This window comes from Mesoplodon bidens (assembly GCF_964165515.1).
Source record: "Mesoplodon bidens genome assembly, chromosome: 8".
NCBI lineage: Eukaryota > Metazoa > Chordata > Mammalia > Artiodactyla > Ziphiidae > Mesoplodon > Mesoplodon bidens.
In genome coordinates, this window is record NC_138165.1 from 79,313,110 (window position 1) to 79,535,919 (window position 222,810).

Below are 222,810 nucleotides of genomic sequence, written 5' to 3' on the forward strand. Positions count from 1 at the left end.
ATTTAGTTTGGTATTTTATTGCCTTTAGTTTGGTTTTCATCTCAACAATTGAGTTGTCTAATTTTGATTGGCTCCTCTTTATAGTTTCTATTTCCTTGTTACAGAGATCTGCATTTCTATTGACAGCCTTTCTTAATTCCTTCAGCATTTTTATTACCTCCTTTTTGAACGTGGAGTCTGGCAGGCTGGAGAGGTCTGTTTCATTGTTTGTTCTTTCAGGGGATTTCTCTTCTTTTAATTGGGAGTGTTTCCTCTGCTTTTTCACTTGTATTTCTTTGACTCTGAATTTAGGGGAAACAGTTATCTACTGTGGTCTCAAAGGGCTGTTTTTATGTGGGAGCATCCCTGTGTAGCTTCCATGAGTCCATTATTTTTGGTGTGAGGGCTGTTTTTTGGTATGGATGCCTGCCATGTCTTTCCTCAGAGTTAGCTGGCCATCATCCCCTTGATATGGGTATGATTGGTGTTGTGATGACCAGAGCTTGCACTGGATGTTGGGCAGGGCCTCTTTGCTCTGTGGTTGTCACAGCCCTATGGAGAGCAGGATCTGCTTGCCAGTTGTTGGAGTAGAAGCCCCCAGATCCAGTTCTAAGCTGCACTGTGAGGTAGGTGGGACTGGAGCATTCCCTCTGGGAAAGGAGCTGCTCCATATTCCTCTCCAGGGGCTGTCCACTGGGATGGGCACTCTGAGCCATCACCTGTTACCTAGTGCATGTGCTCACAAAATACACTGTTGTTGGCACTGCCCTCGGCCCTGCTTCCACTGTGGGAATGCTGGTAATCAGCTCAGATTTCAGCCCTGCTTCTGCTTGTGTGCACCCACAAAACCTGCTGCTCCTGGCACCAGACCCGCCTCAGCTGGGGAATGCTGGTAATCAGCTTGGATGTCCCTCAGGCGCTGCACTCACAAAGCCACTGGTGTAAATCCACTGAAGTTGCATACCCGGACCCGTTGTAGGAATGGCAGTAATCTGCTCAGATTTCAGCCTCAGCAGGTGCATGTCTTGGGCTGGGAAGTGCAGTGAGGTGGCAAAGACTGTCTGTCCTGGTCTCTCTCTCTCCTGCCTGCTGCAAACTGGCTGCTAAACTCTCTTCTGAGCCTCTGAAACTCCCTATCTGTCCCCTCTGACCTCCCAGCTGGTGAAAGGGGTTCCCAGGGTGAGGGAACTTTTTCCCTTTCACAGCTCCCTCCGAGGGGTGCAGGTCCCATTCCAATTACTTTCCCCTCCTCCCTTTTGTCCTACCCAGTTTACATGGTGATCTTTCGTGCAGCTTTGGTTGTATGAGATCTTCTGCCAGCGTTCAGTAATTATTCCATGAGAATTGTTCCACATATAGATTATTTTTATATATTTGTGGAGGAGGTGAGCTCCATGTCCTTCTATTCTGCCATCTTGATCTCCATCCCCCCAATGGATTTTTAAAATAAGGAATTGGCTCACATGATTATAGAGGCTGACAAATCCCAGATCTGCAAGGTGAGTAGGCAAGCTGGAGACCCAGGAGAAGTAGTGGTGTAGTTCCAAATCGAAGGCTGGCAGGCTGAAGATTTAGGATGAGCTGATGTTTCAGTTCGACTCCAAAAGCAGGATAAAGCTGATATCCCAGTGTGAAGGCAGTCAGGCAGGAGGGATTCTCTCTCAGTTAGGGGAGGATCAGCCTTTTTATTCTGTTCAGGCCTTCAACTGATGAGGCCCACCCACATCAAGGAGGGCAATCTGATTTTTCAGTCTACAGACTTAGATGTTAATTTCATCCAAAAATCCTTTCACAGAAAGACCCAGAATACTGTTTGATCATGTAACTGGGCACACTGTGGCCCAGTCAAATTGACACAAAAAATTAACCATCCCAGTAGATACTGACAGCCTCACCCTGAGAGTGAATGCCTTAAATTTTGCACTATAGACATGCTATATCAATTTTTTTTTAATCACTGTTGTAACAAATTACCACAAAGTGGTAATGACTTCAAACACCACAAGTTTATTATCTTACAGCTCTGGAGGTCAGAACTGTAAAATGATTTGGCAGAGCTACATTCCTTCTGCAGGCTCTAGAGGAGAATTTTCTGCCTTTTCCAGTTTCTAGAAGCTACCTGCCTTCTTTTGCTTCACGGGTCAACATTACTTCAGCTTCTGTTTCAGTGACCGCACCTCTGAATTGACCCTTCTGCTTCTGTCATATAAAATCCTTTTGATTATGTTGGGCCCACCCAGGTAATCCAGGGTAGTCTCTCCAGATCATTAATTTAATCATAGCTGCAAAATCTCTTTTGCCATGTAAGGTAACATAGTCACAGGTTCCTGGGATTGGGATGTTTGTATGTTGGTGGGGGAGGGGTTATTATTCTGCCTACGGTACATGGCTAATCTCATCTTGGTATCTGCTTTCTGAAGGATCCAAAGTAGCACAGCCACCTTGGCCAAAATGACCTCCCATGAGTTTCTATAGTACTTTCCCCAACACTTACACAACTCTACTGTAACTACTTCTGTGTTTATGTCCCTGTAGGCTGTGGACTCCTTGAGAATACTGTCTTATTCACGAGAATGTAGTGTTTAGCAAAATGTTTGGTATATTAATTTTATTTCCATGGTAGGAAATTTTTGACTATGTCACAGTATTGCTGTTAAAAGTTTAATGACGCAAAGTGACTTGAGATTTCCATCTAGTAAATATTTCCTCCTTTGCTGCAAGCTAGATCTATGGTTTTCCCCATAAGTACTGTTGGCTAGTTGCCTGTTAGCTCTCAAATCCATTTCTCCACTTTTCCTCTGCTCTGCTTCACTGGGAACTACATTTCCCATGCCCCCTCACTCTCTGGTTTCCAGGGAGGCAATAGCAGGAGATTAGAGAGCAGGATGAGAGAGAAGAAACATAGTTACTTCTCACCCCCTGCCCCACTCCCCTGTTTCTTGTGGTGTCTCTGTCAGTGGCTGTATCTTCTTTGTATTCTGGCTTTAGGACACTGGTCACACCACTTCTTCCTAATGTCCTATCTGAGGGGTGCTATCACTTTCTGCTCTTGCCAGTCTCTGGATTGCCACATCATCCCTTTTAGTTTCTTAGCCTTGGTTTCATCACCCATGAAACCAATTCCCTGTGTTCCTTCTACTTGAAAGATCCAGAGGTAATTGTGCTTTCCCAGTCACACTCTGATTGATATATGTACTGGCAACTTAGAGAATTACTAGAAATTCTTGGTCTCCCCCCCAAAATTACTACCTTGACTATGGCATTAAATGAATGATCAGAAATTATGTTTTCCATCAGCCAATTCTATTTAAACTCCATAAAGTTTATGATTTATGGTAGAAAAATGGAAACGGACAAAAATACTATAAATTGAAATTCTTACTCAAGAGTGAACCAAAGTTCAGCAAGATTCAAATATTGTATTTGATAAGAATAGAACCAATTCTCAAAAGTCTCTTAATTTAAATCCTATGCTGATTTAGCTAATTTTAATGCAGTTTGTTTTATACAGTTTCTTCCTGAGTTTCATGTTATTAAAGAGGCTGTCTCATAGTTTTTCGAGTAAGCTAGAAAGTCACTCCAGTGTATTAGAAGCCTCAGGAATTAGTAGTATGAAACTTGTTTTTTATTATTTTTATAGTGTAAAAAGTTGTAATATCAGATGATATTGAAATTAATAGATGTTCTATAGGCCCAGGGAATTGCATACTGTTGAATCTAGAGCTGAAGAGTTAAAGTATGTTCATAACAAAAGGCTGAACATACATAACTGCAAATAGATACCCTGACACTGGTGGTCAGGGATACTTTAGGGCATAGCAAAGATTTGGAAAATCAGAGAATAGTGAAAAAGGGGAAAAGTTGGGAAATAAAAGTTCACTAATGACTATGTATCCTTGAGGTGGTTCTCTAAGATTCATAAAACAAAACACATTTACATCAAAAGTGTTTTTTTCATTTTAATTAAAACAAAATGGTTCTAACAAGATGAAATTTGGTTACTGACTTCTATCACACAAAAGGACAGATCTCCAAACCATTTTGTTAATTGGAGAAATGACATTCTGACTATTGGCCTCACACATCATTCTGAACTGTTTAACATCTGGATAATATCACAAATGAGCGAACGTTTTTCAATATACTCTTATTTTTTTTTTGGCCGCATTTTATGGATTTCATAATCTGGGATTGAATCATTTATATGAACTAAGCCTGCTGAAACCATTCGAGGACTTGTAAATTTTCCAGTGTAGCTTTCTCGTTTGTTAACCTCTGGAGCAGTATACGGTCTTGCAGAGCGTTTTAACTGATCATGGCTATCATTTGGGCTCTTTCCTAAAAGCCTTGTTCTTGATTTTGCTTTTTCAAGATGCTTAAATGAAGTTACATGTAAATCCTCAACTCTATCCGAACAACCCTAAATATTAAAATAAAAGATCAGGTTGGTGAGTTAGGTTTCTTAAAAGTACATTTTAGACTTACAAGGACTAAAGTTTGTAATATCAACAAAGAATAAGAGCAGTCAAATGTTTTATAGGCAGTCCCCAAATTCAGACCCTACATTCAATGCCTGCCATCAGATACTTTAAAAACCATACTTAAAAAAATCTTATTGCTTCAAAGGATCTGTTATTTCAAAAGGTATGCAAGATATGAAGCTGAAAACCAGAAATCTTAGGGGACCTGTCCTCAGGGGTCAGACTCTTAGGCAAAGACAGCCCTCCTGTAATTCTCCTCTTCTAAAATATCTCTTCCCCAACCCCAAACATAAATTATAAGCTCTTATATTATACTTTTTAAATCATCCAAACATTCATTCTTTAAAAGTTAATAAACACCTTCTTTAATATTTATATACACACACAGAGGTCAGCATCTAAGAATATGGTTATGTTTATACTAAAATATTAAAAATTTTTGTGTACATTCTGAGACTAAACAAGTAAAACATTTAGGAAAATAACTGGAAGGAAATACACCAAAATAATTTTTTAAAATGATGGTTGTTTTAGGGTGCTGGGATTATGGGCTTAGTTTTCCTTTTCTCTTTGTTTTCAAATTTGTATAATATGACTATATTTTATTTTTAAAATATAATCTACAAGTACTGATAAGAGGGTATGGAGTTATTAGTCATTTCTCAAATTAGTGTAAACTAGTTTCCTCTGCAGTTTGAGCAGTTTGTCCCTTAATGTTATGCAGAGATGGCCACACCAAGGGAATGGGCCTGCTTTGATTTGGTGAGAAGGTGGGAGTAGATTAATAGCATTAGAATTGGCAGGTAGGAGGAATTTAGGCAGGACTAAGAAGAATTAGGGCAGCAAGAGAGAGATTTACCAAGAAGGAGGTATGAAGAGTCCATATTTTTGCCTGGGTTTGCAAGTAAACATTCTTCCTTTTCCATCTTATGTACATGGAAGCAATTAGGTAAGGGAATTATTAAGCAATTATTAAGGGAATTTCTGCTACATTGGTGAGTAACATATAATTTTTACTTGACAGTTGATATAACATTACTAGAGTGACAGCAGAAGGGCACGGAGACCCACACCACTGGTTATTTTTCTGGAAGCTCCTACAACTCAATTTCCCTGTCTTCTACTTTGATTGCTTTGGGAGATTTCCTGGATTTTAGAGAATCAAATGAGTGAGTCTTTCTGATGATCTGAAAAATGCCCTCTTACCTCTCAAATTCTCTGTTGTCAATTTTACTAGAGAGAAAAATTTAGGTACTGTTGGTTTGACAGAGGGAAACAAATATAACTATCTCCCTTATCCATTCTTAGGATAAAGGTTCTGAGATCCTATATGATCCCATACCATATAACATAAACACAATCTCTTGTTTGGAGAAGTGATAATAAAGATTCCACTTATCTGAGGGAACTTCAGAAAGTCTTTGCTTTTCAAAAACTATGAACCCATCTTTTACTTCCTTTTCCTTGTCTGTGTACACACACACACACACACACACACTCATTATTAAAATATTGAATTTAGAAAAGAGAAATCCAAAGTTGAGAGTATGTTGATAATATTTACCCTGCTACACGTTTGCTTTACTATTTACTAGAGGTAATCATTTGCTTTGCTGTGGAAAACAAATTCAAAGCAACTATTCTGAAATTAGATCTATTTTCTCATTCAAAGATATTTATGCACATCAAATTATCAATATAATTTCATTTTAGAATTTGTGAGTTTTCCCAACTGTGGGTCATGCCTATCTATATATGCTAATAGAGAAGAGCAGTGTTCCAGAAAATTAAAATAAGCCCCTTCCATTCCTAGAGATTTTAACTTTGCTTTTGAATGGTTTATATAACGTCTAGTAGCAGATTTACCTTCCTAATTGTTTTATGTTAATATTAAAAATAGATTTGAATTTCCATGTTTCTCAGTAGATGGCAGAGGGGTGGTGATGAGAGAGAAAAGAGTAGAGGCTAAATTAAAATTTTACAATTCATAATTCAAGAGATTGTAAATTTTGCATATCTCTAAGGCTTAGCAGAATAACTGGCACATAATATGAACTTAGTTTGTTTACTGAAACAAAGATAATTCAGCGATCTGCAGAAAGACTATATATTTCTACTTATATCTGCATGAAAAGACAATCCCAGCCTTTCTGTAGTATACAGCCACTGCCAATGGTTGTACAGGTTGTGCCTGCACAACAGCCCCCCTCGCTGAGGGGTCAGTCAGGGCTGAAATAGCCAGTCTTCCGTAGACAGAGCTGTGTACCGTGTCCAGGCTGTGTCAGCCAGTAGAGTCGGCCTGGAGGAAAGAATGCTTTTCTTCTAATTCGTGATCTAGAAGGGGGGGGTCCCCTTTATCTATTTTACATAAAGGCACTAAGTGTGTTAACATTCCCTTGATTTTCTGATTGCCTTTTGAATGAGGTGAGGTGATATTTGAATGTCAGAAGAATTTTTAAAATTTGGAGGTCTGTTTATCTTGGGGCAGTTAAGGTTACATACATACTTGCATGCAGACACATATACTCTAGATTATCTACAGAACTTTGCCAAATACAGAAATAAAAGACTTAGAAAAACATTATTACGTGTATAGTTCTTGCAGTCCAATGAAGCAATGCCCTTGGAACAGATTTTCTTAGAAGAATTCCTGTGGTGGGCAGTGTGGTTGGTAATATATTAACTATCTTGTTAAACGACTTTTTTTGTTTGCTGACATGGTCTCTTTCTTTTTGAACCCTGGGCTTTAGATTTTCTCTCTTTAGTACTTCCGGGAGAGGGATGGTTTTGAGCTTTTCTCAGCTATCAAAACTTTATATTTAAGCAATTGTGATTCAGGGACCCTGGCACATTTTTTGTTGCAAAGTTTGTTTGGTTTTATATAAAGAGTTTGTATTTCTTCTTTGTAATGTGCAAATGTTACTAAATGTTGTTTTCTATAATTGTTATTATTTCCTTTCCATCTCTGATGATACTTGTCTTCTAATTTTGATTTCTCTCCAGCCTCTGCATTGAGGCGAGTTAGAGTATTACTTTGCCTGGAAGGAAAAGTGAGTTTGTTTACGTATTCCTCATCTTCATTTGGCATCTTGCAATTAGGAATTCTTGGATACGGTGACAGTACTGCTTCAGGTTTTTCCTGTACTATCAATTTATAGGTGTTATTGTGCTCCTTTTTGTCAAGGGACTTCATTTTCAGTGTCTTATCAAAGCAAGCATTTGATTGAGTTATTTTTGATTTACCACTCCAACTATGTGGGTCTTGTATCTGTTTTAAAATCACAGTTCTCTGCTTGAGGAAACTGCATGAAACCGTGTTCTTTCCTTTGTTTCTTAGGCATTGTATCTGTAAGTCTTTCTGATGACTTATTTACTGGAATTGCCTGGGTATTTTTGTTGGAACAAAGTTGTACTTTAATTAAACTCAGTATCTTCGCTTCCTTAGGATAGTATCTTTTCTGTTCCTGAATTATTGATGGACTTTCTTTAACATTCTCTAAGGAAAAATGTTCCTTTTCTTCCTTTTTGGTCAACTCTGTTTCTACAAGTCTATCTTCAGAAACCTTTTGTAAAGTGGTTTTCTGAGCAATTTTTGAATACTTATTTTGCTTTTCTGAATGGTCCTCCACAAACTGGTTTTCATCTCTTAAAGACAAATCTGGCTTTATACATTTTAATTGTGTGGAAGTAGAATTAACCAAATTTATATGCCGGCTTATCCCCTCTAATTGCCTTTCTGTGATTAGTCCTGATTTGGACAGTTTTTCTATAAAAAGGCTCTGGAGGTGTTTGCTTAAATCAGCTTTTAGATCTAAGAGTTCATTTCCTGATAAAGCTATAAGATACTTTTGTAGAGATTTACTTAAGGGATATTTCATGTTTATTTCAAGCCTACTACCAAAACTCCCTCTTGAAATATCTTGTCCTAACTCATGAAAAGATATTGAGGCACTTTTAGCTCTTAGAGAAGATACATTTGAGTGTATAGGCTCAGATTCTGTGTCTTTAAATAAACTGTTGTCTGAAAGGTTTTTTAGGAAATAGTTTTGGAGAATTTTGTTTAAAAAAGATCTTAGCTTTATTTCCAAATATTTATCTATGAAATGATGATTAAAATTATTTACAAAAGACATGATTTCTTTTACAGTTTCTGAATTATTTCTCCAGAAAAATATTTTGCCCTTTTGGTTCTACTTTCTCATTCATCAAATACAGATTTTGATAGATTTTTGGTAAGTCCTCTTTGGTGATATATCCTGATTCTGAAAGCCTTTCTACAAGGTAATGCTGGATATGTTTACTTAATTCAGATTTTAAATGTTTTATTTCTGACTCTGAGAGTTCTTCTAGAAATACACGCAGCTTTGGATTCAAAATAGGTTTTCTGTCCAATTTGTCTGCTTTATCAAAATTCTCTTCGATATCTTCAAGGTCTTCTGTCTGCCTTGGAAAAGGATGTTCAATTAGTCTTTCTAATTCTTTTTTTAGTTGTCTGCTTTTAGACTGACTATATTTGAAAAAAACATTAAATATGTTTTTCAAAAAGGATTTTAACATTATTACATCAGAGTTATTAAGTTTACCCATTAGTGCATTACTTAAATTTTCTAAAGTAGAACTTAGATCATTTTCTTCTCTATCAAGCCTCTGACCATTACTTGGCAAATCTGTTTTTTTATCTGGTGTCGACTGATATTTTGAATCTTGTGGGGATCTATTTTGGCCTTTGTCTATGAATTCAACTCCATTAAAAGAAGTGGTTTCTTCGTGAATGATGGGTGTATTCTGCTCTGAAAGAGGTTCTGTTTTGCTTACTATTTCTGAATAATACTCTGTGGAATCCTTTGGCTTTTCTTCAGCAAAAGCTGTCTCTGTATACTGCAAAAAACTCTTCTGGTATTCTTTATCTAATTCTATCACTTTGATTATCCCCGATTCTAAAAGAGTATCTACAGGAAATGCTTGTATTATCTGGCTTATAACAGATTTGGCCGGCGGAAATTCTATTTCATTATTGTTTTCTTCATAGTGAACTAGAACATTGGAAGGCGAACTCTCCCAAGCTGTGGGTAATTGACTCTGCGAGTTTATCTGTGTCTCACTCGATTCTTTCATTCCTCTCCCCAACTCTGAGAAGATCGGTGCAGTGAATATTTGCTTTATAACATAATCATATGCAAGGCTATTCAAATCTGGTTTGGAGCTAGATACTTCACTTTTTAAATGTTTCTTTTTGAAACTACTCTTTTTTTTAATTGGAAAATCTATCTCACCAGGCTCTAAGTGTTTTTCAGAGACAGGTTCCTTTTCTACCTCTGGAGAATTTCCTGGTCCACCTTCTGAAAGTGAATCTGCGGGAATATCTTTAATTATTTGATTTAAAAGAGACTTTGAATTTAAAATGTCTCCTTCTGAAAGCCAGCTATTTAAATCTTGAATTTTTTCAAATACTTTGCCTTCCAAACTACTTGGTCGTTCATCATGAAGAGCCAGAAGTGGAGAACTATGACTTTTCTTTCTTGCTTCGGTGTCCATAGAAACTTCAGGTGTAGAAAATAATCTATCTGAAAGGTCTTGCAGATTTTTACTTAAAATTAACTTGAGCACCATTGATTGTTTTAAATTTTCTATGTGGGAAGTAAGACTTAATGATTTTGAGAGGCAACATTTATTTACATTTACTTTTCCTGTCCTTGATGATTCTCCCTCAAAGTTTGGTAAAGATACATTTGGTAGCCTTTCCTGTAACTTATTCTTAGTGTCTAAAGTCTTTATTGTGGCGATACTAGGATAATGGGCTAAATTATTCTTAGTGTCTAAAGTTTTTATTGTGATGGTACTCGGATCATGGACTAACTTATTCTTAGGGTCTGAAGTCTTTAGTGCGGTGATACCAGGATCACTGGCTAACTTATTCTTAGTGTCTAAACCCTTTATTGCGATGATATCAAGATTATGGGGCCAGGGTTTATCAGCAGGGCTTGCAGTTTTTGAATGTGTTGGGTAAGGAGGATCTTGGTCTTCATACTCTATAACCTCGGCACTTAAAATATTTCTACATTTGAACATATCTTGGTCTTTCCTTTTTCTGACTGACATTTTGTTGTTTATGTTCCTTAGAAAAGGATCAAAACCGTTCTTGATGTTGAATTTCTGGAACTGTAATATTTAAAAAAAAAAAAGGTAAGAAATTCTGACGCATTTGTTTTAAATTTATAATAAAATTTTTAGTTAATTCTCTTTGAGCAATCTGCCAATTTATCTATTCATCTTCCTACCTTCTACAAAGAGAAAACCAACTTTAATTATTTTAAAATAGTTGAAATTGGAATAATAATGAGAATTTTAATGCAAAATTTTCAAATTCCTAATTCTGATACTATGTTGTGTTCAAGAGCTTTTTGCTACCTGGAATATTTTTAAACGCTTAAAAGGCGCTCATCAATAGTTTGTTTGTTTAAGAACTCAATTTCCAGTGTTAGCTCCATTTGCTTAGACAAAGGCTAACATCAAGATCTAAGTCCTATCCATATAAATATTTTAGTAGCAATGTGGGTAATTTTTTTTAAAATGCAAAGCAAGTAGTAGATATTCCATTAAAAGTATCATAAATATTCTCTAAAGAGTGACTTGGGAACACAGATCATCTGCCTTTAAATCTGAGAGTTTTAACAATGATGATGAGTTCCACCTAGTCCTTAGCATGTTACAGTAGAAACTTGCTTTTTGATAAATATTATATATGCCTCAGAAATGGTAGAGAACAGTACAAAAAATTCTCAGTTACAGTGAAATGTCAGTGTAATAGACATAGGCAGTTTTGTAAGCTCTGGGATCAGGCTATTCTATTATTGAAATAGCCTAGATAACGAAGTCTCTTATTCAAACTCTTTGTTCATACAACTTCTCTATTATCCAATTAAAAAAAGCAAAACGTGAAATAATCAGCCTAGTATTTGTTTTAGTTCATATGGTCTTCAAATGCTAATTGATATCCAGGTGACAGCATAAGAATCCCTGTTTTTTTGTTTTGTTTTGTTTTTTGAGAAATACAGATTCCCAGGCTCCATTTCCAAACTGAGATTCATTAGGTCAGAGGTGGGACCTGGGAATATGTATTTTTGTAGAGATGGGTGAGTGTTTCTACTGGGTAGTCTGGTTTTGGAACCACTGAATTACATAAAGTATTAGAGAAACCTAGTATTTAAGTATAACTGATATTGGGATAAGAAAACTCAGTACTCACCTGATATTTTGGCTTGAATTCTATATATTCTGGTTTGAAAGATGGTGAAACGTATTCTTTTGGTGAAAAAGCCACCTTATAAAAAGAGAAGTTTTAATTTTAGACTGCTTGTAATGAAAGGATATTTCCCAAAATAATTTTATTCATTCAATAGTTATTAAAGATATTAAACATTTAAAAAACTAAATAAGTATTTTTCTCAAAACTACCATAATTTGCCTATAATCAAAAGAAATTTATATCAGAAATGTATATAATCTTAGCTTCCCTGACACCATAATATTCACCCTATTGAATGTGTAAAATCAAAATAATGCTCAGCAACTTTAAGCAGAAACAAAATTGGAAAAGAAAACAGAACTGTTAGAACAAATGTAATCTAATTTTAAAAGGTTGTGAAATGCTTTAGATAATAAATAGCATCTGATATTACACTGAGAAAGCATTTTCAATGACTCTCAAGCTGTAATTGTTAAATGGGTACTTACTGCCTAAGGAAACACTTCGTACTAAATCAAGGTGTACAGGAACAATTATAGAATCACAGAACCACTGACTTTTTAGAGATGGATGACACTTTAGAGATAATAAAGTCCTACTCTTTGTTTTACACAAAAATCTGCAGTTGAAATTATTGCCCTAAATTACCAGATGATTAGTAGCCTAAATCCTAGGCATCCTAAATTTTCATCTGATGCTCCTACTACCACACAATCAAGACTGCAGTGAAAGACAATGGCGCTTTGAAAACATCATAATGTTTAGAGAAAACTTGATACCATCTCTTTGCAGAACACTTAGTACTATAAACCACTTTCCTACACATTGTCTTCTTTAGTTTGTAGGGTTCATTATATATCAAGTTAGTTAAAATAATTCAATGAATGCCGCTTTCATAAGAAATACTTTCGGTTTAAGTGTTCATTAATATTAAGCAGTTAATAACATGACTTTATTCTTAAATCTTTAGCAGCTTCCTACATTTTGTTATTCATTGCCCTCACGCACTGACTCTAAATAATTTCTGCAAGTATCTCAGTATTCCCCACTATAGTTTCTCTCCAGGAAAATGTGTCTAACTCTGAATTCTAGAAATATATCTCATACTTTTCCACACCTGTTCCTTTGCTCATTTTGTTTTTCTTTGCCTGAATTTTCCAAAATCTCCCTTAAAAACAGTTTAAATTCTAACATTTGAAAGTTTATTGCCTTAAATGAATTTAGTAGAAAATTAAAAATAAATGAAATATGTATGACAAGGAAGTGGAAGAAAAAGTAGAAGAAAAAATATGATCTCATTGTTGTAAAACACACAAAACAAATAAATAAAAACTCCCCCCTAATATAAGCATGGAAAAATATATGAAAAGATACAAAATGTTAACATTGTTTTCTCAAGGGAGTAACTCTGGAGGAGAGGGAAGAGGACGCAATTAACTTTTACTCTGTTTAACTCTGTGTTATTGATTAGATGAACATACAATACTTTTGTTAGTTAAAAAATCCAGGATAGTTACATGAGAGGGAAATGATCAGGATGCTAGAAAAGGACAAAAAAAAAAAAAAAGCCAATACAGGAGCTTCAAGATGGTAGACTGAACATGTGCGTTTACTTTCTCCTACCTCCCAAAGTTCCAGTAAATTAACAGAAAATAATATTTCCAAAAGAAAAATCTGATGACAAATTGAAAGTATAATGGAGTAATCGTGGTTCAGGCATACAAAAACAGAGTCAGGTGGCCATTGAGGATCTTGTCTCAGATAAGATCTGGTCTCATTCAGTGGTCTCTGCACCACTGAAAACCTGAACTTTCTCTGAACTGTACCAGACCCAAGGACACCACCAGCAGTATTCAGAACAATACCTGCCAGCTGAGAACTTATGGTCTTAAGGTCTCCCGTTGTAATTATGCAACCATTTCAGACCCCAACCAATCCTTACTTAACAAGCACCCTTACTTCTTGGCTGCTCCGATCATAATTCTTGATAAACAACCCATGTAACTAAATGTAACCTTGCAGTTTTTGCCTTTATAAGTCTCCCCCATTTTGTAGTCCAGTGGAACACAATTAAAGTGCTTGAATATGTGTCTCCCAGGCTGCAGTCCTAACAAACCTCAAATAAACACCTTTTATTTCAATCAGGTCTCCATTTCTGAAATTTTGGTTAACAAATTCCATTGGAATACTGGAAATCAGTAAGGTAACACACCAAGATCCAGAAAGTTGAGAAAGTTTGGAAAATAGGAAAGCAGATGGATTGACTTAATGGAAAACCCCCATCAAGAAAACCAGAGCTTTGGGACTTCCCTGGTGGCACAGTGGTTATGAATCCGCCTGCCAATGCAGGGGACACAGGTTCGAGTCCTGCTCCGGGAAGATCCCACAATCTGCAGAGCAACTAAGCCCGGGTTCCACAACTACTGAGCCTGTGCTCTAGAGCCCGCATGAGCCTGCGTGCCACAACTACTGAAGCCTGCGCGTCTAGAGTCCATGCTCTGCAACAAGAGAAACCACCGCAATGAGAAGCCCAGCACCGCAACGAAGCGTAGCCCCCGCTCACCACAACTAGAGAAAGCCAGCGCGCAGCAACAAAGACCCAACGCAGCCAAAAATAAATAAATTAATAAAAAGAAAAAAGAAAGAAAACCAGAGCTTTAAATAACAGAAATCAGGTAGGCCTGAGAAGCAATAAATTCAAGGTCAACATATACAAAGAGAATCAGATGATGGTGCAATTGTCATAGTATTAATTAAAAAGCTGCATTTGGAACAGCTGGATCACTTGGGCCCTTCTTTATCAATGTTCTCTTTCTCAGTGCAAACAGAGCATACATTGCTGGCAGCATTGTCTTTCCCCAATCACTCACCAAACACCAAAACAAACAACAACAAAACAAGCAAGACCAAAACTGCTCTCTGAGAAAATGTGCAATCTGCCTAGGTGGGGACCCTGTATGAGTTTGAGCCTTAGCAGAGCAGCAGAGCAGAGCTTACAGCCACTCACATTTTCACATCAGATAACTGAAGGGGGACAAAAAGGAAGGAAAGAACGTTCTATTCAGGAGAGAAATACACCGGTTCTTTGGAAATGCTGTAGGGTCTCCAGCCATCCTGCCTGCCCTCTTCCATCCCCATATACCCTCCAGGGAAGCTGGCCTGTCACACAGAGAATACCTATACAACCAACATATTCCTTCATTCACAAATATAAAGTGAGCCAACAAAGCTCATCAGATATGAGGAAAATCAGTACATGTAAGTGAAGGATCAATAAGAATAAACAGAACTAACCCCAGAGTAAACAGAGCTATTTCTGAGGAATGTAGGGGGAGGATGACCCTTGGAAAAGATTCTAAATAGTATCCTCAGAAATATCTAAAAGGGTATTATTGATTTCCACTTAGCTATATAATAGGCTTGTCAAATTTAATGTATACATAATAGGATTCCAGATTACCACCCTGCTCCCCTCCCCCCTCAAAAAACCCACAAAACCTTGGCTTTTCTCTGTTTTTCCTCATCTCAGGTAATGATGCTACCATCTACTGAATTATTAGACCAGAAACTTGTGTCACCCTATCTCTCCACCTTCTTCTTTTCATATATAACCCAGCATTAAGTTCTGTGGCTACTGGCTTCAAAATATATCAAGTATCCAATCATATCCGACCACCACCTACTACCACTGTAGCACAAGCGACCATCATCTCTTCCCAATAGTCTCTTAACTAGTCTCTTGCTCCCTGTGACAGAGAATGAGAGTTACTTTCCCAAAATACATATTATCTCAAGAACCTCAATTTTTTTAGGGGCAAAAACGCTTACTCAAAAAGCTGCATCTTCCAGCCTCCTTTAAAAGACAGGAGTGGCCATGTGACAAGGTTCTGGCCAACTACATATAATTGGAACTTGTCGGGAGAAGCTTCTGAGAGAATATCTTAAAACAGAGGCAGACTGAGCTGACAGGTACTTAATTGACCTTTATTCCTTTCCTTCTTCCTGCCTGGAATAGATTGTGACTCCTGGAAGTACAGAGGCCACTTTGTGTTACTGTACACTCACTGACATGAATATGCTGAGGATAGATTCCAGAAAGAAAAGACACATGAGTCCATGATGACATCATGAAAGCACTGCACCATTATTTAAGGCAGTGTTTCTAAATTTTTGTTACTCACAGATAAATATAATTCTTAACTGATCAACAACTTCCACACATACTGTTTATTCTTCCACAGTGGAATGAAGCTAGAAATCAATAATAGAAGGAAACTGGAAAAATCACAAATATGAAGAAATTTAACACAGTAGCAACAAGTACACCCAGTGCACAGAGCTTGATTTATAAATATCATTCTCCAGTAAAATAACCAGGACTCCATGTAGAAATTATTGATTCTAGGACTGGGGTAGGAAGAATACAGTGTAAGCCTGGAACACCTTATAGAAATAAAAAGTATGAAAGTGCTCAAAAAACAAAACATAAGAGTGCGTGTATCTTTCTGAATTATAGTTTTGTATGGGTATATGCCCAGGAGTGGGACTGCTGGATCATATGGTAATTCTATTTTTAGTTTTCTGAGGAAACTCCATACTGTTTTCCATAGTGTCTGCACCAACTTACATTCCCACCAACAGTGTAGGAGGGTTCCCTTTACTCCACACCCTCTCCAGCATTTGTTATTTGTAGACTTTTTAATGATGGCCATTCTGACCGGTGTAGGGTGGTACCTTACTGCAGTTTTGATTTGCATTTCTCTAATAATTAGTGATGCTGAGCATCTTTTCATGTGCCTACTGGCGATCTGTATGTCTTCTTTAAAAGAGGTGAGATACTAATGCCAAAACTGTGCTTAATTTGTCCTTTAAGTGGAAATTCCATACAATGTTGATTTCATACACTAAATTCAATTATTAAAAAAGTATTGACTTTTCACACTTATTTTCTTTCATACTCATTCTATTTAATTTTATTTTTAACATATTCCTTATGAAATCAACATTATATAGAGACTTGTCTTAATATTTTTATCTTTTTAAATTAAATTAAATTTTTATTATTTTTTTGGCTTCGCCCTGCAGCATGCGGGATCTTAGTTCCCCGACCAGGGATTGAACCCATGCCCCCTGCAGTGGAAGCGTGGAGTCTGAACCACTGGACAACCAGGAAAGTCCCTCTTAATATTTTTATGTCAAACTACATGGTCATCCTTGTTGCCACAGAGGCAGAGGGTCAAGTTTGCCAACTACACCAAGGATTGAGGATATTATCCTCAAGAAGGGATACTGACAGACAAAAACATGTTAACTATGTGAACAATTAATAAATAGCGTTGAGGTAATCATCTATCCACTTCAGCAAAAGTATCAATAGATCTTTACCTCAAACCAAAAAAATTAAGTATAGATGGATTAAATATTTAAATATAAAAAAGTATACATAGAAAAACAGCTAGGAGAATGCTGACATAATCTTGGAGAGGGGAAGGATAATCTAAACAAGATATAAACTAACAGCCACAAAGGAAAAGTGGCCAGATTTGACCACATAAACAGTTCAAATTTCTATAAGGACTCTGAAGAAGTAAAAAAAATGCAGATCACGAACAGCATAGATAACAAAGTATTTTTATTCAAAATACATAAAGCATTTTCACACATAAACACACAACCCAATTTGTAAATATGAGCAGGGATTATAAACAGTCAAATAACAGAAATACAAATGGATAATAAATACATGAAAACTGTTCACTCATTAATTCTCAGGAAAATGCAAATCAACAGAATATCATTTTTGTGCATCAAATTAACAAAAACAAAAGTGACCAGGCTGTGAGATAATGGATATTTTCCTATATTTTGGGTGCAAATGCAAATAAGTAAATCTGGTTTAAAAGATAATCTGGTAGTATCTATCAAAAGTAAATATGCTCATATACTTTGATCTAACAATTCTGCTTCTCATTATTTATCCTATAATATACTTGTATAGGTGAATAAAGATAATACTTAGCATTTAGCAAATGACTATTATGTTCCAAACCCTTTTAAATTCTTTGAAATAGATGATAGTGTACTCATTTTGCAATGAGAAAACTGAAAGTCAGATGTAAATTGCCCAAAGTTATGTGACCATGGTAGTGGAAGAATCTAGATTTGAACCTAGATATTTCTTACGGTAAAATCCAAGCTCTTTTTCCTATATCCTAGTTTCCTATTCCTAATTCTCTTACCATCAACAAAACACTGCTTTTCATTGGTAGATAAAATTAAATTCCCCACCCCCCCCACCTTTCTTCCACTCTGACCTTTGGGGAAATGATTTAGCATCCTGTCATTGTCAGGGTTTAAATAGAAACTTATTAAGCTATATCTTGAAAATCTTAATTTATGAAGGGGCTCTAAAAATGTGAAGGAACTATTGAAAGACTGTCACCTGAAGCAGCTATGAGTTGAAAGAGACGTTAATCCTTTCCAATTCAGATTAGCACTCTAGAAGTTTGTCTCAAAATACTGCATTTCTTTAACACACTGTCCACCTTGGTTCATAAAAAATTCCTCTTTTAACTTCAAAATTCAAAGTTTATTTTACCATAGATTCTGAAGATTTTGTGACTTGTTTATGAAGCAATGAGCTTAGACTTTTAGGAATTTGTTCTAGAACTCTGATATGTCTTCAATTTATAAGCCTGTTGCCCTAGGTGATAGATTCTTTCAACTTTCTAAGTCTGTTGATTTTATGTAACCTATGTTTTAATGGGTTACCCACTGAATTTATCTTGTTCAACTTAATTTAGTTTTATCTGTCATATACAGGTCTGACTACCACCCTTAGGAAAAATATTTAAGGTAAGTTTTCTTTTTCTTTATTTTTTAAAAATTAAACTCTTGACCATGTACCTTTTATCCAGTTTCCCTCAACAGTAACATCTTGCAAAACTATGTAATATCAATATCACAACCAGGATATTGACATTGTACAGTTAAGATGCAGACATTTCCACAAGGATCCCTAATGTCCTTTTAGAGTCACACCCATTTCTTTCCTGTCTCCACCTCCTACTTAATGCCTGGCAACCACTAACTTGTTCTACATTTATAATTTTGTAATTTCAAGAATTTCATATAAATGAAGTCATATAGCATATAACATTTGGGGATTGGCTTTTTTTCACTCAGCATAATTCTCTGGAAATTCATCCAGGTTGTTGTATGTATCAAAGTTCCTTTGTATTGTTGAGTATTATTCCATGGCATGGAGGTAGCACAGTTTATTTACCTCTTCACCAATTAAAGAACATTTGTGTTGTTTCCACTTTTTGGCTACTATGAATAAGGCTGCTATAAATATTTGTGTTCACGGTGTTTTTGTGTGTGTGATCATAAGACTTAATCTTTCTGGGATAAATGCCCAAGAGTATAATTGTTGGGTTACATGGAAGTTGCATATTTAGTTTTTTGAGAAACTACCAAACTGTTTTCAGGATTGGTTATAAAATTTAAAATTCCCATCAGCAATTTCTCTACATTTCACCAGCACTTAAGTTTATTACTGTTTTTTTATTTTAGGTAAGAGACTTAGGTCAAGGTTTGGTTTTGTTTGCCCATGGATGTGCAATAGCTCCAGCACTACTTCTTGAAAAGGCTATCATTCCTCCATTAAATTGCTTTTGCATCATTGTCAAAAATCAGTTGGGCATACTTTTGTGGGTCTATTTCAGGGATGTCTATTCTGTTCCATTGATCTTTGTGTCTCTCTCTCCTCTAATACCACGCTATCTTGACTCTTGATTACTGTAGCTAGTAGGCCTTAATTAGGTAAAGTGATTCCTCCCATTTTCTTCTTTTTAAAGATGATTTTATCTATTCTAGGACCTGTGCCTTTCTATACACATTTTAGAATGATCTTGTCTATATTTACAAAGAGCTGGTATTTAGATAGAAATTACATTAAATCTATAGGTCAATCTGGGGAGAACTGACATCTTTACTATGTTGTTTTCCAATTCATGAATATGGTATGTCTATTTATTTAGGTCCTTGACTTCTTCCATCAACATTTTGTGATTTTTATCATCTAGATCCTGTACATGTTTTGTTAGATTTAAAAGTATTTAGTTTTCTTTGGAATTACTATAAATGTTACTGTGTTTAAAATTTTTGTTTCCACATGTTCATGTTAGTATGTAGAAATGCTGCTGACTTTTAAAAATTGAAGTATAGTTGATTTACAATGTTGTGTTAGTTTCAGGTGTATAGCAAAGTGATTCGTGTGTGTGTGTGTGTGTGTATATATATATATATATATATATATATATTCTTTTTTAGATTCTTTTCCCTTATAGGTTTTTACAAAGTATTGAGTATAGTTCCCTGTGCTATATGGTAGAACCTTGTTGCTTATGTATTTTATGTATAGTACTGTGTATATGTTAATCCAAAACCCCTAATTTACCCCTCCCTCCACCTTCCCCTTTGGTAACTGTAAATTTGTTTTCTATGTCTGTGGATCTATTTCTGTTTTGTAAATAAGTTCATTTGTATCATTTTTTTAGGTTCCACATATAAGCAATATCATATGATATTTGTCCTTCTCAGCCTGCATTACTTCACTTAGTATGATAATCCCTAGGTCCATTCATGTTGCTGCAAATGGCATTATTTCATTCTTTTTTATGGCTGAGTGTTAAAATGCTGTTGATTTTTGCACTTGGAATTTTTATCCTCCAAACTGCTCAACTCACTTACTAGTTCTACTAGGTTTTTTTGTAGACTCCTTGCTATTTTACATAGATAACTTTTTCATCTGAAAATAGAGACAGTTTGATTTCTTCTTTTCCGATCTGTGTGACTTTTATTTCCCTTTCCTGCTCTATTACAATGGCTAAAACTTGCAGTATTATATTGAAAAAGAATAATAAGAGCAGACATTCTTGCCTTGTTCCTGATCCTGGAAGGAAAGCATTCAGTCTTTCACCAATAAGTATAATGTAATATGGAGGTCTTGTAGATGCTCTTTATCAAGTTGAGGAATTTACCCTCTAATACTACCTTGTCGAGAGTTTTATATCATGATTGGATGTTGAATTTTGTGAAGAACTTTTTTTGTATCAATTGATATGATCATATGATTTTTCTCCTTTATTCTGTTGATATCATATGTTACATGGACTGATTTTCAAATGCTGAACCAGCCTTGCACACCTGAAATACTTACCATTTGTCATGGTATATAGTTCTTTTTATACATTACAGTATTGGTGTGCTAATATTTGGTTGAAGATTTATGCATCTAAGTTCATGAGAGATATTAGTCTGTAGTTTTCTTTTTTTTGGTAATGTCTTTATCTAGTTTTGGTATCAGAGTAATACTAGCTTCATAAAATGAGTTGGAAAGTGTTCCTTCCTCTTCTCTCTCAGAATAGATTGTGTAAAATTAGTGGGTTTTTTTTTTTTTAATTTTAGTAAAATTCTCCTGTGAAACCATCTGGGCCTGGACACTTCTTTTCCAGGAACTTTAAAATTACCAATTCAATTTCTTTAATGGCTACAGGACTATTCAGTTTAATTCATCTTGATTTAGTATGTGGTTTTCTGGACTTGGTCCATTTCTTCTAATTTATGAGCATAAAACTTTTTGTAGTATTTCCTTGTTATCTTTTTAATGGTTGCATATATGTATATAGTGGTATATCAGGTTTCACTCCTGATTTTGGTGATTTGCATCTTTTTACCTTTGTCAGTCTTATTAGAGGTTTATCAATTTTATGGATTATTTTGAAGAACCAGCTTTCTTTCTTTCATTGATTTTTATCTATTATTTTTTTTAATTTTCAGTTTCACTGATTTCTGTTTTTTTTATTATAAATGATTTATTTATTTTTTAACATAGAGGAAGCTTGGTGGTGGATACATAGCCATGCAATGTTTTTATGACTGAGTTAAAGTTCAGGCTCTCTTTCTTATAGAATGTAAATGTGTACCAACACATGTATATGTAATTGTTATAAAAATTAAGCTTAGTCACTAAAAGAAGATTTGCTGTCTGAACTTTCTTCTATATTTTTTTCACCTCCACCGTCAGGCACTGGAGCATCTGGCCTCTCTAGAAGATCTGGGTCTAGTCCTTCTGATATCATTTTGTTTCTTACTGCCATCACTGGAACACCCACCCATTTTGAGATGTCTGGCATATCTTAGATCCTTGGCTACAGTTAAGATATTTTCTGGTGTTACTTCACTTTCCTGTGGTCCAGAGTCTTGTAAACTGTTCTGCTGTGATTGCTCTGAAGTGGTTTCAGAATGTGTTTCATTTGTGATCCTAGTGACACTTATAGGAGATACTTCAAACGTGACATCATCTAGCCCTGGGATAGATGATAAGTTTGCATCTAAAATATTGAGAGTTGTTTCAATTTGCTGGATACAAAGAGAAAGGTCTGCCAGTTTCTCCTCACAAACTGTAGAAAATCGGTTGAGAAACTGTACACTGTGCACCACAAATTGGTTTAGAAATGCCACCGTTCTGTTCTGTTGAACAGCTGGCACCTTAGTCAGGTCTATGCCTGACCCCATGAGAGGAAGCCCATCCTCAGCCATCTCCTCTCTGTTCTTTATTATTCTCTTCATTCATCTTTTTGGATTTATTTTGCTCCTTCTTTTTCTAAGCTCTTGAGGTGTAGGAGCTTCATTTATTAACTTGAAAGTTTTCCTCTTCCAATGTATGCATTTAGTGCTATACATTTCTCTCAGTGCTGCTGTTTTAACTGTGCCTTATCAATTTTGATATGTTGTATGTTCATTTTTATTCTATGTATTTTTTATTCCATTTGAGATTTCCTCTTTGACCCAGGGATTATTTAGAAGTGTGTTTTAAAATTTCCAAGTGTTTGGAGATTTTCCTGTTGTCTTTCTGTTATTGATTTCTCATTTGATTCTGTGTTCTGTACACAAGACAAAGATGGCCTCTGTATATTGCCACCCCACCCACCCCAGGTTGCTTACTTATTCACAGCAGGCTGAGACCCATTAGCTCAAAAGTCTGCCAGCACCAGACTAATATTTGTACACATCCAATTATTTTAAACACAACCAAATAAGCAGATTTTTAACTATTTAGAGCCTGTCTGCTTTATATACTCAAGAAACTGTGCCCAGCATATACTAGCCATAGGTAAAATAAACCCTGGGGTTATAAAGACCCCAAGACTCTGCTGCCTTTTGGGATTCCTGACCCAGAGACTCCCTTCCAGGCTGCTGAGTGAAATCACCTAGAGATGTAACCCCCTCTCTGATATCCCTCTCCTCTAGGAATTTCCTTGTCCTTCTCTCCCTGAGTATTGGCCTCTGTGCAGTGGCCTCTAGATGGTCTCATGCTGTGAGAGACTTCCCCCACATGCAAACCTGTCAAAGTGTCACTCAAATAAAGCTGTGTGTGCTACTGCCACCTCCTGGTCAAATGGTTTTCCTTGATCAGCCCCCAAATCCCTTGAACTCCCTATATTCCATTATGGTCAGACAGCACCACTTCATATAGTTTTAATTATTTTAAATGTGTTGAACTTGGTTTTATGGTCCAGGATGTGGCCTATCTTGGTGAATGTTCCATGGGCACTTGAAAACACTGTGTACTCTGCTATTGTTGGATCGAGTGTCAGTTAGATCCTGTTGGTTTATTGTGTTGTTAAGGTGTTCTATATTCTTGCTGATTTTCTGTCTAGTAGTTCTATATTTACTGAGAGTGATGTGTTGACATCCCCAACTATAAGGATGGATTTTATTACCTCTTTCATCTCTATCATGTAATGTCATGCTTTGTTACTTTAGTATTGTTATGTCTTCCTGGTGAAGTGACACTTGTATTATTATATAACATTCCTCTTTATCTCTAGTAATTTTCTTTGCACGTAAGTCTATCTACTTTATTTGATATTAATATAGCCCTTGTTGCATTTAATGATTAAATTTTGAAGTCACATCTTTTCCCATTCTTTTGCTTTTAGTTTACATATGTCATTGCACTGATATTTGGAGCTAATTTCTTGTGTACAACATGTTGTTGGATTATGTTTTTGATTCACACCCCCAACTGTCTTTTTTTTTTTTGGCTGTGTTGGGTCTTAGCTGCAGCATGCGGGATCTTTCGTTGTGGTGTGCGGGCTTCTCTCTAGGTGTGGTGTACGGGCATCTCTCTAGTTATGGCACATGGGCTCCAGAGCGCGTGGGCTCTGTAATTGCGGCATGCGAGCTCTCTAGTTGTGGTGTATAGGCTTAGCTGTCCCATAGCATGTGGGATCTTAGTTCCCCGAAAGGGGTCAAACCCGTGTCTTCTGCATTGGAAGGAGGATTCTCAACCACTGGACCACTAGGAAAGGCCCTTTTTTTTTTTAATTGAAGTATAGTTAATTTACAATGTTGTGTTAGTTTTAAGTGTACAAAAGTGACTGTTATACATACATATATATATATATAATTTTTCAGATTCTTTTCCATTGTAGGTTATTACAAGATATTGTAATAATTGAGTATAGTTCCCTGTGCTATACAGTAGATCTTGCTGTTTACCTATTTTATATATAGTAGTGTGTATATGTTAATCCCAAATTCCAAATTTATCTCACCCGCACCAAACACTATCCCCTTTGGTAACCATAAGTTTGTTTTCTATGTCTGTGAGTTTATTTCTGTTTTGTAAATAAGATCCTTTGTATCATTTTTTAGATTCCACATATAAGTGATATCATATGATATTTGTCTTTCTCTCTCTGACTTACTTCAGTTAGTATGATAATCTCTAGGTCCATCCATGTGGCTGCAAATAGCATTATTTCATCCTTTTCAACGGCTGAGTAATATTCCATTTTATATCTCTATCTACCTACCACATCTTCTTTATCTGTTCATCTGTTGACAGACATATAAGTTGCTTCCATGTCTTGGCTGTTGTAAATAGTGCTGCTATGAACATTGTGGTGCATGTATCTTTTCAAATTAGAGTTTTCTCCAGATATATGCCCAGGAGTGGAATTGCTGGATCGTATGGTAACTCTATTTTTAGTTTTTTAAGGAACCTCCATACTATTCTCCATAGTGGCTGTATCGATTTACATTCCCACCAACAATGTAGCAGGGTTCATTTTTCTCCACACCCTCTCCAGCATTTATTATTTGTAGACTTTTTAATGATGGCCATTCTGACTGGTGAAAAGTGATACCTCATTGTAGTTTTGATTGGCATTTCTCCAATAATTAGTGATGTTGAGCATCTTTTCATGTGCCTCTTGGCCATCTGTACGTCTTCTTTGGATAAATATCTATTCAGGTCTTCTGCTATTTTTTGATTGGGTTGTTTGTTTTTTTGTTATTGAGCTGCATGAGCTGTTTGTAGATTAATCCCTTTTTGGTCGTGGCATTTGCAAATATTTTCTCCCTGTCCATAGATTGTCTTTTTGTTTTGTTTATGGTTTCCTTTGCTGTGCAAACGCTTTTAAGTTTAATTAGGTCCCATTTGTTTATTTTTTGTCTTTATTTCCATTACTCTGAGAGAAGGATCCAAAAACATATTGCTGCAATTTATGTCAGAGTGTTCTGCCTACGTTTTCCCCTAGGTGTTTTATAGTATCTGGTCTTACATTTAAGTCTTTAATCCATTTTGAATTTATTTTTGTGTTTGGTGTTAGAGAATGTTCTAATTTCATTCTTTACATGTAGCTGTCCAGTTTTCCCAGCACCACTTAATGAGGAGACTGTATTTTCTTCATTGTATATCCTTGCTTCCTTTGTCATAATTGACCATAAGTGTGTGGGTTTATTTCTGGGCTTTCTATCCTGTTCCATTCATCTATGTCTGTTTTTGTGCCATTACCATACTGTTTTGATTGCTGTAGCTTTGTTGTAGAGTCTGAAGTCAGGGAGCATGATTCCTCCAGTTCCAGTCTTCTTTCTGAAGATTGTTTTAGCTATTTGGGATCTTTTATGTTTCCATACAAATTTAAAAACTTTTTGTTCTACCTGAGTGAAAAGTGCCATTGGTAGTTTGATAGGGATTGCATTGAATCTGAAGATTGCTTTAAGTAGTATGGTCATTTTAACAATATTGATTCTTCCATTCCAAGAACATGGTATATCTTTCTGTCTTCAATTTCTTTCATCAGTGTCTTATAGTTTTCAGAGACAGATCTTTTACCTCCTTAGGGAGGTTTATTCCTAGGCATGTTATTCATTTTGATGTGATGGTAAATGGGATTGTTTCCTTAATATATTTTTCTGATCTTTCATTGTTAGTGTATAGAAATGCAAGAGATTTCTGTATATTAATTTTGTATCCAGCAACTTTACCATATTCATTGATGAGCTCTAGTAGTTTTCTGGTAGCATCCTTAGGATTTTCTATGTATAGTATCATGTCATCTGGAAACAGTGACAGTTTTACTTCTTCTTTTCTAATTTGGATTCTTTTTATTTCTTTTTCTTCTCTGATTCCTGTGACTAGGACTTTCAAAGCTATGTTGAATAAAATTGGCAAGAGTAGGCATCCTTCCTTGTCTTGTTCCTAATCTTAGAGGAAATGCTTTCAGCTTTTCACCGTTGGGAACGATGTTGGCTGTGGATCTGTCATATATGGCCTTTATTATGTTGAGGTATGTCCCCTCTATGCCCACTTTCTGGAGAGTTTTTATCATAAATGGGTGTTGAAATTTGTCAAAAGCTTTTTCTGCATCTATTGAGATGATCATATGGTTTTTATTCTTCAATCTGTTAATGTGGTGTATCACACTGATTGATTTGTAGATATTGAAAAATCCTTGCATCCCTGGGATAAATCCCACTTGATCATGGCATATGATTCTTTTAATGTATTGTTGGATTCGGTTTGCTTGTATTTTGTTGAGGATTTTTGCATCTATGTTCATCAGTAATATTGGCCTATAATTTTTTTTTAATATCTTTGTCTGGTTTTGGTATCAGGATGATGGTGGCCTCATAAAATGAGTTCAGAAGTGTTCCTTTCTCTGCAATTTTTTGGGAATAGTTTCAGAAGGATAGGTATTAACTCTTCTCTAAATGTTTGATAGAATTCACCTGTGAAGCCATCTGCTTCCGGACTTTTTTGGGGGGGCAGTTTTTAAATCACAGTTTCAATTTCAGTACTTGTGATCAATCTGTCCAAATTTTCTATTTCTTCCTGGTTCAGTCTTGGGAGACTGTATGTTTCTAAGAATTTGTCCATTTCTTCCAGGTTGTCCATTTTATTGGCATTTAGATGCTTATAGTAGTCTCTTATGATCCTTTGTATTTCTGTGGTGTTCATTGTAACTTCTCCTTTTCATTTCTAATTTTATTGATTTGAGCCCTCTCCCTTTGTTTCTTGATGAATCTGGCTAAAGGTTTATCAATTTTGTTTATCTTTTCAAAGAACCAGCTTTTCGTTTCATTGATCTTTTCTATTGTTTTCTTCATCTCTATTTCAGTTATTTATGCTCTGATCTTTATGATTTCTTTCCTTCTACTAACTTTGGGACTGAACCTGGGGCCCTGGCAGTGACAGCAGTGAGTCCTAACCACTGGACCACCAGGGGATTTCCTATTTTTTATTTTTTATTTTTTAATGGGGGTGTAGTTGATTTAGGATGTTGTGTTAATTTCAGGTGTATAGCAAAGTAATTTAGTTATACATATACATATATCCATTCTTTTTCAGATTCTTTTCCCATATAGGTTATTAAAGAATATTGAGGGCTTCCCTGGTGGCGCAGTGGTTGAGAGTCCGCCTGCCGATGCAGGGGACATGGGTTCGTGCCCCAGTCCGGGAAGATCCCACATGCTGCGGAGCGGCTGGGCCTGTGAGCCATGGCCGCTGAGTCTATGCGTCCGGAGCCTGTGCTCTGCAACGGGAGAGGCCACAACAGTGAGAGGCCCGCGTACCACACACACACAAAAAAAGAATATTGAGTAGAGGTCCCTGTGCTGTACAGTAGTCCTTTTTGATTATCTACTTTATATATAGTAGTGTGTATATGTTAATCCCAATCTCCTAATTTATCCCTCCCCCTGCTTTCCACTATGGTAACCATAAATTTGTTTTCTGTATCTGTAAGTCTGTTTCTGTTTTGTAAATAAGTTCATTTGTATCATCTTTTTAGATTCTACCTATATGTGATGTCATATGATAGTTCTGTTTCTCTGTCTGACTTACGTAGTATGATAGTCTCTAGGTCCATCCATGTTGCTGCAAATGGCATTATTTCATTCTTTTTTTATGGCTGAGTAATATTCCATTGTATATATCTACCACATAAGTGGGTCTCTTGTAGACAGCATATATATGGGTCTTATTTTTGTATCCATTCAGCCAGTCTATATATTTTGGTTGGAGCATTTAATCCATTTACATTTAAGGTAATTATTGATATGTATATTCTTATTGCCATTTTGTTAATTGTTTAGGATTTGTTTTTGTAGGTCTTTTTTCTTCCCTTCCTCTTCTATTCTCTTCTCTTGTCATTTGATGACTATCTTTAGAGTTGTGTTTGGGTTGCTTTGTGTGTGTGTGTATCTATTGTAGATTTTTGGTTTGCAATTACCATAAGGTTTTGATATAACAGTCTATATATATATACAAGATTGTTTTAAGTTGCTGGCCTCTTAATTTCAAATGCATTTCCAATATCCTACATTTGTACTCTCCTCATGATTGCTGGTTTTGATAGCATATTTGTGTATGGATGATTTCCTACCTTTATTGCATGTTTGCCTTTACCAGTGAGCTTTCCCATTTGTAATTTTCTTGTTTCTAGTTGTTTCTTGTTCTAGTCCTTTTATTTTCTGCCTAGAGAATTTCCTTTAGCATTTGTTGTAAAGCTGGTTTGGTGGTGCCAAATTCTCTTAGCTTTTGCTTGTGGGTAAAGCTTTAAACTCTGTCAAATCTGAACGAGAGCCTTTCTGGTTAGAGTATTCTTGGTTGTAGGTTCTTCCCTTTCATCACTTTAAATACATTGTGCCACTCCCTTCTGGCCTGCAGTTTCTGCTGAAAAATCAGCTGATAACCATATGGGGATTCCCTTGTATATTATTTGTTGCTTTTCCCTTGTTGCTTTTTAATATTTTACCTTTGTCTTTATTTTTTGTCAGTTTGATTAATATGTGTCTTGGTGTGTTCCTTCTTGGGTTTATCCTGTATGGAACTCTTATCCACTTCCTGGATTTGGGTGACTGTTTCCTTCCCCAGGTTAGGGAAGTTTTCAGGTAATACCTCTTCAAATATTTTCTCAGGCCCTTTCTCTCTCTCTTCTCCTTCTGGGAACCCTCTAATGCAAATATTAGTGTACCTGATGTTGTCCCAGAACTGTTGTCTTAAACTGTCCTCATTTCTTTTTATTCTTTTTTCTTTCTTCTGTTTGGCAGCAGTGATTTCCACTACTCTGTCTTCCAGCTCACTGATCTGTTCTTCTGCCTCATTTAGTGTAGTACTGATTAATTTTAGTGTATTTTCCTTTCAGTTATTGTATTCTTCAACTCTGTTTGGTTGTTCTTTATATTTTCTAATTCTTTGTTAAAAACTTCTAATTTCTCGCTCTGTGCATCCATTCTCCTCCCAAGTTCTTTAATCATCTTTACAATCATTACTCTGAACTCTATTTTGGTTAAACTGCCTATCTCCATGTCACTTAGTTCTTATTCTGGGGTTTTATCTTGTTCCTTCATCTGAAATATATTCCTTTGTGTTAATTGCTATTTGTATTTTTATGTATGTGGTAGGTTGGTTATGTTTCTCAACCTTGGAGAAGTGGCCCTCTGTACGGGATGTCCTGTGTGTCCCAGCAGTGCACTCCTCTCTCGTCACCCAAAGGCCAGGGGCCAGATGGTCCCCGGGTAGTGTCCAGCCTGAGTTTGTGGACTCTGTCTGCAGGCTGCAGGACTGTAGTTTTCTTGCTTTTAGTGTATGCCTCCTGGTGGGTGAGGCTTGTCTAGAGACTTGTGCAGGTTTCCTGCTGGGAGGGGTTGGTGACTGCTCCCTTGTGGGTGGGGCTGGGTCTTGGTCCTCTAGTGGGCAGGGTCATGTCTCGGGGCATATGTAGAGGCAGTTTTGGGTTTAGGAAGTCTTTAGGCAGCCTGTCTGCTGATGGGTGGGGCTGTGTTCCCACCCGGTTTGTTGTTTGGCCTGAGGCATCACAGCACTGGAGCCTGCAGGCTGTTGGCTGAGGCCAGGTCTTGGTGGCAAAATGTCTGCCTCCAGGAGAACTCATGCGATTGAATGCTCCCTGATATATCCACCACCAGTGTCTATATCCCCATTGTGGTCCACAGCTGCTCTCTGCCTCCCCAGAAGACCTCTAAGACCAGCAGGTAGGTCTGGCCCAGGCTCCTCTCATATTACTGCTTTTGCTCTTGTTCTCAGTGCATGTGAGATTTTGTGTGCACCCTTTAAGAGTGCAGTCTCTATTCCCCCTAATCCTGTGGAACTCCTGCAATCAAGCCCCACTGGTCTTCAAAGCCAAATGCTCTGGGAGCTCCTCTCCCTGGTGCCAACCCCCTGGGCTGAGGGTCCTAACATGGGGCTCAGAACTCTCCTGTGGGAGAACCTCTGTAATATAATTATCTCCAGTTTGTGGGTCACCCACCAGGAGGGTATGGAGTTTGATTATATCTAGAGTCCGCCTCTGCTACCAGTCTCGTTGTGGTTCCATCTTTATGTCTTTAGCTGTAGAGGGTCTTTTCTGGTAGGTTTTAATTTTTTCTTTTAATTAATTAATTAATTAGCTGTGCCAGGTCTTAGTTGAGGCATACAGGTTCTGTGCTGAGGCATGCGGGATCTTTGGTTATGGCATTCAGGATCTTTTAGTTGCAGCATGCAGGCTCTTAGTTGCAGCATGCGGGATCTAGTTCCCTGACTAGGGATCAAACCTGGGTCCCCTGCATTGGGAGTGTGGAGTCTTAACCACTGGACCACAAGATAAGTCCCCAGTCTTTTTCAACGATGGTTATTCTGCAGGTTGTTGTGACTTTGGTGTGCTCATGAGAGGAGGTGAGCTTCGGGCCCTTCTATTCTGCCATCTTAATTGCTCTCTCTCAACTGTGTCTTTTAAATGGTGTATTTAGACCATTTATCATTTACTAAATTTCCATATCAGTTATCAATGACATGTTGGGACTTAAGTCTGCCATTTTGTTATTTATTTTCTGTTTGTTTCCTCTGTTTCTCATTCCTTATTTTCTCTTTCCTTACCTTCCTGTGGGTTGTTTGAATATTTTTTAGGATTCTACACTGGTTTATAGTTTTTCAATTCATTGTTCTGGGTTTTTTTGGTTTGTTTGTTTATTTAATTATGGCTGCGTTGGGTCTTCGTTGCTGTGCTCAGCCTTTCTCTAGTTGCAGTGAGCAGGGGCTACTCTTCATTGCGGTGCGCGGGCTTCTCGTTGAGGTGGCTTCTCTTGTTGCAGAGCATGGGCTCTAAGTGCACAGGCTTCAGTAGTTGTGGTGCACGGGTTTAGTTGCTTCATGGCATGTGGGATCTTCCCAGACCAGGGATCAAACCTGTGTCCCCTGCACTGGCAGCCGGATTCTTCTTTTTTTTTTTTTTTTTAACATCTTTATTGGAGGATAATTGCTTTACAATGGTGTGTTAGTTTCTGCTTTATAACAAAGTGAATCAGTTATACATATACATGTGTTCCCATATCTCTTCCCTCTTGTGTCTCCCTCCCTCCCACCCTCCCTATCCCACTCCTCTAGGTGGTCACAAAGCACCAAACTGATCTCCCTGTGCTATGCGGCTGCTTCCCACTAGCTATCTATTTTACGTTTGGTAGTGTATATATGTCCATGCCACTCTCTCACTTTGTCACAGCTTACCCTTCCCCCTCCCCATATCTTCAAGTCCATTCCCTAGTAGGCCTGTGTCTTTATTCCCGTCTTACCCCTAGGTTCTTCATGACCTTTTTTTTTTGTCTTAGATTCCATATATGTTAGCATACGTTATTTGTTCTTCTCTTTCTGACTTACTTCACTCTGTATGACAGACTCTAGGTCCATCCACATCACTACAAATAACTCAATTTCATTTCTTTTTATGACTGAGTAATATTCCATTGTATATATGTGCCACATCTTCTTTATCCATTCATCTGTTGATGGACACTTAGGTTGTTTCCATGTCCTGGCTATTGTAAATAGAGCTGCAAAGAGCATTTTGGTACATGACTCTTTTTGAATTATGGTTTTCCCTGGGTATATGCCCAGTAGTGGGATTGCTGGATCATATGGTAATTCTATTTTTAGTTTTTTAAGGAACCTCCATACTGCCCTCCATAGTGGCTGTATCAATTTACATTCCCACCAACAGTGCAAGAGGGTTCCCTTTTCTCCACACCCTCTCCAGCATTTATTGTTTCTAGATTTCTTGATGATGGCCATTCTGACTGGTGTGAGATGATATCTCATTGTAGTTTTGATTTGCATTTCTCTAATGATTAATGATGTTGAGCATTCTTTCATGTGTTTGTTGGCAACCTGTATATCTTCTTTGAGAAATGTCTATTTAGGTCTTCTGCCCATTTTTGGATTGGGTTGTTTGTTTTTTTGATATTGAGCTGCATGAGCTGCTTGTACATTTTGGAGATTAATCCTTTGTCAGTTGCTTCATTTGCAAATATTTTCTCCCATTCTGAGGGTTGTCTTTTTGTCTTGTTTATGGTTTCCTTTGCTGTGCAAAAGCTTTTAAGTTTCATTAGGTCCCATTTGTTTATTTTCTATTTTTATTTCCATTTCTCTAGGAGGTGGGTCAAAAAGGATCTTGCTGTGATTTATGTCATTGAGTGTTCTATGTTTTCCTCTAAGAGTTTGATAGTGTCTGACCTTACATTTAGGTGCTTAAACCAGTTTGAGTTTATTTTTGTGTATGGTGTTAGGGAGTGTTCTAATTTCATACTTTTACATGTATCTCTCCAGTTTTCCCAGCACCACCTATTGAAGAGCCTTTCTTTTCTCCACTGTATATTCTTGCCTCCTTTATCAAAGATAAGGTGACCTATGTGTGTGGGTTTATCTCTGGGCTTTCTATCATGTTGCATTGATCTAGATTTCTGTTTTTGTGCTAGTACCACACTGTCTTGATTACTGTAGCTTTGTAGTATAGCCTGAAGTCAGGGAGCCTGATTCCTCCAGCTCTGTTTTTCTTTCTAAAGATTGCTTTGGCTATTCAGGGTCTTTTGTGCTTCCATACAAATGGTGAAATTTTTTGTTCTAGTTCTGTGAAAAATGCCAGTGGTAGTTTCATAGGGATTGCATTGAATCTGTAGATTGCTTTGGGTAGTAGAGTCATTTTCACAATGTTGATTCTTCCAATCCAAGAACATGGTATATCTCTCCATCTATTTGTATCATCTTTAACATCTTTCATCAGTGTCTTATAATTTTCTGCATACAGGTCTTTTGTCTCCTTAGGTAGGTTTATACCTAGATATTTTATTCTTTTTTGTTGCAATGGTAAAGGGGAGTGTTTTCTTAATTTCTCTTTCAGATTTTTCATCATTAGTGTATAGGAATGCCAGAGATTTCTGTGCATTAATTTTGTATCCTGCTACTTTACCAAATTCATTGATTAGCTATAGTAGTTTTCTGGTAGCATCTTTAGGATTCTCTATGTATAGTATCATGTCATCTGGCAGGCGGATTCTTAACCACTGCGCCACCAGGGAAGTCCCAGTATATTGTTTTTTACAGTTTTCTTAGTGGTTGTGCTAGGTATTATAATATATTCACTTAACTTATTACAACCTACTGGTATTGATATTTTACCTCTTTGAGTGAAGTATAGACATCTTACTTCCATTTAGGCACTTTAATCCTCCCTACTTTTAAAAAATAATTGTCTGTCTTAAGTATTTCCCCTACTTACATTTCACATTACACCAGATGGTGTTATATAACCTTTGCTTCACTCATCACATATTATTTAAAAACTCATGAGAATTAGGATAGTCTCCAATATTTGCCCATTCTGATGTTTCTTTCATTCTGTAGTTCCAATCTTTTTTCTGTTATCATTTTCTTTCTTTTTAGAGAATTTCCTTTAGGCATTCATTAAGGGTATGTTTGCTATGAACAAATTCTCTTAGTTTTCCTTTGTCTGAGAATGTCTTTATTTCCCCTTTACTTCTGAAGTTCTGCTGGGTATATAATTTACAGTTGCCAGTTCTTTTCTTTTCATACATGAAAAATATTGTGCCACATCCTCTGGCTTCCATTATTTTAAATGAGAAAATCACTGTCATTCAAATAGGTATTCCCTGGTAGGTTTATATTCCCTACAGGTTTCATTGTTTCTCTCTGGCTGCTTTCAAGAATTTTTTTCTTTAATTTTTAGAAGTGTGATGATGGTATGCCTCTCATTTCTTTGGGTTTATCCTCTTTGGGCTTTGCTCGGCTTCTTTAATCTATAGGTTTATGTTTTCCACCAATGTTGGGGTGTTTTCAGCCATTATTTCTTTGAATAATTTCTTCTTCTCCTTCTTCTCTTTCTCCTCCTCCTCTCTCCCCTCTCCACTTCTGGGATTCTAATAATATGAATATTAACTATTCTGTTATTGTTCCACAGATCCCAGAAATTCTGTTTATTTTTTTTTCAGTCTATCTTCGTTCTGTTGTTCAGATTGGGTAAATTCTACTGATATTTTTTAAAGTTCACTACTTCTGTCCTCTGTCATTTCCACTCCACTACTGAGCCCAGTGAATGAGATTTTCATTTTGGTTATTGTCTTTTTCAATTATATAATTTCCATTTGGTCTTTTTTATAACTTGTATTTCTCTGCTGATAATATTTTGTTTTTTCATTTGTTTCAAGAGAATTTATGACTGATGATGAAGCATTTTTATGGTGGTTGTTTAAATTTCTTTTAGATCATTTCAACATCTGACTCATCTTGGTGTTGGCATCTGTTCATTATCTTTTCTCATTGATGTTGTGGTTTTCCTAGTTCTTGGTATGACAAGTGATTTTCTTTTTTTTTTTAATATATAAATTTATTTATTTATTTTGGCTGCGTTGGGTCCTCACTGCTGTACATGGGCTTTCTCTAGTTGCAGTGAGTGGGGGCTACTCTTCGCTGCGGTGTGCGGGCTTCTCATTGAGGTGGCTTCTCTTGTTGTGGAGCAAGGGCTCTAGGTGCATGGGCTTCAGTAGTTGTGGATTGTGGGCTCTAGAGTGCAGGCTCAGTGGCTGTGGGGCACGGGATTAGTTGCTCTGCGGCATGTGGGATCTTCCCAGACAAGGGCTCAAACCCGTGCCCCCTGCATTGGCAGGTGGATTCTTACCCACTGTGCCACCAGGGAAGCCCATGACAAGTGATTTTCAATCTTATCCTGGACACTTCGTATCTTATAAGACTCTGGATATTTTGAAATATTTTTTTTAGCAGGCAGTCACTCTGTTGAGATGCAACATGGGGCAAGTCAGGTGGGTGTGCATGTTCGGTATCCCACTAGGCTCCCCTGACACCACCCCAGCAAAAATGGTGCAGTGACTCACACTAACTTGTTGCAAACAGGTGGGATGGACATTGAACACTTCCCCCCTGCCCAGTTGGCATCTTTCCAGTGAAAGCGGGGCAGCTACTTGCATCATCTCTTGCTTCCAAGTGTGGGTGTAAGGTCATTTCTCCACTAGGCCCTTTGACAACAAGGAATAAAAAGGAAGAGGCAAAGTGCCATGTAGCCTGCCTCTCACCACCTAGTTTTTCCTCATTGATGCTAGGTGGGGTGGAGGCTCAGTTCCCCACTGGATCCTCCTGACAGTGAAGAGGATGAAGTCTAATGCTGATTAGGACCACACTGCACAGCCTCATTAAATCTTATTGCAACTAAGTGCAGATAGGGGCGTAGCTGGCTACTTGACCCTGATGGGAGAATCACAGCATTGCCTCTTTCACCAGGCCAGGGATGAAAGATCAGCTCACAGCTTAGCCCCACAACAGTATCGTAGCAGGAAAATTGGAGCATTACCTTGTTCTCCTGGGTAGAGATAGAAGATTGGCTGCCTGTTCAGTCCTATCACATGGGGAAATCAGAGTGCACCACCTTTTTCCCAGGGGTGGGAATGGGGGTTTGAGATAGAAGATCAACTTTCTGCTTGTACTGATACCATGTTGGTATATATGAAGGCTGTCCTTTTGTTAGTTGCCATGCCTCTCCCTAATGCTATGATAAATCTTTTTCCTTTATCCCCCATTTATCTTTTGTTTTCTTCTTCTGCATATATTTTGAAGTGGTGAATTTTGTATATCAATTACATAAATAGTGTGTGTGTGTGTACATATCTGTGTGTGTTTCTAACAAAGAAATATACCTATAATTTGCAGGGTTTTAGCTGAGTTCAATAACCCTCCCCCTATATAGGTCTTGACTGCCCTCAGTCTAGATCCTTGAGGGGTTATAACATGCAGTTCCCTACGTCCACAGGTGGCCTTTGGCCTTGGCTGCAGGTGATCTTATAGGGAGTGAGGAGTGTAGTATCCCTGGGAGTAGGAATATATATTTAGAGTATACTTGTGAGCATCTGCCTAACACTACCAACACCTTTAGGGGAAAGTCATAGAGCACTTGGTAGACAGAAACTATTAGTGGTAATGGAATAAGCAAAAAAACCACATGGTTTAAACATAAACAAAATACAACACCTATCAGTTGACTATTTTGTACCACCGTGTTAGGTGTCAGAAGATAGAACGATGAGTGGGACAAATACCTTGCCCCAATCTAGTAAAGACAGTGGTCACATGATCAGTTGTAAAGGATATTGCTGTGGTGGTAATGTGACAAATCACCTAAGGTGCCATAGTTAATATGGAGTCAAGACCAATCTTAAGCCAGCTGACAGATCATCTTAATCTGTCAGTTCTCTTTGCTGATGCGTACTGTACTTTGTAAACTTATCTCCTTTATACCAATTATGTTACTGTAATATAATGGTTTACTCCAAGTAAGTCTTTTCCTCCACCTGGCTATAAGGTCTTTGAAGTCAACAGCTACATTCTTTTCATTTTTGTATCCACAGTACCTGGCACATAGTAGGTACTCATTAAAAAAGTATTTGTCAATTGTCTAGGTTCCAGACATTGTTCTAGATACTGGGAATACAAGACACACAAACTCTTAGCTCTCAAGATGCTTACATTATGGTAAAGATGAACAACTATGATTAAAGACCTTAGTACTCTGTCATTTAGGGGATGGCTTGTACTTTACTTAGGAGTCTCTAAGTGAGTCCGTTGGAGACCCTTAGGGCTGCATATTTTTGATAAATTTGTCTTTGTCAAAATAGTTTGAGTTGGAATAGACATAAAATCTTCATTTCTCTAGCTCATTGGTCTTTTCACAATATGAGTTGCTTGAATGGTCCTGGGAATGTCATGCTATTAGGGTTCAGTTCAATTCAACCAACACAATATAAGTTGGCAAAGTACTGGTAAATATTTTACATATATTACTGGGTTGGCCAAAAAGTTCGTTCGGATTTTTTCCATACACTGTTACGGAAAAACCTGAATGAACTTTTTGGCCAACCGAATATCTCACTGAATCACACTTTTTGGTTAAAAAGGCCTTTCACTACCCATATCTACCCTCCCTCTCCTGCCTCAGGTCCCTGTTAGGTACATTCTTCACAGGATGCTTCCAAGGTACCCTGTGCACTCATCTAGTATTATAGATGTATTGTAATTCCCCACTTTCTGTCAGCTACATTCACTAATACATTTTTAGTTACTCAAGGTCAGGTGGGCAGGAGAAGGTGGTTGATCATACGCATTCTAGGTCCAAATTCCAACTCCCTTATCTAATCTTACTGAGCCTCAGTTTCCTCATCTTCAAAATGTATAAAATAACAATGCCTACTTTGTTATAAGGATTAAGTAAAATGATGCACATAAAAAGCTTATCAATATGGTACCCATCTATAGTATATCATTGTTAATGATTTATAGCACGGTGCCTGCTATATAGTAGGTATAATATATGTTAGCTAGGGTGAAGTGTGTATTTAAACTTATTAGTGTTACTATAATAAATAGTGATAATATTCCTTCTAGGAATAGTAGTGAGGAGTGAGGATATTACATGAGATCGATATATTAATAATTCCATAAGAGATACTGTAAGTGCTATAATTATATTTATATATACTAAAGGCACTTGATAATTATGAACTTGATCACAATCTAATGAGTCGAAATTATTTATTTTAGCTTAAACTAATTATCATATTCAGTCCATTCTAGTCCTTTTTGGGTTCATTTTATAAGCCAGGCTTGTTGTTAGTAGTAGGATTAGGAATAGTGCTATAAAAAGTATTGTTTTTAGATTATTTGCTTGGGATGCTCAGGATAAAGGTAAAAAGGAGGTCAATCACTAAGTCAAAGAGAAGAAATGTTATAGCTACTAAGAAAAAACTTATGGAAAAGGGTAAGCATGCTGATCCTATGGGATCAAATCTCCCACTCACAGGGACTTGTTTTTTCTGTATAAATATTTAATTGAGGGAGTCAGAATGCAGTAAATACAAGTAGTGAGGCTAGTGCTATACTTGTAATTAGTATCATTTATAAGATTTATTATTCTTTTTCAGATTATACTAAATTGATGAGAAGTCAATGTAGTATTTAATACTAAAAGGATAAGATCCTCATCAATAAACAGACACATAAAGGAACAGTCATACTACATCTACAAAATGTCAATATCAGGCAGTGGCTTCAAAGCTGAAGTGATGATTGTAAGTGAAGTGGAATTTTAACTGGCCTAAGAAGCAGACGACTAGGAAAGTAGAGCCAATAATTATAGTCAGACCGTGGAATCCTGTAGCTATGAAGAAAGTTGAGCCATATACCCTGTCTGAGATTGTAAAAAGTGTTTTGTAGTACTCTGAGGCCTGTAGAAGTGTAAAGTATACACCTAAGGTAATTGTAATAAAAAGAGCTTGGAGCATATGCTTACGGTTTCCTTCTATAAGGCTGTGGTAGGCTCAGATGATGGATACTCCAGAAGCTAATCAGACTGAGGCATTAAGGTGTGGCACTTCTAGTGGATTTAGAGGACGGATACCTGTTGGTGGTCAACATCCACCTAATTCAGGTGTAGGAGCAAGACTTGAGTGATAGAAGGCTCAGAAAAAGCCAGTAAAAAAGAAGACTTCTAAAATAAATAATAAATAGGATTATTCCATACTGAAGTCATTTTTGAACAACTGGTGTATGGCGGCCTTGGAAAGTGCTTTCTCGGACAATATCTTGTTATCATTGGTATACTGTTAAGGTATTAGTCAATAGGCCTAATGATAATAATATTATTGAATTAAAGTGAAATCAAATTACTAGGCCTGATGTTATTAGAAGGGCTGAGAGAGCTCCTGTAAGGGGTCAGGGACTGGCATTTACTATGTGATATGGGTATGGTGGGTCATTATGTGTTGTCATGTAAGTAAAGACTTACTAGTAAGGTGAATACGTAAGCTTGAGTTAGGGCAACAGCAAATTTGAGCATAGTAAGTAAAACAAGGTTAATAAATGTAATGAGGGCTGTGGTGGTACTAATATTTAGTAGTGCTAGAGTTGTTCCCCTAATTAAATGAATTAATAGATGTCCTGCTGTAATGTTAGCTGTTAATTATACAGCTAAGGCTATTGGCTGAATAAAGAGGAACTGGTGGTCCTTGTGGTAAAAAATGGGCTAAGGATGCTTTTGTTTTATGGCAGAAACCAGTATTTACAGTTCCTGCTCACAGAGGGACTGCTATACCTAAATTTATTGAGAGTTGTATAGTGGGTGTAAATGAATGTGGTAAGAGTCCTAGTAAATTCGTTGATCCAATAAATAGGATAAGTGATATAAGTATTAGTGTTCAGGTCTGTCCTTTGTGGTTGTGAATAGCTATTATTTATTTCAGTGTAAGTTGGACTAATCATTGTTGAATAGAAATCATGTGGTTGTTGATTAGTTGGTTAGGTGTGGGGAATAAAATACTTGGGAATATAACGATTAATACAACAACAGGAAGTTCTAAAATTGTTGGGTTAATGAAAAAGGCAAATAAATTTTCGTTCATTTTGTTGCTCAAGGGGTGAGTTGTTTTTGTGTTTTAGTATATTTTAATTCTGGGTTTGAAGTATAAATATATTTAAAAATTTTTAGTTGGAATATAATGAATAGAACTAGAATTGTTGATAAAATAGTAATAAACCATGTTGATGTGTCTAGTTGTGGCATATCATTAAGGGTAGATTTAACATCCAGTCTTTAAAAGGTTAAAGCTAATTAGCTTCTTAATGAATTTATAATATTGATGCGGATCATTTCTCGAAGTATTTAAGTGGAATGAATTCAAGGATGACATGCATGAAGCTATGATTTGATCCACAAATTTCTGAGCATTGTCCATAATATAGGCCTGGTGGTGTTGATATAAGGGTTGTTTGATTTAAGGTTCCTGGAATGGCATCTGTTTTTAGGCCTAATGAAGGAATAGCTCATGAGTGTAAAACATCTTAGGAAGAAATTAATCTTCGGATTGTTACCTCTATGGGTAGAACTATTTGGTTATCTACTTCTAATAATTGCAGCTCTCCTGGTTTTAGATCTGATGTACAAATCATATATGAGTAGAAATTTAAGTCTTCATAGTCTGTGTATTCGTAACTTCAATATCATTGGTGTCCTATAGTTTTTATAGTCAGAGAGGGATTATTAATTTTGTCTATCATTTAAAGAATTCATGGTGATGGCAAGGGAATCAAAATTAGGATGATGGCTGGTAAGATTGTTCAAATTGTTTCCACTTCTTGTGCATCTATTGTGCTTGTATGTCTTAGCTTAGTTGTTAATATGAATGAAATAATAAATAGGACTAAGGAGCTAATTAAAAATATGATTATTAATGTGTGATCATGGAAGTGTAGAAGTTCTTCTATAATAGGTGATGTTGCATTTTGAAAGCCTAAGTTGAAAAGGATGTGCCATAGAGATATATAGGGTTTTCACCTATAACTTAACTTTGACAAAGTTATGTAAATTTTACTAATATCTCACTTATCGAGAAAGACATAATGGTATTGGCTTGAAACCAGTAAAAGAGGGTTTGATTCCTTTCTTATTTAATTACTTTAACATAAGTGGGTTCTTCAAATGTGTGATATGGTGGAGGACATCCATGTAATCATTCTAGGTTTGTAGTGGTTAGCTCTACTATTGAGACCTCTCGTTTTTTTTTTTTTTTTTTTTTTTTTTTTGCTGTACGCGGGCCTCTCACTGCTGTGGCCTCTCCCGTTGCGGAGCACAGGCTCCGGACACACAGGCTCCGCGGCCATGGCTCGCGGGCCCAGCCGCTGCGCGGCATGTGGGATCTTCCGGGATAGGGGCACGAACCCGTGTCCCCTGCATCGGCAGGCGGACTCTCAACCACTGCGCCACCAGGGAAGCCCCCGAGACCTCTCGTTTTGATGCAAATGCTTCTCGGTTATAAAAATTATTAATTATAAAGATTATAAAAATTATTAGTATCACTGCTGTTAGTGAAATGAATGAGCCTATTAATGAAATACTATTTCATGTTGTGTATGCATCAGAGTAGTAGGAATATCATCATGGTATTTCAGATAGACCAAGGAAGTGTTGTGGGAAGTTATATTTACGCCTACAAATATAATTACAAAATGAATTTTTGCTCATGCTTAGTTAAGTGTGTAGCCTGTGAATAGTGGGAATCAATGTATGAAGCCTCATGTAATGGCGAATACTGCTCCTATTGATAGTACATAATGGAAATGTGCAACCACACAATACACATCGTGAAGAATGATTTCTAGGGACGAGCTGGCTAAAATGATTCCTGCTGAACCACCTGCTATAAAAAGGAAAGTAAAGCCTAGGGCTCATAATATAGCAGGGGATCATTTGATATTAACCCCGTGAAGAGTTACCAGTGAGCTAAATACTTTTACTCCTGTACAAATAGCGATAATTATAGTAGCTGATGTAAAATATTCTCGTGTATCAACATCTATGTGTAAACATATAATGGGCTCATATGATAAACTGTAAAAAGCCGATAGATGTCATAGCTCATGCTATGCCCATATATCCATATACTATGCCTCAAAGGCTCTTTTTTTTCCTGAATAATAAGTTACAATATGTGAGATTATTCCAAATCCAGGTAAGATAAGAATATAAACTTCAGGGTGACCAAAAAATCAGAACAGGTGTTGATAAAAGAATCAGGTCTCCTCCTCCTGCAGGGTCTAAAAAGGTTGTATTTAGATTCTGGTCTGTTAATAGTATGGTAATTTCAGCTGCTAGTAATGATAATAATAGTAATACAGCTGTAATTAGGACAGATCACACAAATAATGGTGTTTGGTATTGAGATATAGTGGGTGGTTTTATGTTAATAATTGTGGTAATAAAATTAATAGCACCTAGAATTGAAAAAACACCTGCTAAATATAAGAAAAAAATGGTAAGATCAACTGAAACTCCTCATGAGCTAAGTTTCTGGCTAGAGTATACAGTTCAGCCTGTATCTGCACCAGCTTCTACCACTGATGATGCGAGTAAGAGTAAGAAAGAGGGTGGAAGTAATCAGAAGCTTCTGTTGTTCGCACGAGGGAAGGCTATATCGGTGCTCCAATTATCAGTAGAACTAACCAGTTTCTGAAGCCTCCAATTATAATAGGATAACTATGAAGAAAATTATTACGAATGTGTGGGCTGTTACAATTACACTGTAAATTTGATAAACTAACCAGTTTCTGAAGCCTCCAATTATAATAGGTATAACTATGAAGAAAATTATTACAAATGTGTGGGCTGTTACAATTACACTGTAAATTTGATAATCCCCAAGCAATGCTCCAGGTTGACGTAATTCAGCACAAATTAGTAGGCTTAAGGAAGTACCCACTATCCCAGCCCAAGCACCAAATAATAAGTACAAGGTGCTGTTATCTTTATGATTGGTTGAGAATCATCAGCGGTTTATAAACATAGGTAAAATGGCTGAGTAAGCATTAGACTGTATATCTAAAGACAGAAGTTGAGTCCTCTTTTTGCCAAGTCCTGTGGTGAATTAAACATACTGAACTGCAAATTCAAAGAAGCAGCTTCAATTCTGCTGGGGCTTCTCCGGCCTTTTTTTTTTCCTGACAGCGGGAGAAGTAGATTGAAGCCAGCTGACTAGGGTATTTAGCTGTTAACTAAAATTTCGTGGGAATGAAATCCCACCAATCACGTGAGGATTTAGCTTAACTAAAGTGTTTGATTTGCATTCAATTGATGTAGGATAGAGTCTTGCAATCCTTATTATACAGGAATTAAGTAAACTATACCTGCTTAGGGCTTTGAAGGCTCTTGATCTATATTAACCTAAATTCCATTTCCAGTACTGAAAGGATTGGTGTAAGGGGTAAAAGTAATGTAGATATTACAGTTATTATTGGTAGAAAAGTTGTTTGTTTTATATATTCAAATGATCATTTTATTTTTATGTTATTGACTGATGGTAATATAGTTAGTGATGTAGAATACGTAAGTTGTATGGAGAAATATAGGTTAGGCAGTGCTGTGATAGCTATTAGTGTGGGTAAAATAATGTTCTTTTTTGTTGTTGTTATTTCTTGAATAATTACTCAATCCTGATAATGGTGGGATGCCTCCTATTGATAATAGAATGGTGAGGATAAGAGTTGTAATGATGGGTATTTTGTTTCATGTGTGTGATAACGATAATGTAGTGGTGGCTGAGCTGTGAATGAGTAATGTGAATATAGTGAGTGTTATTTTTTTAAATTAATTAATAAATTTTTGGCTGCATTGGGTCTTCGTTGCTGCACGCGAGCTTTTTCTAGTTGCAGCAAGTGGGGGCCACTCTGTTGAGGTGCACGGGCTTCTCACTGCGGTGGCTTCTCTTGTTGCAGAGCACGGGCTCTAGCCACGCGGGCTTCAGTAGTTGTGGCTCGCAGGCTCTAGAGCACAGGTTCAGTAGTTGTGGCACATGGGCTTAGTTGCTCCCCGGCATGTGGGATCTTCCTGGACCAGGGCTCGAACCCATGTTGCCTGCATTGGCAGGCGGATTCTTAACCACTGTGCCACTAGGGAAGTCCAGTGAGTGTTATTATAATGTAAATTAGTAGGTTTAGGATTGTTAGAGTTGGATTATATAATATGATAGCTGTTATTCATCCTATGTGAGCGATTGATGAGTAAGCTATGACATTTCGTAGTTGCATTTGATTTAGTCTGCCTCATCCTCCAATTATGACTGCTAGTGTGGATACGATTAGTAGTAAGTTTAGGTTAATGGATGGTGAAATTTGGTATAATACCGATAGTGGTGCACGTTTTTGTCATGTTAATAGAATTAAGCCTGCTGTTAGTGAAATGCCTGTGTGACTTCAGGTACTCAAAAGTGGAATGGGGATAGTCCTAATTTTATGACTAGAGCTATTGTAATGATTATTGATGCTGTTGGATTAAAGATTTTTGTAATGGTTCATTGACCACAATACAGTATGTTAATGACGACAGCTATTATAAGTAATATTGATGCGGTGGCCTATGTTAAGAAATATTTAGTAGATGCTTCTATGGCTCATGGGTTAAAGTATTTTTAGTAGAATAGGGATGATAGCTAATATATTTCAAACCCTATTCAAATAAGTAATCAGTGTGAACTAGTTATTTCATTATGGTCCCTGAAATAATGGTTATTAAGATAATGATAAGGATAATGGGATTTTCATTTTCAGGGTATGGGCTCAATGGCTTATTTAGCTGACCTTACTATAGAATAAGTGTAATGTGGTAGCACGAAGAATTCTGAATTCTTAAGGGGTAGGTTCAATTCCTATAATTCTAGAAATAAGAGGATTTAAACCTCTATTATTTACTCTATCAAAGTAACTTTTTTATCAGACATATTTCTTATGTTTGTGAAGGGATGCTTGATGTTATGATAGGTAGTGAAACGTGTCATATACACAGGACTAGTGTTAGTGATAGATAATTTTTCAAAGTAGATGTGTGAGTTGATCATATCAGAATCACGGGTAGGATGCTTGAATGCATAAGGAGATTGTTAGTAGTAGTGTTTTGATAATAAAACTGGTTGTGTATAGTTCTGGTGTATGGGGATCGTGGAATGCTCCTAGAAACAGGATTGTTGTGAAAATGTTTATTATGATGATGTTGGCATATTCTGCTAGGAAAAATATAGCAAATGGGCCTGCTGCATATTCTATGTTAAAGCCAGATACAAGTTCTAATTCTCCTTCTGTTAGATCGAAAGGGGTTCGATTAGTTTCTGCTAGGGTAGAAATAAATCATATTATGGCTAGAGGTCATGATGTAAAAATTATTCATAGATGTTCTTGTGTTGTGATGAGAGTTGGGAGGGTAAAGGATCCATTTATTAAAAGGACTGGGGCCTCCCTGGTGGCGCAGTGGTTGAGAGTCCGCCTGCCGATGCAGGGGATACGGGTTCGTGCCCTGGTCTGGGAGGATCCCATATGCCGCGGAGCGGCTGGGCCCGTGAGCCATGGCCGCTGGGCCTGCGCATCCGGAGCCTGTGCTCCGCAACGGGAGAGGCCACAACAGTGAGAGGCCCGCATACCGCAAAAAGAAAAAAAAAAAAAAAAAAAGGACTGATAAGGGCTTCCCTGGTGGCGCAGTGGTTGGGAGTCCGCCTGCCGATGCAGGGGACACGGGTTCGTGCCCCAGTCCGGGAGGATCCCACGTGCCGCGGAGCGGCTGGGCCCGTGGGCCATGGCGGCTGAGCCTGCGCGTCCGGAGCCTGCGCTCCGTAATGGGAGAGGCCACAGCAGTGAGAGGCCCGCGTACCACCAAAAAAAAAAAAAAAAAAAAGGACTGATAAAAGGATAATTGCTAGTGTTACTTCATATGAAATTGTGTCACTGCTCATAGGGCTCCAATTAGAGCATATTTTGAATTAGAAGCTTATCCAGATCATAGAATGGAATAGATGGCTAGGGTTGACATAGCTAATATGAATTATACTCCTAGATTTATGTCAATGAGAGGGTAAGGTATAGGTAGCGGGATTTATGTTTAAGGCCAAGGTTAGAGCTAGGATTGGTGCAAGAATAAATATGGAGATGGAAGATGTAGCTGGTTGTAGTGGTTCTTTAATGACTAGTTTGACTGCATTGGCGACAGGTTGTAATAGGCCATATGGTCCAAAGATGTTTGGTCCTTTTCAAAGTTGCATGTAACCTAATACTTTTCATTCAATTAATGTGAGAAATGCCACAGCTAGAAGAATTGGGACGATGAGTATCCAGATGTTAATTATAAACATTTTATTAGGGAGAAGAGTTGAACCTCTGTTTATAAAGGTTTAAGTTTTATGCAATTACCAGGCTCTGCCACCCTAACAAACCCTGTTCTTGGGTAGTACATTTATAAAATTAATTAAGATCATATCATTAACTGATTTTAAGGCACTTTTGTAAAGTAGACCTTATTTCTCTTGTCCTTTCATACTGGGAGAAATACATAATAGATAGAAACCAACCTGGATTACTCTGGTCTGAACTCAGATCACATACAACTTTAATTGTTGAAAAAACAAAACTTTAATAGCGGTTACACCATTGGGATGTCCTGATCCAACATCAGGGTCGTAAACTCTATTGTCGATATGAACTCTAGAATAGGATTGCACTGTTATCCCTAGGGTAACTTGTTCCATTGATCAATTTTTGGATAAATTAGTGATAAGATATTTTGACTAGTTGGTCTAGATTTTAATCACTTGGAGGCTTTTTTGTCCTCCGAGGTCACAACCAACCAAAATTGTTAACCCATAATGAAACTTGTTATCCCTTGGTGGTTTAGTTTGGTTTTTTGGGGGTGTTAACAAATGAAAGCTCCATAAGGTCTTCTCATCTTATTTTATTATTCCTGCCTCTTCAAGGGAAGGTCAACTTCACCGATTAAAAGAGACAGTGAAATCCTCCTGTGGCCATTCATACACGTCCTTATTTAGAGAACAATTGATTATGCTACCTTTGCATGGTCAGGATACTGTGGCCATTTAACAGATGTCACTAGGCAGGCTGTGCCTCTACTATTAGTTATGCTAGAGGTGATTTTTTGGTAAACAGGCAGGGTTTGTGCTTGCCAAGTTCCTTTTACTTTTTAAAATCTTTCCTTAAGTGCATGCCTGCATTGGGTTAACAGTATATTATAATAAGTAATTTAATGTTGATTTAGATTTATTTACTGTTAATTTTCAGTACAGTATCAGTTACTGATGTAAGCTTATGCAGGGAGAAATATTTCTTGTTACTCATATTAACGTCATTGCTTCTATTGGTTAATAATTAGTCCGGTATTAAACTAGGAATTGATTTGCTTATAGTTGTTATTAAGGTAAATATATTGTTGAGCTTGAACGTTTCCTTAATTGGTGGCTGCTTTTAGGCGAACTATGGTGTTGTTTTTACTCTCTAGATAAGGTTGTACCCTACTTCTAAAAAGCTGTACCTTTTTAGATTAGCATTTAAAAATACATTACAATTTATAATTTTTTAGGTAATTTTTAAAGTTGAACTAAGATTCTTTTTCTGGACAACCAGCTATCACCAGACTCATTAGGCTTGTCACCTCTACTTATAAATCTTCTCATTATTTTGCCACATAGATGAGTTTGTTCTAATAAACTGTTCATAAACAGCTTGTCTGGTTTCAGGGTATTTAAGTTATTTTTGTTAAATGTTTATTAGTTAAATCATTATGCAAATAGTAAAAGGGGTAAGCTTTGCTTTTTATTACTTTTAATGCTTCTTCCATCATTCCTTTACAGTACTTTCTCTATAGCGCCAAAAGATTTTAAAATTTCTATTTCCTATACTTTAACTATTAGGTTAATGGTTTATTTGATTTGCTTGTGGTAATTAAAATTGTGGGAGGTTTGGGTTACAGTTAGTTCAAAGTATTCATAAATTATGAAATCTCCTGGGTGGTAAACTAGGTGCTTTATTTAAACTATGCTTTGATTTGTCCAAGCACACTTTCTAGTATGCTTACCTTGTTATGAATTGTCTCCTCTCATATGATTAGTATTTGTTAATAGATTATAGAGGATTATTTTAATACTTGAGAAGGGTGATGGGCGGTGTGTGTGTGCTTCATAGCCTTATTCAGTTAAGCACTCTATTCTTAATTTACTACTAAATCTTTTTTTTTTTAAATTTATTTATTTATTTTGCCTGTGCCAGATCTTAGTTGCGGCATGCGGGATCTTTAGTTGTGGCATGAGGGATCTTTTAGTTGCAGCATGCGGGCTCTTAGGTGCGGCACGCAGACTTCTTAGTTGCGGCATGCGTGTGGGATCTAGTTCCCCAACCAAGGATCGAACCCGGGACCCCTGCATTGGGAGCAAGGAGTCTTACCCACTGGACCACCAGGGAAGTCCCCTCCTTTGGTTTTTAGTTTCATAAAAACTTTTGTGTAATAAGAAATATATTCTTGGGACTTCCCTGGTGGCCCAGTGGTTAAGACTATGCTGCCAATGCAGGGGCTGCCGGTTTGATCCCTGGTCAGAGAACTAAGATCCCACATGCTGTGCAGCATGGCTAAAAGATTTAAAAAAATTTTTTTTGAAAAAGAAGAAATATATTCTTGAAATAGAAAATGTAGCCCATTTCTACTCACTCCATAAGTTACACATTGACCTAACGTTTTTATGTATAATTATTATGCTTACTGTTGTTTCTTTTTAGGGTTTGCTGAAGATGGTGGTATATAGATGAATTAGCAAGGGTTGGTGAGGTTTATTGATTATAGAACAGGCTCCTCTAGAGGGATATGAAACACTGCCAACTTCTTTGAGTTTTAAGCTGCTGCTAGTAGTACTCTGGTGAGTAATTTTGTCATTGTAATTATTTGAGTTTAGGGCTAAGCATAGTGGGGTATCTAATCCCAGTTTGAGTCTTAGCTGTCATGTAATCAGGAAGTCACTGGTAGTTTATTTTTATTTTAGCTATGGCTTTTTATGGCTTAGTTAGAATTTAACTGTTTGAAAACTTATTCTGTCACATGCTTTATGCAGGTTTTCTATTAATTTAGGTTTATCAAATGACTGTGATGGCTGGCACGAAATTTTCCAACCTTGGATAATATAACTTAGTCAAAGTTGCATTTATGGCTTAATTTTTTTTTTTTTTTTTTTTTTTTTGCAGTACACGGGCCTCTCTCTGCTGTGGCTTCTCCCGTTGCGGAGCACAGTCTCCGGACGTGCAGGCTCAGCGGCCATGGCCCACGGGCCCAGCCGCTCCGCGGCATGTGGGATCTTCCCGGACCGGGGCACGAACCCACGTCCCCTGCATCGGCAGGCGGACTCTCAACCACTGCGCCACCAGGGAAGCCCTATGGCTTAATTTTTATCACTGCTGTTTCCTGTGCGGGTGTGGTTGAGCAAGGCATTATGAGCTACTATTGTAGTGTGCTTGATGCCTGCTCCTTTTAATCTTTATGATTTACAGGGCATTCTAACTGGGGTGCAGGTGCTTGCATTTGTAATTTTATTAAAAACTAACAGAAAGGCTAGGACCAAACCTATGTGTTTATGGAGTTAGTAAACTCATCTAGGTATTTTCAGTGCCTTGCTTTAAGTCTTAAGCTGCATTAACAGGCTGAGTTTGTATGCATGATTATGTGGTAATGTGTATATGATTAATTTGTGTATTTTATATTAGATTTAGTGTTGAATTTTAAAATTTATTTTAATAAAAGTGGCTGATAAATCTAGGGAGATGTCTGTCTATATAAGTGGTATATATCTACGTAATTCATTGGTATGATTAGGGTTTATTTTACTTGAGTATTGAAATGTCTGTGTTTTGTTGGATAGATTAAATTCTATGTATTTGTATGTTTCTTACCTTGTTTTGGGGGTTTGGTAGGGCGTTATAGGCATATGGAGCATAGGGCTTAGTGGGGGGGTAAGGGGATTTGTTAAGCAGGGCGTTTACCTATTTAATAAATGTGTATGTGTATGTGCGTGTAATTATGTACATGTACATGCACATGTACGTGTGTGTAATTTCCTTATGTCCTGTAACCACTGACTGAATAAAACCTTACGGTTGATGATGCTGGTTAATAATATTCAATTAAGTCCAGCTACAATTTATTTGACTTTGTTAAGTCCTCAGATGGCCATAGCCGAGCCACAGCATCCCTTAAAAATTAAAAAATACCAAATACATGAACCACAGTTATGTGTGAGCATAGGCTGATTAGTCATTAGCCCACTGAGATGTCTTATTTAAGGGGAAAGGGTGGGCGATTTTAGGTGAGATGGTCCTGAAGTAAAAACCAGATGTCTGATAAAGTTCATTAATAGAAACCCCTACAAGTCATGGGCTCTGAGCCAGAAGAGAGACACATGCTAAGTGGGTTGATGGTTTTACGTGGCTTGCTGATTAAGCTTGTGATCTATTGGATATGATATGCATGCTGACTGGAATTGATTTGACTTAATGTACTATGTACTATTAATACTATTATGTTCTATGTAATATCAATAATATAATGTACATTCTTATAAGCATGGTGCAGATAATTAATGCACAATTACACATATCATATATTATGTATATATAATATGTATGTACTTATATACGTGGATATATACCATATGCATGAAATACATTAGCTATTTATGGGAGGGGAAAATGTTATTTTAATACTGACATGGTACTTTAAGATTGTGGAAATGTCCCATAACAATTATCAGGGAATAGTTTAAGTAGAGTTTCAGCTTTGGGTGCTGATGGTGGAGCTTGAACTTTTTCCTTGAGTCCTAGGGAGATATATTATTCTCCTTTTCTGGTTTACAAGACCAGTGTAATAAATATACTACAAAGACTCTTCATATTAGGCGATTACTTTCAATAATGCTAGCTACTGGTATTAGCACTAGAATTAAAAAGAAGTATAAGATGGATGCTAGTTGTCTGGTAATAATGAAGGGGTGTTCTATGGGTTGTACTCCAATTCATGTTAATGTTAGTAGATCTGCTACTAATACTCAGAATAGGCACTGGCTAAGAGGTCAGAATGTTATACTTCGTTGTTTGGATGTGTGGAATATTGGAATGAATGCTAGAATTAAAATTGAGAAGATTAGGGCTAGTACACCTCCTAGTTTGTTGGGAATTGATCGTAGGATTGCATATGCGAATAGGAAATATCATTCTAGCTTAATATGGGGTGGTGTGTTGAGAGGATTTGCTGGAATATTGTTGTCTGGATCTCCTAGCAGGTCGGGTGAGAATAATTCTAGCATTAGTAATGCTAGGATTAGTTGTAAAGTGCCTAAAATATCTTTGACTGTATAATATGGATGAAACAGAATTTTATCTATGTCAGATAGATTCCTGTGGGGTTATTAGAGCCTGTTTCGTGAAGAAATAGAAGATGGATGGCTGCTAGGGCTGCGATAATAAATGGAAGAATAAAATGGAATGTGAAAAATTGTGTGAGGGTTGCTTCATCTACTGAAAATCCACCTCAGATTCATTCCAACTAGGTTTGTTCCCATTTAACCTCCAGCTAATAGTGAAGGGACTGGTGCCAGAATTAAAGTCTTCTGACTCAAAATCTTGTACTCTTTCTATAACAGTATGATGCCTGGTAGATTTATGCCACTCTTTTCCTAAATAAAATTTAGGCCAGTAATCAGATGGGATTTTTGTGCTATTTTTAGATGAATGAGCCTGGAAGAAGTAGTTTGAATAGCAAAACATTAAAATTTCCAGGACATTTTAATGGCTTATTGGGATAACTGGATTGAATATTAGAATCAGTAATGTCCTGAACAATTGGGATTTCTGTCTTTAAAGTGACTAAACCCTTTTGTGTATAGTCCAAGACATTCTTACATCAAATTCTACTCCCTACAAAATAGTATTAGCATGGGGTTCCAATGTCTTGGATTAAGGAGTCAGTCATTAAAAATTATGAGGAAAAGTACTGACAATTCTTTTAGGGCTCAGAATCTTCTCCCCTGTGTGAGCATGGTTCATACCTACTGAGTGCAAAATATGAAGTAGACCAAGTTTTCCTTTCTCTTCTTGCCTTTCATCTCAGTGTTTCTTTCTTGCCCGATCCTCATCCCAAGCCACACAACCCTTGTTCCATTTCTGAAATACTGCTGTTAGCCTAGCATGGCACTCAGACAGCCGAATCTTGAACAACTGAAAATTCTCAAGGTGTAAAAAAAGGAATCCAGTATAGTTAATTTCAAGTATTAATGGAAAATTGGGATGAGGAGAATGGCTTCTTTAAAATTGTTCATGTCACAACAGCTGGGCAAAGATAGTCTGTGCTTTCCTGGTGCTATTGTGAGTTGCCCATTAAACAACAGCGATTTTGGGAGAGGCAGAAGAATTAAATACTATAACCTGCTGAAGTTAATGTTATATTTATATTGCTTTATAATAATTTAAAAATTTATAATAAACTATAATAAATAATATAAATAAAATTTACTTATAATAAATTCACAAATTCACAATAATAAAGTATATGCTTTCTTGGTGACAGAATATTCAGTAAAAATTAATTCAAAACAATGTAAAATGTTAACAATGGTTTTTAAAGGATATATCAATCTACTTACTGGCCCGGAGGAAGATGGCGGAAGAGTAAGACGCGGAGATCACCTTCCTCCCCACAGATACATCAGAAATTCATCTACACGTGGAACAACTCCTACAGAACACCTACTGAACGCTGACAGAAGACCTCAGACCCCCCAAAAGGCAAGAAACTCCCCACATACCTGGGTAGGGCAAAAGAAAAAAGGAATAAACAGAGACAATAGGATAGGGACGGGACCTGCACCAGTGGGAGGGAGCCGTGAAGGGGGGAAGGTTTCTACACACTACAAGCCCCTTCGCGGGCGGAGACTGCAGGTGGCGGAGGGGGAAAGCTTCGGAGTAGCGGAGGAGAGCACAGCAACAGGGGTGCGGAGGGCAAAGCGGAGAGATTCTGGCACAGAGGACCGGTGCCCTCAGGCACACACCAGCCCGAGAGGCTTGTCTGCTCGGCCGCCGTGGTGGGCGGGGCTGGGAGCTGAGGCTCGGGTATCGGCTTTCAGTCGGAGCGCAGGGAGAGGACTGGGGCTGGCGGCAGGAAGAGAGCCTGAAGGGGTTAGTGCACCACGGCTAGCCCGGAGGGAGTCCGGGGAAAGGGTCGGGAGCTGCCGAAGAGGCAAGAGACTTTTTTCCCTTTTGTTTCCTGGTGCGCGAGGAGAGGGCATTAAGAGGGCTGCTTGGGGAAGCGCCGGAGACAGGCACGAGCCGCGGGTAAGGCGCGGACCTCGGAGATGGGCGTGGGCCGCCACCGCCGCCGCGGGGCCTGTGTGCGAGCGCGGGTCACTGTCCGCCCCGCCTTCCGGGGGGCCTGTGCACCCCACCACTGCCGGGGTCCCGAGACCCGGGGACGGCTTTCCCGGGAAAGCGCATGGAGCGCCACGGGCTGCTGCAACGTCACGCCGGCCTCTGCCGCCGCAGGCCCGCCCCACACTGCGCGCCCCTCCCTCCCCTCTGCCTGAGTGAGCCAGAGCCCCCGAATCAGCGGCTCCTTTAAACCCGTCCTGTCTGAGCGAAGAACGGACGCCCTCCGGCGACCTACGCGCAGAGGCGGGGCCAGGTCCAAGGCTGAGACCCGGGAGCTGTGAGAGCAGAGACAGGGAAATCTCTCTGTGCAGCCTCGGAGGCAGCGGATTAAAGCTCCACGGTCCATTTGATGTGCCCTGCGTCTGTGGAGTGCATGAATGGACAGCGAATCATCCCAAATTGAGGAAGTGGACTTTGAGGACAAGATTTAAGACTTTCCCCCCTTTTCCTCTTTTTACAACGAATTATTCCAAATTAAGGAGGTGGACTTAGAGAGCAAGATTTCAGACTTCTCGCCCTTTTCCTCTTTTTACAACGAATTATCCCAAATTGAGGAGGTGGACTTGGAGAGCAAGATTTTTGATTTTTCCCCCTGCTCTCTTTTTGTGAATGTGTATGTGTAATCTTCTGTGTAAGATTCTCTCTGTATAGCTTTGCTTCCACCATATGTCCCAGGGTTCTATCGGTCCGTTTTTTTTTTTTAATAATTACTTTCTAATTTTAATAACGCTACTATATTTCATACTTTATTCTATTTTACTTTACCTGCTCTTTCTTTTTTTCCTACTTTCCCTTCCTCCCTCCCTCCCTCCGCTCCTCCTTTCCTTCTTTCTTTTTCTTTCCTCCCATCCACCCTTCTTCTTTCCACTTTTTCTTTCCTTCCTCCCTCCCTCCCTCCTGTCTTTCTTTCTTTCCTTCCTCCCTCCCTCCCTCCCTCCTTTCTTTCCTTCTTTCTTTCCATCCTTCCTCCCTCCCTCCCTCCTTTCTTTCTTCCTTCCTTCCTTCCTTCCTTTCTTCCCTTCTTCCTTTCTTTCCCTCTCTCTTTCTTTCTTCTACTAATTCTTTCTTTCTACTTTTTCTCCCTGTTATTCTGAGCCGGGTGGATGAAAGGCTCTTGGTGCTGCAGCCAGGAGCCAGTGCTGTGCCTCTGAAGTGGGAGAGCCAACTTCAGGACACGGGTCCACAAGAGACCTCCCAGCTCCACATAATATCAAGCAGTGAAAATCTCCCAGAGATCTCCATCCCAACACCAGCACCCAGCTTCAGTCAACGACCAGCAAGCTACAGTGCGGGTCACCCTATGCCAAGCAACTAGCAAGGCAGGAACACAACCCCACCCATTAGCAGAGAGGCTACCTAAAAACATAATAAGGCGATAGGCACCCCAAAACACACCACCAGCCGTGGACCTGTCCACCAGAAAGACAAGATCGAGCCTCAACCACCAGAGCACAGGAATTAGTCCCCCCCACCAGGAAGCCTACACAACCTACTGAAACAACCTTAGCCACTGGGGTCAGACACCAAAAACAACGGGAACTACGAATCTGCAGCCGGCAAAAAGGAGACCCCAAACACAGTAACATAAGCAAAATGAGAAGACAGAAAAACACACAGCTGGTGAAGGAGCAAGATAAACACCTACCAGACCTAACAAATGAAGAGGTAATAGGCAGTCTACCTGAAAAAGAATTCAGAATAATGATAGTAAAGCTGATCCAAGATTCTATTTCCAAGATCCATAATCTTGGAAATAGAATAGACAAAATGCAAAAAAAAAGTTAACAAGGACCTAGAAGAACTAAAGATGAATCAAGCATCGATTAAAAACACAATAAATGAAATGAAAAACTCTAGATGGGATCAATAGCAGAATAACTGAGGCAGAAGAACGGATAAGTGAGGTGGAAGATAAAATAGTGGAAATAACTGCTGCAGAGCAAAATAAAGAAAAAAGAATGAAAAGAACAGAGGACAGTCTCAGAGACCTCTGGGACAACATTAAACGCACCAACATTCGAATTCTAGGGGTTCCAGAAGAAGAAGAGAAAAAGAAAAGGACTGAGAAAATATTTGAAGAGATTATAGTTGAAAACTTCCCCAATATGGGAAAGGAAATAGTTAATCAAGTCCAGGAGGCACAGAGAGTCCCATACAGAATAAATCCAAGGAGAAATACACGAAGACACATATTAATCAAACTGTCAAAAATTAAACACAAAGAAATCATATTAAAAGCAGCAAGGGAAAAACAACAAATAACACACAAGGGAATCCCCATCAGGTTAACAGCTGATCTCTCAGCAGAAACTCTACAAGCCAGAAGGGAGTGGCAGGACATAATTAAAGTGATGAAGGAGAGAAACCTGCAACCAAGATTACCCAGCAAGGATCTCATTCAGATTTGATGGAGAAATTAAAACCTTTACAGACAAGCAAAAGCTGAGAGAGTTCAGCACCACCAAACCAGCTTTACAACAAATGCTAAAGGAACTTCTCTAGGCAAGAAACACAACAGAAGGAATATACCTACAATAACGAACCCAAAGCAATTAAGGAAATGGGAATAGGAACATACATATCAATAATTACCTTAAATGTAAATGGACTAAATGCTCCCACCAAAAGACACAGAGTGGCTGAATGGATACAAAACCAAGACCCATATATATGCTGTCTACAAGAGACCCACTTCAGACCTAGAGACACATACAGATTGAAAGTAAAGGGATGGAAAAAGATATTCCATGCAAATGGAAATCAAAAGAAAGCTGGAGTAGCAATTCTTATATCAGACAAAATAGACTTTAAAATAAAGACTATTAGAAGAGACAAAGAAGGACACTACATAACGATAAAGGGATCAATCCAAAAAGAAGATATAACAATTGTAAATATTTATGCACCCAACATAGGAGCACCTCAATACATAAGGCAAATACTAACAGCCATAAAAGGGGAAATCGACAGTAACACAATCATAGTAGGGGACTTTAACACCCCACTTTCACCAATGGACAGATCATCCAAAATGAAAATAAATAAGGAAACACAAACTTTAAATGATACATTAAACGAGATGGACTTAGTTGATATTTATAGAACATTCCATCCAAAAACAACAGAATACACATTTTTCTCAAGTGCTCATGGAACATTCTCCAGGATAGATCATATCTTGGGTCACAAATCAAGCCTCGGTAAATTTAAGAAAATTGAAATTGTATCAAGTATCTTCTCCGAACACAATGCTATGAGACTAGACATCAATTACAGGAAAAGATCTGTAAAAAATACAAACACATGGAGGCTAAACAATACACTACTCAATAACGAAGTGATCACTGAAGAAATCAAAGAGGAAATTAAAAAATACCTAGAAACAAATGACAATGGAGACACGACGACCCAAAACCTATGGGACGTAGCAAAAGCAGTTCTAAGGGGGAAGTTTATAGCAATACAATCCCACCTTAAGAAACAGGAAGCATTTCGAGTAAACAACCTGACCCTGCACCTAAAGCAATTAGAGAAAGAAGAACAAAAAAACCCCCAAAGCTAGCAGAAGGAAAGAAATCATAAAGATCAGATCAGAAATAAATGAAAAAGAAACGAAGGAAACGATAGCAAAGATCAACCAAACTAAAAGCTGGTTCTTTGAGAAGATAAACAAAATTGACAAACCATTAGCCAGACTCATCAAGAAAAAAAGGGAGAAGACTCAAATCAATAGAATTAGAAATGAAAAAGGAGAAGTAACAACTGACACTGCAGAAATACAAAAGATCATGAGAGATTACTATAAGCAACTCTATGCCAATAAAATGGACAACCTGGAAGAAATGGACAAATTCTTAGAAATGCACAACCTGCCAAGACTGACTCAGGAAGAAATAGAAAATATGAATAGACCAATCACAAGCACTGAAATTGAAACTGTGATTAAAAATCTTCCATCAAACAAAAGCCCAGGACCAGATGGCTTCACAGGTGAATTCTATCAAACATTTAGAGAAGAGTTAACACCTATCCTTCTCAAACTCTTCCAAAATATAGCAGAGGGAGGAACACTCCCAAACTCATTCTACGAGGCCGACATCACCTTGATACCAAAACCAGGCAAGGATGTCACAAAGAAAGAAAACTACAGGCCAATATCACTGATGAACATAGATGCAAAAATCCTCAACAAAATACTAGCAAACAGAATCCAACAGCACATTAAAAGGATCATACACCATGATCAAGTGGGGTTTATCCCAGGAATGCAAGGATTCTTCAATATATGCAAATCAATCAATGTAATACACCATATTAACAAGTTGAAGGAGAAAAACCATATGATCATCTCAATAGATGCAGAGAAAGCTTTCGACAAAATTCAACACCCATTTATGATAAAAACCCTGCAGAAAGTAGGCATAGAGGGATCTTTCCTCAACATAATAAAGGCCATATATGACAAACCCACAGCCAACATTGTCCTCAACGGTGAAAAACTGAAACCATTTCCACTAAGATCAGGAACAAGACAAGGCTGCCCACTCTCACCACTCTTATTCAACATAGATTTGGAAGTTTTAGCCACAGCAATCAGAGAAGAAAAGGAAATAAAAGGAATCCAAATTGGAAAAGAAGAAGTAAAGCTGTCACTGTTTGCAGATGACATGATACTATACATAGAGAATCCTAAAGATGCTACCGAAAAACTACTAGAGCTAATCAATGAATTTGGTAAAGTAGCAGGATACAAAATTAATGTACAGAAATCTCTGGCATTCCTGTACACTAATGATGAAAAATCTGAAAATGAAATCAAGAAAACACTCCCATTTACCATTGCAACAAAAAGAATAAAATATCTAGGAATAAACCTACCTAAGGAGACAAAAGACCTGTATGCAGAAAATTATAAGACACTGATGAAAGAAATTAAAGATGATACAAATAGATGGAGAGATATACCATGCTCCTGGATTGGAAGAATCAATATTGTGAAAATGACTCTACTACCCAAAGCAATCTACAGATTCAATGCAATCCCTATCAAACTACCACTGGCATTTTTCACGGAACTAGAACAAAAAATTTCAAAATTTGTTTGGAAAAACAAAAGGCCCCGAATAGCCAAAGCAATCTTGAGAACGAAAAACGGAGCTGGAGGAATCAGGCTCCCTAACTTCAGACTATACTACAAAGCTACAGTAATTAAGACAGTCTGGTACTGGCATAAAAACAGAAAGATAGATCAGTGGATCAGGATAGAAAGCCCAGTGATAAACCCACGCACATATGGCCAACTTATCTTTGATAAAGGAGGCAGGAATGAACAGTGGAGAAAGGACAGCCTCTTCAATAAGTGGTGCTGGGAAAACTGGACAGGGACATGTAAAAGTTTGAGATTAGATCATTCCCTAGCACCATACACAAAAATAAGCTCAAAATGGATTAAAGACTTAAATGTAAGGCCAGAAACTATCAAACTCTTAGAGGAAAACATAGGTAGAACACTCTATGACATAAATCACAGCAAGATCCTTTTGGACCCACCTCCTAGAGAAATGGAAATAAAAATAGAAAATAAACAAATGGGACCTAATGAAACTTCAAAGCTTTTGCACAGCAAAGGAAACCATAAAGAAGACCAAAAGACAACCCTCAGAATGGGAGAAAATATTTGCAAATGAAGCAACTGACAAAGGACTAATCTCCAAAATTTATAAACAGCTCATGCAGCTCAATAGCAAAAAAACAAACAACCCAATCCAAAAATGGGCAGAAGACTTAAATAGGCATTTCTCCAAAGAAGATATACAGACTGCCAACAAACACATGAAAGAATGCTCAACATCATTAATCATTAGAGAAATGCACATCAAAACTACAATGAGATATCATCTCACACCAGTCAGAATGGCCATCATCAAGAAATCTAGAAACAATAAATGCTGGAGAGGGTGTGGAGAAAAGGGAACCCTCTTGCACTGCTGGTGGGAATGTGAATTGATACAGCCACTATGGAGAACAGTATGGAGGTTCCTTAAAAAACTACAAATAGAACTACCATATGACCCAGCAATCCCACTACTGGGCATATACCCTGAGAAAACCATAATTCCAAAAGAGACATGTACCAAAATGTTCATTGCAGCTCTATTCACAATAGCCCGGAGATGGAAACAACCTAAGTGTCCATCATCGGATGAATGGATAAAGAAGATGTGGCACATATATACAATGGAATATTACTCAGCCATAAAAAGAAACGAAACTGAGCTATTTGTAATGAGGTGGATAGACCTAGAGTCTGTCATACAGAGTGAAGTTAGTCAGAAAGAGAAAGACAAATACCGTATGCTAACACATATATACGGAATTTAAAAAAAAAATGTCATGAAGAACCTAGGGGCAAAACGGGAATAAAGACACAGACCTACTTGAGAATGGACTTGAGGATATGGGGAGGGGGAAGGGTAAGCTGTGACAAAGCGAAAGAGAGGCATGGACATATATACACTACCAAACGTAAGGTAGATAGATAATGGGAAGCAGCCGCAGAGCACAGGGAGATCAGCTCGGTGCTTTGTGACCGCCTGGAGGGGTGGGATGGGGAGGGTGGGAGGGAGGGAGATGCATGAGGGAAGGGATGTGGGAACAGATGTATATGTATGACTGATTCACTTTGTTATAAAGCAGAAACTAATTTAAAAAAATCTACTTACTGATTTTCCTTTTCTATTTGTATTTTTCTGTCCATAGGCCTTATCTTGCATTAACTCATCTGAAAAAGAATGAAAAAATGATATAATTAAGTTAGCACTTGTGGCATTTGACAAGCATGTTCTTCAGACATGTCTCGAATGACTAAGTAGCATAGCAGTTAAGGGCACAGGCTCTGGAGCCAGGCTGCCTAGACGCAAATAGTCTCTGCAACAACTAACCATCTAAATTTGGACAAGTTATCTTGCCTCTCTCTGTCTCAGTTTCGTCATCTGTCAAAGGGTAAAGATCCTCTCTCATAAGATTGTGTGATTTAAAGGGCTAAAGCATCTAATACTGTGTCTGGGACATAATAAGCACAAATGAATGGAAGTTTTGCTGTTATTGTTATCATCGTTACTACTCCCTCTATTCTGACCCCGACACACTGCACCCTTGGGTCTGTCATCTAGTAACTCTGACTACTAATTTGAATAGCATTGTTAAAATACATAAAGTTATTAAAGTTAAATGTCATCATGCACCATACTTTATGTACATCAAAGATTGTCTTGTAGTCAGATTATAGTCAATGTATTGAATACTTCTACTTTTCTGGCTCTTAATGTCAGTTCAAAAAATGAAGTAAAAACTAAAAAAAGTATCGCCATTGCACTCTAGGTGGTTCTGAATGTTTTTGTGGCTGTTAAAGATTAGGCACCTTATCAGAGCTATGCTCGACTGCATGTTTAAAAGATTGCTTTTACTAATCCTTCTTGGAGCCTCATTTTAGCCTATCCTCTAGCAGTCATTTGGGTAATCTTCCATCATTCATTTGCTATACATACCCAACACTGTAAAGCTGTGTGGACAGACAATCTACATTCTAGATACATTTCATGAATAATTCTATATTTCCTTAATTCAATTCATGACCCTAGAGAGGATTCTTAAGTAATAAACTTAAAGAATTTATAAAAGTATGGAGTGGAACGACCATATTCTTCAATGAATTGTGGTGCTAGGCTAAAAATATGTGCATAGGGCTTCCCTGGTGGCGCAGTGGTTGAGAGTCCGCCTGCCGATGCAGGGGACACGGGTTCGTGCTCCGGTCCGCGAAGATCCCACATGCCGCGGAGCGGTTGGGCCCATGAGCCATGGCCGCTAAGCCTGCAAGTCCAGAGCCTGTGCTCCACAACGGGAGAGGCCCGCATACCGCAAAAAAAAAAAAAAAAAATGTGCATATATATCAGGAGTCAGAGGGTATCTATGAAAGTAGCTCCAAAGGAAATGGGCTAGGCATATGCCTCTAATTTGCTTAAAGGTAATGATAATTCAAGGAATTTAGCAAGAGTGCTGAACCTTACTAAATAAACTTTAATATACTGCATTTTATCTTATATAATGTATCTACAGAAGAATTAGGTTAATTATATAAGACTGGTCTACATAAATAAACTGAAGAGTGTAATGCAAAGTATAATAAAATCATTTAAAATATATATTTAGGAACCTTGAATCGTTTTTAAAAGGCTCTGTTCAGATATAAATTTAGGAATATAGCCTTTTAGAGAAATAGGAGACCAAATAGTCTTAAAACCATCTTTCTCATTTTAAAAATGAGAAAAAAATCCAGAAAAGTTATGACGTGCCCAAGAGCAAATAGGAGTGAACAATAAGAAAATAAGCCCTGTTTTCCTCCCTAAGCGTTTACTTTTTAAAAGGTACACCATAGATGTTCTTTCTAGTTCTGTATTTGATTTGACACTGCTTATAAAAGCTCTTTATTCTTCAGAGGAGATTGGACCACTGGCTTGTTTCACAGACTTCTTCTACAGAATTGTCAAACTACTCAGCCTTTCCATGCCTCAGTTGCCTCATCTATAAAACTAGTATAATAGTGTCAACCTAACAGGGTCGTATTTATGAAGATTAAATAACTTAATATACGTGAAATGTCTACAAAGTTATGAAGATTATAAGGCAATATAAGGAAACTGCAAGGGAGTACTGAAATATTTATTCTTAGTATCTAGTTCCATTCTTTAATTTTTAAAATGGGAAAATTGAGGCTTTTTGCTTTTTTTTTTTTTTTTTTTTTTGTGGTACGCGGGCCTCTCACTGTTGTGGCCTCTCCCGTTGTGGAGCACAGGCTCCGGACGTGCAGGCTCAGCGGCCATGGCTCACGGGCCCAGCCGCTCCACGGCATGTGGGATCTTCCCAGACCGGGGCACGAACCCGTGTCCCCTGCATCGCCAGGCGGACTCTCAATCACTGCGCCACCAGGGAAGCCCAAATTGAGGCTTTTATAAGACAAGTGGTTGCCTAAGGTCCAGAGCTAATTAGTGGCAAGGCAGGGGTGAGATCCAGTTTACCCCCTCAACAATATTTTCTATTATTTGATACACTATTTCCCCTTTTCAAGCAATAGTCAGAAATAATAAAATAAGGAGCTTGCTTGCTGTTCTAGCAGATTTACTCCAAAAGTTCTTTTATGATTAGAAGACTCCAAAGGATATTAGAATGAAAGTTTTGGAGGTATCATATTATAGGTACCCTCTTATTACTCATGAATGTTATTCCAAATGGTCACTTTCTCTTCTAAAATGAATAATAATTTAGGTGTACTTTAAATTTTTCCTGACATTTAAAGTATTCCTGGAACTGACATCCTTTGTTCTAAAATAGCTTCCTGTACCCCAATATATATTCTTAGAACTGTTATTATTGTGTAGAACAGATGTATAAATACATATCCATATGTATGCATATGGATAAATACAAACACATATATGGCTAAAACATTAATTTGTAATAATTTTCATTTCATGACATTCAACTATTCAAGATAAGTCAAATTTCCCTTTTGGGGACTTTCTTCTAAGAATACACTTCTCAGTTACAATTTCATCTGATATTTTCCCTGTATGTCTTTTTTTTAAATATATTTTTTCATCTTCTATTTCCCCATAAGTTCCTAATTGGAGAACACTCTCTACTACTCAAGGAGGCTTTCATGTTACAAAGAAACATGCCTGCTTGCTCATCTTCCCTGTTAAGTGTTTTATTCTTATTTTCTCTTCATTTTAATTAGATTACTACAGTCTCCTCTGGATGGATATTCAGTTACTACACAGTCATAACTGTCCTAATTGTTGAATATTAAAACATTTCTGTACTAATTTGTAAAAAGTTGCTGCCTCAAGATATCCAACTATCCATCTTAGATTCATTGCCCTGGCTATCTTGATTCCCTTAGGAATCTCCCATTTCCTTCAACCCCAAGATGACACAGCAAGGGACTTCCAGAACTCTGATCCAGCAGCACTGTCTGATCTGGTTGTTCCATGCTCATGCTGTACTAGTTGTTATCTTGATTATCTTTTTGTTTACTGATATGTCAAATGTGTCTCCATAACAATATCACAGAACAATTCCTTGAATTAGAAAAACTTCACTAGATAGATCTATAGATAGCCAGAATGTTTGTAAACACAGATAAATGTAATAAATGGTTTAGTAATGTTATAATGCATGTAAAATAAATATTATCTAGGATCTTAAGGCCACCTGTATTTTGCTTTGCTTGATTTCCCACTAATATTGTAATTCCATAGGTTTTTCATGCCAGTAATCACAAACATCACAGTGTAATTTACATTTTGAAGGAAAGTCTTGATAGTAATTGTTTTACATGAGTTTATGTTCTCAATTTCACTGAATATTTGAAAATTACAACCATATATACGGATAATAACTTACCTACACCATTAGGGATATTTAAATTTTCATTCACTCTGCTACAGGAACAATGTGAACTCTGAAATTAAAATAGACCAGAAAAAGTGAATAGAAAAAAATAATTAAATATCAATATAATTTTTAAACTTAGCATTATTGATAGCTATAAATAATAATAAAATGAGATCCAATGTTACCATTTGAATTTATCTTATATAAGGAAAATAATTCATTTCTACTATAACCAGTACACCTGGAGGTGGTGAGATAACTTGCATGGCTGAAACATTGTATTAGTAGGTTGTTGAGGTAGGAAATGGCAAGCGTCAAAAAAGTACATGATACTACTTTGTATATTATTGATCTCTCCTTACTCCCCTAAGCCCCAGGGAACAAAAATAGTAACTTAAGGGGGTTCCCTGGTGGCGCAGTGGTTGAGAGTCTGCCTGCCGATGCAGGGGACACGGGTTCGTGCCCTGGTCCAGGAAGATCCCACATGCCACGGAGCGGCTGGGCCCGTGAGCCATGGCTGCTGAGCCTGCGTGTCTGGAGCCTGTGCTCTGAAACGGGAGAGGCCACAACAGTGAGAGGCCTGCGTATCGAAAAAAAAAAAGTAACTTAAAATATAAAATAAAAATATTAACATCAAAGAAAGCATTTATCAAAGGAGAATGGAGAAGTGATATGATGGAAAATGGTACAGTAGGGTGCTCAAAGAATTGGTCCCTTCACTGAAACAAATATAAATGTCAAAGGCTCACAGATCAACTATTTCAAACTCCATAATCTAATACAAAACTTATAGCAAGCAGGGACTGGTTAATGCAAAAAGGGGCAGCTAATTTTGGTGTTTGAAGAAATCTGTTAGGTCACTAGCTGGCCACTGAGATAATGGAAGAGAGATTTCAGTGACCGACCACAAATGGTGAAGAATTTATAGTCTTTGCAAAACAAGAGTTTGGATAGGTCACTAAAGAAACATGTGACCACAGCCCTCAAAAATCAACAACAGGGGCTTCCCTGGTGGTGCAGTGGTTGAGAGTCTGCCTGCCGATGCAGGGGACGCGGGTTCGTGCCCCGGTCTGGGAGGATCCCACATGCCGCGGAGCGGCTGGGCCCGTGAGCCATGGCCACTGAGTCTGCGCGTCCGGAGCCTGTGCTCCACAACGGGAGAGGCCACAGCAGTGAGAGGCCCATGTACCGCAAGAAAAAAAAAAAATCAACAACAGTACCCTAGAGATGGAGGAGAGTTTCCAGAGTTACATTATAATATTTAAAATGCCCAATTTCCAACAAAAAATCACAAGACATACAAAGATATAGGAAATATGGCTCATTCATAGGAAAAAACTTGACAGAAATGGCCTGTGAGGAAGCCCAGATATTGAACTTAATAGACAAGGATTTTAAAATGACTTTCTTAAATATGCTCTTAGAGCAAAAGGAAACCATGGGCAAACAACTAAAGGAAATCAAGAAAACAATATATAAACAAAATGTAAATAAAGAGAAATTATAAAAAGGAACCAAATAGAAATTCTGGATCAGAAAGTACAATAACTGAAATGAAAAACTCTTAAGAAGTTCAACAGCATATTAAGCAGATAGAAGAAAGAATCTCTGAATTGAAGACAGGAAATTAAAATTATCCAGCTTGAGAAGCAGGAAGAAAAAAAGAATAAAAAAATGAAAAGAGCCTAAAGGACCCTGGAGACAACAATCAAGTGTACCAACATACACATTATGGGAGTCAAAGGAGAAGAGAAATGGTCAGAAAGAATATTTGAAGAAATAATGGCCAAACACTTCCCAAAGTTAGTAAATGGCATGAATCTACACATCCAAAAAGCTCAACACACTTCAAGGAGGATAAACTCAAAGATATATACACCAAGACATAATAAAACTCCTAAAAGACAAAGAGAGAACTTGAAAGCAGCAAGAAAAAAAGTGACTCATCACATATAAACATTCTTCAATAAGATTAACAGCCAATTTCTCGTCACAAGCCATGTAAGTTAGTAGACAGTGGAAAGAAAAAGACTGTCAACCAAGAATTATATAACAAGAAAAACCGTCCTTCAAAAATGAAGAAGAATTAAGACACTCCTGGATCAACAAAAGTTAGAGGTGTCTGTCAATATTATTTTTGTTTTACAAGAAATGATAAGGGAGTCTCTCAGGATGGAAGAAAACATACTAGACAGTAACTCAAGCCCATATTAACAAAGAACTCCAGAAAAGGTAACTATGTAGGTAAATATAAAAGCCATTATTATTATATTTTTGGTTTGTAACTTCTAAAATTTCCTACATGCTTAAAAATTTTTTATTTATTTTGCATTGAAATATAATTGACATACAACATTGTATTAGTTTTAAGTATACATAATGATTTTATATATGTATATATTATACAATGATTACACAGCAAGTTTAGTTTACATCCATCACCACACATTTATAATTTTTTTCTTATGATGAGCACTTTTAAGATTACAACATAGTATTGTTATAATCAATCAGTATACAACATAATTTGTAATCAATCAGTTGTAATCAATCAGTATACAACATAGTATTGTTAACCACCCTATACATCACAAACCAAGGACTTATTTGTCTTATAACCAGAAAGTTTGTACCTTTCAACAACATTCACCCATTTCACCCACCCCCCAAATGCACCTCTGGCAACCACCAATCTGTTCTCTGTACAAATGAGTTTAGTTTTTTTGTTTTAGGTTTCACATATAAGTGAAATCATAAAGCATTTGTCTTTCTCTGACTTATTTCACTTAGTATCATGCTGTCAAGGTCCATCCATGTTGTCTCAAATGGCAGGATTTTCTTCTTTTTTGCTGATTAATACTCATTGTGTACGTTTACCACATTCCCTTTATCCATTCATCCACTGATGGACACTTAGGTTGCTTCCATATCTTGCCTATTGTGAATAATGTTGCAGTGAACATGGGAAGGCAAATATCTCTTTGAGATCCTGGTTTCAATTCCTTTGAATATATACCCAGGAGTGGGATTGCTGGATCATCTGGTAGTTCTATTTTTAATTTTTTGAGGAACCTCCATACTGTTTTCCTATGTGGCTGCACCAATTTACATTCCCACCAACAGTGTACAAGGGTTCCCTTTCTCCACATCCTCACCAACACTTGTCACTTGTTTATCTTTTTTTTTAAATAAATGCCATCCTTACAAGTGTGAGGAAGAATTACTATTGTTAAAATGGCCATACAACCCAAAGCAATCTACAGATTTAATGCAATCCCTATCAAATTACCCATGACTTTTTTCACAGAACTAGAATAAATACACATAAAATTTATATGGAAACATAAAAGACTCAGAATTGCCAAAGCCATCCTGAGGAAAAGGAACAAAGCAGGAGGCATAACCCCCCCAGACTTCAGAAAACACTACAAAGCTACAGTAGTCAAAACAGCATGGTACTGGCACAAAAACAGACATATGGATGAATGGAACAGAATAGAGAGTCCAGAAATAAACCCACATCTATGGTCAATTAATCTTTGACAAAGGAGGCAACAATATAAAATGGAAAAAAGATGGACTCTTCAGCAAGTGGTGTTGGGAAAGTTGGACAGCTGCATGTAAATCAATGAATTTAGAACACATCCTCACACTGTACACAAAAATAAACTCAAAATGGTTTAAAGACTTAAATATAAGATATGACACCATAAAACTCCTTGAAGAAAACATGGGCAAAACATGCTCTGACATAAATCATACCGAAGTTTTCTTAGGTCAGTCTCCCAAGGCAATAGAAATACAAGCAAAAATAAACAAATGGGACCTAATCAAACTTACAAGCTTTTGTACAGTAAAGGAAACCATAAAAAAATGAAAAGACAACCTACAGACTGGGAGAAAATATTTGCAACAGGCTTGTCCATCACACATCTTTGCAGACAAGATATTTTTTAAAAATTTATTTTATTCAAGTATAGTTGTTTTACAATGTTGTGTTTCAGGTGTACAGCAAAGTGATTCAGTTATATATATTATATTCTTTTTCAGATTCTTTCCCCATATAGGATATTACAAAAATACTGAGTATAGTCTCCTGTTCCATACAGGAGGTCCTTGTTGTTTATCTATTTTATACATAGTAGTGTGTACATGTCACTCCCAAATTCCTAATTTCTCTCTTCCCCCCCACCTTTCCCCTTCAGTAACCATAAGTTTGTTTTCTGTATCTGTGAGTCTGTTTCTGTTTTGTAAATAAATTCATTTGTATCATTTTTTTTAGATTCCACATGTAAGTGATATCATATGATATTTATCTTTCTCTCTGACTTACTTTACTTAGCATGATAATCTCTAGGCCTGTCCATGTTACTGAAAATGGCATTATTTCATTATTTTTATGACTGAGTAATATTCCATTGTATATATGTACGACATCTTCTTTATCCATTCATCTGTCGATGGACTTTTATGTTGCTTTCATGTCCTGCCTATTGTGAATAGCACTGCAGTGAACATAGGGGTGCATGTATCTTTTTGAACAATGGTTTTCTCTGGATATATGCCCAGGAGTGGGATTTGAGGATCATATGGTAGCTCTATTTTTAGTTTTTTAAGGAACCTCCATACTATTCTCCATAGTGGCTGTGCCAATTTACATTTCCCACCAACAGTGTAGCAGGGTTCATTTTTCTCCACACCCTCTCCAGCACTTATTATTTGTAGACTTGTTGATGATAGCTATTCTGACTGGTGTGAGGTGATACCTCATTGTAGGTCTGACTTGCATTTCTCTAATAATTAGCAGTGTTGAGCATCTTTTCATGTGCCTTTTGGCCATTTGTATGTCTTCTTTGGAGAAATGTCTATTTAGATCTTCTGCCCATTTTTTGATGGGGTCTTTTTGATATTGAGCTCCATGAGCTGTTTGTATATTCTGGAGATTAATCCCTTGTCAGCTGCATCATATGCAAATATTTTCTCCCATTCTGTAGGTTGTCTTTTTGTTTTGTTTATGGTTTCCTTTTCTGTGCAAAAGCTTTTAAGTTTAATAAGATGAGGATGTCCACTCTCGCCACTTTTATTCAACATACTTTTGGAAGTCCTAGCACCAGCAATCAGAGAAAAAAAGAAATAAAAGGTATCCAAACTGGAAAAGAAGAAGTAAAACCATCACTGTTTGCAGATTACATGATACTACACATAAAGATGCTACCAGAAAACTACTAGAGCTCATCAATGAATTCAGTAAAGTTGCAGGATACAAAAGTAACACACAGAAATCTGTTGTATTTCTATACACTAACAATGAAAGATCAGAAAGGGAAATTAAGGAAACGATCCCATTTATCATCACATCAAAAAGAATAAAATATCTATGAATAAACATACCTAAGTAGGCACAAGACCTGTATTCCAAAAACTATAAGACGCTGATGAAAGATATCGAAGATGACACAAACAGATGGAAAGATATACAATGTTCTTGGATTGGAAGAACCAATATTGTCAAAATGACTATGTTACCCAAGGCAATCTACAGAATCAATGCAATGCCTATCAAATTACCAATGGCATTTTTCACAGAACTAGGACAAATAATTTTAAAATTTGTATGGAAACACAAAAGACCCCGAATAGCCAAAGCAATCTTGAGAAAGAAAAACAGAGAAGGAATCAGGATCCCTGACTCCAGACTATACTACAAAGCTACAGTAATCAAAACAGTATGGTACTGGCACAAAAACAGACATGTGGATCAATGGAAGAGGATAAAAAGCCCAGAAATAAGCCCATTCACCTATGGTCAATTAGTCTATGACAAAGGAGGCAAGAATGTACACTGGAGAAAAGAGTCTCTTCAATAAGTGGTGCTGGGAAAACTGGACAGCCACATGTAAAAGAATGAAATTAGAATATTCTCTAACATCATACACAAAAATAAACTCAAAATGCATCAAAGTCCTGTTCATTTTCTTGCTTGTTTCTTTTGCTGTGCAAAATGAAGTTTTCTTGGGAGAGCAGGACTGGCCTCCCAAGCTAGCCCCCAAAAAACTTGAGAGCAGGGAAAGGACACAGGTTTAAGGGTTTTATGGTGGTTAAATGTTGGGACTGAGATGAGAGCTCCCATGTGGAAGAAGATGTTTGTATGGCACCAAAAGAGGGCACACTTAGGGCTTCTTATCAGCTTGCCCAGAAATGAGCCAGAAAGGAGCGGTCAGCAGTCAAACATCAATAATTAGAGTGGGGCTCTTTATTATGGGGTGGAAATGTTCTGTAATTTGGCTGTCAATATCAATGTCAGTATTTTGGTTATGATATTGTACTATGGTCCTGCAAGATTTATCCAGTTTACCTTGGGGTAAACTGAGTAAAGGTTACACAGGATCTCTCTGTATTATTTCTTATAAGCATGCAAACCTATAATTATCTCAAAAATAATAGTTTAATTTTTCAAAAGAGCATTCCACTTAAAAGCATAATACATACTGCTTTTAAATGCATATAGAATATTTACCAATATACACAATATTCTAGGCTATAAAACAAGTCTCAATTAATTTAAAAGGATTCAAATCATACAAAATATATGCTCTGATCAAACAGAATTAAATTACAAACATCTCTAGAAAATCCCCAAACATTAGGAAACTAAACAACATGCTTCTAAATAAACTATGCATCAAGAGAAATCAAAAGGAAAAAATTACAAAGTGTTTAGAACTGAATGAAAATTAAAACACAAATCAAAATTTGTGGGATGGATATGAAGTGGTACTTAGAAGGAAATTTATACAATAAATTTATATATTATTAATATATAAATGAATACACAAATTAATATGTTAGAAGATTTCACATTTTTTTACATCTTTATTGGAGTATAATTGCTTTACAGTGGTGTGCTAGTTTCTGCTTTATAACAAAGTCAATCAGTTATACATATACATATGTTCCCGTATCTCTTCCCTCTTGCATCTCCCTCCCTCCCACCCTCCCTATTCCACCCTCCCTATCCCACCCCTCTAGGTGGTCACAAAGCACCAAGCTGATCTCCCTATGCTATGCAGCTGCTTCCCACTAGCTATCTATTTTACGTTTGGTAGTGTATATATGTCCATGCGACTCTCTCGCTTTGTCACAGCTTACCCTTCCCCCTCCCCGTATCCTCAAGTCCATTCTCTAGTAGGTCTGTGTCTTTATTCCTGTCTTACCCCTGGGTTCTTCATGACATTTTTTTTTCTTAAATTCCATATATATGTGTTAGCATACAGTATTTGTCTTTCTCTTTCTGACTTACTTCACTCTGTATAACAGACTCTAGGTCCATCCACCTCATTACAAATAGCTCAATTTCGTTTCCTTTTATGGCTGAGTAATATTCCATTGTATATATGTGCCACATCTTCTTTATCCATTCATCCGATGATGGACACTTAGGTTGTTTCCATCTCCTGGCAATTGTAAATAGAGCTGCAATGAACATGTTGGTACATGACTCTTTTTGAATTATGGTTTTCTCAGGGTATATGCCAGTTCTATTTGGAGTTTTTTAAGGAACCTCCATACTGTTCTCCATAGTGGCTGTACCAATTCACATTCCCACCAGCAGTGCAAGAGTGTTCCCTTTTCTCCACACCCTCTCCAACATTTATTGTTTCTAGATTTTTTGATGATGGCCTTTCTGACTGGTGTGAGATGATATCTCATTGTAGTTTTGATTTGCATTTCTCTAATATTAATGATGTTGAGCATTCTTTCATGTGTTTGTTGGCAGTCTGTATATCCTCTTTGGAGAAATGTCTATTTAGGTCTTCTGCCCATTTTTGGAATTGGTTGTTTGTTTTTTTGTTGTTGAGCTGCATGAGCTGCTTATAAATTTTGGAGATTAATCCTTTGTCAGTTGCTTCATTTGCAAATATTTTCTCCCATTCTGAGGGTAGTCTTTTGGTCTTGTTTATGGTTTCCTTTGCTGTACAAAAGCTTTTAAGTTTCATTAGGTCCCATTTGTTTATTTTTGTTTTTATTTCCATTTCTCTGGGAGGTGGGTGAAAATGGATCTTGCTGTGATTTATGTCATAGAGTGTTCTGCCTATGTTTTCCTCTAAGAGTTTCATAGTTTCTGGCCTTACATTTAAGTCTTTAATCCATTTTGAGCTTGTTTTTGTGTATGGTGTTAGGGAGTGATCTAATCTCATACTTTTACATGTACCTGTCCAGTTTTCCCAGTACCACTTATTGAAGAGGCTGTCCTTTCTCCACTGTACATTCCTGCCTCCTTTATCAAAGATAAGGTGATCATATGTGCGTGGGCTTATCTCTGGGCTTTCTATCCTGTTCCATTGATCTATATTTCTGTTTTTGTGCCAGTACCATACTGTCTTGATTACTGAAGCTTTGTAGTATAGTCTGAAGTCAGGAAGCCTGATTCCTCCAGCTCCGTTTTTCTTTCTCAAGATTGCTTTGGCTATTTGGGGTCTTTTGTGTTTCCATACAAATTGTGAAATTTTTTGTTCTAGTTCTGTGAAAAATGCCACTGGTAATTTGAGGGATTGCATTGAATCCGGAGATTGCTTTGGGTAGTATAGTCATTTTCACAGTGTTGATTTTTCCAGTCCAAGAACATGGTATATCTCTCCATCTGTTGGTATCATCTTTAATTTCTTTCATCAGTGTCTTATAGTTTTCTGCATACAGGTCTTTTGTCTTCTTAGGTAGATATATTCCTAGATATTTTATTCTTTTTGTTGCAGTGGTAAATGGGAGTGTTTCCTTAATTTCTCTTTCAGATTTTTCATTATTAGTGTATAGAAATGCAAGAGATTTCTGCGTGTTAATTTTGTATCCTGCTACTTTACCAAATTCATTGATTAGCTCTAGTAGTTTTCTGGTAGCATCTTTAGGATTCTCTATGTATAGTATCATGTCATCTGCATACAGTGACAGTTTTACTTCTTCTTTTCCGATTTGGATTCCTTTCTTTTTCTTCTCTGATTGCTGTGGCTAAAACATCCAAAACTATGTTGAATAACAGTGGTGACAGCGGTTAACCTTGTCTTGTTCCTGATCTTAGTGGAAATGGTTTCAGGTTTTCACCACTGAGAACGATGTTGGCTGTGGGTTTGTCATACATGGCCTTTATTATGTTGATGTAAGTTCCCTCTATGCCTACTTTCTGGAGGGTTTTTATCATAAATGGGTGTTGAATTTTTTCAAAAGCTTTTTCTGCATCTATTGAGATGATCATAAGGTTTTTTTCCTTCAGTTTGTTAATATGGTGTATTACATTGATTGATTTGCATATATTGAAGAATCCTTGCATTCGTGGAATAAACCCCACTTGATCATGGTGTATGATCCTTTTAATGTGCTGTTGGATTCCGTTTGCTAGTATTTTGTTGAGGATTTTTTCATCTATGTTCATCAGTGATATTGGCCCGGAGTTTTCTTTTTTGTGACATATTTGTCTGGCTTTGGTATCATGGTGATAGTGGCCTCGTAGAATGAGTTTGGGAGTGTTCCTCCCTCCGCTATATTTTGGAAGAGTTTGAGAAGGATCGGTGTTAGCTCGTCTCGAAATGTTTGATAGAATTATTAGCCCTTTTTAAAGTGGCTTTTGCAAACTGTTTTCAGACTGCAAATGAGCCAGAAAGCCAAAGACACGACCAAGAACATTTTCAAGCACTACAACACAGTAACTGAAGTCGTCTGACTGGACTGAAAGCAACATGATAAACTGAAAAAATGTCAACCGATTACCCTCAAAAGGAGCCCAAAGTCCAGTGTTAGAAGCAGGTGGGATTCCTGCAATGAAGCTCTCTGACTGCAAGGTAAATGGGTCAACTCTTGAGGAGTCTAATCTGGCATGCAGCGGCAGCCTCTGCATCAGAAATTTTACCAAGTTGACATCTTTACTTTGTGCCCAGATATGATAGTGGCTGTGTTGTCATGTCCAGTACAATGATAAATCCAAACAGCAATGGGGGCAATCTGTGGAGGAGAGGCTCAATGAGCAGTTTGATTCCAGTCAGTCTCACGGAGCACATGCCCTTACTGTGTACATCTACATAACTGACCTAGATGCGTCTTTTAGTAGCAGCAATTTGGTACTATAGTTTGCAGCCCCAAAGAGGGGTGTCTTTAGCCTGCCAGTTTGTAGTTTTTCAAATGGCAAACCAAGTAGCTAGACCACTGGAAATAGCTCCAGAGTAAGCAAAATATAACAAGGTTCTTAAAGTGGAGTATTGGCCAGAGTTCTGTCCAGCTGAGTGGAATAACCACATCCATTTTTGATTCTGCATGGCTGACCTTTAGGCTGAACAGCCACAGTAGCCCAATGTTCAGCTTATTTGAACCATGAGTGAACCTGGCCTAGGTATTTAGGAGCACATCTGTGAATCCAGGGCTCCACTGAGTCAGTGGCTTTGCTTCGGGTGGCAGAATGAAGGATAAGGTTCCACCAAAATTGGTTTCTGCCACTTTTTCATACAAAACCAAAATGATGCTAGGACCAGGTCAGATGCACTCCTGAACACACTACTACCATTTGACCAGAAAAGCCTGCTGCTTTAGGCCTTACTTGAAGCATGTTGATTTGCAAGTTAGGTGACATAAAGTGCTAAGTAGAATGCCCAAAGTGATGTACATATAGTCTCCAATCCCAAAGAGTTCAAAAATATGCTGGGCCTCCTTTTAGGTGGTGGGTGGCCAAAGAGACAGCACTTTTTCTTTGACTGCCAAAGGAATTGAGCACTGTGAATCTGCCCACATAGTCTCAAGAAAATTTACTTGGCAAGCAGGCCCTTGAATTTGTCAGGGTTTATCAGCCACCTCTGTTGGTAGAGGTGTGATACCACCACAGTCAGGGCCTCTGAAACTGAGGTTTTTGACTTGCTAACCAACAGGACATCATCTATATCTTTAGACATGAGAGGGTGGAGGCACTTACTTAAATCCTGATCCACCCACGTGTGGCAAATGGCAAGGACTTATCTACACATGGCGGTGCCTTGAATGGGAGAATTCCCTCTTGACCATTTCTGAATATTTACAGTACAGGCATGCAACACATCAATTTCAATATACACTGGGCAGTGAGAGATATAACAACAGTACACGGACTCAGCAGAGAAGGCCCTACCCATAAGGTTACTTTAACATAACTTTTCTCCACACTGCAAGTTTTGCCCAAACCCTATCATTTGATTTCAGATTAACCTACATGTTAGGGGCTACAACAGCTACACTAGCCATCAGGAGATTATTATTTCCAGACTGGGAGCATAGGGGAACAAGGGTGTGAGGGAGGTTAGCCTTTGGCGGACAGCTGGAGCAGCAGGGAGGCCCCTTATCTTAGGGCTGGAACCCCTCCCCCCTTGTGCATCTCCTTGCTTCCAGAGTGCCTCTGGGCTCAGGAGCTCCTTTCCTTCTGGCACATTCTACTACAGCTCCACGCTGGAGTCTCTGGGGCCTATATCCAACAGAGCTGTACAGCTATGTGCCCTTCACCTCCCAGGAAGGTTCCCCCAGGATACAGGGCCTTTTCCTGAAAGCAGAAGAGGTCATCCCTTTCTTCCCCACCCCCATCTCCATCCCCAGAGGGGAGTGAGCAACAAATAAAGCTCACTGGGTGCTTTTCTTTTCTTTTTTTAAAATCCTCTCACCACTCAGCCTCTGAACAGTTATTTACAGGTAGGATAAGTGGAAGACCCCTACTGCTCGCCCCTTCCCCACCATCACCACCACTTGGGTGAGAGCATTTGCTACTAAAATCCAGGAAATCTCACATTCCCTAACCCAGCCTGTAGGGGCCCTTTTTCCTTCTTCTTCCAGAAAGTCTTGTCTCTTGTCAGTATCCCATTCTCACTGCCAAAACTATCAAGAACGGTACAGGTTCTAGGATTTTTACCTACTTACAAGCTATGACGCTCTCCTGCTACAGTTTCATGAATGCTAGCAGAACACTCCTGAGTCAGAAACAAAGGACTTGATTATTTATGGCAAAAGCCCCATTGAGCCAAGGATTTTTTCTTCAGGGGCAGAGGGAGGAATAAGATTTTCCCAAAGGTGTAATTGCCACATTTTCATGAAAAGCTGAGATACTGCTGGGGCCAGGCTGTCTGTGTTCTTGAATATACCATTTCCATTTGACAAGCGAGGCTTACTGGGCCCTTTCCACCTTGTTAGTTGCGGGATCCAACTTGACCCATCCTAAAATAAGAATAATAAGCCGAAGAGTCACGGAGTTCATACAAGTAAGGTGTTCGCTTTTGACAAGAGCTCAGTAACTCTTGGTACTATAGGTAGTCAAGGTAATAACTGCTTTTCAAAAGGGGTGAACCTGGTACCTGTGCCAAAGGAGAAGTCCACAACCCTAAGAGAGGTCTTCAGGCAGAGGCTCTAAATCAGCACAGAGATCTGTAGCTCAAAGAAGTCATTAGGATGGTAGGGGGACTTCCCTGGTGGCGCAGTGCTTAAGAATCTGTCTGCCAATCCAGGGGACACAGGTTTGAGGCCTGGTCTGGGAAGATCCCACATGCTGCGGAGCAACTAAGTCCGTGCGCCAACTACTGAGCTTGCATACCACAACTACTGAAGCCCACGCGCCTAGAGCCCATGCTCCACAACAAAGAGAAGCCACTGCAATGAGAAGCCCGTGCACCGCATCGAAGAGTAGCCCCCACTCGCTACAACTAGAGGAAGCCCATGCACAGCAATAAAGACCCAACACAGCCCAAAATAAATAAATAAATTAATTAAATTTTCTTAAAAAGGATTGTAGGGGCCCAAAGATAGTGTATCACAGCTTGCTGGACAGCTTCTAACTCAGCTTGTGGCTTGGGCCCCACTGAAAAGATGCTGATTTGTAGGTTAGACAAGATAAAAGAACCATGTAGAATGCCCAAGTGAGGCACGTACTGCTCCTCATACAAGCAAGGTGCTGGGCCTTCTTTTACAGTGTTGGCAGGAGTGGGTGGGGCAAAGAGACAACAGTTTTTGTTTTTGCTTTTTTTTGACTGCCATAGGACTGACATTATTAATCTTTCCAAATAGTCCTAATAAACTTTACCTGGTAAGTAGTCCCCCGAATTTTGTCAGGGTTTACTAGCCACTTCTGCTGGTGGAATGTGATAATACCATTTTCAAGGCTGTTGAGATTAAGGCTTTAGACTTGCTAACCAATAGGATATCATCCATATAGAGAAAGCTGTGGAAATCTGAATGTAGAAGCACTCATGCTAAATCCTGACCCACGCACTGCTGGCTAATGGCAGGTGAGTAGTTACCTCTGGGGGAGTACTAAAAACATATGCAAACTGATCTTGATCCTCAGGTGTCAGTGGTACAGCAAAGGCGGTGTTGGCAACATCCAGGATAGCATACCAAATGCCATGTCTGGGCAGTGGATTCAGTGACAGTCACAGTATCCGGAATAGCTTGGATATGGAAGCAACAACTGGATTCAGTTGGTGATAATCCACTGTAAGTCTCCAACTCCATTAGCAAATCTCACTAGCCACACAGGGATGCTGTACTGAGATAACGCATCTCTTACCTTCCCAGCTGCCTTTAAGTTCTTAATGGAGGCTGTGATTTCCCTCTGTCCTCCTAGGATTCTATAATTTTTCTGTTAGACCATCTGGGAGGGCACAGGGAGACAAGTTGGGTAGTGATTTACAATTCCCACCAGCACCTCTCTAAATATAGCTCTTCCAATCCCTCTGGCACTTATGGGATGGACACGAACAAGTACATAACACAATGATTCCTACTACACACTCAGATGTAGAAACAACAGTACATTCAACTGACCTAAAGAGCCCTCTCCACAAGGTCATGTTAGTTCCCTTCCCCATTGTGAACCCTGCCTAAGTTCTATAAGCTGAATCCAAGTGACTTTTCCTCCTATAGGTTCAGATAAGTTAGAGACTTGGGCACCCACAACCAACAGAGCCATAAAAGTTTGGGGTCTTTCCCTCCCTGAAATGCTCCAGTGAACTTGGATGGCTATTTAGGGCCTTCTTTCCCCTTTAGTGATGGGAAGACCTTGGCTCCACCTCTAATCATGTTTCTTCTTAAAAGAGCTGAGATTAAGATAAGGGGAAAGGGAGGTGTCATGCAGTGCAGAAGGAGAAAGCAACCATGACATTTAACAAGACTTCACATTTACATTTAATTTTGGGTGGTGTAGCAGCAATTCATGGCTCAACCAAATGAACTTCTAATGTTATTGGTCTTTCCAACACTCTATATCAGGCAGCACGGTCTTCATAGCTGACACCATCTATTTCATCTTTGGGAATTCCTTGACTCAGCAGCCATCACCACACTGCTTTCTAGATAGGGTCTTGAGGTTTGGGTGTCCTCAGGTGACTTCAACTTGGTTTTCACAGCAGCACAGCAGTGACCTACTTTGTGGAGCCCACATCAATCTGGAGCATCTGCTGTCCTATTACCATGATGACATCTCATAATTTCTAGCCTGATTCCAACATAAGGGCTAAAGCAGTTTTCCAGGACACCAGAGCTGACTGCAAGAATTTATATTTCTTTGGGTCAGTTTCTAATTTCCTAGTGGATCACGTTCATCAACATTGTGTACCTAACTAAGGGCACTAAGAGCCTGAACACTAGTTAATGCCTATGTATGGTTTCCCACAAGAGTTTGTCTATTTCAGGGAAGTCTCCCCAGGAGGGCCAAAACTACCTTATGCAGCCAGAACCCCCTACAAAAAACTCTGAAATCTTCTTGTTGTTTTGAAATGGATGTAAGATTGTCACTATATACTGCAGGAGTAGTTGGCCATAAGATGGTCCAGCTGTTGCCACCCTTCCTTTACAGGTTTTACACAGTCTGTACCTTCATCTCCCAAACAAACCAGCCAAAGTTCTAATGATTCACTCGGTTTCTGCTCATAGCAGTCATGAATTCACATCCTGTCATCTTTAGTGGAGGTATGCATCTCTGTAACTGTTGTCAGAGAGTAGAATCTTCTGCCTACCCAGGACAGATCTTAGCAGTAATTGTTAAAATGGAACAGATTGAAGTGGATCATCAGACTGGCAAGGAAGTCTCCCCACCTGGAGGATAATTAACAACAACCAGGGCACTGTTCAGGCAGCTGTTTTTGAACCTACTTCCTCACACCTGGCTTGCAACCGCCTCTCCAACTGTCCCTCATTAACAGGCAATAAAGTGGAAGGCTAGTTATTGCCTGATTTACCATACAACTAAGTGTGTTCACTACCATTTTCCATGGGTTTCCCCGAAATCCAACTGATCACACCACAACATCCTTATCTATCATCCTTCAGAAAGCCATGTCTGTCAGTATCCCACTTATCACCAAAGTTGTCAAGAACTTACCCTACTTGTAAGCTACCAAGTTAGCTTGCCACTGTTTCATGGATGCTGATAGTAGACCTCAAAGGACAGTTTATTACTCAGAGCAATTGCAGTAACCAGAGTTTAAGCATTTTTGCATCCGTTCCTCAAGCCCTAATTCCCACAAGGTGATGAGAAGAGGGCCGCACCTGCACATGCAATGGACTACATTTCAGGACAGGAACCCTGTGCCTCTTACAAGATGTGCAGAAATGCAAGAGAAGTGTGGAGAACTGTCCCCCAACAAAAGGGAAAGATTTATGGAATGATGTTCACTACATATTAACTATTAACGCTAGTAATTTCCAAATGGCAGAATTATAGGCTCTTTCCTCTTGCATTTTTTGGAGAATTGCTTGAATTTTTATAAGCATGCATCATTTTCAGCTCTGTACTTTAAAAAATGCATTATGAACATTCAGGTCAAGATGATAATTTGAGTTTTTACAAAGTCCCTGTAAAATGAGCAGAGAGATACAAAAATAGAAGAAAATCTGTATGCATACTAAAAAACTGAGAAGATTACTAATTAGACTTAAGGCAGGAATTAGAATTCCTCTAAAATGTTTCAACTAAAGAGGCTTTAATATAAATGAAAGTTGTGTGTATGAATAAGGAACCAATAAAGGATATTGAGGGCAAGAGTGAGAAGATGTTATTCCAGCCAGAGCCCAGTGATATGATAGCTGGAGTCATGGAGGTTGGGAGCACCCAGTAGTAGCTGTAGATATGAAGGAAAATCCATTGCCAGAACCACAGCACCAAAGTAGGAAGACAGTAGGACAGAAAACCCCCAAATTTTCTATCCCCTCTTGTTCTCCAATATCCTGGCAGTGCTTGTCATTTGCTGGACCTAACTGGAAGACAGCTAGAGAGAGAGGCTGGTGAGGCAGCACATAGGGGTCATCCTCTTCAGGCAAAACAAAACAACAACAAAAATAACAGGACAGAGAAAGGTGGAGAATAGATTAGGGTGGGGAGGAGATGGAAGATAATAAGCACAGGTACTGCCCACAGTCCAAAAATATTTCTGTAAAATACAGTCAAGATGAAATCAGATTGAAGGGTTGACCAAGCAACCTGGAATTTACTAAATTCAAGTAAAAGCCTGACTTGAAAGAAAGTGAACAGAATCCTGCCCCCCTCAATGGAAACACACATTTCCTCAAGTTCACAGCATCTGCAATTAGTCTAGGGTACCAGCTAAGTTAAGGTTCAGTGATGTGCTCTTGCATGTACTGCTTCAAGTTGTATATATCTTTTCCTATTCCTCACAGGCAACTGAAGGCCTACTGCAATGTTAAAATTATTGGAAATATAATATGACTTCTTCCTCTTTTTCTGGCACCAAAAGATTTAAATGAACAATCTCTGATAAAATCCATCTCAGATACCAAAGCAAAACAGACCTTCCAGAGAAAAGTGTGAACAAAGGGAAAAATGATTAGAAATTTTAAATTATCTATTTCAAAAGAAGGTCTATTTTAATCAATTGGAAAAGTTTCCCCTTACTCCTATTTTTAATCTCTGTTTTATAGTCTCAGTTTCAAGAATTTATTACATCTGTGAAAACATATAGATTAGAAAAACTTACCAGTGAAAAATGATTGAAGTAAAAATTATAGTGGATAAAATAATTGTAAGGTGCATTTCACTTTCATGACTTGGGTCAACTCGAAGTGCAGAGTTAGCAGAGACAATGAGTTTGGAAGATCATGGCATGTTTTCTACTAGTCTATCAATCATTATTTAAGGATTTAAATTTCATAAATGGAATTCATGGCATAGTAAAGGCAATTAAATTCAAATGGATGAGACTTGCTGGCAAGATGGAGGAGTAGAAAGATGTTAGCTTACCCCTTCTTAGAAGAACACCGAAATCACAACTAACTGCTGAACAACCATCGACAAAAAACAAAACAAAACGCTGGAACCTATCAAAAAAAAAATACCCTACACCCACAGACAAAGAAGAAGCCACAACAAGACGATAGGAGGGGCGCAATCGTGACAAAATCAAATCCCATACCTGACGGGTGGCCAACCCACAAACTGGAAAATAATTATATCGCAGAAGTTCTCCCACAGGAGTGAAAGTTTTGAGCCCCATGTCAGGCTCCTGAACCTGTGGGTCTGGCAACTGGGGGTGTGGGGAGCCACCAGAGAATCTGGCTTTGAAGGTCAGTGGGGTTTGACTGCAGGAATTCTACAGGAATGGGGGAAACAAACTCCACTCTTGCGGGTGCACACAAGGTCTAGTGCACACCAGGATCCAGAGAAAAAAGCAGTGACCTCATAAGAGACTGGGCCAGACCTACCTGCTAGTATTGAAGGGCTACCCACAGAGGCTGGTGGGGCAGCTGTGGCTCACTGCAGGAAAAAAGACACTGGCAGCAGCAGTTTTGACAAGTACTCACTGGCGTGAGCCCTCCTGGAGGGCACCATACCCCCCACACACCCTCCTCACACACCCCCACCCCTCCCCACCCCCATGAAAACCTAGCTACACCCAACAGCCTGTAGGCTCCAATGCTGGGATGCCTCAGGCCAAACAACAAACAGCATGGGAACACAGCCCCACCCATCAGCAGACAGGCTGCTTAAATCTTCCTGAGCATGGCCCTGCCCACCAGAGGAACAAGAAAGAAAAACAAACTAAGGCCAAAGACAGTAGAAGAAAAGAAATAATCATAAAGAAGAGAGCATAAATAAATGAAATAGAGATGGAAGAAAACAATAGAAAAGATCAATGAAACTAAAAGCTGGTTCTTTGAAAAGATAAACAAAATTGATAAACCTTTAGCCAGACTCATCAAGGAAAAAAGGGAGCGGGATCAATTCAATAAAATTAGAAATGAAAAGGAGAAGTTACAATCAACACCACAGAAATACAAAGGATCATAAGAGACTACTATAAGCACCTATATGCCAATAAAATAGACAACCTGGAAGAAATGGACAAATTCTTAGAAACATACAGTCTCCCAAGACTGAACCAGGAAGAAATAGAAAATATGAATAGACCAATCACAAGTACTGAAATTGAAACTGAAATTTAAAAACTCCTAAAAAACAGAAGTCCAGGACCAGATGGCTTCACAGGCAAATTCTATCAAACATTTAGAAAAGAGGTAACACCTATCCTTCTGAAACTATTCCAAAAAAACTGCAGAGGAAGGAACACTCCCAACCTCATTCTATGAGGTCACCATCACCTGATACCAAAACCAGACAAAGATACCACAAAAACAGAAAATTACAAGCCAATATCACTGATTAACATAGATGCAAAAATCCTCAACAAAATACTAGCAATCCAAATCCAACAATACATTAAAAGGATCATACACCATGATCAAGCGGGATTTATCCCAGGATGCAAGGATTTTTCAATATTCACAAATCAATCAGTGTGATACACCACATCAACAGATTGAAGGAAAAATCCATATGATCATCTCAATAGATGCATAAAAAGCTGTTGACAAAATTCAACACCCATTTATGATAAAAACTCTTGAGAAAGTGAGCATAGAGGGAACATACCTCAACATAATAAAGGCCATATATGACAAACCTACAACTAACATCATACTCAACAGTGAAAAGCTGAAAGCATTTCCTCTAAGATCAGGAACAAGACAAGGATGTCCACTCTCTCCACTTTTATTCAACATAGTTTTGGAAGTCTTAGCCACGGCAATCAGAGAAGAAAATGGATCCAAATTGGAAAAGAAGAAGTAAAACTGTCACTGTTTGCAGATGACATGATACTATACGTAGAAAATCCTAAAGACCTACCAGAAAACTACTAGAGCTCATCAATGAATTAGGTAAAATTGCAGGATACAAAATTAATGCACAGAAATCTGTTGCACTTCTATACACTAACAATGAAAGATCAGAAAGAGAAATTAAGAAACAATCCCATTTACCATTGCATCAAAAAGAATAAAATACCTAGGAATAAACCTACCTGAGGAGAAAAAAGACCTGTACTCTGAAAACTATAAGATGCTGATGAAAGAAATCAAAGATAACACAAACAGATGGAAAGATATACCATGTTCTTCGACTGTAAGAATCAATACTGTCAAATGACTATACTACCCAAGGCAATCTACAGATTCAATGCAATCCTACCAAATTACCAGTGGCGTTTTTCACAGAACTAGAATAAAAAAGTCTTAAAGTTTTTTAAGGAGATACATTTTTTATGGAGACACAAAAGACCCTGAATAGTCAAAGCAATCTTGAGAAAGAAAAATGGAGCTGGGGGAATCAGGCTCCCTGACTTCAGACTATACTACAAAGCTACAGTAATCAAGACAGTATGATACTGGCACAAAAACAGAAATACAGATCAACGGAACAGGATAGAGAGCCCAGAAAGAAACCCATGCATGTATGGTCAATTACTGTATGACAAAGGAGGCAAGACTATACAATGGAGGAAAGACAGTCTCTTCAATAAATGGTGCTAGGAAAACTGGACAGCTACATGTAAAAAAATAAAATTAGAACATTCTCTAACACCATACACAAAAGTAAACTCAAAATGGATTAAAGACCTAAATGTAAGGGTGGATATTATAAAACTGTTAAAGGAAAACACAGGCAGAACACTCTTTGACATGAATCGCAGCAATATCTTTTTTGAGTCATCTCCTAGAGTAATGGAAATAAAAACAAAAATAAACCAATGGGACCTAATTAAACCCAAAAGCTTTTGCACAGCAAAGGAAACCACAGACAAAACGAAAGGACAACCCACAGAATGGGAGAAAATATTTGTAAACGATGCAACTGACAAGGGATTAGTCTCCAAAATTTACAAACAGCTCATGTGGCTAAATTCAAACAAACAAACAAACAAACAACCCAGTCAAAAGATGGGCAGAAGACCTAAATAGACACTTCCCCAAAGAAGATGTACAGATGGCCAAGAGGCACATGAAAAATGCTCAATATCACTAATTATTAGAGAAATGCAAATCAAAACTACAATGAGATATCATCTCACACCAGTCAGACTGGCCATCATCAAAAAGTCTACAAACAATAAATTCTGGAGAGGGTGTGGAGAAAAGGGAACTCTCCCACACTGTTCATGGGAATGTAAATTGGTACAGCCACTATTGAGAACAGTATGGTGGTTCCTTAAAAAACTAAAAATAGAGCTACCATATGATCCAGCAATCCCACTCCTGGGTATATACCTGGAGAAAAACATGGTTTGAAAAGATACATGCAGCCCAGTGATCACTGCAGTGCTGTTTACAATAGCCAGCACATGGAAACAACCTAAATGTCCATCAACAGAGGAATGGATAAAGAAGATGTGGTACATATATACAATGGAATATTACTCAGCCATAAAAAGGAACAAAATGGTGCCATTTGCTAAGACATGGATAGACCTAGAGTCTGCCATACAGAGTGAAGTAAGTCAGAAAGAGAAAAAGAAATATTATATAATATCACTTATATGTGTAATCTAGAAAAATGGTACAGATGAACTTATTTGCAAAGCAGAAATAGAAACATGGATGTAGAGAACAAACTTATGGATACCAAGGGGGGAGGGGAGTGGGATGAATTGGGAGATTGGGATTGAAATATATACATTACTACGTATAAATAGATAACTAATGAGAACCTGCTGTATAGCATACTATTTCACTCATACTAAGTGGAATAAGTCAGCCAGAGAAAGACAAATATCATATGATATTGCTTATATGTGAAATCTAAAAAAAATGATACAAATGAACTCATTTATGAAACAGAAACAGACTCACAGACTTAGAGAACGAACTTATGGTTACCAGGGAGGAAGGGTTGGGGCGGGAATAGATTGGGACTTTGGGACTGACATGTACACACTACTATATTTAAAACTGATAACCAACAAGGACCTACTGTGTAGCACAGGGAACTCTGCTCAATATTCTGTAATAACCTAAATGGGAAAAGAATTTGAAAAAGAATAGATACATGTATATGTAAAACTGAATCCCTCTGCTATACACCTGAAACTAACACAACATTGTTAATCAACTATGCTCCAACATAAAATAAAAATTTTTTTAAAATTCAAATGAATGAACAGAAGGTTAGTGATATCACACATACCACTCCCTGCCTTCCTTAATCCTAGTCTTCAGAAGGCACTAGTGACTTTAAACTCAAAAATTCATAATTAATCAGAGCCTTTATCACTACTCTTTATGGAATATGAAATTAATCTTGCTGCCTCATGACTGATATTTGGTATGCTAGAATTAGGTGCTTCATTCACCTTGAAAATATTAAAATCATTTGTATTTCCCTAGGACCAAATGATTTTGATTAATCACATACAGTGAGGCTCAGGAATTGTAACATATTCAGAGATTCCAAAGAAAATGCCTCAAAACCCTGCAGTATTTTTAATTAATTAACTATTTCAACAAATATTTATTGAGTGCCCATCATGGACTCATCACTACTCTAAATGGTAAGATACTGTGATGAGTAAGACTAAATCCCTACCATTTGGAACAAAGTCAGGTGGGAGTGACAGACAATAACAAGTAAAGAAACATGTAATATGATACCAGGTAATGATACATGAAAAAAATAGAGATGGGGTAGGGTGAGTGAGTGGATAATTATTTTACTTTGAGCGGTCAGAGAAGGCCCCCCTAAGGAGGTAACAGCTGAGTAGAGACCTGAATGGTGTGAATGAATGAACCCCAAGAAGATCCAGAGAAGAGCATTCCCATCAGACAGAAGAATAATTGTGGTGCTACTGCTAACTGTGTTGATTATACAATAACCACTCCTGATACTACCCTGTCACAACAGAACCTGAATTCTGCTTGTAACAGCAAGGTATACAGCCCCAAATGATGAATCATTATTGGCAACCCCATTCCATTTTGCCAAATGCTAGTTTTCTCATTCTCCTTTGAAGCTAAACATAGTCATGTAAACTAATTCTAGTCAATGGGACATAAAATCTGCTGGAGGATTATTGGGTAAACTTCTGTTTCTTTGTAGAAATAAAAGGGGGCAAGTGCAAAAGAAAACTTGAATGTTCTACCCCCTGCCTTGATCTACAAATGATGCCTAGGACTGAAGCAAACATCCGGTAATAATGAAGTAACAAGCAGACTGCGAAAAAGAGGAAAGATAAGAAAGAGCCTGGTTCCTGGGTCCTTAATGACACTGTTAAGCCACTAAACCAATGCCAGGAATCCCTACCTCATGACTTCATTGATCAGGTTCCAATGGCATTGCCAGTAAAATGTAATTTCAAAGTCAAGATCACAAGGCCATAAGAACTGTTGTTAACACTTCAAAAATATTTAAGGTAGTATCTTACAGACCCACTTGACTAGACAAAAAATATTCTAAGTATCTTAGGGTGGCCTCTTAGACCCTCTCTGCTAGACCAGAGAGCTTCTAAGATTCTTAAGGATATTGTGCTACAGCACCTTGCTTATCAGTCAAAAGTAAACAGGGCCATGTTTTAAAGATATTTAGGGGTGTAACATTTGGCTAAGGTCATAATTTGATACCCAGGAAACCCGCAAAATCTCTAAGATAATCATAGTATCTTGGACTGAAAGGAACAGAGACAATTTAAAATGCAAAGAGGTTTCTGAATTCTTAACTTTCTACAGATAAGACATAGGCTGCAAAGCTACTCAGCTACAAATATAAGCTCTTTCTTATGGAAAAAGAAAGATTCTCAGAGGGCAGAGCCAGAAGCTTCAGAATTACTATGGCTCACTGACTGCTATATGCTTCTCTTTACTCTTCCTTCACCTTTGGAATGTAACTGCCTGTTGTTATCCTATTTCTGATTCACCATCGTATGTATGTAGTGGACAGATCTCTTCAATTCACAGGTCTTAAGATTGAGAGAAGCCACGCTCAAGAAGCTTCATCTACCTGGATCTGATTTAGATGATGAAATTCTGTACTTAAGCTTGAGCCTAATGCAGTAATGGCATGAAACTAAGAATCTTGGAAGCAGAGTAAGTGTATTTTGCATGTGGGAGAGAAATTACTTGGAGCTAGAGATGGTTAATCTGTGGATGGCCCCCAATGAACAACACCTTCCAAAATTCACGCTCTTATATGGAGTCCCCTCCCATATTGGGTCAGGACTGAGCCTGGGACTTGCTTTAACTAACAGAATGGAGTGAAAGTGACCCTATGCTAGTACAAAGCCTAAGTCTTAAGAGTACCTGAAGCTTCTGTTTTTGTATATTGGAAGCCCTGAGCTGCCACATAAAAAGTTCAGTTGCCCTGCTAGAAAGACCACATAGAGAGACCATATGAAGAGGTTGCATGGACAGGGGGAGGAATAATCCCTAACATTACAGAGAAAGAAACTGAGACAGAGAGAGAGAGAGAGAAGTTGAGAGAGAGAGAGAGAGAAACCAGATGTCCATGCATCCTAATTGAGCCCAGACCTACGGCTGTTTCCATCAGGGTGTAAAACATAAGTGAGCCATAATGAGTGTTCCAGCTCAGTCAAGCTCTTAGATGACTACAGGACCAGCCAACATCAAGTGGAGCAAAACAACTGCCCACCTAAGCGAAGTCAACCCATAGAATCTTGAGAAATAATAAAATGGTTATTTTAAGCCACTGAATTTTGGAGTGGTTTGTTATGGAGCAATAAATAATTCACTTATCAAGTGCAAACTGAATATTTTGGAAGCCAGATTCAATAAAGAAATTTAAAGGCAAACCACAAAAACTATGAAAACGTATGTGCCATGAATATACAAGGTTATTATCTTTATAATAAAAAGAGCTCATTATAAAACCTAAACAACATCACTAAATACTCAACAGAAAAAAATGGACAATCTACTCATCTACTCATAGGGAAAATCAAAATGGCTAATAAGCATGAAAAAGTTTTAATCATTATTTAAAATATCATTAATACTCAAATATCACTGGTCAGAATATAAAGTGGCACAATCTTTCAGGAGAGCAATTTGTCAACATGCTATTTCTATAAATATATGAGGAGATAATCACAGACACAAATAAATAGGTAAAAGAATATTAATTTCAAGCTTAATGTCACAAAATATAGAAACTATTTTAAATTACTGAATATCAATATTTGAGGATATCCTGCATCTTGCAAATTTTAAAGAAAATTCAGGTAACATGCTTATAATATAATATCAAGTTTAAAAAAGCATAATATAAAATTATACATATATAGTTTGATCCAAGTTCTTAAAAATAAATAAGAGATATACATATGTTAATAACAAAGACTGAAAGTAAATAAAATTATTAAATGTGGCAGAATTATAACTACTTTTATTTTCTTTTTTATACTTCTATTTTCTAAATTTCCTATAATGACTGTGTATTACTTTCACATTCAGCAAAAACAAGAATGTTTTTCTTTTTAAGTTACATTGCTTAGCGTATTGATCTAGGTAATTAGGAATAATTCCCCAACTTGAGATATTTAATAAAATTATATCTTTTGGAATTTGGAAAGGAATTTAGAAATGACCTAGTATAAACTACCATTCAGTAGATGAGAAAATAGGCCTAGGGATTCAGGTGCGCAAGCTTGCTGATGTATTTAGAGGCAGAGCCATACTTAGAACTCAGATTGTCTTCCCACTGACCAATACACATTTTTACACTGCTTTATGATAGTGACTCAAAGAAGATGTAAAGGTCTAAGTAGAATAACTGTCATTTTGAGAAATGCTTTTCCCTGGTGTACCTTTAAATTTTCAGATCATTCTCATTTTAAACTATAAAACTGTTTGTAACAGGGGCACATATGCTATTTCCTATAACAGTTTTATTAAAAATTTCCACTGAAATAACCTCTCAGGCTTTCCTTTGAATTTAGATTTTGCTAACATTGTTATATTTTCAGCTGAATTTTACATCAAACCATGAGACTGGTTTGTATTACTGGTTTCTCAGATCACTTTGCTTTTCCTTCAAAGGTCTTTTTCCTCCTTACTTGATGAGTATTAGTAGGGTAGGAATATTTGATATACTTAGACACACTTCTACTTGGAGACATTTGAATGTATTTTCAATTTATTTATTTTTTATTAATGAATTCTTTAGTTTTTCTTAGTCTTATACTCCCAATATGAGGGCAGATACCTTTAGTTCAAGGTCTTCCTTAGGATCGTGACTTTGAAAGCTACCTTTTGATTTTGAATCTGGGGAAACTAAGCTTGTGCGCTTCCTTCAAGCTAAGCTCACGTTGTTGCTTTGCCACCTAATTTCTGTTGGAGATAAATTTAAGTTCCTCCTCTTTATTCTACCTGGATTTATAGGGATATTTTTCAACTTTACCTCTGATGGAGATGAGTCAGTTTTTAAAAGGCTTGGATATCTATCCTTCAGTTTTTCTTCTGGTGGGAAGAATAGATTTTTCATTGTTCTCTCCGGCACAGCCTCTGGCTGCTGTTCCTCTAAAGGTGGTACTTCGTCCTCTTCTGTTAACGTCAGCCTAGGAATAGTGGGCAGTGGAGGATCTGTTTCCTTTGTTGACATGTCACTTTTAGGAGCAACATTTGAATCATCTTCACCCGACTGGCTCAAAGTTGGTAGAGTCAGGCCTTTCTTATCATCATTATCCAGTAACTAGAAAATGTATCAATAAGACAAGCTACCTATTAATCATTATCAACTAGAAAATATTTAAAACTAACAAAACTGGACTTAAAATCATTTGTACTTTTATCCTTTATTATAACAAGTTACCATCAATATTTGTAAATGATTACATTCCTTATTAGAAGAGTTGAGAAATTCTCTACTTGCCTGACACCATGGACTATAGGATATTATCCATAAAAATGATCATACTGCATTATAAACTAGTGGTTCTCATATATTCATATTTTATAAATCATCAGCATCTCAGAAAAGAAAACCAAGGGGTCTGACATTTTACTGTTACTATACTATCACCAATATACCATAACAAAAAAAACTTTAATAGCAAAATAGCACAAAGAACAATATCATAAAAATCACAATTATATGGTCAAATAAAGGAAATTTAAATAGCAAAATAGTACAAAGAATAGTATCATAAAAGAAAGGACAGTCTGTTAAGCCAAGTAAATTTAGCTGTATGAGAAATTCTCTATATTGTCTTTTTTTCTCTCTCTTTGGATTGTGCAAAACAGAACATACTGACTCTTAAATTGGTATTTTGGGAGCCACTGGCCCAAGAATAGAAATCATTCAATCCTATTTGTCAAGTAGTACAGAAGAATCTTTTATATTTTATTGGTTTACATAGGGGTCCACTGCCTTACGGAATTAATACCTTCTGTAAAAGCTAAAAAGCAAATAATATTATGTGAACTCTATTTCTATTTATAAAATACAGACTATTACTTTGGAGATTATACATTACAGAGAATACACAGTTGTATTATAGAGAAAAAGGAAAGAATGTAGTTAGGTCTGTGGCATCCATTTCTAAGTGCAGAACTTTATGCTTTCTTTTACTTGTTTCCCCCCTTCTGTTCATAAACACCTTTTGTCCCCTATATTCATATGTACTTTAAAATGTTACTATTTGGTACTGAAACTTCCCTTTTAACAGTGTAATTTAAGTTAAATAAATCGTGTAACACTGTACAGATATTGTTGTAACAGAAATAACCATGAAAACTTGAATAACTTCTTGAGTGCTTTCTTCTATCTATAAATATTTCTCCATTTACAAATATTTCATCCCTTTATAAAATAGTAACTATTCGAAGTTCTCTTTCAAGTTCCCTTACCTCACTTGGAATAGTTTCAGCTTCTTCCTTTATAAGAGGGATATCTGTTAAGAAATTCATAGAAGTATTTTATTATATATAAAAAATAAACATTATTTATATGCATTAATAAAATATTACAGTTTTTCTCACCAAGAATAAGAGCAATTTAAATGAAAGCAGTTATTCAAACATAAACACTACATATTTAGTAAAAACAGGCTGATGAATCTCTGGGAAGAAGGAGGAGTAAATGAACAAGTGTGGAGATGAAGTGAAAACATGTATAAAATGATAAGATTTCATTCAGATCCCTCAATATAAGACATAAAAACAGGCATGTACTATATTTTACTAAAAGTCAAGAGGAAATAAAAATAAATCCCAGATGGTCAGTGATAAGGTTGGGATTGGAAAAAAGAAAAGAGTAAAGTTGTATGTAACCAGAAAAAATAGGACCATTCAAGAGAGGCTAACTGAAACACTTGTAAAATTTTCCTAGAAATATAAAGAATACATATTTAGCAAACAAAAAAGAAAATTCTAAAAGGGAAAGGGAATAAATAATTGAGATACAAAGGGATGCATAAGTCTAGTAAAAAACAAAATTTATTAAGGTCACTATTAGCTGCATGACTGCTGTCAGCTCATTTTTCTGAGCCTTGGTCTTCTCACATGTAAAATAGATTAGTGATAGCTTATCTTATAGGTATGTTACAAATATATACAATGGGAGCAGCAATGTGGTTAAATGCTTGAGTTCTTGGGTCAAACAGACTAGGTTCAAATTAATGGCTGTGTCACCTCTCATGGACTTGATCCTCAGTTTTCTCATCTGTAAATATGTGGATAAATAATAATAGCACCCTCGATTGACTGCTCTGAGTACTGAGTTACATAATCCAAGTAATGTGCCTGGAACCCAGTGATCAGTAAATGTTAGCTGTAACTATAGGGAGCTACTGGAATGCCAAAAGGGAAGAAGTCACTAGAGGATCCAATGGGACTTGAAATAAACTCCGTGGATAAGTGAAAAAAAGTAAAAAAAAAAAAAAAAAAAAAGTAACCACCAGTGTGCGAGAGAGGTTAACCTCCAACATTCAACAGCAATATTGAAGAGGGAAGTTGTGATTCTCCTACAACCTAAACTTGAATGTTTCAGTGAAAGAGTAGATTAAAGATGAAATAGCTCTGCTAGGCTGGTTGATCCTCAGAGGTTAAGAAATGAATATATCAAAGCCTGAGGTAGCCGGGCAAGTAGAAGTAGAGAAGTAACCTGTGGCCAAAGTCTTATAACAATAAATCATTAATCCACACCAGCAGAATCCAAGATTTTAAAGATAGAGTATTATGCATCTATTTTAACTTACTTTCTAAATGAATCTTTTAAGAGAGATTTTTCTTAAAGACTGCATGAACAGTATCTTCTATTAATTAAATATCTTACTGATAATTTGTGCAAAGTTCTCACATTTAATGTTAATTTAATTTCCTGTCCTGCTCTCTCTCCTCCTCCCTTGCTCTTACACACACACGCGCACATGCACACACATACACACATACTCCACATAAAAGAGACCAATAGCTCTACAGTTAACAATGTTTAACAAAAATACCTTTTCATAGATTATAGGTAAGATTTAACTTTTTTCTTGTTCTTAAAGAGGAAAGAAGTATTAAAGATAAAAATAAAAATAACTCTTAATTGGGTCTAAGTATTTTCTTTGGAGTGCTACAAAATAAATACTATATACCAAAACTATAATGAAATGTATTTTTATTCCCTAACAAAAAATGAAGTATACTTAGAGCAGATTGCTAGTTTTCTTTTTGTGATATAACCACCCTGTTTTAATTATCTTAATAATAAATACAAAAGGTAAATTAGTTTCTTAACCTGATGTTACAGTATCTGTAGGTCTCTCTTCCAATTGGCTTTCAAGTACCTCACTGGTATTACTTTCCTAGAAGAAAAAAACATATTGGAGAAATGTTTAAAGAGCTAAAACATTTTTTTCCTGCTTTAATCACTTTTTTTTTTTTTTTTTTGCTGTATGCGGGCCTCTCACTGTTGTGGCCTCTCCCGTTGCGGAGCACAGGCTCCGGACGCGCAGGCCCAAAGGCCATGGCTCACGGGCCCAACCGCTCCGCGGCATATGGGATCCTCCCAGACCGGGGCACGAACCCGTGTCCCCTGCATCGGCAGGCGGACTCTCAACCACTGCGCCACCAGGGAAGCCCTAATCACTTTTTAAAAATACTTTTTAAAAATTTACAGAAGACAAGAAGAATATGGGTTTGTGAGAAAAGCAAACAGTACTGTTTTAAAGAGAGGCACACCCTGGCTAGGAGTTAATGGTCCAGGAAGAGAAGACCCAAGAATTTATAGGGTTTCCGAATGATGAATGCATGACAGAAAAAGATTACAAGACAAATGACATAATGTTTAACTTCAAGGGGTATAAGAGGATACCCCCAGGAAACAGATCACTTTTTTATTGGAATACATTACGGTCTATCAGTTGCAAAGTGATGTGGATATTTATAAAATTCCAAGAAGAATTATAAGGTGGAGTGACCACTGGCTCTTATAAAATACTGAGTTCAGAGTCCCTTTAATGAAAAGTCCCGCAAAATTTTCCTAAAATACTAATTCTGTATTAGCAAATGCTAATCAATTTATCTTATCGTAGCACAATCCTGCCCAATTATCTCAGAGGCATTGAAAAACATGAATATATCAATATGTTATGACTACCATTTCAAAGCTGTGATTTTAGTCAATGTTTTATCTATTCACTGAAATCCCTATGAAACTTTTACTGCCAGGTCAAAATGTATAGATTAGATAGTACTTCTAAATAGTAAATCTTACTTATATATCTGATAAGGGTCTAGTATCCAAAATATATAAAGAACTCTTACAACTCAACAGTAAAAATACAAATAGCCTAATTAAAAAATCAGCAAAAGATATGAATAAAAATTTATTCAGAGAAGATATACAAACGGCCAGTATTCACATGAAAAGATGTTCACATCATTGGTCATTAAAGAAATGCAAATCAAAACCACAATGAGATACCACTTCAAACCCACTAGGATGGCCATAATTAAATTTTTTTTAAAAAGGAAAATAACAAGTGTTGTAGGAGATATGGCACCCTCATGCATTGCTGGTTAAATGTAAAATTGTGCAGCTGCTGTAGCAAACAGTTTGGCAGTTGCTGAAAAAGTTAACAGAATTATGATATGATCCAGCAATTCCACTCCTAAGTATATACCCAAGAGAATTAAAAACATACATGCACACAAAAACTGCACATGAATGTTCATAGCAGCATTATACATAATAGCTAAAAAGTGGAAACAGCCAAATGTCCATCAACTGATGAGTGGATAAAAAAATGTAGTACATCCAAACAATGAAATATTATTTGGCAATGAAATGAAATGAAGTATTGATACATGCTACAATAGGGATGAACCTTAAAAACACTAAGTGAAAGAATCAAGTCACAAAGGACCATATATTGTATGATTCCATTTATATGAGATATCTAGAACAAGCAAATCTTTAGAGATATAAAGTACATTAGTTGTCATCTAGGGCTAGCAGGGCATGAGGGGTTTGGAGCGTATAGGCTAAGAGGTATGGGGTTTCTTTTCGGGGTAATGATAATGTTCTCTGATTGTAGCGATGGAAACACAACTCTGTCAATATACTTAGGGTCACTGACTGAATTGTACACTTTAAATGGATGAACTGTATAGTATGTGACTTATATCTCAACAAAGCTGTTAAAAACTAAACCTTATAAATTATTAATCAATATTTATTGAATGTCACCTTATCAAAATAGGAAAGTGCATGAACTATGAGTAGCATTTTATAGAGAAGGAACAAATAAACAATATCTGATCATTATTTTTACTTATCATAATTTTAAAATAAAAAGTAAAAATCTGGGCTTCTCTGGTGGCACAGTGGTTGAGAGTCTGCCTGCCGATGCAGGGGTTGCGGGTTCGTGCCCTGGTTCAGGAAGATCCCACATGCCGCGGAGCGGCTGGGCCCGTGAGCCATGGTCCCTGAGCCTGCGCGTCCAGAGCCTGTGCTCCGCAGCGGAAGAGGCCATAGCAGTGAGAGGCCTGCATACCGCAAAAAAATAAAAAATAAAAATAAAAATCTATGTACGGAAGAATGTATTATGTTAATTACCTTAGTTTCTTTACGTTCCAATCTTGAGGTAAGAACTCCTTCTAAATAGCTAGCTTTTTCTATCCATGTACTCAAACGTCTATATTCTTTTTTCATTTTTTCTAGCCTAAAGAAAAATCAGTTACAGATTTAAAAAGTGATAGAAGAATATATATGGTATGAAGCAAAGAACAACACATACAGTATAATACATTTATAAAAAGTTCTTAAAGAAGAAAACCAACAATATATTGTTTAAGGACATATAGGAAAAGGAATGATTACAACAAAAATCAGGATGGTAGTTACCTGGGGAGAGTTGGGGAGAGGGATGTAATCTTATAAGGGCACACAAAACACATTATAATATTGGTAATGTTGTATTTCTTAACCCGAATTGTAAATAACTAGGCAATGGTCTTATTATCTTTATTTAAGTTATACATACATATTTAAGAAATTATTCTATATATATTGCTCTCATTTAAACTATATATGCATATTTTATAAATTATTCAACACATATATGATATCTCCTGCAATAAAACAAATGAAAAGATAGGAATTTAGTTTTTAATCCAAATTTCAAAAGGCTTTCATAATCTAAAAATATAATCGACAAGAATTAAATGGAAAAGAGGAAATGTTTCTCAATTCATTTCATTAGGACACTATGACCTTGACAATAAAGCATAACAAGGACATTACAAAGAAGAAAAATTAGTCTAATCTCATTCACAAACATAGATGCAAATGTTACAAATAAAATATAATTTTAGTACAAAAAATGTAGTGGTATAAGGAAAAGATAATATACCATGAACCAGTTGGCTTTATCCCAGGAATATAAGGATATTTTGACATTAACAACAGAACGTTTAATTTAAATACAATTTAACTGATTAAAAGAGAAAAATAATTTGGCAAAATCCAACATCCATTCATGATTAAAATAGAAAACTCTTAGAAAACTAGGAACAGAATGGAATAATTTACTTAATCTGGTACAGGACATCAACCAAAAAACCTATATAAATAATGTGCTTGACTATTAAATGCTAGAAGCATTGCCATGAAAGATCCTGAACAAAACAAAGATGTCCACCCTTACCATTTATAACAGACATTGACTGGAGCTTCCAGCCAGCATAGAATGACAAGAAAACAAAACTAAAGATTAAGGATTGGGAACAAAGAAACAAAATTGTTATTACTTGTAGATGATATGACTGTTTAAATAAATTCCCCCAAATGATACCACAAATAAGTTATTATGAATATGAAAGTTTAGCAATAAAGGAAAATTCCAAGAAGATGATGAAAGCAGAAGTAGCATAGTTTAATTCTCCCAAATATTTACATAAAAACATTCAGAGTATCTAGGTAGCAAACCCAAAAACTTATAGGCAACATTTACAACAAAATCATGTGTCAAGGTTTCCCTATTAACCCCATATACATAAGACCTTCATGGTATCAGTGAATATATGGGAGAAAGCAACAGGTATAAAAGGGGCATCTGATGAATGTGAGAATAAGAGAACCCCAAATAGCCAACAGGTAGTCACAAGAAAGCACCGCCAGCCAGCTTGAGAATAGCAGTTGAAACTGGGAGGGTTTGTTCATTCCAATAGTGGGCGAGTACTAAGCATTCATGATAAGAATTAAAGGACTGGAGTAGTCTAACCACTGAGAATGCTCAAAACTGACCAGCCAGGTCTCTACTTAGGGACAGGGCCTCAGAAAACCTTGAAAGAAGGTCACTGCATTTTTAAACACCAAATAAAAACTTCAGAAGTGGGAGCTCTGTGAAGCTAGAAAAGCTTTCGGAACCAAGCTTCTACAAAAAATTCAGGAAAATTAATTTCATATAAAATTGAGCAACAGAGAATTATCAGGGCCAAATTCCAAAGTAGTTACAAGAAGATAATAAGGATCAAAATAACATTCTTAGATTGCAGAAACACACAACAAAGATACATGGGAGTCAGTGAGCAGAAGGAGGAGAGGGGCACCCATTCTGCTAGGAAGAAGGGGGTTGGGTGGTGCTGCCACTCAAGAGAAAGCAGAGCAACAGCCATCGCTGTCATTGGAAGCCAGAGAAGTCGAGGTTCTGCAGGTGGAGCTCAGGGAGCCACTCTGAATGGAGAAGCATTATAAGGATCCAGATGTGTTCTACTAAGCCAAGAACTGAAGAAATTTGTGGATTCCAGTCCAAGATGGTGAAGAGGCTCCTGAACTCATTCATCTCCTCTCAGAGATACACCAAATCTATAGCTGTACAAGGAGCAATTCCTGCTGAAAGAAATCCAGAAATAGCTGAGCAACTCCTAAACACTGGACGAATGAGAAAATACCCACAGCAAATGGGTAGGAAAGGCTGAGACACACTCTCATCATAAAACTAACCCTGGCACCATGTCATACAATTGGGAAGGAACTTCCAATTCCCAGCATCTCTTTGAGGAGAGAAAGGTTTGGACCCCACAATGAGGGCTCCAACTTTCAAGACTGCCACTTGAGGGACAGGCCCCCAAAACACCTAGCTAGGTCACACCTAGCTTGTGACCATGAGACCCTGAAGGTTAAAACAAAATAGAAATAGTTCTTAATGGGTTCTCTAGGACTTGCCATGGTTATTTGCCAAGGGCTCAGCACAGAGTAGACAAAAACTGTCCATCTCCCAGTCTTTCCCCAAGAGAAGCCTACTCACATTCTGTAAAAGTTAATGTTTGAGGGTCAGCCTTCTAATTTAGCATGCTTCTAGGGGCTGACTGCAATCCTCCCTGTATATATATATGTATATATATATATACATATGCAATGGTGTATCATTAGCCATAAAAAAGAATGAAATCTTGCCATTTGCAACAAAAAAGGTATAGTGAAATCTTGCCATTTGCAACAAAAAAGGTATAGTGCTAACTGAAACAAGTCAGACATAGAAAGACAAGTACTGTATGATTTCACTTATATGTGGAATTTAAAATTCAAAACAGATGAAGAAACATAAATCAGAGACAGAATCATAGACACAGAGGACAAACAGAGTGGAGGGGAGTGGAAGAGGAGTGAAATAGGTAAGGGAAATTAAGAGGTACAAACCTCCAGTCACAAAATAAACGGCTCACAGGGATGAAATGTAAAGCATGGGGAATATAGTCAAAAATAATGTAATATCTTTGCTGACAGATGGTAACTAGACTTATCATGGTGATCATTTTGTAATTTATAGAAATGTTAAATCACTGTGTTGTGCACCAGGAACAATATAGTGTTGTAGGTCAATAATACTTTAAAAAATGAAAGAACAAACTCATAGAAAAAAAAGATCAGATTTGGGGTTACCTGAGGCAGGGGGTGGGGGAGGGGGAATTGGATGAAGGTGGTCAAAAGGTACATACTTCCAGTTATAAGATAAATAAGTACTAGGCATTCAGTGTACAACATGATTAACATAATTAGCACTGCTATAGGTTATATATGAAAGCTGTTATGAGAGTAAATCCTAAGAGATCTCATCACAAGGAAAAATCTTGTTTCTTTTTCTTTTATTTTGAATCTATATGAGATTATGGATATTCGGTAATCTTATCATGATAATGATTTCATGATGTATGTAAGTCAAATCATTAAGTACTGCTTAAATTTATACAGTGCTGTGTGTCAATTATATCAATAAAACTGAAATAAAAATAAATAAATATTATGTGGAATCTAAAAAATGGTACAAATGAACTTATTTACAAAACAGGAATAGAGTCACAAATGTAGAAAACAAACTTACGGTTACCAGAGGGGAGGGGGGAGAGAGATAAATTGAGAGATTGGTATTGACATATATACACTACTATGTATAAAACAGATAATTAGTAAGGACCTATTGTATATAGCACAGGGAACTCTACTCAATACTCTGTAATGACCTATACGGGAAAAGAACCTAAAAAAGAGTGGATATATGTATATGTATAACTGATTCACTTCGCTGTACACCTGAAACTAACACAACATAAATCAACTATACTCCAATAAAAATAAATAAATGTTATTGAAAGAATAAAACATAGGACTAGGGGAAAAAGGGGTTCCTTGATCACTCAACTCAATGTTTATGAATTAATTTATAAGTCTGAGTAAAATATGCATATACATAAGCACTATTTTTAAAATTTCAGGAGTTCTGTTTCTGGCAATGATGGAATAGATTATTTCAGACCACCTCACTGCACAACTGAAAAAGCTAGACAAAGTATTTTAAAATTTTTTCTTTGGAAGCATCAGTCAGTTATAAAGGCAGCAAGAATTTGCAAATCCAAGATGCCAGACAGAAAGGAAGTCTGGAGACTTTGAGCCCATAATTTGGAGTCATTTTCCTTCAAGGCATTTGAGGTGGACAAGAGTTAAGAGCTTTGAGATAAATATGTAAGAATGAGGGAACAAAAACCAGAGTTCAGCCCCTGTTAAGGATGAGAAGCCATGGTAAGCACCTAGGCTTTCAGTTGGGGCCCTAGAGGGCTATACCCCAAGAATAAGTGCCTCCTTAAATATTGTACCCTGGTTGCCTCACACTAGTCCTGGCCTGATGTTAAGAATAAGAGTAAACCAGAAAAAGACTAATGCCCACAGGAACTAAAGCCCAAATCATTTCAAATCATTTCAGTCTCATCTCAATTGAGTTAAGGTGATCTGGGATTGCTAATGTTCCTAGGCTAGGTGGCTGCCAGGTGCAAATGTATATATTATCTGTAAAAATATATAATCAAGAGCCTCAAATCAGTTCTACAGATTTTCAAATACAATGTTTGGCACTTGATAAAAACAACTAGGCATATAAGAACATAAGATTTGACTAAAAACTCTGAGAAAAAAACCAACAATAGGTATAGACTTATAGGAAATCCAAATAATCAAGTTATTAGAGATGAACTTTGAAATAATATGATTAATATGTTCAAAGAATTAAAAGATAAGACTGAGGATTTTGGTAGAGAAGTGGAACTATAAAGTAAATGAAAATTCCATAACAAAAGGAAATAACTGAAATTAAGAACTCAGTTGGCTTAACAGCAGATAAGAGACAAAGAAGAAAGAACCAATGATTATGACAGGTCAGAAGAAAATATCTAAAGCATAAGATAAAAGACGGGAAATACAGAAAAGAGTATAAGAGACCTATAGACTATATCATTGAGTGAAGAGGCAGAGAAAGTATTATACTTTCTCCCGTATTAATGTGTTCTCACCCCTTTTCTTGCCAGATCATTGACTTTTTAAAACAAACACTGAACCCATGAAATATCACCATGATGAAGGTTTCTGGACCAATAGCAAGCCTATGTCTCAAAGGAAAAATTAATATACAAATAACACATAAATAAGATGAAAAACTTTTTGTTTTGTTTTGTTTTTGTTTTTTACCTTGCCCGGGGTTGTTGCTGAAGTTTTTCAAGTCGTACTACAGATGGCTGGTTGGATTGGGATGCTGTAGTTGGCACCCCAACAGAAACATTCAGGTCTGGGGATAAGAATGCTGGATATTCTATTGGTTGTGGTATAATAACATTTCTGGAAAATGGTAATAAAGTTAAAATTATACAAAAGTCCACTTCTAAAATCAGTGTTAGCTATCACTTTTGAATCACTCTCTTTTACACTGTAAGCTCACCTATCCATTTTGGACCACTAGAGGACAGAGCTAGGAAAGAAGGCAGAAGTCAGAAATACTGAGAGAGTGACCTCTTGAGTACTCTTACTACTAAGATCGTGGGTAGCAGAGATGGGAAAGAAGAGAAGGACCTGAAGTTCTAAGGAGAATTAGAAAGTGTTTGAGCCCAGACCTCTCTCCCTTTCTCTAGATCCAAATCTCTATCTCATGGCCCAGTCAAGTTGACACAAAAAACTAACCATCACAAGTCCACCCCCTTGTCAACTTGGTACCCATAAACATCTTACAACGTGCTTAATCTCCAAATGAAAACAATAACAAGGTCATAATTAACCTTACATGATACAACTCTCCTTTATACATACAGCCAAAAACTCACTAGCCCCTTCCTCAGAAAAGGATGTAAAGTCCTTGGGTGATGTTTACTCTTCTTAATATCCTGAAACTTAAAAAACTATGATGTAAGGTTAACAATACTTAAATATTATGATATAAAGTAAATATATATTATGTTACATGATAAGGAGATGAGAGGGAAGAAAAACATATATATAAATATTTTTTCCAGGTCACTGAGTAAACGGGCCAGAGTAGCACATCCAAAGGAATATATTGCCTCCAAAACCCAAGAGGCCCACTAGGTGTTATGCCTCTTTTTTTGGTTGTAGGAGAGCCCAGATACAACAACTTACCCTTCACCTCAGCAGGAATATCTTGACAAGCCCCATACCTGGATCCCTAAAACTTCACTGAGGTAGAAAACCCTCGAATTTTATCAGACTTATTTCCCACCTTCAGACATGCAAATATCTTTCAACTGATTGGATGAAGCCCACCCACATTAGTGAGGGCAATCTGCTTTACTCAGTCTGCTGATTTAAATGTTAATCTCACTCAAAACATCCAGAATAATATTTGACCAAATATCTGAGCACCCCCTGGCCCAGTCAGTTTGACACACCGAATTAACTGTCACACCCACCAAGTCATTGCCTTAGTCCAGATTGTCAGTATCTCTCATGTAGACTAATGCAACAGCTTCCTCTAATCCAATACTAAACTACTTCTGTCCATATTCAATCCTATTGATAGGATCATATAAAATGCAAGTTGATCATGGTATTTCCCCTACTTAAAATTCTTCAATGGTTCTACATCTGAAGCACTTCCAAATTTTTCCAATAAAGAACTCCTGTGGTTAGAGGACAGTGAAGGTCTCTGGAGGTGTAACTTAATGCAATCAGACACAAACCACACATCTTGGAATCATTCTGTTATCTTGAAAATTTGTGACTTTTTAATTCTACTGCATAATATATAAATGTTAATTTTAAGATAACATTTTCCCTCTCAAAATCTTTGAGCAAAATGATACTCCAGAAAGATGCACCATATCTTCCAGTGCTTTGTGTTGCCCTGACACACCCCTGAGGACTCAAAAGAGTAAAATTTACTCACATTTGAGAAGCATAAACCTACAGTGATGATGATGGTGATGATAAAACATTTATTCCTTTAATAAGTAGCTAACAACTGAGAATTCTATTTGCTACCATGTTCCAAGTGCTTTATATGTAACTTATTTAATCATTACAATAACACAATTGGGTAGTTGTTATTTTTATCCCATTCAATAGATGAAGCACAAAGAGCCGAAGTAACTTGCCCAAGGTCACATAGCTAGTACCTGGCAGAGTCCATGTGGTCTGGACTCTAGAGCCTGACCTCTTGACCACCATATCTTGCCCGCTCATCAAACTGCTTCAGCTCATCTCCCGTTGCTCCTTTCCTTGCTCCTATGCACTTTGCAACCCACAACAAACTACTCACTGTTCCCCATTATAACACAGCCTCTTAGGGCTCCCACCTTTTACTTATGTGCCTTCTCTGGGGAATGTGTCTCCTCACCCTTACAAAATCAACCTGATGCACCACTACTCATTTTTCAAGTCTTACATCGAGCACTCTTTCTTTTGTGGATCCTTACTTGATAATACATTCCTCCTAACTCCCCCAAGAAGTATGGGAAGCCCCTTGGCTGTGTCCCACAGACCTCTATGTTAACCTCTAGAAGGGCTCCATCTCATTTGTATTATCTTATTGTTTTTACATGTTACCTTTGCATTAAACCATGAGCTACTTGAGGGCAGGGACCAAACCTCATTTATCTTCATATTTTTAGTGCCTTGGGGGTATAGCAAACATTCAATAAATGTTTATTGAATCAATGGATAAATAAGGAAATAATAATCAATAAACATAAGAAAAACATTAAACTTTGTTATTTCAACAAATCACCAATACCAAATGGACAAAATTTATTTTTAATAATACCCAGTGCTGATAGGAAATCAGCACTTCAGAATATAATTTCCTATTCTATACCTAATTTCCTCAATCTCAATTCAAGTATTTTCCATTCCTTATTCTTGGATAGCACCATAGATTAAATATCTCTCTTTCAGGTGCTCATTTTTCTTTGATCTATTTCTACTGTTGAAATTGCAAGACTAATTGACATACTATATGTTAAGTTACTTTTGGCCTGCTAATTGCATTTTTTTGACCATAGGCTTTTTGCTGAAAATTTGGAAATAATAACTGGAGTGTGTGGAAGTGAGGGGTAATGCTACCATACTGCAGAGCAGAAAACTGGCAACTATTAGGCATCTTGATCTTAAAAGTTCCTCACCTCTTTCTGCAAAAGGAACATCTCACTGGCCAACTTTCCTCGTTAGGCTTCCCCTCCCTTCCCTCCTTCAGCCACGAAGTTGGCAACCCTTCTCTTCTTATCTCCAGACTTCCTCAACTCCTCTCTCCAGGGCTACACCCAGAAACTCAAAATATCTTCCCCCTTAAACAAAACAATTCACTGCTTTCTTTATCTTGGAGTCTAGTTCATTCTGGCCATGTCTTAAGACAACCAAAATTCTCCATCAAAGGGATTACATATTTTAAATGCCACATGATATAACTGTGTTAATAAGACTTTAACACTTACGTCAGAGGGTCTGTTCTTTCTGGAGGTGGTGCAATATTCATAAACATAGATGGCTTAATAATTTCCTGAAGAGGTTTTAACTGAGGAAAATAATAAGTATATATTAACACTGTTTAGTTACAATTCCAGTTCATCCTAATACTACTATCTCCCAGGACTTAAATGATATATATAAAGAAGAAAGGAATTAAGAGAGGAAGAAAGAATTAACATTGAGCACTAAGTATCTGCCAAGAATTTTGCATCTTTAATATTATTTAATCATCCCAATAATCCTATGAGGTAGATAACTATGCCTATTTTACAGATAATACTGAAGATCAGTAATTGTTCAGGGGTTACCCAATAGGCATGAGAGCCAACATTTGAATGCAACTTTATCTCCTCCAGTGCAAGTCCTCTTTATACATTATCATGATAGGTAAGTAGAGGACTATGTTACTGAAAAGTTCATGGACATAAAATCAAATAGAACTTTTATTAAATTTCCCACTCTTTTCCTTACAATGCCTTTGTTCCTAGTTTTTAGTAGAGTCCACCTACATAAAACAATACAGTATTTGCCCAGTCTTATTTGAAAAGGATCTATCTCCCTAAGAATGGGGTTGTTACATGTTATATCCAGATACAACACCTATCTCTGAACTTGGTACTCATAAACTATGTCACAAAAAGGACTAAGCCTTTTGTGATACAGTTTAGGACTGATTAGGGATCCCTATAAGGTCTAATTTATGATAAGAAAATAGGCAAAATGAAAAGAAAGAAAAATCAAAGTAGAAAGGGGAAAAGAAAAAAAGCTTGTGTCTAGTGGCTTTCATCAATGTATTACTTACCTGTGATTCAAAATGTATTAAAAAACATTATACCACAGGCAAAATTTAAAAATACATATTACAGGGATTTCCCTGTTAACACACAGCAGTAGACTTATTTAATAAGACTGATGTACCGACTCTCAGTTCCTAATTAAAAAACAGCCAAGAATATGAAAAATAGCAAAAACTGAAAATTAAAGATTATATGTAAAGTATACGGGTCATTTCTCCTATATAACTGCAGTACTAATGGGACTGAATTTATAAATGGCCCAAAGCTGTGACAGTACCCAGGGATATCAAGATTTCTTTCAAACACTTGGTAAGAATATATGTTGGTACAATTTTTCTAGAACAATTCCTTGAAAAGGCCATTACTGACAATGATTTCCATTCTAGGAATCCGGCCTGAGGACATAATGAAAGAAAAGGATATAGGTTAATGTACAAAAATTTTCTCTGCAACATGGATATATGTAGTAAATTTAAAGGGGCAGGCTAAACCTAGGAAGATACCTTCTTTGGGCATATTACTCTCTTGATGAATCAAGAAGGGATGATGTTGAAATAATCATGGGGAGAAAGGATTATATGTGATTAAAGTACAAAATATCTGAATAACATCAATGACTCTATTTTAATGATTATTTTTAGATATAAAAATCCACATTCATTTATTGAATACTTAATTTTGTTTTCAATTATGTAAGAGTATGTGTACACACACACAAAAGTATTATAATAAAGACAGTTTGAATAAAATCTCATTATTTAAAAACGTATAAACAAACAATGGTAAAGTTTCATTTTTCTTTAGGCTAGAGAAAAATGGTGTTCTTTTAAACATATTTTAAAGATTTTATCAAACTGGAAAGGATAGAGGCTCAGAAGGATGATTTAACTGAAGAGCTGCAGTAGAATTATTTTTAAAAGAGGGGAACTAACCTGATGTGAAAATCCATAACCAAAGTTTCCATAGGAGAACATAAATTCCACTTCTGCCCTGCAGATAAACTAAACATGTGCCAAATTTATTTTATTGTTTGATCAGAAAGATATTTTAATGGAGAGGTGATAACAAGTGATATTTTTACCTCACAAATCTATAAGTTAGAAAAACCAAAGCATGAATCTCTTGATTAAAAAAAATTTACACAAGTAACTCCTATAGAAGAATCTATGACATTCCTGAAATGTTAAAAACCTTACATTAAAGTTAAGGAGTATTACATGATTAAAATATGAAAAATATTAATTTACAATTGTTAATAGAATTATACAGAGATACATATATACATATGTATATATGTATTCATATCCATGTATATAATATTTTTAAGTATTTATTCACACTTTTCCCATCTCCACTTCCATTTTCAGATAAAATTTTGATTTAGACAAGTGATTTCATCTCTCTGAACCACAGCTGGCTCATATGTGAAATGAAGGAGGGTGTCAGAGGTTATGCCCTCAAATGTCCATCATTCTGTTTTTTATGTTTCCTATCCCCGATCTGGCTATTGGCAGCAGAAGCCTCTCTGAGTAGATGATCAATTAATCAAGATAATAATTTTTAAGTACTTAAAAAGGAATTCAAGTAAGAACTGTAAACAACTCTTTAGAAACTCCTTAAGGAGGAAAATAATATTTCCTCAATTCAGTATGTGAGGATCCTAAGGCTATGCAAAGAAGCAGCCAGAGGCATTTTCCTCTCTTACCCAATGATTTCTAATTTTTGTGTTCACCATTTAGCAGTAAGATAGCAGCATTTTAAAAAATGGTGGAGATGAAGATTGTGAGCAAATATTATACTTTCTATTTAATATATTTCCATTAGTTCAAACAGTGACTGGTAGGGTAACAAAAGAATAAAAACAATATCAGAATAAAGTTACATGAAATGTTAAGTGCGTGCACAAAGCTTTGGAAGTTTCAGTAAAGTTCTTACTGTGTTTTTATTCAACATTCGGAGTTCTTCAGTAAAGCACCCTCTCTAGAAAAAGTAACAAACAATAAAATTCTTAAATATAGAATCACTGATGTAGTCTCTTGTATATTATCCAAATCATTTCATAAATTTTTAAAAATCAGGTAATGATGTTTAATGCACATATAAATTTAATAGCTAAAATACAAAAATAATGAATGTTTGGAAGAAAATAAAAATTCCAGGTTGTACCAGAAATAAATATTAATATTTACATTTATATTTTAAAGAAAAATGTTCCTGCTGCTTATACTTAGAGGAACTGCCAGGCCTGCACTCCTTCTGAGGGGTTAAACATGAATCTACATGATAGGCTGACTCATGACAGAACTGAGTGCTTTTCCCATCTCTTGGGGACTGTTGGGATCTTTTTAACCAGGGAAACATTTGGTATCCTTGGTCACCATCTCTGATCATCTCTGCTGTGCTATGAGTCCTCCCATATAATCCAACATTCAATGGTTCTCTTTCTTTCCAGCATTTTCCACTGTGGCTCATGGAACCCCCATTCCATGGTTGACAAGCAACCTTACATCTTTAACTGCTCCACTAAACATTTCCAGCTTTCTTTAGCTCAGACCTGCCTCACCACTAAGGATGCCGCTTCCATTACAGACTCCTCAAGTGAAGGCCCACATATCTCAAGGTTAGGTGGTGGGGTAGCATCCTCCATACTCTCTTCTATTGCTTCCAGATCTTATTATTTATTACCTTATTATACAGATAAAAAGTTTTCCTCTTCTAAGGCTCATGCTCTCTGGAATGTCTTTCAGACATTCTGGTCACTAATTCTCATTTAGTGAAAATTTTGGCACCTGCTCTACATGTCCTCTGAACCCCCAAAACATAGCAATCCACAAGAACCTTTTTAACACCTGTCCTCTCAGTTCCTGGTGAGGCATTATAATGAGGAAAATAACAGGTGGTGGTACAATGACAGACATCACATAAAATTAGCATACAATATATATTCTTCATATAAAGTCACAAGATTTCTCAGAAAATTCATAAGTAATTGAAATTGATCTGCTTAATGATCCTGTCAACATGCTCTTTATAGCTTCTTGCTTTTTAAAGCTTCCCTTTCCCCAAAGTGGGGAGTGGGGAAACATCTTACTGTTCCAAGACTGCCTTTTTCTTCTCTTCTCTTTTAAAAATGGTGTCTCTGCTTTTGATAGAAAACTCAACCTACTGATTCATCTCCCTCATATATAAGTAAACTTTTAGTCATACTTTTAACTACTGTAAATGTCTTTGAGTTATTTCTGACGGTCCCACTGAGATCTACCCAGTTGAGTCTTCATTGAAGCCAATTAAATGTTCATCCTGAATGTGCATCTAACTCATCCAAATCCACTGAGTTTTAGGCTTGCCTTCACCCAGCTCCACTGATGAGTTTCAATGTGTGACAATGAGCTACCCAAGTAGCTCTGAATTTGATTTGTCCTGAATTTGATTCTGCTCCGTCCAAAGCAAGTTACATAGCTAAACGCAGTAGTCGGGGTGGGGAGCACTGTAGACTACTCAAAGGTATAGATACCGGGAGGCATGATTCTTTAGGGGGCATTACTCTAACAATCTTCCACACCTTTGAATTTTCTATTGCCTTTCTCAAATAATTACAGTAGCTATCAATCTTTCTAATTGTTGAATTTATCACCTAGTCTTAGGCTCATCTGCTATGGATCATATAGCCAAACCAATGAACACAAATGGTATTGCAATTCATTCCAAAATTAACATTACATTCCCTTCTATAATCAATACAGAAATATTATAAACTCCAATATACTTATATGCCTTAATTGGACCCCAGACCTTAACAATTAGCTGATGTTTCTGGTTTCTCCCAGAGCCTCAAAGAAATCCAAAATGTATCAGGGATAGGAAGGAACAAGGGATTAATGATACAAGTACAGACCAATTACTTTTTTTGTTTTTTGGCTGCTTTGGGTCTTCGTTGCTGTGCATGGGCTTTCTCTAGTTGCAGTGAGTGGGGGCTACTCTTAGTTGCAGTGCATGGGCTTCTCATTGCGGTAGCTTCTCTTGTTGTGGAGCACGGGCTCTAGGCGCATGGGCTTCAGTAGTTGTGGCACGCGGGCTCAGTAGTTGTGGTGCAAGGGCTTAGTTGCCCTGCGGCATGTGGGATCTTCCCAGACCAGGGCTCTAACCCGTGTCCCCTGCATTGGCAGGTGGATTCTTAACCACTGTGCAACCAGGGAAGCCCCAATTACTTATTTTATAAAGTTATATAAAACCTATTATGTGATTTATTTAATTCAATTCAGCATATTTGTCCTCCAAAATCAGGCCAATTATATTCAGAAAGCAATTGATACCAATTGGTAATCATAAACAATACACGTGTACTTTCCAAGTATACAAGTGAGATAATTGTTGTACAATCAGATGGCCCTCCCATGTTTCCAAACATGATCTGTAGTTTGGGTCTTATCATCAGGTCTTTCCAACTCAACCAAGCACTAGATTTTACCAATCTGCATGAGGATTTCTACCATGGCTAGTAGTTCTATAATCAAGTGGTCTATAATCTATCCCTGCATGTGACCCAAATAGCAAATGATACAGCTCAAGCTTTAGAGACCAAAGAGATAGGCATAAATTTGTTGACTACCATCATAAATTGTAAAAGGCCTTTTAATTTATCAAGGCAGTCAAAGGGTACAAACTTCTAGTTACAAGATAAATAAGTACTAGAGATGTAGTGTACAACATGATAAAAACAATGAACACCATGGCATGTTACACGAAAGTTATTAAGGGAGTAAATCCTAAGAGTTCTGCTCATCATAAAAAAATGTTTTCTCTATTTCTTTAGCGTTTTGTCTATATGAGATGATGGATATTCATAAAACTTATTGTGGTAATCATTTCATCAGGTATGTAAGCCAAATCATTATGCTGAATACCTTAAACTTGTAAAGTGCTGCATGTAAATTACATCTCAGTAAAACCAGAAGAAAAAAAAGGCCCTCCTAAAAAGATGTTCAACATTATTAGCTGTTAGGGAACTGCAAATTAATACCACAATAACACTACACAGCCATCAGAATGGCTAAAATAAAGAATAGTGACACTACCAAATGCTGATGAGGATGCTGAGAAACTGGATCATTCACACATTTCTGGTGGGAATGTACAATGGCACAGCCACTATGGAAAACAGTTTGGCGGTTTCTTTAAAAACGGTACACACAAACTACCTTATAACCCAGAAATTTATCTGAGAAGTGAACACTATATTCATGCAAAAACCTGTGAATATAGTAACTTATTCATAACCACCAAAAACTGGAAACAGTCCAGATGTCCTCCAATGGGCGAATATTTAAGCAAATTGTGGTACATTCACACCATGAAGTACTACTCAACAACAGAAAGGAATGAACTATGCATACATGCAGTAACCTGTAAGATTCTCCAGAGAATCATGCTAAGTGAAAACACGCCAATCCTAAAAGGTTACATAATGTATGATTCCATTTATATAACATCCTTGAACTGAGAAAATGACAGAAATGAAGAACAGACTGGTGGTAACCAACTGTTAAGGAAGGGTAAGGGCAGGAAGGAAGTGGGTGTAGCTATAAAAGGGCAACATAAGGGATCCTTGTATAGATGGCAACGTTCTGTAGTTTGGTTGTGATACTTACCATAGTTTTGAAAGATGTTACCATCAGGGGGAAAATGAGTACATAGGATCATGCTGTATTATTTCTTTCAGCTGCCTGTGAATCTATAATTATCTCAAAATAAAAGTTTAAAAAAAGGTCACTTGGCTATTTAAGGTGGGCCAAACTCATCCATGGGACTTATTCTCCCATTAGGCCTGGTTTGAATAGGGCTGGATACAAACTAAATGCAAAACATTTGTCTCATAGTTCTTATCTTCCTCTATTGTCTGATGCCCAGATGCTTAAATATTATTATAGAACTATCAGCCCAAGCCAACATCAAGCCAATAAAAGTGCATCAAAAAAAAAAAAAAAAGACCAAAGTCCTCATGGTAAACTTTGTACTTCTGGGATCTGAGTTGTAAAAAGGGGGTAACTGAGAAATTCTAATAAGGAAAATGATGTAATATTTAATTAAGGTAGAAGTGCCTGTAGAAGAATTCTGACAGATAATACACAGAGGCAGCATACCACAGCTAAAATCGTAAGGCTTTGGGGGAAATCCATAAATAACCAAAATTTCTTTCTCTGATAACTCTGATAAATAAATAACATGGTCTCTTTACCTACGATGTAGCAATTCATCATAGAGACTCATAGAGGGCAATGCATGTAGAGACTTTCTGCAGATACGCACTGGAAGATATGTTCAAAAAAATTCACTGCAGCAATGTGCACAATAGTAAAAAACAGAAAACAATCAAAATATCCATTAAAAAATTATAGATAGGGCTTCCCTGGTGGCACAGTGGTTGAGAGGCTGCCTGCTGACACAGGGGACGCCGGTTCGTGCCCCAGTCCAGGAAGATCCCACATGTCACGGAGCGGCTGGGCCTGTGAGCCATGGCCGCTGAGCCTGCGCGTCCGGAGCCTGTGCTCTGCAACGGGAGGGGCCGCAACAGTGAGAGGCCCGCGTACAGCAAAAAAAATAAAAATAAAACATTATAGATAAATAAACTTGGGAATACTCTCACATGGAACGTATACAGCAGTGAAAAAATGAGTACTAGCTAATGAAATTAAGTGTATTAATCTTAGAAACATAATATGTTTAGAAACACAAAAGATACTATTTTTTGTAACTTACATTAAGTAGTAAAACTATGAAAAGAGCAAGAGAATATTAAATACAAAGTTCAGAAGAATCATTATCTTTTCTTGGAGGAAAGGGCAGGCGGCAGTAGACAGCGAGAGAGAAGGAACCACAGAATCTGTGTATAAACTCTGCCTAAAACTTTGGCTGACACATGCACAGGGCAGACTGCAAGCAGCCCAGCTAAAGATAAAAGAACTGAAGTGAAACTGGTGCTCACAATTAAGAGAGTTTGTGGTTTGGGTCTCGTTTAGAAACATCTCAGAAAACAAAATGAAACAAACAAACAAGCATGCTTAGTCTTTTAGGTTGTATCATTGCCCTTCCAGAAAATAAATTTTTAAAAACATAGAGAACAAAGGTAAGGATACCAAGGGGAAAACGGGTGGGGGATGGGATGAGTTGGGAGATTGGGACTGACATACATACATTATTGATACTATGTATAAAATAGATAACTGGTGAGAGCCTACTGTATAGCACAGGGAACTCTACTCAGTGCTCTGTGGTGACCTAAATGGAAGGGAAGTACAAAAAAGAAGGGATATATGTATACATATTGCTGATTCACTTTGCTGTACAGTAGAAACTAACACAATATTGTAAGGCAATTATACTGCAATAAAAATAAAAAAAAATTATGCTGTTACAAACTAACTTTTTTTTTGAGCCAGAGGAAGATATTGTTTACTATAAGCACATGAGTTTACTAAGCACATTAACACAGATAATAAGCAAAAGGAGTCCATCAGGTACAGATAAATCTTAACAACAAACACCAACTGGACAATGTGATACCAAGGTGAAAAAAATTTTGATACATACCTGAATTACTTCATAAAGATGTACCTGAACACTCCCTAATAAGAGAAGATATTTTGAACCATCATGTTGCATTAGTTCTAAGTAAATATTATTCTTCTCATCATCTTGACGTCGAGGAACCTTGATACAAAATACATATGAAAAGAAGCATTAAATTTTCAGTCTGAGTTTCAGACATAATTTCTGGACAAATACATCCATAAAATACACTTTTTGAAACATCCATTTTTTGGAAACACCCATTTTTTGGAAACACCCATTGCCTATACACTCTCTTCTTAACTCTACTCAGAAGTTTAGCCTAAATACTCTACTGAAACTACATTATCAAAGGTAGTCCAGTAACCAATATCCAACCCAAATAATCTAGGTAATCCAAACATTTAATACCAAAAAACATCCAACATCCTTTTCTGTCTTTTTTCTTTTACTTTTTGATAAAGTGTATATCATTGTCTCAGCTTGAAACTCTCTTCCAACCTTGAGCTTTGTAACACAATACCATTATTATAAGTCCTTTAAAGTTCATATACTCTTTTGCTAATTTGAAATAAATCTCATGCCTCCCCACCCTAATATTCTAGGTGCCTTTAAAAACATTTTTAATTGAGATATTGACATATCACACTGTATTACTTTTAGCTGTACAACATAATGATTTGATATTTGTATAAATTATAAAATGATTATCACTGTAAGTTTAGGTAATATCCATCATTACACAGTTACAATTATTTTCTTGTGATGAGAACTTTTAAGATCTACTCTCTTAGCAACTTTCAAATATATAATACATTATTGTTAACTACAGTCACCATGCTGTACATTAAATCTCAAGGACTTATTTATCTATTTATCTTATAACTGGAAGTTTGCACATTTTGACCACCTTCATCCATTTCACCCACCCCCAAACCCCACCTCTGGCAACCACCAATCTATTTGTTCTCTTTGGGTTCATTTTTTTTCCCTTCTTCCTTTTTTTTTTTTTTTTTTTGGCTGCACCACACAGCTTGCAGGATCTTAGTCCCCTGACCAGGGATTGAACCCATGTCCTCAGCAGTGAAAGCACGGAGTCCTAATCCCTGGACCGCCAGGGAATTCCCTCATTTTATTTTTTTAGATTGTCCATATAAATGATCATACCATATTTGTCTTTCTCTGTCTGACTTATTTCACTTAGCATAATGCCCAAATCCAACCACGTTGTTGCAAATGGCAGGGTTTTTTCTTTTTTACGGCTGAACAAGATTTCATTGTGTATATATACCACATTTTTCTAATCCATTCACTGTGGATGGACACTTAGGTTGTTTCCACGTCTTGGCTGTTGTAAACTCTGCGATGAACATGAGGGTGCAGATACCTTTTTGAGACCGTGATTTCATTTTCTTTGGATAAATACCCAGAGGAGGAATTGCTAGATCATCTGGTAGTTCTAGTTTTAATTTTTTGAGGAACCTCCATATTTTTTTCCACAGTGGCTGCAACAATTTATATTTCTACCAACAGTGCACAAGTGTTCCCTCTTCTCCACATCCTCACCAACATTTTACCAGGTGTGGGGTGATATCTCACTGTGGTTTTGATTTGCATTTCTCTGATGATTACTGATATTGAGTACCTTTTCATGGACCTGTTAGCCATTTGTATGTTTTCTTTGGAAGAATGTCTATTCAGATCCTCTACCCATTTTTTAATTGGTTTGGGTTTTTTTTTTCTACTGAGTTGTAGTGCTTTATATATTTTGGACATTAACCTCTTATCAGATATATGATTTGCAAATATTTTACTGCATTCTGTAGGTTACATTTTCATTTTGTTGATGGTTTCCTCAGCCGTACAAAAGCTTTTTAGTTTAATTAGTCCCACTTGTTTATTTTTGCTTTTGTTGCCTTTGCTTTGGGGGTCAAATCCAAGGAAAATCATTGCTAAGGCCAATGTCAAGGAATTACCTCCTATGTTTTCTTCAAGAAATTTTATGGTTTCATGTCTTATGTTCAACTTTTTAATCTATTTTGAGTTTCTTTTTGTGTATGGTATAAGATAGTGGTCCAGTTTCATTCTTTTGCCTGTGGCTGTCCAGTTTCCCCAACACCATTTACTGAAGAAACTGCCCTTTCCCCATTGTATATTCTTGGCTCCTTTATCATAAATTAATTGACCATATATATGTGGGTTTATTTTTGGGCTCTCTATTCTGTTCCTTTGAGCTACGTGTCTCTTTTTATGCCAATAGCATATTGATTACTATAGTTTTGTAATATAGTTTGAAATCAGGAAGTGTGATGCCTCTAGCTTTAATCTTTCTCAAGATTGCTTTGGTTATTTGGGGTCTTTTGTGGTTACAACAAAATTTAGGATTGTTTTCCTATTTCTGTAAAAAGTGCCATTGGAATTTTGATAGAGATTGCATTGTTTTAGGTAGTATGAACATTTTAACAGCATTAATTCTTCCAATCCATAAGCATGGAATACCTATCCATTTGTGTCTTCTTCAAATTCTTTTATCAATGTCTTATAGTTTTCAGTCTTTCATCCCCTTGATTAAATTTATCCCTAGGTATTTTATTCTTTTTGATGCAATTGTAAATGAGACTTAATTTTTCTTTCTGACAGTTTGTTATTAGTGTATAGAAATGCAATTGGTTTTGTATATTGATTTTGTATCCTGCAATTTTACTCAATTTATTCATTCTAACAGGTTTTTTTGTGTGTGTGGAGTCTAGATTTTTCTATATATAAGATCATGTCATCTGCAAATAGAGACAGTTTTTCTTCTTCCTTTCTAATCTGGATGCCTTTCATTTTTCCTTCCTAACTGCTCTAGCTAGGACTTCCATTATCATGTTGAATAAAGTGGCAAGAGTGGGCATCCTTGTTTTGTTCGTAATCTTAGAGGAAAAGCTTTCAGTTTTTCACCATTGAGTATAATATTAGCTGTGGGTTTTTCACATATGGCCTTCATTATGTTGAGGTACATTCCCTTTTTACCCACTTTTTTGAGAGTTTTTGTCATGAATGGATGTTGAATTTTGACTGCATCTATTGAGATGATCATGTAATTTTTATCCTTTTTATTAATGTGGTATATAATATAGACTGATTTGCAGATGTTGAACTACCCCTGCATCCCTGGAAAAAATCCTACTTAATCATATTAATGTAACATGTATGATTCTTTTAATGTATTGCTGAATTTGGTCTGCGAATCATTTGTTGAGGATTTTTGCAACCATGTTCATCAGGGATATTAGCCTGGAATTTTCTTGTAGTGTCCTTGTCTGGTTTTGGTATCACAGTAATGTTGGCCTTGTAACATGAGTTTGGATATGCTCCCTTCTCTTTTATATTTTGGAAGAATGTGAGAAAGACTGCTATTAATTCTTCTTTAAATATTTGGTATGCCTTAGAAGCAAACACGAGTATTCCTTAGAAGTGCCACTTTCACCCTAGACCTCAAAAACGGTCCACATATAATTTTCCAAGGAAAATGAGCATACCAAAGTCAGCAATAATTAAGACAGCAAGGAAACGAAGCACCACGAATGAGATCAGGAAAAATAGACCATAAAAGCTTGAAGTATTGGAATTTTAAAGAACTATGCTTACTTTATTTAAAGGAATAAAAGACAAGCTGAAAATATAGCCCAGGACCAGGAAACTTTAGAAGTCATTTAGCAAGTTTGAACAAAAAACTAAATAGAACTTGTGGAAATGAAAACTAAAATAATTGAATAAAAACACTCAGTGTATGGACTCAACCACAGATTCACTGCAACATATGAGAATTAGTGAACTGGAATACAGATCAAAGGAATTATTCAGAATGCAAAGAGAGACAGAGTGATGGAAAACATTGAAAAAAAGTTAAAAGACATGGACAACAGTGCAATAGTGTAAGAACATCTAACATATGTTAAAGTTCCAGGAAAGAAAATAAAGGATCAAGAAAATGGGACAGAGAGACAGTACTGAAGAGATAATGGCTTAGAACTTTTCAGAACTGATGAACAGCAACAATCTAGTTTAAGCAGACCAACAAATCCCAATAGCATAAACAGAAAAATCCAAATACAGACACATCAGAGTTAATTTTTTTAAATACAAAAAAAAAAGAAACATACACACACGCAAAAGGAGAAAAAGATACTCAATTTTCAGAGGTGAAAAATTTATAGGTAACTTCTCTCCAACAAATAGACACAGTAAGGACTGCTTTCTTCTTTTCTAATACATTTTTGTATTATTTTTCATGGTTGCTCTAGCGGTTAAAATATGCATCCTTAACATACTGCAGTATATCTTGAATTAAAATTATACCATATCATGTACAATAGCATGATTCCATTTACACTACTCATCCTTTGTACTATTCTTATATATTTCACTTCTACAAATGCTATAAATGCTACCATTCATCACCATTAATTTTTTGAAACACTCTAGTCTTCGACCCCACCCAACAGCCTGTAGGCTCCAGTGCTGTGATGCCCCAGGCCAAACAATCAATAGGGCAGGAACACAGCCCCACTCATCAGCAGACAGGCTGCTTAAAGTCTTCCTGAGCACAGAGCTGTGGGTAAACACACACCTTGACATGGCCCTGCCCACCAGAGGGACAAGACCCAGCTCCACCTACCAGCAGGCAGGAACCAGGCCCTCCCACCAGGAGGCCTGCACAAGCCTCTTAGGCAGCCTCAACGACTGGGGGGCAGAGAGCAGAGGCGAGAAGAACTACACCCTGCAGCCTGTGGAATGGAAACCACAATCACAGAAAGAAAGATAAAATGAGACAGCAGAGGGATATGTCCCAGATGAAGGAAGAAGATAAAACCCTAGATGAAGGAACAAGAACAACTAAGGGAAGTGGAGATGGGCAATTGACCCCAAAACAAATTCATAGTAATGATAGTAAAGATGGTACTGGCACAAAAACAGAAATATAGATCAATGGAACATGATAGAAAGTCCAGAAATAAATGCATGCACCTATGTTCAATTAATCTATGAAAAAGGAGGCAAGATTATACAGTGGAGAAAAGATAGTCTCTGTAATAAATGGTGCTGGGAAAACTAGACAGCTACGTGTAAAAAAAATGAAATTAGGACATTCTCTAACACCATAAACAAAAATAAACTCAAAATGAATTAAAGACCTAAATGTAAGACTGGATCCTATAAAACTCTTAGAGGAAAAAATAGGCAGAACTCTCTTTGACATAAATCACAAAAATTATCTTTTTTAATCCATCTCTTAGAGTAATGGAAATAAAGCCAAAAATAAAGAAATGGGATATAATTAAACTCAAAAGCTTTTGCACATCAAAGGAAACCATAAACAAAATGAAAAGACAACCCACAGAATGGAAGAAAATATTTACAAACGATGAGACTGACAAGGGATCAATCTCCAAAATTTACAAACAGCTCAGGCAGCTCCATAACAAAAAAGCAAACAATCCAATCAAAAAAATGGGCAGAAGACCTAAACAGACATTTCTCCAAAGAAGACAAACAGATGGCCAAGAGGCACATGAAAAGATGCTCAACATCGCTAATTATTAGAGAAATGCAAATCAAAACTACAATGAGGTATCACCTCAAACCAGTCACAATGGCCATCATCAAAAAGGCTACAGACAATAAATGCTGGAGAGGGTGTGGAGAAAAGGGAACCCTCTTGCACTGTTGGTGGGAATGTAAATCGGTACAGCCATTATGGAGAACAGTATGGAGGTTCCTTAAAAAACTAAAAATAGAGCTACCATATGATCCAGCAATCCCACTCCTGGGCATATATCCAGAGAAAAACAAATATTCGAAAGTATACATGCATGCCAATGTTCACTGCAGCGCTGTTTACAATAGCCAAGACATGGAAGCAACCTAAATGTCCAGTGATGAAGGAATGGATAAAGAAAATGTAGTACATACATACAATGGAATATTACTCAGCCATTAAAAAGAATGAAATAATGCCATTTGTGGCAACATGGATGGACCTGAAGATTATCATACTAAATGAAGTAAGAAAGACAAATATCATATGATTTCCCTTATATGTGAAATCTAAAAAATATATATACAAATGAACTTATTTACAAAACAGAAACAGACTCAGAGACTTAGAGAACGAAATTATGGTTACCACAGGGGAAGGGTGTGGAGGGAGGGATAGACTGGGAGTTTGGGACTGACATGTATGGACTGCTATATTTAAAAATAGATAACCAGCAAAAACCTACTGTATAGCACAGGGAACGCTGCTCAATATTCTTTAATAAGGACCTCCCTGGTGGTGCAGTGGTTAAGAATCCAATGTAGGGGACACGGGTTCATTCCCTGATCCAGGGAGATCCTAAAGAGACACTAAGGCTGTGTGCCACAACTACTGAGCCTGTGCTCTAGAGCCCGTGAGCCATAACTACAGAGCCCGCATGCCACAACTACCGAAGCCCATGTACCTAGAGTCTACGCTCCACAACAAGAGAATCTACCACAGTGAGAAACCCATGCACCACAACAAATAGTAGCCCCCACTCGCCGGCAACTAGAGAAAGCCCGTGCGCAGCAACGAGGATCCAACACAGCCAAAAATTAATTAATTAATTTAGAAATATTCTGTAATAACCTAAACGGGAAAAGAATTTGAAAAATAGATACATGTATAACTGAACCACTTTGCTGTATATCTGAAACACAACATTGTTAATCAACTATTCCAATATATAATTTTAAAAATTTAAATGTATATATGTAAAAAAAAACCCAGTCTAGTCTTTTGGAGAACATTTCTAAAATAGTCTTTTTATTTATTGTCTTCTTTTCAATAGTCTTTTATTTTTACCCATATATTTACCATTACCAGTGTTCTTCATTCCTTCCTGTGAATCTGGACTTCCATTTGGGATCAACGTTTCTTTGATGTTTATTAAAATGATACAAACCCTCAGCTTTTGTCTTTCACAGTCTTTTAGGAGAATATTTTCATTGGATTTAGAAATCTAGGTTGACCTTATTTTTACCACTTGTAAGACGGCATTCGCTTAACACCTGACCTCCACTTCTTTAAAATTTTTATTTATTTATTTAATTTATTTGGCTGTGTCAAGTCTTAGTTGAGGTATGCAGGATCTTTGTTGCGGCATGTGGGATCTTTTGTTGTGGTACACGGGCTCTTTGTTGCGGCACACGGGCTCTAGTGCACGTGGGCTCAGTAGTTGTGGCACACAGACTTAGTTTCCCTGTGGCATGTGGGATCTTAGTCACCCAACCTGGGATCGAACCCGCGGCCCCTGCATTGGAAGGCAGATTCTTAACCACTGGACCACCAAGGATAGTCCCTGACCTCCACTGTTTCTGATGGGAAGTATGCTGTTATTCTTACTGTTGTTCACTTGAATGTCATGTGTTTTTTCCCTCTGGCTACCTTTAAGATTTTCTTTTTATTTTTTATTTTTCGCAGTTTGACCATGATATATTTTGGTGTGATCATCTTTGTACTTATTCTGCTTGAGGTTCACTGAGTTTCTTGAATCTATAGATTGATGTCTTTCATCGACTTTGGAAAATGTTTGGCAGAGAAAATTCTAAAATATTAAGTACTCTAAATACTTCCTCTTCTTTCCTTCTGGCATATAATTACACATCTATAAATTCAGTGATATTGCCCACTGGTCTCTTCCATTTTTTAATCTTTATTCTCTCTGAGCCTCAATTTGAATGATTTCTATTGACTTGTCTTTCAGTTAACAGATCCTTCTGTTCTGTTCAGAATGCTTTGAAACATTTCAAATGAATTTTTCATGTCAATATTATATTTTTCATATCTATAATCTCCATTTGGTTCTTTTTAGTTTCCATTCTCTTCAAAATTCCCATTGTGATCATCCATTTTGTCCTCCTTTTGCACTTTGACACATTTATGATAGTTATAACGTTCCAGTCTGCAGATTCAAACATTTGGGTCACCTGTGGGTTTACCCTTATTGTCTGTTTTTATTTCCCTATGAATAGCAATTTTTTATTATATGATGGGCATTGTGAAGGATATGTAATAGAGACTCTGGGTTTTTATATCTTCCTCTAAGAACTACTGAGTTCTTTTCTGGAAGGCAATCAACTACTGGAAGATCATCTTGATTCTATGAAAAAGTTTGAGGATAGGTCTGTTTCACTTTTTGTCCTTAGTCCTAGTAGGTTTAACCCTTACTCTTAGGACATGATCCTTATTCCTAAGACCTGGCCCTTCTGGGATCTCAACTGAATACTGAGAATGTTCAACAAGTTCTCTCCACTTTAGCTGCATCAGACTCCAATGACTCTGAATTTGTGACTTCTGAAATCTCTATTCAGCTCTCAGCTCTCCAGCACTTGTTCTCTGTAATTTCTCCTACAAACTCCCCTTGCAAGTGCACATTTTAGGATCCAGCCAAGAACCTGAGTGGAAAACCAACACAGATTTCTAGGGCCACTTATCTGCTGCTCCCTCCTCTCTAGTACCCTGCTTTACAAATTCCAGCCACCTTAGCAGCCCAAAACTCATCTGTTTCCTCTGCTCAGCCTCTGCTTCCTCCACCCAGAAAGACTGTTACTTTCTGCTTGGGTTTCACTTCTCTGTGCCAGATTTGCTGCCAGACAGAAAGCTATTGTAAACGTGGAGCTCACCTCTTGTGTTTCCCTTCTCTTAAAGATTGCAGCCCTCCAAATTCCCACTGTCAAATACCAAGAAATAGTTGCTTCATATATTTTACTAGTTTTAGGGTTGTTTAGAAGAGAAGAGTAAATCTAATATCAGCTGCTCCAGCATGGCCAGAACAGAAATCCTCTACTATTCATTCTTTGATATGAGTTTTGTTTTAACATCACTTACCCAACAGCTTTCCAGAACAATTAAACTAGGTTAAATCCACTTGCTATTCCTTTTTATTTTTTGGTTTGTATGTTTTTATTTTTAACCTAGATCTACTTTGTAAGCTTTAGCAAATTAAAGTCCTGGAGTATATACAGTATAATTTTATTTTATCTTTGTTAGGTAGTACATAGTTTAAAAGTCAAATAGTTTTACAATGGCTAAATCAAAGAAATATTTTTTCTCTCACTTGTATTAACCATTTTTTCCCCTATATTTTAGGATGTTTCAACATCTTAAAAAGCTTGCTGGCCAGGGAGAGAATTTCCCTCCCCGGGCTAGCCAGATCCTAGAGATAGCAAAGGGCTTGGCTTGATAGTAGAACATCTTTCATAGGCTAACTAACCAATCTCAAGTCTATAGCCCTAACCACCTCCTTATCTCTCACATGGAACCAATATTTCCCCTGCCCTAAATCATCCCAGGGCCAGGTACCAGGCAACTAGAGACTATACTACAGCCCAAAGCCTGCTGGAATTATTCAGACTAGTCAATTCTAAACTGTTGAATTCCCCCCTGCATTACGTTTCTCAAGGAAACCCCAATAAAAGCTTTGGCTTGGGCTCTCCCCTTGCTTCTGTCTTCTGCCTCCTGACCACCCTGAAACTTCCAGGACCTTGTGTGGTGTGGTGTGGTGTGGTGTGTCCCTTTTTCTCAGGAAATATAAATAATAAATTCTTCTTTTAATGGCATTACCCTCTCTATGTCGTCATTCAGTCATACCTCCATATATTCGATCCCAGGTATAATTTAGTACACTACCCAACCCACTACCTAATTTTCACTCTTCAGAAGCCACCTTTCAAGCTTTTTAAGGGATTTCTCTGGTTTGGGGCATAAAATCATGTTACTAATTACTTGTTTTTTTCTTTTTAGTTTTTAGATACTATCTATTTTTTTAACTGAAGTATAGTTGATGCATAATATTATATAAAGTACAGGTGTACAATATAGTGATTCAGTTTTTAAAGGTTATACTCCATTTATAGTTATTATAAAATATTTGCTATATTCCCCATGTTGTACAATATATCCTTGTAGCTTGTTTTATACCTAATACTTTGTACCTCTTAATTCCCCATCCCTATTTTCCCCTCCCCCTTCCCTCTCCCCACTGGTAACCACTAGTTGGTTCTCTGTATCTATGAGTCTTCTTCTTTTTTGTTATATTCACTAGTTTGTTGTATTTTTTAGATCTCACATATAAGTGATATCATACAGTATTTGTCTTTCCTGACTTATTTCACTTAGCATAATGCCCTCCAAGTCCATCCATGTTGCTGCAAATGGTAAAATTTCATTCTTTTTTTATGGCTGAGTAGTATTCCATTGTGTGTATGTACATGTATATATGTATGTATGTATATATATCTTCTTTATCCATTCATCTGTTGATGGACATTTAGGTTGCTTCCATATTTTGGCTACTGTAAATAATGCTACTATGAACACTGAAGTCATGTATATATCATCTACTGACTGCTTATTGTGGAAGAAAAATGTTCACTCTCAACATCCTCCTCCCACAATTTTCACGTTTCTTTCCCCCTCAGTCCTCCAGTATATTATATATCATTTTTTTGTTAGAATAATACTTAGCGTTTATATTATTATGTATATGTGACTATTTTTCAGGGTTTAATAATATACTTACAATGATCGTATTTCTTGCCCTGTATCATTTTTTAATTTCCCTGGAATTAATATGTGTCTTGATTTTTTTATGTTTCTTTGTTTGCTTGTACAGTTTTCTATGTAAATATTACTAGGTCATTCCCAAACTTTCCATTAGAGTTCGACTAAAACTCTCCTCTTATTACACTCAAACTAATAGCTCCTATTAAAATAAATATAGGAAAAATATTTTGATTATGCTAAAAATCACCCTATTAATTTATATTGTTTTCCAGTATTAATTTCAAGTTTTATTTAAATGGACATATAGCCACAAAATTATTGAAAACTTGGCAATGAAGTCTAGGAAAATTACTGGCAAAGTAAAAGAAATAATATGGATTGCCTCTAGCAAAACAATGCTTTTTTTAAAAAACTATGTTTAAAGAACTGTCTTCAATACTCAACAGTTAAGCAAAATGAAGTTTGAAAAAAAAAATATATATATATATATGGTATAGAGGAAATGTTTTAGGATTTCACTAAAATTCAACTAATGTAATAAAGCTATCAGGAAACAACTGGACTAATCAAGGAATCCTACAGCTAAATGAAATAGTGTCACTCATTTTAAAGACAACTCTGAGATACATTTAAGATTCTAAGAAGCTTAACTGTAAACAGAAGCAAACTCAGCATAGCAAGGTCTGGTGTGAGAGGTGGTTTAATGAAGCCAGTTTGAAGCCAGACTGACTGCATTCTCAGTTCCACCAATTACTAGTTCTATGACCTTAAGAAAGTTCTTTAAACCTTACAGTATCTGTTTCCTCATCTGCAAAATAAAGATGATAATAAGAGTATATATATATTTTGAAGGGTTATAAAAACTAAATAAGCTAATCCATGCAAAAGTAATTAGAGAGAGTCTATATAAGAAGAAAGGAGAGAGGGAAAGGAGTAGATGAAGAAAAAAAGGGTGTGCTATGCACTGAACATTTGTGTCCCCTCAAAATTCATATGTTGAAGCCTAAATCTCCAGTGTGATGGTATTTGTAGGTGGTGTGTTTAGGAGGTCACTAGGTCATGAGAATGGAGCCCTCATGAATCTGATTACTGTCCTTATAAGGAACTTCTCACCTTCCAGAAAGGTGAGAAATAAAGGTTTGTTGTTTAAGCCACCCAGTCTATGGTAATTTGTTATAGTAGCCCACGCTGACTAAGGCAGGTGTAAGAGGGCAAATGGGAGGGGAAGACTAAGACAGAGAAAAATGCATCCATGTGTGATAAACACTCAGAATCACCGCCAGCAAGATCTCAGAGAAGAACACCATGATTATGTATTCTACAGTAAACTCTGAAAACATCAATATAGCCTATAATAAACAAAATACTGTAAAGTATCAAATAAAAGGACATTGCTTTTGTTTCTTTCCTGTCCCCTGAAAAAAAAAAGACATTATTAGTGTAGAATGTTTGAAACTATAAACATGCATTCTTTTATTTAGAAGAGAAATTTAACATTACCTGTACAGAAAAATATTTCACTTCATCAAATGTAATTACAGTGTCCTCTTCATTGTTTGGGGGTAGCAAGCTACACTTTTTTGTACATTTCACCACGTTGTTAATAGAGATGCGAATGAACAAATTCCTGTAATGTTGTAAACCGACTGAAAATACATATTTAGGAAGCAAATTTTGTTGTAATTGAACAGTAACACATTGTAAAATTAATCCATTAAACAATTCAGGCCAAAACCTAAGAATCAATCAAATAAAGAAAGAAATTATAGAGCATATTAAACAATAAGCAAAGTCTTTTAAAATAGTATTTTTGCCCATCAGTGGTAGGTACAATATAAGTAAGAAAAGAAGGTTGATTCTTCCTTAGATTACTTCTCATATTTTTATCCTCACATTTCCATTATAATTCTTTTGCAAATTTTCCTATATATTATTTTTAAGGTGACTAAACATTTCCAATACATACTTGAAAATTTTTTTCTAAGCGTAATTACACAGAAATTTAAAACTTCAAAAAATATGTCACTTCAGAGTAATTTATTCTTAATTTTAGGACAACAAAATTTAAAGCAGCATTCTACTTTGTAATTCACTTCACTATATACTTCACTTATACTATATGGTCTGCATTTTTAGCTTTCATAGCACTCCATGAATTAAAATGATTTTGTTTTATGATTTAATTATCTTCAAAACTCTATTTAGAATTCTCTTCAATAGTTCACTTTATATACAAAAGAAACATCAAGTCTTCATAATGAGACTGGTTTTATGCCATGACAGATCTAATAATAAGCATTCAGCTTATTTAAAGGCACCGAGAAAAATAAACCCTTTAAACAATGTTTGAGAAGCATAGTTATTAATTAGAAATAAATTAGTATTATCATCCAAGAAGATATGTATATTTTCTTTAACTTACATGATGATCGAGGTGGATTACAGATAACTAAGAATCTTTTGTCACTCTCCACATCAAAAAGTGGAGTTTATTTTCCTCTGCTCTTTAATCTGGCCTGGTCCTGTGACTACTTTAACATGCAACTGACGTGACCAGGGCTGAGACTAGGATAGGGTGGCACTACCCAGGGTACAAAATTTAAGTGGACACCAAAAACTTCAGTAATCAATATTTTAATGTAATATTTTTAAATCAAAATTAATGCAGAAAAAAATGTTTAATGATGAAAGACAAGACCCTAGGACTACATGGAAAGAAAGGTCTAACCCTTTCAGCATCTCAGCTAAGTCCAGTCTTTCAGGCATTCTCACTAAGGCACCAGACATGTAAATGAGCCATTTTAGGTATCCCAGCCCTTTTGAACTGCAGCCCCAGCTGGGATAATGTGAAGCAGAAGAACCACCTAGTGAACGTACAGATAGTGATTGGTAGTAAAATGGTTAATGTTTTAAGCCACTGTTAATGTTTTTTAACGTCTTAGAGTGTTTTGTAAGGCAGCAATATATAACAGAAACAGTGACATATGATCACAGTATGGTTCTTAAATCAAAAGAAAGGATACTCTTAGGCATAAAATGTTTGCAGTTCTTTATATGAATGGCTAGGCAGCCAACCTATAACAATCAAAATAAAAACACAGAGAATTAATTTTTAAAAGTTAACTTTTCTTCCATTTTACTCTCACCAAACTACATTATTTTTTTTAAGTTTCACTTTGTTTGTTTTTCTCATTAGAAATATTTTTTCTTATTAGAAATATCTACTTACAGAAAACACCAGAAAGCAGAAAAATAGGCAAGAGTTGTTCAAAGTAAACTTAAAACAAACAAGAATACAAAGAAAAAAATGGTTCATTTATTAACTTCAATCCAACTGTCACTCTTTGAATCATTTTGATTTTACATTAGGTGAGAACTGATACAGCACAGCATCTTGCATATAACAAGAAATATGCCTTGCTTCAGATAAGCTTTTTTATCCAGTATCCTAAAACCACTTTATTCATTCAATAATCATTCACTGACTATAATATGACAAGGGCTGTGAAATATTCATTCTCTCTTGTACAAAGTGTTTCCAAATGTTAAGAAAAATTGTATCTTGTGTTTAACCATAAAATCAAGTATAAAAATTAATACAGGAATACTTGAATATTAATATGCAGTATTAGCCAAATGTAAGCCATTTGATCTTAATTCAGCCATGTTTGGTCTTAAAAACCAAGTAAAAACAAGAGCAATATTATATTAAGTATCTGTGAAACAAAATAAATGGCCCAATAGTAGTTTTAAATATAGCGTAAATAATTTTAAGGATTTGGTTTTAGAACAATGCAGAAAAAGAAGTTAGCACTCAATATTTAATTAAAAGACTACTGTATCTGAATGATGAAATTCTAAAGAAGAAAATATTGTGGTCTACTTCTTAGAGAGAGAGAGACATAAGTATAAAATGTTATGTTAAAAGGAAGGTTCTAATCTAGGTGAGACTTAAAATGGTATTGCCATAGGAAAGTCCATGAATCACTGTTTACTTCTTAAAATTGGGTGCACACAAGGAGGGTAAAATAGGGAAATATAGCTATAATTTTGTTTTGCATAATTCTATATATAAAAATTCTGTCATAAATCACTGACTGCCTGCCAAGTATCTCAACATGAAGCCATCAGCAACTATCCTAATTTTCCTTATATTTCAATAGCTTTTTATACTTTTACATAAGAGATCCATACAATATAAAAAAGAGAATAAATTTCTATTCAAGTATAGAAAAAGATTTAACATTCAAAACCATAATGATGGGACTTCCCTGGTGGTGCAGTGGATAAGAATCCACCTGCCAATGCAGGGGACAGGGGTTTGATCCCTGGTCCAGGAAGATCCTACATGCCACGGAGCAACTAAGCCCGCATGCCACAACTACTGAGCCTGCATTCTAGAGCCTGCAAGCCACAACTACTGAGCCCGTGTGCTGCAACTACTGAAGCTCACATGCTCTAGGGCCTGCGTGCCACAACTACTGAGTCTGCATGCTGCAACTACTGAAACCTGTGAGCCTAGAGCCTGTGCTCCGCAACAAGAAAAGCCACCACAATGAGAAGCCTGCGCACTGCCAACGAAGAGTAGCCCCTGCTCGCTGCAACTAGAGAAAGCCCATGCACAGCAACGAAGACCCAACACAGCCAAAAACAAACAAACAAAAAACCATAATGATGACCATTCACAGGTTGCAGATAACAAATGTTGCCACAGATTGTGAGACCCATCTGTGGCCCAAAGCAATAACCCTGTCAACACCTTGACCCCCGAAACACTCTCAAACATGCACTTAAAACAGGAAAGCAACCACAGCTGTTCACAAAAGTACTTTATGTGCTCAATTTTAAGACATCTTTTTCATTTTTTTCTGAAAATGGGATATGATTATTAGAAATAGGAGTAGTGGGTTGTGATGTAGGTATCAAGGCCTACACATGCACCAACTTTGCCAAATCACAGAACATTCAAAGAGAAGGTGATGTGGCTGAATCACACACTGGGAGGAGCCATCAGTCACATGCCAAACATCTCTCTGTCAAAACTTCCAGCTAACTCTTAAGAGAAGCTTTTTGATGCCTAGCAACATGCAATTCAAATAAGGAAAATATGAACTATAAGGTTAGGAACTGTGGGAGAAATAAAAAGATTCTTCAAAATGTGAGTTCTAAAGACAAGCAGAAGTCATATTCAAGAGTATGGATTACAGAAATTAGTATGTCAACATAGTGACATGCATAATAGTTTATGGCCAAAAGTGATTTCAAAGAATCTTTTCTAAGTTTAGAGTTGGACCGTGAAGGCTTATACTTCAACTTTGATTATGATAGAGGGAAGAAAGTGTTATATAATTTTACGAGTAAGGTACACCACGGTCATTCTGTAAAAACAAAAATGTATACATGAATTATTCTTATTTTCCCCCAAAAAGGTGGTGTTAAATTCATCATATACTTTTTAATCAAGAAAATGTATTAGTACACAATAGGAACTAGAGAAGAGACACAAGAGAAACTCTCATTTCACAGCCACTAATTCTTCTAATAGTGTTTAGAAAATAAAAGTAACTGTGAAAGAATACCACAATATTTGATAGTTCTAAACATACATAGATCTTCACGGCCTATACTCTCTCTATAGCGCCCAAAAGAGAGAACAGACTTTTCTGGTTCTCAGCCTAGATATTAGGTCCCACCTATGTGTGTGTACATGTATGATTGATTAGTTGTGTTTGTTTTTGTTTCCATGGTTTATTATTTTTTTGGATGAGGGAGAGATGTGGGATCCATTATCACACAAAGGTCCCTAAATCTGACAAAAATATGATTATCTGAAGAGTTTAACAAAAATACTGGTTCTGAGGCCCTATTCTCAGTTTCTAAGTTAGTGGATCTTAAGTGGGGCCCAAGAATCAATGTTTTAAAAAAGTATCCCAGGTAATTCTGATGTAACTAGTGTTTGGGAATCCCTAGCAGAGACATTTTTTTCTGTGAATCAGGATGTTTTCCAAAATTTCAGTGATTATTAGAATGCTTTTCTGACTCATAAAAATGAAAAATTCATGAATATGTTTATCAGAGAGGACCATTTTCTACACATGCTTTTTGACATTAAATAGTTTTCATATGAAATAAAAAATAATTTGTACAGGTTTATTGAGGTTTAGTCATACATACCACATCCCCAAATGGCACCAAAGTTGGTGCCTCAGGTGTTACTTCTAGTTCTTTACTTTCAGACCCTTTAAGAGTTTTTCTCAGCATCTACAATGTAAATAAATTAATTTAAGACTTTATAAGGCAAAGAAGAATATAATTAGAAAAGATATTATACTTCAACAAAAATTTTATGAGCATCTAGTATCAGGTATTATATATTTTACAACTTATATTCTATGACTTGAAAACTCATCTCTACCCTCACTAAGTTTATCATTAAGTTAGCAGAGAAATGAAATGTGTACAATTAAATATAAAATAATTAAGGGAATTATGAGAGAGGAGAGAAGTACATAATAGCATAAACAATGAGTTCTCCTTGTTAACTAAAAATGATGGTCTTAATCTAATGTGGACTAGGTCCTGTATCCCACAAATGGCAGTAATCCTGCTTGCAAATTATTCCAATATTCCTTCAGTTATCAGCCACTGAAAGAACTGGAATTTAATCCTTTGGAATAGTAGGTACAGTGGAAAGGAGTAATGAACAGATGGCTTTTGGTTTTTGGTTGTGTGATTTCATCCAGAGTAACCCTACTAATATTTCTGGGCTAATAATTAACTTTGTTCTTAAGGGCTCTGGTCACAACACATAATGGTTAGCGTTTAAAAATTACAAGACATTTTAATATAGATTTGTATAGTAGAGTAAAGAGAAAGGGATGGGAGGGGAAAGGAGAGGAAGGGTGAGGGGAATAGTGAACAAACCGTCTCTTAAAAATCTAACCTGAAAAGGAGAATTGTATTTATTCCCAACCTTCGCTGAACTTGAATCAACATGGCCTTATTTACAAACAATAATTTCCCAGGAATCTTTGTCGTTACGTGTCTTTCAAGAATCACTTGTTTAATTTTTATAGTATGTAATAAATCCTTATTATGTTGAAACTTTTGTTTTAAAGTACAAAACAGGGCTTCCCTGGTGGCGCAGTGGTTCAGAGTCCTCCTGCTGATGCAGGGGACACGGGTTCGTGCCCCAGTCTGGGAGGATCCCACATGCCACGGAGCGGCTGGGCCCGTGAGCCATGGCCACTGAGCCTGCGTGTCCGGAGCCTGTGCTCCGCAACGGGAGAGGCCACAACGGTGAGAGGCCTGTGTACCGCAAAAAAAAAAAAAAAAAAAAAAGTACAAAACAAATACTTTCAGTGTACTGAAAACATTTGTTTTATACATCTTGGATCATTTTGTTATTGCTGCACCTGACTGGCTTAATGTGTTTTTTTTTTATATATATGATTAAATCATAGGTTAAGCTAACTGAATGACAATTTCTGTACAAAAATTGTTGTATTTTTTGTATTGCCGCAAAAATATCAATCTGTGGACAGTGTATGTGTATTTAATATGGAACCTCATATTTTCTAATGTTTTTTTTTTTTTTTTGCTGTACGTGGGCCTCTCACTGTTGTGGCCTCTCCCGTTGCAGAGCACAGGCTCCGGACGCGCAGGCTCAACGGCCATGGCTCACGGGCCCAACCGCTCCGCGGCATGTGGGATCTTCCCGGATCAGGGCACGAACCCGTGTCCCCTGCATCGGCAGGCGGACTCTCAACCACTGCGCCACCAGGGAAGCCCCATAATGTTTTAATGATCTTATTATGGAAGTCTACTTTGAATATACATTTTAATAAATACAAAATAATTGGGGAAATATCCTTTAGAATACTAATACTCAATTTATCCTTAACAACCTGGTATTTTATACTTAACAATCCCTCATTTTCTTACCTTTTTACTTTTCCTTCCTCATATGAGCAGAGCTCTCTTCAATGGCAGGAGCATGAACAAAACTCTTTGCCAAAATTCTATTAGAACCTTGAACAAAACTTCTAAAGGCTAGTCTCATAAAGCCTCTGATACCATCTAGAATTTCTCCTGAACCTGCAGAGAATTTTAATTTCAGTTAATTCCACTATGCCTTTCCTCTCTGCTGCTTTTGGCCCCCAAAAGCAGAAGTTCCTCGTGGCACTTCTATTTTAAAGTCTGAACATTCACTCACATTGTTCTGCACTTCCTCCCCAATGGCCTTTCTGGCCCACTCTCCCCCATTCCACAGTTTCTTTGAAAACCTACTAGCCTACATGATTACCTTTTTCCTAGGATGCTCCCACTCCTAGCACTAATGGCAAGCTCACTATCCTTACATCAATTAACATTCACTAATGTGCTGGCAGGACTATATGCCTGGCACTTTGCTGATTCCAGCTTGAGACGTTCCTGCCCTTCACAAGTTCAGGCTGGTGTTGAAGACAGGTAACAAAACAATGACAGTTTCACTATAAGAAAAACAAATGCTGAGAAGAGAGAGTTTTATCTTTACTCATTCTATGCACAGATCTTATACGTGGAAAAAGAATGATTTATTCGATTGGTCAGACACTGCCATTCATTGTACAAGCTACAGGTGCATGGAATTCTCAAGTCTAAAAGAGATGTTTTAAATCGTCTTTTTCCCTGCCCAAGCTCAGGGGCAATGACTCCTTTTCACACTCTGTGGTTCTCTGACCCCATGAAACAAGACCACTCACAGCAGGGACCAAGGATTATTCTCTAGATTAGCAGGAGAAAATATTAGAATTTTCCAACTTCTTTAACAAATAAGAAAGTAAGCACATAGAGACGACTATAAGCAGTAGACAAATATTCTGAGTAAAAGTGTGAGTTTCACACTCAGAGGGGTTCATATCAGTGCCCTCATGCTTTCAGGGTATTGCGTTTGCTAGTTAAGTGGGTTGACCAATTACATTACCTTGAATAGTAGAATATTTAGTCTGCTTTGCAAATAGATGAGAACTGATCGCAAGAAATTTCATGGCAAAGCATTTTTAAAAGTTGGCAAACATAAAGATGCATCATGCAGTTTGGTTTTACAAAAAGATAAATGTTGCAATTTGCTAAACTTTTCTGTGATGACTGTCAGTAGTATGTAAACTAGCAACTATTTTAAAATATATACTTCTCTGTCCTTTCAGTGTAAGGTGGTGACATTTTAATGAGTGTGAAAATAACTATCTTTTTGAAATAAACTCAAGTTAAGATAAGAACATCTTAACAACTATCGGAAATATCTCCTTCTAATGTAATTTTATATGTGTGCAAATGTGTTATGAGTACCCTAGAAGCTCACAGTATCACATTTAAAAAACTTAGAAACACTTTTCTTATTTGTTTAAAAATCTCACAAATGAAGAGTTTCAGCAGGTTAACAGACCATTTTTCCTTTTAAATATAAAAAAAGTGCAATGCCTTCCAAAGAGTTTACCAGAACTGATTAATCAGAGAAGTAACATTTTACTCAAAAACTGTGAACTAAAAACTTTGAATAACATAATAGAAATGAAAAATAAGTACTGTGATTTACTAGGCTCAACCAAGATGCATCTCTTCCATTTGGAATTTCAAATCTTTAAAGGTACCTTTTTCAAATATAACAGCATTAAAAACCAAATACTGAAATAAATTTGCCTTAGAACCAGACCGTCAAATCACTACATCACAAAGTATTAAATCATGCTTTTCTAAATAAAATAAAATTCAAAAATTTTTAAAATCATGCTTTTCAAAAACAGTGATGTTTATTGAGTTTTGTACCACTAATTAACAAAATATAATTAAAATCATTTTTAGAAGTATTGCTTATTTATCATTTTTAATTTTTGTATATTATAGAATTTATTAAGTAAATTGCAGTACATTTATGTAATATATAAATAAATATATAAAACACTGGTGATAAATGTTCATTTTTTTTATTGATAAGATTGTGCAATCAAAGAAAGTTGGAGAATACTGCTAAAAAGTCACATCTAGATGCCTATGCCTCGCTTTCCTAAATCTGTCTTTCTGGAGGCTTTAAGCTGCCAGTTCCCATGTGTATGCACACCTCGGCACAGGCTGCTCAGAATGCAGGAGGTTCACTTTCTCCATTTGATAGCTCCACTGCCTTCAATACGAGATGGAGGTAAGAATTCCATAATAGTTTCCAGTTTTGACTCATCACCAGAAAGCCTTGGATAAAGCTGATATACTTAGTTCCCTATTTGGCTGCCCACTTTTCTGAAAATACTAATGGTCACAACTCTGGAGCAAAAGAGGAACAAAGGTTAATATTCCAGTACCAAGCCCCATTCAGGATGCCTACAAACTATCTCTTAAACATAGGGCAAATAAGGGGAGTGAGGAGAAAGAGAGTTAGGGAAGGAGATGATGATACTTCAAGTGGGTCTGAAGAAGTAAAAAATTAAGAACTAGGGGGAGAGGAGCCTAGACAAAATAAATAAGTGTAAAAGCATAAAGAAGCAAGGCACAGTTTATATTATGTCATATTTATATACTACACATAAGTATATTATACTTAAGTATACATGCTTATGTGTAAATAAGTATACGTACTTACATATAAATATTAAATATATTATTTTATATTTATATTATGTAATATTATATAACATATAAGTTTATATTATATATAAGTATACTATATAAATATATATAATTCATTTCCTCAAATTAAGCTATAGTTTCATGCAGTCAAAATCAAAGTCCCAACAAGTCTTCCTACAGAAACTGATGAGCTGTTCCAAGACAATCTCAAAGAAGAAAAACAGGATGACATGCTTAAAAATTAAAGAAATAAAGATATTATTTCTTAATCTCTAATGGCATTAGCACAAGGATAGACAAATGCACCAAAGAAACTGATTAGAGAGTCTGGAAACAGACCCACACATTTATGGACACTTCACTTGTGACAAGGATGGAACCACAGAATAGTGGGTCAAAAACACTCTCAACTGGGTTAAATAGAAATTTCCACACAAAAGAAAGAAGGAAAGAAGGAAGGAAGGAAGGAAGGAAGAAAGAAAGAGGGAGGGAGGGAAGGAGGAAGAGAGAGAGGAAGAGAAGAAAAAAGAAAAGAACAAAAGGAAAAAAGAGATGGAAAAAGACCTGACTTGTACCTCACAGTACACACACACAAAATCAGTCACAGGTGAATCTGTAGATCTCAATGTGAAAAGAAAAACAATTAGAAGATAATATAGGAGAATATTTCCATGACGTTGGGGTAGAAAATTTCTAAAACAGAACACAAAGAGCAATAAACACAAAGAAGGTTTGATACATTAAACTACATTAAATTTAATAACTTCTACTTATCCAAAAGACACCACTAAGAAAGTGAAAACATAAGCCACTGACTGATTTTTGCAACATGTTTAGTATAATTGACAAAGGGCCTATAACTAGAATGTATACACAAATTTATACAAACTAATAAGAAAAAGGCAGACAATAAAACAGCATAATGGGGAACATACTTGAACAGGCACTTCACAGAAGAGTTATAAGATCGCTAATAATCATTTGGAAGGGAACACACCCTCATTAGTCATCAGGGAAATGAAAGCTAATACCACAAAGAGATACCACTACACATCTCTGAGATGGCTAACCATAAAGAGACTGACACTATCAAGTGGAAGGATTTGGAGTATCTAGAACTCTAATACACTGCCAGTGGGAATATAAATTGTTATGTTCTCTTTGAAAAACTCTTTGGCATTTTGTACTGAAGTTGAACGTATACTTACTAATGACCCAGAAATTCCATTCCTAGATATATTCCCAACAGAATGTAGGCATATGTATAACATGTACAAGAATGTTTAAAACTATTATTCACCATAGCCAAAAAATAGAAACAACCCAAATATCCATTAACAATAGATTGGCTCAGCTCCCAGCCCCCCACCTGCCCCAGCGGGTGAGCAGACAAGCCTCTCGGGCTGGTTGGCCTACAGTCTACAATCCAAGAAGGGATTTGAGGTCCTGAGGACCAGCTACCCCTCAGGGTAGTGTTTTTCCTTATGGCAAAGTTTTAAAAATAAAGGGAGAAGGTCTTCAATTAAGATAGAACTCAAAAGATACCTACATTCTACATTAAGAGTCATTTGCCTTTGGCGCCTCAGGCTGGTGCAACGTCACGCCTGCCTCTGCCGCCACAGGCTCGCCCCGCATTCCATACCCCTCTCTCCCCTCGGCCTGAGTGAGCCAGAGCCCCCGAAGAAGCTGCTTCTTTAACCCACTCCTGTCTGAGTGAAGAACAGACGCCCTCCGGTGACCTACACACAGAGGCGGGTCCAAATCCAAAGCTGAACCCCAGGAGCTGTGCGAACAAAGAAGAGAAAGGGAAATTTCTCCCAGCAGCCTCAGAAGCAGCGGATTAAATCTCCACAATCAAATTGATGTACCCTGCATCTGTGGAATATCTGAATAGACAAGGAATCATCCCAAATTGAGGAGGTGGACTTTGGGAGCAATGATATATATATTTTTTCTCTTTTTCTCTTTTTGTGAGTGTGTATGTGTATGCTTCTGAGTGTGATTTTGTCTGTATAGTTTTGCTTTTACCATTTGTCCTAGGGTTCTGTCTTTTTTTTTTAATTACTTCTTAAAAATTTTTTCTTAATAATTTTTTTATTTTTTATTTTAATAACTTTATTTTATTTTACTTTATTTTATTTTATATTCTTCTTTCTTTCTTTCTCTCTCTCTCTCTCTCTTTCTTTCTTTCTTTCTTTCTTTTCTCACTTTTATTCTGAGCCATGTGGATAACAGGCTCTTGGTGCTCCAGCCAGGCATCAGGGCTGTGCCTCTGAGGTGGGAGAGGCAAGTTCAGGACACTGGTCCACAAGAGACCTCGCAGCTCCATGTAATATCAAATGGTGAAAATCTCGCAGAGATCTCATCTCAACGCCAAGACCCAGCTCCACTCAACAACCAGCAAGCTACAGTGCTGGACACCCTATGCCAAACAACTAGGAAGACAAAAACACAACCCCACCCATTAGCAGACAGGCTGCTTAAAATCATAATAAGGCCACAGACACCCCAAAACACACCACCAGACGTGTACCTGCCCACCAGAAATACAAGATCCAGCCTCATCCACCAGAACACAGGCACTAGTCCCCTCCATCAGGAAGCCTACACAACCCACTGAACCAACCTTAGCTACTGGGGACAGACACCAAAAACAACGCGAACTATGAACCTGCAGCCTGGGAAAAGGAGACCCCAAACACAGTAAGTTAAGCAAAATGAGAAGACAGAGAAACATATAGCAGATGAAAGAGCAAGGCAAAAACCCACCAGACCTAAAAAATGAAGAGTGTATAGGCAGTCTACCTGAAAAAGAATTCAGAATAATGATAGCAAAGATGATCCAAAATCTTGGAAACAGAATGGAGAAAGTACAAGAAACATTTAACAAGGACCCAGAAGAATTAAAGAGCAAACAAACAGTGATGAACAAGACAATAAATGAAATTAAAAATTCTCTAGAAGGGATCAATAGCAGAATAACTGAGGCAGAAGAACAGATAAGTGAGGTGGAAGATAAAATAGTGGAAATAACTACTGCAGAGCAGAATAAAGAAAAAAGAATGAAAAGAATTGACAGTCTCAGAGACCTCTGGACAACATTAAACACACCAACACTCGAATTATAGGGGTCCCAGAAGAAGAAGAGAAAAAGAAAGGGACTGAGAAAATATTTGAAGAGACTATAGTTGAAAAATTCCCTAATATGGGAAAGGAAATAGTTAATCAAGTCCAGGAAGCACAGAGAGTGCCATACAGGATAAATCCAAGGAAAAACACACCAAGACACATATTAATCAAACTATCAAAAATTAAATACAAAGAAAAAATATTAAAAGCAGTAAGGGAAAAACAACAAATAACACACAAGGGAATCCCCATAAGGTTAACAGCTGACCTTTCAGCAGAAACTCTGAAAGCCAGAAGGGAGTGGCAGGACATATTTAAAGTGATGAGGGAGAAAAACCTACAACCAAGATAACTCTACCCGGCAAGGATCTCATTCATATTTGATGGAGAAATGAAAACCTTTACAGACAAGCAAAAGCTAAGAGAATTCAGTGCCACCAAACCAGCTTTACAACAAATGCTAAAGAAACTTCTCTAGTCAGGAAACACAAGAGAAGGAAAAGCCCTACAATAACAAACCCAAAACAATTAAGAAAATGATAATAGGACCATACATATCGATAATCACCTTAAACATAAGTGGATTAAACGCTGCAACCAAAAGATATACACTGGCTGAATGGATACAAAAACAAGCTCCGTATATATGCTGTTGAGAGTGTCTTTTACCCACTTCACACCTAGGGACACATACACACTGAAAGTGAGGAGATGGAAAAAGACATTCCATGGAAATCAAAAGAAAGCTGGAGTAGCAATTCTCAAATCAGACAAAATAGACTTTAACACAAAGACTATTACAAGAGACAAAGGACACTGAATAATGATGAAGGGATCAATCCAAGAAAAGGATATAACAATTGTAAATATTTATGCACCCAACATAGGAGCACCTCAATACATAAGGCAAATACTAACAGCCATAAAAGAGGAAATCAACAGTAACACAATCATAGTAGGGAATTTTAACACCCCACTTTCACCAATGGACAGATCATCCAAAATGAAAATAAGAAAGGAAACACAAACTTTAAAAGATACATTAAACAAGATGTATTTAATTGATATTTATAGGACATTCCATCCAAAAACAACAGAATACACTTTCTTCTCAAGTGCTCATGGAACATTCTCCAGGATAGATCATATCTTGGGTCACAAATCAAGCCCTGGTAAATTTAAGAAAATTGAAATTGTACGAAGTATCTGTTTCAACCACAATGCTATGAGACCAGATATCAATTACAGGAAAAAATCTGTAAAAAATAAAAACACATGAAGGCTAAACAATACACTACTTAATAACCAAGAGATCACTGAAGAAATCAACAAGGAAATCAAAAAATACCTAGAGACAAATGACAATGAACACATGATGATGCACAACCTATGGGATGCAGCAAAAGCAGTTCTAAGAGAGAAGTTTAGAGCAATACAATCCTACCTTAAGAAACAGGAAACATCTCAAATAAACAACCTAACCATACACTTAAAGCAATTAGAGAAAGAGGAACAAAAAAACCCCCAAAGTTAACAGAAGGAAAGAATTCATAAAGATCAGATCAGAAATAAATGAAAAAGAAATGAAGGAAAGGATAGCAAAGATCAATAAAACTAAAAGCTAGTTCTTTGAGAAGATAAACAAAATTGATAAAACATTAAACAGACTCATCAAGAAAAAAGGGAGAACATTCAAATCAACAGAATTAGAAATGAAAAAGGAAAAGTAACAACTCACACTGCAGAAATACAAAGGATCACGAGAGATTACCACAAGCAACTATATGTCAATAAAATGGACAACCTGGAAGATATGGACAAATTCTTAGAAATGCACAACCTTCCGAGACTGAACCAGGAAGAAGTAGAAAATATGAACAGACCAATCACAAGTAATGATATTGAAACTGTGATTAAAAATCTTCCAACAAACAAAAGTCCAGGACCAGATGGCTTCACAGATGAATTCTATCAAACATTTAGAGAAGAGCTAACACCCATCCTTCTCAAACTCTTCCAAAAAATTGCAGAGGAAGGAACACTCCCAAATTCATTCTATGAGGCCACAATCACCCTGATACCAAAACCAGACAAAGATACGACAAAAAAAAGAAAATTACAGACCAATTCACTGATGAATATAGATGCAAAAATCCTCAACAAAATACTAGCAAACAGAATCCAACAACACGTTAAAAGGATCATACATCACGATCAAGTGGGATTTATCCCAGGGATGCAAGGATTCTTCAATATATGCAAATCAATCAATGTGATACACCATATTAACAAATTGAAGAAGAAAAACCATATTACCATCTCAATAGACGCAGAAAAAGCTTTTGACAAAATTCAACACCCATTTATGATAAAAAACTCTCCAGAAAGTGGGCATAGAGGGAACCTACCTCAACATAATAGAGGCCATATATGACAAACCCACAGCAAACATCATTCTCAATGGTGAAAAACTGAAAGCATTTCCTCTAAGATCAGGAACAAGACAAGGATGTCCACTCTCATCACTATTATTCAACATAGTTTTGGAAGTCCTAGCCACGGCAATCAGAGAAGAAAAAGAAATAAAAGGAATACAAATTGGAAAAGAAGTAAAACTGTCACTGTTTGCAGATGACATGATACTATACATAGAGAATCTCAAAGATGCCACCAGAAAACGACTAGAGCTAATCAATGAATTTGGTAAAGTTGCTGGATACAAAATTAAAACACAGAAATCTCTTGCATTTCTATATACTAATGATGCAAAATCTGAAAGAGAAATTAAGGAAACACTCCCATATACCATTGCGACAAAAAGAATAAAACACCTAGGAATAAACCTACCTAGGAAGACAAAAGACCTGTATGCAGAAAACTATAAGACACCGATGAAAGAAATTAAAGATGATACCAACAGATGGAGAGATATACCATGTTCTTGGATTGGAAGAATCAATATTGTGAAAATGACTTTACTACCCAAAGCAATCTACAGATTCAATGCAATCCCTATCAAATTACCAATGGCAGTTTTATGAAACTAGAACAAAAAATCTTAAAATTTGTATGGAGACACAAAAGACCCCGAAGAGTCAAAGCACTCTTGAGAAAGAAAAACGGAGCTGGAGGAATCAGACTCCCTGACTTCAGACTATACTATAAAGCTACAGTCATCAAGACAATATGGTACTGGCAGAAAAACAGAAACATAGATCAATGGAGGAAGATAGAATGCCCAGAGATAAACCCACGCACCTATGGTCAACTAATCTATGACAAAGGAGGCAAGGATATACAATGGAGAAAAGACAGCCTCTTCAATAAGTGGTGCTGGGAAAACTGGACAGCTACATGTAAAAGAATGAAATTAGAACTCTCCCTAGCACCATACACAAAAATAAACTCAAAGTGGATTCGAGACCTAAATGTAAGACTGGACACTATAAAACTCTTAGAGGAAAACAGGAAGAACACTCTTTGACATAAATCACAGTAAGATCTTTTTTGATCCACCTCCTAGAGTCATGGAAATAAAAACAAAAATAAACAAATGGGACCTAGTGAAACTTAAAAGCTTTTGCACAGCAAAGGAAACTACAAGGAATGTGAAAAGACAACCCTCAGTATGGGAGAAAATATTTGCAAACAAATCAACAGACAGAGGATTAATCACCAAAATATATACACAGTTCATGCAGCTCAATATTAAAAAAACCAACTACCCAATCCAAAAATGGGCAGAAGACCTAAATAGCCATTTCTCCAAAGAAGACATACAGATGGCCAAGAAGCACATGAAAAGCTGCTCAACATCACTAATTATTAGAGAATTGCAAATCAAAACTACAATGAGGTATCACCTCACACCAGTTAGAATGGGCATCATCAGAAAATCTAGAAACAATAAATGCTGGAGAGGGTGTGGAGAAAAGGGAACCCTCTTGCACTGTTGGTAGGAGTGTAAGTTGATACAGCCACTATGGAGAACAGTATGGAGGTTCCTTAAAAATCTAAAAATAGAATTACCATATGATCCAGCAATCCCACTACTGGGCATATACCCAGAGAAAACCATAATTCAAAAAGACACATGCACCCCAATGTTCACTGCAGCAGTATTTAAAATAGCCAGGTCATGGAAGCAACCTAAATGCCCACCGACAGATGAATGGATAAAGAAGATGTGGTACATATATACAATGGAATATTACTCAGCCATAAAAAGGAATGAAATTGGGTCATTTTTTGAGACGTGGATGGATCTAGAGACTGTCATACAGTGAAGTAAGTCAGAAAGAGAAAAACAAATATCGTATATTAATGAATGTATGTGGAACCTAGAAAAATGGTACAGATGAACTGGTTTGCGGGCAGAAGTTGAGACACAGATGTAGAGAACAAACGTATGGACACCAAGGGGGGAAAGCCACGGGGGGGGGGATGGTGGTGTGATGAATTGGGAGATTGGGACTGACATGTATACATTAATGTGTATAAAACTGATGACTAATAAGAACCTGCTGTATAAAAAAATAAATAAAATTCAAAAATTCACACACAAAAAAAACTAATACTAAACTAGGGGCTTCCCTGGTGGCGCAGTGGTTGAGAGTCTGCCTGCCGGTGCAGGGGACACGGGTTCATGCCCCAGTCCGGGAAGATCCCACATGACGCAGAGCAGCTAGGCCGGTGAGCCATGGCTGCTGAGCCTGAGCGTCAGGAGCCTGTGCTCCGCAATGGGAGAGGCCACAACAGTGAGAGGCCCGCATACCACAAAGAAAAAAAAAATCACCACAAACTTGGTAGCTTAAACAACAAAAATTTATTCTTTCACAGTTGTGAGGGCCAGAAGTCTAATATCAGTCCCCCTGGGTCAAAATCAGAAGTCAGCAGGGCTATAATTCCTCTAGAGGCTCTAAGGTAAAATCCATTCTTGCCTCTTCCAGCTTTTGGTGACTGGCCAGCGTTCCTTGGCTTCTAGTCACATCACTCCAATCTCTACCTTTGTGATCACATTGCCTTCTCTTCTGAGTGTGTCCAAATCTCTGTCTACCTCTCTCTTATAAGGACATTTGTGATTACACATAGGGCCCATCAGATAATCCAAGATAATCTCCCCATCACAAAATCCTATACTTCACTGCATCTGCAAAGTTTATTGCCATATAAGATAACTACTGACAGCTATAAACAGTTTTATGCTATTAGATTTAGATTAAATGGAAAAATTCTTACACATTTTACCAAAACTGAATCAAGAAGGAAGACCTATAACAACTAAAGAAATTTAGTTAGTAATTAAAGCTCTTCCTACCAAGCAAAACAAAACAAAAACAAAAAAACTTAGGCCCAGATTGTTTCACTGGTGAATTCTATTGAATACTTAAGAAATAATAACAATCCTTCACAAACTCAGGGGAAAAAAAATAAAAAGAAGAGGAAAGAACACTTCCCAAGTTATTCTATGATGTCAGTTTTACATTAATACCAAAGCCAGACAGACATCACAAGATGAGAAAACAACAAATCATTATCCCTTATGAATACAGAGGCAAAAATCTGCCACAAAATATTAGTAAACTAAACCCAACAACATATTAAAAAGGTCCATATACTATGACAAAGTGGGATTTTTCCATCTGAAAATCAATGTAATAAAATTAATGTAATAAGCCACATTAATAAATGTGTCCAGAAAAGGACAAAAATCACATTATCATTTCACTAGATGCAGAAAATGTATTTGACAAAATCCAAAATGTATTTTTAATAAAAAAAACTCTGAACAGACTAGGAATAGATGGGAAATTCTTCAACATCATACTCAATGGTGAAAGGTTGAATGTTTTCCCCTTAAGATCAGTAAGGCAAGCGTGCTCACTCTCACTACTTTTAATCAACATTGTACTAAAGGTTCTATGCAGTGCAGTCAGATAAGAAAAAGAAATAAAAAGTATCCAGATTTGAAAGAAAGAAGTAAAACCGTCTTTATTTGCAGGTGACAAATTCTGTATATAGAAATTCCTAAGAAACCACTAAAAAAAAAGAAGAAGAAAGAAACTACTAGAACTAATAAACGAGTTCAGCAAGGTCTCAGGATACAAGGACAAAATATAAAAATCAATTGCATTTCCATATAATAGCAATGAACAACCTGGAAATGAAATTAAGAAAACATTTACATTAAAAATAGCAGCAAAATAATAAAATACTTAGTAGTAAATTTAAAAGAAGAAATGTGACTAGTACACTGAAAACGACAAAACATTCCTGAGTGAAATTAAAGATCTAAATGAATGGAAAACATTCCATGTTCTTGGCTAGAAAGATTCAATACTGTTAAGAAATCAATTCCCAAACTGATCTACAGAGCCTACAAAATATACAAACCACTAGCTAACTTAATCAGTATATGGGGATAAAATGCAAATAAGAAATGACAAGACTTTTGAAAAATCATAAAAGACTATTTGCAGACCTGCAAATATATTTTAAAACCTAAATGAAATGTATTATTTCCTAAGGAAATACAATTTAACAAAATTGATCCTGTTAGTGGTAAACAGTTCAAACAGACCACTTTCCATAAAAGAAATAGAAAAAAGCTAGCAATGAGCTATCACCACAAAAAAGTGCCAGGCCCATGTGGTTTCACAGGGAATCTTACCAAATTCAAAAACTAGGTATCCCATGGCACCACTAAAGAACATTTTCTTATTTTTTTATGAAGCATAGCACTGATACCTAAATCCATAAAGAAAATTATAGATGAATATAAGATAAATATTGATACAAAGATACTAAACAAAATAATAAAAACAGAATATCTAGCACCACAAAGAAAATAATATGCAATAACCAAGTGGGATTAATTCTAGGAATGTAAGTTGGTTCAATATTAGGAAATTTATTAATATAAAACACCACATCAACAGATGTAAGGAGAAAAATTATGAAATTATCTCCATACATGTTCAAATGGCCTCTGACAAAACTCAACACCCTTTTCCTGTCAAAACACTCAAGAAAATAGGAATTAAGCCAGTCTTGAAGCTACTGTTTCATTTGGTGGGGAAACACTGGAGGCATTTACAAAGATCAGGAACAAGGCAAGGTTGCCTACTGTCTCCACTACTATTCAACATGTTACCGGTGGCATTAGTCAAAGCAGTTAGGTAGGAGAAATCAACTAAAGGCAAGAGAATTGGAAAAAAAGAAGTAAAACTATCTCTATTTGAAGATGATCTGACAGTATATCTAAAATCCTAGAGAATTAATAACAAACTCACTCAAATGTTTAAAAAAATTAAACAAACATGAACTTAACATACAGAAATCAACAGCCTTAATATACCTAAATAATTAGAGGATATCAAGGAGAAACAGCCCCACTTTAGGAACACGTGTGCGAAACCCTTAAGAGGAAAACGTTAAAACACTTCTGAAAGTCACAAGAGTAGACTTGGATAATGAAAAGACGTCTCTTGTTCTTGGATAGGACAGGTCAACATCATAATGATGTCAGTTCTACCTAACATCAATTGAATGCAATCTTTATTTTTAAAAAAGCAAGCTTCTTTGTTGAGATAAACAAGTTAATAATAAAGTGTTTTTATTAAAAGTGAGAATAGGGCTTCCCTGGTGGCGCAGTGGTTGGGAGTCTGCCTGCCGATGCAGGGGACATGGGTTCGTGCCCCGGACAGGGAAGATCGCCCATGCCGCGGAGTGACTGGGCCCATGAGCCATGGCCGCTGAGCCTGCGCGTCCGGAGCCTGTGCTCCGCAACGGGAGAGACCACAACAGTGAGAGGCCCGTGTACCGCAAAAAAAAAAAAAAAAAAAAAAAAAGTAGTATGGTCTTGGTACATGAACTGATAAACAGCAATGGAATAGAATAGGAAGTCCAGAAAAAACCAAATACATGGGGTAGCTTATGTATAAAACTTATGTATACAGGTGGCATCCCAAAACACTGGGGCAAAGATGAATTTTTAAAAAAATAAATGGTGTGGAGACATCTATTTGGGAAAAGAAAAACAATTAAATCCAGACCTCATACCACACAGTCCAAATAAATCAGGGATCTAAATGTAAAAACGATATGCAAGTACTAGAAGGCAAAATAGGTAAATTCCTTCATGACCTGGGCATATGTAAATCGTTTTTAACTAAGACACAAAATTCAGATGCAATAAAAGATTATAAACTTGACCTCATAAAATTAAGAATCTTTTGCATAGCAAAAAGTACCATAAAAGTCAAAAGACAACTGTTGAATTGTGAGAAAATATTTGTAACACATATCACAGATGCAGATCTAATATCCCCAATAAAGAACTTTTGAAAAACTGAGGGGGAAAAGAAAAATGACAGGAAAATGACTCAAATGGGCAATTCACCAAAAAAAAAAAAAAAAGATTTTAAAAGGAACTTTAAACATACAAAAAGATATGTTATGGCCTCATTTCATGCTACTCTCCCTCTCATTCACTATGCTCTATGAACAGTCCAAGCTATAGAAACTTCACACTTGTTTATTGCTTCTTATGCTCTCCACCTCCATCTCCCCACTCTTTAAATGGCTAGCTTCTTCTCATTTTCAGGTTTTCACTTAAAAGCCACCTCCTCAGAGGCCTTCTTTGATCGCCTATCCAAAGTCCTATCTGTCCCTCCACAATGATTCTCTATCATAGTGCCCTTTTATTTCCGTAGAACAACAGCCTAATCTGTAACTGCCTCTCCAATTCAAATGTTAGCTTCCAAGGGAAGGTGCTTTGCCTGTCTTGCTCACCGTTGTATCCTCAGTGTCTAGCACAAAGCTTGACACATATTTCAAAGTAAATAGTGAGAGGCTGAGAAATAGCATAACAGATTTCAGGATTTGGGAGGTGAACTCTCAGAGTGAAGGCAAGGTCCAAGATGTAGAATTTCAGTAAGCTGTTGAAAGGAATTAAGGCCATTCAAAGAACTGAGGTCAAGGTGACGGATAGATTACCCACATTTTCACTAGTCATCAACTACAATATCCCTCGATCTGAGCACTATCTCTAGTTAATCCTTCCGGTTCTCTCAGTAATTTACATTTGATAACCTTTTAAAAATCTCATTGAGACCTCCTTTCTCTTTCACCCAGTTCATAAACTCTTCTAGCTCCACTTGCCTTCTTCTGCAGCCAACACCCTCAGTGTATAATCCCCACATCAATGCTTAGCTTTTTCCTCTATCTGCAGTAATTCTCAAGCATGAATCTAAGCATCACTTGGGATAGTTTAAAATCTGAGCATATTCCCGGGCCCCCACTCTTCTGGATTCAGTAGGTCTAAGGTGGAGGGCCAAGAATCTAGGTTATAACAAGCACCCCCAGAATGTTTGGATACCGGTGATCCAAAGATAAAATAAACACCGCTCTGGATGAAGAGATGCCCTTCTTCCTATCCCCGGAGAACACCTCCACCTGTACTCTAGAGCCCATACTTTTCCATCCCCTCAGAGATCTTACTTTATTGGCCTCGCTCCCCACTATGTCTGTAATCGCACCTTAAATCCTGATAGCCAAAACTATTTTTTCAGCAGAGCACATCTGATCCATGTCATCCCCGTGCTTAAAACCAACCAACGTTTCCTATCACCTGTAGCAGTGGTTCTCAACTTTGAATATCCTTGAAATCAAATGTGTTCTAAGCACTATCTACAAATTACTGTTTTCCAAATATACTGAGAGATGTGAGACATCTCTGAGAGATGTATTTGTTTCCAAGTTTTAAAAAACTTGTATAGAAATTACTAAACATTTTGGTACAGAAAATACTAGACATATTTATATAGCTGTTCTTATTACCCTATGATAATCCGCTTTCAAGAAATCATGTGCCATACACACACACACACACACACACACACACACGCCAAGAAGTCATAGAAAAGACGACCTTTTGCCAAATATATAAAGTTCCATCTGTGGTGTACTGATGCATAGACAGCATTTACTAAATTGAAGAGGGTCATCCATTCCATGTTCAACGATCTACATCATGTATCTTATAGTAGTTGTTATAATAATTTAAATAGCATATAGTTATCATATTACTCTAAGTTTACTGTATAATAAACATCTATGCCACGTAAACTCATTCCTCTGGATCTGTATCTGAAAAGAATTCATTTATGAGATCATTATAACTAAATCCAAGTGCACATTTCATTTCCTAAATTCTTTTTGCTGTTCTACCAAAATGTTAAAATATTCTATGGTCAAATAATTTGGGAAACCAAACTTGGGTAAACAATGTACCTTGCATATATGTGCACTACTCTTTTTTGAATGTATGTAGATACTGTTTTATCTATTAGCAAATTCCATTAACAACACTGCCACATGGTAGCTTTTTTATCATTATAGATTTTCCCAGTCAGTAGATAGTAAAGAGCCAGCTACTTTTATTGTGGAGAGATTTCTTTTTTTTAACAACAAAAAGGTACCCTCATACTCAAAAAAATTGGAAACCACCATTCTACTGAATAAAAGTCCAAATTCCTTAAGAGGACATACAACAAACACCTCCTATGGCCTAGATTTCCAAACATACCTCTCTTAACACAAACTTTGCAATTTTTTCTTATATTATCCTAAAGCTAAACCTTAATATGCTCTCAATTTATCGTAACAGTGAGTCAGGATTCTAAGTTTTTAGAATTAAGATGGTACTTTAGACATCAAGTAATTCAACTCCTTAAATTTACGGAAATGGACATCACCTTCTTGTGTACCATTTGTTTCCTGATAAATACTGTACTATTTTTTTTAATAACTTAAGACCAGTAGAGAATGTAAAATTTCCTAATAATACTCTAACAAACTTTGAAAAAGTGAGTTTCAACTTGATTCCCCTTTTCCATTTCCTCTATGCTCTGGCAGTACCACTAAATGGTAATTAAACTCAAGAGTTTCACACACTTCAAAAACAAATTTACCTAATTAAGAACAGGACGCCAATAATTCACTTTGCAGACATGATACAGTTTTGCTCCTACAGGTTTATCTGTAAGAACCTCAGGTATTGAAAACAGAGGTAACTAAGGTTTCTGGAGTTTAGCCCTTTAACCATACAAATGAATTCCCAATGATGATGATGATGATGATGACAGCAGCTAACATTTATTAACTCTTTACTTTGGACTGTATTAAGTCCTTTATATCATTACCTCCTTTAGTTTTCAGACAACCCTCTAAGGTAGGCAGTAATTACTGTCTTCACTTAACAATTAATAAAATGGGGCTCTGACAAATTAAATAACTGTCAGGGTCCCACAAGTAAACTTTTCCTCAGGTGTTACCGCTCTCCAAAACGAGCGCATGTTTCCCTCCCTCCCATCAGCATGCATTGACCCCTTGGTCCTTCCCAACCCTCTAGGTGGTCAGGTAGGGGACAAACTCCTCCACCAGGCCCCCCACTTACATTCAGCAGCCGGTGCCCAGGACCCTCCTTGGCCTCGTCTTTAGGACGATTCAAGGTCTTGCCCTGCTCCTGGATGTTATGGGCTGCAGAAGAGAACTCCGACCCTCTAGCATGTGTGTTTTCCACGTTGGTACGGGGAATCCTCTGAAGTATCAGGTCTGTGTACAGGGAATGGACCTGCCCGTTGCGGTTATCTGCTGTGTTGGAAACCTGCTGTGTTGGAAACCTTGCCCATGTCTCGGGCGGCTCCATCCCTCCATCCGCAGCTGGGCAGGTCGGCGCACTAACCGACCAACGACCTGCTACTGCGCAGGCGCAGCCCTCTCTCCACCTTTCCCGCGCTCTTCCTGTGCACGTAGCAACCCACCGCCCCCACCCCCCACGTGACCCACACGTTTGCGCCGGGCTTCTGCCCCAGGCTGGCTTTGGGGGCGTGCTAGTTAAGCGAGCCTGCAGGGCCAGCGGCAGGTCCTTGCCCAGGCGGTTTAAGTCTCCCTTTGAAGGAAGTCAGAGCAAGCTTGTGGACAGCAAGGCTCCTCAGCTCGGGGATTGAACTTGGTTCGTTTCTTGCCTGCCCCTTAACCCATCATAAGCCCTCTTCTCCCTACACCTCCTTACACTATCCCCTGAGCTCCAGATGTTATATTTCCAGCAGTCTACGTGGACATCTTTACTCGACTGTCCCATAGACTCATAACACAACACGTTAATATTCATCTTCTCTCTCAGACCTCTAATATGTTCCTAACGTATTTAATGTAGCAATGTCATATCCACAAAAGCTTAAAACTTCAGACACAGTTTTGAATTCTAACCCTAAATATTTGAACCCTACTCTTTCTCTTTATGGCACCCCGTCTAGGACATCTCACACACAGATGACTGGAATGGTTTACTCATGGGTCTCCTGGCCTGCTGTCGTCCACTCTTTGCACTGCCCCCGTGTTAATACAGCTTACCTTTTAAAGCATACAAAATCACAAACTTTCAGAGTTTCTTTATTGGCCACAAAATTTTAATTCCGTAGTGTGTAAAACCAGGGACTCCAAAATGCCCTTTACCACCTCAGGATCATTACTTATGGCTATTCTATATGGAATCTATTTTTCTTTTATTCAAAGGCCACCTCAGAGTTCAGCCTTACATTTTATAACCCCATACACATACCCCCAAAGCAGAATTAATTGCTGTCTCCAAGCTGCTACTTGGCATATCCCTATTAGTGGGCTCACCCTATTAGAATTAGTTGTTAATTTCAAAAGATAGAGTTCTTTGGGGGCAGGAATCTGACCCTCACCTTTCACTCTTCAGGGTTCATGGCACAATACCCCAACGCCCTTGATACATGTTTGCTGTCATTTTGAGTCTGTGCTGTGTCGTGTTTAATCACTGTTCAAAGAGACTTGCTGTCCACCAGCACACTCTGACTTCCTTAGGGTTCATGTGATGCAACAACAAAAATCTAACCTAACTCTAATCAAACCTCTAGCCCTAACCTCCAGTCTACAGGAAATTCAGGAGGTAGAGAAACAAACTGAATGATACTTTTACGGGTAAAAAAAATCAAACATAAAAATGTAGGTGGGACTATTTTTAAAAACTGGTTTGGATTCTTCATACACATACACACACAAAAAAAATCACGGGGGAATGTAGAATGGTATGGCCTCTCTGAAAAGAGTTTGGTAATTTCTTAAAAAAACTAAACATGGAACTACCATACAACAATTGCACTCCAGGGTGTTTATCCCAGAGAAATGAAAACTCACATTCACTCAAAAAGCTATACACAAATGTTCATAGCAGCTTTGTTCATAATAGTCAAAAAGTGGAATCAGCTCAGATGTCCTTCGACAGGTAAGTGGTTAAACTTCAATACATACCTTGGATCACGGCTTTGCAATAAAAAGGAATGAACTATGGCCATACAACGTGGGTTAATCTCCAGGGAATGCGCTGAGCAGAAACAAGCTAATCCCAAAAGATTACATACTGTACGATTCAACTTATAACATTACTGAAATTACAAAATTTTAGAAATAGAAGACATTAGTGATTGCCAGGGCTTAGAGTTAGGGGTGCAGGGAGGGGATGTGGGAAGGAGGTTGTGTTTATAAAAGGGCAGCATGAGAGATTCTTATGGTTTTTGGACTTGTTCAGTACCTGGGCTGTGGTGCTACATAAATGAACCCTACACAATTGATAAAATTGTATAGAACTTAATATATACAGACACACACAAGTGTGTACAAGTAAAACTAGGGATATGTTAAACTAGGGATATCTGAACAAGATTGGTAGATCATGTCAGTGTCAATATGCTGGTTGTGATATTATACTATGAATTTTGTAAAATGGTATTTGGAGGCACTGGCCAAGTGTACAAAGGATTACTCTATTATTTAAGTTTGCATGAATCTACATTTATCTCAGTAAATTTTTCAACTAAAAAATATCACGGGGGAGAAAAGATGAGACCATTTTAAATTTAGATAACAAACTGAAATGTGTAAACCTTGACTAGATCTTAAGAGACAACTGGGAAAATTTGAGAATAGACTGAAATTATTGTTTTCCCAACTGTTTTAATGATATTGTGCTATGCAGAAAAATGTTCTTTTTGGAGGATGCATGCTTAAATATTTGGGTGAAGTGACATGATGTTAGCAACTTACTTTCAAAAGATTTAGCAAGCAAAAAGGACGTATAAAGAAAGAAAGCAAATGAGGCAAAAAGTTAACAATAATCTAAGTTGATATAGATTACAGTTGCTATTACATTAGTCTTTCAACAATTTTACATTTGATAGTTTCCAAATAAAAATCCCTCAGAGCTCAGTCACGTGTATAGCCTTTTCTTTGTCTCCACTTCCACCAGTAGAAAGCCTATCCATCCTATAAAGGACCTGCACATACCCCTTACCTGAAATACTTCCCTAGATTCTTCAACTCCTATGCCTATCTCTGTCTTTTGACTAGATTATGAGTCACTAAAAGGCAGGTACCATGTTTTATTCATTTTCTTTCTTTTTTTGTCCTCTCACAAACCTAGCAATTTGATCAAGATCAAATCAAGTCATCTATTGCAATCCAAGCTTCATTTCATAATAAATTACAAATGGTACACGTAGGCCAGAGATCCCAAATGCTGGCTAGTCTACTGGCTATATCACAACCACTTGGCATATCTTTTTCTAAAAGACAGTGTTCCAGGTACCATCTCAGACCCAGTGAATCTGAATCTCTGGGAATGGAGCATAGAAGCCTATATATATTTTGTTCTGCCTGCAGGGAGTCGGGAGAGGCAGGTATTAATTACTGAATATTTTGCACCCAAAAAACAATGGCAAAAACCCCACTGGGGATCTTGCTTTTTGACACCTCAGGAACTCTACTAAGTATACTGCTCTACCCAACATGTGATGTATAGAGAAAGGTGAGAAAAATTATGATTTTGAGCCAATCATGGAGACATACGTTAGCAATGAACTTCCTCCAAGTTTCTCAATCATCATGGCCAAAAGTTTTTTGATAGATACCACTGTGTTTTCCTTGATGAAAAATTTGTACAGCTCCACCAGATTCCACGGATTGGGACATGGACATCTTTGGGGGACAATATTCAGTTCACCAAAATCCCCCACATTGGTTCTTTCATGTTTCTCCTTGACAACATTGTTCAGGTGTGGTAAGCTTCAGCTCTAATGAGTGTGGCTTCCCGGAAGTTTGCTGGCAGGGAGGATCACGAACTCCTGCGCTGCCAGCGTGATGCCAGCATGAAAACCATTGCTGATCACAGTGAAAGCTGGAACAGGCAGGATGACTTCAGAATTGCCAGTGGATTCACAATTCTGTGACAGAAGGGGAATTCCCTTTTCAGCAGCTCTGGCCTTACAAACAGCAAGATATTCCTAGTATGGTGTGTGTACCAAATTTAGACCTGTGCTCAGAGCCATCCGACTCCATCATCTATTTGTCACTCCTCTTCTGCTCCACAGCATTCAGTGGCTTGCTAATCAGGGCAGGCCCAGTTTTACTGAGGTGCTCAAGAGCCTCTGAGACACCTTTGCCCACAGTGAGCCTTAATGTCTTGAGCTCTAGGTCTCATACCAGTTGAGGCATCACTGGATACAGCTCTGAAGAGACCTCTTTGAGTGCAGGACCTACCTGAAGAGTGGGATTTCCGTGACAGCCAAAGATCTCTCTGACAAAGAGCCTGAGATTAGGTATGGTGAATTTCTACTCATACTTCTTGTCATGTAAAAAAGAAGCAGGGGAAAGGGTCTGCAGAGGTCAAGTGAGTGTTAATAGGCTCGCAGGCCTCTCCTTTATTCTCCTGAGCTCTTGGCCCACTTGGCTTCTCTTCTGCAAAATATGTTTTTTTAAAGCTCCCTAAATGATTCTGATGTGCAACCAGATACGGGAACTACTGGTACAGGTCTTCAAGAAAAATAAACTTTTACGATTATAAAACTTTTCAAATAAAGGTTACATTTCCTTTTTATTAGCCATGAAATAAAGCAACTTTCAAGCTAAATTACATTACATTAGACTTATTACATGATACACAACCACTGAACCAGTTTCAAAAAAAACAAATTTCATATTTCAATTTATTCAGTAAGGAGACATGAAAAATAAATAATGAAGGTCCTTTTTCCCCCCTTCTTCTCTATTCCCTAAATTTATGTTTAAACCTGATATATATTCTGTAACACTAAAGTTATGGCTTTTTTAAAAGCACTGTATACAGTACTTTTAAAGATAATGATTATAAATGCAACTAATTTGAGAAAACAGGAAATAAACACTTTCACCTGCTGGTTTCTACCTCAGCATCTCCTTTGTCATAAAGACAATAATGCTATAGAAATGAATGTTTGGGTATAAATCACAGATACAATTTTAGCATTTTCCGTAATCCTGAGAAATTCTTCAGTATTATATAATCGAAAAATCAATTCCAAATACATCTGTAAATATCTTATAAAAATACATTTAAAAACAAGAATGGGAAAAATTCTAAATACTAGGTAATTACTCTGAAGGTGAGTTGGCACTATGAAGAGGCTTTGATTCCTTTATCTTTATCAGGATATTCTTCCACATCAGAGGAGAACATCAACTCTGGGAGAGAAAATGAACAAATCACACTCAAAATGATTTCCCAGTATCTCAAAAAGAGTTTTATAGCTTAGTTATAAACAGCCTTTAAATATTGACATATTATATGATAATAGAAAGCCCTCAAGTACGAGTAAGAATTCTTGATAGTGAAATCTGATTTAAAAGGTGAACTAATGACAAATGTACATGTTTTGCATTTTGAGATATACAAGTTTTGAATGTATTATAAACCCTTGAAAAATGAAACATATAATATAATAAAGACAATATAATAACTCTTACCAGGAAATTTAAGTCACTTAGAGAATCCAGGATCATTAGACATCTAAGAGGTCTAATTCTATAGTGATCATGATAACCTAAAATGTAGGACACAGATACAGTGGAGGACCTCGAACTAAGATGAGGTGTGTGCCAGGATATCTTAAATATGTTACCCTATTTAATCACCATAACAACCCTTTAAGCGAGTATTATCATCCTCATTTTATATTTCCTTTTTTTATCCACATGGAAATGTTACTTGACTCACATGACCCTAAAAGCAGGATTCTGGAAATATTTAATAAGTAACACACACTTTGTGATTTAGACTGAATACCATACAAGCCAGCTGCATGCAGCTTTAATCCCAACCACAGTGCAGAATGTTATTAGTTGACATTTCTACATTTAAACTATTACTTAGCATAGACACATAATTTATTAAAATATCAGGAAATACAAAAAAAGAAAACCTTAGGAATTAATAAAATAAAGTCACCTGATGTAAGCATTAGATGAAAAAATCTTTGAATGACTAAAAACTATATTGAGTGAAAGAAAAACAGCAAAATACTTAAAGCCTAAGAAGACTTTTTAAAATACTTTAAATATATCGAAAGGAATAATTAGTGAACAACATGAGCAAAGGTACATTTATGAATGAAAATACACAAGAAGATTACACTTTTTTATCTTGGTTTTTACAAATGGAAAGGTTGAAAAGATTCTCAGTTCCAAGACTTCTGAGACATAGGCTATAATCAGTTGGTCAAACTGCAGTTAAATGCTCAGGATGTTTAACAAATCAAGAATAAAATAACAACCAAAGTCCAGAAAATATCAAAGAGATTCAGGGTGAAACTGTGGAACATCTGCCAGGAAATACAACTTACGATACAAATACTAAGCAGTTCCCAAAGCTGCTGAAAAGACTAGCAGTTTGCTAATGTGACTCTTCTTCAGGTGTTCCAAGAGGGGTCTGAGGACTAGAGATTAGCAAATCTCACTTCACCCTGGGCACACTAAAGGTAGGATTACTAAACACTTCATTAGACAATGAGGGGTTAAGATTTTGTGGCAGGTAGAGGAGGAGGTAAGAATAAATTCACTTGAATAACAGAGGCTAATAGATGAAGCATGATTTATTTCACATTAAGAGATACTTTGATCAGAAAAAGACTAAGAGAAATGAAGAGTAAAAACTTCCTATAAAATACCTGAAGCGTTCCAAGAGAAGAAATGCCTCCAAAATATGAGAAAGGACCACAGAAACCCCTCATTAAGTATTCGATACTTCAAGACTACAGCTCTCCTATACACTCCTCCCTGCTTCTCGTGGCATTCTGTTTCACCACTTTATTATTACTCTTCTTATGTTATTTTACTTTAAATATATCTTTGTTATTGAAATGTTGTAAGCTGTATCCATTAAAAGAAGATTTATAAAGTTATTATAGAAGATTTTATGATATACTACTTTTTCTTTAATACATACCTTCACTAAGATCCATGCCTGGCCTATAAGACAAAAAAAGCCAAGATAATCCAACCAGAAGGGCCACCACCAGATTCACCACAATCCATGGCTGGAGAACCTGTTCCTCAACTCCTTCTGCCCTAAAGGTACAGAAATACTCATTAGAAATGTCTTCATTTTGGTCCATATATCCAGATATATCTATTTTATAAACTTTAAAAAAAATGAGCAGTCCTCACCCAGAGGAATAACAAGCATAAACTATAACTTCCCTATAAAATAACACCATATATATCATGAGAACAAAGGTTCAAATGTTATTGAATTCTAAACAGATTTGCTTTGTACACAGATGTAATGGACATTTACTGTTGCCAAAGAATTTTTCTAAGTTTCCCTCCCAACTACTGTTAGTGCTACTCTTCAATCATTCCTTTCTCTCTTAACCTCAAGCCCCTAGCCACTCTCTTCAAACAAGACTGCCCCTCTAAGTCTTGTGAGGTGGGATCTCAGCCATCCTGTCACTCTCGTGGTTGGCCACTGATCGGCGGAAGCAGACTCTCCCTCATCCGCTCTCTTTGTGGCCTGCTTGGTTTCCTGACTCTATCCCAGGTACCCACTCCCCGTCACTACTCTGCGGTATCAGGCTCCCTGATTGGGGGTGAGGATGTGGGGCTCCCCCAGTTCACCATGTAATGATTTATTTTAAAACCATAACTTCAGAGATTTAAAACAGATTTTTTTTACAAAACATTTCATTAGAAATGCAGGAGTATACAACAATAGTTACCCATTAAGCAATGGAATTGGGGGGTTTTTGCCATAATTTTGGAAACAAAAACAGGGCCCTCAATATTACTTATAGATGAAAACAAGTAAAAGAGTGAAAGGATAAGAACAGCACCATTACTCCCATCGTTGCTGTTATTACGATCAACAATTACTAATGCTACTGTGAATTCTTACCAGAGGCTACCATTAACAGAAGAAGGTGTATAAAGGTGGATTCTATCACTTGTCGTTTGTTGACTCAGAGATAATATAAGAGCAGTAAAGTACACTGAGAAAAAGACAAATGAATTACTAATAATGTATTTTTAACAATTATTTTTAATTAATTAATAAAATTAAAAATGAATAATTTTTAATTATTTTTAACTTATAGATTACTTTAAGGTCAAAAATAATCAGTACTTTGGGGAATGATGCTACAAAAAAATTTCACTTAGTCAATTTCAATAGGCTGGATAGTCTTACATTATTTTTCAAGAATATAGGTAGAGAAGGGTCTTTTGTTTGTTTGTTTGTTTGTTTTGCGGTACATGGGCCTCTCACTGTTGTGGCCTCTCCCTTTGCAGAGCACAGGCTCCGGACGCTCAGGCTCAGCGGCCATGGCTCACGGGCCTAGCCACTGCGCGGCATGTGGGATCTTCCCAGACCGGGGCACGAACCCGTGTCCCCTGCATCGGCAGGCGGACTCTCAACCACTGCGCCACCGGGGAAGCCCGAGAAGGGTCTTTTGATGCTCACTATTTCATCATTAGGCTGACAAGAACCTAGAAGATCTTTTAAGAAATTAAATGACTTACTCATGGTCCTAAAATTCATTTTATTAATATTCTCATAATTAGAACAAAATTTATTCCAAATTACCAAAAAGATATAAAATAGTATTTGTTACTAAAATGCCCTATCAGCTCAATCTGTTTAATGTCAAGTAGAAAACACAAAAGTTAAATATTAAGCAATATAGAATAACAAACTTTTAAAAGTTATTTAGATAACCTCTATTAAAAAATAATTCTATCAAAATTATGCCTACCATGTTTTTTTAATTACAAATTCCACTGAATAAATATCTATATGTAACGTTTATAAGTAGCAATAATATAAAGCCCTTTTTAAAATAAAATTATACTCTTTCTGGTTCAAAGTTACACAGTTATCAAATTAAACTATTTACTCACAGAAAGATGCTAAAGCTGTTGGATCCAGGGCAAGAAAATTTCGGATTGCTACTGATGTTTTAGCAAAGTCAATCCTAGAAAATACAAAAGCCTCTTGTCACAGTGCAGTTGTAAACTTCTTACAAAACTGTACTCTCTGGACAATAGTTTCTTCCTTCTCTATTTTAATGCTACCACATATGGTGTCTATTACTAAGCTTTAAGTAGCTACAGTTTATATTTAGCACACATGAAAGAATATCTTATTTACAAAGGCAACATAAAACATTTAACTAGAAGACTATTTTAGTCATCATTCCTTTAGAGTTAAGAAGAAACAAATTAAACTTGATTGGCAAATTTCATTAGATTCTATTATACCTCTTTCTATTACCCATATTATTGGGTTATAAGTTGTTTTCCTTAATGGGTTGAATTGTGTTCCCCAAAAGATATACTGAACTTCTAAACCCTGGTACCTGTGAACGTGACCCTATTTGGAAATAGAGTCTTTGCAGATGCGATCAACTTAAGATGAGGCCATTACAATGGGCCCTAATCCAATAAGACTAGTGTCCTTATAAGAAGAGAAGACACACACAGAAGAGACTAGACTGTCATGTGACAACAGAAGGAGAGGTTGGAGTGATGCATCTACAAGCCAAGGAACACCAAGGACTGCCAGAAACCTCTGGAAGCTAGGAAAGAGGCAGGAACAGACTCTCCTTGGAGCCCTCCAAAACGGAACCAACCTTGCCCACACCTTGATTTTAGACTTCTGGATTCCAGAACTGTGAGAAAATAAATTCCTGTTTCAAGCCACCCAGTTCGTAGTACTTTGTTACAGCAGCCCTAGGAAACTAACAAAATACCCAGAGTCTTGTCTATACCTGATTCAGGTCATCTGGAAGATGTTTGGGACTTTCTGAGCTGATTATATTTGTATGAAATTTTGGACTTAGAGTTGATGCTGGAATGGGTTAAGACTTTGGGGGATATTTTTGCTCACAGTAGTTCCATCCCCCACCCCCCAAAAAAAAACAGAAACAGAATGGCTTTTTTAAAAAGTCAAAATAATATTAAAATGCTATAATTCTATTTTGAAAATGTCATAGTCAGTCAGGGACACATTTTGCTCAACACTTCCTCCTGAAGAAAAGTTAGAGGGATCTGCAGTCACAAGAGTCTTACCTGTCAAAAGCTGAAACTGTACTTAGAGCCAAAAGCAAGTAGAGAAGACTCTGGAATGGATATGCTAACGTCTTGTATTGTTGCAGAAGGTTTGAGAGGTTAGAAAGCTCGTCTCCTGCTAAAACATATATCACAACAATATTCCACACAGCACAGCCAGCCAAGAAGCCATGAGAAAAGAGACCAATCATCCTGAATGGAAAAGGGTTTCATTATTATACATGAATGACAAAAGTAAAAAGCTAAAACATTCTTCAAGTCTCTTCACATGTAAGAATAAAATTCAACATTTCACAAAAGGTAAAAACAAGTTTTTCTTTTTACTACACTGATAGGCAGATCATTTAACTCTAACTGAATGTTTAAAAACTATACCCACCACCATTTTAAGTTGTCAATTTTGTTAATAGTATTGAACAATCAACACTTTTTAAAAAAAATTATGGAACATTTGTTTTAAGAGAAGTCCAACAGAATCAGCCACCTGAAAGCCCGGTTCACTGACAGTGCAACATCTCTGGTGGTCCAGGAAGGCTTCACGTCCATCGACACGTCTATCTTTTCTGTGGTCTTTATCAGCTCTGAGCGATCAGCAGCCTGGAATCGCCCTAAGAACACAATACACAACTATAAACAACTAACAAGAGGGAACCCTGGGGGTCTTTCTTATTATTCTACACTTAAGAACCCCCACACTGAGACTGAAATTTTGCTGTTTTCCTATCTAAAAATTCTCCCTGATTTGGTCCCTATTTCAGAAGGCTCTTTTCTTTCAGTTTATAAAACATACTATTTTTTTATCTTTAAGAAAAGTAAACAATGTCCATGCACTTTCTTCTCGACCCAAAAAGATGTTACAGTAACAGTCTTAGAAATCAATTATATTTAATGAAATACAATAATGAACTTGCAACTCAGAACAAAGTCTGGAAACCCTTAACATAACACAGTCTAAAAACCTCTAATTTAGAGACTTCACGAGTATTAAAGTTTAAATCCCAACACTATAAAAGTAAGTCAATATTTGAAAACACCTTAAATTTCTTAGGAAAAGATGACAGTTAGTGTAGCATGGCATTCTGTGATGACAGAAAAGAAACTGGTTGTTTCATACACTTGTCTTAAGAAGATGCCCATGGAAGGTACCAGTTCAAGTGTCAGCACTGCAACACTGTGAGCACAGCTTTATGTGTTTACTGCTGACGAGGAGGCTTCTCCTTCTCATTTATCTGCTGATCCACAAATGAACCTCAGGAAACAGGAAAGGTTCCATTATCCTTGCCAAACCTGGCTGTCAAGTACTTTGGAGGAGGAAAGATAGAAGAAGTACGACACCTAATTTTCCCAAAGAAAAAGCAACTTCTGAGCAGACTAGTGGTAACTTTTATGATCAGTTACTTTAGTAGGGAAGTTTCTGTGCTAAGGGAAGCAAGAATAAAAATGAGGATTGAGTAATATTGCTTGAAAATAGACTGAAGTAAATTATGGCCACATGGTAAACTAGTAAAAGCCCTTAACTAGAAGTCATGAAACCTTGGTTCGAGTCCCAATTCTGCACTAACCAACTGGGAGACCCTGGGAGAGTCAGCGTCTCTGGATTGCAGGTTTCTCACTGGCCAACGACGTCAAGATCCCTTAGGTGGGTTTTTATGGAATCAGAATTCTAAAACAATTTATGTAAAATCTAAGTTGCAAATTTTAAGGATTAATCTTTGTGTTTTAGATGAGTTCTTTAGGCAGAATATTCAAAGCATATCCATGGGAAAAGCATATGGTCATGATCATGCTTTCAGTAGATTTTTCTTAAACTCTGCAAATGTAGTCTTATAACCAATGCAGAACTATTTTCCAAAAGAGTATGTAGCTATAGTATTGTACTTCTTATTTAATATGGTAATACCATCATGTATTTTCTCTTATTTATTTTTAATTGTAGCATTTCATTACCTGCTCCACCACCAATACAACTACCAATTGCAGAAAACTGGTAAAGTACAACAAAGAATAAAGAAATGGGTGGGCGTAGAGGGAGATTTTTTAAATTACCCATAATTCCATAACACAGAAACAACCAACATTAATATTTTGGCATATTTCCGTCTAGTCTTTTTTGTCCTATGCCATTTTCTATAGCTAAAATCAAACTACGTGTGTGTATTTATGTTTATTTTTCATTAGAATCTTCCCATGAAGTGAAAAATTCTCCCTAAACATTATTTTTAGTGGTGCAGAAGATTTCATTGTATAGATGTGCCATAACTGTCTGAAATCATTCCCCTCCTGTTTTACATTTAGGTTTTTTCCAGTTTTTCACTCTCATGAATAACAATGTGATGATTAGCTTTATGTACAAATTTTTATACATCTTTTTGCTTATTTCCTTAATTCAGATTTCCAGAAGTATAATTCCCAGGTCAAAGGATATTCTTGCATAATTCTTAAAGAGCTCACATTCCAAAACAAAGACCTACTTACGGTTTTTTTCCACAAACACTTTCCCTACAGGCTGGCTAATACCAGTGGGTGCAGTCAATACAGACTGTTGTTCTGGACTACTTTGCTCATCAGTAATTATGTCTTCATCTTCAACTCCTAGCTCATTGGCATAATGTAATTCCGCTGGCTGGGTTTTCCTATAATCAGGGAGAAAGTAAGAAAAATGGATGATTATTAACTTTTTACAGACCCAAATAAGGAGGTACCTGTGAGTCTCATGGAAAGAGCCTTGGACTTGGGAGTCACAAAATTTGGTTTTTACTCAAATGGATCAGTTATTAACTCTTATGCACAGCAAGTCACTTTTATTTCTGTGGGCCTCAGTTTTCTCATCTGGAAAATGAAGTGACTGAACTAGATTCGTAAGCTTCTTCACAGATTTAAAATTACATGATTCTATATAGATATTAATCACTACTTGCAGAGTCACTTCCAAGTACAAACAAGTTATATAACTCCCAGTGTACTTCTTTAAAGAATACCATTATATTTTACCTAACACTTAATTTCCTATGTTAAAATAAACATTTTTATGTATTGCTAAAAAAATCGTAATTTGAATTCTGTTAACATGAGAAAATAAATAATATAGCCTATTTTATTAATATTACCTTTAATTTTTAATATCTTTAATATGTAATATTTTTATTACTTATACAAAATCTTCTCTTTGTGTTCCTCTTCTTCAGAGACAGCTCCTAAAATTTTTTATTTAAATACAGTATTTTACTTTTCTCAGTGGGTTTTCTCTTTTCAAATTTATCCTTAGATTGGTTTAACTGATATTTTTGTACTATTACTTATCCTAGAGATATACAATTACAAGTATTTAATAAGACTTAGAAGCTGCCATTTGGGGGCTTGAAATTAAGCATCAGGGTATCTCTGCAAAATATTTAGAAGGACAAATAAATTCTTACTTTGTCTTCCTTCGAGGTTTTTGAATAGCTGGCTCCTCAGCTGGCTCCACATTGATACCATTTTCATTTGGTAATAAAGATGCACTAGAAGTCTTCTTCTGGGTAAAGGCAGTCTCCAATTCTGAAAATAAAGTAGATTAAGTTTTCAAATTACCAGGATGTAAAAAGGAAAGTAATGTACAAGACTTCTGCAAGACAAAAGATCTTTAAGAATTTTAATTGGCCCCCAATTTTTTTCACCATCTTACAAAGTTTTAGTTTTCAAAATTTTACACCTCTTAACACTCAAGAGAAAGTTTGAAATTGTGATACCAAACAATATACAAAAAAAAAATAAGTAATCCAACACTCAGGGTGTGTCAGAGATCTCCAAGATTACTTCCAGGTTCTGTGATTCACTCAAAGGACTCACAAGTCATTTACACTCATGGTTACACTTTATTACAGGGAAAAGACATTAAGCAGAATCAGCATAAAGGAAAAAGCTCATGGAGCAAAGTCCAAAAGAAAACAGGTACAAGTTTCCAAGAGTCCTCTATCAATGAAGTCACACAGGATATGCTAATTCTTCCAGCAACAAGTTGTGACAACACATATATCGCTTTCTCTTCCAGGCAAGCTCATCAGACACTCAGTGCCCAGCGTTCTTATTGGGAGTGATCACATAGGCACCCTCTGCCGAGCACATACCAAAATTCTAGACTGCCAGAAGAAAAGCAGATGTTTAGCATAAATCACATTGTGTGCACAAATGCACAGTGAGCCACCCTGATAGAGAAAGCTTTATATCAATGTAGAAAATTGTTTACCAGCCAAGTTCCCAGATGCCAGTCAAGAGGCCCTCTAGAAAGTAGGCCTGTCCAGGCCTGCTGTGTTAACTCTTTTCTGCACACAAGGTATTAAGTTCAAGTGAGTCAATGGAAGTTTCTAACCCACTAGCAACTCTTCCTATCTGGAAATACAGTAAATGGAATGCCCTCAAAGTCCCGAAAATTCTATTTTAAAAAACACTTACAGCCTGGGCTGGAAATAAAATATAAGCAGTAGAGCCTACCACAGACGTTCTGAACAAAACAAAAATCAACAAAATTTAAAACCCAAAAATTTAGAAAGCTGGACCTGTAGGGGTAGGTATATTCTAGAATGGCAGTCACAAGTACTCTTTGGCCTAAACTTAGTTGGGTCCTGAATTTTCTAAAAACAGTCATTTCTATTAATACCTTTTTTCCATAAATTATAAAACTATAATTATATAAAATTATATAAAAAATATAATTTTTCATGAATTATAAAAATTATATTTTTTCATGAATTTTCATGAATTATAAAACTATATAGGTATACTGGTATCCATCTAGATTTTCAAATTGTACCCTAACTGAATTACTAAGAGAGTAGTATGTTTTTTTTGAATTTTTGAAATTTATTTTATTTTTTTTATACAGCAGGTTCTTTTTAGTCATCAATTTTATACACATCAGTGTATACATGTCAATCCCAATCACCCAATTCAACACACCACCACCACTACCCCACCGCCACTTTCCCCGCTTGGTCTCCATACATTTGTTCTCTACATCTGTTTGCATCTGCCCTGCAAACCGGTTCATCTGTACCATTTTTCTAGGTTCCACATATATGTGATAATATACGATATTTGTTTTTCTCTTTCTGACTTACTTCACTCTGTATGACAGTCTCTAGATCCATCCACGTCTCAACAAATGACCCAATTTCACTCCTTTTTATGGCTGAGTAATATTCCCTTGTATATATGTACCACATCTTCTTTATCCATTTGTCTGTCAATGGGCATTTAGGTTGCTTCCATGACCTGGCTATTGTAAATAGTGCTGCGATGAACATTGGGGTGCATGTGTCTTTTTGAATTATGGTTTTCTCTGGGTATATGCCCAGTAGCGGGATTGCTGGATCATATGGTAATTCTATTTTTAGTTTTTTAAGGAACCTCCATACTGTTCTCCATAGTGGCTGTACCAATTCACATTCCCGCCAACAGTGCAAGAGGGTTCCCTTTTCTCCACACCCTCTCCAGCATTTGTTGTTTGTAGATTTTCTGATGATGCCCATTAACTGGTGTGAGGTGATATCTCATTGTAGTTTTGATTTGCATTTCTCTAATAATTAGTGATGTTGAGAAGCTTTTCATATGCTTCTTGGCCATCTGTATGTCTTCTTTGGAGAAATGTCGATTTAGGTCTTCTGCCCATTTTTGGATTGTGTTGTTTTTTTAATATTAAGCTGAATGAGCTGTTTATATATTTTGGAGATTAATCCTTTCTCCATTGATTCATTTGAAAATATTTTCTCCCACTCTGAGGGTTGTCTTCTCGTCTTGTTTATAGATTCCTTTCTGGTGCAAAAGCTTTTAAGTTTCACTAGGTCCTATTTGTTTGTGTTTATTTCCATTACTCTAGGAGGTGGATCAAAAAAGATCTTGCTGTGATTTATGTCAAAGAGTGTTCTTCCTATGTTTTCCTCTAAGAGTTTTATAGTGTCTGGTCTTACATTTAGGTCTCTAATCCATTTTGAATTTATTTTTGTGTATGGTGTTAGGGAGTGTTCTAATTTCATTCTTTTACATGTAGCTGTCCAGTTTTCCCATCACCACTTATTGAAGAGGCTGTCTTTTATCCATTGTATATCCTTGCCTCCTTTGTCATAGATTAGTTGACCATAGGTGCATGGGTTTATCTCTGGGCTTTCTATCTTGTTCCATTGATCTATGTTTCTGTTTTTGTGCCAGTACCATATTGTCTTGATGACTGTAGCTTTACAGTATAGTCTGAAGTCAGGGAGTCTGATTCCTCTAGCTCCATTTTTTTCCCTCAAGACTGCTTTGGCTATTCGGGGTCTTTTGTGTCTCCATACAAATTTTAAGATTTTTTGTTCTAGTTCCATAAAAAATGCCATTGGTAATTTGATAGGGACTGCACGGAGTCTGTAGATTGCTTTGGGTAGTATAGTTACTTTCACAATATTGATTCTTCCAATCCAAGAACATGGTATATCTCTCCATCTGTTGGTATCATCTTTAATTTCTTTCATCAGTGTCTATAGTTTTCTGCATACAGGTCTTTTGTCTCCCTAGGTAGCTTTATTCCTAGGTATTTTATTCTTTTTGTTGCAATGGTAAATGGGAGTGTTTCCTAAATTTCTCTTTCAGATTTTTCATCATTAGTGTATAGGAATGCAAGAGATTTCTGTGCATTAATTTTGTATCCTGCAACTTTACCAAATTCATTGATTAGCTCTAGTCGTTTTCTGGTGGCATCTTTGAAATTCTCTATGTATAGTATCATCTCATCTGAAAACAGTGACAATTTTACTTCTTTTCCAATTTGGATTCCTTTTATTTCCGTTTCTTCTCTGATTGCCGTGGCTAGGACTTCCAAAACTATGTTGAATAATAGTGGTGAGAGTGGACATCCTTGTCTTGTTCCTGATCTTAGAGGAAATGCTTTCGGTTTTTCACCATTGAGAATGATGTTTGCCGTGGGTTTGTCATATATGGCCTTTATTATGTTGAGATAGGTTCCCTCTATGCCCACTTTCTGGAGAATTTTTATCATAAATGGGTGTTGCATTTTGTCCAAAGCTTTTTCTGCATCTATTGAGATGATCATATGGTTTTTATTCTTCAATTTGTTAACATGGTGTATCACATTGATTGATTTGCATATACTGAAGAATCCTTGCATCGCTGGGATAAATCCCACTTGATCATGGTGTATGATCCTTTTAATGTGTTGCTGGATTCTGTTTGCTAGTATTTTGTTGAGGATTTTTGCATCTATATTCATCATTTATATTGGTCTGTAATTTTCTTTTTTTGTAGTATCTTTGTCTGGTTTTGGCATCAGGGTGATAGTGGCCTCAAAGAATGTGACTGGGAGTGTTCCTTCCTCTGCAATTTTTTGGAGGAGTTTGAGAAGGATGGGTGTTAGCTCTTCTCTAAATGTTTGTTTGAATTCACCTGTGAAGCCATCTGGTCCTGGACTTCTGTTTGTTGGCAGATTTTTAATCAGTTTCAATATCATTACTTGTGATTGGTCTGTTCATATTTTCTGTCTCTTCCTGGTTCAGTCTTGGAAGGTTTTACCTTTCTAAGAATTTGTCCATTTCTTCCAGGTTGTCCATTTTATTGGCATAGAGTTGATTGTAGTAGTCTCTTAGGATGGTTTTTATTTCTGCAGTGTCTGTTTTAATTTCTCCTTTTTCATTTCTCATTTTATTGATTTGAGTCCTCTCCCTTTTTTCTTGATGAGTCTAGCTAATGGTTTATTAATTTTGTTTACCTTCTGAAAGAACCAGCTTTTAGTTTTATTGAACTTTGCTGTTGTTTTCTTTGTTTCTATTTCACTTATTTCTGCTCTGGTCTTTATTTCTTTCCTTGTGCTAACTTTGGGTCTTGTTTGTTCTTCTCTCTCTAGTTCCTTCAGGTGTAAGGTTAGATTGTTTATTTGAGATTTTTCTAGTTTCTTGAGGTAGGCTTGTATAGCTATAAACTTCCCTCTTAGAACTGCTTTTGCTTCATCCCATAGGTTTTGGATCGTCGTGTTTTCATTGTCATGTGTCTCTAGGTATTTTTTGATTTCCTCTTTGATTTCTTCAGTGATCTCTCGGTTATTTAGTAACGTATTGTTTACCCTCCATGTTTTTTTTTTTTTTACGTTTTTCTCCCTGTAATTCATTTCTAATCTCATAGCATTGTGGTCAGAAAAGATGCTTGATATGATTTCAATTTTCTTAAATTTACTGAGACTTGATTTGTGACCCAAGATGTGATCTATCCTGGAGAATGTTCTGTGTGCACTTGAGAAGAAAGTGTAATCTGCTGTTTTTGGATGGAATGTCCTATAAATACCAATTAAATCTATCTGGCTTATTGTGTCATTTAAAGCTTCTGTTTCCTTATTTATTTTCATTTTGGATGATCTGTCCATTGGTGTAAGTGAGGTGTTAAAGTCCCCCACTATTCTTGTGTTACTGTCGATTTCCTGTTTTATAGCTGTTAGCAGTTGCCTTATGTATTGAGGTGCGCCTATGTTGGGTGCATATATATTTATAATTGTTATATCTTCTTCTTGGATTGATCCCCTGATCATTATGTAGTGTCCTTCCTTGTCTCTTGTAACATTCTTTATTTTAAAGTCTATTTTATCTGATATGAGTGTTGCTACTCCAGCTTTCTTTCGATTTTCATTTGTATGGAATATCTTTTTCCATCCCCTCACTTTCAGTCTGAATGTGTCCCTAGGTCTGAAGTGGGTCTCTTGAAGACAGCATATATATGGGTCTTGTTTTTGTATCCATTCAGCAAGCCTGCGTCTTTTGGTTGGAGCATTTAATCCATTCACGTTTCAGGTAATTATCGATATGTATGTTCCTATGACCATTTTGGGTTTGTTTTGTAGGTCCTTTCCTTCTTTTGTGTTTCCCACTTAGAGAAGTTCCTTTAGCATTTGTTGTAGAGCTGGTTTGGTGGTGCTGAATTCTCTTAGCTTTTGCTTGTCTGTAACGCTTTTGATTTCTCCATCAAATCTGAATGAGATCCTTGCCGGGTAGAGTAATCATTGTTGTAGGTTCTTCCCTTTCATCACTTTCATATCATGCCACTCCCTTCTGGCTTGTAGAGTTTCTGCTGAGAAATCAGCTGTTAACCTTATGGGAGTTCCCTTCTATGTTATTTGCCATTTTTCCCTTGCTGCTTTCAATTTTTCTTTGTCTTTAATTTTTGCCAGTTTGATTACTATGTGTCTCAGTGTGTTTCTCCTTGGGTTTATCCTGTATGGGACTCTCTGCGCTTCCTGGACTTGGGTGGCTATTTCCTTTCCCATGTTAGGGAAGTTTTCGACTATAATCTCTTCAGATATTTTCCCTGGTCCTTTCTCTCTCTCTTCTCCTTCTGGGACCCCTATAATGCGAATGTTGTTGCATTTTACGTTGTCCCAGAGGTCTCTTAGGCTGTCTTCATTTCTTTTCATTCTTTTTTCTTTATTCTGCTCATTGAAGTGAATTCCACCATTCTGTCTTCCAGGTCACTTATCCGTTCTTCTGCCTCAGTTATTCTGCTATTGATTCCTTCTAGTGTAGTTTTCATTTCAGTTATTGTATTGTGCATCTCTATTTTTTTGTTCTTGAATTCTTCTAGGTCTTTGTTAAACATTTCTTGCATCTTCTCGATCTTTGCCTCCATTCTTTTTCCGAGGTCCTGGATCATCTTCACCATCATTATTCTGAATTCTTTTTCTGGATTGTTGCCTATCTCCACTTCATTTAGTTGTTTCTCTGGGGTTTTATCTTGTTCCTTCATCTGGTACATAGCCCTCTGCCTTTTCATCTTGCCTATCTTTCTGTGAATGTGGTTTTTGTTCCACGGGCTGCAGTATTGTTGTTCTTCTTGCTTCTGCTGTCTGCCCTCTGGGGGATGAGGCTATAGTTCTGAAGGCTGGAAGTCTGAGATCAAGGTGCCAGCATGGCTGTATTCTGGTGAGAGCTTTCTTGCAAACAGATGTCGTTTTGTGTGTCCTCACAAGACAGGGAGGGTGAGTAAGTGTCTAAGAGAGTAGTTTTAATTCAACTATATTTACTGCCAGTAATGAAATAAACTGTAGAGTAGGTAAAGCTGTCTGAGGGTCATTTCTGTCTCTTTCCTTCTCTGCCCTCTTCTGTCCCCTCCTCTTAGTGCTCCCAGGCACTGTGGTATCCCATTTCAACTTGCATCACAAAACTGTGCTCCATTCTCCTAACTTTTCTAGTTCCTGCCCTCTACTCCTATAATTCTTTCATCTAATAAGGATCTACTATCTTCTAAGAGGCAAGGAATTAGTCAGGGAAACTATTTTGTAATAATCTATTCCTTGGGGCTGATGTTAATAGGAGAGAGCTAATCTCCCAATCTTTGTTCCTTCCTTTGTTTTATTCTAACAAAATCTATTTTCTTTTTTCTAATTATTATAAAAGTTATACACATAAAATATATAAAAATAAAACATAAATGAAGAAAGAAAATTTTTTTAAATCATACCTAATTCCTCCTTCCAAAAAACGTACCACTGTTGATACTTTGCTATAGCTTTCCATTCTTTTTACATATGTTTATGTATATACATATGGTCTGGATTGTATTGTGTCCCCCAGAAAACATATGTGCAAGTCCTAACTCCCAATACCTGTGAATGAGATTTTAGAAATAGGGTCTTTGCAGATGTAATCAAGTTAAGATGAGGTCATGCTGGATTAGGATGGGCCCTAAATCCAGTGATTGCTGTCCTTATAAGAGCAAAATTTGGACACAGAAACACAGGGAAAAATTTGAAGACGGAGGCACATAATGGAGTTATGCTGTCACAAGCCAAAGAATGCCAAGAATTATAAACAACCACCAGAATCTAGAAGAGGCTAGGGTGGATTCTTTCCTAGAGCCTTTGGAGGGAGCATGGTCCTGTGGACACCTTGATTTTGGACCTCTATCCTCTAGAATTGTCAGAGACTAGATTTCTGTTGTTTTAAGTCATTCAGTTTGTGGTAATCTGTTCTGGTAGCCCTAGGAAATTAATATAACATATTTTACAAAAATGGGATCCTTTGATATATACTATTTTATAATCTTTGTTTTTGACTTAACAATATATTGTTGATGGTTTTCCATGTCACTATTTTACTTTAACAATCCTTTTAATGTGTTTCTATTAAATGGGTAAAACATGATTTATCTAGGCAGTATCACATTGTTAAATATTTGGTTATTTGGTTATTACCAGTTTCTATTCTTATGTTACAGTTAGCATCCTTTAATTACTGTAGCCATTGTAGTTACTTCTATTCCTGTAAGTTCAGACAGGCTATATCAATTTATACTTTGGTGTACGAGTATACCAATTTCTCACCAATACTTTTTTTTTTTTTTTTTTCTTTTTTTTTTTTTTTGCAGTATGCGGGCCTCTCACTGTTGTGGCCTCTCCCGCTGCGGAGCACAGGCTCCAGACGCGCAGGCCCAGAGGCCATGGCTCACGGGCCCAGCCGCTCCGCGGCATATGGGATCCTCCCAGACCGGGGCACGAACCCGTATCCCCTGCATCGGCAGGCGGACTCTCAACCACTGCGCCACCAGGGAGGCCCTCACCAATACTTTTATATCCAACAGTTTGGGATTTTATAATCTTTAAAAAGCATTGCCAGTTTGATAGCAAAATAATGATATAATATTCTGTTTACCTTGTGAATAGTGCTGAGACATAGTGAGACTCAAAAAATGTTGGCTTTTGCTCCATTATATTACTGTAAATACAGAATTTTTCCTTTCCCCACTAATCTCAATGTCCATTTCATAATATACCAAATTCATATACATACCAAGATCTGAACTTTCTGTTTTGGTCCTGAATTTGTACCCCTTCTCATAATCTGTATAGATACGATCAAAAGAGATCCTCTAAAATATTCCTGACTTAACCCATTGGAGTTACTCTGGCGATAAAAATTTTAAGCAAAAAAGAAAAAACTGGGATATGGGTGGGGAAAAATAGGAACAGACAGGTTTTTAATCATACCCCCAAAATCACAACTGCTGTCACAACCTAACCTTAGTTTCTTTACATACCAAGAGGTAGCTTCGTCTTCTTCTGTCTCCTTTGAACAGGAGCTTCTTGATGTTCTATGAGGTCTTTAGTTGGTGGCTCACTGCCCTCAGGTGGCCTGTGAACAGCAGTCTGAACAAGACCTTCCAAAGAAGCACTAGCTACAGAGAAACGGAGTTGGAAAAAATTGGGATAACTTGAGCAGAGATTACTACATCTTAAAAATATAGGGAAAGGGGGAACTGGAATGTTTCCTATATAATAACCTCTTCTCTTACAGAACTAATTGTGCCCTAAATCTTGATTTCCTCCCTCCTCACCTGTAACTTTGGGCTTTAAGTTGGGAAAAGAAATAAATGAGGGAACAAGGAAGAATGAGGAAGCAAAGAACCAGGGACCTAGAAAGAGGAAAGGCAGGAGGAAAACTGCTTCTGAACTTTCAAAAAGGTGAAAATGTAAAGGAAACTCTCACCATAGGGAACGCTCTTGTCTTATGCCTTGAGAATTATCAGCCTCTATATAGTTTGGTCCTTCATTAATAAATTAACACATGATAAAGTCATCATGGATAACTGGAGTTAACAGATAACTTAAAAATCTCTTCATCTGATCATTCATTTCAATCTCTCCCCTCATCAAATCTTTGAGCAGATTTCAACCCATTTTGGCAGATTTGAATTTTACTTCATTACATTCACTACATTGCTTCTTCACAAAAGAAGAAATACAAATGAGTGAATAAACAAATGAAAAGATGCTTAACCTCATTAGTATTCAGAGAAATGGAAACTAAAATAAGCTACTTTTTGCCCACTAGGTTGACAAAAGGAATTGAAAGGTTGCTATTTTCCAATGTTCTCAAGGATTTAGCAAATGTGACACTCAAACTCTGTTGGTGGCAAGAAAATAACAACTCCCTTGAAGGCAATTTAGCAGAAATTTATCATATTAATAATGCATAGGTCCTTCTGTCTAGCAGTTTTACTGCTAGCAATCCATCCTATGGAAATATCTCTTCTTCCCCACCACCCACTATTTTATGTAGAAGAACTGCAAATTGTAGGAGTGAAAATTTTGAAGTACCCTAATTGAAAAACAATTTTAATAAAAGCCTAGCAATGCACCTCCTTTTTTGTCTAGAGCACTGATTTTTTTCTCTTTTTTACAAGAAAAAAAGCTGGTAGCTGGGATAGAGCCCTACCTCTGCTACCCCAACTCAGTCTTTATTGCATCCTTCACCAGTGACCTTTCTAAATCCACATGTACATGTCTGTACTTAATTGTGAGTATATTTTTAGGACCTAGCATTTCAGTATCTTTGTGAATCTAAGTCTCTCTGCCTCTCTTTTCTTTTTGTTGCATATCTGTATGCCTTTCTCTATGCATCCATTTCCATTTCTCTCTTTTCCTCCACCCACCATGTATTCCGCCATTTGTAAGGCAATGATAAGCTAATACAAGTTTCCAACCAGGTATAAGGTATGATCAGCTACGAGCTTTAGGAAGTTCATCCAGCAGTCATGGGCAGGACCGACTAGGGTAGAAGAAAGCTAGAAGTACAGAACAATGTTGGAGGCTACCCCAATAGCTCAGGTGAGAAGAAGAAAGGAGCTAGGCTAACTACAGTCGTGACAGTGGAAATGACAAAGGGAAAGAGACGTAAAAGATACTACAGAAGAAGCAAGCTTGTGAGAGGCAGCAAGTAGAGTGAAGCGACCAGTGAGAGGTGACTGAGGTTTTCAGCCCCAGTCAGTGGGAGAGTGTGGGGGGGGCCATTAACAGAAATTTGTAAGTAAGCAGTAAAACTTGATTTATTGTTGAAAGTGATGATAAATTCTGGACGTGCTGAGTTTGAGTTACTGACAGAATGTCCAGGATTATCAGTGAATGGGACAAAAAAAGTTCACAGAACTTGCTCATTTTTGGAGCTTTAATACCTGGATGATATGGCCCTGGCTTCAGACTCATGTTCTAATGTAGAGACTCTCTGACTGAAATGAGGGATCCAAGAACCTTGTGTCTCTAAATCCAGTATCCTGTTCAAGGGTCTGGAACCAATCATAGCTTAAGACAACTTGTGTTATCTAGGGATGAAAGACCTCAAAGAGTCCAAGAATGTTGTGGAAGTAAGATCTGGGGCAGCATAACCCTTTATTACACAAATGTTTCTAGATACTCTTCAGGCTGCCCACTACCTTGTCCCTCACTGCCACCAAGAATCCCACTGCTTCAAAGTGAACTGGATTCTATCCTTAACACAGCAGTGACTTGGGACTGGGGCCTGGCCTCTCACTGATCTGTGATGTTTAGCATGCCTGAGGTCCTGGAAAAACTTGTGATCCCACACAACAAGAACACTTCTTACCTACTGTGGGTTTTGTTCTGGGCTTCTTTTTCTTAGGATGACTAAGTGGAATATCATCTATAAAACAGAAAGAACAACAGAAAAGGCTGCCTAAAATTCAATGCAGGGAAAAGTCAAAGGGGAACTTTTAGTAGGGAAGACCTTTCCCTCTTTTCCAGCCTATTTCTATACATTAGGGGAAGAAGGCAAGAGACTGACAAAGTCAAAGGGAGCCCATAGTATAGTACCGGTAGCTCACGGCTGGTCAGTAATGTTATAAACTGTGACAGAAAGTGGGCTCACCAAATATTCATCTGATCCCCTATATTTCCCAGCCCCCTTGCACTTAGGTGTGGCCTATGACTGGTTTTGGCCAACAGGCTGCAAGATGAAGTGATCTGTGCCTTTTGGGGGCCAAAACGTTGAAAAAGCCAGTGAGTAACCCTTCAGCTTCCCCTTCCCTTGCTGTGGCAACTGAGGAGGTCCCACATTAAGATGGCAGAACCACAGCATGGAAGCAGCCAGGGTCACTACATCACTAGTGAAGAGGTAGAGAAAGGTAACTGTCCTGGATTGTTGCTACAATGGACTTTGCATTAACCAGAAAAACCCTGTATAATATTAAGTAACTGAGATTTTGGGGTTAGTGTGACATAACCCAGCCTATCCTGATGAAATGGGACAAAGGAAGATGTAGTCCCTATTACGGAACTATAAGCTAGCCAACAGTTATGTTCTAGGTGACTCCATTCAGGGATGAATGCTTTTTAATTTATAAGGTCAAATATCAGCCACATAACTAGTGTTATATATCAACCATCCTTTAAAAACAGCAGTCATAGGAGATTACTATGATAAAAAAATTGTAGCATTATAAATTATACTATTCAGGTTCAAGTTTAAGAGAAAATGAAGGAATCAAACTAACTTTCAAACACCAAATACTGTATTTAGAAAGTTTTACATTAACAGTGAACTAACTCACCTTGATTAGCACTTTATATGACACCGACCAAATTTAATCAGGACAGAGACAAAAAGAGAAACTCTGTTAATTAGAAATCTAGTATATTGTTAGACTGAAAATTGACTTAAATCATTACAAACTTAAAATAAAATTAGCTTTCACACAAAATCAGCTAGTTTACAAACTAGCTTATTAATTATCAGTAATAAGCTGTTTAATAAGACTAACAAAGTAACCCCAATATTTTCTGAACCTACATATGCATATTCCCTACTGTCTATTAATAAAGTGGATTAAACAGATTAAGAACTCTTATTTTGTCACTGATTAAAATCAGCTTAAACTCTGAGGAAACTATTCTAGCAAACAAAAGAGGATCAGAATTCTGATAAACAAGACATTAAAACATTAAGAATGGATCCATTATCCTAACATGTGGACATTTAGTCTCTGAAACAGAGCATTTAATTGTAACTGCTATCTTGATGATTCAAGAATTATTCATCTTTAAACTTTCAGGAAGTCTCTTCTGAATTATTATAATTGTGTAAAAGTACTAGTCAATTTTTTTCACTTTACTCACTTTGCATTCTTAAAACTCAATAATAAAATTACTGTAAATTATTTTTACCTTGGCACAGGTGGAAGGGCTCGTGGAGGACGCTATGGGGAAAAGAAAAAGAAAACTTCTTGTAAGTAAAAACCTTAGAGCACCTTTACTTCGTGTATTTCAAATTTTTGATAATCCTACTCGTCAAGTGAAACCCAGGAGGTACTGATGAGAATCAGATGGGCAATTTTAATTTGTCCTATCACTCCTGAATTTCATATAAAGTTCCTTCCTTCCTATATTCCTTAATGTCTACAGACCAGGCTCTGTTCTAAGCATCAGGGATATAGTAATGAACAAAACAGAGGGATCCTTGCTCTTATGGAACTTACATTCTAGTGGTTAGGTATTAGACAATAACATTAAGTAAATATATTTTATATATATATATGGAAGAGAAGAATGAGGAGTGCTACTTTAGTTAGGAAAAGTCTCTCTTTAGTTAGGAGATATTTGAGCTGAGACCTGAATAAGAAAGGAGCCAAAGGGGAGCAAATACAAAGTCCTTTATGGGAGACTGGGCTTAGAGAATTCCAGATAAAAGAAGGCCAATAAGGATGAGGCACAGTTATCAAGGCATGGGCAGATTAATTAGGAAGACAAAGGGAAGGAGCCTGGATTTTTTTTAAATTGGGGTATAGCTGCTTTACAATGTTGTGTTAGTTTCTACTGTACAGCAAAGTGAATCAGCCATATGTATACATACATCCTCTCTTTTTTTTGGATTTCCTTCCCCTTTTAGGTCACCACAGAGCACTGAGTAGAGTTCCCCCTGTGCTATACAGCAGGTTCTCATTAGTTATCTATTTTATACATAGTTGTTATATATGTCAATACCAATCTCCCAGTTCATCCCATGCACCCCTTCCCTCCTTGGTGTCCACTCGTTTGTCCTCTACGTCTGTGTCTCTATTTCTGCTTTGCAGATAGGTTCATCTGTACCATTCAAAAGGGATTAAAGACCTAAACGTAAGACCAGACACTATAAAACTCTTAGAGGAAAAGATAGAAAGAACACTCTTTGACATAAATCACAGCAAGATCTTTTTTGACCCACCTCCTAGAGTAAAGAAAATAAAAACAAATGGGACCTAATTATACGTAAAAGCTTTTGCACAGCAAAGGAAACCATAAACAAGACGAAAAGACAATCCTCAGAATGAGAGAAAATATTTGCAAATGAGGCAACTGAAAAGGGATTAAATTCCAAAATATACAAACAGCTTATGCAGCTCAGTATCAAAAAACAAACAACCCAATAAAAAAATGGGCGGAAGACCTAAACAGACATTTCTCCAAAGAAGACATACAGATAGCCAAGAGGCACATGAAAACATGCTCAACATCACTAATTATTAGAGATTTTGTTTTAATTCAATGGGAAGCCAATGGAGGTTTTAAGCCACATAGTAACATACTTTGAAAAAACATACTCTGAAACGTACAGTGTGAAAAACGCATTTTAGGGCAGAAAGAAAAAAAAAACTTATAAATGCTATTTTACATGAATAAGAAAAGTGTTTGCAGTTCAGAGAAATTACAGTTAAGTAGCACTCTGGAATCTTTCAAAATAAAATACTAACAAAAATGCCTAGAAATCAGTTTAATGTTCCAAGTATCTCAAGCTGGTTGCAAAGGACATTGATTTAAAAAGGTTAAATTTTAAACACTCGTAGTTTGTTCCACAACTGTCCCATTTACCTATCCATTCATTCAAAAAGTGTGTTAATACAAATGCTAAAAGATTAGGAGAAGGCCAGCTGTCTTAACACTATCCAGTAGTCAAAATTCAACCAGCAAAGAAGGATAGTTATTGTTCTATCTATCTACGGAATGGTATTGTTCTAAAGATGCTATGGACCGCTTTCTCACCAAAGACTCAGTTCACACGATAACTCCACATTTCAAAAGTCCCGCAAAAATGACGTATCATCCATCCAGAAACCCAACCTCGACACTCCTCAAAAGTAGGACGGCTCAACTGAACTGAAAGTAACTAAGGCTCGCTTACCACCTGCTTCTTCCCCATTCCGTCTAAAGCTGGGCTGCCCGGCAGCCGCTAACTCCCAGCCGTGGGTCGCTCACACCCCGCCCGGGTTCACACCCGCCCAGCGGGCCCCGCGCACAGGCGCAATGCGTCATCGAACTGCGCCGCAAAGGCAGCTCTGGCCCGCAGCCTCCTCCATCAGGGTGGGAGCGAGGGGGAGGGCGGAGACCTGGTGTGGCTTTTCCAGTCTACTCCTGTGGAAAAGGGGGCGTCGCAGTCAGGGCTGACATGCCCGGGAGGAGAGACTCCAGCGGGCGTGGTGTAGCAATCACGATTTTTCCCATGGTTTCCCAAGTGGTTGCGGTGATTTGTTCGAGGGAAGTGAGAGAAGACCAGGATTAAAAGTCCCCGCTGGCAAACAGCTATCTCCCGGGCGGCTAAATGCCCTCCGGGAGGAGTCGATAAAGAGACCCTCTGCGGCAGGCCCCGGACCCGGAGGGGCAGGGGCGGCAGCGATGTGAGGCGTCGTCATGGCAACATGCGCACTCAGGCCCCCGGAAACTTCAAGCCTGGCTCCTCGCCCAGCTCCTGGAGTTCGGGTCCGGCCTTGGGAAGAACTTCCAGCCCCCACCCCCAGCCCTATCCTGTGAGCGCCAAATGGGCCGATGAGCGCGCTCCCCGAGCTGGGCTCTCCCCTTCTAGTCCCCAGCATGTCGGTGTCCGCTCCGCCCCAGAGGTAGCGGCTGCGTTAAGGCAGCGGCCAACGCGCCCCTCACCGCTCACCGGGTGGTCCTCCTCCACCCGGAGCCCTGAGTCCGCCCTCATGGCGCTGTGCCGGCCGGGCTCCCTCGGCGCAACCGCCGCCGGCCCGAGCCTGGCTCCCCGCAACGCCGCGGCCTCCGGGACCTGCGGGAGGCGGGGGCTTCGCGGCGCCTAAGCCACAGCCCCTGGGCCGGGTCTCCGTCCGCCCCCGCGTTGCCAAGCTCCGCGTTCCAAGGCATCGGAGTTAGACTCACCCGTTTAGCCACCAGGCGCGCGCGCGCGCGCATGTGTGTTGATACAGGCAGTTATCACATTCTCCCCAGTTGCGCGCGCGCGCGCGCGTGTGTGTGTTACAGGCAATTCTCAGATTCTCTCCAGTTGCTTGTGTGTGTGTGTGTGTGTGTGTGTTGATACAGGTAATTCTCAGATTCTCTCCAGTTGCTTGTGTGTGTGTGTGTGTGTGTGTTGATACAGGTAATTCTCAGATTCTCTCCAGTTGCTTGTGTGTGTGTGTGTGTGTGTTGATACAGGCAATTCTCAGATTCTCTCCAGTTGCTTGTGTGTGTGTGTGTGTGTGTTGATACAGGCAATTCTCAGATTCTCTCCAGTTGCTTATCCTCCATCCAAAGAAGTACGGCATAAAATCAAATCCGGGATCACATGAGTGTTAAAAATGACTTAATTTTCTTCGTTTTGTTTGGTCGGGTTTCTTAGAAAAATAACACTTATTCACTTTAAATTTTAAAACTACAGATGTTTCGAAGCATACACTCTGTTTTATAGTTAAGAAAGAGCAGAGGGATGGCATGGATGTGGAAAAAGTTAGGGAATGATGCAGAAGATGAACAGATACTAGGGCAAGAAGAGCGACTGGAAGTCTCAGGCTTAAGGAAGTTAAGAAAAACAAGACTTCGTGGAATAACATCCTCATCCCGTGGTTTTCTCAGATGTTGGTCTCTAGCACTAAAATCATTGCTCTTTCCTAATTTAGGCATAAATGTAGATACTGGCCTTTGGGAAAATTAATGATTGTTGCAGCCCTGATCAAAAGAATAATTTTTCCTTGCAGCCTAATGTGTAAAGTGAGAGCAGTGCTGTTTCTGTAAGTTTTGATGTTAGATGTGAAATGTGTATATTAACCCTTCTTTCTTGCAGTTAGTCAACTAGGTACTTTTTGTCAAATCCATGTTTATACAACAGAAGTTTCTTAAGGTAAAATACAGTTTCTGAAATTAAATACAACGTATTTTATTTACGAAAGCTATTTTTATCTGAATCATACAAAAGCCATGTGAAATCTGTGAAAGGTTCTCTTATTCAGTGACTTAACATTGTTCATATTCCTACCAGGTGCTGCATATGAGGTAAAGGAATGCATTTTTCCCTGAAAGCCAAATAGTTAACTCTACATAACCATACAATACAGGTTTTTTTCAAATAAGATTAATTAACGAACTGCAGTACTTTTAAAGTTGCACATTATAATAGGGCAAATACAATAGTGCTCTTTTAGGTTGCAGCTGTTTTTCCAGCTCTCTGTAATAGGTGAACATTGTTACAACTCCAGTATTAAGCAGAAGGCCTCCTTAAGATTCAGTATCAGAGGAAACCCATGTTGCTGGTACCCACTGAGGCTCCTCCTGAGCTTTCTGAACTGCAGACAACAACTGGGCACATGCATCTTGCAAACTGTCATTCACAATCACGTGATCCAAAAACTGGCCAAACTGAGTCTCCATTTTTTGGGCTAAATCCTCCATCTCTTGTAGATCTTCATCCTTTAGGAGAAATCGAAAAATATGCATAGCAAACTTAATGAGACAGAAATAATATGCAGTTTGTTATTTCTGTTACATTCAGTTGTATAGCTGTTTATAAACACCATTATGTCATATAAATGTCCTCCATTCTAAACCACAAAGCTTTTGTTTCTATCTTTAGTCTTACTTAATGTCTCCCAGGTCAGGTTTTCACAAAATTGAGTAACAGTTTGTAGACAGACCAATCCTCTCAACTTCCTATTTGGACTTAAATTATCTTACTCTATTATCTAAACACTTGAAGTTCTCAAACCATATACAACATAAAACCAAAGAAATTTTACCAGTTAAATATAAATAAAACTTAAAACATAAATTTCAAATGAACATTAATCTGATAAGAATGACATTATTTTGCAGATACAAAATGGCCACTTTGCACATGAGGATGGTATGAACTGGTTCTTCGAAATGAGGCATACCTTTATTACTCTTTGCTTCATGATGGCTGAATTCACCTATAATATTGTCTATTTCTACTATTGTGAAATGTTCGTTGAGTCAAGGTCATTTGGCCTTCACTTGGCACTAATGCATTATATTCATTGCTACTATTTTCTTATTTGTCCACAATAATTAAAATAGTACAACTTATTGCTAATGCAATCATAAACACAAACATAAATACAGGCACTGAGATCTTGTGGCAGTACTCCTTTATAAGATGACCAGAAGCAATTTTGTTAATTTTTTAGATTGCCATAAAAATGAGAACAGAATTTGAAATGCCCATAAGACTCAGAGAATATATCCACAGACTCCACTGTTTGAAATGCAAACTGGAGAATCAAACTTTCATACAGTAGCCGTTGAAAAAATAATGAAGATTAAAAATAGAGAGATAAAGGATAATATAATGATACCTCATGCTCCCATCAGTAACACATATACTAAAATAGGGATGATGTAGAGATTAGCACAGCCCCTATTCAAGGATGACATGCAAATTCGTGGAGCAGTCCATATGTTTAATTTGAGCTTTGCAAGAGGAAAAAGTTCTGGAGATCTGCTTCACAATATAAATAGACTTAACACTACTTAACTGTACACTTAAAATGGTTAAGATGGTAAGTTTTGTGTTTTATGTTATATGTTTTTTACCACACACACTTACATGCACACACAAACAAGTGGATGTAATATCTTGATGTAGGTGATGGTTACCTGGGTGCATACACATGTAAAAAGTCATTGAGCTGTACACTTAAGATTTATACACCTTGCTGAATGTATGTTATGATTTAAAATATTTAAAGTATATTTAACGAAAAAAATATATATGTATATCTGGGAAAAAGAATCACTGATTAATCCCACCTGGCTTGGCCCCTCTATTATTGCTATAATCATTAATAAACATCCTTTGTTTTTTAATATATATTTATAAAGCTATCTCATATTACAGATGAGATAATTGACTAGAGCATTTCAAAGTAAATTCAAATGCTTTTGTAAAATAAATAATCTATTTAAAATACACACACCCAATTTCTGTGTGACTGCAAATTGTGGCTTGAGGGCCTTTTTTTTAAAAGCTAAACCCAAAAAGAGGAGAAAAAAATGAGTAGCCTTATAGTAGTTATTAAACTTTATTTTAATATCTATAAATGTTGTCCAGTAAAAAGGATAAATGAAACAAAAATCATAAATTTTTGTTTCATTAGAAACAAAAATTATATTCCTTAACATAGGGAGGCTCTGGAAACAATACAGTAATTTTTTGACTAGGAAAAAAACCCCACAATACACTCATCTATTTCCTCTGTATCTTACCTTGAACTTCATGTCCACAAAGTAGTTTGTAATGATCTTGGCATTTTTCCGAGATTGCTTCATACAACTCATGCTAGATGGCTTTATAAATATGACATAGGGCTTCAGTTCATGGGTTCGAGCCACTTGAATACCCTACACAGAAAAATTAAATGCACATTTAAAAACAGAAGTCCTAGCAACCAAAATATCTCAGTTGGGAGAGCATTAGATTGAAGATCTAAAAACAGAAGTCCTAGTTTCCTGGAATCAACATGAATGTTCTCAAAATTTCTAAGAACAGAAATTAGCAGTTATTTTTAACCAGAGTATATTCTCGTGTGCTCCCAAGTCCTCAACTCTAAAAAACATTTTAATAATTAAGAGATGGAGTTCTGGAATCAAAATTAAGATCAAATACTGGTTCTTCCTCTTGCTAGCTATGACATCCTTATTGAAATCTGAGAATAGGATTCTATACATGATCTCATGGGAAAAAGACAAGGACAGACTCTCAAGGCCAATCAGCTCTGTTTCACCCTCACTTCCCTTTCCTCTTGCCATTGTCTCAAACCAGATAAAACTGACATCTTCACACTGACCACCAGTTTGACCACCAAGTGAGAACAAATCTCATGTCCCCTGATTTTCTTTAGCACACAAGGTATATTTTTACATGACTACAGAAAATACAAAGAAAATCCAGGATTATAAAAATTTGGACTACACATTGTATGTTTTTTATCTTACTGTAACTCGCTTATTCCTGCTCTATTCCACATATGGTCTCAGGGAGACAGCTATCAATATGATAACATAGGAACCTCACCTCCTTGTGTAAAGCAACATGTTATTCCCTCCACAAGAAGTTACCTTGATGCCTTTGTGATCAAGATCAAAGCAAGATTCTTGTTTTCTTTATGGCTACCTGCTCAGTTCTGTTTTGTTTTGTTTTGTTTTGTTTTGTTTGTCTGAGAAACTAGATTTTTTTCCCCAACTAAGACAAGATAATGGCAATTGATCCTTCAAGTAAGATCCTGGTCCTTAGATATGGGAAGTGGTCTTATCCTAACAGAATAAAGTGTCTCAACTACAACCTAAAGCATGTGTATAAAATGGATGACATGCATTCATTACTTTGGGGAGATGGGAAATACTCCACCACAGACCCACCTGAGGCTCTAAGTCCATGACACAAATCTTTCCTTCATCAAGGACTGCTTGAACAGCATCCACACTAGTGCCATACAGGTGGCCTTTGTACTCACCATACTCGAGCATCCTGCAAGGGTGGGATAAAGAAAACAAGAACTGTTTCTACAGGTAAAATATTATTAGTAATAACATAAAGATAAACTCCAACAGAATAGAATAAAATATGTGGACCTTGATGGCACAAAATGAATTAGTGGATATTTGACAGGAGAAAAAAAAATATGTTAGGAGATCTAGGACTTAACTACTTCAAATTCTCTAAAATCTGCAGCTCAGTTCTGCTCCCTCTCCAAACTCAGTGATTTGGTGTACTAGTAAATCAATATACATTTCCTTACTCAATTTTCCGGATGCAAAAAAAATTACCCCAGGAGTTTTGGACAATGCATAAAAATAGGGGTTCTAGTTTGAATGTTAAACAACCAGAGGGGAGAATCAGATTCTGGACGTCTAGCTTACCTGTGACTATACATGAGGCTTTCAAATGTTTCCTTTGACACATAGTGATACTCACGGCCATCCATTTCATAACTCTTTTTGGAACGAGTAGTATCTGACAAAAAAGGGAATTTTAAAAGAGATTTTAGAATCTTCAAAGTGTTTTATTACCCATATGCATTTGGATAAAGATGTCTGATCAAAATAAATAAATTAATACATAAACGGATAGATAAATTTAATGCTAGAACCAAAAAGGGAGCCAGACTGGTGATAAGAAAGTAGAAGTTCTCATATCAAAATCAGCTAATCATAAGCCTTTGTTAGGTGTTCGTGGTATAAACTAGACCAGAGTGTATTATGTATTAAGCCAAGATAAGAAGGCCCTAAGGGAACACTTGCTGTTACTTCAGAACAGGAAGTAGTGAAGTATATGTGAGCCCTAAGGTGGCTAAGGTCCCCGGGTAGCAAAACCAGCAATATCTTATGTTTAGATAATGCATTTCCCAAGATCTCATTTCATCCTTCACATTCGTAGCTAGGTAAAAGGTTATTATCCGTAGTTTACTGGTAAGTAACTGAAGATTTTAGAGAGTAACTAATTTGCTCACATGAATAAAACAAATGAAAAACAAAGTTGAAAACAAGCACCTAGGTGTCCTGACTCCTCCCAGACTAATGTCTCCTATTATGCCAGATTGTTTCAGATTTGAAATGGAGAAAGCTCATGACAGTCTGCAGTTTTGCCCAGATACATTAATATCCAAGTGAGATGGTGATTAGTTTTTAGTTTTAGTGATCTCCAGAAAGGAAAGATTGGTGGAGTCTGGATTCAGTCTGATTCTTTGATATCACCACTTTGATTATAGATTCTTCAGCCTAAATAGTACCTGGTGTAGAACATAGGAGTTCACTGAATTCCTAAAAGTGATTCATTGTCTGCTCATCCATTTATTCAACTAACATATACTGAGTGCCTATGTTCCCGCTATTGTGTTAGGTTCTTAGAACACAAAGATGAATAAGACATGGTTCCAACTCTGTGACCTGTATCTACTGCAAAGCTGCTAGTCCCTTAACCTGTATTACAAAAAATTCTCCTTATTCATAAAAAAATGTGTATTTGTATTTGATAAAGTTTAAGGATGAAATAGATCAACATCTGATGATATCAACACATGGAAACAACCAAGTAGGAATTTGAAACAGGCCCTAAATGATAAAAGGAGTTCCAGACATTTCAAGAAGCTCAGAAAGCAAAGGTCATCTGGGGATCATTTTTGTTTTTTCTTTATTCAAGTCTCTCTTTATACTCTTATAGTTCCTACAGTTATGCCACTTCTCCTATAGCATTTTTGTTTTTGTCTTTTGGCCATGCTGCACAGCATGCGGCATCTTAGTGCCCCAGTGAGGGATCGGACCTGCGCCCTCTGCAGTGAAATCGTGGAGTCTTAACCACTGGACCGCCAGGGGAGTCCCTCTTCTAAAGCTTTGCACTGAAAAACATTCTAGTTCTCAGGTGATAGTAAATTATGTTAATATAAGCCTAAGATGACCCTTCCTCATTGGCTTCTATTGGACTGTATTTTATATGGTAGGTTAAAGTCTGTGAATTGGTGCATAATTCATTTTAAGGCATTCATTTTAAGCTTAAAACCGTTCACTAAATTTAAAAAGCAAAATATGGGCGCCATATTCCCACTTTGAATGATGGTTATCCAGACAACTTACAATTCTTCTGTGTTCTGTGGCATTTTATTTTTATCCAGATTATTGAAAATGGTGATTTCTTTATTAGTTTCTGTTTTTGAGATTAGTGTCCATTCTTACATATGTAAACTGTACTTGGAAAGCACAACCAATGGAATGTGATCATAAAACAACGTTGTTTTCCCTGGCCCTGGATGAAATTCCTGTGACTCTCCTGATTGCTCTTAGGTTTTTTAAAAAAGTTCATTATCATTCATGCCAAAAACTCAGCCTCAATTTTATAATTAAAATTCCGTTCCCATGTAATAATCGAAATTATGAACTTCATTAATATTTTAGGCTTCTTCTCCCCACAACTGGCTCAGACTGGCCTCACCCAGGGAAGCCTGCCACCAGAGAAGTCAGAAGTCAGGAAACTGAGTTTGATTCAGTTCTTCTCTTCCCTTTCATTGCATTTCTACTGCTCCTCCCCCAATTTTATAACTCTGCAAGGCTAGAGTGCAGAGAGAGAGAGGAGAGGCGAGCAGCACAGGAAAATTCTTACTGTAATTGACGCTGATGCTGGTTGCTCTTGGCTCCTTTTAGACCTGGCAGATGTTTAAATCTGGCTCTCTATCTCCTAGAGGCTGTAGTGGGTTATTTTGCAGAGGCTACCGCCACCACCAGCGCTGCTGCATATCCCAAATCCATCTCTATTCCACCTAGCCATCTGTGATTTCTTCCACACCCTCGGGTATCTGGGGGTTCACTTTTGGCCTCCTTTTACAGAGGCTTCCTCTTGGGCAAGAACCAAGACAACCCCAGGCTGACTGTCTTCCACGTTATCCACCCAGATCTGGTCCTTGGGAAAAATCACAACTCTTTTACTGTGACAGACTCTAAAAGGGCAGCTACCTCCCAAAATACAGCCTTTGGCCACTTCCTCTAAGCTCTCATCCTTTAGATTTTTCAGATATCATTCTGACACCAGTCAGTGTCTCCCAAACAGCAGGGAACACATATTAAGCTCTTTAAGTGGTTTTCCTAACTTCTTCTCTCTTGCCTTGAGGTGAAGGGGAAGCACCCACACCCTCAGGCTCCTCCAGCTTGGATGGTATAATACTTATAGTTTATATAAAATTATATGTGCAGGGCTTCCCTGGTGGCACAGTGGTTGAGAGTCTGCCTGCCTATGCAGGGGACATGGGTTCGTGCCCCGCTCCGGGAAAATCCCACATGCCGCGGAGCGGCTGGGCCCGTGAGCCGTGGCCACTGAGCCTGTGCGTCCGGAGCCTGTGCTCTGCAATGGGAGAGGCCACAACAGTGAGAGGGCCGCGTACCGCAAAAAAAAAAATTATATGTGCATAGATTAAAATTTAAAATATGATAAAGCATTTAAAGAGCCAAGCACACCGCCAGGAAGATAGTAAGTACTGAATGAATGTTAGCCAGTATTGCTAAATATTTAGTTTTCCTGAAAGGTTATCTATATGATTGCTAAAAAATGAAAAGAAGAGTCACCTTTTAAAAGCCTAGCTAGGCTACATGCTAGTAAATCAATTTCCTCTATTAAAATAAATATAGTTAGAAAGATTGAGGACTATCTCTTGTGTCTTATATTCTTACAACAAAGATGGTATAACAGAGTTAAGTGAGATGAGTACATCTGTTGAGGCAAAGAAAGTTCTACCAAAACATGAACCCCTATGAAAGAAAAAGTAAACGTACGTGGCACAGCACTTTGAAAACGGTTCGGATCAAGTTCAATGAGTTGTCTCCTCAGTTCATTTACTCCCACACCAGAAGGTCCTAAACACAAAACACCACATATGGAAATTATTAGAGGTGGATAAGTAGAGCTACGTGATGAAATCATCACTTCAGTCTTCCTGCTGAAGACACTTGCGAGCACGTGGTATTGGGGAAATAACATCGTTTCCATTCGCATGAATTGAGATAACCCCAGAAAACTCTTGGGAATTTTCTTGGTGACCCATGGAGTAGCCCACACTTCTCCAACATTCAGAAATGAGGTAGCGAATTGCAGGAACCTGTCACCCCAGCAAACTTCATCTAATGTTGGATATTCAGAATTCTCTGGCCTCGAGTCAGATCCTTTGAGACAAGCTGCCTTTTCTCTTCCCATGAAGTTCCTACCACATCACAACCAGCTTCCACAATTACAGAATTCAGGGACCTATCTCCTGACAGATGGTGGAGTCAGCACCCCCATGTGCAACATGAGCAGAGAACTGTGTGGTCCACAAGCCCACGCTTAGGCTACTGCACTTGGCTTAATGCTCTCCTGCTCCCACACTGAAATTCTTAATCATTTTTGAATAAGAGGCTTTTGCATTTTCATTTTGCCCAGCATCCTAAAAATTCTGTAGCTGGTCCTGGCTGTAAGGTATGTTGTTCTGCTCCAAAGGGGCCTGCCTTGATCACAACTGGAATACACAGAGAAGATGGCAATAAGAGGTAAGTTCCTACTGCTGCAGTAACCAGCTTTGCAGAGATCTTGGTCACAAAGTAGATCAACTCAGGGCTTCCCTGGTGGCGCAGTGGTTAAGAATTCATCTGCCAATGCAGGCGACACAGGTTCAAGCCCTGGTCCAGGGAGCTCCCACATGCTGTAGAGCAACTAAGCCCTTACACCACAACTACTGAGCCTGCGCTCTAGAGCCCAGAAGCCACAACTACTGAGCCCACGTGCCACAGCTACTGAAGACTGCGCACCTAGAGCCCATGCTCCGCAACAAGAGAAGCCACTGCAATGAGAAGCCTGTGCACCGCAAGGAATAGCTCCAGCTCGCTGCAACTAGAGAAAGACAGCACACAGCAACGAAGACCCCATGCAGCCAAAAATAATTTTAAAAGTTTTTTTAAAAAGTCGATCATCCCAGCACTATATTTGCCCTGTTCTTCAGCACCAAAGATACAGTCTAGAAGACTTTTAGGCACTCTTCTAAAGGAGATGGTTACAAATTTCTTAAGCATTTTTATTTCTAATATGGACTAATGATCCAGTCTGGGGGGGAACATTCATCTGTGCTTATAGAACAAATTCTAAACCAGATATTTTTAAAAATCTCACTTATAACCTAATCATACTACATCTTGTTATTACACAAGTTCATATACACCATGGCATACCGCATTCAATTGTAGACAATAAAAGCATGATCCATAACATTTCATTTATAAACACGCATAAAAAACAGGCTTTATTTTTTTTAAGGTGGTTATATGCAGGTCCATAAAGGCTCTTACTTTTACCACTACTCCCAATGCAAGACTACTGAATCCAGGAGAGCCTCGTCATGGATGAGGAGACACTGCCTTCGGGGACATACCCACGAGCACAATGAGGCGGTGCTTGTCTGCAGGGCGTCGCTGGTACCGCACCACCTCCTCGTACGGGGCGCCCGCTGCGCCGGAGCAGGGGCTGGCGCCGCATACCTTGGCTCGCAGCTGGCTGAGGTGGGACCAGCGGCGGCAGAGGCGCATGCTCCGACGGAAACCGGCTGCGAGGGAAGAAACGCACAGGACGTGAGACCCAGGGCAGGAGAGGTCTCTTCCTGCCTCACACCTGACGGAGCATGCGTGACTGTGATCCGGAAGAGTTAATTAACACACATCTGTCTGAAGGTAGAAGATAGGAAGCAATACAAAGGAAAACAGCAAAATGCCCCCACGTGACCTCTAAGTTGCATCCAGCGCCTGCTATGTGCCGGGCATTGGTGCTGGGGATACAGTGGTCAACTAAACCAAGCCCATTTCCTCATGGAATTTACATTTTATGTAGGAGGAGAGAGAAAAATAATCTGCAACAAAAATAAGTGCTTAGAAGAAGGGTAAGTGGATAGTGACCGGGATGCTTTTTCAGGTTGGTGGATCATTTAAGCGTCTCTGAAAAGTCGACACTGAGCAGGGCTCTGAATGATGTAACGGAGCCAGGTGAGGAGGCGGGCGTCTGTGGGGAACAGCAGTGCAGGCTGAGGGAACAGCATTGAGAAGGTGCAGAGAAAGGATCTTGCTTGGAGTGCTTGAGAAAGATAAGGAGGCCTGTGTACTGAGGGGCAGTGGGCAGTAGGGAGAGTGGTAGGAAATGGGGTTGGAAAGGAAGCCAGGAGGCCACACAGAGACTTGGCCAACTGTTGGATTGTGGTCAAAGTGGGATGGGAAGTCGCTGGACGGTGGAGGGTTGGGTGTGGCATGATTTGATTTATGTTTCAGGTGGATACACTTAGACACAGGCAGGTTAGGTGGTTGCCCACCACTGTGTGCTCAGTGGCAGAGTTGGACATCTTAGTGGTGATTTCCAAACTCCTAGAGTCCCACATAATCTGCCTACTGAATCACAGGGCTTTCTGGTATTTTCAGAGCCATTCCCAGGTCCTGTCAGAAGATAGAGGTAGGGACTATATGTGAATATATAAATATGCACACATTTACATTGCTTGTATCTATATGTGTTGAACACCATGAGTTCACACCAATGCCTACAATACCAATTCGACACTACAGTTTTCATTCTAGCCTTCCTCCTTTCCATATGGGTAACTCCTTTCTCTAAGAGTGGGAAATCTAGCTCTTATTAGCCTCAATACATTTACTTATTGTATCAATTAACAGCACCTGGGCAGGATGGGGGACACATAGTATCCAGCAGCCTGGCAGGAAGTGCCAAGCCCAAGCTAGGTAAGGGGGGCATATTTATAGAGGCTGTGAGGTGTCAGGACCCAAGTGATGGCAGCTGCCCCACTCACTTTGGCTCCAACAACCTGCTCCAGGCTGCCATCACCCCTGCAGTGATGCCCTCCCCCCCACCCCGCTCAAGCTCTGATGCCCCACTCTAGGCTGCTTCTTCTCCACATTTGTGTAGATGCCTACCCTACTCAGCCTGCCTAATGGCTTTTGGGCTGAATTATTCTGGAAAGGATGCAGAAAAGTGGCCCCATGTTTTTTAAAGCTCCCCAGTGATACCAGTGTGCATCCAGACCTGGAGACCAACATTCTGCTTTACAGACCCTGCAGCCCTGCTGTTTTCCCACTGTCTCACATAAGGAGGAAGCCCAGCATGGTTTTAAATGAATGGTGAAGGTGCCTGGTCTTTCAGAAAGCTCTGCTCAGCTCATGGAAACGTGAACATAAAAAATAAGTATAGTGGTCAGAGAATTGGTCTCTTTAGAGTAAGGTGAATACATTATGGAACATACTGGAAGAAAACAAAAGACTTGTGTTTGATGAATAATTAGGAGATATCCAATATAAACCAGATGAATTACAATAAATGATCAACACATCAGAATACTGATTATTTTTTTAAAAAAGGATAGAGAGAAACCAGAACAAAGAACAAGTTTGGGAACATCCATCAGCAAAAGAAGCTTTCAGAAGAGTTAGGCTCATTCATAATTCATATAATAAGTTATATTCATATGAATATAACTTAGCAAGTGACAAAGACCCACCTTTTATTAATCATTACCTACCAATATAGAACTTCTGGTCATAGCCAACGAATTCCTCCTTGTCTGTAACACAGCAAATGGCAGGAACAGAATATGGCAGAGGAGAACGAGAACTTTACTTAGAATGGATGCATGAAATTATCTTCAAATCTTCAAGAGACACTATTTCAGTAGATGGCAGCACAGCTGAATTTATCCTTGAGTGCCTTATTGAAAAATGTCCTAAGCACTTTCCATCCTATCACATGCACCAAACTATATAGAGACACTATCCAGAAATTTAGCAACACACTGAATATATTCTGTCTAGTATGGTTGGAACAAAAAACTATCATGGAACAAAAAACTATCATAGCCTTCTTTAAAGTTATAAGAAAGATATTGAGTCATAGTAAAAACATAAATTTGGGTACACATTTTAAAATGTACCCAAAGAAAACTGATTTTCAAAAAAGGAAACATATAAACTGGTCTTGGCTTTAACTCATAGATATGGTGTTCTGTAGTTCCTATAATTAATCTCTTTGTTAGAAATGGGTTTTTATTCTTTTCCCTTATGAAGTGGTTCATTCTGTATGAAATTAGTATTTGTTTTATGGCTGCAAATTGTTTCTGACTGTCCAGGACTCTGAGAGACAAAAGTTAGGAAAACTGTGCCCAGCAGTAACATCTAGAGCTTGTTTAAACTTCTGTCTCTGCTTCCATTGGGGTCTCAGAAAAATTGTCCAAAACTCTGGGAAAAAATATTATAAAAATATCATTTTCAAATTACTTTTTACTAACATGTATTCTTTTTCACTTCTACAACTCTGTTCCGATCATCGAAATAATATAGAAAGAGCATTTGTTCATAGAATGAACGGACATATACCTTTCTTTCTTAACCTTTGTGTTTAAACACCCATTTTAAAATATAAAGAAAACACACCAATATCAATTCCATCTTCTGGTAAGTAAGCATATTTTTCTAACTGAAAATTGGAAATAAGTTTAAAAGGAAATGTTTACTTAGGGATACAGTGATAAAGCTTAATTACTATCATTGTTCATTTAAAAATATTTTCTATGACATTGTATATCTCATCACTGATTTCACCCTTAAAATATCATATCTTATCTTAAAATATATCCAGTCAAGTATTCATGTTGAGGCACTGAAAGATCTCAAACATAGCTCTATTTGGCTTATCAAGGACATAAAAATGAGTAGTCACCTTCTGAAAGTTCCTCTGGATATTTGGATAAGTGAAGAAACAGACATGAAAAAGTTAAGCCTTTGAGAAGATCAAGTTGGCAAAATAAAGACAAATGACACAAGTGAGGCATTCATGTCACCCTTAGAGAAAGTTGTAACCTGGGCAAGACCTGCCAAGGCAAATGAATATCACACAACTGGAAACTCAGAAACTCGTTGGACCTGCCTCTGCTGCCCAGCAGACAGTAACTTTTCCTGCAAGTTGCTTATCTAGACTCTCCTTGAAGGCTTTCTATCCATGCAGACTCCTCTGTACTTGGTTGGCAAAGAATGGGGCTTGAAAGAGAAATTTTCAAGGCAACCGATTTGAGCCTCTTCTTCCTTTCTCTCCCAGAGGCCATCTAGCTGCAGCCCTGTGAAGGTGAGGAAGTGGTGGAAGGGCCACTGGGGAAGCTCTGCAACAGCCTCTGGCCCAAGTGTCCTCATTCCTTACCTGTCCGGGTCCAGTCACACATTTCCATCTCCAGCTGGTCCCTTGAAGACAGGTGCAACTGAACACAGAGTGTACTGTTTTCTTTGTTTTCTAGACATCTTGAAACATCCATCACCCCTGTTTTTGTTTGTTTGGTTTTTGTTGGGGGTGGGGGGTGTTTTTATCTGTTTTTTTAAATGGCATTCCTAATTAGACTATACCATCCAGGGAAATCCAAAGAGGTCACATGATACTTCATTCAGAGAAGAGTTGGGACCAAAACTGAAGAAACTTAACTGCCCATTAAATGCTCTAAGTAACAGAATAAAGCATCATGAATGACTGTCATCATTTATTTAGAAAAAATGCCAGCTGGGTGCCAATTGTTCCTTAACTGTGCTCCCAAGTGAGCTGGGTTCAGAATAATGTACTTGAGAGTTCTCACTTTTTTGACGAAGAGGAGTCCAGAAGGAGTGCTTTGCAGTAACTAAGGGCAGCTGCACACTTTCCTCTGCAGTGCTGTTATTAGAGAACTAGGTGCTGATTGCCCCTATTACTTCTTCATTAAAATGCTGGCTAACACTCATGCACTTACATTCTAAGCACTTTACTTCTATAAATTATTTTTTCCACTTTAGACATGGGCACCTGAAGGGCAGAGAGGTTATGTGACAGATGACCCCCAGCTAGTTGGACCAGGATTCATGCTTGGACAATCCAGCTCCAGTCCATGGCATTGACCACTGCAATACTGCCTCTCCTTTCACAGACATCACAATACCTCTAAGCCTCAACCACAACTTTGGTGTGTAGAGTGTCTCCCAACAAAATGATGCGGTGAACAGAGCAAAGAAGGATGACTATAATCCAGAGGAATTAAAAATTAAACCAATCCCAAACATTGAACCAAGTGTAGATCATTAAATTACCCCTAACAGGAAATTCCCTGGCGGTCCAGTGGTTAGGACTTGGCGCTTTCACTGCCGTGGCTCGGGTTCAGTCCCTGGTCCGGGAACTAAGAAACTAAGATCCCACAAGCTGGGCAGCAGTGTGGGGGAAAAAAAAAAAGGTTACCCCTAACAAGCCAACTATCTAATTGAAAATAGGAAATTTAGAAGCAACATAAATGGTACATAAATAATTTAGGTGAGTAGTTCCCAGCTCCATGTGTCTCAATACTTTTTTTAAAAGATTTTTTTTGATGTGGACCATTTTTAAAGTCTTTATTAAATTTGTTACAATATTGCTTCTGTTTCGTGTTTTTGATTTTTTGGCCATGAGGCATGTGGGATCTTAGCTCCCCGACCAGGGATTGAACCCACACACCCTGCACTGGAAGGCGAAGTCTTAACCACTGGACCGCTAGGGATGTCCCAATGCTATCTTCTTTTATAACTAATATTTATAACAATCTCTCTAAGCTTAAAAAATGAAATTCATAGATATATTCTAACACATCATTTTAAAACAGCAACGTAATGCCCTAACTGTAATGTAATGGAAAATTAAAAGGAAGTAATTTATGTTTTAAAAGTACATGTTTCAAAAAGTATATATTTCAAAATATACATCTTTGGGCATGGCTTCTCTAGAAGACATAAACTATTAGATGCTTATACCTACTTATACTGAAGAAGCATGGATTTAAAGGAAGTGAGAAGATCAGAAAATAGTTCTTATATGAAATATAGAAAAATAGAAGAGCACAGTAACAAGTGGAGACTAGAACAAAGAGTGTTCTGATAACAGACCAGATTTATTGGTATATATGGGAAAGAGGGAAATTGCCTTAACTGAGGTAGGTGTAATATGCCAAAGCACTGATGAAATGGAGAAAATGAGGAAACATCATACACTTGGAAGCAAGTTAGTAATGTTAACATGCTCCAAAAGGTTGCCAGTTTTTCAAAATACTCCATGGGGCTTATTTTGTTACTAATAACGTCAACATTACTTTGAGGAACAGACACTTGATACCATGTGTCATCAATAATGGCAATAACATATTAAAGAAAAAGAAAATAATTGGTTTGGTATAGATACCTCACTTTCTGGTTGATTTAATATCAGTATGGATTAGAATGTGTGGAATAAATTATTCAGTAATTTCAAGGCAATGTCTTTATTCTGTCTAAATGTCTCTCTCCATAATGACTGTCTTCTAAACCAATGAGCTTATCATGTTACATCTTGTGAAAACTTACATCACTGTTGTGTACTAAAGAACTACTTACTCAGATTCCTAATGAGTTTTGTCCAGCGGGACATTCAGGAGATCATGCAGGATGGTCTCACACACAGCAGGTCATCTAGCATCCCTGACTCCCACCAATTAGAGGCCAGTAGTGTCCCCAATAAATGTGACAACCCAAAAATGCCCCCATAGGGTTCCAAAATGTCCCTAATGAGAAGCACTGCTTATGGTGAAGTTTACAATATCTCATGACTATACTGTTGATGTCTTTAAGCAATTATTGTATCATTAAAAGTGTTTAAGTTATACCAACATTTGGAATATACATTTAAAAATCAGTATAAAATATTCATGTTTTATTTACCAGATTCAAATGTTTCTTCATCTATGGTTTTCCACGGAGGCAAAAAACCAAAAGTATAGTTATATTACTATCCATACTGAGTCTATAGTTCAACAGTCTGATTCCCTGACCCTACGATTCTACACACACACCACTTTTAAAATGTTTTTCCTAAATCAAGGCCAACTCAGTGGTGTGTCTGTGGCATATAAAGCCTTAAATGAGTATATATAAGCAGTGGGGCTGTGATGACAAGAAGGGGTACAGCAGGAGCTTAAAATAAATAAATAAAATCATAAAATAGAAGAAGATAAATAAAATTAAATTAAAAAGAAGCTCAGAGGGAAGGAAAAGGTGGAATGTCATGGTAAACACAAATAGATGGTTGGATACTATACAGCTTTGCTGTTAGAGGTTTACTTGAAGCTTTGGGGGGTCCATAAGCAAGGGGAGTGTGGCTAGAAGAAGGAGCATATGAATGGCCTGGTTGGGTTAGTGTTGTTTAGGTGACTGGGAAATACCTGAGATAAACCAAGTCCCTCATCAGTTAAAACAATTCTCGTTAGTGTTTTAAAGAGACATTAAGCATAAAAAAACTAGAATTTATATGGAGAGCAATTAGAAATATATAGCAATGTTACCAACACACACATCCTTACATCAGGCAATGCTGCATCTAAGGTATACACACATTTGTGAAATGATATATTTAGCATTGTTTATAATAGAAAAGATTGGACATAATTCAAATGTCTACCAATAAGTCATTATATAAATGCACAATAACTTATTTAACCAATAAACCGTTTAAAATATATGAGGAGGCTCTTTATGTACTATGATGGAATCATCTCCAAGATATGTAATATTAAGTAAAAAAGCCAGGAACAGAACAGTGTATATAGCATACCATCAAAGAGTACATGCATCTGTGTTTTAAAAAGAGGTGAGAATGAGGGTGTGGGAGAGGAGAAAAAAATATACATCATTGCACAGAATATGTCTGGAGAGATGCCCAAGAAACTGAGAACATTTACTGCCTCAAGAAAGAAAACTGAGTAGGGGAACAGGAAAAGAGAGGGAATTTTACTGAATATACTTCTGTAGTTTTTGAATTTTAAATATATGAATGTGTTACCTAATAAAAAATTTAATTAAAATTCAGAAAGGAAATGAATAGTACTGCAAGTTAAAAACAAAAAAACAAAAAACCCAGGATGTGTATTTGATAAAATAAATATAATGTCAGCATTATTCTGTAGTTGTTCTGGGAAATATATGTAAATCTTTGAAATACCCAGTATTTAAACATTTCATATCATTATCTAATGTCTAAAAACTAGATTAACCCATAAAGCCAAGACAAAGTCACCTATCAGACTAAAGACTCTCCAACTAGTCTTCCAACAAAATCCTAGTGATTCTTGAACCAATCTTAGTTCTGCCACTAAATTTGAAAAGTCTTCTCCCAATTTCCAAAAAAAATCTAAGAATAGAAATGTGAAGTATTTGTATATTTCTCAGAAATTTGGAACACATGACTATTGATCTATACTAGAATCTACCAGAAAATGGTATCAAACAATAACAAAATAGATATTTTGCTTTTAAAAAATCTGATATCTCATAGGGAGGGTGGGAGGGAGACGCAAGAGGGAGGAGATATGGGAATGTATGTGTACGTATAGCCGATTCACTTTGTTATACAGCAGAGACTAACACATCATTGTAAAGCAATTATACTCCAATAAAGATGTTTTAAAAATAAATAAATAGGGGCTTCCCTGGTGGTGCAGTGGTTGAGAGTCCGCCTGCCGATGCAGGGGACGCGGGTTCATGAAGATACCACATGCTGCGGAGCGGCCGGGTCCGTGAGCCATGGCCGCTGAGCCTGTGCGTCCGGAGCCTGTGCTCCGCAACGGGAGAGGCCACAGCAGTGAGAGGCCCGCGTACCGCAAAAAATAAATAAATAAAAATTTTAAAATTAAGAAATAAAAATCTGATATCTCAATATTTTATAGTATTTCACAAAGAGCACGTGGTTTCCAGGAGTTGCTCCTGAATGTTACTGAATGTAACACCTGAGTGTTACTGTGTGTTCCTGTGATCATTTCCAGAATACTGCTTTCTAGAACACTTTCTAAAAGGTTGGTCTGAAGCATGGAGACATTCCTGCAGCTGTGCTTCCCTTCCAAGTGTCAGAACCACAGAAAAAGGCTGCGGTGGGGGATTTATTTTACACATTTCTTCCAGAAAATAGGCCTGTGGCCCCTTTGACTGACTGCTTCAGGAAATCTATAGCTGAGCTGCTTCATATTTCTCCTGGTGGTAAATCTATCAAGAGGAAATGCTACCTGCTTCCACACATTTCTCGTCAATCTTCATGTCATCTTCTATAAAAGAGCATAGAAAGGGAAAAATTGAAGTTAAAATGTTAGTATCACAAATGAAATTCCCTATGTATAGGTTTATGGCAATGAAACTCAGACCAGCCTATAATCATGTTATTCTTACAACTATCGCTCACTCGGAGAGATACAAAGGGCTGTACTGTACTAAATGAAAGTGCAGGCTATGGGAGGCCACAGGACATCGAATGGTTAAAATTCTAAAAGCACAGGCTTTTGAATAACTGGACAAATTAGTTTACCTCTAAGCCTCATCTTCTGTCTATAAATGGGGGTAGTAATAATACCTACTACATAGGATAGGATTGAGATAATGCAGGAAAAGCTCAGGCACATGGTAAGTGCTCAATAATGTTAATTATTTTTACCTTTAGCTGGGATGTATGTATGAGAATAAAAGAATATAACTTTTAAAACTGTTCATCCTAACACTCAAAGCTCTTTACAGTGTGACCCAAGCCCAGCTTTGAAAACTGCTGTCTCTTTCTTGTATCTTACACTCCTGTTAGAGCAGACTCCATTGATTCTTCCTCTGTGCCTTTGCTTAGGCTGTTCCCTTAGCCTGTAATACTGCAAGGTCCATCTCAACACTGATCAAAATGAATATCCTTGCCATGAACTGCACAGCATTTTCTTCCTACTACCTTGAATTCTCTGCTATTGCAGATCTACTTTGCCTCGTAATATAATCATTTGGGTGTTTGCCTTATTAGCCCTCCTAGACAGCTCCTTGAAAAGTGGAAATCATCTTAACTAATTTTTACGTACTTTATAGAGCTTAGTGTCTTCCACATAGTAGGCACATGACTAATTATTAAACTGAATTTCCCTTTTAATATCAGATAGTTGATTTGAACATATGTTCTGAAAAAAAAATTTTTTTCTTTCGGCACTGTGTATCTTGAGCCTAGCACAATACCAACAGTTCCCAGGTGATCAATAAATACTATTTTAATGTATTGATCTTATATATTCTAAAAGTGCAAATTATAGTTTGTATAATAAGCTATAATATTATAAAGTAATATAAATTTATCATCACTTCCTTAAAGATCATATCATTGATTGTTTTTAAGTAAAATATGCAATATGAAAAGTTTTATGAAATAATACTGTTTTATAGAGATAGGAGCACAGATGAACAAGTAACATAGCTGAGATTTTTAACACTGCTGTTCAATTCCTTATATTCATTTAGAGATTATTTTCCAGATCAGTAATTTATAACAGTGAATTCATTAGTTCCTAGCACATAACTAGAGGGTTTTGATTTAAAGGCAAACAAAAACTAGAATTGTCATTCCTACTTTACAGAGGCCAGGAGAGAATCTCTAATAACAGCACAAGTAGTCCCGGTTTTTCTAATATGTAACTCTGGGGTCTAAAAGAGCCACGGATTTTGCGCTCTCAAAATTAACAATTCCAGGGACTTCCCTGGTAGTCCAGTGGTAAAGAATCCGCCTTACAATGCAGGGGATGCGGGTTCAATCCTTGGTGGGGAACCTAAGATCCCACATGCTGCGGGGCAACAAAGCCTGCGTGCCACATCTACTGAGTTTGGGCAACTCAACTAGAGAACCCATGTGCCACAAACTACAGAGCCTACGTGCTCTGGAGCCCGCACGCCATAGCTAGAGAGAATTCTGCGCACTGAAGCAAGAGATCCCGCATGCTTCAACAAAGATCCCATGCGCCACAACTAAGACCCAACGCAGCCTAAAATAAATAAATAATAAATAAATCTTTTTTTAAAAATGAACAATTCCACACTATGGACTAGGGTGTTATGGACTGATCTGTACCCTCCAAAAATGCATATATATGTTGAAATCCTAGCCCCCAGATGACTGTATTTGGAGATGGTGCCTTTAAGGAGATAATTAAGATTAAATGAGGTCATAAAGTTGGGGCCCTAATCCAAAAGGACTGGTGGCCTTATAAGAAGAGGAAAAGAAACCACACTGATCTCTCTCTCTCTCTCTTCTCCCTCTCTCCCCACACACTTCTCCCACCCCGCATTCACAGAGGAAAGGCCATGTGAGCACACAGAGAGAAGGCAGCCATCTGCGAACCAGGAAGAAAAGTCTCCGCAGAAACCAACCCTGTCAGAACATTGATCTTGGACTTAGAATCCCCAGAACTGTGAGAAATAAATGTCTGTGGTTAAAGTCACGCAGTCTGTGTGATCTTGCTATGGCAGCCTGAGATGACAAAGACAGTGGGCTTGTCACCCAACAAGACCGCAGAGACCCAAAGGCCTGTCCATGTTCCTCCCCCTCCCCTTTCCAATTTCAGGGATGAAATGTGGATGGTGGCAAAGGGGACTGCTCTTCTCTCTTCTTTTCCCCTCTCCACAAGCAGACAGCATCTTGCCTTCTTGTTTGTATGTGTGTGCGCGTGTGTGTGTGTGTGTGGCATCATAATGAGTCATCTTGGTGTCTGAGCACGGAGAAGGGGAGAGGTAATAACTGGGGGCCCCATTTGCCCCTGATGTAGTGCCCTTCAGACAGAGAGCAACTTTAATCCTGACCACCGCTGTTTGCAACTTCTGACAGTGTTCTTACCTTATCAATCTTTTCATCCACACAATGGGAACAATAACAATTTCATCACAGGGTTATTTTTAGACATTGTGTACAAAGCAGTTGAAACAAAACAGAGGATCAGTTTCACAACTTTCATTGAATTCTTACCATGTGCTGTGTTAGATTCTGGGGCTGCCTGTAAATGTTGGTTCTCTTTTCTTTTATTCGTCTCAGTGTTAAGAACAATTACACAGTGTGTGTTCTTTTGACTGACATCTTTTTATAAATTAGGGTATTAGTGATTAGCACACTACGAGGCACACAGGAAGAGCTTAATAAATAGCTGAATTGAAATTGAAGTGAATTAAGAAAACTATAGGAAATTTCTAGGAGGCTTTGGAGATGAGTTTTTTTCCCCCACAAATACTACTTCTTACCTTCTTCCATAGAAATCGCTGGGTACAGAAAAATGATTGAAGCAGGGGAAAAAAGAGAGTGAGCACAATAGTTTATGTTATAGTTTATCAGATTAATTTACCTACAGTAAGAAAAGCAAAGTGCCAAAATTATTCTCTAAAAATTCAATGGAGATTTAGTAACAAAATGATAAGTGAATATCCTATAGAAACAAATAAATTTATGAGTCTTGTTGGAAATGGGATCTATCTGCTTCTGGCAAATCCTATTCCCTTCTATCCCAATAAGCTCTGTAAGAGTTGCATTCTATTCAGTTCTGAATTAATGCACTTATTATTTATTCATTATATTTTAGGAACTCAAATCTTGAATGGAAAGAAGGAAAGAGAGAGAGAAAGGGAAGAAGAAAAGAAGGAAGGAGGAGAGAGTGGAAGGAGAGAGAGAGAGAGGAGGGAGGGAAAGAAAGAGGGATGACAATTACAAGTGCATCTTCAGTACATAACTTTTTAATAACATCTGTAAACTAACACACGCTTGGAAGTTTTCAATAACTCTTGAGTAATAAAACATCCTGAGTAGTGACCCTTTCCTGAGATTTTTTTTCCCATGGTAACACTCAGGCAGAACAGAAAGATACAAAATAATATTTATTTGCAATATCATCTACTACAGTTAAAAAGAAATGGCCTGATAGTTTAGAAAATGATGTGCTCCATCAGAAACATCCCTGGGGCTTCCCTGGTGGCGCAGTGGTTAAGAATCCGCCTGCCAATGCAGGGGACACGGGTTCGAGCCCTGGTTCAGGAAGATCCCACATGCCGCGGAGCAACTAAGCCCATGCGCCACAACTACTGAGCCTGAGCTCTAGAGCCCGTGAGCCACAACTACTGAGCCCGTGTGGCACGACTACTGAAGCTTGTGAGCCCTAGAGCCTGTGCTCTGCAACAAGAGAAGCCACCTCAATGAGAAGCCCCCGCACTGCAACGAAGAGTAGCCCCCGCTCGTCACAACTAGAGAAAGTCTGCATACAGCAACAAAGACCCAATGCAGCCAAAAATAAATTAATCAAATAAATAAAATTTTAAAAACAAAGAAAGAAACATCCCTGTGAGAGGTGACCCTTTAACTCAGTGGCTCCATACTTGGGGTTCCTGAACTCAGAAATTTATAAGGATAATAATATGCGGCTGCAAACTCTTTTCAGGATGGACTTTGCAAAATCCTAATAGAAATGGCACATAGGCTATGCAAGCAAGTTAGATGTCAACCTGTGGCCCTACTAGTTATCAGATATTAGTTAGAAGCTTAGTTAGTACTTTCACATGCCTTTGCTAAATGAAATAGGAAAATGGGTTAAAGAAGTACTTCAATCTGGTTTGGTAAACAAACTTTTTCGAAGCACAGGGGAAATAACTAAAATATCACTATGAAGATTATATCATGACAAATGTTTCTGATAAAATGTCAAGTTAAAGAAAAAAGATAAAAAGTAGTATTGTAACTGTTACTGTAACCATGTAAAATATGGTTCTATAACTGGAAGACAGTATGAAAATATGGTCAGTGTAAAGGAATTTTAAGAGTGTTTTCTTTCAAAAATGTCTCTATAGTTGTCATCATATCTTTTCAAGGGAAAAAATAATTTTTGGCTTAGAGAATTGAGAAGTAAAGTGGATGAGGACTCTCCATGGGCAAATCTATGTTTACTTTACTGCCCTCCCAGCCTCCTGTCCATGCCCCTCTCCCTCTCCCTCCTCCTGCCAGAGAGCATTTCAGACGGTCCTTGATCAGCAGGTTCTAGCTGGGCTCTGTGAGCTACTGACACCCTTCACTAAGGCAGTAAGTCGTTCACAAGCATTCGCCACCGTGAATCCCTTTGCTGACCATTCCTCCACTGCCATCTAAAATACTGTGAAGTGAACAAGCTACACTCATTAAATAATAATTCAGTCTCATGTTTACTCATCAAAGGCACACTGCGCCGCTCTGCAGCCTTGCTTGCCAGTAGGTGTGTAATGTATGGACTAGCTGCAGACACCTCAGGGGACTTCAAGCCGGGGAGTGACCACAAGACATTTGCATTTTCACAAACTGAAAACTCTTCTAAATCCAAAGGAATGAATGTCTATGGTAGGATTTCAGATGGCTGCCAGGAGGCTATCTGGGGTATGGGGACATTTAAAGATCCTCGGTTGGGCGGGAAGCCAGCCCTGGGAAAGAGGGAGCTGTCTTTCTCGTGATGCACGGGCTGGGTTTGAGGTATCAGCACACTCACATATGGTGGATTTGAGGTCGTTGTGAGGTTGATATGGCCGAGACCACCAGAACTCCCGTTGCTTCCTATGCAAAAAGAAATACACTGTGAGAAGGAAAAAAAAAATTAATCCAGGTTAACCCAGGTGAAATAGATCCAGGATAGAATGTTTCCTAGAATTCTGTTGCTTCCAACCAAGTGAACAAGGAGATTTCACCTCCAAACACACTGTCAAATACATTCTCCAAATGCATGGCCTTTCTTATCATTCTTTCCTGCCTCACAGCATCTTTTCAGAGTCACACTGACTTAGGGTGAAAATCTGGCCTGAGACCACTAGTGCACATGCCACAGAGCTTCACTGCATGAGCCATGGCACCTGCCTCTCTGGCATGTTAGCCCGCTCCAGCTGGTCTCAGAATTCTCACCGCATGTTCTGGTTTCCCTCCCAGGCTGTGATGCTCCCTACAGTCCCTTTAGAGCCACATGAATTTCAGTTCCTTCCGTTGTCCTTTATTTGTGCACTAATCTAGTAAACCTGCCATTTCTGTGTGCTCCTTGCAAGACCCCCACTGGAATCGCCTTGCCACTCTCTGCTCTGAGACCATGAGGACTAATCTCATTAGGGCTTTATCCCTGTGTGTGTCCTCAGGTCATCCCTTATCCTCTGCACTTTAATCCCTGTAAGGCTCCATCCACCACCTGCCGCTCCCTGAAGCCCTTTCACACACCCTCTGGAACTGGCAGTAAATCTCCAGCGAAATCTCTCAAACCTCCTCCTGCACTTTGAGTGAGCCCTTCACCTTCTTGTTCTAACTAAACCCAGGTCCCCCTGAGCTCACTGCTCCCCTGCCCCTTTTGAGAGGTGGCTCTTTCCTCTCCCACTCCCAGTGGCGTGTGGGTAAACCAGCCCTGGGAGATGAGTCCTCATGTGCAGCTTTGCAGATTTTTCTAGTGTCAATATTCCCATTGGGGCTGATTTCAAGCTGCCACCCCGATGTCACCGACCGTGGGTGTGAGAAGGGTGCACACAGGCTCTGTGAGCTGGCTCCAGCACACCAGTGCATGAGGCCCTCACTCCATGGGGCCTGGAGGTGGGGTCTGTGTCCTGCTTCTCCTGGCCATTTCCAGACTATATCCCTCTTCCCTAGACGCCCTCACTTTGAAAGCCATTTCCCCGACTCTTCTGGAAGCCATTCTCAGATTATTCCTGCTAACTCCCATGCTCTTAACACTGCTCTGTCAGAATGCATGATGATCTTATTAGGCATGAAGATGCCCCTTCCAACACCCTGGCCTCTTGGTTCCTTGATCTCCTCTCTTCCAATGACCTTCCAATGACCTCAGCCACTGCATCCCACTGTCATACCCTAGGCCTTTCAGTACCCAAAACTACAATCTCTATACAATTTCTATTTCCAGCATCCCTTTCTTCTACCAGCACCTCCTATCTTCCCAACCCCAATAATCTATCAACCCCATAGGGACCTATAATCCATTGATCTGACTTCCTTGCCACTGACCCTACCCTGTCACCTCCCTCCTTAACAAGCTTAAATGTCATGGTCTTTCATTAAAATCACTCCCTTGTCCCTCTCTTGATTTACTGTTAAATCTGACTCCCTGCCTAATCTGGCCCTGCCCCCAGGAAGCTGACCAGGATCACTATAAATTTATGACCTTTAACCTTAAGTGGGCCCTTAATGCTGATGATACTGTATTTATCTAACCAATTTTCTCTCCAGTTCTCATAGAAACTTTTCAAGCTTTCTCCTCTTTCCTTCCCAATATCTCCTACCCACCCTTACTCTCAGCTTATGACATTGCTTATTCCACTGAGAAAATAAGAGCAGATGGAAGAGACCTTCCATAAACTCCCACCATATCCCTCACCCTGTGCCCACACACTCTGGATTCCCTACTGCTACTATTACTGTGGGTGAACTGTTCCTGATCCTGTATAAGGCCAACCCCTCTATTTATAGGCTCCATCACGTCTCCTCCTGCTTCCCCAAGGACAACAAGAGCAGCAATGTTCCCTTCTTTGTCCTGTATCATAAAATATTCCCTCTCATTGGATTTTTCCCATTACCATTATCTACCCTATCTAAAAAAGTTCTCTCATACCACTCCACTTTCCCCTCTAGCTATTTGTCCATTGTTCTGCTCTGCTTTATACAAAATGTCTCAAAGGATTTTCCATGCTCATTGTTGTCAATGTCTTCAAATCCCCTTTTACTAAGATTTTGGTCCCACCTCATCCACTGAAATTGCTTTTATCAAGATCACCAATGAGTTCTGTTGCTAAATCCAGTGGTCAATTCTCAGTCCCCTCAGCAGTGGTTGACATAGTTGATCAGGACACTCTACCATCTTGATTTTGGTCTGCCTCATCGGCCACTCCTTCTCAGTCTCCTTTGCTAGTTCCTTTTCTTCTTCATGATCTCTTAACATTGGCTGAGTCTTGGACCTCTTATTCTATTTTCTTTCTATCCTTAAGCCCTTCCTTGGACCTCAATAGCACCAAGGTGATGGTGGAAAGTTGAGATTCAGTAACTGAGCTTTCAACTCAGCCTTGAAAGATTATAGAGGGAGTCAGAACTACCTTTAGAAGTTTAATTTAGCTTCCCAAGTACTCTTCTCTCTTTTCTAATTGATACAATTATTTTGGTCCCTTTTGTGTTTAAGATGTTTAGAGCATATTGACAAGTTGACATTTGGATTTATAGACCAGTGTGTGTTCATCTATCTGCTTGTCTCTCTTTCTCTCATCTTAACTGCAATAACAGAAGCCTGAGAAAACGTTTTGTTTCCTGATGGCTCGGTCTTGAGTCCAGGAGTAATGACTTTTCTTACCTCTTCAGAAGGTGCGTAGAAGGGATTAGGCCAGCACAGGTATCAAGGTCTGAGATTTTCCGGGCTTGCCACCAGAGGGCATCATTCTGGTCCACAATCTGGAGGATGTCCCCCTTCTGGAAAGGCAAGCCGGCATCCATGCAGGGGATGGCGGGATCCTCCTGGGGCCAGTACTCAGTCATGGCACGAACATACACCTAACAGTAGGTGCATAATGAAACCTCAGAAGAATCCTTACCCCCGGGTTGTTAAGGCTTAAAACCATCTCTCCCACTCTTCCACCTACTGGTGCTATCTTTCCTCTCTATCCTCACCAAAAAGAACTTCCTTCTTGAACTGAGTCTAAGAGCCATGAGAAAAAAAAAAAAGTGAGTTCGGGAATAGAATCTTTTAGCTCTGAGAAGTTTTTGCTCAAATGCTCACCATTCTTGATGTTACTTCTTAACTTCTTGGTACCCCATCTCCTGTTATTGTATTCATTTACTGATTTGCCTCTCATGTCATCAGTATCGAAAAATATGCAATACAGTATTGAACAAATCTTCAATACATTATAGAGGATAGTAATAAGACACAAAGTACGCCATGATAGTTATTGTTATTGGGGGATTTACTGTGTGTGGGTATGAAGGCTCAGTAAATTCTTACCATCTTTTGGCTATTAACAGGAGGGTCAGAAACTGGAACCACCTTGAATATGATTGTGCCACGAGACATGGCCTAGAAAATGTCAGAGGAAAAAATGACAAATCGCAGAGTTCACTGGGTTACTAGGGCTTGGCAGACAGAAGTTACAATTCAATGTGTGCAGGTCAAATGGTGCCATCTCCCACAGGGGCTTTTACAAGGGCTCAACAGCTAAATATCACCACCCAGAAATGGACATTAGGAAGAAATTTAGCTTCATTTCTGTCCTGCTGTGGGATTTCCAGGATCACTGGTCTATTAAAACCCACACTGAGACCTGGCTTCTTGCAGGGACCCTCCATCTCACTGCTGCCAGGACACCACACTCAGCAAGGTCTTATTTCCACAGGCACTAAGGAAGGAGAGGAGCTCTTGGTCTGACTTGCCTTCCTCATAACTCAGTCAGTAATTATTTCTTGAGTACTGATTTCTGCATCAGGCAGCCTAGTCTTATGGGGAAGAAGATAAAGGGCCCCCAAGTCTTCTGGGGGGAACTGACGTCTCCAAGCTAATGGTGGAGGAAACAGAGAGCCTCTTAGTTTGATGGGAGAGGTAAGAATCCCCCTGTCACACACACTGTGATGGGCATTGGAGATCCTAGAGATTAGCAAGAAAGATCTCGGTCTCACTTGGGAATTTCACAGCCCCACTGTCCTGGCAACTCCACAGCTGGAGCCGAAAGGGCTGAGGTGGAGGCATGTGTGTCTGTGACTGACAGTCCTTTAAGCTCCCTGTGCAGTATCTTTTATACCACACAGAATCTTGCGTAGTGGTTTGCAAAATATTTCGGTGCTTGGTATACTCCTTATAATACTCCTTATATAATACTCCTTATATTCCTTATATAATACTCCTTATAATACTCCTTATATAATACTCCTTATAATACCACTCCTCCTCTCAGTCCCTGAGGCACGTCTATGAAAATCTAGAGTTCCCCCAAGAACCCAGTTTGAGTACCACTAGTCTATGTAATATATAATAATTGACCTCAGGTCCCACCCTGGGGGTGTACATGGGGGGAGGTGGGCGGGGAATGCTGCTATGGCTGCTGATAGCTGGATAGTGACTCGGGCGATGGTTTGAAGAATGGGAATGGGAACTGAAAAGAGTTACCAAAAGCTCATATAATCAGGTCACGCTGCCATTTCAACCACAAGGACAGTGGCAGGGCCAGCAAGGATGCCCCCCTCCCCATATGCTGCCCTCTGGCGACTTCTTTTCTACGCCAAAGCTGCCTCAAGGAAACTGCATAAAAATGTAAGGGGAGCAAAGGGTGGTTTGCTCAGGTTCTGACACTCCTCCACAGTCTCCCTCTGCCCACCCCGGGCTCAGTTTCCAATGGAGGAACCCAGGTGATGAGGGATCTGGGCTGGGCGGACTGGCAGGCTTCCTGAGGCTGAAAGAGCAGCTTGTGAAGGGAGATGTCCAGAAGGGGCCAGATCACCTGAGGAGGCGAATGAGGGAAGGCAGACGAGCTGCACAGAAACAGACAAGTTCTGGGGCCTAGAGAGAGGAAGCTGCCTAGCGGGACCCAAATCCCCCTCCAATTACAGTGCACATGCCATGGGCTGGCCGTAACGTGGCACTGAGTCATGGAGAAGGCGAGGAGGAGACTGTTACCAGAATATGGATCACTTGCTCAGGGTCCAGTCCTTCAACTGAAACTCCATTCACTTCCACCAGTTTGTCTCCAGCATATAACAACCCTAGGCAAACAGGAACACAAAACAAGAGGGGTACAAAAAAACTCTCAAAAATGGCAGTAGCCATCCCAAAGCTCCTTAACAAACTCGCTAACCCAAGAAGGCTCTGACATCTTAAGTTTCATTGTGAAATAATAATAATAATAATAATAAAGCAAACTGGCTATTCCAATTTACACCATCACCTAAGTGCATGGGAGTTGCATTTTTCTACCTTTCCACCAACACTGGGTATTAACTGGTGGTGATATTTTTATTTTCACTAATCTTGTAAAATGTTGTAAAATGTTGTAAAATGGAACTGGAACTGGAACTCTGGTAAGAAGATAACACGAACAATAAAGCTGTCGGGGTCATGAGAAAATGTCAGATGAAAAGGAAATGGGGGGTATTCTTCAAAAGAGAAAATGTGGAGAAACTTGAGGGTTAAGATTGAGGCTTGAGAAATATGAGGTAAGACAGTGCAGATAAGAAGCAGGATGAGGCTTCCCTGGTGACGCAGTGGTTGAGAGTCCGCCTGCCGGTGCAGGAGACACGGGTTCGTGCCCCGGTCTGGGAGGATCCCACATGCCGTGGAGCGGCTGGGCCCGTGAGCCATGGCCGCTGAGCCTGCGCATCTGGAGCCTGTGCTCCACAATGGGAGGGGCCACAGCGGTGAGAGGCCCGCGTACCGTAAAAAATAAAAATAAAAAATAAAAAGAAGCAGGATGACATCATGGAACAGAAACCAAAGATGATGAAAATTTTAAGCAAGGTATTGTCAACAACATCAAATGTGCTGAAGGAGTAAAAATAAAATTGAGGCTGACAGAAGGGCCAGTGGACTTAGCAGCTAGGAAGTCCCTGGGTAACTTCTCTCAGAACGTTGGGGTATGAACCCTGCACCAGGTTTCCAGAGTCATGGGCAGTGAGGACACAGACCGCAGGTACAGAACAGCTCGTCTCAGAAGCACAGTGATGAAAAGAAGGAGATTTGGTCCTCTGGTAGAAAAGGCAAGCAACGGGTGTTTGAAGACGGGGAAGAGAGATGCCTCTTTGAACACAGAAGGACCAAGTGAAGCGTGAAAGTTGGGAATATAGAGTGAGGCAGACCTGGACTTGAATCCTGACTCACCCTGTGAAACCTCGTGCAAGTTAGGTGGTTAATCTCTTTGAGCCTCCGTTTCCTCATCTATATGATAGCATGATAATACTTACCTTGTTGGGTTTACATGGGAATGTAAAGTAAGGGAACATTAATTTAGTGCCTAGAATGGAGGGACTCAGTGAGGAAGGGCAATGGGACTTCTCTGGAATATTCCTTTCTTCCTTCTTAGTAACCAAGCAATAGAACTTATTAAAGCTCAACCTCAGTTAGGAAAGAGGGGCTTCCCTGAGAAGATTAAACAATCATTCCCTGTTTTCCTGGTCACGCTTGCACCCTGCTGCTCCAGCTTACCACTCCTCTCTGCCAGCCCACCATGGATGACTCTGGCCACCAGGATGTCCCCTGTCATCTCATGGCGCTTGATGGTAGCTCCCTGGGGAGAGAGTACAGTAGAACCCCTTTTTACCTAACATGACCACTTTCCTGAGGGCTCCCCTCAGTGTTACTCTGGTCTTTCAACAAGGGTATTCATACCAACCAGGGCCATACATACTGTGCCATGAAAAAGGAAAGGCCATTCAACCTTGGCCTACCAAAGTCTATATCCAACCACATAGACATCAAAGAATATTGAGATCCTTCCAAAGTTAAAGAAAACTCCCACAATTACAACCTAATCAAAGGGATTATGCTTAGAAAATCAAATTAATGCCTTACTTAGCTTCCCCTTTATAGAGGAAAAATACATAGGCAAATACATTAGAACAGAGTAAAATATATGTACATGTCACAGAGCCAAGTAATAAAATAAAATAAAGTAATTATGTCTCACAGATCTTAGAAAACAAAAACACTAAGCAGAAATCTTCCCTGGTGAAAACATTACAACCTGTAATGTGTTTGAAATCACAGGCAAAATTCATTGAGATACAGTTTAGCCATTATTATCATGGATTCCCTCACATTTTCTGATTGCCTCACACTACCTCTGTGACTACAGACAAGAATATTGCCCAAGTAATTACTAGAGATAACTTAGTTCATAATTAACCCTGGAGTAATCCTAAATGAAAAGGTAAAATGATTTCCTTACCAGGGGCTGCTGGTTTTTCACCAAGCAAACAATCCTCATTGCTTCCTCGCTCTCAGGGATGTTGTCTGGCAGTGGAGGGAGAAGAGGTTCAAAGTCTTTCTGAGCCACGGTGTCATGGGCGCTGAGCAAGGCCTGGGAATAGAGAAGGAAAAGGGGAACAAACGTCACACATAGGACACACTCACCTAGAAGATGCTGACTCAACACTATGTGAGATACAACAGCAACAAACACGTACGTGCCAGGCATAGTTCTAAGTGTTTTATGTGGATTAACTCAATCTTCACAATAACCCTGAGGCAGGTATATATATTTTTAAATTTTTTAAATTTATTTTTATACAATTTGTAAAGGTTACTTTCCATTTACTGTTATTACAAAATAGTGGCTATTCCCCATGTCGTACAATACACCCTTGTAGCCTATCTTTCACCCAATTGTTTATACCTACCACTCCTCCGCTCCCATATTGCCTGCCCCGCTCCACTGGTAACTGCTAATTTGTTCTCTGTATCTGTGAGTTTGCTTCTTTTTTGGTATATTCACTAGATTGTTGTATTTTTTTAGATTCCACATGTGATATTATACAGTATTTGTCTTTCTCTGTTTGACTTATTTCACTAAGCATAATGCCCTCCAAATCCATCCATGTTGCTGTAAATGGCAAAATTTCCTTCTTTTTTATGGCTGAGTAGTATTCCATTGTATATATATATCACATCTTCTTTATCCATTCATCTGTTCATGGACACTTAGGTAGCTTTCATACCTTGGCAATTGTAAATAATGCTGCTATGAACATTGGGGTGCATGTATCTTTTCAGATTCGTGTTTTTGGTGTTTTTCGACATATACCCAGGAATGGAATTGCTGAGTCATATGGTAGTTCTATTTTTAGTTTTTTGAGAAAATTCCACACTGTTTTCCAGAGTGGCTACATCAACTTATTGATACAAGTGTTCTCTTTTCTCCACATCCTTGTGAGGCAAGTATATTTATTTCCCCCATTTTACAGATAAGGAAACAAGGCAGAGAGAGGGTAAGCAACACATAATATATTCTTTCATTTCTGATAAACTGTATTCTGTCACATTCTCATTTCCTGGAAACCCATGTAATCCATGGTGCTCCTATAAACTTGAACTACAAAACAACTATTGTAATAGTTTCCCCAATTAAGGTAGAATGAGGAGCAGTAATCAAAACATCTTGCTGGTTTAATTATCAGTGACACTTAAGGGCTCATGCAAAACAGAATGAGAAAAAGTAGTCCTCTACTTTTAGGGTATGATCAAAGAGTTCCTTCTCATGGCCCAGTATGTTAAATTTTCATTTCACAAGATGGGGAAGTAGTCATTCTACAGCCCTGCCAGAGACTGGTGGACAGAACGTTGTTGGAACTCAGAGAAAATTCTCTAGGTTTATCTAGTGAAATAAAACTTTTTTTAACATCTTTATTGGAGTATAATTGCTTTACAATGGTGTGTTATTTTCTGCTTTATAACAAAGTAACTCAGTTATACATATACATATGTCCCCATCTCTCTTTCCTCTTGCATCTCCCTCCCTGCCACCCTCCCTATCCCACCCCTCTAGGTGGTCGTAAAGCACCGAGCTGATCTCCCTGTGCCATGCGGCTGCTTCCCACTAGCTATCTGTTTTACGTTTGGTAGTGTATATATGTCCATGCCACTCTCTCACTTTGTCACAGCTTACCCTTCCCCCTCCCCATATCCTCAAGTCCATTCTCTAGTAGGTCTGTGTCCTTATTCCCGTCTTACCCCTAGGTTTTTCATGACCTTTTTTTTTCTTAGATTCCATATATATGTGTTAGCATACGGTATTTGTTTTTCTCTTTCTGACTTACTTCACTCTGTATGACAGACTCTAGATCCATCCACCTCACTACAAATATCTCAATTACGTTTCTTTTTATGGCTGAGTATATTCCATTGTATATATGTGCCACATCTTCTTTATCCATTCATCCGATCATGGACACTTCGAATAAAACTTTTTGACTGATAAATTCCATTGCTCCAAGTGCAGACATCCTCTTAAATTCTAATTTGTTGATAAATTGATCTCAAAATCTATAAGCACTATGAGATAGGTTTCTATTCTGCAATCAAATGTTCTTCATATACCCCCAATAGAGCTAATCATTGTTATACTGTATTTTCCAAACACCTTCACACACTTTATTTGAAACTTAAAATAACTTAAGATTTATGCTACCTCGACTGCCCCCCCCCCAGAATTTTAGAGGAACAATGGCTTTCCGGGGGGAAAAAGACACCATGGGAAGTTCTGGATGCCTCCTTATAAATAGGGCAGGCTTGTCTCCATGACCAGTGAGATTATGCCAGTCACGTCCAAGTTCCACATTTTTAGGTACAGTCTGTTGGTCACCCACATACGGTAATAGAACATCTATTCAGAGAGCACATTTTCCAGCACATTTATTTCTCCTTCCCAACTTTGTCTATGTGCCAGATGGTTATATCTTGTCCATTTTAGCAAGCACTTGCCTTTAAGTGTGGAGCCTGGAGGATTTGTCTCAGCTCTTGGATCTCAGGGGACTTGGGGGTTTCATGTAATATCTTCACTACCTGGTTGGTGGAAAAACATACATTGTGAATTTTTTAACAATCTTTGTCACCTGGTTAACATCACCTAGGTTGGATAACAGGTATACTGACATAATATTGACCTAAGAAAAGCTGTTACTGAAGCCTTCTTTTTCATCTTTAAAGTCAGGGCTTAGAGTCTTTCCTTATCATTAAACTTCATTACAGCAGGTAGAATCCAATATTTGGGGTAGATCTAAACAACAGTGCCCCAGTCCTGGCACATCGCAGGCTTGGAGGAAGAACAAACATAATTTTGTAATGTCATATGTGCCAAGGCAATATCCCTCTAGTGGCTCTAAGATAGCTGTTTGCTAATGTGAATGCTTTACAGGCAGGTTAAGGTATCTGAGTTCTCCAGGTATAGGCTCAATTACTTGGAGAACCCAGGTAGCTTAATCCCATGGGATGTTCCATTCTTCATTTGCAAAATGAAATAGTAATTTGTATTTTAGGGCTTATTATTTGATTAGCAATTTTAATGTTTGTTGCAACAAAAAAGTGCTAGACAGAATAAATTCTGATCTCTTTGCTTTGATTTAGGCATAGACCTGCTTTCTGACAGGACATAAGCCCTTTTAAGACTTTAACCAGCTACATGAATCTTCAGCAGTCAAGCACCATCACATATTGTCAAACGAAAACAAGCAGTTTAGCAAGCTTCACCTTCACTCACTGGGGTTACAACTGAATAAAATATCACGTGTGTGTTTCCCTGTGGACATCTGAGATCCATTCAAGTTGTTGATTACTGGAACTGAGGTTAGAAGTTTTTTTTTAAATTTCTTTTAATATGGACAATAAATAAAAACAAAACAGATTATATTTATGCATCCATTCAGCAAATATGCATTGAACATCTACTGTGTGCTAGGCACTGTTTTGAGTGATGCAAATAGAGCACTGAATAGGCAGACAAAAATCCCCAGTCTCATGGAGTTTACATTCTAGCGAGAAGCCACAGACAATAAATAAAATATATAAGTAAAAGAAGTTTATTTGATGATGAAAAGAGTTAAGAAGAAAAATGAAATAGGGAAGGTGGATAGGGAATGCTATGAGAGGATTGCAATTTTAGAGGGGGTGACCAGGGAAAGCCTCCATGAGGTGACATTTGAGTGGAGACTGGAGGGAGATGAGAAAGCAAATCGTCTGGCTATATGGGCAAGGACGTTACTGACATAAGGAATAGCAAGTGCAAAGGGCCTGTGGCAGGAGCATGTCTGGTTCAAACAACCACAAGGGGTTCAGCTGGCTGGAGCAGAGTGAATAAGGGAGAGAATGGTGAGTATGACATCAAAGAGGTAACAGGGGCCACCTTATGTTTGACTATGCAAGAATTCTGATGTTTACTCAGAGATAAGTTGCTGTAGGAAGAGTTTGAGCAGGGAAGTGACATGATTTAACTCATCTTTAATCAGAATCTCTTTGGCTGCCACGATGGGAATAGACCACAGGGGAGCAAGTGTAGAAGTGGGCGACCAGGTAGGAGGCTACATCGCAACTATCCATGTGAGAGACGATGATGCCGTATATTAGGTGGCACAGCAGAGGTGGGGAGATTCTCGATATGTTTTGAAACTAGAGCTGACAGGACTGGGTGTGGGTGTGAGAGAAAGGAAAAGTCAAAGATGACCCCAGAGGTTTCAGCCGGGGTACTGCAAGAACAAAGACATCCTTAGTGAGATGGAAAAGGCTGGGGTAAGAGCGGCTTTGGGGATGGGAGAGCCAAGAGCTCCGCTGGGGACATATAAAGTTTGAGGCCCATTAGACATCGCAGTAGGATGGGATGAGGCAGAGGACATCAGAGCCTGCCGTCCAGGAGCCCAGAATAGGGATGTAAATTGGGTATCATTAGTCGGTCAACATTACCCTCTTTCCAGGGGTAATTAGGTCCATGGTTTAGGGGAAAAGAGGGAAATGCACACAAGCTAAAAATTTGTCTTGTTGGTTTTAATCTGGGGAGATAGCAGTCCTTCTATTAAAGCTCAATTAGAAACAGTTATCAGAGGCATAATCACCAACTGAACTTTTCCATTAGAGCATTTAAACTAGCACTATGAGTAGAATGGTATCACGTTAAAGCTCTACTATTCTCTGGATGAAAAATCACCTCACCTCATAGGATAACGCCTGGGCGTGGGGTGTGGCAGGAATGAGCTTCTTTCCTTTAAATTCCTGGAGGCAGTCATAAACCTGCCGAGGGGCAACGAAGAGAGAATGACATACTGAGGGAAGGCTCGCCCAGGGGAGACCCAGCCTGAGCAGTGGCACAAGCAGCTGGGTGGCATGTGTGTTGGCCTTTAATAAGGTGTCTCTAGTTGTCCAAGCGAAATGAACTCAAGACTGGTGGCTCTAACGCTTCAAAGGCTTAATTACTGGCTGCCACTGGAAACTGTTCTTCCCCAAACAATATCATTAATAAAAAGAAACGTGAATTTTACTCTTGTTATATTAAGTAAGCCTGGGTTTTCCAGGCTTGAGGCCAATAAGGATTTGAAGCCAGAGACCTGTGGGAACTTCCAGGCTGGGTATCTGCGTAGGGCATGGGTTAGGGGCTCAGGTTCACCAGGGGATCTGAATGAGAGCCCGGGCACACTATACATGCTTATTTGTACTCTGTGCTCACCTTTTGTTTCCTTTCCTCCCTTAATTCTCCAGTAAAAGTTTGTTTATAAAAATTCCAACTTTGTCTTTGTTGACCCTTAGGAATTGTTTTCCATACCAGGACCTAGGGTTGGGCTGAGAATACCAAGGTCTGACTAGCTCTGCAGTGCAGACCTTAATCTGATTTTAGAAATCTAGTTTCTCTTACAGTTGAAGAAATGAGGTCCAGGAGGTCAGCTCAGCCCTGCCTTTCTCCATCCGGATCTGGGATGGCGGGACTTCCTTGCTCTACCTCAGTGCCCAAGCTCAAGTTTACCTGGAAGTGATGAAGGCTGGTGGATTGATGCAGGGAGCACAAAGCCCAAGCAGCCTACCAGTGGTAGCAAAGGCAATGCCTTTAGTGGCATTCATAACCCTGTGTTAGCTTCCCAGGAGGAAAAAGTGCCTGGTAGAAATCAAGTAGTTTCCCCCAAAGTTTTTGTTTGTTTGTTTTTGCGGTACGCGGGTCTCTCACCGCTGTGGCCTCTCCCGTTGCAGAGCATAGGCTCCGGACGCACAGGCTCAGCGGCCATGGCTCACAGGCCCAGCTGCTCCGCGGCACGTGGGATCTTCCCGGACCAGGGCACGAACCCGTGTCCCCTGCATCGGCAGGCGGACTCTCAACCACTGCGCCACCAGGGAAGCCCATCCCCCAAAGTTTTATTCAGATATAATTGAGATAGAACATTGTGTAAATTTAATGGGTATGCCATGTTGATTTGATACACGTATATGTTGCAAAATGATAACCACGATAAGGTTAGTTAACACCGCCATCACTTCACATAATTACCACTTTGTCTGTGTGTCATGATAACGTGTAAGATCTATTCTCTCAGCAAATTTCAAGTATGTAATACAATATTGTTAAATATAGTCACCATGCTGTACAGTTGCTCCCCAGAACTTATTCATCTTGTAACTGGAAATTTGTACCCTTTGACCAACATCTCCCTATTTCCCCTCCCCCTCGTCCCTGGCAACCACTATTCTCTCTGCTTCTATGAGCTCCACCTTTTTAGATTCCACACACAAGCGAGATCGCACAGTATTTGTCTTTCTCTGACTTATTTCACTTAGGATAATGTCCTGAGGTCCATCCATGCTGTTGCAAAAGGGAGGATTTCCTTCCTTTTTATGGCTGAATAATATTCCATTGGACATCCAATGGATGAAATGAAATCACTACCTAAAAAGATATCTGCACCCCATGTTCATTGAAGCTTTATTCACAATAGCCAAGGCATGGAAAAAAACACTGTGTCCAACAATAGATGAATGGATTAAGAAATCAGGTGTTTTAAAACCAGTGCTGTGAAGAGTACCTCTTTGCTTATGCTAAGTATGCTGCACTTTTTTCTTATCTTAAAGAATATAGTATTAACATGCATCGTAAGGCTGACCACATTTCACTTAAGTGAAGGAAACACATCCTCCAAAAAATAACTTCAAAAGGATCTTTCTTAATAATAACATTTGTTCAGAAGAACAAAATTATAGTCAGATGCTATTGTATAGTGCATGAAATTTTAGCCAAATTTAAAAAAAAGAAGAGATCTTCAGAGTAAGAAAAATTTAAGATACCTAAACAGAGCTGTAGACATTTCATGTCCTCATTTATGAAAACAAAGAGGAATGATTTTTTAAAGCATTTTTATTTGTCCTGAGTTGGCCTCAAGGACAAAGGGTTGTAGACAGCTGCTAAGGGTGCTGTCTATGGCCATTTGTGGTGGCTGCTGTGTGACCCCAGGGGCCTCTGGAAGAAAGGGAGTTGGGGGCAGAAAAGAGAGGCGCTGCCATATTCTTTTCCAGCCAAGTAAATTCCTTCCTAAGCTAAGAGGTTGTGTAGCTCTTCTCTGAACTTTTTCCCAGTTGACATTTCCTGCCAGCTGACAAGCAACACTGTTGGATGAGTAAGTTCTGCTCCCAAGGCTAAGGCTTCTGAGCAATGGAGCGCTCACCTTGAGCAGAGCCCGCAGCCACGGGGAGTGAAGGAGGTCATACAGGAGACACACTCCGTTCACGTCTCGGCTGTAGAACAGATTCAGCTCTTGTAGCACAAGCCTCAGGATTCGGGAGATACCTACAAACGGGAGAGGGCAGAGATGGGGTGACGGGTGGAAAGGCAGGTGTAAATGTGAAGGACAATTCAGACCTCTGGGAGGTGCCAGGGGCTCATGAGGAGAGGAGAGGACACTGGAGTTAAGGCCCAAAACTCTGGTCTAGCCCTGTTCTATCACTTACTGTGTGAACTTCAGAAAGCCATCCAACTCTCTGGAACCTACTTTCCTTGTGGCAAAAATGAGAGTATGTTAGCTTCCCCATAGGGCTGTTGCCAACTTTAGATGAAATAATAGATCATAGTATAGAAATGAAAGATTTTATGAGAGCAATATTGCTTTCCCCTCCCCAGTCTTAACAGCCTCTGGTTTATTCCAGAATTATCTAGTTGTTTCCTGGATCCTCCTTCTCTAATTCAAACATGCAACCATGTGTATTTACCCTTTATGAAAATTCTTATTGAAAAACTCTCCTAATAGGCCTTTAATACATATCTCAGGATTCCACTATTAAAGGGACTGAACAGAATTTAGTAAATGCTTGGTTGCTTTTACAAGTATTTTCATAGAAATCCTATTTGTTGCAGTGATATTTTGAATGTGAACAAGTTGTGAAGTTCTAAGGCAAAGTAAAACATCCTGGGGTAGGAAAAAAAGAGATTCTGAATCTACTGTGTCAATTTCTTTCCTTCCTGCCTTGAAAATTGCTTAGACTTATCACTAATAGATGCAACAGGACACTTCAAACTGTATGACAAATTCCTTATAGGAATCACAGAAAATCTATCAGAATTTCTGCACCTAAATTGGATCACATATTTAGAGGGATATTAAAAGAACTTTCTGGTCTAGAAAAGGAATCTGGCACCACATACCATTCTCTGGATTGGTTACCGTAGAAAGCTTCTCGTCCTTCTTGTCCTGGCTGTCTGGTGGGTCTGCTCCTTTGTCTGACTGTATCATGCTCCCTTCCCAAGCTTTCAGAAGGAATTCAGAGCTAGGGAGCAGATCAACAAACAGCACACAGCTCACTCAATCACACTGGCCCCGCAGCTCTTAGTACCTATATAGGCACATATTTTCAACAGCATTTATTGAGCAAGTCAGGCACTGTGCTACATACACACCAGGATCCACATCGAATAAAACAGTCTTGTCCTGTGGCACTTCCTCTCTAAATTATCCATCACCAGCTGTGTGAACGAGAAAACTATTATTTCATGAAACATTCCTTCTACTCCCCTTTCTTAAAACAAGTGACAAATAATGTCAGTTTGTTTATTTTCCACCTCTTTGCCTAGTTGATTTCACCATCATTTAGAGATCAGAAGAGCCTTCCGTGGCCTGACTCCATTCAGGTGCCCTCTTCCCTCTCATTGCCCGTATAGTTCTTCATGGCACTGCTCACAGTTGCAAAAGTTATGGGTTACTGCTGCGGATACTCTTAGGGTTTACTTTATATATTGCTTTAAGTAGGTTTAGTTTCAAGAAACAGACACCCCAAATAATAGTGGCTTGACAGAGTAGAAGTTTATATCTTGCTTATGTAGAAGTCCAGAGGCAGAGCAGCCCTGCTCCATGAACTTCTCAGAGAACAGGCTCCTTCCAGCTCACTGCTTTGCCCGCTTGGGGTGTGGTGGTGTTCTTATCTTCCTGTGCCAAGATGGTGGCTGGTGCTCCAGCCATCACCTCTACATTTCAGCCAGCAGGATGGGGATTAAGAAAATGAGGGCAAAGGGGACATGCTCACTGCTCTTTGAGAAAGTTTGACAGAAGTTTCCCTACACAATGAGAAATCACCTCAGGCCCTGCAAATTTTCAAATGTCCCACTGAACGTTCATGTTGCTGGAAAAACAACAACAACAACAACAACAAAATACCTTATAATAATCTGACCCCAGAACTCAACTTCTCTTTACATATGAACACAAAGAATTTTTGCACAGTTTTAACATACACTGGATTTTCTGGAATGCTGCTACCTTAATTGAGGAATGAATTTACTTCATTTTGCTTGGACTTTATCAAGTTCACCATTTCAGAAAATCAGGTCATTAATGGTTAAGCTGCTCAATGTATAACATGTCACTACAACACACCACCATCAAGCCATGGCTGTATCTCTGTCTGCATTCGAAGCTACTGCGTCCCTGGTGGAGTTTCTTATAGGGGCAAACATGTATTATTTCATTATATCTTTTGGTATAGTGATATCCCATATTTATAAATCAAAATTTACATATCTTATCAACTACATATGTTTCATTTCTCTTTTTTATTATTACTAGGGCATTATATATATGGATTTTGTTTTTGTTTTTGTTTTTTTGTTTTTTTTTGCGGTACGCGGGCCTCTCACTGTTGTGGCCTCTCCCGTTGTGGAGCACAGGCTCCGGACGTGCAGGCTCAGCGGCCATGGCTCATGGGCCCAGCCTCTCTGCGGCATGTGGGATCTTCCTGGACCGGGGCACGAACCCGTGTCCCCTGCATCGGCAGGCGGACTCTCAACCACTTCGCCACCAGGGAAGCCTTGGATTTTTTTTTTTTGAAGTTTTGTGTGTCTTAGTCTGGGTTCCTCCAGAATCAGACACAGAGCAAGGATTCTAGTGAGGTGATTTGCTTGGAAAGTGATCTAGAACACTAGTAGTAGAGTGAGGTATTAAGGCCGGGCAAGGGAAAAACAGCCAGTAAAAAGTACATCAAGTAAGTAACTGCTCTGGGCCCTATGGAGCTTCATCCCATGGAGGAACAAGGGACAAAGGAGTGGGGATATTTATACAGCAACACTGCCAGACACGGGTTGAGGGCTTTCCCCAGAGAGCATTACTTCTGGTCCTTCCAGCCTGCTACATGTGTACTTTCAGATAGAGAGTGTAGGTATAGAATGCACCTTCTGGTCCTTCCAGCCTGCTACATGTGTACTTTCAGATAGAGAGTGTAGGTATAGAATGCACCAAAAGGGATATGGGTAGGGCACCAACAGCATTTGTCACAGGAGAATAATAAAGGATAAATCAGGATTTTTTTTAAAGGAGCATTTCATATTCGTTGTTAAAGACAGGTATGGTTTTTTTGAATCTGATATGGTTGAGAACCACTGTCTAGAATCTAGACAGATTGTGGGGTTGAGTCAGGGAGGCTACCTAGAAAAAGACAGATTCTTATGTTGTCTCTAAATTCTATGGCAGTGAGAAGAGCAACACAGAAAGCTGTTATGAAATCTTAGACAACCTTCCCATACACATTCTTTTCCAGTCGCACTGAAGTATTCTAGTTTGCCAGATTCTGCCTAAACTTGACATCATAAGCTTCTGCCTTGCCCACCACCGCCCACCCTACCCAGCCCCAACTGAGTCAGTTTACACCCTGCCTTTTTCCTGCATTCCAATTTCTGAGACTCTATTGAATCATTTTGCACAGCAGTTGCATGTATGACTCATCTTCTTCCCTGGAGGGGAGCACTTCCAAGGTAGGGTTTGAAAAGGGAGATGAAGTGTCTGCCAGACAAAAGCCAGAGCAAACAGGTGAGTCTGACACCAAACCATCATATTCAGGCAACTTCTTAAAATGCTTCTCACAAACCATGTTCTAGGTGAGGCATTACGAATTAAACAATGATGCTCTGTGTGCATCGTAGGTGGACCACAATCCTTCCATATTTAATGCCCAGATGACAGTGTGCCCAACCAGGCCTATCCATGCAGATGGGGGCACTAGAGACTGTACGTTCCTGAGATGAAATTGTGAGATAAATTTACAGATAGACTGTGGTTTCTATAAAAAAGTCTAATTATTAAAGTAACTTCTAATCAATCTGCCAACCCAGAGCTACACAGATAACACATTCATATACTCTAAGAGGCTCGTTCTGGCTAAAAGTTTCTCCGCCACTGAAGCATACACAGTAATGTTCATCTCCACAACTTAGCTGAATTCTGAAAACAGTCATCCTCAGCTTCCTGTGACAAATTTGCTATGAGCTGAATTGTGTTCCCTCCAAATTCAGGTGTTGAAGCCCCAACCGCTCAATGTGATGGTATTTGGAGATGGGACCTTCGGGAGGTAATTAGGTTTAGATGAGGTCATGATGGTGGGGCTCTCATGATGGCATTCGTGCCCTTATACGGAGAGACACCATAGAGCTTCTTCTCTTAATCTCTCTGCCACATGAGGGCACAGCCAGAAGGAGGCTATCTTCAAGCCAGGAAGAGGGACCTCACCAGAACCCAACCAGACTGGTACTGTGATCTCAGACTTCCAGCCTCCAGAACTGTGAGAAATAAATTTCTGTTGCTTTTAAGCTGCCCAGTCCCTGGTATTGGCCCAAGCTAAGCCAAAATTTCATAGAAGGAAACCTCAGAAAATGGTTTTCCCTCCTCCCAGGTGGCAAAGAAAACTGTTGCAATTTATCATCCTTATAGTACTTATGCTTATCCTTCACGATTCCCTTATGCATTAACCTGTTCAGTGTCCGGCTCCTGTGTGCGTCAGGTCTGGAGAGCGGACACTTTGCTCGTCTGTTCACTGCTGAATCCTCAGAAGTAAAAGACTGACACCTCCCCAGGGAGCCTAAGGACGGCTGGGACATCAGTCCTGAGACAGGAGCAGCTGGACTCGGGAGGCCTGTGCCTTCCTCTCCTCCTCAGCCTGGTTATATCGACTTCAACCTCCTTCCCCATCAAACTTGGAAATCGGGGCTGACAGATCTTGGAGGCAATCAAATGCAACCTTCATTTTACAGGTAAGGAATTTGACACTCAATGGGGTATTCAGTAGATTTCACAAGTAGTAAAATCAAAAGTTTTCCTCTTTTGTTTCCATATTTAATCCTGAAACATGCTACTTAGTCCCTGGCAAAAGACTGTGGTGTCCCTTCCTTGCCTGCCTTTTCATGACTGTCAGTTGAGACTTAGCTATTTCTGCTGTCTTGAGAGAGAGTTCTTGATTGAGACTGTAAATAATAGTCAACCATATGCAATTCTGAACTAAGTAACACAGGAAGTATGGCCAGTTCTTTTCATTAACTTAGAAGCTGCATTAGTGTTACTGATACCTAATCTCCTAAGTGTTACTTTAAAAATCAATATTTCTAGAAGACTGCTAAAAAGCAGTATATATGCACAGAGTGTTTCCAATTTGTAAGCATTTTTTATGTCTATGATAGAATATTATACTTAAAAGGTGACAGTGGTATGACAAAATGGTCAATAATCTTTGGTTTCCAAAAAAAATCAATTTCTATAAACTTAAAAATATAGTGATTACTATTAAATGCCACACTCCTTACCCGTATTATGCTCATTTTTCAAAACAATGCTTTCTACTAGACAAAGCCTGAAAAAGCACTTGAAAACTTGATAGGAAATGGCCTGTACAAAAATGGCTAGCTTCCTCTGGGTCAAAATGCTATTGATCAGGACTAAGACAAATGCTCAGTTTTACTCAGTCTCCATGACAACTTATTATTCCATACTTAAGAAATGGTTTCTCACAGCAAAACCTGCTCTTTCGAAATCACAGAACTCTCCATATAATTTGAGATACGATGAAACTAAAGCATTCAAAGATTACCCAAAATTTTATTTTTAGCTCTTAAAAATTGACAGAAGGGCAGATATTTATAGATCTTTCTGGTAACTCGGGATCATTTGGCAGCATCTCTTACCTGCAAGGCTGCAAACATGCAATGCTGCTCCTATCCAGAGAAAAGCGTTAGCAGAAAATGCCAGTGGGCTATTTGGTGCCAAAGTCACCTCACTGTTCTAGATAAAATCTCTGCACATCCTCTTTGATTTAATCCACAGAAGCCTAATCCAGCCTAACCACTAAATTACTCTTAAACCTCCCGTCACAAATCTTCCTAAGAATTCCTTGCACTGAAAAGTCTAATTTATATCATTTCAAACCTTCTCTTCAGTATTTTCTGATTGCCAGCACATAGTTAACACCAAAATAGATGAATATTTTTGTTGACTATTTCAGGATAAGACACCCCACAATAAATAAATTTTAATCTAATGAAAAACTGATGCCTGAGAGTAAGCCGATCTATTAACCTTATTTTCTCACATTATGATGAGGAAACAAGGGAAGACTCTTCAGCCAATAATAATGAGACTTATAAAAGATTTCCTTCTGGAAGGTCCCCTACCAAGTTACTATTATGAACCTAATAGCCCATTCTCTATCTCAGATGGGAGCCACTTCCTTTTTGAAAATTTTATATTGCAGGGAGGTGTCAGTGGGAAGAACATTTGGAAGTAGAACGAGAGAAAGGGTACAGCTGACAGCAAGGCAAAGGGTAAAGACCAAATGGCAACTGTTAAAGGTTTATCAGCCCTTTTATCCTAAATTAGACATATGGCGTTCCTTTGTTCTCTGTTGTAGATGAAAACACAAGCTGGGAATGTGATACATTTGTGACTGTTTTGAGCACAGTGTATTTTATCAAAAGCACTTAATTTTATTAAAAATTTCCATTTTCAACTCGCTTTTTTACCTTATGAACTTTTAACGCATAACCCAGCTATGAAATGACATCTCTGGCAGCTGCAGTAGGAAAGAGCACTGCAATTAGAGTAGGAAGTTCTGGAGTCCCAACTCTGACAGCGAAACAATCACAGCCTCTCCTTGTCTGCAAAATCAGTGGAGTTAATACCTTCCCCCACAGGGCTGTGGGCATTCAGCATGCATGTGTAAGACCTAGTAAGCTGCTGGCATGAGTGCTAGGTATTTTTATTTGCAGGCATTGGCCTGGTGACTTACAGGTTTTCCCCCCCGCCAAGGGAATTAAAATTTTATAGTTTTAACATGCTTTCTGAAAAGTATAAATACAGTATGAAGAGTCAAGTATTGGGACAGCTGCTTCAGGACTCCAATAAAAGGATGAATTATAACATGTTTCTCTTAGAATTGAGATAGCTTACTATCATTTGAGAACTTTTCAGTGGGTTTCACATTTTTCTCTGTCAATTTCCACAATTACCCCTGTCTCTTCCTCTAAAGGGATCAAAGACATTCAGTAAATTTGCCTTTAGAAGCCAAATGTGGAACTTGTGTGTTTATTCCAAAATCAAAACAATTCCTAATGGAAATGTAAAGTGTTTAACATAAACTAATCTTTAAAAGTCGGTCCCTTTCCAATAATGGGCAGGCACATTCTGGTAAACACTTCTTGAGAAGACATTACAACTGGTATATAATTAACTAATGCCTACCATTTCTAGCCAAAATTTTAAATCCTCCATTTTCCTTTCCTTGAATCTGTTTAGGAGGAAAAAAAATTTAACCTGTAACTATCAAAATATGTCTTTTATTCAAAGAAATA

At 37.9% G+C, this 222,810-nt stretch overlaps 3 protein-coding genes and 1 pseudogene across 6 annotated transcripts; all 4 read right to left on the bottom strand.

Annotated features, from left to right (window-relative positions):
• Nucleotides 1-4,015: 4,015 nt before the first annotated feature.
• Nucleotides 4,016-149,040, bottom strand: C2CD6 (C2 calcium dependent domain containing 6; the record flags this gene model as incomplete). The annotated part of the gene is given in 19 exon segments (XM_081241758.1): nucleotides 4,016-4,399; nucleotides 7,049-7,236; nucleotides 7,239-7,729; nucleotides 7,731-8,617; nucleotides 8,619-10,619; nucleotides 11,707-11,781; nucleotides 89,379-89,669; nucleotides 92,713-92,769; nucleotides 95,025-95,130; nucleotides 100,425-100,571; nucleotides 103,673-103,752; nucleotides 105,436-105,504; nucleotides 106,439-106,483; nucleotides 112,091-112,210; nucleotides 124,143-124,288; nucleotides 125,666-125,717; nucleotides 128,817-128,903; nucleotides 147,829-148,323; nucleotides 148,996-149,040. Coding segments are annotated over 19 exon segments (5,655 nt in total). The 3' UTR covers nucleotides 4,016-4,126.
• On the bottom strand, nucleotides 21,185-22,418 carry LOC308621834 (WASH complex subunit 3-like; annotated as a pseudogene). Its single transcript has one exon. The product of its transcript is annotated as a WASH complex subunit 3-like (transcript).
• Nucleotides 149,041-152,276: 3,236 nt separating the features above from the next.
• On the bottom strand, nucleotides 152,277-176,842 carry TMEM237 (transmembrane protein 237). 3 transcript variants are annotated; one of them, XM_081241609.1, is made up of 13 exons: nucleotides 176,776-176,842; nucleotides 173,794-173,825; nucleotides 173,181-173,191; nucleotides 172,217-172,273; nucleotides 169,875-170,012; nucleotides 161,249-161,369; nucleotides 160,308-160,465; nucleotides 158,317-158,440; nucleotides 157,833-158,024; nucleotides 156,663-156,736; nucleotides 155,662-155,755; nucleotides 154,714-154,835; nucleotides 152,277-152,954 (listed from the first exon to the last, which is right to left on the bottom strand). In XM_081241609.1, the coding sequence occupies exons 1-13, from the start codon at nucleotides 176,806-176,808 to the stop codon at nucleotides 152,887-152,889; spliced, it is 1,224 nt and encodes a 407-aa protein (XP_081097735.1). In that variant the 5' UTR covers nucleotides 176,809-176,842; the 3' UTR covers nucleotides 152,277-152,886. The 3 variants fall into 3 exon arrangements, with proteins under 3 accessions (XP_081097735.1, XP_081097734.1, XP_081097736.1); XM_081241608.1 differs by lacking the exon at nucleotides 176,776-176,842 and adding an exon at nucleotides 176,543-176,682; XM_081241610.1 differs by lacking the exon at nucleotides 176,776-176,842 and adding an exon at nucleotides 175,784-176,390.
• A 1,173-nt stretch (nucleotides 176,843-178,015) lies between these two features.
• Nucleotides 178,016-216,445, bottom strand: MPP4 (MAGUK p55 scaffold protein 4; the record flags this gene model as incomplete). Its single annotated transcript, XM_081242236.1, has 21 exons — nucleotides 178,016-178,299; nucleotides 180,115-180,249; nucleotides 181,267-181,375; nucleotides 181,768-181,861; nucleotides 185,164-185,244; nucleotides 186,789-186,959; nucleotides 188,931-188,972; nucleotides 190,124-190,138; nucleotides 193,135-193,155; nucleotides 195,468-195,506; nucleotides 198,484-198,501; nucleotides 200,739-200,803; nucleotides 203,574-203,770; nucleotides 204,222-204,293; nucleotides 205,884-205,969; nucleotides 207,405-207,486; nucleotides 208,147-208,278; nucleotides 210,678-210,758; nucleotides 212,895-212,972; nucleotides 215,384-215,505; nucleotides 216,358-216,445. 21 exons carry the CDS (start codon nucleotides 216,443-216,445, stop codon nucleotides 178,108-178,110), a joined length of 1,920 nt encoding a protein of 639 aa, XP_081098362.1. The 3' UTR covers nucleotides 178,016-178,107.
• Nucleotides 216,446-222,810: the final 6,365 nt, after the last annotated feature.

What these genes read in the sequence shown, in the direction of transcription:
- TMEM237 (XM_081241608.1), bottom strand. Translation starts at nt 176,584, where the DNA reads ATGAGGGCGGACTCAGGGCTCCGGGTGGAGGAGGACCACCCG. An exon ending in AAACCTCGAAGGAAGACAAA is followed by an intron (nt 160,466 to 161,248) that starts GTAAGAATTTAT and finishes CCCTGATTATAG; the next exon opens with GAAAACCCAGCCAGCGGAAT. An exon ending in AACAGCTTTAGCATCTTTCT is followed by an intron (nt 155,756 to 156,662) that starts GTGAGTAAATAG and finishes TCTTTTTCTCAG; the next exon opens with TGTACTTTACTGCTCTTATA.